This window comes from Corythoichthys intestinalis, chromosome 21 (assembly GCF_030265065.1).
Source record: "Corythoichthys intestinalis isolate RoL2023-P3 chromosome 21, ASM3026506v1, whole genome shotgun sequence".
Taxonomy (NCBI): Eukaryota; Metazoa; Chordata; class Actinopteri; order Syngnathiformes; family Syngnathidae; genus Corythoichthys; species Corythoichthys intestinalis.
Genome location: NC_080415.1, coordinates 7125520 through 7330051, shown reverse-complemented (window position 1 = coordinate 7330051; position 204532 = coordinate 7125520). Strand labels below are relative to the sequence as shown.

The 204532-nt window shown below is 39.8% G+C and overlaps 6 protein-coding genes across 13 annotated transcripts in view; 2 read left to right on the top strand and 4 right to left on the bottom strand.

The window, feature by feature from the left end:
* Positions 1-5297: 5297 nt before the first annotated feature.
* chadlb (chondroadherin-like b) lies at positions 5298-39964 on the bottom strand. 3 transcript variants are annotated; one of them, XM_057826486.1, is made up of 11 exons: positions 39919-39964; positions 30469-30633; positions 28962-29156; positions 25042-25197; positions 18072-18217; positions 17694-17975; positions 17398-17617; positions 13444-13717; positions 11953-12365; positions 7142-7308; positions 5298-7068 (listed from the first exon to the last, which is right to left on the bottom strand). In XM_057826486.1, exons 1-11 carry the CDS (start codon positions 39931-39933, stop codon positions 6798-6800), a joined length of 2304 nt encoding a protein of 767 aa, XP_057682469.1. In that variant the 5' UTR covers positions 39934-39964; the 3' UTR covers positions 5298-6797. The 3 variants fall into 3 exon arrangements, with proteins under 3 accessions (XP_057682469.1, XP_057682470.1, XP_057682471.1); XM_057826487.1 differs by lacking the exon at positions 39919-39964 and adding an exon at positions 38420-38971; XM_057826488.1 differs by lacking the exons at positions 30469-30633; positions 39919-39964 and having other exon boundaries at positions 25042-25838; positions 28962-29032.
* A 3486-nt stretch (positions 39965-43450) lies between these two features.
* Positions 43451-78126, bottom strand: rangap1b (Ran GTPase activating protein 1b). Of its 2 annotated transcripts, none has more exons than XM_057826914.1 (16): positions 77925-78126; positions 76435-76550; positions 76227-76354; positions 69865-69924; positions 69595-69774; positions 65535-65669; positions 62146-62304; positions 61971-62084; positions 59126-59225; positions 58953-59037; positions 58747-58867; positions 58591-58674; positions 55837-55939; positions 55680-55765; positions 51631-51752; positions 43451-45143 (listed from the first exon to the last, which is right to left on the bottom strand). In XM_057826914.1, the coding sequence occupies exons 2-16, from the start codon at positions 76544-76546 to the stop codon at positions 45062-45064; spliced, it is 1671 nt and encodes a 556-aa protein (XP_057682897.1). In that variant the 5' UTR covers positions 76547-76550; positions 77925-78126; the 3' UTR covers positions 43451-45061. The 2 variants fall into 2 exon arrangements, with proteins under 2 accessions (XP_057682897.1, XP_057682896.1); XM_057826913.1 differs by lacking the exon at positions 77925-78126 and adding an exon at positions 76884-77156.
* A 1676-nt stretch (positions 78127-79802) lies between these two features.
* zc3h7bb (zinc finger CCCH-type containing 7Bb) lies at positions 79803-120862 on the top strand. Of its 2 annotated transcripts, none has more exons than XM_057826275.1 (21): positions 79803-80069; positions 81203-81264; positions 81363-81399; positions 85455-85652; positions 85771-85929; positions 86257-86394; positions 87128-87170; positions 87254-87492; positions 90843-91134; positions 95144-95202; positions 95317-95416; positions 95505-95666; positions 96891-97096; positions 97205-97305; positions 97373-97554; positions 101172-101251; positions 101893-102140; positions 102215-102320; positions 109473-109581; positions 109694-109827; positions 115069-120862. In XM_057826275.1, the coding sequence occupies exons 2-21, from the start codon at positions 81206-81208 to the stop codon at positions 115102-115104; spliced, it is 2688 nt and encodes an 895-aa protein (XP_057682258.1). In that variant the 5' UTR covers positions 79803-80069; positions 81203-81205; the 3' UTR covers positions 115105-120862. The 2 variants fall into 2 exon arrangements, with proteins under 2 accessions (XP_057682258.1, XP_057682257.1); XM_057826274.1 differs by having other exon boundaries at positions 87251-87492.
* Positions 120863-123089: 2227 nt separating this feature from the next.
* Positions 123090-165624, top strand: tefa (TEF transcription factor, PAR bZIP family member a). 3 transcript variants are annotated; one of them, XM_057825662.1, is made up of 5 exons: positions 123090-123331; positions 153381-153716; positions 153779-153999; positions 160543-160754; positions 164387-165624. In XM_057825662.1, the coding sequence occupies exons 1-5, from the start codon at positions 123253-123255 to the stop codon at positions 164406-164408; spliced, it is 870 nt and encodes a 289-aa protein (XP_057681645.1). In that variant the 5' UTR covers positions 123090-123252; the 3' UTR covers positions 164409-165624. The 3 variants fall into 3 exon arrangements, with proteins under 3 accessions (XP_057681645.1, XP_057681646.1, XP_057681644.1); XM_057825661.1 differs by lacking the exon at positions 123090-123331 and adding an exon at positions 146067-146398 and having other exon boundaries at positions 164387-165622; XM_057825663.1 differs by lacking the exons at positions 123090-123331; positions 160543-160754; positions 164387-165624 and adding exons at positions 146052-146398; positions 155255-155274 and having other exon boundaries at positions 153779-154081.
* Positions 164504-178768, bottom strand: phf5a (PHD finger protein 5A). The gene is made up of 4 exons (XM_057825664.1): positions 178474-178768; positions 178144-178167; positions 177627-177793; positions 164504-165680 (listed from the first exon to the last, which is right to left on the bottom strand). Exons 1-4 carry the CDS (start codon positions 178523-178525, stop codon positions 165591-165593), a joined length of 333 nt encoding a protein of 110 aa, XP_057681647.1. The 5' UTR covers positions 178526-178768; the 3' UTR covers positions 164504-165590.
* A 15886-nt stretch (positions 178769-194654) lies between these two features.
* The window catches only part of LOC130909896 (uncharacterized), an 11394-nt gene continuing 1516 nt past the window's right edge, over positions 194655-204532 (bottom strand). Inside the window, exons 1-2 of one of the 2 annotated variants that reach the window (XM_057826837.1) lie at positions 196025-204532; positions 194655-195938 (exon numbers count right to left, since the gene is read on the bottom strand). The exon at positions 196025-204532 is cut by the window's right edge and continues 1516 nt beyond it. In XM_057826837.1, coding sequence (XP_057682820.1) covers positions 200173-204532 — 4360 coding nt within the window. In that variant the 3' untranslated portion in view covers positions 194655-195938; positions 196025-200172. The other variant, XM_057826836.1, reaches the window with a different exon arrangement.

The following is a 204532-nucleotide window of genomic DNA, read 5'->3' as shown; positions in this document are numbered from 1 at the left end:
ACATGCACGTTCAAGGAGCTCATATGAGGAGGACATCCCACTTTTACAAAGGCTTGGAGTTAATGTGAGAGCCGCATATGAATGCCCTTTATTTTGAATTAGTGCTTTTATGTTTATTTCTTTACATTTCACTTCAAAGTAATGGCAATTTTGTTGTTGATGTTAATCAAGCGTTAATTGTTTATATAATTAATTAAAGGTAATTGGCTCTATGTAAAGCTTGTCACAATTTTATCGCATCAGGCGGGTCAGCTCTCAAGCTCAATGAGGACCAAGTCACATCTCCAGGTCCTCCTCTGAGAACCTGGGCAAAAAAATTATGTGCACCCCTGCACATGACACTTAAATCATGTGGCGTCTTTAAAAACACCGTAAAATAGAATGTCCGGGTTATAAAATCCCGTCTCTCGCCCTCTTCGCACAGAGAGCGCCAAGTCAATAAAAAAAAAAAAAAAAAAAAACGCGGTGAGACGCAGACGAACGAAAAAACTAGAGGTGTGCAAAATTTCCGATTCTTAAGATTATTCGCGATTCGGCCGTGGAAGATTCGAAAACGATTCACAAACATCCAAATTCCGATTATTGAAATATGCGAAGTAAAGCGGAAGTACACAACACTCAGCGCGCCGCGCGGTCTTCGGGACGGAACGGAGCGAGAGTAGCTAAACATCATGCTTCCCAATACCCTGCCCCTCGGGTAATGCCAATGCTCAACTCACGGCTCTAGCTCAACTCATGCAACGAGATAAAAAAAACACAACAACATACCTGACTGCTGCCGAAAAGCTGCTACAAGTACATCCATATAATGTTACGGTGGATATCATTTATATAGGACTAGATGCATTATAGATTTGGTAGTGTTAGCAGCACATCTACAAAAAGCTAGATGTGTACGTTATAAACGGCCGCCATCTTAAAGCAGTACACTTCCCTGCAAGGCTGTTGTAGCGAACCTTCCAAGCAAACCTAATTAACTTTTTATTTAAAATACTCCTAAATCGGTAAAATATTGACTTGAATCTATCTTTAAAATAGTTTTAAAACTTTCACATGTCGAAAGTAGACAAAAGGGAAATTATGGAATAACGGGAGCAATTTTAACAAATTTAACGGTTGATTCACAACATTAAATTAATTCAATGTAGTTTAAAGCTGCTGATACAGAATGGGGACTGGAGTTTTTTATTTAATGGTATTTTTGTATATTTGTTTACTGCTATATGTTAACTTGATACTGAAATAGTAGTGTGGTTTAGCCTGAGAGTATTTTTGAACAATTTTGGAACTAATGTACAAAACATTAAAAAAATAAAATAAAAAGAGGGGAAAAAAAAGGAGGGGGGTGCATCAATAATTGTTTTATAATCGAATCGGAGCCTCTGAATCGTAATCGAATCGTTAGGTGCCCAGAGATTCCCAGCTCTAGAAAAAACCAAGGCAAGGATGCAACCACAAACTGCCAAATGGCAGGAAGTCAATATCTCTGTAAACCGACTTTAAAGACACAGCTGACAAGTTGGAATTGGATCCAGGTACGACATCGGGAACTCTTCCAACAGCACAATGTGACAAAATCATGCTAGTCGTTGGACTAGCTTCACTTGTATAGAGAACAGCTTTTTTCCCAGTCCAGCCCAACCGCGTTATCACCCCCAGCGTGCATTGCACACGTAAAACATGGCGCCCTCCGCAGGTTAAAACATGTACTAAATATTATAGATTTTTAAATCAATGGCAATATTTTATGTTTCTAATAACATATTTTAGTACAAGAGAACAATTGTTGCTTATTAGAGCCCACAAGTCTGAGTCCGTGGTTTCCTTAAAAAAAAAAAAAAAAACTGGTCTATTGCCAGCTGTGGTTGTGCAAATTCAGAAATTTGAACTCCTGCCATCATCCATTCATCGTTCGTTCCATCAATCAATGTCATTGAGAATTTGACAGAGCCTTCAGTTGACAGTTTTAAATGGGGGAGGGGCTTTGCGATGGGTCCATACGCCAAAATTGTCTCTCTGGCTGCTATTGATGGCCATAGACGTCCAATCCATTTGATGTTGGAGGGATGAACAGGAATTAACTTTAATTTAATTTAATTTTTTAATCTTAATTTTTTTACCACTATGAGCATAGTTGGCTTCTAAGAATGCAACAATACTCGGTTTTATATTGAACCGTTCGATACGCCCGCTTCGATTCAATACGCAAAAATATACGATGCAAATTAAAAGCTCCCAAAATGTATTTTCCGAATTTTTTCTTGCGTGCGCTCACTAATATGCCCGGGGTGCATAGAAAACTGAGGGCTTTGCCTTGAAAAGCTCTGAGACATCTCTTCCCCGCGAGCAGCCACCCCCACCCCCAAATCTGCATGGGGGGGCGGAGTGAAGCACACTGCATTTGTTTGTGGCAGAGGTAACAGACACGACAATCATGACTCGCGAGGAAAGACAGAAATTTGAGGAGGTGGCTTCAGCGTCGTACAGATCAACTGTGTGGCAGAATTTTGGGTTTGCTATCCCCTCTCGTGCATATTTCACAAAGACTGTCTTCCTGGAAATTTACAACGAAATTTGCAACGAAGTCCAACAAAACATTGTTACAGACTTGGCTGCTACGAACAACCTCGATTTGACAACAGACAGCTGGATACTCCGGGACACTGAGAGCTACATCACGGTTAGATTATGAGTGGCAAATTAAGAGCGCTGTACTATAAAGTGCATATGACACAAAAAAGCATGTTTATTTCATAATATACGCGGTATTTTATGCTCCTGAATGATAAGGACCGCTTGGATGTGTGTGGAAGCGATCGCTATATTTATTTAGTTTTTTGAATCCCGCGCCATGAAAATAAGTGACTTCCGGCTTCGGTCTTGCACTGAGGAGGAGGGCGCTGTGACGTGTACGGTAGAAGACGTCCTCTTCACCATACAGCGTACCGTTGCGTATGAGGACGAAGGATTCAGCTGATTTTGCGGATTAATACGTTTATTTTTCGCATCATGCCAGCCAAACGGCTGCAGAAAAATCATTCTGTATGAGGGAGAGGTGTATGCGCCTTTTTGTAGTTTCAAAAGGTTCCCATTCACCGTGGATATTTACTGTGGGACCATTGGACTTACGAGGAAGTGAGTAAACATCTTGTTTTGTATTATGTCAAATACGAATACAGCGATTACAAAGTAAACACTACAAACTTTCTTTAAATAAAGGACTACTTACGTTTGATCATTGATAGGCATGTAAAAAGCTGTCCTCATGCACATTAGCAGCACGTTAGCTGCACAACAACTGCAGCCACCCTCCTCCGGGGAACGAACTGTAAATTGCTCTCCGCCGGGCGGTTTGCCGATCCGCAAGGACAATCGACAACCTAGTCGTCATGTCAATAAATCCAGGCTAGTTATGTGTGATTTTCCGCTTCGAAGACTTTGAAACATCACTCGGTTCGGGTTAGCATGTCGGCTAGCTGTCATGCCTTTTGGTTTGTTTACATTCTCCGAAGCCTGGGAAGGGAAATGACATATGTCCGATTTAGGTGTCATAAAATATCGTTCGGGAGGTGCGACAGTAAAGGTGAAGTCGACAGTTTTGACCATTATGGAGTAATTTTGCCATGTCGTCAAGATGATAGACACGGAACGTGCACCCAGAAAAGACGTAAGGTATCGTGTCACCTCCTTTTTTAAATGCGTCTATTTTACCACAATAGACACGGAACGTGCATTCAAAAAAAGACGCAAATGAAACATTTAACCTTCAAACTATAGTACTCTGCGTTCGCAGTATATCACGACCTCGTGATACGAGCCTCTTCCCTGCCACACAAGAGCCTCAATTACTGTATTTAGCTCCAAAGTTTAATTTCTAAATCTAATTACTTCCTTTCTAGGTGCGTCTATCAAAATAGACACGGAACGTGCACCCAGAAAAGACGCGAAATATCGTATCGCTCCCTTTCTAGGTGTGTCTATTTTTTATTACGGAGTTTAAGTACGTACAGGACACCGTCGCCCTTAAAAATTAATCAGTCGCACAAATTGCTACACTCATACAATTAGGGTGATCCTACCTTGAGGTGCCTTCAGTCATTTTGGCTTTGCTTCAACCCTTCGCCTCCAGAAGCGGAGGTGAGGCCAGTCCCCTCGAAAACCGAGGTACGTGCACGCTTTGAATGGAGGTCCCCTCCGCTCCAGGAAACACCAGGTATGTCGCAATCCGGCCCTATGGACCAAATAAGTGTCAAGTTCAAAAATAGACCCTTAGGTGGGCATTTGTAAAATTACCCAAAAATAAGGAGAGAAGACACTCCGTTTTCTTGGCCAAGGAGAGCAAAGAGGGACTAGACAGAGGACTGCTAGATTACACTGTATAGTCACCAAAATTGATCTAAGGAAGAAAAACCCTCCTTGCGCTTTTTATTAGGGGTTTGTCCTAACACAGAAGGGTGCCGCCCTGAAGGGAGGGGGAAAGCAAGCTGGAGACACCCATGTGATTTTGGTTGGCTATGTGTGAGCATGTAGGTGGAACTAACTAAATACACGTGTGTAAGCAAAGGCACAGGTAAAGTGGTCAGAATGACCAGACACTTCAGTTATGCAACGCTGCGGCCATGGAAGATGTCCTCGAATGGAAAATTGTCCTCGAAAGTCTAGACGAAAGTCTAGACGTCAGGTGCTGAAGATGTCCTGGAAGGTCTAGTTATGCAATGATGCGGCCATGAAGCAAGGCAGTTGTCATCCCGACCCTCTTTACTCTTTGTAACACTTAAACATTATACTACAACCTAGGATAGCAAGCAATAATCATTTACTGGTTATATCAATAAGAAAAAATATGGCAATATGTATTATGTATGTATGTATGAGCACAAGAAAATATAATAATAATAATACATTTTATTTATTCAATCAAACAACCCTCGATAATTAACTCAACAGGAAATGACATATGTCCGATTTAGGTGTCATAAAATATCGTTCGGGAGGTGCGACAGTAAAGGTGAAGTCGACAGTTTTGACCATTATGGAGTAATTTTGCCATGTCGTCCTGAATAAATGCATTTTTATTATTTCATATTCCATTTAGCACAAGACTGTTATTTGTCATGACCATGCCATTTATTTAGCAATTGGGGAAAATACTTGGATAAAAAGAATATCCTGTAAAAATATTGAAGTAAAGAGACAGAAACAATGACATTTTGCAGCTCTCTTCGTCGTGTTTTCCTCGTTGTGAATAGTTCCCCTCGACGGGCTGACTGGTCCTTCTCAAGCCATTTATATAGCTATTGGGGAAAAATACTTTGATAAAAAAAATATCCTGTAAAAATATTGGAGTAGAGACTGAAACAATGATATTTTGCGGCTCTCTTCGTCGCGTTTTCCTCGTTCTGTATAATTCCCCCTCAATGGGCTGAATAGTAAAACCGATGAGCCCAGTCTACCGCTGACGTCATCCACCTGTTGGGGACGCTAAAGCCCTATAATGGTAGGCGTGGCTAACCGGCAGATTAAAAGACTAATTTCTCGTCATCTGCGCTTTGCTAAATTGTTGTATATAGTCGAATCGTCTCAAAATATGATTCTAATTCACATAATAATGCCATTTAAGACTTTTTTTCTCCTGTCGTATGCTCTTTAAACTCGTCCTGTTTATGAAAGTCGATTGTCATAAGCTGGTGTTGTGCAGTAATGAGCAGACGTGACTTCTGTGACGTTTGTTAATTTTTTTAATGCTCCGACAACACTCGCGCACGCACATTAGATATCATCAAATAGCAAACTAGATGTGCTACGTTAGATCTACCAAGTCCAATGCGATTGGCTACGTGGGCAAAGAGTGATCATGGGACACGTAGTATATATATCGGCTCTGGCCATTCACAGCTGTGTCTTGACACTCAGTGATACATGCTACATGGAATTTTTGGATCTAAAAGAGGTAAGTACGCGATAATATCATTAAAATCATGGCGTCTTTAATTCTGCTTTCGTGTGCTCTCACCTCCAGTTAGGGTTTTCCTGTTATTTTTTTTTAAATGCCCTCCTGTTCAAAATTTTTCTTCCCCTAGAAAAGCTTCTCTGGCAAGTTCCAAATTAAACGTCTGTCAATCATTGTTAACTTTAATAAGCAACTCCAGGGAGAGGGAGACGACGCGATCGGCTCGGACAGCTCATCCGTATTTTTTTAATTTAAAAAAAATCTGTGATGGACCGCTGTAATATTGAAGTTTTAAACATGTTACTTTCCCACTGAATTATTTTTAAACAAGAATAAAGTGGAAAAATGCTTGTTTTTATTAAATGCTTCATTGAGTGAGTTCACTCAAATCCGCTCAAGCTACTCACAAGTTGCCATAGCAACTGTTTAACAAGTTAAACGATGATTGACGCATGTGGCGCTTTGATGTTTCAGCTCCCAGGCGTCTCTGGCTAGATCAAACCTCAACTAACTTTAATAATCAACTCCAGTGCACTGCCTGACCAAGAAAAAGAGCAGGAGGGAGAGTGAGACTGCGTGATCGGATCGGGACAGCTCATCTGTCTTTATTTTCTAATTGGAAAAAAAAATCCGCGATTAACTGAGGGCACGAAATTTGAAGTGTATATACTTAGTCCTCGCTGATACTGATGTCATTTCATTGCCATATCGGTGCAACACTAGTAAATTGTAATTGCTGTATAGTGGTTGCCACCAGCCAGCCAATTGTCGCTTGTGTATTGATTACCACTAAGGCTGCAAAGACTTATTTACAAATCTCATTTGAGTTCATAAGTATTTGGCAGCTTCACGCCATGCTCAGTCTCTTGCTTTTCTTCGCCACTTTCGTCTTTGGTTTCTTGGGAAGTTTACTTTTGAGCATCTTGCCCTGCTTAGCTCTACTGAGGTGCATCGGCTTGGGTTTCGTGGCCTTGGGCGTTTTAGCGCTCGGAGCAGAAGGAAGAGCTTCGCCTCCTGGGCAGGCCTTGAAAACGTGGACGTCTTTGACCCTGCGACCCTTCAGCTCAGGGGGGTTGGCGCAGGTGGCTCGTACCTTTAGGTTGACTTTCTCAATCCAGCTAGACAGATGAAAAACATTAAATATGAAATTAAGGCCTACCACAAAATGGATAAACACGTGTTGAGACATACAGGCGTAGTGGCAGCAGAGGGCAGTCGCACATCAGTGGGTTATCTGCTAGGTTGATGACCTCCAAAGAGGTGAGCGGATGGAGGTCTGGCACTTCTTCCAGATTGTTGCCCTCCAGGAAAAGGCTCCTCAAACCTGAACCCAAGCCTGCCAAGGAGCTATGTGACATCTGGGATGTTAAAAAACAACAACAAGAAACCCAGGAATTGAGTGCCATATTACTGAGGTAGTAAAGTTATGATATCAGTAAATATTTGTATTAGGGATGTCCCGATCTGATCACGGCATTTTTGAGAGGATCAGAATCGGCTGAAAAAGAAAACGGGATTTTAATTTTTAAAATAGTATTTGTTTTTCAGCTTCGTGCTCATACAGCGTCTCACTCTCCCTCCTGCTGCTTTTTCTGGTCACCAGTGCAGTTGGTGTTTGGTACTTAAAGTTAACGATGATTGACAGGTTTGTAGCTTTGATGTGGCGAGTGAAGGCTCGGTAGCTCTACGAGCAAAGGCGCAAGTGTGTTAATTATCGTTTAGTCAATCTTTGTCGAGAAGCTGTTCTCGGTCGGCAGCGTTAGCGAATTTCAGTGGACTCGTGAACTAGAAAATGTAATTTCTGGAGAAATTGCGATGGTAGCTTTGCTTTCGCAGGTAAACCCGTTGGGGTCACGTCCTGCTGATTTCAGGTCACTTCCTGTTAATTTGGGGACATTTCAGGGTCATCATTGTCAATAGAATCGACATAAATGGCTGTGAATGGCTTGGCATTCCACTCACTTGGGCGCTAGTCGAATGTCAAAGGACTGTAATGGTAAGTTTTTGGTCAAAAATCACAACCACCAATGTTTTTCTGCCATTGAAAATGAAGAAATTTTGGCCATTAGAAAAAAATGTGAAGGTTTTTGGTGAATTTTAGGGGAACTGTAGGTTTTTGGCACATTCTGTATACATCTTTTACTCCCCTTTTGGCAATTTTTGATTTATGTGAATTGGATAAAAATTTGTACGACTACATTAACTCCCAAAAACGTATAAATATGTTCTATTTTTGTTTGTGTCCCAAAGATGTATTTATACGTCTTTTACGTTTTTTTTCCCCCACAAGAGACATCTGATTCAACTTGGCTCCAAAGCGAAAACGTTGAAAATCCATTTTAAAGCAATAAAACTGGCCACTGGAGGGCAGTAGCGCATTTGGTAAGACCCGCAACCCAATTCAACGGAACGAACGGCTGGCTGCACGGACGTCCAGGATGCCAGGCGGCGGATGACCGAACAGAATAACCGGGGGGATGCCAGGCGCTAGACGACCGAGCAGAACGACCAGTGCAGCGGACGATGCCGTTGAGTAATTGGTCATATTTTTTGGGTGTCATTCGAAAGATCGCACGAGAATTCCGGTCATTCCGGTATTCGAACAGTGTCGATGAGCCAAACACTTTGGGTTGTGCGGCGCGCTAAAGAAAGGCCATTGTGGGAAAAAACTTAGATGGCTGTTTTTTCATTACATGAAAAGTTAGCGTCAATTATATTAAAGTATGGCTGATGCAATGAAAAATGTGGGTGCGACTACATTTTATGCTGGTGCACCTTAAAAAAAAGTAACTTCTTGCACTGGTGTACCTAATTGTGTAGCCTTGTCAATATACAGGCAGTCCCCGGGTTACAACGTACTCGACTTTTCGCGATTTTGACTTTACATCGCTGGAGTCCCGCCCGCCAATTTGTCTCCAGTAGTTTATTTTTTTTCTTAGTTGCACAAACAGTACCTTATTGTACCTCACAGTATTTTTTACTTTACACTTTTAATATGACGTGTTCTTTCCTCGAAGTTGTTCAGCTTCACAGACATCAAACAATTGTGCATTTTGAAACTTAATTCACTTTTGACAATTTGTAAAGCTGTAACACATACAGTATGTACACTTATGTTCAATACGATATGCATTTTAACATTAAAACATGACACAAAGCAACTGTTCAAATGTCCATGTAGTCTGATCGATATGTAAATTTACTAGATTCAATTAGCCTAATTTACCTAACAAAAATCCGCTAGCTTAAATGCTCCCAATTCTAACGTATCTACTATTCTCATAGCAAATCGCTCACACGTAACTCCACAAACTGTAGCTGTAGACTTAATGACAAATGCATACACAAACATACACTACGGTTCAAAAGTTTGGCTGAAACAACTTACAGCCATATGTGGGCCAAACCAAAGCTTAACTGTCTCTTATTCATGTCAGAGACGAGTCTGCTCCTCAGTCATAAAGCGACAGTCCAGCGAGACCCAACGCTGCCACAAGAGGACAGCGTATCCTCCATCATTCAACAAAATATTATACTTTTGGACTTTCGATATTTATTTTGGTGTACTTAAAGTGCGTACGACAGGAAAAAAAGTCTTAAATAGGATTATTATGTGAATTACAATCATATTCTGAGACGATTCGACGATATACAACAATTTAGCAAAGCACAGATGACGAGAAATTAGTCTTTTAATCTGCCGGTTAATCACGCCTACTATTATTAGTATTATTATTTAGCGTCCCCAACAGGTGGATGATGTCAGCGGAGTCACTATTTCATCTGATTTAGTATGCAGCCCATTGAAGGGGAATTATTCAGAACGAGGAAAACACGACGAAGAGAGCTGCAAAATGTCATTGTTTCAGTCTCTCTACTCCAATATTTTTACAGGATATTCTTTTTATCCAAGTATTTTTTTCCCCAATAGATAATAGATAATAAATGGCATGGTCATGACAAATAACAGTCTTGTGCTAAATGGAATATGAAATAATAAAACTACATTTATTCAAGACGACATGGCAAAATTACTCCATAATGGTCAAAACTGTCGACTTACGATATTTTTTATGCCACCTAAATCGGGCTTATGTCATTTCCCTTCCCCGGCTTCGGAGAATGTAAACAAACCAAGAGGCGTGACAGCTAGCCGACATGCTAATCCAAACCGAGTGATGTTTCAAAGTCTTCAAAGCGGAAAATCATACATAACTAGCCCGGATCATTTCACATGACGACTGGGTTGTCGATTGTCTTTGCCGATCGGCAAACCGCCCGGCGGAGAGCAATATACAGCTCGTTCCCCTGCTACTACGGACAGGAGAGCTCACCGGGGAAGCAGCTGGACAATGTCCACTGAACAAACTGGCCAACTTCGGAGGAGCGTGTAGCTGCCAAATGGTCGACACGAATATGGCAAAATAATGCTTTACTACACGGCGAAGTCGTAAACAGCGAGAGACTCCATGGAGGAGGGCGGCTGCAGTTGTTGTGCAGCTATCATGTCCAGCTAATGTGTATGAGGAGAGCTTTTTACATTCCCATCCATGATCAAACATAAGTAGTCCTTTATTTAAAGAAAGTTTGTAGTGTTTACTTTGTAATGGCTGTATTCGCAGCTATTTTTAACTCACAGTTGCAATTTCTGATCGGTAGGAAAATTTGACAGAACACCGGCCACATGAAGAAGGGAATAAGCAGGGTATAGTGCTCTCCCGGCGGGGGGATGTGCGATAAGCCGCCGCTCGTTGGCCGAGAGGACAAGGAGCATGTCAGCCACAAAATGCAAGCCACCTACATATTAAAATGATCCTAGTATTTGACATAATACAAAACACGATGTTTACTCACTTCCTCGTAAGTCCCATTGTCCCACAGTAGTCGGGCTTGTTTTGGCCAAAATCCACCGATGAATGGGAACCTTTTGAAACCCCAAAAAGGCGCACACGCCTCTCCCTCCTACAGCAAGATTTTCTGCAACCGTTTGGCTGGCGTGATGCGAAAAATAAACGTATTAATCCGCAAAATCAGATGAATCCGCAGTCCTTCTCATACAACAGTACAGCTGTATAGGGAAGAGGACTCCTTCCTCTGTACACGTCACAGCGCCCTCTTTCTCAGCTAGAGACTGTTGACGGAAGTCGCTCATTTTCATGGCGCCGGATTCAAAAAACTAAATAAATATAGCGATCACTTCCACACACATCCAAGCGGTCCATTTCATTCAGGAGCATAAAATACCGCGTGTATTATGAAATAAACATGCTTTTTCGTGTCACAGGCACTTTAAAGGGTTAATTCGGACCCACGCGGAAATTGTTGACGTCGCCAGCGTAGGAATGGAACTCGTTCGTAACCCGGGGACTGCCTATATATCTCAATTTTAATTTTTTCAAATATCATTCAGGCCATATATATATATATATATATTTTAAACATGATATACACACTCTTAAGGCTGTGCAATTGGGCCATTAGTTGAAAGTGGTGTGTAAACAATATAGCGGTGCCTGCCATTGACTTTACAAACTCAAAACCATGTTGTACAAACGTTTTTAAATCAGTAAACTAATATTTTGTTGTTTGACAACAGTTTTCTATAACTGTTTCACATTTGTGTGGCATGAAGTCAACCAACTTGTGCCACATTTCAGCTGTTATTCCACTTCAGTATTCCTTTTAGACATTCCACAATTCATTTACATTTCTTGGTTTTGCTTTAGAAACGGCATTTTTGATGACACCCCTCAAATTCTCGATTGGATTAAGGTCTGGGGATTGGGCCAGCCACTCCATGACATTCACTTTGCTGGTCTGGAACCAAGTCTCATTTTTACTCGTGTGTTTGGGGTTCATTGTCTTGTTGAAACACCCATTTCAAGGGCATGTCCTCTTCAAGTATTTTCACATATACAAACCAATTGCACAGCCTTCTGAGTGTGAGAATCTACTGCACCTACAGGTAAACTGTTAGTTGGTTGGTATCTTAGCTAACTCACCTTCTCCAACCCCATGTTATCCAAATAAAGCTCCCTTAGTGATATTCCCAAAGGCTGGAAAGCATTTGGTCCCACCCAGCGAATGGTGTTCCCCGACAGCCTGAGGTCCTTCATGTTTTTCAACTTTCTCAGGGCTTCAGTAGGCACCTCTTTGAGCTTGTTGCCAGCCAGGTGGAGCGTATCGAGGTCAGTGGCCTGCTCCAAAGCCTTAGGTGACACGTGGTCTATGACATTCCCAGTGAGGTAGAGAGCTCTGAGGCCCTCGGCACCGTTTAGAGAGTTGGCTTCCAGCTTGGCAATGGAGTTGTTTTCCAAATGAAGCGCGAGAAGGCCCGGAAGTAGTTTAAAAGATCCTTTTGGGAAGATGGTGAAGTTGTTCTTCTCCAGGTGCAGGTAAGTCAGCTGTGGGAGTCCTGTGGATGACAGTACACCCAATTAAGAGTGAGTGGAACTCAGGGGTTTCAAATAGGGTTGTTCCGATCATGTTTTTTTGCTCCCGATCCCGATATTTCCCGATCCAATTCCAATCATTCCCGATAATTTTTCCCCATCATATATATTTTGGCAATGCATTAAGAAAAAAATGAATAAAACTCGGATAATATATACATTCAACATACAGTACCTAAGTACTGTATTTGTTTATTATGACAATAAATCCTCAAGATGGCATTTACATTATTAACATTCTTTCTGTGAGAGGGATCCACGGATAGACTTGTAATTCTTAAAGGATAAATGTGACTTTGTATATTGTGACTAAATATTGTCATCTAGTGTATTTGTTGAGCTTTCAGTAAATGATACTGTAGCCATTTAACTATTCTGCCCAAATGCATGATGGGAAGTGCAACCATGACTGTGCGTATTGGCACCAATTGATATATCTTCTCTGCGTTGGGAAATAACATAAGGTGTAAAGAAAATGATCTACTACTATCTTTCTTCCCCACATTGCTTTCCCACGATATTGCTGATTGTTGAGAGAGGGATTTTAAGGCTTTAGCCATTTAAATAAAGGCTCCAAAGACTGCCAAAATTCACTCTACTCATTTTACGCTGCCTTTGAGCTCTATACATAGGTAAATCAGCGCTATTACAGACTGAATGCGACAATGCGTGAGTGGGTTGTGCAGCGCATGCGTTAATTGCGTTTAATATTTTAACGTGATTTGAAAAAAAAATACCGCAGTTTTAAGCCAAAACTCTGGATGAGTGTAAGACATTTTGTCTATAACGTTAAATACTTAGAAATATTAAATAAAATAAATAATTAGAAAACGATTTAATTTAAAATATAAATATATTAAAAAAAGGCATGTCCGATATTTTTTTGCCGATTCCGATACTTTGAAAATGACGTGATCGGACCCGATCGGTCGGGACATTTTTAGTTTCAAATGTTTCTTCACTTGCGCTAATGGTTATTGCTTTGGCTACTTCAATATAACTGTTAAGCGAAGTGTCAACTAATGTTTGTGGCCACAATACCTTTAAATGCTTCAGGGCTGAGAGAGGAGATGAGATTCTCCGAGAGGTACAAGTAGATGAGGCCCTTCATGCCACTGAATGCGCCGTCCTCCAACTCTACGATCTTGCAGCGTTGCAGGTGCAAGGAAACCACCTGGGAAACTCCAGGGAAGCTGTTGCTTGGGATGTAGTGAAAGTTATTCCCACGCAGGTCCAGGAGGCGCGTGTCGGGAGAGAAACCTCGAGGAACTTTGGTGTGGCCGTGGTTCTCGCAGGAGGAATGGTGTATCTCGGCCTGAAGTTGTTCAGGAGATGGACGCCACAACACTTTCATTATCTTATTTCATTACAGTTTGGCTAGGAGACATCACAGCATACATTCTACAGTACTGCCTTTTTAGTGTTTGGTAGACATTACATCGATACTAGGGACGGGGTCTCAAAGTCAATTTTTCTGGGGTCCGTGGAGATAAGTGTATTGGACTAAACTATGGTTACTTGTACTACGAGTCTGTGTTCTTGAGTATTTGCACTACAATTGCGTGTACTGGGATGACAAGTAAGTTTACCTATGTGTATTCGTACTATTTTGTGTACTGCTACTACAAATACGTGTACTTAGACAATTACTGTGCACCTGCATGTACAGTACTTACTAGAGATAGACCGATTATCGGGGTCGATATTTGGAAATATGACGTATATCAGCCTTTTTTTTTTTTTATATCCGACCGGCCGAATTTAAGGTAACACCAACTCAACCTTTATAAAATATTTTCATGCCATTTGTGATATGTCGCCTGACAACTAGTTGAATGACACCTCTTTTGCATCTTGAGGGGGTATGTATCGCTTTAACCTGTACTAACTGTAAAAAACTACAAATGTGCTGACTGCTTTATGGCATACGTCAATACCAGGGGTCGCATTAACCGAATATTTTCCGTCGTTGACAGATTTTTTAAAACGGTGACGGAAAAAACTGAAGTCCATCTGTCAATTTGACAGGCTGCAATTCACACCCCAGACCACAGGGTGGCGAGTGAGCATATTAATTAGCTATTGTCTCTCTTGATGCATGACGTCGTTGGCCTTACTCTGAAAAATGTCAAGGCAAATGAGTGTCCGAAGTTTCTTCAAAAAGCCCCAAAACGACGATGGTGTTGATAAAAGAGGTGAAAAAACAGGGACTGCACAAGCGGGCACGCAATTCAAGTCCATGCACACCAGGAGGAAGGTATAGGACTCCGTTCAGGCCACAGCAGGTGAACTGTTAATTTCATTGTTCCAAATGTAGCCTACCTACTGGGGCCACAGTCAGCTGTTTTTGTCACTGTGGAGAAAAAGTTACATATTCATCTGCTTGATGTGTGATGGAACGGTGTGGATTCTCTGTTAAGCTTGTTTGGACAGAATATTAATTTAAAATGAAATGAAAACTAAATACTGTTGAATATGTTGAAGCGGTATGCAATGTTAAGAGTCTTGTTAGCTCGAATTGCTGTGTCCAGCCGCTGTAGCTCTGCTGCTCTCTGTGAACTCTCTATTCGAACAGAACACCGGAACGCGCGCGGCTCTTAAGTGTCTCTGTCACGTGACTGTGTCGTAGCCGCTAACGCGCTTGGCCAAATGGACACACCAGTACGGAAGGTGAATTATGCCAAACAAATGGTCACCACAATGTCATTATCATCATTTTAAAAATTTAAGTGAGAGGTAAAAATAGATTATGACCGGATTTTTATGACCCTGTCAGTCAAAATGACAGACAACGAAAAAGTCTAGCGCAACCTCTGGTCAATACTAACGCTTTCGCGCGAATTTTGCAAAGACGGCAGAGCAACAAAAGTTTTGTCGCCCGCTGGCGTGACCCCCCCCCAACCGAACTCGTCAGGTGGGGTGGGAGGCTTAGCCACACAGTTGCTAACTGTCATATTCTATTGTTTAGCCACAACTGGATTCATTACATTGCCACTTTTCATCCTTCATACAGCCACTAGAAACAAATGTTGTTTAATCCATCTGCAGGCGACCATCACTGGGTTATTTCAGGTCAGATGCAGCCGCGCCTCTCTCTCCTGCACTAGTATTCACCACGTCCTCTGATTGGTTAAACGGACTTACACTTGTATTGCGCCTTTCTACATTTTTAAGGCCCTCAAGACGCTTCGCACTATATCCTCATCTACCTACTGGTGACGCAGCAGGTTTAGTATCTTTCTAAAGGATACTTAGTGAAGAAGAAAAGATATCGTCATCGCACACACCATATAATTGTTTGCATTAGTCTAACACATATATAGTCTAACACAGGGGTTTTCAACCCAGTCCTCAAGGCACACTGTGGGTCCTGGTTTTTGTTCCAGCCGATCCAGCAGAGACAGTTGAACCAATGAGGCTTCTGCTAAAACAAGCCACACCTGACTGCAATCAACTGATTGCACTTGTAAAACACCAGATTGGGGAAAAAGTGTTGTCATCTTGTTTGGTAAGAATGAAATCCTGCACCCACAGTGTGCCTTAGTGGAATAGGTTGGGAACCCCTGGTCTAACACATACACATGGTACAGGTTTTCGTAGGCACCGTCTAACTGTTTGCATTAGTCTAACACACGTAATATAATTAATCAGGAAATAGTATCATTTTCATATTTACGGTAGGACTACACTACTAATATAAAATAAATAGCACACCATAGTTTAATGAGAAGAAATAGAAGAGATACACAATGCCGTCTTATCACAAGATGGACGCACCAACTCTGGCAATCAGCTCTCCCAGCAAACTCCAAGGACAAAGCGCTTTTTCCTAAAACAAGTACAACCAGCCCGGACAGCAAAGTTGATAGCGGGCGTCCCAATCCGCGCACGAACCTAAGCCGCCCAAAACCGGCCACAGCGGGGATGGCCCAAAAGCAACGCCCAGAAACGCCTTCGACAAGGCCCGCCTCAGCAAAGACTTTAAGAAGACTGGACACTGAGATAACACAGATTTTTTCTGCTCGGAAACATATAGCCTTGTTTTGGATCCAGAATTGTCCCTCCGTCGTCTGGTTTTGCCTTGTTTTTACCATTGTCGACGAATAAATTGTCAACCTGTTTTTGGTGAGTGTTCTTCAAGCTTTTGAAACATGGAGTCAGTACAAAGGGTTAAAATAAGAGGACGCGCGAGGTTCGGCCTTCCCGGCGGGCGCACGCGGAGCAGCGTCAATGTGAGAATTTCAACAAGGTCAAGGTCATCAGGGTGGAGAATCGACCTCACAACCTCTGGGTTGGGGAACGACTACCATATTGTCTATTTGTGGGATTCAATAAACATGCTTTAGGCATTTTACATACTCAGAGTTTTAGGTGCCAGGGGTGTTGCCCCTATTCCCTAGTGGCCGAAAAGTGTCATTGCATGTAATTAACTGTCCTATAAACGTTTTTAAAATTAATTAGTTTTCCAGCAGAATGTTGTTTATAAAAATGAATGAAATGAACAAAAGAAAAGATACTTTTCTAATGGGTCAAAATTATTTTTCAAACAGATCATTTGACTAGCACCTTAGACGGTCATTTGCTAGCTTAGCCAAAGCCACCCGAGGACCAAAGAGGCAAGATGGATAGACGTAATTTTTTTTTTCAAACCCAAGCTTTTCAAAAGCGACAACTTCTGAGCGAGAATCAAAGATTGAAAATTTGCACCATGAAATGCCAGAAAGCACCGAACTAAACAATTAAATGAAGCCAGAAAAGAACCACAGTAATATATTTTGGACTTAGACTTTTTTTCCCTTGACGCAGAACTTCAAATGCACAATTACTGCATACTCACTTGACTGTAAATCAATATAATGGCTTGATCAGATTGCTTATCTCATTGTCTGCCTGGCGGCAAATGAATGAACATTCATTGACTTCCACCCTTCCACTTCAAATTGATTGGACTACTACTCGTAATACACTCATTTAAATTAGTTCTTCTGTACTCACCTCACAGACACAGTTTGAAGGACACTTGACTTTGCGCTCTGGCTCTTCAGTCGGTGGCGGCCCTCTTCTACTCGCCTCTTCAAACTCTGCTTTCAGCATGGCCTCCTGGCTCTGACAGCGTAGCTCAGGAGGTTGGATAGCCTCAAGGAGCTCCCCGGACAGGTGTAAAGGCCCCGCGCATGTGCCGACCAGCTTCACCTTACTACGAATCGCCCATTCCCTGCAGCACAGTGAAATGACAAGTCAAGAGTAGAGTCCACAGAGAGTTGTTTGTGCTCACGGAAGTCCGCCTTGACCTGAGCGGACGCATGTAGCAGTTACAGTAGACGGGGTTTCCGGTCAGGTGGAGACGTGCCAACTTCGGGGTGCCTTCCGAGAAGGGTTGGATGACACGTAGCTGGTTGTGGCTCAGGTCCAAGTGAGTTAGACTAGGGGATTTGGATACAGCAGTGTTGGCCAAGTCCTGCAGGGACATATGGTCCAGGAAGAGGTGGCTTAGTTTGGCCATGGACACAGATTCCTCGCCCAGGTAAGTCATAGGGTTGTAGCTCAAATCCAGGCGGGTCACTTCTGGCAGTCTATGCAAAGATGTTGAATACGTTCACAGTTCAGAGATTTTTTAGGTGTCGGTGCAACGCTAGTTGACAGGAGTGGCATGCTGAATGTCAACTTACCTTGTCATAGTTTCGGTGGGAAAAAACTGCAACTCGTTGTGGTCCAGACTGAGCCGGTTGAGCGTGAACAAGCCAGCGAAGGCTTCAATGTCCAAGTAGTTTAGAGAGTTGTGGCTGAGGCGAAGCCACTTGATGTTCTGCAAGCCCTGTCACACAGATAACAGATCACACAGATAAAAATACAGTGTCTGCTTTAACTAAAATCATTCAAACATTTTTAGGTTTTCAAATGAGGATAGCATGCAAACAATGACAGAAGGAGGAAAAGTAAGTAAGTGAACCCTATGCCTAAGGAGACTTAAAGAGCAATTGAAACCAATTTTTACCAAACATTTTAAGTCAGGAATGTGCCCAATCACTGATGATTGGTTTAAAGCTGCCCTGCCCATGCTAAAACACACACCTGGTAAGAAATGTCTTAATGAGAAGCATTGTCTGATGTGCATTATGGCTCAGTCTAACGAGCTGTCTGAAGACCAGTAATCAAGGATTGCTGATTTGTATAAAGCTGGGAAAGGATACAAAACCATCTCTAAAAGTCTGGATGTTCATCAATCGACAGTCAGAGAAGTTGTCTACAAATGAAGAGTTTGGCACTGTTGTGTCTCTGCCAAGGAGTGGTCGTCCACCAGAGATGATGCCAAGAGTTTAGAGCAGAATACTAAGAGAGGTAAAAACGAACCCTAGAGTGACTGCTAAAGATTTGCAGAAATCACTAGCACAGTCCATTATCTCTGTGCACACATCAACTGTATGAAAAACAATGGCCAAGAATGGTTTTCGTGGGAGGAAGCCACTGCTGTCTAAAGAAAACATTGTTGCTCGTTTAATGTTCATAAAACGGCACTTGGACACTCCACAGAAGTTTTGGCAAAATATTTTGAGGACTTGCGAAACCAAAATTGAATTGTTTTGGAGTAACATACAGCATCATGTGTGGAGGAAAAATGGAACAGCTCATTAACACCTCATCCCCACCGTGAAGCATGGTGGAGGGAGCATCATGATTTGGGGCTGTTTTGCTACCTCAAGGCCCGGACAACTTGCAGTCATTAATGGAAGAATGAATTCAAAGGTTTACCAGGAAAACCTGAGGGTGTCTCTCAGACAGTTGAAACTAAAAAGAGGATGGATGCTACAACATGACAATGATCCAAAACACAGAAGTAAATCAACTTCAGAATGGTTTCAGAAGAACAAAATACACGTTTTGGAGTGGCCAAGTCAAAGTCTAGACTTGAACCCCATTGAGAAGCTGTGGCATGACCTAAAGACTGCGATTCATGCCAGACATCCCAGGAATCTGACTGAACTACAGCAGTTTTGTAGAGAAGAATGGGCCCAGATTAGTCCTGATCGATGTGCCAGACTGATCTGCAGCTACAGGAAGCGTCTGGTTAAGGTTATTGCTGCCAAAGGGGGGGCCACAAAATATAAAATGTGATGGTTCACTTATTTATGTTCCCCCTTCTGTCATTTGCATACTATCCTCATTCAAATATGAACACCTATAAATGTTTGGGTGGTTTTAGTTAAAGCAGTTTTTTTCATCTGTGTGATTTTTGACATTGTTTTTAAAATAATAATACGTTATTTTGTCTTATACAGATTTCTATTTGAATAACTGTAACAGTGAACAGTTTTAATTTTGAAGCAGGCAGTATCAGCTTTGCTTATGGTGTGGGGTTATTTTGCACTGAGCAACTTGGTATGCCACCTTATACGTATAATGCTTGTTTGTTTGAACATGTTTATTTCGAATACTTAATACATAGGTACCAATAATCTGTGACAATAATGAACAGAAAAGAAAAACAAAATATGAATTCAAGTGGCTTATCAATGTGATTGTCTTTAAGTTACGTCTTAATTGATTGGCTTCCTGCTGTCCGCTACAAACATTTTTTGACAAGGTAACAGACTAGTCTTTCCTCTCATCTCCCGCTGTATTAAAAGTGAAGCCAAATGCTAAATACGCTTCGTCAAATTTCCTCCTCTTAGCTCTTCATATCTCCAGTGCTCTTTGCTGTGTGTTCTTGTTGGGTTCAAAAATACTGCGCACACTCTGAACATGAGAGCTACACTGCCACACACTAAGAGGATGTGCAATTACACTTTATTCTGGCCAGGGGCGCTGCCAGGGATTTTGGGCTCTCACTTTGGGCCCCACCACCAGTGCCGGGGGACACACACACATTTAGAGTACCAGTGTTGTTAATCTTACTGAAAAAAAGTAATTAATTATAGTTACAAATTACTTCTCCCAAAAAGTAATTGCGTTAGTAACTCAATTACCTGAATGTAAGAGTAATTAGTTACTTGGCAATGTAATTGGTGATAATTACTTTTTTTTTTCCTCAAAAAAAAAAAAAACATTGGCCACACTATGTGAAGTTTTTTTGTGAAGGTTTTTGGTACAATTGGCCCGAGCCCAATTCTTTACCCTAATTTACCCTTCACCCTGAATCAACTGTTAAAAGTTGTTAAAATTGCTCCCATTATTGCATTAGTTCCCTTCTCTCTACTTTCGACAAATGAAAGTTTTAAAACTTTCATTTTGACTTTTTGTTGATTTTTTTTGTTGATTTTGACTTCAAGTCAAGATTTTGCCAATTTAGAAGTATTTTAGATAAAAAGTTACTTAGGTTCGTTAGGAAGGTTCTCTACAAAAGAGCCGTAATAAAAGGTCTACTGCTTTAAGATGGCGGCTGTTTACTAATGCATCTAGTGCCGTGTCTGTCATTTTGCATCTAGTTATATCTATCAACTACGTAATTTCCTGCATTCTGGTGAATCTTTACACACTAAATTGTGCATTTTCAGCATTTATTTAAGATGAAAATATATTCATGTAAACATACAGCGTATAGAGCAATAATGAATAGACTGGTATCATCTATAAGAAATGTACTGAAGGCCATCTTTTATTATACTATATTTATTATATTAGAAATATTCTCAAAGCAAATACCATAATGAATGACTTAGAATACGTTTTGTTTAAACTTAACTGTTCTACAGTATACATTAACCACAATTAAAATAACATCATCTTTAGAATAATATAACAAACAAAGCGAGCAGCAGATTTTTTGACCTTGTATACATACTGTAGCAAGTATATAGATTAGGGTTGTTCCGATCATGTTTTTTTGCTCCCGATCCGATCCCGATCGTTTTAGTTTGAGTATCTGCCGATCCCGATATTTCCCGATCCGATTGCTTTTTTTTTTGCTCCCGATTCAATTCCAATCATTCCCGATAATTTTTCCCGATCATATACATTTTGGCAATGCATTAAGAAAAAAATGAATAAAACTCGGACGAATATATACATTCAACATACATTACATAAGTACTGTATTTGTTTGTTATGACAATAAATCCTCATTTACATTATTAACATTCTTTCTGTGAGAGGGATCCACGGATAGAAAGACTTGTGACTTTGTATATTGTGACTAAATATTGCCATCTAGTGTATTTGTTGAGCTTTTCAGTAAATGATACTGTAGCCATGTCCAACTGCATGATGGGAAGTGGAACCATGACTGTGCGTAGTGCTACCAATTGATATATCTTCTCTGCGTTGGGAAATAACATAAGGTGTTAAGAAAAAGATCAATTGCTACCTTGCTTTCCCACATTACTTCCCATGATATTTCTAATCGTTGGGAGAGGGATTGTAAGGCTTTAGCCAATTAAAAAAGGCTCCAAAGGCTGCCAAATACACTCTACTCATTTTACGCTGCCTTTTATCTCTCTATATAGGTAAAACGGCGCCATTACAGATTGAGCGCGACAATGCATGAGTGGGTCGTGCAGCGCATGCATTAATTGCGTTGAATAATTTAATGTGATACATTTTTTCAAAAATTAATTCCCGCTGTTATCGGGATAAATTTGATAACCCTACCTTAGCCCAAACTAAAGACTCTGGATGAGTGTAACATATTATGTCTGTAACGTTAAATACAATTAGAAAACGATTTAATTAAAAAAAAGGCATGGCCGATATTTTTTTGCCGATTCCGATACTTTGAAAATGACGTGATGGGACCCGATTGAGCGACATCTCTAGTATTGATCTAATGTAGCCATACATTTAACAGCTGTCACTGCATGATCCACGGTCCCTTGCTCAGCCTTACTCACCAAGAGCCCAGCGCCGAGCGTTCTTGCAAGCAAAGTCACTGCTCAAATCATGAAAGTCTAGCTTCCTAGCCAACTGACTTTCAATGGACAGCATGGCAAGACTAGAAAGCCTGTCCTGACACATAGTGGACCTCAAATAGTTCTTTATAGAGTTTTAGTTTACTGAAAGCTCTCTCGCAACCTGCAACCGTTACAGGGAGTGTGCAAAATATACGTAAATTGATGCAAACTTCTCCAAAAATGCTTTGCAGTTGCATCTTACAAATTGCATTCAGGAGACAAAGAAAGGACAAGTTAGGGGGGAAAGTAGCAGTATACACAGTGTTCAGGTGTCTTACTTCATTTTAAAACTCTGGTGTAAGATGCAGCAAGAGGAGTTGTGCCTGTTACAACAGGCAAGGGCAGAGACAACTGTTTTAGTATGACGAGCTTGCAAAGGGTTTGCCTCCTGTACTGATTAAATGTAAGCTAAAAGTGGAGCAAATACTAGCTAGCAAACAATTACAGTATTTCATTACGGAGTAGGCTTAGCCCCATTTGGAAACTTGCGATCTCTACTATAGGCTACAGTTCCGAAGTGAGGTCCCTTGTTGACAAACTGGATTCAAGCCGATTTAAAAAAAAGAAAATTTCCACACCAACTTTTAACATTTGTAAGATACCAAAAAATGCCGTCATTATTTGGAATTTAAGTTTTTGAATAGGTGAATGTTGCTCATTGAGGCCGGGAAAATCCCGTATTTCTTACTGAGTGAGCTGGGACCTCGCTACGGAGCTTTGTAATTAGGGGTGCACGATATCCATTTTTTGAAAACGATACCGATATCGATAACTTCCTGCTCCTCAAAGCCGTTACCGATATCAATAACCGATAATAAATACATAATTTTAAAAATGTATAACCTGAGTTTTTGAACACCTGAAAAAAACTAGTGGTGGATTCAACATAGATTTTCCTTTGATCTCATCAGATTTTTCATAATGACATGAACAAAACAGTGCAATTCACTTCTGCACTGCCTGACAGCCAGCTAAGAATGAATGCACTTCCATAAACCACAAGGCTTGGTCTTTCCTTGCTTTTATGGGAAGACACTCGTCTTAATATTATGAAAGTACAACAGAAAAATACACATATTCAATACTCAATATACAACAAACTGCACAATAAACTTATATACACAACTATTATATGTATAGCATATCACACTAGCTTGAGCTACTAAAGCATTGGCTGGCTTCTATAAGACAACTTATGAAGTTCTGTACATATGACCCTTCACCACAGAAGTAAACATATATTACACATCAATATGTTATAGTAAACATAAAATACTTACATATATTTCCGAGGTGGAAACGTAACCGAAAGCATTCACGACTGTCAATGCTACCGCTAGACACCGCAATGTGTAAGTGATTGAACCAAACTACTGTAACAAAAAATAGATGCAGTGAATTATTCTGACCAGCAGGTAGGAGCATTGGCCCGCAAATGGTCAACTGATTTCCCATACTAGAAACTGTAAAGCCAGAACAGTACATATTATCGGTCCTATTATAAATGTTATTAGATTTATCGGGATGACTTCATAATTCCTATTACCGGACCGATAATTATCGGAACAATAATTATCGTGCACCAGTATTTGTAATAGACATCGCGAGGTTCCAGATGGGGCTGGAGTGGGCTAAGATAACAGGTTAATTTTCAGCACTACAATGACAAAAGACACCAACCTTCCTTTGTGAAGTACTTTGTCACATCCTGTTGGCCTATTCTAACCTCCTGTTTTGCTTTCTTTTCTTTCCTCTTTTGATAACCCGATTTCTCTTTTTTAAAACATTTCTGCAGTACAGCTCACTCCCAGTCATTCACTGGTGTAAATGCGCACCGCTGCTCCCAGTCTGATCGAAGGAAGGGCGGACCAAACCATTTAATGAAAATATGGGGGTTGGGGGGGGCTGCTGGCAATACATATGCCTTCTGGGTGTCAAAACAAGAAAAAGAAACCCTTCATTTTATTCCTATTAAAATTATAATGATTAATATTTAAATTTCGAAACGATTACCTAATGTTCAAATTTTCTTTGTGGGCCCCATCAGGGCATGGGCCCTTAGAATCCGTATCACTTTTCACCCTATACGGCGCCCCTGATTCTGGCAAAAAAGTATGTTCCCCGAGGTCACATGCGCCGCCCCTGGTGTTCTGTCAGATTTTGCAACCCATCATAAATTGCAACTTTGTGGTTCTGCCCATGTGAGTAATGCTACAAATGGCCGCGGATGCATTAGGTCCAAAGTAAACACCACAAACTTATAAAAATAAGAATATAAAAATATAAAATATTTTTATTATAAAAGAATATAAAAAAAGAAATATCTAATTACGTTTGGTCATGGACGCATACAAAGGAAAGTTCTCCATACACACATCCTACCATGTGACTGCGCTCAGCTACACTGCACGCGGATCTCTCACCGTTAACGTCTTCCCTGTGCCGTTAAGCATTGATTTACACCGTATTCATGTTGCACATTTATGTTTATGATGTCAATTGTTTATCTAGCACTCTAGATAATATTGAGAGTGCAACATAATGTAAAAGAGTGCTTATTCACCACCACAAAATGCAAAATGTTTGGGAGAAAATACGATAAGGGTGCAAAATCTGACAGAACATCAACATTGCTCCCTACTGCTTGAGAAGTACTTTTTTGAGCCTATGCATAGCCGTCGATCGTCAAGATATAGCTTTTTTTTTATTATTTGTTTTGACAGTTTTACATTGAGGCCAACATTTATGTACGTACTTGGAAAGCCATGTTGGGGATGTAGACCAGCTGGTTGTGTGTCAGTGAGAGCAGGTTGAGGAAGCCTAGCTGTGCGAATGCTCCAGGTTGAATCTCCTCAACGCGGTTTCGGTCAATCATGAGCTGTTTCAGTGAGGACAGACCGTCGAAAGATTCCTGTAGTCTCACAGTGCAAAAGAAAATGTGATGACTTATGAATCCATGCATGTTTTTTTTTAAATATCACTTGTTTACCCTTCTCAGAGTCACAAGGCATTTTACAATTTCAACAGATGATAAAACAGTTAAAAAATACATACAAAAGATTGAAATTTTAGATTTGTCGCATTGTAGAAAAATCATTGATGATTCAAAGATGAGCATAATGGGACATGTACGTAAATTGATATCTCAATATCGATAAAAACATGGGCTTAGGTTTGGATAGGGACGGTAGGAACACATGCCTTTTCCCCACACATGCACAGCCCCGACAGAAATACATGCCCTCAACATGCCGTCTCCTCCACCCTCATTGAAGAGGAGCGATATTGGAAGGTTTTTTTTTTGGGCAGCAGCAGCCACTGTAGTAATGTAATAAGACGTCAATGTTGTGGGAGTGGGGAACACACCAGTAATTTTGCTACTGAAAGTCCGACCTGAATCAGAGTTAGCATAACATTAAACCGTGTGAATTTTGCTAACTAGAATTTGCTAACCTGCAAAACCCGAGTAGGAAGCTGCTTAGAAAGAAGTGTCCTCCTGGGAGCTTTCATTTTTTGTTGGGTTTGATTGTGCAATGTTCATTTTTGGCATTCCTGGATAGTTAAGAGATTATTAAAGGTGAAGGGAAAAGGTACCGTTATGGCACACATAATATAATTGTTTGCATAAGTCTAACACATTCATCTAACTATTGTTTAAGCAGACTCCACTACATGCCCTTTGACACAGTAAAGTGAATCACCTTATCCGAGCTAATGAGGGGGAGATGAGAAAAATGGTACAGTTTCTCATAGGCACCGTCTAACTGGTTGCATTACTCATACTCAAGCATAACTCATCTTGAGCAAGGCCATAGACTCCACCATCAGTTGACAAGACCGCTCCCACAGACATCGCGCCACGCCTTCCCGTAGGGGGCCGACCCAGGCAGAACGTTGAGTTGGCTTTCACTGCGATAAACTCAAACGCTGCGTTCTAACGCCGGATTTAGGTGGAAATAGGACGAAGGTTTTACTGCATACAAGCAGGCAGGAGTGTCTCGAGTGATTTGGTCAAGGATTCAAGCTAATTATTATATTTAATAGCACCAGGCATGCACTCTGAAACATGAAAAAAACTAAATGGACAAAATAAGTGTAAATTTGGCTTGAAATATTTACGTAAAATGAATGATAACTGCCCGTTTTTTTGCCTTGAAACAAGAATGTAGACCAGACATCTCCAAAGTCCGGCCCGGGGGCCAAATGCAGCCCGTGGTCAAATTTCATCCGGCCCCCAGCCTCTGTCATAAAATCAATAACGTCTGGCCTGCACACAGACTTACCGTAATTTCCCGAATATAACGCGCACTTTTTTCCCCCAAAACCAACTTGTAAAATCATGGAGCACATTATAAACGGGTACATGGATGGAGACAGAAATATATATATATATAAAAACCAATTTTTAAAAATTGACACGGCCACGTTGTGTTGAAGAAACGTATGCGGCGATCCATTGCCGACCATTACGGTACGTGACGTCACCATTTTGTTTCGGTAATACTTCACTCTGATCGGCCGAATGATTTCATCTGTGTTAAATTCTGCTTTTTTCACTCTTCATAAAGTACAGAATTTAGTTTCTTGAACTCATTTGAGTCAACGTTTATTGCAGCTCCGCAACTCGGACCATAACAAATGTAACAACACAGACTTCCTGTGTGTGTCCATCAACTATATCTGTCCCTCAGGAAACTCAAACCCAAATAACAATAGTTCCTATTGTTACTGTCATGTCGACAGCGATGCGCTTTTTCCGGTTTCCGACTTAGGTTCTCACTTTCATTTTAGCGTATCAATCCATGGAAGAAACATTTATTCATCATGATGAAACGAGCAAGTTATACAGCAGCCTTTAAAAGAAAAGTCACATCTGTTTTGTTTTCTCCTAGAATCTGGTAAGTTGGAGAAGTTGTCAAATCATATTATTACCGTAAATATTGTCAGTTTATGGTAATGTTTGGAACTACCAATATGCTATGCTTGTGCTGTGTTTCACCAGTCAGTAAAATAACATTTCTGTATCTGTACACGAGCTGTTTTCTTGTATTCTTTTATTTATTGGTGCTAAAATTAGGGTGCACGTTATAAACGGGTCCAATAATTTCCCCTAGATTTTACAAGTAAATTTGGGGTGGGCATTATACACGGGTGCGCCTTATATTCGGGAAATTACGGTAATAAATTGGTCAGCAGTACTGCTACCAGCATATGAAGTAGCTTACACACTAAATGCTGCTCCTCATTTACCCACTAAAAGGCAACAGCACTCTAAGCAACATTACTCCGTGTGACTTTACTCCCAATTTTGTATAATGGCGACAATCAACAACAACAACAAAAAGTTGACTGCAACAGCCGACGCTTCAAGGATTGGTGGAAATTGGACTATTTCTTAACTAAAATATGCAACAACTGTCTGCCTCATTTGCAAAGAGGCAGTGGCTGTTTTTAAAGAGTTCAATGTGAGGAGATATTACCCCAAAAAACACACTGACATGTCTGACAAGATTACAGGGAAGATTTGGCAGCGGGAAATTGAAGCAACTTGAAGCTAGTTTAATTTCACAGCAGCAGTATTTTGCAAGAGCCCGAGAGTCGAGAGAGAATGCCAATAAGGCTAGTTGCGAGATTGTTGAAATTATTAATTAAAAAGAAATAATAAAGAAAACGTGACACACAGAATGGCTTGCTAAAATTTGCTTAAATATATTGTTCTACGTAAAGGACGTCAGCAAAGGTCGGCCCCCCACAATTTTACCACACCAAATCTGGCCCTTTGCAAAAAGTTTGGACACCCCTGATGTAGACTGTTTCACGTCCATATTTGTAGAAATTCAGTGATTTAAGCATTCATTTACAAGAATTTTCAACTTAAGAAAGGCCTTTGTTTCATGATGGCCGCCATGTTGGATTACACAATACTGAAAATTTGGCTTGAAATATTTACGTAAAATGAACGATAACTGCCCGTTTTTTGCTTTTAACCAAGAATTTAGACTGCTTTACATTCACATCTATAGAAATTCATACATTTAAGTATTTATTTACAAGTTTCAGATGTGAAAATTGAGTGATTTATTAGCTGTTGAAAACTTGCACTAAATTAAAAAAAAAAAAGTTATATGAAATGTTAAATATCCATATTGATCATCTCTGCATTTGGTGATTTTTGTGCATCGAGCGTAAAATTTCAGAATTTTATATCCATTTTAAGTTTTGTTATACTTATACTATACATTATACTATACTATATATTATATATATTATACTATATTATACTATAACTATACTGTTATAAAAAATAATTAATCGAGATTTTATAAGGGAACGACTTTGAATTTTTCGATGTCGCTGCTCATGGACACTCATATATGCCTAAGGGAGGTGCCTGTTTTGGTTTTAGGTCACTAGTGGCTTTGGTTTTGAAAGTATTTGAATTTAAAGTTTTTGAAAATAAGCCCCATACGGCTCGGCCCCGAGCCCCGTCAACTGATAGTGAAGTCTATGGCAAGGCGAAACTAGACCACAAAATTTATATGTTGCTTAGCATCAGTACATTATTTCTTAGTAGTCCCAGTTACTGATGTCATTTTAATGCCGTGTCGGTACCGATACTAATATCGGTATCGTTGCAATGCTTGTCATATGTGAGCTTTGCTTTTGCGAAACCACCTGGTAGAGGATGTCAATGTTGTTGTTTGCCAGATTGAGGAAGACCAAGCGGCCCAGGCCTCGGAACGCGCCTTCCTTCACCCGACGGATGTTGCAGCGCTGCAGAGACAGGTGAGTCAGGTACGGGGTGTGTCTGAACGCTCCAGTGGGGAGTTCTTGGATGTCGTTCCCTCGGAGGTCCAGTTTCACTGTAATCTATAGCAAGTGGAGCAAAATTAGTTGTCAATCTTCGTGGCTGCTCTGAGATGAATTGAACAGATTAAATGGAATGCTCTCCCACAGCTATTATACGCGCATTTCCAAGCTATTATGAAGAATACAGTTTTAGCCCGTAATCATGTGCTTACATTTTTAATACCGGCAATTGCTCACATTCTGCTGATAAACAGAAACACACACATGTTGATTCATTACACAACGTCTCAGTACTTTTCCACCCAGCCACAGTACTTTGAGTGCAAATGTGTGTTCAAAACAAAGATATCTTGCCCGCTCAAGAGTGTGACTGTTAATTCAATCAAGAGTGTGACTGTTCAATCAATGACTAGAATACTGCCACGTTGGACAACAGTGTTGTAACTGTATTCCGCCCAGCAACAAGCCCTCAATAAACGTTAGCAGCGTGGTTGAGTTCGCAGAGAGACTTCGATGAGACATTGTTCGCGGAACTCTGTCTCCTGGCTCTCCCAACCTGCAGGTTGAAAAACGTCAACTCTCTGACTCTGTCTCACTTTATGCCCTGCCTTTTGTCAGCTTGCCTTGGGTAAATAACTAAGTTAAAGAACGAGTTTTAGACCCAACAGCATGTACACACGAAGAAGAACGTATTTGCGCACACGAAGAAGAGCCCACGCGCACACACGAAAAAGTCGTGCAGCCGAGTGAGGGAGAGAGAACATTTGTTGCTTGGGAAGCATCCACAGATGCAACACCTGTATATAGCACATTTTGTACTGTTTATTGTGCACTTTCAATTGTGGTCTAATACTTGGCCGAGTTTATGTGATTGTTTTCGATGATGTGCAGACGCTAACCGATACATGCTAATCATTTGTGTGGATTCTTATTGCCTTATCAGCAGCTAGTTTAAACACAAATTTGAATTGCCACTATTGAAAATAAAGCTGAATTAATAGATTTTAGCTTGATTCTGCAAGTGTAAATAAATTCTGCAGAGCACACGGACGTCTGGCATCGTCATTTCGGAGCTTAGCTCGCTGTTTAGCTAGGATTTAGCTCCAATGTATTGGCGAGGGCGGTACAATGACGTATAATACATATTTTTGAATAATTATTCTGAGATTTGGGAGGGTATTAAGGGGTATTTAAAGGGTTAATTCCGATTTACGTGGAAATTCGGGTTACGTTGCCAGCGTAGAAACGGAACTCATTCGTAACCCAGGGACTACCTGTACTCCCCAATACGGGTAACCTCATTTTAGTGCCGTATCAGCAAGTGTCTGTATTGGAGCAATACTCCCAATTCCAATTATAGTGATGTGAATACCTCGTCCACCGTGGGAGGAACCTCAGTCAGGTTCTTATTGACACAGGTGACGGTGAGCTGGATCTGGTCGCACACACACTGTTGCGGACATTTTGCGGCATGTGTCGCAACAATGAGGAGAGCGAGGACGAGTAGTGGGACAAACGTGTTGTCAGGGAAGGGCATCTGAAAGGACAAATAAGAGGCTTTTCATCAAGTACACTACTTGGAGAGTGATTGGCAACTTGACACAGACGTTTTTTTGTTGTGTTTTTAAATAACGTGAACACAATGAGTTGTGTTCATACATAGCAGGAGATGTTATACATTGGGGCAAATAAGTATTTAGTCAACCACTAATTGTGCAAGTTCTCCCACTTGAAAATATTAGAGAGGCCTGTAATTGTCAACATGCGTAAACCTCAACCATGAGAGACAGAAAGTGGAAAAAAAAGAAAATCACATTGTTTGATTTTTAAAGAATTTATTTGCAAATCATGGTGGAAAATAAGTATTTGGTCAATACCAAAAGTTCATCTCAATACTTTGTTACGTACCCTTTGTTGGTAATAACGGAGGCCAAACGTTTTCTGTAACTCTTCACAAGCTTTTCACACACTGTTTCTGGTATTTTGGCCCATTCCTCCATGCAGATCTCCTATAGAGCAGTGATGTTTTGGGGCTGTCGTTGGGCAACACGGACTTTCAACTCCCTCCATAGATTTTCTATGAGGTTGAGATCTGGAGACTGGCTAGGCCACTCCGGGACCTTGAAATGCTTCTTACGAAGCCACTCCTTTGTTGCCCTGGCTGTGTGTTTGGGATCATTGTCATGCTGAAAGACCCAGCCACGTCTCATCTTCAATGCCCTTGCTGATGGAAGGAGATTTTCACTCAAAATCTCTCGATACATGGCCCCATTCATTCTTTCCTTTACACAGATCAGTCGTCCTGGTCCCTTTGCAGAAAAAAGCCCAAAGCATGATGTTTCCACCCCCATGCTTCACAGTGGGTTTGGTGTTCTTCGGATGCAACTCAGTATTCTTTCTCCTCCAAACACGAGAACCTGTGTTTCTACCAAAAAGTTCTATTTTGGTTTCATCTGACCACAACACATTCTCCCAGTCCTCTTCTGGATCATCCAAATGCTCTCAAGCGAACCGCAGACGGGCCTGGACGTGTACTTTCTTCAGCAGGGGGAGACGTCTGGCAGTGCAGGATTTGAATACTTGGCAGCGCATTGTGTTACTGTTAGGTTTTGTGTTGATTCCCTCCTAGTGTGTCCTTGTAATTGCCATTGATTTCACCTGGTGTACCGCTCCTTTTGTATCCTCAGATCTGCGTCCACCTGTGTCACCCATCTGTTCCTCATTGTCTCGTTACCCTTTGTCTGCGTGTGTATATAAGCTCCCAGTTTCTTTTCAGTCCTTGTTGCGTCATTGTCAATGTCTGTCTATGCGAACGTCAATTTCAAGTCCTGTCTAAGCCCTCGTGTACCAGTCCCTCTGATTAAGTAAGTTTTGGTTTGAACATTGCCTTTTTGATCACCAGTCCTTTTGTTTGTACTTTGTGATTTTGTTAGTTATTATTAAAACGTTTTTTTGAGTTCACTGCCACCTGCCTCGCTGCCTTTTTTGTTTCCCTGCATTTGGGTCCACACATCCTGCCTTCCAGCGTTTCCCTGACAGTTACTGATAGTAGCCTCTGTTACTGTGGTCCCAGCTCTCTGTAGGTCATTCACTAGGTCCCCCCGTGTGGTTCTAGGATTTTTGCTCACCGTTCTTGTTATCATTTTGACGCCACGGGTAAGATCTTGCATGGAGCCCCAGATCGAGGGAGATTATCAGTGGTCTTGTATGTCTTCCATTTTCTAATAATTGCTCCCACAGTTGATTTCTTTACACCAAGCGTTTTACCTATTGCAGATTCAGTCTTCCCAGCCTGGTGCAGGTCTACAATTTTGTCTCTGGTGTCCTTCGACGGCTCTTTGGTCTTGGCCATAGTAGAGATTGGAGTGTGACTGACTGAGGTTGTGGACAGGTGTCTTTTATACCATTAATGAGTTCAAACAGGTGCAATTACAGGTAACGAGTGGCGCCTCGTTAGACCTCGTTAGAAGAAGTTAGACCTCTTTGACAGCCACAAATCTTGCTTGTCTGTAGGTGACCAAATACTTATTTTCCACTCTAATTTGGAAATAAATTATTTCAAAATCAAACAATGTGATTTTCTGTTTTTTTCCCCACATTCTGTCTCTCATGGTTGAGGTTTACCCATGGCCTCTCTAAACTTTTCAAGTAGGAGAACAATTGGTGGTTGACTAAATACTTATTTGCCCCACTGTATTTGACTGCACTGTAGTAGAAACAAATGCCATTCGACTTTGGCCCTTAGTGCCACTTTGGCAAGATGGACCAGGCCCAGTGTTCACTGGAATGCCTTAAAACCACATTCCCATGTTGGATCAACCGCCTTGATCCGCATCAATGGACTGGGAAAGCTCCACATTTTGAAATTTGGAGTCTGAGATGGGGGTGTTGAAGTGGGATTTGACAGGTGGGTGAACCATCACATTTAACATTTTGTGCCCCCCCTTTGGCAGCAATAACTTCAGACGCTTCCTGTAGCTGCAGTTCAGTTTGGCACGTCGACCAGGAATAATCTTGCCCTTCTTTTTACAAAACTGCTGTAGTTCAGTCAGATTCCTGGGATGTCTGGCATGAGTAGCTGTCTTTAGGTAATGCCACAGCATCTCAATGGGGTTCAAGTCCTATCCTTTCCCAGCTTTATACAAATCATCTTTGATCGCAGGTCTTTAGACAGCTCTTTTGACGTCGCCATGGTGCACATCAGACAATGCTTCTCATCAAGACAATTTGTACCAGGTGTGTGTTTTAAAGTGGGCAGGGCAGCATTATATAATGAGTTCAGTTATATAGGTAATATAGATTGTCTTGCCATATGTTGTATAGATAGAATAGACCCTACCATTATTAAATGAATTATTTTCTTTATGTTCAGACTTGCATTTACCCCTATTCACTTGCTAGATTTGCTGGTACATTTTCTTCAAACGCACGTTTGATTGGCTGATGACTTGACACCACCCCCCCAATCGCACACTCTCACAGTGCAGAATTACGTTACATGTTGTCATGCCGCCTCCTTCGCCCGCTTCGAAGAGGAGGGATATAAGAAGTTTTTTTTGGCCAGCAGCAGTCACTGTAAGTAATGTCAAAAGATGTCAATGTTGTGGAGTAGGGGAACACACCACTAATTTTGCTACTGAAAGTCCGACCTGCATCAAAGTTAGCATAACAACTGTGTGAATTTGTTAACCTGCAAAAATCGAATAGGAAGCTGCTAAGAGAGGTGTCTTCCTGTACGTTTTCTACTGTTCACGTTAATTCAACTGTGAGAAATGACATAAGGACACTGAGATTCTCATTTTGTTTCAAAGCAGCTGAATAGGACAGGTTTAAAAAATATAATAAAAAAAAAAACAACAACTGAGAAATGTAGTAAACCGAGGTTAACCGAACAGTATATCACCTGAACAAATACACATGCCAGTAAGTATACCGTAATTTCCGCACTATAGGGTGCACCTGACTATAAGCAGCCACCCACCAAATGTGACACGAAAACGGCATTTGTTCATTGATAAGCCGCGCTGGACTATAAGCCGCAGCTGTGCTCACTTATTATGGGATAATTACACCAGAAGATATTAAACGGTAGCACTTTATTTGACAGCGGCATCATACGACTGTCATAAGACCAAATCAACCACCACAAAGCTTCGAACCATTTGGCTGCAAAGCTTCATTGCTTCAAGAAGCTTAATTTGGCAATCACGATCCTTTGGGGGAGACAGTCAACCTCTTGCCACCTGCTCTCAACACTGTTGTCCAACATGCCTCCTAACATGCATTGCAGTGCAACAGATGTAAGTAACAATCAAAATTCATGTTCTGTGCTAATTATTTCTTCATTTACTGTTCCAAGTTGAAGGAGATAGTACTTCTTCACGTAGGCACCGTCTAACTGTTTGCATTATTCTAACAGACTTAATATAATCAATCAGGGAATAGTTTCTTTTTTCTTATTTACCAATCGACTATTTGTATTACTCTAACACACCCAATATAAAATAAATTGAACTTATATCATAGTTTAAGGTAAACAAGCAGAATATAGGATATAAAAGATACATGACGCCTTCTTATCAAGGAAGCCCAACGTGTATGTCACGCAACTGACTGATTGAGGCTGACAAGCTCACGTCTGCACCACCAACTCTTGCAATCAGTTCTCCCGGACAGTCCAGAACAAATGGCGGGACGCCCTATCCCAACACAAGGAACACCGAAGAGCACCAGATATCCGACTGATAAGGCTGCAAGAGCCCCTTTGACGCTGAGGTGGCAAAATCCACAACCCTCCCTGCTCTGACAACAGTAACTCCCGAATTTTCCTGTCCAATCCACAGACAGACAATAATCCTAAACAATGCCCAAACACACCCTTCTTCTGCCCACAGCCCGCCCTACTAGAGCCTTCAAAAAGACTAAATGTTTAACAATCGTTGTCATTTTTTCTCGGGAACCTTTTGTTGACTTGTGATATGGTGACCCTGAATACTCGCCTGGGTCAGTCTGTGCTGTATGATTGCCGTCGACTGAGAATAAATTGTCAACTTGTGTTTCAAAGCTTTTTTCCAGCTTTCAAAATAGAGTCAGTACAAGGGGTTAAGACAGAAGTGGGCAAACTATTCCACAAAAGGCCGCAGTAGGTGCGGGTTTTTGTTGCAACCCATCAAGAGGACACCTCTGCACCAGTCTGGTGACTTAAAAGTGCAATCAGTTGATTGCAGTCAGGTGCTTCTTGTTTCCCCTGACCTCTCATTGGTTAAACTCCCTGTGCTAGATCGGTTGTAACAAAGACCAGGACCCACTGCAGCCCTTGAGGACCGGTTTGACAACCCCTGGGTTAAGACTAAGGTGAAAGCGCAGAGTTTGGCCTTTTGGCCGGGTTGTTGGTCTCTTGCCGGCCTGGGTCGTTGGAGCTGCGCCGGCGCGGGTTTGGCGGGTCGGCTGGCGTGATTCCGGCAATTTGGCTAAAAGGTGTTTAATTCATTGCTAGTTATGGTATTTTGTAACACTTTATTTGACAGTGATGCCATCAGACTGTCGTTAGACCATCATAATTATGACATGACACTGTCATGAGCATTAATGAATGCTTATAACAGATGTCATTTAGTGTTATCCTGCAAATTATCTCACTTTTGAATGGATGTAAAAGATCCAAGCTGGACAAAAATGGAGTTAGTAACATCATTTTGCCAGATGTCTGTCATAAGCATTGAAATGCCCATGATAGTGTCATGTCATAATTAGGATGGTCTTGTGACAGTCTCAAGACGCCGCTGTCAAATAAAGTGTTACCAAATACCATAACAAGCAATTAATGAAACAACTGGTACAGTAACCGAATAAATAATTAGCACTGAACATGAATTTTTAAATCTATAGTACTGCAATGCATGCTAGGAGGCATGTGTTGCCTATTAACCCAAATAAATCAACAAATAAGCTGCACTGGACTATAAGTCGCATTTTCAAAATTAAGGAAAAAAGGTTAATAGTCAGAAAATTACGGTAATTCAATACAAATTTATTTTTGCATAGATCATTTAGCCTATCAATTAACTACAGTGCCTTGCAAAAGTATTCGGCCCCCTTGAATCTTGCAACCTTTCGGCACATTTCAGGCTTCAAACATAAAGATGTGAAATTGAATTTTTTTGTCAAGAATCAACAACAAGTGGGACACAATCGTGAAGTGGAACAACATTTATTGGATAATTTAAACTTTTTTAACAAATAAAAAACTGAAAAGGGGCGTGCAATATTATTCGGCCCCTTTACTTTCAGTGCAGCGAACTCACTCCAGAAGTTCAGTGAGGATCTCTGAATGATCCGATGTTGTCCTAAATGACCGATGATGATAAATAGAGTCCCATGTGTGTAATCAAGTCTCCGTATAAATGCACCTGCTCTGTTATAGTCTCAGGGTTCTGTTTAAAGTGCAGAGAGCATTATGAAAACCAAGGAACACACCAGGCAGGTCCGAGATACTGTTGTGGAGAAGTTTAAAGCCGGATTTGGATACAAAAAGATTTCCCAAGCTTTAAACATCTCAAGGAGCACTGTGCAAGCCATCATATTGAAATGGAAGGAGCATCAGACCACTGCAAATCTACCAAGACCCGGCCGTCCTTCCAAACTTTCTTCTCAAACAAGGAGAAAACTGATCAGAGATGCAGCCAAGAGACCCATGATCACTCTGGATGAACTGCAGAGATCTACAGCTGAGGTGGGAGAGTCTGTCCATAGGACAACAATCAGTCGTACACTGCACAAATCTGGCCTTTTCTCAAAGATATCCATAAAAAGTCTCGTTTAAAGTTTCCCACAAGCCACCTGGGAGACACACCAAACATGTGGAAGAAGGTGCTCTGGTCAGATGAAACCAAAATTGAAATTTTTGGCCACAATGCAAAACGATATGTTTGGCGTAAAAGCAACACAGCTCATCACCCTGAACACACCATCCCCACTGTCAAACATGGTGGTGGCAGCATCATGGTTTGGGCCTGCTTTTCTTCAGCATGGACAGGGAAGATGGTTAAAATTGACGGGAAGATGGATGCAGCCAAATACAGGAACATTCTGGAAGAAAACCTGTTGGTATCTGCACAAGACCTGAGACTGGGACGGAGATTTATCTTCCAACAGGACAATGATCCAAAAAATAAAGCCAAATCTACAATGGAATGGTTCAAAAATAAACGTATCCAGGTGTTAGAATGGCCAAGTCAAAGTCCAGACCTGAATCCAATCGAGAATCTGTGGAAAGAGCTGAAGACTGCTGTTCACAAACACTCTCCATCCAACCTCACTGAGCTCGAGCTGTTTTGCAAGAAAGAATGGGCAAGAATGTCAGTCTCTCGATGTGCAAAAGTGATAGAAACATACCCCAAGCGACTTGCAGCTGTAATTGGAGCAAAAGGTGGCGCTACAAAGTATTAACGCGAGGGGGCCGAATAATATTGCACGCCCCACTTTTCAGTTTTTTATTTGTTAAAAAAGTTTAAATTATCCAATAAATTTTGTTCCACTTCACGATTGTGTCCCACTTGTTGTTGATTCTTGACAAAAAATTAAAATTTTATATCTTTATGTTTGAAGCCTGAAATGTGGCAAAAGGTTGCAAGGTTCAAGGGGGCCGAATACTTTTGCAAGGCACTGTAGGATCGTATTCGTGAGAAGTGTAGCCCAGTTCAATAATCAGTTTGGTTTTATTAATGTCCCGTCACTAAAAGTGTACATGCAGGTCATGCTGTTATATCATCACTGCCAATGTTGAGACCAAACCTACGCCCTTGCATCAGTCATGTTTTAATCGCAGACTTTTAACCGTCCTATAATTTCCATATTTTGGTCTCAAGGTCAATGAAAATTTGAAAACCGGAGGAACTTCCTCCGGCAGGACTGTGTGTGCGCATCCCCCGGGGAAATTAACAGCGTAGACCGCAGAAGAGCACGCATGCCTCGCCTGTAGTGGACAAAGACGTCCAGTGTCTCTGCTTTGCAGCCGATGCGGTGCCAAAAAATGTTTTCCACTGAAGGTGTGTGTGTATAAGAAATATGAGCCTAAAATTTTTAGAGTTCTCCTCCAAACCCAAAAGAAAAATCTAATAACGTCGTGTTGTCAAACTACCATAGTAATAATAATATTTTTAGTCATAAACTATTATTTACAGTAAATATTTCTGAAAAAAAATCACTTTGAATCCTCTACTTCATGTATACAGTATATTCACAAGGTTGTTATTTTAACACACAATTTTAAGCAATATTAGCAGCTACACTGTAATATCCAAATAGATTCCATGTCAACTCACCTTGATTCTGTCCAGTTGCTGTTGGCTTCTGTCTGCTGCCTCTCACGGGCTGCTGCTCTTTCCCCTTTTGCTACACCCCCTCCATCCAAAACAAACTTTGTTCATCCCCTCATTCACCAACATGCCCACTCTTAACACACTCATGCCCAACAGGCACTGCTGTATTTAGCACATGAAATATCATAAAATGGCGACTGTACCGAGGTGGGTAGAGTAGCAAAATATTTGACTCAAGTAAGTGTAGCGTTACTTAAAAAAGTGCTAAGAGCATTTATTAGATGAACAAAATGCATCATTGTAGATGAGTGGTTCTTAACCTGGCTAAATGTACCAAACCTCATGAGTTTCACAAGTGCATTAACTTAACCCTTTGGAATTAGAAAAATCTTTTTTCAAAATCTAAATCGATATATCTAAGCTAGCAACCTAAAACCCAAGTGAATTTCCATTCAAATTTCTTCTCATTTGGACAGCATGTTTTTAAGCAGGTCAAAATATACAGTGGGGCAAATAAGTATTTAGTCAACCACTAATCGTGCAAGTTCTCCCACTTGAAAATATTATAGAGGCCTGTAATTGTCAACATGGGTAAACCTCAACCATGAGAGACAGAATGGGGAAAAAACCCAGAGAATCACATTGTTTGATTTTTAAAGAATATATTTGCAAATCATGGTGAAAAAAAGTATTTGGTCAATACCAAAAGTTCATCTCAATACTTTGTAATGTACCCTTTGTTGGCAATAACGGAGGCCAAATGTTTTCTGTAACTCTTCACAAGCTTTTCACACACTGTTGCTGGCATGTTGGCCCATTCCTCCATGCAGATCTCCTCTAGAGCAGTGATGTTTTGGGGCTGTCGTTGGGCAACACGGACTTTCAACTCCCTCCACAGATTTTCTATAGGGTTGTGATCTGGAGACTGGCTAGGCCGGCCACTCCAGGACCTTATAATGCTTCTTACGAAGCCACTCCTTTGTTGCCCTGGCTGCGTGTTTGGGATTATTGTCATGCTCAAAGACCCAGCCACGTCTCATCTTCAATGCCCTTATTGATGGAAGGAGATTTTCACTCACAATCTCTCGATACATGGCCCCATTCATTCTTTCCTTTACACAGATCAGTCGTCCTGGTCCCTTTGCAGAAAAACAGCCCAAAAGCATGATGTTTCCACACCCATGCTTCACAGTGGGTATGGTGCAATTCAGTATTTTTTCCTCCAAACACGAGAACCTGTTTTTCTACCAAAAAGTTCTATTTTGGTTTCATCTGACCATAACATTCTCCCAGTCCTCTTCTGGATCATCCAAATGCTCTCTAGCGAACCGCAGACGGGCCTGGACGTGTACTTTCTTCAGCAGGGGAACACGTCTAGCAGTGCAGGATTTGAGTCCCTGGCGGCGCATTGTGTTACTGATAGTAGCCTTTGTTACTTTGGTCCCAGCTCTGTGTAGGTCATTCACTAGGTCCCCCCGTGTGGTTCTGGGATTTTTGCTCACCGTTCTTGTGATCATTTTGATGCCACAGGGTGAGGAGGGAGTTGAAAGTCCGTGTTGCCCAACGACAGCCCCAAAACATCACTGCTCTAGATGAGATCTGCATGGAGGAATGGGCCAAAATACCAGCAACAGTGTGTGAAAAGCTTGTGAAGAGTTACAAAAAACGTTTGGCCGCCGTTATTGCCAACATAGGGTACGTACCAAAGTATTGAGATGAACTTTTGGTGTTGACCAAATACTTATTTTCAACCATGATTTCCAAATAAATTCTTTAAAAATCAAACAATGTGATTTTCTGGGTGTTTTTTCCACATTCTGTCTCTCATGGTTGAGGTTTACCCATGTTGACAATTACAGGCCTCTCGAATATTTTCAAAGTGCGTGAACTTGCACAATTAGTGGTTGACTAAATACTTATTTGCCCCACTGTATGTTTTTATCTTTATGCCTGCAGCATCATCAGACCACCAAACCAAGACTGGCCCGATGCGCATATCCAGTGTTGTTTTCGTCAACGATGACTATAACGAAAACATTTGGTCAACGATCAATTTTTTCATGACAACAAACTAGCTAAAAACGTGTTTTGGGAGAATAAAACGACGAAACAAATGCCATCATCGTCTGACAGGATGAGAACGAAACAAAAATGCGCCATAGTGTGTGTGCCATGTGTGACATTTTATGTGTAGTTAGCCATGGTGCACTCTCCCATCAATTAGTTCATCACTTGTAGACATCCAATCCATTTGAAGTCGTTCATTCACTGCCATCCCTCCCACTTTAAATGGATTGGACGTCTATGGCCGTCAGTGGCAGCCAGAGTTCACAAATAAGAATTGTAGGTGAAATATTGGAGTAATAAACACATAAAAAATAGTGTTGAAAAAAAAAAAAAAAAAAAAGGTAATGTATGTATGTATGTGTGTATATATATATATATATATATATATATATATATATATATATATATTAGGGCTGTCAAAATTATCGCGTTAACGCGCGGTAATTAATTTTTTAAATTAATCACATTAAAATATTTGACGCAATTAACGCACATGTCCCGCTCAGACAGTATTCTGCCTTTTGGTAAGTTTTACAGCAAGGCTTTTTGTGCTAACAGTGAACTCTTGTGGTCGCTTTGCGACATGGTTTATTGTTGTCTTGCCAGTTCAATATGGTTGCACGACGTCTCGGGCTGACGCCTACGTTGTAATGTTGTGCTTATATGATCCTTGGACAAGATTTGTCCGTAAGTATGGTTGTTGTAAATAATGTACATATTATGTTAGTAAGCGAAATGTTATATTTTTTGGATGAGACGCTTTTTGTTTATGTTTAGTGAACCTGTATAGCGTGCTGAGCTAACGTTGTTGCTAATGCAATGCTTGTGTACTTTTTTTGGGAGTTTTACGACGGTCTAAAGAGAACAATGGTTTGAGGCCATTTTATTAATAAATCAGATGAAAAAGGAAGAAGTCTGATTATTATGGTGTCGTTCACTAGCTGTCTAACGTTGGAAAAAGTAAACGCTTCGAAGTGAGGACAGCATAGACAGATTTAAATGACAGTAGAGTGAAATGCCCACTACAGTCCTTATGTACCGTATGTTGAATGTATATATCCATCTTGTCTTATCTTTCCATTCCAACAATTTATTTTATAGAATATATATATAATTTACAGAAAAATATGGCATATTTTATAGATGGTTTGAATTGCGATTAATTGCGATTAATTACGATTAATTAATTTTTAAGCTGTAATTAACGCGATTAAAAATTTTAATCGTTTGACAGCCCTAATATATATATGTAATGCATATATAATAACTACTAAAAATGAAAAATTGGAAAATTGAGAAAATCCTAAAGTAAAACTTTCAAGGATAAATGTCAATATAGAAAATTTTAGAAAATAATTTGACACTTTCCCCCCAAAATCTGATTTGTAAATATAGTAATACATAAACACTAGTTGCAACGATTAATCGATTTAACTAGAGTATTCGATTAGAAAAAAAGAATTGAATTAAATTTTGCTGGATCGAGTATTCATTTAATTAAAGTGGTGTTATAATGGTTTGTTTTTGAAAGTGTTTGCATTTAGTTTTATTGATTTGAGTGGATACACTGCCCTCTAGTCTGCCTCATTTTACTTGGCGAAATCCAGCTGCTCCCTGCTTAGACCAACATAAGCTAGGTTTTTGTTTGGAGCTAATGTTTTTTTTTTTAATGCATTCGTAATTTAGCTTCAAGGTATATTTAGCCACTTTTTGTAGGAATATGTCTCCGAACCATTTGTTAAGAGCATTGTAAAAAAAAAATAAAAAAAAAAGTTAGCGTTTTATAGCATTTAAGCTAGCGGACTTTTGCTATGTAAATTAGCCAATTGTTCTTTTGTTGTACATAGATCCCATTTTTTTTTTTTTAATTTATATACCGTTTGAGGCTCAGCTAAGGTATTTTAATTTTTTTTGTTTATCCAATTACTCGATTATTCGAACTAAGTAGTTCATCGATTAATCGACTACTAAAATAATCGATTGCTGCAGCTTTAGTAAACTTATGTAATACATTAAAAATTGTAATAAAAATTTAATTTTCAATTAAATAAAATGAAAAAATATGATAGTCATAAAATTAACTAAAAAATATATGATTATTAAAATTATATATTAAATTTGCTTTAACTTAACAATAAATCAAAATATTTTAATATATTTGTAAATATACATTTCGTTTTAGTATTTTAAATCATTTTTAATCTTAATTCTTTTTTTCCCCCTTTTTTTTAATGCATTTTTCAATTTTCTATATTCATGTACTTCCATTACTCATTTTCATGTACTTACAGTGGTGGCCAAAAGTATTGGCACCTCTGCAATTCTGTCAGATAATGCTCAATTTCTCCCAGAAAATGATTGCAATTACAAATGTTTGATAGTAATATCTTCCATCTTTGCTTTCAATGAAAAAACACGAGAATGAAAAAAAAAACCAATCATTATCATTTTACACAAAAGTGGGCCGGACAAAAGTATCCGCAACCTCAGCTTAATACTTGGTACCACAACCTTGAGAAGAAATAACTGCAAACAACAGCTTCCGGTATCCATCAATGAGTTTCTTCTTCATTTTAACTGGCTGCGAGTGTGATTTAGTTATTGCCACCACCTGTTATGTGCCACAGGTAAGAAACAGGTGCTGCGAATTACACAAATTACAGAATCACTTGATTTTTCTATGGGTGCCAATACTTTTGTCTGAACCATTTTTGGAGTTTTGTGTAAAATGATAATAATTTTTTTCCCCATTCGCTTTTGTGTTTTTTCATTGCAAGAAAAATAAATGAAGATATTACTACCAAAGCATTTGTAATTGCAATCATTTTCTGGGAGAAATTGAGCATTATCTGACAGAATTGCAGGGGTGCCAATACTTTTGGCCAGCAGTGTATGCATTCCCCAATGTTTTTTTTGTTTTTTTTTATGTATATTTGCTGAATTCAGGCATCAGACTTACAACATAAGGTCATCATAACTGCCCCAAGTGGAATGTAATTATTTTTTATTAAGACTGATGATAAATGACAACACCTGCCGGGCTTCTTTTCAAGTTTCAAGCTTCACAAATCAAATAAGGCAGAAGCAACACTGAATTTGTGTCGTTTAAGGCTAGATTTACTCTCCATGGAGAAACTAAAAAAATCCTCACCATGTCGGTATGAAAAACAAAAAAATATAGCAACTTCCAAACTTCTTCCAAATGTGGAAAACAAGAAAACCTATCGGCTATCTGCCAATCATGTGTTTGTGATAGACCAATAAATATGGTCTAAATATGCTACATTACAGCTTTGCGAGTGGCATCATGTGGTTGTTAACTTCCATTTATAACAATGGTGGCCAAGTTAAGTGAGCACCCTCAAAAAAAAAAAAAAAAAAAAAAAACTACCTCTGTAAAGTTGGCCCCTCATCAGACACAAATTTATGTAAAAAAACAAAACAAAAATCATGTCAATCATTTGTGCTGCTATTGTGCTATTCTTTTATAGGTCAATCAGAGGTCAACCAGCCCCCTATTTTGATTAAAAATGGCTACAAATGGTGTCAATTGTTTGTGCAGCTGACGTTTTATAGATAAAGAGATATTAACTTCGAGTGATGTCACTCGCAACTTTTCCGTATCCAATTCCCGCGACTGACGGAGCGCACCAACTCTCTAAATAACAGAGGGGTGTCCCAACAACTAGCGCAAACATCGCATAAACAAATGGCACCACTTTGGGTCTATTTTGCAGTAAATGTGGGGCTTGAGATATTAATTTTCAGTGATGACGTGACTCACCGCTGTCCTTTTACTGCAAAATGAACTCGACGGGTTGTCATTTGTTAAGACTATGTTTGCGCTAGTTGTTGGGACAACCCTCTGTTATTGAGAGTTGGTATGCTCCGTCGGCCGCATCGGCGGGGCTGCATGATGTCATCACTTGAAATTAATATCTTATTTTCTATAGAACGATAGCACAAACAAAAATGTTTACAGCACAAACGAAGCATAAACGATTGACTCTTTGACATTTTTAATCTAAATGAGGGGCTGGTTGACCTCAGATTGACCAATAAAAGAATTGTAAGTAATAGTATCTTAAAAGTGATAGCAGCATAAACAAAACTTTTTACAGTACAAAAGTAGCACAAACGATTGACTTTTTTTTTTTTTCAATAAAGGTTCGTGTCTGATTGGTGGGGCCAACTTCACGGAGGTAAAAAATCTGACACCGACAATCATACAGAATTGGTTCACTTTTCGACTTACATTGTTCAATGTGCTTAATTAGTTCTTATTTGTATGGTGTTCAAATAAGCTGTCAACAAAATTCCCGAGCTGACTGTGGGAATACCTGAAAAAAATGAGGAGAATCCCTTGCAAAAGTGCACGCTTTCAAAACAAAAAGCTGCCAGTTGCTTGTAAACGTCCACATCCTCTCGATAAACATCTCCCTTTTCTGGTATTTGTGGATGTTCTAGAAAAATATAAAACCCTAGCATGAATGAATACACACGCCTTCACAAAATGTACAAATGGATAAAAATAAGTGGTGATTGAAGCCTTGACTTTCCCAGTGAGTTTGCGGGTGGTTAATCCAGGAGTTTCTTCTCCAGTGCTGAACTTAACTTGTCTATGCTGCTACTTCTGCCTGACTTGAGGGCTTTGGGGTTCCTGAAAAATCAATAAAAATATGTAAAACTAATCACCAGGTGTCATGTTGTGGGGGGGTCATATATTTTTTTAACAGGGTGCCATTTGTGTGTAAGAGTGGACACTAACAGAGAGGACATTTTGTGCTAAAGTTAGCTCTCAGCCTAGCTTGGATAGCATAAAAGCTAACATGACTTCGGATACTTGATGAGAGATCTATCGTTTTACAAATAAACCTTCAGAAATGATTCAATAAAATTGATTTATTTGATATATAGCTTTGACAGAGAGGAAACGTTATGATCAACCACACTGAATGAAGTACATAAAACTGCAAAATCTCATTTTTAAAGGAGAGAACAGGAAGGAGAGAACAGGGGTCGCGTTAACCGAATATTTTCCGTCGTTGACCGTTTTTTTAAAACGGTGACGGAAAAAACTGAAGTCCGTCCGTCATTTTGACAGGTTGCAATTCACACCCCAGACCACAGGGTGGCATATTAATTAGCTATTGTCTCTCTTAATGCATGACGTCGTTGGCTATTCTGTCAGAATATTGTAGCGTCACCGTGGTCTGGCGGCAGCACCGTGATTGACACATCAACGCGAGGTTCTTATTGGTGCACCCGGTGTGCCAGCGCGTCATCCAATTGGTGGACTAGATTGTCGCCTGTGTATAGACAAGTTTCCGAGGTACTTCCGGTTTACTTCCTTATGTCTTCCTTCCCCTTCCGTTTCCGCCTGTTTACCATTGAAGTCAATGGCGGTGGAATCGAAGTCGGAAGGTCTTCATACAAGATCCCGGGAATGTTATTTTGATGTAGGCGGGTGGAGAACCAAGCCAAGGCCTCCATGCTTCGTACCATGTCGATTTCCAAACCATGGGTGCTCGTACTCGTCATACAGGTGGGGGGGAAGGAGATGTACAAAACTGACAGCTCCTGCAGTCATGCCCCCGCTGTTATGGAAGGTAATGTGCTCTAAAAATACGAAACCTAAAATCTGGCGCATGAAATGACTTGTTGCCTTTGCTATTGATATTACGATGATGATTGTAATTACGAAGTTTTATCATTTTTACAACATCGTGTTTGAATGCACCGCATAAATCCAAGTGTTACAAGTTTTTATTCGTTTGTTTACAGCTGGGAAATGCTGTTATAAAAGAGAAGACAACTTGACTTGTACGTTGATGGACATATATCGAACAAATATCGTTTGCGTTCCACAATGATGATGACAGCTCGACTCCCGGGAGAGGCTGAGAGAGGCAGGAATTGTGACAGACGGTGGTTCGCCGAGATCGCCGTGATCCAACTACGAACTTGTGAACGGTAGCATCTTTAAATATATGCTATTGGAGCGGGAATTACCGAGGACGGGAAAAAAGCACATCTAAATGCCGCCGAGGGCCTCCGTGATGTCGCTATTTGTTCACGAGGCTCCGGAGCTCTGCGGTCTGATATCACATTCTCGTATGCTATTTTTGCAATACTTTTATAAATGTGATTTATTGACCTGTTTTGGAGTGCACCAATCGTTTTAAATAAAACAAGAAATTGAATCATGGCTAAATGTTTTATTGCGATCAATGCCTGCAATAAAAAAAAGAATGACATACTATTTGTGTTTACATCATATGTACATACCGTAACCTTGTAGCATTTCCTTGTAACAAAACAATCCATGTCAGCCCTTCTGCAGTCGGCAAATGTAATATAACTTGTAATTTCACCACATTTTGGTCACCAATGGCCGTAGTATCAATCCATTCCTCATGTTAACACAGGCTGACCGTTGTTAATAATTTTGTCCACGAATGATCCACGAAGTGACACGAACTGCCATCCAATCTCATCTACGTGTCATCTAGGTCGTGCTGAATCAATTTTTGAAGATTCCATGGGTTGCTCTGGCTTGATTTCGTAGTTTTATCGTCGTCAATACACTGCTAATACACTGCTACTCGACCGGACCGGAAGTGCGAAGCAGACATTTTCAAAGATGGCGGCGCCCGTATTTCGCTCAGGAAACTTGTCTATAGACCCCAATCACATGACGTCACAACTCCGCCCCCTGACTGGAGCAGTCATATTGTCCGTCAGCTCGTCGTGTTTACACATTACCGCTACGTACATGCCTCCTATTACGGCGTGTTTTTTTGCTCGTTAACATTAATAATCAAAATGGCGAAGAAGTGTGTGGCGGGTGGTTGCAGTAACAGAGAAGATCGACGGAGAGACTTGAAGTTCTACCGTATTCTGAGAGACCCGAAGAGGAGAGCGAGATGGACTGCTGTAATTCGACAAGAAATCTGGGCACCAAACGATCCACAGACTATGTAGTAGTCATTTTATATCTGGTAAGATGCATTTAATATATATTTAGAAGATTTTGGGCTGACAACCACAATTAAGATCATTGTGTGACGTTGGTGATTGGGGTCTATATAGTTGCCTCTTTTTCTTTGGGAGTGGCGTTGTTTTGTTGGTGTTGGCGGTAAGCAGAGTAAGAAAGGGGGAGAAAAATACAACTTCCGTGTCTAATTTTTCGCCGCCAAGCAAGCGTTACAATATTAATTAAAAATGAATGAAAACTAAATACTATTGAATATGTTATCATTATCATTTTAAAAATTTAAGTGACTGGTAAAAATAGATTATGACTGGATTTTTATGACCCTGTCAGTCAAAATGACAGACCACGAAAATGTCTAGCGCAACCTCTGGGAGAGAAAGAAAAAATTAAAAAAATTAAAAAAATTCAATTCTTACCAGAGTTGAATTTTCTCACCACTGGTGTGATATTATCGCAGAAGAGTGATGTCATTAATAAATGGGGAAGTTTCTTAAAGGGACACTAACACAACTTAACCTGTGTTTCAACAGGTATAAGCAAATCTCATGTATTGCTTTTTAACTCATTTGCTCCAAAAAACGTATAAATACGTTCTATTTTTAAATGTTTCAGTGTCCCAAAGACGTATTTATACGTCTTTTACGTTTTTTTTTTTTTTTTCCAAAAAAGACATCTCTGGGTCGTGATTCAATTTAGCTCCAAAGCACAAAGCTGAAAATCCATTTTAAAGCAATAAAACTGGCCACTGGAGGGCAGTAGCGCATTTGGTAAGACCCACAACCCGATTCAGCGGCAACGAACGGCCAAGCAGACGACCGAATGGATGCCAGGCGGAGGACGACCGAGTAGAACAACCGGTAGGACGCACGGGATGCCAGACACTGGACGACTGAGCAGAACGACCAGGACCACTAGCGCAGAGGACGATGCCTTTGAGTCCGTGCTGCTTGCGAGCAGAGCCCGCAGAGACTCAAATAAATTCATCTTTATGAGACAGACGGCGATGAGGGAAAAGTTTAACCGGCTGTCGCAGCCAGAACAGCGTCATCTTTCAGTTAGTTATGTGAAAATAAATTGTTACTTTGCCATCAAAAGCTCTATTTGTCTTGTTGTTTAGCTTATTTTGTAAAAGGAAAACATTATTCAGATGTTTGGGATGTCATGAAAGCAAAAAATAGCTGTGTATATAAGTCAAAGTTATGTTTGAAATGTATGCTTTCACAAAAAGCTCAATTTCTCTGTTTTTTTCATCAGAAATTGGAAAATTGCTCAAAGTAACCTATTTTCTAATAATGATTTCTAAAGAATGGAAAAAGGTACGAACTAACTTTTTTTTTTGCTGAAAGAAGAGAGTAATCTTTCTTTTGGTGGGTTCCATGTTTATATTGCAATAGAACAGAATTTTCTGTGGGCCTTGCAAAATCAATCAAAATCCAGTAAAACGGCTGGGAGTGAAGGGCCTTGCTCCGGTGAAAATGGCTGGGGGTGAATGAGTTAATAGGGCTGTCCCGATCCGATCACGTGATCGGAAATCGGGCCGATCGCGCCAGTTTTCAGTGGATCGAAATCGGGTGAAAGGGTTCGGGTCTTTAAAAAATATATAGTTTTTCTGCTTCATTCTCGTTAAGCGCCACACCCAAATTGTCCAGTGCAGCTTGTATTTGGTATTAAAGTTAACAATGATTGACAGGTTTGTAGCTTTGATCTTGCCAGAGAAGCTTTAATAGCTCTACGCTCAAAGGCACAAATGTGCCAGTCATCGTTAAACATGCAGGTCAGTCATAAGTGTGCTGTGACAACTGATTGTGTAAGTGAAAGGCCGTTCTCAGCAGTGTGAGTGGATTTGAGTAGACTCACCCAATAGAGCAAAACTAAGAAGCATAATCACTAGAGTTGTCATATATTATCGGGTAGCCGACAATATTGTCCAATAAAAGCCATTTAAAATGATATCGGATAATATTGCATCGGTTTTGGGTCAATATGCATGTTGCCTTCAAAGTGAATCTAGAAATCTTCTGCCTTTGGACAAAGGGCTGGTCACAGCTTAGCACAGCAATTATTGCTACAGTGGGGCAAATAAGTATTTAGTCAGCCACCAATTGTGCAAGTTCTCCTACTCGAAAAGATTAGAGGCCTGCAATTGTCAACATGGGTAAACCTCAACCATGAGAGACAAAATGTGGAAAAAAAACAAGATAATCACATTGTTTGATTTTTTTTAAAGAATTTATTTCCAAATTAGCGTGGAAAATAAGTATTTGGTCACCTACAAACAAGCAAGATTTCTGGCTGTCAAAGAGGTCTAACTTCTTCTAACGAGGTCTAACAAGGCTCCGCTCGTTACTTGTATTAATGGCACCTGTTTTAACTTATTATCGGTATAAAGACACCTGTCCACAAACCTCCGTCAGTCACACTCCAAACTCCACTATGGCCAAGACCCAAGACCAAAAAGCTGTCGAAGGACACCAGAGACAAAATTGTAGACCTGTACCAGGCTGGGAAGACTGAATCTGCAATAGGTAAACACCTGGTGTAAAGAAATCAACTGTGGGAGCAATTATTAGAAAATGGAAGACATACAAGACCACTGATAATCTCCCTCGATCTGGGGCTCCATGTAAGATTTCACCCCGTCGCGTCAAAAAGATAAGAAAAATCCCAGAACCCCACGGGGGGGCCTAGTGAATGACCTACAGAGAGCTGGGACCACAGTAACAAAGGCTACTATCAGTAACACAATGCGTCGCCAGGGACTTAAATCCTGCACTGCCAGACGTGTCCCCCTGCCGAAGCCAGTACACGTCCAGGCCCGTTTGCGGTTCGCTAGAGAGCATTTGGATGATCCAGAAGAGGACTGGAAGAATGTATTATGGTCAGATGGAACCAAAATAGAACTTTTTGGTAGAAACACAAGCTTTCGTGTTTGGAGGAGAAAGAATACTGAATCGCATCCGAAGAACACCATACCCTCTGTGAAGCATGGGGGTGGAAACATCATACTTTGGGGCTGTTTTTCTGCAAGGGGACCAGGACGACTGATCTGTGTAAAGGAAAGAATGAATGGGGCCATGTATCGAGAGATTTTGAGTGAAAATCTTCTTCCATCAGCAAGGGCATTGAAGATGAGACGTGGCTGGGTCTTTCAGCATGACAATGATCCCAAACACACAGCCAGGGGAACAAAGGAGTTGCTTCGTAAGAAGCATTTCAAGGTCCTGGAGTGGCCTCGCCAGTGTCCAGATCTCAACCCCATAGAAAACCTGTGGAGGGAGTTGAAAACTCCATGTTTCCCAAAGACAGCCCCAAAACAAAACTGCCCTAGAGGAGATCTGCATGGAGGTATGGGCCAAAATACCAGCAACTGTGTGTGAAAAGCTTGTGAAGAGTTACAGAAAACGTTTGGCCTCCGTTATTGCCAACAAAGGGTACATAACTAAGTATTGAGATGAACTTTTGGTATTGACCAAATACTTGTTTTCCACCATGATTTGCAAATAAATTCTTAAAAAATCAAACAATGTGTTTTTGTTTTTTTCCCCCACATTCTGTCTCTCATGGTTGAGGTTTACCCATGTTGACAATTACAGGCCTCTCTAATATTTTCAAGTGGGAGAACTTGCACAATTAGGGGTTGACTAAATACTTATTTGCCCCACTGTATATGTTAAATCCATGACTGCAGATGTCGGTATCAGATTTTTGGAGTAGAACAATATTGGGATATTGGTACTCGGTTAAAAATATTATTATTATATTATAGGTCAACTCTAATAAACACCCATATTCTTACACCAGTGTTGTTTTCTTCAATGATGACTATAAAGAAAATAATAGAACAATTTCTTCATGACGATGACAAAACGATAACGAGCTAAAAACGTGTCTTGGAAGACTAAAAAATAACGACAGGAATGCCATTTTTCATCTGACAAGATGAGCATGAGACCTTTTACCTGAAGTCAAATAAATTTAAATAGAATTCCGGAACTTGTACGCTTGAAGTTATAATGGATGGCAATTGATATAACACAAAAAAATAAGTTGAATGAGTATTTGTCCAACTTTAGGGAAAAAACAGCTTTATTTATACTGGGGAGACAAATGGCACCCTACTAAAAAATGACCCAAATGTGACTTTTCTTACTTGGACAGGATGGTGTGAAGAAGTAAGGCGTGATCCTGGGCGAAGTAGTTCTGCTGGACCGCGTGCTCCAAACACAATACCAGGCCTGGGCTGGGTGGCAACTTTTTGCTCCTGGCTTCTCCCTGAAACAAACGAGTTGAAGATGGCTAAGTAAATACTAAAAGAACACTTATCTGACTTTTGAAAGAGCTTGCATAGAAATAAGGTATATTTTAAGGATGAGAGTTATGGTGGCTTCCCCTTCCAATCAGTACGTGTCGTGAGCGATGCATTTAAAAAAATATATATTTGAAACAGCTGCGTCACAAATCAAAACAAAAAAATAAACCCACTGCCAACTAAGGCTGCAACAACTACCGTAGTTTTCGGACTATAAGACGCCACCCACCAAATTTGACACGAAAATAGCATTTGTTCATAGATAAGCCGCACTGGACTATAAGCCGCGGCTTTCCTCATTGTATTATGGGATATTTACACCAAAAGATATTAATCGGTAACAATTTATTTGACGGCGGCATAATAGGACTGTCGTAAGACCAAATGAACCACCATGAAGCTATGCAGCCTATTGGTTCAAAGCTTCATTTGGCCATCACTGCTTCCTTGGGGGAGACAATCAACCTTTGCTGCCACCTGCTGTCAACAATTGTCATCCAACAAGCCTCCTAGCATTCATTGCAGCACTACAGATGTAAATAACAATCGTAATTCATGTACTGTGTTAATTATATCTTCAGTTCCTGTTCCAGTTGATTCATTAATTGCTAGTATATTGTAACACTTTTTTGACAGTGGCGCCATATGACTGTCATTAGACAATCATAATTATGACACTGTCATGCGCATTGATGAATGCTTATAACTAGGGTTGTTCCGATCATGTTTTTTTGCTCCCGATCCGATCCCGATCGTTTTAGTTTGAGTATCTGCCGATCCCGACATTTCCCGATCCGATTGCTTTTTTTTGTGCTCCCGATTCAATTCCAATCATTCCCGATAATTTTTCCCGATCATATACATTTTGGCAATGCATTAAGAAAAAAATGAATAAAACTCGGACGAATATATACATTCAACACACAGTACATAAGTACTTTATTTGTTTATTATGACAATAAATCCTCAAGATGGCATTTACATTATTAACATTCTTTCTGTGAGAGGGATCCACGGTTAGAAACACTTGTAATTCTTAAAGGATAAATGTGACTTTGTATATTGTGAGTAAATATTGTCATCTAGTGTATTTGTTGAGCTTTCAGTAAATGATACTGTAGCCATCTGTTCTGCCCAAATGCATGATGGGAAGTGCACCCATGACTGTGCGTAGTGGTACCAATTGATATATCTTTGCGTTGGGAAATAACATAGGGTGTTAAGAAAAAGATAAATTACTACCTTTCTTCCCCACATTGCTTCCCACGATGTTTCTAAGCGTAGGGAGAGGGATTTTAAGCTTTAGCCAATTAAAACAAGGCTCGGAAGGCTGCCAAAATTCACTCTACTCATTTTACGCTGCTTTTTAGCTCTGTATATAGGGAAAACGGCGCCATTACAGATTAAACGCGACAATGCGTGAGTGGGCCGTGCAGCGCATGCATTAATTGCGTTAAATATTTTAACGTGATAAATTAAAAAAAAAATTAATTACCGCCGTTAACGGGATAAATTTGATAACCCTACCTTAAGCCTAAACTAAAGACTCTGGATGAGTGTAACGTATGTCTGCAACGTGAAATACAATTAGAAAACGATTTATTTAAAAAAAAAATATATATATATATTAAAAAAAGGCATGTCCGATATTTTTTTTGCGATTCCGATACTTTGAAAATGACGTGATCGGACCCGATTGATCGGGATGCCGATCGATGGAGACATCTCTAGTTACAATTGCATATTAGTTTGAAAATCGACCGGATCCAACGTATTTTTACATGAGTGACTTCTGGTCTGCCCGATCCTAGCTACCGGTAGTAGTATTGACACAGGAGGATCTCGTCTCGCGTCAAATAATAAACTCTGCTGTTCTTTTCGCGTGTGTCGTGTTGAGCTGCTTCTGGGACGCGTCTAACACGCGGCCGCACTGCGACTGGTGTGCATTGGCTGATTGACTTTAACGCCCGCGTTTCACTGCGTTCTCGCGGCGGCCACGTTGTCGCGCCGTTGACGTTTCTGGGTTATACTGTCCTACCGTGTTGGTCCTCATTATAGTAGAGAAGATGAAGTAAATATAATCAACACAAAGAAACTGTAACCCGATCGACTCACAGCCTCGAAAAGTAAGGGTTACATTGCGTCAGAAACTCGTTCGGTACGCCTGCGTTCCGAACCGAGCACCACGTACCGAAACGGTTCAATACAAATACAGTGGGGAGAACAAGTATTTGATACACTGGCAATGGGAAAACCCATTGGCAGTGTATCAAATACTTGTTCTCCCCACTGTACATGTACCGTTACACCCTTAGTGGCTGCTGAGGAGGTAATACCTCCAATATGATTTTGCATTTATACAAAATTAATGGTTAGTAAACACTGTCATGAACGTTTCCCACCAGCTACGAGAGTTAACTCCAGCGTGTTTAGTGTGTCTAGCGGTGGTAAAACGTTTTTTTTTTGTTGCTCTAGCAACTGTCTGTGTTGAGAAAAGAGTGTGTGTATAATGTAAACATGATACAAGTCATACACACATGCTTTTTATGGAAAATAATTCAATAATTTTTGTTCTGATGGTAATACTGCAGAGCTGTGGCCGTGGATTTTGGCTCACCTAAAGGACTGCATTTATTTGAATTTTATTTAGATTACTTTTTTTTTTTTTTTTAAACTTAACATTATACTTACGTTCTAATTTGCTAATATGTTTTGAAAAATAAAACTCCTGTTCAATAGAAAAACCCCCTTTTTTTTTAACCCAGATATCTGAAAGTAAGACATTTTTGAGCTGTAATTGCAATACCATAATAACGTGAAACTGTGATATTTTGGCTCAAGTTTATCATACCGTCAGAATCTCAGACCGGCGCATGCCTACTGTCAAGAGATTGTCTTTTGTGTTGCTAGATCCAGTTTGCCTCAGTCTGAGGTGAATCAGTGAAGCCAATTGTATTGTTTGTATTCTTTGCTGATGCGACGTCACTACTTAGCACGGAGCGCTAAGCAACTTAGCAGTACTGATGCTAATCAGTGTCTTAAGTGTCCGTTTGTATTGTGTTTGGAGAAACATATTAGCACTTGAGTTATTGTTAGATAGTAAAGATATGCAATTTTGTTTTTATAAAGAAACCACACACATACAGTAGACCCATTCATACAAGTTCTCCATTCAACACAAACTAACATTCAAACTGTAAATTGTCAGGCCAGAGAGTGTGCTTTGAAATTGGATGTGTATTGTATTTATGAACAATTGTTTGATAAAGACAACTGATTCATCACAGTCTGCATCCTACGTTTTCAATTTTGTTGTTTAAACAAAATGAAATAAATGAGTCATTGACAAAATTTATATCAGTGCTTTGCCCACAAGAAAAAATGTCAATCAGCAGCACTTTTTTTTTTTTTTAAATAATTTAAATGAACAGGACTTTTGTATGATTTGTTTACTAAGAAATTCTTTTCAAGTTTTATACTCAGAACCTTCACTAAAAACTAAAAAAATAAAACAAAAAGCTATGAGTAATAAAAACAGTATACAAATTGTAAGTGTTAAACAATGGATATTTCTACTCATTGAAATTACGAATGCAATTTAAACTTGAAGCAACTTCTGATCAGTGAGAACACAAACCTCAGGAAGGCCATGCATGCATGGAGGACAGCTACAAGAGGAACACTAGCAGCCCATTGATGGGTATTACCTCCAGCCCCAAAATTAGCAACCAGACTAGCTACCGGTACATAGGGTTAGCATAAACACCCAATGCCAAACTCGTTAAGTTTAAATAATTTTTTTTGCCTCGAACATTAACCCTGAAAAAGCCTCATGTTGTATCAGAATATTTTTTCCATATCCCGTCGCTAGCGCTATGTGGTATTGATACCTTGAGGAGTCCTATGAGGACCAGCAGCGTGGAGAAGATAGTGTACGCCTGAAGAGTTGAACCAGTGAGCTTTCTTAACAGCATGTCTATGAGATGAGAGATTTTCATCATGTTTTAGAAGACAATCCATACTAAATCGAAGTTCCACCTTACTCACCAAAGGTTTCCAGCACAATAGCCTTGGCTTCTGGTTCCTTGCCATACAAAGAAGCCACTTTTAGGAGGACATCCACAGCCCTCTGTAGATCCAAAATGTTCACCTAGTGACAGGAAGAAATATTGTCAATAGTGGTGTAAATATATATCAAATAGGTGATATATCGCAATACTTTGTAGCCCAAAACGTTATTGATATGCTCCCGCCAAGAATCAATATATCGTTTTAAAAATGCGTTAGTTTGGGGAGAAAAAAAAGGAACCAGCAGGTTGCAACTAAAATCTTCCAATAGACCATTGTCTACATTAGCTCACTGGCCATTGACGCCGGTAGACGTCCAATTCATTTTGACAGGATTGGACGTCAAGCGCTGTCAATGGCACTCGTCGTTTGTGGGCAATTACAGGTAACTTCCTCTTCATTTTAATGCAATTACAGGTTACTTCCAGTCAGTGTTGTTTTCGTCAACGATGACTAGAATGAAAATATTTCATCAACGAACAATTTTTTCATGATGATGACGAGACGATAACGAGCTAAAAACGTGCCTTGGGGGACTAAAACATGACGACAACTCACCCACTAGAACTCTTTACAGTCTCTCATTGCTTGTTTTGAGACACACGGTACGATTTGCGTTCTTGTTTGGCAAAAGAGATCATCACACACTAACTAACTTATAGCGTTAGCAAAGCGTTCACGTTCACGTTAGCATTAGGCTATTGCTAACAGCGACCGTCCTCTTTAACTCTCGGACAACTTGTTTTACATATGGTTCGTGGCGTCAAGGTTGTTTAATTAATTGAAAATAATGTGCTGTTTTCCTGCTGTGTGTGTATTATCCTTGAGAATTTGGTCATTTGTAGATGCTACAATATATGCTATTCTGTCAATGTTCAGGTTGGAAATTTTTTTAATTTTTGAAATGAAACTTTTGAATTTCATGGCTGAAAATATTGAGGAAACGTCGAATAAAATTAGTCTGGGTTTTCGTCAACAAAAACTAGACGAATACAGATTCTAAAATGACTAAAATATGACCAAGATTAACGTACAGAGAAAAACCTCAACATACGATCGCTTCGACACATTATCTTTTCGACATACGACGTAAAATTTGACCCGCCATTTGTTTCTACATCCGACGACATGCTCGAAATATGACGATTTACGGCAGCGTCGTAATTTAATTGCTTTCCCGCAAGACAGTAGCTGGCGGGTTTTCTTTTGGAAAAAAAAATCAACATGGGTCCCAAAATTGTTGGTACAAGTGAGGGGAAAAGGAAAAAGGAGATGCTTACAATTGAAATTAAAGAGATGATTGAAAAGTATGAGCAGGCTATTAGTGAGTTGGCTTTCTTTTGGAAAAAAAAAATCAACACGGGTCCCAAAATGGTTGGTACAAGTGAGGGGAAAATGAAAAAGGAGATGCTTACAATTGAAATTATAGAGATGATTGAAAAATATGAGCAGGGTATTAGTGAGTTGGCTCAACAATACGGCCGGAATGTGTCAACAATCTTGCCGGTCATCAAGCAGACGGAAGCTATAAAGATGGTAAAAGCATCCAAGGGGACTACTATTCTGTCGAAACGTCGTGGCGTTATTTTGGAGGCGATGGAATGCCTTTTACTAATTTGGATTAAGAATAAAGAGATCGCAGTCACTGAAGCAATAATATGTCAGAAAGCTTGAGCTATTTATCATGACTTAAAGACTGCACCTGAGGGGAGCGCGGACGGGGAGAGCCATTCTTTAATTTTTTAAAAATAATTTTTGTTTTACAATGCATCTGATTTGATGCATTGGTTAAATTAGAACACGGCTCGCCGCATCCTCCCTCGGCTCGACGTATTCCCCCCTCCTGCAACACGCGCTGTCTCCTCCGTCTCCGCTCGACACTCTAAGTTAGGGTGACAATAAAAATGCTTTTTTTAATTACTGATTGTTGTTACATTATTATTATTACTCAGATTTTTATTCATGATTTATTTGGTTTTCTCTGTGTAATTGCTATTTGTAATAGTACCGGCAGTATTCATGAAGGATTAGTGTAAATTTTGGGCTGTGGAACGAATTAACCGAATTACAATGTATTCCTATGGGAAAATCCTTCTCGACACGCGATCATTTCGACTTACACTCAAGGTCCTGGAATGAATTAACTTTGTATGTAGAGGTACCACTTTCCTTAATGTCCAAAAGACCTAAAGACTAAGCTGAAAATTAAAGGGGCTGCCAAATCCAACACTCCTTCCTGTTGATTTTGAGACACTTCATATTCATTCGTGGACATTCTTGAGTCACTTCCTTTTCAGTAACCTAAACTCAACAGGAAGTGACCTGTAAATGCCCCCAAATCAACAGAAAGTGAACTGTAAACGCCCAAAAGGAAAAGGAAGTGGCTGAAAATCAACAGGAAATGGCGTAATATGCCCCAAAATCAACTCATTGGCTGCTGCTGACGGCCACTGACGTCCAATCCGTTTGAAGTGGGTAGGAAGGCACCCACCCACTTCAAACGGATTGGACGTCTCCTTGTGAAAAACTTATTCCAATTCACCGCAGAAGAATGAAAATAGATTGTTTTCCTGTTTATTAGTTGTTTTTTTTTTAAATATCTAAGCATGATTTCTCGATAATTGTTGTATCACCAAATCGTGAGATCATCATTATAGCAAACCTTGCAATCGCGTATCATATTGTGAGTTTTCCAGAGGTTCCCACCCCCAACTGATGCCATCACAGCCCTACCTCTGGTAATAGATGTTTCCTCATCTCTCCCAGCTGAAGAAGCTTCTCCGTAGACGGGCAGTCCAGAAAAGAGAAGACTTCTTCCTAATGGAAGAATCCAATGCATTCCTTTCAAACTGAGCATGAGAATAACAATTGTTGATTTGTCGTCTCTACCGGACAATGGGCTTTCGAAGGACTCTCTTCGTTTGCCGTTGTTCCATTTTCCTTTAAGTCGTCCTCGTCGTCACTGTTGTCGTGTTGTTCGTCATCTTCCTCGGCTTCTCCCTCATCGTCACTAAAAAGAAAGACCAGTTTAATGCGGAATAGCTCAGAACTTTTTGTTGATGTTTACAAAAAAACACAGCCTATGTCAGTTTTACCTGAGTGAAGCCAGGATATCTCCTTTATCCTGGCACTCCATCGCTTCCCTTAGAGCCTCACAGCCCTCCTCACCCAGCCAGTTTCCTGTCATGGTCACACACATACACGCACATTAATCAACGAATTTAAAAAATCCTGTCTGCTTTGTTTGTTCAGTTGTTCATATGTGTACCGTTCAGATCCACTTTCTCCAAGAGAGGCTTGTCCTTGAGCGCCTGAGCCACCACGAGAGCCGCTGCGTCCGTGATCTCACCGAATGACAGATTCAGCTCCTGTAAGGATACATGACGCAATCATGTCAATCACTGAACGTGATTCTTTGATTTGATAGGATTTGCGATACAAGGCTCACGATGACGACTATCTCACACTATGTCGATGCATGGGTCAGGAAATCCTTTTACAATATTCTCTATAACAACTACTAAACAAAAAACCAACCTCTTGTCTGTGACTAGCGTAACGCACGAATGCTATTTTTAGACCGCAAGGCTGCGTGACGTCACCATCGTAAACCGGAAGGGGGTCAACATAGAAGCGCATTCGCATACAACCCATGCTAGTGCCGCTTGTTTTCTGCTGGTAATCTTTCAAAAAAGAACATGCCGAGTAAACACTGCTGCTATGGAACTTGTAGAAATGTCTCTAGACATTACGACGTATGAAGGATGTTTTCTTCATACGTTTCCCGAAGCCCAAAACTTAAGAGGAAAAAATGTGAACAATGGATCAACTTGTGCGGACGTCCAAAAGACTAGTTTAACACCAGCAAGGTGAAGCCATTCACCTTTATATGCAGTAAACATTTTGTTGGGGGGCATGGTCCTACAGATGACAATGCTGATCCATTGCCTGCCACAGCCTGCCCCGAAAAGATAAGCCATTTTGATATTTTAGTTATTTTATAGCATGGCCGTGCTGCTTCTGTCTGACAATGAATGACCAGAAAAAAATTAAAATGGAATGTGACTTCCACTATTGTTACCTTTTCTTGAGGTTTGTTATTAATGAAAAAAATTTAGTGTTAAGTTGGCTGTCAATGAGTAGCATTTGGGATCCCGACACAAAAATAGGAATATAAATTTCCTGCTAAGAACTGTCAAAGATGCAAGACAACCAGAGGATATAATATAAAAGAAAGACTGGGCATATGGTGGTAAAGGATAGCTTGTTGAAAGAGGAGAATGTCATTGTCAGTGGCGTAAGGCAATACACACAATGTGTCCATAAAAAAGCTACCTCTGGATCAGGTCGGCTGTTTTTCAGCTCTCGACACTCAAGCCATCTCTTTAACTGAACATTTGTATGTTGTTCCACATCTTTACATGTGAATTTGGCACCAGGGACATCATTTCCGGACAGAATTGGTAGGTTTAGCTCAGTAAACATCTCGTTCATACACTATTTACATGCATCTAGCATAAGGGACAAACGCGAGTTTGATCCCAACAGCAACAGTTGCTAACGTCATTAATATTAACGAGCAAAGGTGACGTGTTACGCGTGGTACGCTATTGAAAAGAGTTTTTCCACCAGTAGACGTCCAATCCATTTGAAGTGGTCACTCCCTGTTGATTTCGGGGGTACTTCTGGGTCACCCCCTGTTGATTTTGGGTCCACTTCCAGGCCACTCCCTGTTGATTAGGGGGAAACTTCGGGGCCACTCACTGTTGATTTTGGGGGCATTTCCGGGTCACACACTGTTGATTTTGGGGCCACTTCCGGGCCACTCACTGTTAATTTTGGGGCCACTTCCGAACCACTCCCTGTTGATTTTGGGGGCACTTCCGGGCCACTCCCTGTTGATTTTGGGGTAGAGCTTAGATCTTGAGCCCGAACCCGGCCTGAAATTAGGTCGGGCGCAAAATGTCAATTATTTACGTTCGGGTCAGGTCGGGCCGGACTTTCTCTCGCTAACTTTTTAAAAATAAATATATATACATATATTTATACTAAAACGATGTATGGATGCTAAGCTAAGGAATACTTGTTATAAAATAAATAATTTGGATAAAACAGAAGGTGCTGTGCATGCCTGTGCACGTGAAGGCCGTAGCCCAGCCCTCTTTTTAATCTCCCGCTCCTGCCCTGGCGCCCTCCGCGAGTCCGCATCCTGGTATTTCCTTTTCAATATGAAGCAGCAAGAAGTGAAAAACAAACTAAAGACGGGGAATTGAAACGGCAAACATGCACCGAGGTAGGAGTGGGGTGTGGAAAGGCTTCAAATTGATTATTGAAGATGCAATACAGAAAACCTGTGTCGGTTCGGGCTCGTGCCTCCAAAAAAAAAAAAAAAAAAAATTCAGTTTTTTTCGGAGTCGGGCCTGCAAATCAAGTTAATTGATCGGGGCGGACTTTAATACTCGCGGGCCGGGTCGGGCTGGATTTTTTAGGCCCGATCAAACCTCTATTTTGGGGCCACTTCCGGGCCGCTCCCTGTTGATTTTGGGGGCACTTAGAGGCCATTCCCTGTTGATTTTGGGGCATTTATGGGTTGGGTTACTGAACCCGAAGTGACCCAGTAATGTCCCTAAATGAATAGAAAGTGACTCAAAATGAACAGGAAATGACCTGTAGATTAAAAGAGTAATGTATTTAACATATTTTTACATAATATAATGAGATAAATTGTAATTTAATGTAACATTTCAAGGAAAAAGTCACAGTGTTACGTAACTTCGTAATATTGTGAGATTGAAATCGTAATTTTACTGGGGGGAAAAAAAAAGTCGTAATGTAACCGTATTTTCCACATTATAATACGCACTTTAAAGCTTTCTATTTTCTGAAAAGCTGAAAGTGCGCTGAATCATGCGCTCTGTGAATTAATATTGGTTAATCATGGCTTGACATTCCCTTTAACACAGCTCCATCTAGTGGCTGCATAACACAACCCCACCCACTACTACTACTACTACTGCGCCGAACGAATGTTCATTCGCCCCTCCCAGTCTAAATGGATTGGCCATCTCACTCTGTCAATGTCAGCCAATGAGATGGCCTGAGTTTGGGCTGACCTTAAGGATCGGCAAGCCTTCTCTGAGGACAGCCGCCAGGGCGATGGCGCCTTCACATCGTACCAAGCAGTCCCCAAAGTTGATCACTTGGACGTTCCTCAGGTGCCCCAAAGCCTGTAAACCAGAAACGGTCAAGTTTTTGCGTTTATGGCTGTTGGGAGTTACGAACCCTCACCTGAGCCATTGCCAGCGTTCCCCTCTTTGTGAAGGTGTTGTCGTTGAGGTTGAGCACGCGGAGATCTTTGTTATGCCGCATGGCCGCTGCTAAAGCAGTCACGCCCGAGTGGTTGATGCCATTTTGGGGCATGTGGACCTCCTCTAGGCTGCCCATTAACTGAAATTAAGTCAGTTTGCAAGAAATTAATACAAGATAAATAAACGTGCGTGAAGTTGGGTCCCTCATCAGACGCAAATTTATACAAGATAAAAATGGAAAAAATGATGTCAATCCTTTGTGCTGTAAAAAGTTAAAGTAAAAAGTGGGCTAGGTGCACTCTCAATGACCTAAAAAACATTATTTGTAATAACGCTAAAACTGTACCAGCACAAATTAAAATTTTACAGCCCAAACCAGTAGCACAAACGAACGTCACTAATGTGATTCCATTGTGCCGTAGATGGGGGGCTTCATCATCGCTACAAATTAAAAGTTGAGTATTTGTAAAACCGTTGCAGTGCCAATGAACATTTTTACAGCACAAACGACGCACCACATTAAGCCGGTTTAGATTAGAGGGATGTCACGATTGCATATTTTTATACCTGAGCCCTAGTCACCTGAGTTCGAGAATTTGCCGATACAATCGAGAACCAATCCGATATATATTTTTTGAACAACTGTTCCAAATATATTACAGTACTGAACTGTTTACCATTTCCTCTCCCGCTTTTTCCGAGAGTGTTGTAGAGTATAAAATGTATATGGCGGAAAACACAGACAAGACTGAAAAAGCAGTTTCTGCTCTTGCACTCGTCTTTAAAAGAAACTGCTGTATTTTAAGCCAAAACAACTGTTGTGTTTGACAGAACAATACGTCTATATGGTGCCATAGCAGATCCATGGCGCATTAAGCCCCAGAAATATTTAGAATTTGTCCGTTTTACCCTGGAGAGCTCCGTTTACAGACATCTCGCAACCGCTTTTGTTTCAACCCAGACATACAACAAAGGTAATTATATTTATTATTCAAAATGTCTGTCATTTTTAGCTTAGAATAATTAATTGCTGTCTAATATTTCGTAAAAAAAAAAAAAAAAAAAAAATCTTTGAAAAATTATTCACTTGCATATCATAAACTATTAAACTAATTACGTCACAATGAAAAAAATGGTGTCTTTAAAAAAGTCACGGATATCTACCTCATAACTATCGCTTAATAGTATTTTTTTTTTGTTATTGTCGCATTTTGTCCAATATGTTAGATGATAATCAATCCAAACAAAGAAGAATTGAAAAAAAAATGTTTAAAAGTGTAAATATATGAAAAAGAAAATCTTGACCACTCCTTGATGTCTGCGATTTCTACATCGCGACTCTTATTACCATGTTTCACCCCTAAAATCCCCCAAAAATCCAGCTGTGGCCATTCACAGCTGTTTCTTGACACTCAGTGATACATGCTACATGGATTTTTTGGATCAAAACAAGTACGCGATAATATCTCTTTAAAGTCGTGGCGTCTGTAATTCTGCTCTCATGTGCTCTCACCTCCAGATAGGGGTTCGCTGTTTAATTTAATTTTATTTATTTTTTGTTTTTTTTAATGCCCTCCTGTTCAAAAATTTTCTTCCTCCAGAAAATTGAGATTTTAAGCTTTCCAATGATGTATCACACGTGCATATCGGACTATTTTTAAATTTGGCCAAACTGGGGGTTTCAGAGCGGAACTTCAAGTCACCTGAGTGTTTTCCACCATATATTTTGTTTATTTTGGCAATGCCATTGTATTTCTGGATTATTTTGCTACTTTTTAAAAAAAGGAAAAAAAAAAAAAAAAAAAAAAAATCACCAAATTCTGATCCTTTGGAAATGGCCCGATCGGCTCGATTTCTGATCACGTGATCGGATCGGGGACATCCCTAGTTTAAATCAAAATGGGGGATGGTTGATCTCAGAATTGCACATTTCTCAAAAATAATAGCAGCACAAACAAAACAGCATAAACCAGCACAAGTGTTTGTCATAATTTTTGTATAAATTTGCGTTTGGTGGGAGGCCAACTTGCCGAAGGTGATAAACACATACAAGAGCTCAGCCAAATTTGAGCCTTAATTATTGTATTTATATGCATATTATATATTTCAAATACTTTATTTCATATACTTTTTGAAATTCATATAATGTAAATCCCTTGATGCCTTAATTTACATTTAACAAATATACATGAAGCATTGGAAGAATTAGACGTCCTTAAAAATATTACTTAAAAAAATATGGAAAATTCAATTGAAAAATACAGCTACAAATTACAAAATCCCAGATTTAAAAAAGATAGAAAAAAAAATAATAATTAAAAATCATCAAAGTAAAAATGGAAAGGAATTAAAATTTCTCCACTTTACATTTTCAAGAAATTATTTTCCTTAATAGTCTACATTTTCTTCTATTTTCTTGATGTACCGTAATTTCCCGACTATAAGGCGCACCCGTGTATAATGCGCACCCCAAATTTACTTGTAAAATCTAGGGGAAATTATTTATATTGCGCACCCTAATTTTAGAAGAAAACAGAGCTTGTGTACAGATACAGAGATGTCATTTTACTGACTGGTGAAACACAGCACAAGCATAGCACATTGGTAGTTCAAAACATTACCGTAAACTGATAATATTTACGGTAATAATATGATTTGACAACTTCTCCAACTTACCAGAATCTAGGAGAAAACAAAACAGATGTGACTTTTCTTTTAAAGGCTGCTGTATAACTTGCTCGTTTCCTCATGATGAATAAATGTTTCTTCCATGGATTGATACGGTAAAATGAAAGTGAGAACGTAAGTCGGAAATCCGTGAGAGCTCATAGCTGTCAACTCGACAGTAAGAAAAGGAACTATTGTTATTTGGGTTTGAGTTTCCCGAGGGACCGATATAGTTGACGGACATTAGAAGTGTGTGTCCTTACATTTGTTATGGTCCGAATTGCGGAGCTGCAATAAACGTCGACTCAAATGAGTTTAAGAAACTAAATTCTGTGCTTTATGAAGAGTGAAAAAAAGCAGAATTTAACACAGACGAAATCATTCGGCCGATTAGAGTGAAGTATTACCGAAACAAAACGGTGACGTCACGTACCGTAATGGTCGGCAACGGGTCGCCGCATATGGTAACGTTTCTTCAACACAACGTGGCCGTGTCAATGAAAAAAAATCGGTTTATATATATATGTAATACATATATATTTCTGTCTCCATCCATGTACCCGTTTATAATGCGCACCATGAGTTTACAAGTTGATTTTGGGGAAAAAAAGTGAGCGTTATATTCGGGAAATTACGGTATTTTTTAGATTACAATAATTATTATTTCAATTTCAGATTCTCCAATTTTGCTGATATTGTTACCTGAAAAGCTCTGGCCAGGGCACTTGCTCCTTCATTTTCCAAGCGGTTCCTCCCAGCAACAAATACTCTTAGCGCGAGTGGCGTTCCTGATTCCGATGACTGTCTATGACATTCCATCAGTGCTTCTGCCAAGATCTACAAAGAAAAAAATGTTTCTTAACCTGTCCCAATAAGCCCCTTAGACAAGAAAAAGCAAAGTGAGGTGTGAAACCCAGTCTTATATGAATCACATTGAAGTGTGGATATGCTGACATCCTATTCTTTGCTCCCTTATCGCTAATCCTGGGACCGACAATCTACCTGTGTGTGTGTCTAACAGCGTACCATTTTTAGAACACAGGGCTGCATGACGTCACCATCGTAAACCGGAAGGGGGGGTCAACATAGAAGCGTGCTCGCATACAACCCATGCTAGTACTGCTTGTTTTCTGCCGGTAATCTTTCAAAAAATAATTAAGCACTGCTGCTAATATGGAACTTGTAGAAACGACTAAACATTACGACCGTCCACATATGAAGGATGTTTTCTTCATACATTTCCAGAAGCCAAAAACTCAGAGGGAAAAGATGTGAACAATGGATTAACTTGTGCGGACATCCAAAACCTCAGTTTAACGCCAGAAAGGTGAAGCCATTCACCTTCATATGCAGTAAACATTTTGTTGGGGGCCATGGTCCTACAGATGACAATCCTGATCCTTCTCCTGCTCCGAAGAGGTAAACAATTTTCATATTTTTACTTATTTTTTAGCGTGGCGTTTTGCCGTGCTGCTTCTGTATGACAATGAATGACCTGGGGAAAAAAACCATTTTATTTATATATCACAACAGTCATTAGGCATATTTAAAAAAAAAACAGATATTTGAATAAATTAGACATGTTTAGCCTTGATCTTTTTGGAGGAAGCCTGTTCATGCCGACAGGTAGGCTCTAGATTTACCAGCTTTAGCTTTTCAGTTGTAAAGAAACAAGCTTAGAAAGGGGGAAGTGTAAATAGATAAATAGAATTAAGATTTGTTATTAAAGAAACATTTCAAAGTGTTCGTTGGCTGTTACTGAGTAGCATTTTCGATCGCTAAATAAAAATAGCAATATAAATTACACCCAAGAACCATCAGAGACGTAAGACAACCAGAGGATAAAATATATAAGAAAGACAGGGCATATGGTGGTAAAGGATAGCATGTTGAAACAGGAGAATTTCATTGTCAGTGGTGTGCGGCAATGCACACACGATGTCGATAAAAAAGCTCTGGATCAGGTCGGCTGTTTTTCAGCCCTCGACACTCAAGCCATCTCTTTAACTGAACATTTGTATGTTCTTCCACAGCTTTACCAGTGAATTTGGCACCAGGGGTATGATTTTCAGACAGAATTGGTAGGTTTAGCACAGTAAACATCTCGTTCGTTAACTATTTACATGCATCTAGCATGAGGGACAAACGCGACTTCGACCCCCCTAGCAACAGTTGCTAACGGCATGTATATTAATGAGCAAAGGTGACGTGTTACATGTGGTACGCTATTGTACCCAGTCATGCGTAAACCCACTCAGATGTGTAATAGTCCTGAAGAAAAGTGGAAGTGCTGCGTGGTGTCGCTTCTGGGCCATGACACCGCCTCAGCCAATCGGGTGGGGTAGTGAGGTCAGCAGTGGCCAATAACACCATTAAAAATAATATCGGAAAATATCTGCAACGCTTCTCAGCCGATATGTATGTTGGCTTGAAAGTTAATGTACAAGTCTGCAGTCTTTGTACAAGGGCTGGTCACGGCTTGGCACAGCAGCTACGTTTAAAATGACCTCTAGATGTCTCCAAATTAAGATGCTTGGGATTTTTTAAGTGGGCAAAGGTCATTTGCATTCATGGTGCAAATACAATGAACAACAAATGAAACATAATGAATTTAAAACTCATCACATATACTGTTACTAGTGTGTGTTTTTTTTTTTAAACCGATGATCCTGCCCCAATACGCAGTGAATGAACAATTACGGTACGTCCACATCAGCATGTTTGTAGAAAAAAAAGCTTCCACAGCCAACAGCATTAATTCATTTTTAAGTACATTCATACCAATGCGTGAAAAATAATTTTCCATAATCCCCCCATGCTTCACATGTGTTCAATATGAAGCACTGCAGGAGTTTGTAAATAAACTGAAGCAAAAAAGCACCTGTATATTTAAAAATGTAAACATTGGGTCTCATGTTTGACTTAGGGACAAAGTTAGTCACAGTCAGTGACGATTCCACGGCTAAATCTTCGGACATCAGTGTCCACATAATGGTGCCACAAATGCAGAATTCGCATATCCTCACTCTGGAGGGGGGTTTTAAGCCTCCTTTAAATGTGCGCATGTGTGGATGATAGGCCAAACCGTGGAAAAAAAATATTTTTGCCAAAAAACTTGCTACGTGTAGACATGGCCTAAGAAAATTAACAAAAACTGCCCAGTCCTTTCGGCTTCTATAAAACATGAACACAAAGACAGCCACAAAGACAAACTTGCCTTCATAGATTAAAGATTTGCAGCCAAAATAAATCCCTTATTAGTATTTCGAATAGAATGTTTGTGTCATGTTTGTCCTCGTAGAAATCCTATTAAAACAAAAAATATATTTCCCTCCCTCAGCTTTTTCCATTTAAAAAAAAAAAAAAAAACCTCCAGAGCAGCGCTAAAGAGCCGCACGCGGCCCTAGAGCCGCGGGTTGCAGACGGCCATCGTAGTCCTTCTTTTCCCCTTTTATTTGACCCTTATAAGTACTACATTACCACAACAATAACAATCTTTCTGTCAACGGACCCATTTCAAGGACTAAGGGGGAATTCTAATAGCCGTGTAAAGAGTTTTACTAGATTCGGTAAGTAGGTGAAGTTTTTTTCGTTGTTCGTGAACTAAATTTCCACACAAACGCACATCGAGGCACCATTAACTTGGCAAGGAGAGGTATGGGAGTCATTTTCCAAGTGTCCCAGGGCTCGTGAAATATGAAAAAAGCGCATTTATCTAAGTTTCATCAGCCGTAATTGCGTATATCCGTCAACCGAAACAGTCCGATAGCACCGATAAAGTACACCTGCCCCTCGTTGTCGAAGTTAGCGCGCCGGTGTTGTGCTGAAAATAGCCACTCCGCGTGAAATGTCCCCCCTGACGGGAGCGCCCACATGTCACTCGTACAAACAGCTTTTTCTTACCAATCGATGGACACGGAAACGACTTTCTTGTACCGTGAATATGTATCATTTTACTCTGCTTGAACTAATAAATCTTGTACTGTGACCGGCGCTCTGAAAATAGAGCAAAGCTTTATTTTGGGCCCGCCTCGCCGCGCAAATTCAGTCAAACTTTGCTTTCCGTCCAAGACGGCTGTCCACCGCTCACTTTCGCCAAAAAGTCCGATCCAAACTACTGTAATGCCCCGGATATGGGGAAGAAGGAGAGAAGTCTGTATTGGCTTACCCACTTTATTGTGGTAACAATAACAAAAGAAAAACAATAACAAAGTAACAGCGGGCTGCCACGACATGCGACCGCTATCTCTCGCTATCTCGCTCGTTCTCCCATTCTTCCTACTCGTTCCCCTTGCGTCACAGCTCCCCAGTCTGATCATCTCTTAGGGGGGCCCCCGCATAGTTACGAACATTACAATACACAATGAATAGGTTTCCGCTGAACTCCTCACACTCGGCTGCCGCTAGTTTGAAACGGCCTTAAAACATTTTTTTAAAATAAATAAAATACATCTCATTTGCCAGGTGTGGCGGCTTTTATTTTGGTGTGGCGGTGCGCCACAATCTGTTGAATATAGGGGAATTCCTGTAGTCGAATCGTCTCGAAATATGATTCTAAGTCACATAATATTGCTATTTAAAACTTTTTTATGCTGTCAAAGGCACTTTAAGTGCACGACCGCATATATCGGTATCGGTTTGATATCAGTATCGGATTTTTGTAGTTGGGCGACATCGAGATATCTGTTTTAAAAGCATTCATCAGACAACTCAAATTTTGAATCATCAGTTTGCGGTGAATTCTCATGTTTTTTGAACTCACTTTTCCTCCCCCGATTCCCATTCCACAGTTATTGAGCCTCAGCTCCCTCAACGTGTGGGAGCAGGTGCTTCTCAGCAGCTGATCGATGCCCTTCACGCCATCTGGTCCAAAAGCGTTGTCACTTAAGTCCAGCACGGTCAGACGGGCACCCGCGATCATCAATCCACCGCTCAAGGATTTCTAAGAAAAAAATGAAAGCGTCCGTGACGTATTATGGATAAAGTCAGAAGTACTACAAAAATCCGTGAATGAATAGGTAAAACTTCTCACCAGAGCTATTGGGATTTCAGAGCGTAATCTTCCAGTAAAAAGGTCACTCCAGTAACATCTCTAAAAAAAAAAAAATATATATTGAAAGAGGATCAACTAAAGGTCTTTTCTTTCCCCTGAACTAGAAGGATGCATCTCAATAGAGTAACTTGGACCTTAAGTCTGTTAAAAAAAAATCTATCTATTTAGAATGAAATATTTATTTTATCTACTTTTTAAAAAATAGATCGTCGTACTTCAAGATACGAAATTAATTTGTTCTGGAATGGCTTTTGTAGAGGGCTGCAACTAATGATTATTTTTTTACAATGGATTAATCGGATGATTAATCTAGGGCTGTCCCAAACGACTAATTTTCTCCCGATTAGTCAGCCGACTATTTTTACAATTAGTCGACTAATCTAATAATTTAAAAAACAAAAAAAAATTTTTTTTTTTCTTTTTCTAATTTAGCAATGACATTTTTGTTGACGCTTATCAATTCACAAAAAACATATTGGAACACTTAAATTATTTATTAAAGTACAAATAAACACGTAAATAACAATAATAAATCACAAATAAACAATGAGTTCAAATGCTGATAGAATTAACTAGTGTAGCATCCCGATTGAAAAGATGGTCTCTTAAACTGATGGTTTACAACTTTTATTCCATCCTTGATGTAATCACACTGTAAAAGCTACGGTGCACACAAATAAAACAACACAATTAGAACGAAATTAACGAAAACTTTTCCCCTTTTTCCTTTGAAACCTTGTTTATATATCACTGAATTGCCTTTACCTTAATTTATTACCTTATCATTGACAATCTCTCCCTTAAGTGCAATCACTGTATATACTGTATATATTTATGACCTTTTAACCTTATATAAATTTCTATAACATAAAATAAACCATAACATGAAATAAACCTTTCAGTTAGCATTAAGAACAATACTAATAGCACTTATAGGCCCTTTGTCAATGAAACATTATTATTTAGTAAGGCGACAGCACCCTCTGGTGTACAAAAAATGAAAAAATAAAAAAAATTTACAAATTGGGTTACGGCGCTTGAGGTGTTTATTCACGGCCGACGTGCAGCCAAGCTTGGCATTAAAGAGACAGGACGGAAGAGTGTACGCTCCTTTGTTTCTTTGAAATAAGTCAATGTTTTGGACACTCTGGTGTGCTTTTTTGGCTTTGTGCCGCTTTCCCCGCTTGCATACAGAGCATCCGACATTCTGAACTTTCCGCGCATATATTTTTTTAACCCTTCATTAACCGTCGACGGGATGTTGTGCTCGTCGACGGATTTACGTCATCGATGACGTCGACTATGTCGACTAGTCGGGACAGCTCTAGATTAATCAGATAAATGTCACTTTTAAGCCTGTCGCGATGTGCAATAAGTCAGTTAATCACACAGTAAATAATATACAGTAAATGAGGGTGGTCATTTCCCCCAAAATTTTACTCAAGTACAGTGGAGAGAACAAGTATTTGATACACTGCCAATGGCTTTTCCCATTGGCGGAGTATCAAATACTTACCCATACACTGCCAATGGGTTTTCCCATTGGCAGAGTATCAAATACTTGTTGTCCCCACTGTAAGAGTAGCGCTACTTCAAAATAATATTACTCAAGTAAAAGTAGCCGTCCATAAAATGTATTCAAGTACATGTACCAAAAAAAAAAAAAAAAAAAAATGGTGAAAAGAATACTCAAGTGTAGTATGGTATAGTAACATTGCGAGTAACTGATTATATTTTTGGGGGGAATTTTTTTTAAACAATGTTTTTTTTTTTTCTGAGCACAAAGTTATTTATATAAACTGTTGTTATAGTGATCGTGTACAATAACCCATTACATCACAATATTAAGCCAAACAAATACAAAAAAAAGTGAATTCCGATTAGAAAAAAAAAAAAATACATAAATGAAGCATTATTCATCAAAAGAGCATGAGTGCCCTCTGGTGGAGAAAATAGTTCCTAGTTTGAATAGTGAAGAGTTCCTTCATAATTACTAGTTTGAAATTAAAAGTATCATATCTCTATTTTTCCATGGTCAATTGGTGCCAAATAATAACTAATAATTGGTACAATGGAGACATGTGATTATTGTTGCGACGTCTCATTGGTGAAATTGATAGAGCTACTTGCTCCTATGACAGCTGCTACAGCTACTTGGCATCGCTGGCCAAAGAAAATCTAATATGTAGAAAAAAGAGGAAAAATGTAACGACTCTTATGTCGCCCAAAGTAGCGGAGTAGCATTTTTTTCTTCACAATCTACTCAAGTAAAAAGTATATCTTTGTAAAACTACTCTTAGAAGTACATTTTTCTCAAAAAGTTATTCAAGTAAATGTAACAAAGTACATGTAACGCGTTACAACCCACCTCTGTGCATGAGTTAGGGCTGCAGCTATCGATTATTTTAGTAGTCGTATAATTGATGAACTTGTCAGTTCGAATAATCGAGTAATCGAATAAGGAACATGAAAAATTAAAATAACTGAGCTCAGTCTCAAACAGTATAAAAATAAATAAATAAATGAGGATCTATGTACAACAAAAGAACAATTGTCTAACTTACGTAGCAAAAGTCCGCTAGCTTAAATGCTATAAAATGCTAACTTTTTTTTTTTTTTTTTACAATGCTCTTAACGAATGGTTCAGACACCCCCCCCCAAAAAAACAGCTAAATATATCTATTAACTAAATTACGAATGCATTAAAAAAAAACAGCGCACACAAAACCTTAGCTTATGTAGGTCTTAACAAGGAGCAGCTGAATTCACCCATGTGAAATGAGGCAGACTAGAGGGCAGTGTATCCACCCAAATTAATAAAACTAAATGCAAACATTTTCAAAATAAACAATTACAACGCCACTTTAATTAAACGAATACTTAAAACAGCAAAATTTAATTCGATTTTTTTTTTTTTAATCGATTACTCGAGTTAATCGATTAATCGTTGCAGCTCTAGCGTGAGTGCATGTACTGTATTTGCGTTTGCGTATGCTGCGTGCATTCGGCACATGTGCGTGTTGATTGCATATGAGACACCAGTTCCTTTCGCATATATTTATTGGTCATCAACACGCCGTGGAAGTTCAGATATACAAAATAAGGAAATACTGTATATCTATATTAAACATTGTAAAACCACAGCATCACTACATTGAGGCTAATGAAAAAAAAAACAATGTACTAACCATTTTATCCACGCTATAAAACATTGGCATTATTATCCAAAACGCAAACTTTTATTAAATGTAAGAAGTAAAAAATGTATTACCCACACCACTTGCATGACGAAAAGTGCAATTATTTCTCTGAGTGTAAAGCTGGCGGTTAGCAGCTTAGCGAAACATTTCAAAATAAAGCCATGTCATGTTCAACATGTAAAATGTCGATTTCTGGAGTTAATCTCACATACTTCAAATTCTACACAAAGGCCATGTCTACACGTAGCAAAAAAGGTTGGGGACCACTGGACTATAGTACAGTATAATAATAACAGTTCATATGGATGAAGTTGTGCTGAGAAAAAAAAGACAACATAATTAAAAAAAAAATAAAAATCAGAAAGCAGTTACTCATTACTTGAGTATTCTTTTCAAACTACTACTTTTTACTTGTACTTGAGTAAATTTTTAGATGACTACTTTGACTTTTGTCATATTACGACTCTTTCTTGAGTAAAGTTTTTGGCTGCTCTCCCCACCTGATCGATACAAACGGCTTTTGAATCAACATGATAACTGTGTAACGTAATATCTTGATATAGCTCAGAATCAATTTTTTTAAAGATCCCCATACTTGTTAACCCGAGGCCGTTGGCAATATTACAAATAGTGAAATATGCCGTTAATATTGGTGACGATTCTTACAACGTTGTATATAGCATGCAATATGAAACAAAAATAAAACTCAATTTTTAAAATAATATGAATTTATTTGTAATATTGTAACATATAACCTGGTGCAATCACAGAACAGTCAATATCTTCAACTACATCATGATTACTAAAATTTAACAGTGACTTTTGTTATAATCGTATGTAGCACTTTTGGCAATTTCTATCATGTCTTGATGGTTGCCCTTCAGCTTGCAATTCCGTTTGACTTGAAGGTAGTTCGTTAGTGTGTCCAATTATAAATTAAAAAGGTCAATTGATAAAATTAACTTACCAATGCAATCTTTGAATCAGGGAACATTTCTTTTGCTAATTCTGAGAAGTGATCAGCAATAGTTGGCAACAAATTGGCAGTATAAAATCTCCGCTTTCGTCACTTTTCCTTTTGCAGACTTCATCTTTTTGACCAGTGTTGTTAATCTTACTTTTAAAAAGTAACTGATTACAGTTACGAATTACTTCTCCCAAAGGGCAATTGAGTTAGTTACCTGAATGTAAGAGTAATTAGTTACTTGGCAAAGTAATTGGTGTTACCTTTCATGTTTTTTTTCACCCCCCCCCCCCCAAAAAAAAACCATAGTAACCTTAGCTATGTTTGGAAGTCATTTAATGTTGTGAATTAACGGTTAAAGTTGTTAAAATTGCTCCTTTTTTTTTTGCATTAGTTCCCTTCTGTCTACTTTCGACATGTGAATTTTTTAAAAAAAAGTTTCATTATTTAAAGATAGATTAAAGTCAAGATTTTGCCGATTTAGGAGTATTTTAGATAAAAAGTTACTTAGGTTTGCTAGGAAGGTTCACTACAACAGAGCCTTTCTGAGAAGTCTACTGCTTTAAGATGGCGACTGTTTACTAATGCCGCCAAGTCTGTCATTTATGTATGTATATGTCAGGGGTCACGTTAACCGAATATTTTCCGTCGTTGACCGTTTATTTAAAACGGTGACGGAAAAAACTGAAACCCGTCTGTCATTTTGACCGGTTGCAATTCACACCCCAGACCACAGGGTGGCGAGTGAGCATATTAAATAGATATCGTCTCTTTTGATGCATCTCGCTATCCGGGTGCTGAGTGCTGACAGCGCATTGAAGAGTTAAGGACAGGAGGCTTTGGAGCGCGTCTGGGTCACAGACCGGTGCAGCTGAACCACTTGTTCAGAAGGAGCGCATGCTGCGGGATTTCCTTCCGCTGAAGCGGGTGCTTGCGGGTTCAGGAAACCCCTCGTTCAGAGAGTCTTGTCGACTTTTTATCAGGTCACTTGGAGAAATGTTCCCTGATTTCAAAACTTTGGCTGAAGTGGCGCTTGTAATCCCAGTCTCCAGTGTGGCCGCATAGCGCGGATTCAGCCTCCAGAACAACATCAAAACGGCCATGAGAAGTCGTCTGTCCGAGGCAAAAGTCCAAAACCTCATGACAATAGCCTCTGTAGCAATCCCACTTGAGACATTTCATTATGCACAAGCGGGCACGCAATGGCGTACCGCACGCATGTGAAAAAATGTGAAGACCGAATCAACTTGCGCGGACTTTAACACCAGCTCGGTGAATCCATTCACATTTCATATGCAGTAAACATTTTGTTGGGTTGTCATGGTCTTTCAGAGGACAAAGAGGTAAGTCATTTTTCTTATTTTTTTAGCGTAACGTTGTGCCGTACTGCTTCTGTCTGACAATGAATGACCTGAAAAGAATTACAGTGGTATCTGACTGCCACTGTTACCGTTTCTGTATATATATATATATATATATATATATATATATATATATAAAACAACTTTAGTAAGGGTGAAGTGCAAATAAATTATAGAATTAAGATTTGTTATCAATGAAAAAATTATAAGTGTTCGTTGGCTGTCACTGAGTGGCATTTGCGATCGCTACACAAAGCTAACTAAATTACCCCAAAGAAAGGTAAGAGACGTAGGACAACCAGAGGATGTATAAGAGAAACTAAATTCTATTGAATATGTCATTATTATCATTTTAAAAATTTAAGTGACTGGTAAAAATAGATTATGACCGGATTTTTATGACCCTGTCAGTCAAAATGACAGACAACGAAAAAGTCGAGCGCAACCTCTGGTATATGTAGTTCTATATGCATGTGATATCTAGGCGTAGATTGTAGGCTTTCGGCTACAGTCAGGAAATATTGGAGCCATCTAGCCTAACATCGCGTTTGCTACAGTGTCACAACACTCTTCTCTCTTCATGTCTCTGACTTTTCTCGCGTCATTCAACCAACGTAGTAACGCACATTGTCTCGTTGCCGAAACGGTGACAAAATCCGAACGGAGAAAAAAAAAAAAAACTGTAATGCACGAAAAACGTACAGATTTTGAACGTACGGCGTACCTATTTAAAAATCAGTGCTCACTTGTAGAAATTACACCGAAACCGTACAACTTGGCAGGTATGCATGCATCCCTCATCTTGACATTGTATACCTGAAGCCGATCTTTACTTTCCAGTGCCTTGGCGATGGCTCTGGCTGCATCCACTCCCAATGTGTTTCCCTCCAAGCGCAAAGCTCTCAAATGCTGGTACCGTTCGATCTCTTGGACCAGCTCTTCCACTGTAGGTACACAAGAAAAAGTCAAGAAATAGTACAAGAAGAGTTTGATTGACATTAATATTTTCTGCCAGCAACCAGACCTGACTCCACATTGTCTAGCTTCAATCCCAAGCCTTTATAGCTTAGCTCTCCATCCCCTAAGTGGGTTTCGGAAAGAGCATCGACCAGCTGGGCGATGTCTTCTGAAGCCATGATGCTGAGGGAGACATCCAAAAACAAGAGTGGTTAGTTTACCTTTATAAATTTAGAACACCTCTGAGCATATAACTCTTCCAAAGTCAGTTTACGTGAATAGGCAACGTTACTCAATCGTAACATGACGTCAAATTATATGGAATTAAAACATTTAATCGACAACAATAGCGGTTGACGATTAGCGCAGTCCAAGCTAGCAGGTGGACTACTCAACGGCCAAACTAGATCACAAAGTGCTTTATATGTTCAGACTTTACTGAAAAACAGTTCGGTGTTATGCTAAACCACGCTGTTGTAAGGAAAACAGGTATATGGAACAGCAGAAGCATCTTACCGATGAAAGCTAATTTCACGGATATAATTACGAAAACACGCCGTGCGGCCTGAAACAAGCGTGCCGGTGGTTGCCCAAATTGTGACGTCACTCTTCCGGGTTTCCTTTCTTTTTTTTTTCAAGCATTTTTTTCGTTTTTAAACTAACCCAACATAATTTATTTGATCCATTTTAACACTTTGTATTTAAAAACAAAAGTAGGCGTACTGTATTGAGTTTACAAGGGAGGACGCGCTCTGTCCCTTATAATCGTGAAATTCGAAAATAGTGTACAATGAACGGAAGGTGCTTTTTACATGTTGGGACACTTATTCCCCGCCTCTCCTGCTTTATGACCAATGAACTGACAGAACACTCACATACGACGATGACAATACGAAAGCCCCATCATTTTATTGGTCGAGGTAGTACTGTCGCTTGTCATCACGATAACAGAAAACAAAAATAAAAAGCTTGAAACTTTTATTCATTCCTTTTTTAATACATTTTTTTTTGTTTACAAGTTTACCTCAGACAGTTTATGTTTGCACTTTTCTAACAGCACAAAATATTCTGCTTTGTATATTAGAGTTTTAAATTAAGTAAGTCAGTTATATATTTTTATGCTAGTTTTGTTAGTTTTGTATATAAAAATACATTGTTGATAATTATGGTTTTACCATGTGCTTATACCACTCAAATATCCACCTAATTAATTCAGGTGTTAGTCAAATGATTAAAAAAAAAAAAAAAATCACTTCGCACATACAGTAAAGACCTAAAGAGGTGTCCCTTAATCAACGACATTAAAATGAATAAAACAGAAATACTCTTCTTCACATTATTTAACTCACTGCTTGCCATTGATGGCGATAGACATCCAATTCATTTAAACTGGGAAGACTGGCCTGGAATGCACAAATTTCAGTGCCATTGACAGCAATGAAATATAAAATAAATAATAAACGAATAAATAATGTCGATTTTGACCCAGTCAAAGCTAATGGTGTCTCAGCTGTGAGGCAACACACAGAATTGTAGTCAAATTGAACATAAATGTACCTGTTATTACTTTGTGGTGACACTGTCTTGGTTCCACATCTGACTTCATGAACACAAAATTTCCATATTCATGTATTAGGACACATTCGACTGGATGCTTCGGATATTTTCTGATTTCGTTTCCATCCAATGCCATTAAATTAAAAAAAAACACAAAACTATTGTGGTTCTGGCGACTCAGCCATTTCTTCATGTTGTCCTCCCATGTTGAGATGATGGCAGATGGATGCGGCATTTCTCAATTGCCTTTATTGTTACAACTTTTATATATTTCGGAAAGTCAATTACATGCAATGACACTTTGCTGCCACCGGGGGGGGGGGCTGCCCCCCCCCCCTAAAATCCGCTTATGAGTAAAACAGAAGTACCTCGGAAACTGGTCTATTTTGCAATATTAAAACTAGACGATTTTTCACCAGATGTCTTGAATAGCTGAATAGTCTGTTTGGGAAGACTTTGGTTGACTCACCTTGTTTTTGTACTCGTGTATTGCCTTCAGTATTTTATTAGATTGTTTTCCCCCCTTGTTTTTTCTCATTCATCCTTGTATTCTTCATTTTTTTCTTTTTTTTATATTCTTTAAACAATTGATCATATTCTTCATTATAAAAATGTTATCTTAGTTTCTGTCTTTTTTAATTGTTGCATTGTAGATTTAAGATGGTTCAATTTATTTCAATTGTACTTATTTATTATTTATTTTAAAACTGAAAGTGCAAAAATTTGCAAAACCGCGATATATGGTTATATTCATATGATACCGTTTAATCCAGGCTAACGTGGTTTATCCGTAAATGATAACGATTGCTGTATATAAAAGGGATACAGGAAGCCATGTCTCTGCCCACTTGCTGCTGTTAGAAAGCAAAATAAAAGTTTACGTGTTAAAAAAAAAAAAAAATCGCACATGCTGCGAAAGGACGATCGCGCATGCGCACATCGCGAAGGTGATATTCAAACAATACAGTGGGGAGAACAAGTATTTGATACACTGCTTGTTCTCCCCACTGTATATTGTGCAGGCCTAATGTATATGGCGGAAAACACAGACAAGACTGAAAAAGCATTTTCTGCTCTTGCACTCCTCTTTAAAAGAAAATGCTGTATTTTAAGCCAAAACAACTGTTGTGTTTGATAGAACAAAATGTCTATATGCTGCCATAGCAGATTCATGGCGCATTAAGTCCCCGTACTATTTTTAATTTGTCCGTTTTACCCTGAAAACCCCCGTTTAGACGTCGCGCAACCGCTTTTGTTTCAACCCAGCCATAACACGAAGGTAATTAATTATATTATTCAAAATGTGTCATTTTTAGCTTATAATCATTAATTTATGTCTCATATTTCATTAAAAAAAGACTTAAAAAATTATTCACTCACATATTTAAACTTTTAAACAAATTATGTCACAATGAAAAAAATGGCGTCTGTAAAAAAGTCACGGATATGTACCTCATAACTTTTGCTTAATTGTATTTTTTTTGTTACCGTCGCATTTTCTCCGTTATGTTAGATGATAAATAAGCGATCCAAACAAAGAAAATTAAAAAAAAAAAAAAAAAAAAAAAAAAAGTTTAAAAGGGTAAATGTATATTACATTTTTGCATCGGGAGAAAATACTTTTTACTGATAAAGTTTAAATCAACTACTTTTGTACTTTTACTTGAGTAATTTTTTTCTTAGATACTTGTACTCAGGTAATTTTTGTGCACCTATATCTGTACTTTTACATCAGTAAAAAAGTATAAAAATATATACTTCGTGCATTATAAAATGATTAACTGGCTGTATAAAAATTATTTAGAAGTACTGTATGGCGATTGCCCAATTTCCCCAGCCTATAAAACGACGCGACTTTGCTGCCCCCTTGTGGCCGCGATTCGATTCAAACTTGTTGCCATACTGCACTAGCGAAAACAGCTAGCAGAGGGGCAGCTAACAATTTAGCTAGCAGGCAGTTCAGCAGCAGCTGCAGCTACAAAAAAGCAACTCGTGTCTGTCTACAAATCCATGACGAGAACACCAAATTTACAAATATGCTGCCCGAATAGCGACTGCTAGTTTCCTCATTTCCACCCGTCTTTATCGCCTGTAGCGCATCGTGAATTTCTCAGTGACCCGAAACGCTTGAAACTTATCAGTGGGGTGAGTTGTGCGAAAGAAAACGAGGTTTGACTTTTCACACTAGCTAACTTATCGATTGTCGAAGACTAACCTGCTGTGAATTCTACAAAATTACACTCTGCGCGAGTATAAAATAGGCAAAGGACGACACGATGCGATACAATTCGAAAGCCGAGTTAAATTTCCCTCGTTAGCTTGTAGCACAACTCGCGAGGGCAGGTCAACAATAACCCCCGTTACCTCTAAATAGCGTTAGTATAACACAACAAGTTGACAATTAATGCCTATTTAAAGTTGGTTTAATCCGTGTAACGTTAATAAATAAAGGGATAGTCGAAGTACATTGCCGCGAGTTAGCATATCCACACTGATCACCTCCGGGGTTCACAACACATTGTCGCAGTTTATAATCGAATATGTCGCCTGTGTGCATTCGTTGTCCTTTTTTGATTTCGTGTAGTAAGCCTTGTTACAGTTTTGACGTCATTTTGCATTTCGAAGTTGATATAGTGTCATTAATTTGGCACTGTTTACGGTAGGCCCTGACTGCACGGGGTAGCTGCAAAATTGGCGTTTTTTGATAACCGTGTGATGTAAACTAGCATGTATGTTGATTTGTGTGAATATTCTTACTAGCGTTGCACCGATATTTCAAATTTTTTAATTTATGAATTACTGTTTGGATACCACTTATTTTAGGGCTTTTTGCTCTTTTTTTATACTAAATTACTATATAGGCTGCTCACTTTACTGTAAAGTAATTGCTATCCTGGTTTGCTCAGACATTACTTAACTAATTGCCTGCCATTGACGGCGCTAAACGTCCAATCCATTTGAAGCGGGAAATTTTGCAGCGAATGAACATTCATAATCTCCCGCTTTAAAAGAATTGGATGTCTACTAGTGATAAACTAATTGGTGGGAAAGTGAATTTTGGCCTGAGGAAGAACACATTTCATTTTATAGCTCATTGTTGGCCAGCTTGGGTAGGCCAGTTGGAAACTAAATCTTGAAAAATACATGTTGCGCATTATCAGCTCGTCATTTCGTTATTTTTCGTGCCGAATCGATACTAGTATTGGTGCAACACTAATTCTCGCCATTGTCATCAATGTGTGAAAATACGTATCCGTTCTTTTTGCCTCAATCTCTAGGAAATGGACCCAGAAAGACTGACACGAAGAGAGGAAATCCAGAAAGCAATGAGTTTTATCCAGTAAGTAAATTGAGTTCGCTTAATGATTAACAGCAGCCCACAGAACTGAGGTTTGTTGTTCAAATCTAGCTGAGTGTTCACTTGTGGTATGGTTTCAGGTCATCATTGCCTTTCCCAGAGCCAGAGAATTATGAGGTTGGTCATTATCTTAATTTTGTTTTAAAATTAATTAATTGCAGGTGTCGACAAATATAAATGGCCCTGTGGTCTGGATGTACTTTTAAAACCGTCAAGCCTACCAGAATGCTCCAACCACTGGCCCAGTGTGGCCAGTAAAAATAATGCGTCGATTGGGGATGGCATGGCTCAGTGGTAGAGTAGTTGTCCCCAGAGGCGTCGCGTCCCTTTAGGCAAATAAGGCAATTGCCGAGGGCCCCCAGCCAGCAGACAGCCAACAGATTTAGCACATGCAGCTTTACTGCATAGTCGCAGTGACAAGAGTTGGGAGTGTTTCAATACCATGGAATCATTTGGCAGATTATCTAATGATTCTGTTATCAATCCCAGTCAGCACCAACCATGTCACGTAGATTATACATGTTTAAGAAAGTCCAATTAGTTGTTAATACCACAAGATTGTTTAAAGAGTGACTCACCATGTACTCTCTGGGAAGTCCTTGACGAGTTGTTTTACGCTGATTTTCACAGGCCATCTCATTATTCATGTGACTACTTAAAGAAATGGCGATTTTTCCCAAAAAGTCTATTAAAGGGTCTATCGTATTCCTCGTCGAATACTCTATAAGAAAAATATAACATATATGCATCTAAAATAATCCTAAACATTTTTATTAGCAACTTTAATACTCCTTTTAGCAAGGTTCCTTGGGTATGCAGACGTTCCCATAGCAACCAGTCCTGTTATTTTCCTACGTCACAAGCGCTGCGTATTCTGGGAGCGTGAATGGGCACAAGGTGCGCATTTCGAGCAGAGGACGGCCACCTGTTAAAATGTGTGCTTCCATGAACGAATGTAACGAATGGAATGTAATGCACTTTTTTTATTTAATACTTTTCTTATTTTGTTATTTAGCTTTTAGATTGGATTTTAATTTTAACAGCATCTTCTGCAACTTTTGTCGACACTTTAAAAAAAAGCTGGGCTCCACTTTTGCACTGAATATAGAGATAATGTTTTAGTTATTAGTTATGTTATTGATCTTTTTGTTTGTTGCTGTTACCGGATTACATTTGTACATTTTAAAACTTTATATATACATTTTCATCTGGGAATTTTTCAGAAGGTGTCAGTCTACCCCAGGGCAGCTGTGGTTACAATAGGAGCTTACGTCCACTGAGTGTGGAGTGAATGAATAATGCAATGGGGGGCACTTTGAGTGTCCTAAAAAGCGCTCTATGAGAGCGAGGCGTTATTAGACTTTTATTAAAAATGCTATTGCTCCAAGTCCAACAGTCCCCCTTACTTGCACACGCTCGAAGGGCCCCATGTTGCTTGTTGCCTGGGGCCCCCGGGGACCCTTGCTATGCCTCTGGTTGTCCCCAACCCAGAGGTTGTGGGTTCAAATCTCTGCCCTGATGAACTAGCCAAAGTATCCTTCAACAAGATACTGAACCCCACATTGCTCCTGGTGCTGCGTCACCAGTAGGTGGATGGTGATGTTGTGTAAAGCGCTTTGAAGGTGGTATAAGTATAGCAAGTATAACACTATTTACCATAACACCATTTACCATTTAAATAATAAAAAAAACTTTATACTACAAGACATGTTTCTGAAACCCCCAGCACCCGGCCAATCACTTTTATGAAAGGGAAAGTCACCCGAGGAGTTGAGGGAAAGTGAAATCCAATATGAAAAGAAAAGGGAGGAAATGTTTCAGCCCCAGTGGCGAGACCGCTGGAATTGGCTCAAGTGCAATGAGACAAAAAAGATTTACTGTGAGTTGTGCAGATCAATGTCCGCATATACAGACTAGTACAGTGTGATGTAAAATTATTTGAACCTTTTGGATTTTCTCACATTTCTGAATAAAGTCACCATCAAATGTGATCGTATGTTTGTCAAAATCATACAGATGAAAAAAAAACAGTGCTTTAACTAAAACCATCCAAACATTTATAGATTTTCATATTTTAATGAGGATATTATGCAAACAATGACAAAGTGGAAACATACGTGAATATCACATATAATATTTTGTCCCGTCCCTCCTCCTTGGCAGCAATAACTTCAATCAGACACTTCCTGTGGCTGCAGATCAGTGCGGCACATCGATCAGGATTAATCTTGGCCCATTCTTCTCTACAAATCTACAAATCTGCTGTAGTTCAGTGAGAATACTTGGATGACTGGCATGAATCGCTGTCTTTAGGTCATGCCACAACAGCTCAATGGGGTTCAAGTATGGACTTTGACTTGGCCACTCCAGAACGTGTATTTTGTTCTTCTGAAACCCATTCTTAAGTGTATTTACTTCTGTGTTTGGGATCATTCTCTTGTTGCAGCATCCATCCTCTTTTTAGCTTCAACTGTCTAACAGACGGCCTTAGGTTTTCAAGCAAAACATCCTGATAAACTTTTTAATTCATTCTTACATTAATGATTGTAAATTGTCCAGGCCCTGAGGCAGCAAAACAGCCCCAAATCATGATGCTCCCGCCAACATGCTTTGTTGATGTTGGTAAGCTGTTCCATTTTTCCTCCACACATGACGTTGTGTGTTACTCCCAAACAATTCAACCTTCGTTTCATCAGTCCACAAAATATTTTGTCAAAACTTCTGTGGAGTGTCCAAGTGCCTTTTTTCGAACATTAAACAAGCAGCAATCTTTTTTTTTTTTTTTTTTTTTTTAAATAAAGACAGCAGTGGCTCCGTTCGTGGAGTCCTCCCATGAATACCATTCTTAGCCATAGTTTCACATATAGTTGATGTGTGCACAGAGATATTGGACTGTGCCAGGGATTTCTGTAAGTCTTTAGCAGACACTTTTGGGTTCTTTTTTTTTACCTCTGAGTATTCTGCTCTTGGCGTCTTTGGTGGACAGCCACTCCTTGGGAGAGAGGCAACAGTGCCAAACTCTCCATTTGTAGACAACCTCTGACTGTTGATTGATGAACATCCAGACTTTTAGAGATGGTTTTGTATCCTTTCCCAACTTTATACAAATCAACAATCCTTGATCGCATGTCTTCAGACGGCTCTTTTGACCGAACCATGATGCACCTCAGACAATGCTTCTCATCAGGCGTGTGTTTTATAGTGAGCAGGGCAGCTTTAAACTACTCATCAGTGATTGGGCACACACCTGACTTAAATTGTTTGGTAAAAAGTGGTTTCAATTGCTCTTTTAGTCAACTTAGGCAGAGGGTTCACTTACTTAGCCCCCCCCCCCCCCCCCCCCCGGCATTGTTTGCATGCTATCTTCGTTATTCATTCATTCATTCATTTTACATGCCGAAAACCTACAATATAAATGTTAGGGTGGTTTTAGTTCAAGCAGACACTGTATTTTCATCTGTGTGATTTTGACAAAGATCAAATCCCGTTTGATGGTGATTTTATGCAGAAATGTGAAAAATTCCCAAAGATTTAGACCACTGTAAGTTCGAGAAAAGTTAGAGTATGAAACCTATGGTACGCACATAACATGATGATTCATATCTGCATGACAACGGAGAAAATGTCATAACGACGGTTTAGTTTGAAAATTTTTAGCCATGATTGCCTAAATCATCTCTTCAAAACTCCCAACGCAGACCTTTAACTGTTTTAGGGGCCAAATTTTAAAAACCTAAATGCTGAGAGGGCTGTTTTGAGATGATGGCAGTCATGGCCCAAAAGTAGACGCCCTGAATGCACCACATGGGCATAAGGGTGCAAAAATTTGCCAATTGAAGAGGAGATGGAGGAAGTACTGGCTATACTGTGAATATGGAATTGGAATAGGATTATTTGCACAAGATTCATGTTTTTGCACTGTTTTGCTATAAAGTGTTATTCTAGAAAATTGTTCTTTATCGTGATTATGAGGATCAATAAGTGACGCGTTGACCTGGGCCAGTGGTTTTGATAGTGGGGCCAGTCAACATCAACTTATTTCCCTTATTGTCTTGTCTACCCCTGCATTGGCTGCCATGACAGCGATAGACATCCAATTCAATTCAACTGGCTGTGTATGCTTATCTTTCAATGCCATATGGCATGGCTTTCCATTTTCATTTGTTTTTTAGGCTTTTTTGACCCAGTTGGTATATAACCTCCTGGGTGAGGGCAACTCCTGCTACCGAGACGGCGACTCCCGTCAAGCAGCGCAGCAGTATGGAGAAGGGATCAGTGTCGCCCGTTATGCTCAAGCCGAGGCCCTCATCATCCCCCACGAGTTGCTGGAGAGCCTCTACGTCAACCGGGCAGCTGCCTACTACCAAATTGTGAGGGACCATCTTCTACTGCTCTTCCAAATTATCTCAATTAAGAGTTTTGTCACATTCATTTGTAGACGGATGCCCTACACTTGGTAATCTCGTTGCTGTTTTTTTTTCTGGTCAGAGGGAATTTGAGCGTGGCGTTCAGGACTGCGATAGTGCGCTATTTGTATCCGAAGGCAGTCGCAGGGCTCTGTACCGCAAAGCGCTCTGCCTGAGAGAAATGGGACGACTCAGAGAAGCCTATGAGTGTGGCACCAAATGTTTGCTCACGGAACCACACGTACGTCAACAACACTATTTCCAATTGTATAAAGTGTGACGCATTGTAATATTGGCATTGATGCTAGTACTAGTACCGATGCGCCAAGAAAATGATAAAATCGGTATCGGGAATACAAAGAAATAATGTGCTAATACTGTATAATAGTAATATTATTTTGAAGTAATGCTATTCTTGAGTTAAATTTTTGGTCTAAGCAATCACATTCCTTGTGATGTCATGGCATATACAGTATCTACTTGGCATTTAAAAAAAAATGGGATCACTAGTGTAACTATAGCTCAAGTAAGTTGATTCTTTTATGTTCTTTTTTTGTTTCTGTTCAAGGACAAGCAAGTTTGCGAGCTTGCTCAAGAGCTGGCCAATAAGCTGGGACTGAAGGGCCGTAAAGCCTACATCAGTCAAACTGAGTCCACGGTCACTGAAGGAGAGAGTCTTGGCGAGACATCACCACCCTCTGGAGAGGTGTGTCAATATTAGTGCTGCAACGATTAATCGAGTAACTCGAGTAATTCGATTAGGGGAAAAAAGATTCGAATGAAATTTTACAGCTTCGAGTATTCGTTTAAAGTGGCGTTGTAATGGTTTGTTTTGAAAGTGTTTGCATTTAGTTTAATTAATATGGGTGGATACACTCCCCTCTAGTGGCGACAGTGAATATGACATAACTCATTTCACATGGCTGAATCCAGCTGCTCCCTGTTAAGCCCAACATAATTTTTTGTTTGAGTTAGTTTTTTTTTTTTTAATGCATTCCTAATTTAGTTTATAGGTACATTTAGCCATTTTTTGTGGGAATGTTTTAAATCATTTTTTAAGACCATTGGGGGAAAAAAAGTTAGCATTTTATTGCATTTAAGCTAGCAAACATTTGCTATGTAAGTTAGCCAATAATACTTTTGTTGTGCTTAGATCCTCATTTTTTTATACAGTTTGAGGCAGGTATTTTAATTTATGTTCCTTATCCGACTATTCGATTATTCAAACTAACTAGTTCATCGATTAATCGACTATTAAAATAATCAATAGCTGCAGCCCTAGTCAATAGCATAGCTTATTGATACTAAAATCAATAGTTCCTGTCTTATGTAATTGGTAGAAAAGGGCATTTTCTATTAATAGGTTTGGTATTGATTTGTTAATTACTTCACTTCCTAATTGTGCTTCTAAAGTGTTTATTTACTCATAATTTTTGTAGTTGTCCTCCAATGGAATGGAGTCTCTGGGTGACATGGGACCAGGTATGATAAATGTCTGTCAACATGCCCCCTAAGCTCTGCTCCTTCACACTCATTTTTTCTATCGGCTCATGTTTCCTCAGCAGACCTGTCCAATGCACAGTGCATCCCCGCACCTCTGGCCACGTCCATCCCGGTCAGCGACGAGCCCTCAGTCCTGACGCCTTGCACGGACCTGTCAGAGAGCCCTAGCAGCCCCAACAGCCAGTCTTTACCGCAGATGCCGTACTCTGTCCCTGTGTCTGAACACATCGACGAATGTACCAGTATCGTGAAGGATGAGCTAGACAGTATCCTCGAATGCATCCCCAAGAAAGTCAGTGAGGTGAGAGTCCCATTCTAACTACTACAACCACTAGCAAAAAGTGGACGAGCACTCTCATTTTGTCATCTAGAACAAACTCTGATAAATAGCTTGAAAAATAATAAATTAGTTCAAACGTGCAACTCTTTAGCATTCAGAAACACTAAAAGAAATGAATAAAAAATTGTGCTGGTCAGTAAATGTTAATTTTATAGAGCAAGTGCAGGGAAATGTATATGGAATCACTCCAATCTGAGGAATAAAATATGTACCGTATTTTTGGGACTATAAGTCGCACCTGAATATAAGTCACACCAGCCATAAAATGCCCAACGAAGAGGAAAAAACATATATAAGTCGCACCAGAGTACAAGTCGCATTTTTGGGGGAAATTTACTTGATAAAATCCAACACATAGAACAGATATGTCATCTTGAAAGGCAATTAAAAATAATTTAAAATAAAAATACAATAGAGAACAAAATGCTGAATAAGTGGGCAGTTTGATAATGTTACATGGTGCACGAACAAACAAATGCGAACGTGGCCGGTATGTTAACGTAACATCTCTATTAAAGTTCTTCAGATAACTATAGCATAAAAGACATGCTAACAAGTATACCAAACCAACAGTGCCACTCCAAAACACCAAAATAACATGTGAAATGATATAATAATGTGTTAATAGTTTCACACATAAGTCGCTCCTGAGTACAAGTCGCACCCCCAGCCAAACTATGGAAAAAAAAACTGCGACTTATAGTCCGAGAAATACGGTAATCATGATAAACAAAGACAAAAACAATAAAAACACCTCTAGTATTTACAGTAGTAGCACCATCTCTGGCTTTTATGACAGCTTGCGGTTTCTGAGACATGGACTTGATGAGTATTCTTCATCAATTTGGTGCCAACTCTCTTTGATTGCAGTTGCCAGATCATCCTTGCTGTGGACCATTTTTTTCCAATTTCCACCACAAGTTATCAGTAGGGTTGAGATCTTTGCAGACCATGACACTGACTGAATGAGTCTCCAAGGAATGCTTTAACAGTTGCAGCTCTGTGGCATGATGCATTTTCATCTTGGAAAATGACACATATTTTCAATTGAAGGGATAAGAAAGCTGTTTACAATTTCCATGTCAACTCTTGCATTTATTGAAGATTTAACCACTGCTATCTCCCCAGTGCCTTGGCTGACATGCAGCCCCATATCATCAAGGACTAATGGAATTTTGATGTTTTCTTCAGGCAATCATCTTTGTAAATCTCACTGGAACAGCACCAAACAAAAGTTCGAGCATCATCACCTTGTCCAATACGGACTCTTGACAATATTTTTTATTTATTTCTTTTAGTGTTTCTGAATGCTTAAAAGTTGCACTTTAGAATTAATTCATTATTTTTTCAAGCTTTTTATCAGAGTTTGTCCTACATGAGAAAATGTCTGACTGAATGCTCATTCGAGACTGGCGATTCCATACTTTTTGCTAGGGGTTGTACATCTTATCTCAGAGGTAGGGGTTGCTGCTAAAATTATTCTCTAGAGTTGTGTGTGTGTTAACTCATTGACCGCCATTGATGGCGCTGCATGTCCAATTGAGACCCCGGTGTCGTAAAGTCGAAGTCACATAAGTCTGGTATGTTGTAACCAGAGGTCGCGCTAGACATTTTCGTTGTCTGTCATTTTGACTGACAGGGTCATAAAAATCCGGTCATAATCTATTTTTACCCGTCACTTAAATTTTTAAAATGATAACGATGACATATTCAATAGTATTTAGTTTTCATTCATTTTTAATTAATATTGTAACGCTTGCTTGGCGGCGAAAAATTAGACACTGAAGTCGTATTTTTCTCCCTCTTTTTACTCTGCTTACCGCCAACAACACCAACAAAACAACAACTCCGCCCCCAAAGAAAAAGCGGCAACTATATAGACCCCAATCACCTACGTCACACAATGATCTTAATTGTGGTTGTCAGCCCAAAATCTTCAAAATATTTATTAAATGCATCTTACCAGATATAAAATGACTACTACATAGTCTGTGGTGATCGTTTGGTGCCCAGATTTCTTGTCGAATTACAGCAGTCCATCTCGCTCTCCTCTTCGGGTCTCTCAGAATACTGTAGAACTTCAAGTCTCTCCGTCTATCTTCTCTGTTACTGCAACCAACCGCCACACACGCCTTCACCATTTTGATTATTAATGTTAACGAGCAGAAAAACACGCCGTAATAGGACGCTTGTACGTAGCGGTAATGTGTAAACAGGACGAGCTGACACACAATATGGCGGCTCCAGTCAGGGGGGGCGGAGTTATGACGTCATGTGCTTGGGGTCTATACACAGGCGGCAATCTAGTCCACCAATTGGATGACGCGCTGGTACGCCGGGTGCACCAATAAGAACCTCGCATTGACGTGTCAATCACGGTGCCGCCGCCAGACCCCGGTGACGCTACAATATTCTGACAGAATAGCCAACGACGTCATGCATTAAGAGAGACAATAGCTAATTAATATGCTCACTCGCCACCCTCTGGTCTGGGGTGTGAATTGCAACCTGTCAAAATGACGGACGGACTTCAGTTTTTTCCGTCACCGTTTTAAAAAACCGGTCAATGACGGAAAATATTCGGTTAACGCGACCCCTGGTCATAACCCAGAGACTACCAGTTTATCCATATTGTGAGATAATCATTCTTATTAGCTTTTTACCGTGATGTAACCCGGAGGTTCCCACCCCTACTCAAAATCAAACTTATTACCGTATTGGCCCAACTATAAGACGGCCCCGATTATAAGACGACCCCCTCTTTTTCAAGACTCAAGTTTGAAAAAAATATTTTTTGAACAAATTAATTTTTATACAGAAAATAATTACAGCACATCTGAAACAAATGATTATAACTATATATTTGAGAGAAAAAGCATGTTATTTTGCCTCATTCAGATCTTAATATCTGAACATTTAAATATGTAAACTAAAGCGCAATCACATTCGTAAATGAATGGCTTCTGGTTTTTGAAATGTAAATAAACCAATCTTTTGTGATAAAACAAAATTGCAGTAACTGCATTAACCATCAAAGTGAAGCCTAGTCTGAATAAGGAAAAACACTGCAATAACTGGTCAAACTTGAGAGTAGCTGAGATTTGTCATGACAGAACATCGCTTCAATGATATCTGGTGCCATGTCGTGTCCTGAATGGGTGTAATGTCTAGACCGCGACTATAAGTCGACCCCCACTTTTTCAGTCTTATTTTAATGCAAAAAACAGTCTTATATTCGGGCCAATATGGTATATCTATCTATAGTTATGTAGCAAAGATTGCCAGCGTTTTCTGCCTTTGTCCCGGTTTAGAGTCCAGTAGGCGCCATACCCACCAACCTTCCAAATACAGCGGTGGGTCTGCGCCCCCCTTACTCCCCCAGCCTACCCGCCCCGTCAGCCCAGCTCGCCCCCACCTTCTTCGGCTCCTCCGTCAGCGACATTCCCCCTCTGGAGCCTTACTCGCCGCTGGCCCAGCGAGACCAAGGCTCCACCCAAGCGCAGGACGCTCTGGGAGGCTTCTCAAGTGGAGCCATGGACGGAGAAGCAAAGTCTGGGAAAGTTTCCGGTGGGCTCGACTCTTTGTCAGAGTACACTCTCCCTGGTGAGCAAGTGTTTCGGCTATACATACATACTGCAAAATGAGTTCCAAATGACTTAAATTTTGTTTGTTTGTTAGGTTCATTCCATACGAACTCAACCCAAGTTGAAAATGTTAGCAAGTGACCAACTTGGATTTGGCTAAAATTTATTCTAGAGGTCCATGGATGTCCATGAATATAAAAGCATACCACACTCCTATTTTAACTTCGCAAAATGCGAACTTCAAGTTATACAAGATGACGCAAAAAAAAATGGGTGTCCTAGCAATGAACGTATATTGCAATGTTCATTTTTTTCCCTGTATCATTCAGGACAAATTTATATGTATTGTTTTTACTTTTTAAGGGCTAGAGAGTAACAAAATAATCCAGAAATACATTCCCAGAAGATACAAAAATATACATTTTATACTTTGCAACACTCCCGGAAAAAGCGGAAGTACTGTAGAAATCAAAGTACTGTAATATGTTTGGAACTTTTATTCAAATTTAAAAAAAAAAAAAAAAACCTCGGTATCGGATCGGGACTCTGTATCGGCAGATTCTCAATCAGGTGACTCTGACTTGGGTGCAAAAATATGTGATCGGGACATCCTTGAAATTTTAGTTGTAGTAGTAGTACGAAGAAAACATGCTGACTATTGGTACAGCAGTACCTCTACTTAAGAACGTCTCTACCTACAGAATTTTCGGGTTAAGACACAATGGGAAAATATTGCCTCTTGTTAAAGAAATTTCAGGATGAAAAAGGCTAAAAATACAGTGTGGCTGGTACTCGCAGCTGCCAGAGTTGACTGAACATAACATACTTATAACTGCTCTGCCATTGGCTATTGCCTGATATTCCTGGCATCCAATTGGCTAAGAGGGACCTCTACTTGATGTGTACTGTATGTGTGTATCCCAGCGTCCTCTTCACTCGCCGCTCGTGTTCCGACAGCTTTACATGAGAGTAGAGCTGAAACGAATACTCGAACAGCTCGAGTAACTCGAGTTTAAAAACTGATCCGAGTAATTTTATTCACCTCGAGGAATCGTTTAATTTCGCCAGCTCTAAGCATCACGTTTTGCCCGGACTACTTTTAATGCGGGACAACACGCTGATGCGTAGAGGAAGAAGCAATTAAAAAAACCTTTCTGCAGCCGACAGCCGCTACAAACTACGCCGTCGTTGCTAAAAACTAGCCCGCATGATGCAGTGGTAGCAGGTAGCATCTGATGAGTCTCATAGATATCACATGTATGGTGAACTAGATGCGAAATGACAGTCAGCGGTGTTAGTAAACAGCCGCCATCTTAAAGCAGTATACTTCTCAGCGCTAATAAATAAGATTCACGTTACTGTCACTCGCTAACGTACGTAACGTTAGCCCTGCGGAAAGCTAGGTTTCTATTAAGACTACTGTCAATGCGTGGCTAACGTGTCTTACATACAGGCTTTATTTAATCTGTGAAACATAGCGCTGTAGAGTGATGAGGGTGTAAAATGAAAATATGATAAAGCTAACTGTCAATTTTAGCTCAGTAGTCATTGCTGGATAAAACGCCAAGTAGCACTGGCCCCTAATGTGCTCCAATACACCAGGTATCATACTGTAACGTTGACAAAGAGTCACCCGCTTCGTTAGGTTGCAATTATTTCTTTTTTGGGAACTTGTGGAACGACGACAACAACAGGAAGGCACGTCTCTCGCTCTCCCGCACCTCCCTCACCCCCGCACGTCACGCGGTGCATTCAGGAACGCATGCAAATATCCCCGCCATATTATAACCTGATATGTTACAATATTTATTTTGAACACTGCAAAAACTCAAAATCCTATCAGGACTTACAGTTTAGACTAACTTAAAACTTAACTAGAACTTAAAAATGGCTTGACACAAATGGAAATTCAATTGAAACACGTGGGGAAAAACACCTAACTTTTAAGTGATGTTTGTTATCAAGCGTAATGGCATTTTTAGGTGAGGAATTTATATATTTTTTTATAAGATCTAAAAGTTTTTGGAGTGAAAGCAGTGAATTGGTCTGGCAATTGTTGGCTGTTTTCAACAATGTACATTGAAAATAAAGACATTGATTGACTGAAAATGGTTCAATATGAAATGAAATGTCTTTTTTCTCATGTATATTTATAATTGCTCTTTACCTAAAAAATGTTTTATCCGATTACTCGATTAATCGATAGGATTTTCAGTCGATTACTCGATTACTAAAATATTCGATAGCTACAGCCCTACATGAGTGTATTTTTACATTATGCACAACTCATATTTTATGTTTATTGTGCAATAATCGTAACGTGTATTTGTTACATGGTTTTTTTTGGTTACATTTTTATGCAATACAAAAGATTTATGTCTGTATTTTGGGGGACTTGGAACTGATTAGGGTATTTACATGGAAAACGCGTCCCTACAGAATTTTCAAGTTAAACTACTTCCAGAACCAGTTAATTTCGTAAGTAGAGGTACCACTGTATCTCTGTTAACATATTAACCCTTTATTGCCAAATGTATCACATTTCATACACATAAAATTTCATGATTTTGAGAGTGATTCAGAATTTTGACATTTCTTTTTGAAAAAAAAAAAATGATGGATGCAAGTCAACACATGCATCTGCAGGTTTCATGAGAAAAAAAAAACTAGATTTAGCTAGGGTTATAGATATTAGAGCACTTATTACACATTCATTTTGACATTTCTTTTTACAAATTTGAAAAAGTTTCATTAGGACCTTATTTTTCAAATTTTGGGATTCTCTGATAATTGCTTCATGTTGCAGGTCTTTAAGGGTTGTTATTCAGATAACGATAAAAAAAAAAAAAAAACTCGATCTCACTCCAAATCCATTCAAGTCTTCATCTTCAGTATCACTTTTGAACACCTCCACCAACTCGAAGTATGGGGGCACACCTTGAGTTGAAGTATCAACATATAAGTTGCAGTACTATCTAGAATTTTACATTTTCATTCACAAAAATCTCTAAATTTGAGCCATTGGAGTTGGTCACCTATCGACGTAAATAAAATGCAGATAATTTGTTTTGTTTTTGTTTTTTAAGAAACATTTGTACAAAAATGTTTTGTGTAAAAGTATGTGGTCTTAAAATTGTATGGTGTATCACAAAAGTGAGTACACCCCTCGCATTTCTGCAGATATTCAAGTATATCTTTTCATGGGACAACACTGACAAAATGACACTTTGACACAATGAAAAGTAGTCTGTGGGTAGCTTGTATAATAGTTAATTATTTTCCCCTCAAAATAACTCAATATAGCCATTAATATCTGAAACCCCTGGCAACAAAAGTGAGTACACGCCTTTGAAAAAAACATATATCCCTAAGTGTCTAAATTGAGTACTGCTTGACATTTTCCCTCCAAAATGTCACGTGACTCGTTACAGGAGTGCTGTCAGCATTGCTGCAGAGATTGAAGAGGTGGGGGGGTCAGCCTGTTAGTGTTCAGACCATACGCCACACTCTACATCAAATTTGTGTGCATGGCTGTCACCCTAGGAGGAGGCCTCTTCTGAAGACTGTACACAAGAAAGCCCGCAAACAGTTTGTTGAAGACATGTCAACAAAGCACATGGATTCCTGAAACCATGTCCTATGGTCTGATGAGACGGGCGGGCTTTCTTGTGTACCGTCTTCAGAAGAGGCTTTCTCCTCTTTAATCTCTGCAGCAATGCTGACGGAACTCCTGTAACGGGTCACATGACATTTTGGTGGGAAAATGACAAGCAGTACTCAATTTGGACATTTAGGGATGTATGTTTTTTCAAAAGGGTGTACTCAATTTTGTTGCCAGTTGTTTAGATATTAATGGCTATATTTTGAGTTATTTTGAGGAGAAAATAAATTAACTCTATTATGTAAGCTGCACACAGACTACTTTTCATTGTGTCAAAGTGTCATTTGGTCAGTGTTGTCCCATTAAAACATATCTGCAATACTACACAAAAAGTTCAACATCCATATGAGTGTTTGTGCTTTGAAAGGTGGACGGGTGTGTCACAGCTTCATCCCCGGGATGCGAAATCACAACTCTGCTCAAGCAGTGAGTAATATAATTTTTCTTTGGGCCTTCCTCGGTAAACCAATGTACATAAATTGGTCTATTTAATTTGATAGCAATTTCATCAAATAGCCTTATGTGCTGCTGCTTCTCCAGAATGGCCCAGCAGGAACAAACCTGTCCATGCTGTCTAGGAATCCTCTGGCTGGAACACATGAATTTCGTCAAGCCTGCCATGCGTGTTACAGTCGAATAGGTTAGTAGCCTATTTTTAACGGTGTATAAATTTTGGGGAATTGTGTATATTCACATACATTTGACGACCTTGGTTCTCTTGCTCGCAGGTCCACGAGTGATGGACTATAAATACCAGCCAGAAGCAGCACATCGATGCAAGAGGGATGTCCTGCTGTGTCGCCTCAAAAACACAGATGACCCCACCTGGAAAAGGATTCGGCCACGTCCTGCACGGAACAACTTCTTAGGGGCCTTCGTACTTTGTAAAGGTGAATGTTTAAATTTTTAAGTTTGACTAGGAGTGTGGCAATATATCGAAAAGGTGATATATCGCAATTCTTTCTAGACCAAAAGGTTATCGACATGCTCACACAAGGAATCGATGTATCGTTTTAAAAAGGTTGTCAGTGTTTTAAAAAACAAAATATCTAAGCAACAGATTGCTCTCAAAATCTTCCATTAGAATAGTGTCTACGTTAGCTCACTGGCTGCCATTGACGGCACTGGACATCCAATTCCTTTCAATTTCAATTACTAAATTAAAACTTGACTAGAACTTAAAAATAGCTTGACACAAATGGAAATGCAATTGACACACGCGGGGAAAAACACAACTTTAAATGATGTGTGTTATCAAGCGTAATGACCCTTTAGGTAAGAAATACAATAATTTTTGTTTTTTTATAAGATCTCAAAGTTTTTTTGAGTGAAAGCTGTGATTTTTTTTTTCTAGTCACATCTGAGATGCAATTGTTGGCTGTTTTCAACAATGTACATCAAAAATAAATACATTGGTAGTCTGAAAATGGTTCAATATTAGGTGAAATGTTCTGTTTTCTCATGTATATTTATAATTGCTATTTTGCTCAAATAAAATGTTTTAACTGATTACTCGATCGATAGAATTTTCAGTTGAATACTCGATTACTAAAATATAGCTGCAGCCCTTGTAAATTTATCAGTTTTTGTGGGAATACGTGTTTGAATGATTTAGAATCTTTGGGGGGGGAAAAATGTTAGCATTTTAGAGCATTTAAGCTAGCATACTTTTTCCATGCAAGTTAGCCAACTGTTTTTTTTGGTTGTACTTAGAACAGACTGAGGCTAAACTCAGGTATTTTAATTTAGTTTGAAATGTATTTATCATTGTGAAAAGTGCAATTCTGCTAGTTTGAAGAAACACTCAGGAATGTTGTATTTAATGCACATTTAAGGCTATTTTGAAAGTGCAATCTGACCAAGCAATTGTTTTACTCCTAAAATTTATTCTGTAACGCATTAAATGTTCCTAATCCGATTATTTGAACTAGTTGATAGATTAATGAATTAAATAATGGATAGCTGCTGCCCTGTCATTCGCCCCACCTAGTCAAAATGGATTAGATGTCTAAAATTTGAATGAAATTAATGTCTATCATTGTCAATAGCTGGCAATCAGTTAAAGACAGATGTGCATTCATGTAACATCATCCTCCTTTTTTTGTTTCCTGCAGAGGTGCAGGAACGCCAGGAGTGCCAATACGGTGAAAACTGCACCTTTGCATACTGCCAGGAGGAAATCGACGTATGGACACAAGAGAGGAAGGGCGCACTGAGCCGAGAGCTATTGTTCGACCCACTGGGGAGCACGGAGAGGCGTGCATTGAGTGTTACCAAACTGCTTCAGCTCCACATGGGCATGTTCATGTTCCTCTGTGAGGTGAGAACGTCTTCTGCACATTTTCAGGGGGGGAAAAAATAAACTTTACAAGAACAATTATTTGTGTGATTTTTTTTTTTTTTTTTTTTTTTTTTTTTGTCATTTCAGGAATGTTTTGATAGTAAGCCCCGCATGATAAGTAAACGCAGCAAAGAAAACTTGGCAGTGTGTTCCAACATCACAGCTCGACACCCATTTGATGACAATAAGTGAGTAAAGGGCTCTTACAAATGTGGGTTTTAATTTTTTGGAAGATATTAAATAATCTGCTTGCAGGTGCCTGGTGCATGTGGTGCGCTCAGCTAACGTGCGCTACAGTAAAGTACGCCCTCTCCACCCCCTGTGCCAGTTTGATGTTTGTCGCCACGAGGTTCGGTATGGCTGCCAGCGCGAGGACAGCTGTTCTTTTGCGCACTCGGTCATTGAACTCAAATGTTGGGTACTTCAACAAGACACGGGTAGGTGGACAAACTAAAACTGAGGGTCAAAATATTAATCAAAGATCCAATTCTGTTTTAATTAGTATCGCACACATAGCCTTTTTTGACTCCCGATACCTGGCACCATGGTATAGGCCAAACTTTCATTCGCTGCCACTGTACGGCTTCAAATGGATTAAACATATTCTAGTGATAAACTCATTGAAATTCACAGCAAAATGACGATTAGATGCCACACGATTGGACGTCTCTCCTCATCCTTTCTTTATGGTGGCGTGTATAGCTGGCGGCCATCTTGGGTGGGGTGACCGCTGGTTGGAAACTAGATCTCGAAGAGTACATATTGTGTAGCAGCATCATCACCTTATTTTGTTAGTACTCACTATATCGTCTTGGTGCCGAATCTATACTGATACTGGTATCGGTGCAACACCAGTTTTAATCCAGTACAAATGGCAATATTTCACATTTAGATATTTATATAGCGGTATAAAAAAGTAACTGAACCTTTTGGAATTTCTCACATTTCTGCATAAAATCACCATCGAATGTGATCTGATCGGTTTCAAAATCACAGATGTAAAAACAGTGTGTGCTTTAACCCAAACATTTATAGGTTTTCATATTTAATGAGGATAGCATGCAAACCATGACGGAACGGAGAAAAATAAGTGAACCCTCTGCCTAAGTAGACTTGAAGAACCAATTTTTACCAAACAATTTAAGTCACGTGTGTGCCCAATCACTGATGAGTGGTTTAAAGCTGATCTGCTCACTATAAACACACACCTGGTAAGAATTGTCTTGATGAGAAGCATTGTCCGATGTGCATCATAGCTCAGTCAAAAGAGCTGTCTGAAGACCTGCGAACAAGGATTGTTGATTTGTATAAAGCTGGGAAAGGCTACAAACCATCTCTAAAAGTCTGGATGGTCATCAATCGGCAGTCAGAGAAGTTGCCTACAAATGGAGAGAGTGTGGCACTGTTGCTTCTCTCCCAATGAGTGGCCGTTCACCAAAGATGACGCTAAGAGGTCAGCGCAGAATACTCAGAGGTAAAAAAAAGAACCCTAGAGTGTCTGCTGAAGACTTACAGAAATCACTGGCACAGTCCAATATCTCAACTACCACTGCTGTCTTAAAAAAAAAAAAAAAAAGGGTTGCATGTTTAATGTTTGCAAAAAGGCACTTGGACACTCAACTGAAGTTTTGGCAAAATATTTTGTGGACTGATGAAACCAAAGTTGAATTGTTTGGGAGCAACGCACAATGTCACGTGTGGAGGAAAAATGGAACAGCTCACCAACATCAACACCTTATCCCCACTGTCACTGTGAAGCATGGTGAAGGGAGCATCATGATTTGGGGCTGTTTTGCTGCCTTAAGGCCTGGACAACTTGCAATTTTTAATGGAAGAATGAATTCAAAAGTTTATCAAGACTGTTAAAGCTAAAAAGTGGATGGATGCCGCAACAAGACAATGATCCAAAACATAGAAGTAAATCAACTTCAGAACGGTTTCAGAGGAACAAAATACACGTTCTGGAGTGGCCAAATCAAAATCCAGACTTGAACCCCATTGAGATGCTGTGGCATGACCTAAAGACCTAGCAATTCATGACAGACATCCCAGTAATCTGACTGAACTACAGGAGTTTTGTAGAGAAGAATGCGTCTGGTTGAAGTTATTGCTGCCAAAAGGGTGGCCACAAAATATTATATGCGATGGTTCACTTATTTTCCCTCTTCTGTCATTGTTTGCATAGTATCCTTATTAAAATATGAAAACCTATATATGTTTGGGTGGTTTTATTTAAAGCAGTTTTTTCATCTGTGTGATTTTGAAAAAAGTCAGATCACATTTGATGGTGATTTCATGCAGAAATGTGAGAAATTCCAAGAGGTTCAGATACTTTTTCAGACCACTGTACACCATCTTAGTGCATTACCTATACTAGGAGTCGGGAACCTTTTTGACTGAGAGCCAAAACCAAACATATTTTAAAATGTGATTCGACGAGAGCCATACAGTGTATGTGTATGTATGTATGTATAAAAACACACACTGTATAGTCTTTTGCCAGCTTGTCAGTCCGTTTTGTAAGCTCTGTTTCTTTCGTGAACGAATTGGAATGCATTACACTGGAGGCAGAGTGTGGTCACGCTCTACTTTTACAAGCAGTCGCCGAGTTGCGATTTAAATAAATCTTGACAAAACTACAAAGTCTAACATCGTTACTTGGATTGTTACAAACATTGCGCAGTTGTGCAATCGCCACAAGAAAAATAACAAATAGAAACATATTGTGGCGCCGGCCGCGTTTAATTCCTGAAAATGGAAACCACAATCGTGGACGATCAGGGGGACGTGTGCGTAACAGTGGCCGAGACAGTCTGAGCCTCTCTGGGTGTTCGTTTCGTGAGTCTCAGTTTGACGGTCCAAAAAGTCACAAAAGCGAAAGCGCGCCTGTGTGACTTGGAGTACCACGCGGTTCCCTTTCATGGTTTAATCTTCCCTGAAGTATTTTTTATATACGCCAGTTCACTCGGCATCAAGTCGGGAAGATCCGACCGCGCCCCTTGCTGAATGGCGACAACGCACAAGGTGGTCTCGCCCATCTCCGCGCGACCCGACTTGAAGCATATTATTGCGACGCAAATTTGAAGTGTCCAAGATTAATGTGCGAATGCGCCATCAGCTCATCATTGCTGGTTTATGTCAAGCGACCCAGCGAGTTCCACATTTAAGATGACTGGTTGGCAGAGAGCCATATGCGCTAATCAAACATATGGCTCGCGAGACATTTGCCACGTTTACATGGAGCCAAATATTCCAATTACAATCGGAATATTTGTTCAAACCGAATAAATGTGTTCCATATAAACACCTCATTCGGAATGAACAGGCCCAAACCGAATGGAATTTCATTCCGATTCACGGGGGTGGAATATTAACCGATTAGAAGTTATATCATGTAAACAGGGAAGCGGAATGGTGTCTGGTTGCGTTCTTTCTGCGCATGCTCCGTACTGACGTGGTGACGTCACTCGGTGACGTAAGTAACGTCACTTGCAACATGGCTTCCAAGCACACGCACAGCGCACCCACACAACTTTTTAAATGAACGGCGTATCATTCTGAAGTTTTGTTTCCACTCGAAAAGTTAAAACAGCTGATCTGACGATCGATCTCCATGTTTTGCAACGTGACGCTTTGTTTTGATTAATCTGCGCATGTCAGACGGCAGTTGTCAAACGTCCTTTCGGAATAAAGGCAGTCACATGTAAACGCTGGATCGGAATAGATGAAGTGACATGTAAACAGCTGATGTGAAATTTCCATTCGGAATGATTTGAATCGGTATGAATAAAAGTCAGCATGTAAACGTGGCTATGTTTCCCGATCCCTGACCTATACTGATATTGTCGGCGCGACACTAGTTTTAATCTAGTACAAATGGCAATAATATACATTTAAATGTACATAGATCCATTTTGCTTTTATCCAAAACATGATTATTACTTAAGACTTTTGTACCAGCCTTTATGTTCACTCGGCAAAGGTGTGAAACCGTTTAGTTGCACAAAATTGAATTGTAGTGAACTGACAGTCCAATCTGCATCTTGTTTGTCAGGCATTACCCATGAAGAGATGGTGCAGGAGTCTAAAAGACATTGGCAGAGACTAGAGCAGAATGCACAGAAGCAGCAAAAGGTAGGCTGGAAACATTCATGAGAATTCAGCCTTTTTTCCTGTATTTTCCAGTCTTAAAGTTGCACTTTTTTCATAGTTTGGCTTAGCCTACAACTTTTATCTAAGTATGACATCCATAATGTTCTTAAATATTTTACGCTTTTCAACATTGGCCATAATCAGCTGCAAGCTGGCACTCCTGGCTAGTAAGAAGGATTTAAAGTTTGATTTTAATTCCGCATTTTCATTGATTTTGAATTCCTCAAATCCAGTGTTAGGCCATAACAGCCCATCTTTAGCTAGCCCAGTACTTCTCAAAGAGTGGGGCGTGCCCCCCGAGGGGGCACAGAGCGATGTCGGGGTTGCCAAATGTGACGTCAGAGAACATACTTTTTTGCAGTACTAGAATAATTTTAATTGTAAATTAACTAAATGGGTGGTAGTGGCTTTCTCATTTTCAGAGTGTGTGTGCTGTATTTTTTAACAAAATGATCACACAGCATAGAGCACTGTAGGTATGAACAACTAAGACGCGGAAATATGACTAAGCGTGTGTAGGGTTTGGCTTTGACTAATCCGGTGCAATTTATGCGCCCAATTCGACCTAATATGGAAAATCCTTTTTTTTCATTTTTCAACAATTTTTCATTGTTCTATTCCAGCCCATCCACCATATTCCCCACCCGAGCAGCAGCATGCCTATTGGTGGAATGGGAGTCAGCGCGGGTGGCGTAGGAGATTGCATCGGCGGAGGCGGGGTGCCTTCTGTGGGAGCGCTAGGAGGCGGCGCTGGACGCGGCCGCCCCCTCAACCTGAAAATGAAGTTTGTGTGTGGACAATGCTGGAGAGAGGGGCAAGTAAATGAGCCCGACAAGAACCTCAAGTACTGCACTGCCAAAGCGCGGCACAGGTGAGACCGCACTTGAAGCAGGCGCCATTTGTTCGCTTGAAGCTTTAAAAAAAGACATGTATTCTGTTTGTCAGCTGGACAAAGGAGCGGAGAGTCTTGCTGGTGAAATCATTTGAGAAAAAGAAGTGGGTTGTCGTCCGGCCTCTCCCGTTCTCCCGCACCTATCCACAGCAATATGATGTAAGTGCTAACCTCACCATTGCATAGGCCTTTTTGTTGTCAATTTACACATACACTATCGACTTCACTATCAGTTGACGGGACACTGAGCTCGGAGCAGATCTGTAACGGGCCTATTTCCAAAAACTTAAAATTCAAATATTTTCAAAGCCAAAGCCACTAGACCTAAAACCAAAACAGGCACCTCCCTGAGGCATATATGGCTAGGTTCATACCGTAGGTCTTAATGCACAAATCCGATTTTTTGTCATGTTTTTTGGCAGTGCCCGTTCAGACTACCTTTGTCCATTGAGACTATTCAAGTATTACGCATGCGCACTAATTCGCAGTCCAACACGCGCATACGGGCAGTTTGCCCCGACACTCGGCCGTGTAAGCAATCTTAAGCTAGGCGCTAATGCACAGCTGCACCACCACCATAGCGTTCAGTCTCTCTCTTTGATGACGTAATTGCATGAATTCCGATTTGGGAGACTTGACAGTTCAGACTGCGCGCGAGATTCTTGAAAAATGTGGCCCAGATCGGATTTAAATCACATACGAAAGTGACCCAGGTAGGACTTGAAATTGTCCACTTCTATGTGACTTGTCCCCTTCAGACCGTCAAGTTAATGCCTCATTCGAGTCGGAAAAACACGAAAAAATCAGGTTCGTGCATTAAGACCTCCATGAGCAACGAGATAAAAAAAAAAAAATTCAGTCGTTCTCTAATGAAAGCCCGATTATTTTTTTCGTATACAAAAAAGTATATATAAAAAGAATAACAAAACTTACAAAGGCTATAAAATTTTCGAATTTTACGCTAGATGCACAAAAATCACCAAATACAGAGATAATCACCTATATTTTCAGGATTAATAGCAATATGTGACATGTTTTTGCCCAAAATAACAACTTAATTTTTTAAAAATTTAGTTTTCAACAGCTAATAAATCACACAATTTTCACATCAGAAACTTAATACTTGAGGAAAGCATGCAGAATCTTGATTTTACTCAACAAAAGCAAATTTGCATTTTCCTATATACAATCACAACTTATTAGGGCCCGAGCACTAAGCGTGCGAAGGCCCTATTGTTTTGCAAAGGATTTTTTTTTTTTTTTTTTTTCAGGGCAAATGAAAACGGCCAATTTGGAGGCCTGAACATGCACGAAAAGTCACCAAAATTTGCACATACGTGCGGAAAATTGTAAATTTCGATAATTTTGCAACGTTGCAAAAAAATCTAACAAAATGGCTCAGTGGCGCCCCCTTGAAATTTTAAAATTGGCCTATAACATTAGGGTCTGTCAGCGTAGAGCAATGAAATTCGGGGAATCTATACCTTGTCCAAAACCGCTCCAAAAAAGCATTGGCACCCATATTCCAAACCCAACAGGAAATCGGTTATTTTGGATCAAATATGAAATTTTTATCGATTTACAGGGTGCACATTTGAGACCTTTTCACCGAGGGAGTTAGTTGGATCATCTTCAAAATTGGTGAGACTGTTCAGGAGACATGAAATCTTAAGTTTTGAAAATGGTGCGTTTTCATTCACGGGTCTGACCTGGGCGTGGTGACAAAGTCGGCCATTTTTTTGGCAAAATGACAAATTCAGTAAATGACTAATAGTTCCTTGACACAACGTTCAATCTTTTTCATATCTGGCATGTATGTGCGGTATCCCACCCTTAACACGAGTGCATTGAAATATTACCCATTAGGCCTAGCGCCCCCTAGTGAGAACAGGAAATGCCTTTTTTTACGAGACCGGTTCCTCCTTCAAGGGAAAAAAATCTGTTGACCTTAAACCTGCATCAGGGGAGCCTTAAGACCTGTGTTCAGGTTTCATTGAAGCGGCTGGGTCCAAACAGGAAAGTGAAAATGACCGTCAACAATTTGTCTCGCTAAAAACTTTGAACAGTCATAACTCAGCAGATATACAACATTTCTGCGCCAACCTTCCCGTGCTTGTTGAGAGTCATACCCTGAAGAGTCTTGTAAGGGTCATTTGCATCAACTCTACAGTGCCAACTAGTGGCGACAGAAAGGAGTCTTAAAACAGGCCTTTCCTATTGGGTTTTTTCAACGTAGAGCAATAAAATTTGGGGAGTCCATACCTTATGCAAAACTGTTCCAAAAAGTCTCTTGCACCCATTTTCCAAATCAAACAGAAAATCGGGTATTTTGGATCGAATGTGAAATTTTTATCCATTTGTAGTATAGTTTATATTTGGAGGCCTGAACATGCACGAAAACTCACCAAATGTTGCACATACATGCGGCTTTGCATGGATTTTGATAATCTTGCAACGTTACAAAAAAATGTAACAAAAGTGCTCAGTGGCGCCCCCTTGAATTTTTCAAAAAGGCGTTTCCTATTAGGTTTTTTTAACGTAGGGCAATGAAATTTGGGGAGTCGATACCTTGTGCAAAACTGCTCCAAAAAGTCTCTTGAACCCATATTCCAAACCCAACAGGAAATCGGGTATTTTGGATCGAATGTGAAATTTTTATCAATTAACAGGGTGCACATTTGAGACCTTGTCACAGAGGGAGTTAGTTGGATCATCTTCAAAATTGGTGAGACTATTCAGGAGACATAGGAGATCTAAAATTTTCAAAATGGTGCGTTTTCATTCATGGGTCTGATCTGGGCGTGGTGCCAAAGTCGGCCATTTTTTTGGCAAAATGAAAAATTCAGTGAAAGACTAATAACTCCTTGACACAACGTTCAATCTTTTTCATATATGGCATGTATGTGCGGGATCCCACCCTTAACACGAGTGCATTGAAACATTACCCATTAGGCCTAGCGCCCCCTAGTGGGAACAGGAAATGCCTTTTTTTACTAAACAGGCTCCTCCTCCAAGGAAAATATATTCACCTGAAACCTGCATCAGGGGAGCCATAAGACATGTGTTCAGGTGCCTGATGAAAAATACTGAGGTTTGGTTGAAGCAGAAGAGTCCAACAGGAGAAGTGAAAATGACTGAAGCCATTTCGTCTCACCACAAGTTTTGAACAGTCATAACTTCTACAACATATCTGCGCCAAACATCTCGTACTTGTTGAGTCATACTCTGAAGGGTCCTGTAGGGGTAATTTGCATCAACCCTACAGCGCCAACTAGTGGCAATAGAAAGTCACTCGTTTTTCCAATACATGTCCAGTTCTTTTCAGGTTGGTCATTGTAGTTTCAAGACATTTTGAAATACTTATTTTACGGCCCATGTCCACATGTCTGTCTGTTGCCGTGACGACCCTTTGTTCGCCATTAAAAGGAAATTTTTTTTTTCAGAGACTCGGGCAGTTTATAGAGCCTCAGAATTTGGCACACATGGTCGAATTGGCCCAGTTAGAAGATTCATTTTGGTTTTGAATAAGGACTTGGCTACACAGCTCAGTAGTGGCTCCTTTTTTGTAGTACTCTCTCCAATAGGGGTTTTTATCTCTTAGGTGTGTGAATGTAAAGAGGCGACTTTTGAGCATGTTAGGTTCTAATGAGAGGATTAGAGAGGAGGATCTGCTACCACCCTGACCTGCACACTGTCCGAGTTGCGTGACGTCCGAGTTGCGCTAGATTGCGAGGGCCCGTTCAGTCCTGCTTGCAGGCCTAGTTTAGGTTGAAATCCACTATTGTGTAGATACAAAATCCAACATGGCTGCTGTCACAAAACAAAGAGGATTTTAAGTTGAAAATTATTGTAAATAAATGCTTAAATTGCAGAATTTTTATAGATTTGAATGTAAAACAGTCCAGATTCTTGGTTAATGGCAAAAAAACGGCAATTATTGTTAGTTTAACGTAAATATTTCAAGCCAAAGTTGCGGTATTGTGTAATCCAACATGGCGGCCGTCACAAAACAGAGCTTTTTAAGTTGTTTCTTGTAAATAAATTTCTTGTAAATAAATGCGTAAATCGTGAAATTTCTATGGATATTGAATTTTTTTTTCCCCACAATGTTTTCCAAGTGCATGCATGGTGCTATTATAAATTACTATGAATCCTCGACGAAATCGCTCTTGAGACACTCCTGCCTGCTTGTATGCGGTAAAACCTTTGTCCTATTTCCACCTAAATCCGGCGTTACAACGCAGCGTGTATTTGAGTTCATCACAGTAAAAGCCAACTCAACGTTCTGCCTGGGTCAGCCCCTTACGGGAAGGCGTGGCGCAATGTTTATGGGAGCTGTCTTGTCAACTGATGGTGGAGTCTATACATACACACAACGTTCATTCGCCCCCCTCCCAGTCAAAATGAATTGGACGTCTAGCGCAGTCAGTGGCACTCAGACATGAGCGTTCAAACCAGTTTAAATATGATTTTGTTCTGTTGTCAATGAGTTCACTCAAGATTTTGCAAAATAATAGTGTTGCTGTTGTTTCTTAAATAGCTGTATTGTTTTATCGATAATTGTGCATTGCTATGTTTTGAGGTAATTGTTAGTGTGGGTCTTGTATTGCATATTGTGAACAGAGATTCCACACCTAGTGTGAAGTGCAAAGCTTCCACGATTAATCGACTAATGAACTGTTTTTTAATACAAAAAAATAAAATAAAGGGGGTGGGGTGCGTCAGTAAATATTTTAATCTCTGTAGTCCTGACTGAAATCAGGCTGAATATCTTTGTGATTAATCAAAATGGAATCATTGGAAACCTCTGATTTGGCTTTGGAAAATAATTATAGTGACATCATATTCAAAGTCGTGCATAGTTTTTGTCTCCATAGCTAAAATGATACGCTCTGAGTAATATAGCTGCAAATAACATATACAGTGCCTTGCAAAAGTATTCGGCCCCCTTGAACCTTTCGCCACATTTCAGGCTTCAAACATAAAGATATAAAATTTTAATTTTTTGTCAAGAATCAACAACAAGTGGGACACAATCGTGAAGTGGAACAAAATTTATTGGATAATTTAAACTTTTGAACAAATAAAAAACTGAAAAGTGGGGCGTGCAATATTATTCGGCCCCCTTGCGTTAATACTTTGTAGCGCCACCTTTTGCTCCAATTACAGCTGCAAGTCGCTTGGGGTATGTTTCTATCAGTTTTGCACATCGAGAGACTCACATTCTTGCCCATTCTTCCTTGCAAAACAGCTCGAGCTCAGTGAGGTTGGATGGAGAGTGTTTGTGAACAGCAGTCTTCAGCTCTTTCCACAGATTCTCGATTGGATTCAGGTCTGGACTTTGACTTGGCCATTCTAACACCTGGATACGTTTATTTTTGAACCATTCCATTGTAGATTTGGCTTTATGTTTTGGATCATTGTCCTGTTGGAAGATAAATCTCCGTCCCAGTCTCAGGTCTTGTGCAGATACCAACAGGTTTTCTTCCAGAATGTTCCTGTATTTGGCTGCATCCATCTTCCTGTCAGTTTTAACCATCTTCCCTGTCCCTGCTGAAGAAAAGCAGGCCCAAACCATGATGCTGCCACCACCATGTTTGACAGTGGGGATGGTGTGTTCAGGGTGATGAGCTGTGTCCTTTTACACCAAACATATCGTTTTGCATTGTGGCCAAAAAGTTCAATTTTGGTTTCATCTGACCAGAGCACCTTCTTCCACATGTTTGGTGTGTCTCCCAGGTTGCTTGTGGCAAACTTTAAACGAGACTTTTTATGGATATCTTTGAGAAATGGCTTTCTTCTTGCCACTCTTCCATAAAGGCCAGATTTGTGCAGTGTACGACTGATAGTTGTCCTATGGACAGACTCGCCCACCTCAGCTGTAGATCTCTGCAGTTCATCCAGAGTGATCATGGGCCTCTTGGCTGCATCTCTGATCAGTTTTCTCCTTGTTTGAGAAGTTTGGAAGGATGGCTGGGTCTTGGTAGATTTGCAGTGGTCTGATGCGCCTTCCATTTCAATATGATGGCTTGCACAGTGCTCCTTGAGATGTTTAATGCTTGGGAAATCTTTTTGTATCCAAATCCGGCTTTAAACTTCTCCACAACAGTATCTCGGACCTGCCTGGTGTGTTCCTTGGTTTTCATAATGCTCTCTGCACTTTAAACAGAACCCTGAGACTATCACAGAGCAGGTGCATTTATACGGAGACTTGATTACACACAGGTGGATTCTATTTATCATCATCGGTCATTTAGGATAACATTGGATCATTCAGAGATCCTCACTGAACTTCTGGAGTGAGTTTGCTGCACTGAAAGTAAAGGGGCCGAATAATATTGCACGCCCCACTTTTCAGTTTATTTGTTAAAAAAGTTTAAATTATCCAATAAATGTTGTTCCACTTCACGATTGTGTCCCACTTGTTGTTGATTCTTGACAAAAAAATAAAATTTCATATCTTTATGTTTGAAGCCTGAAATGTGGCGAAAGGTTGCAAGATTCAAGGGGGCCGAATACTTTTGCAAGGCACTGTATACATAATAATGTGTTACATTTACTGTTAGTTTTACCTGAATAACTTTTTAAGAAAAATGTACTTTAGATTTTCCTTGCCATACTTTTTACTTGAGTAGATTTAGAAACGCTACTCTTACTTTGGGCTACACTAGTGTCATTACAAATTTCCTCTTAAGTCCACATACAGTATTAGATTTGACTACTTTTTAGCTGCAGATGCCAACAGTGGCTCTGCCAGTTTCGTCGCAGACGTCGCAACAATCACATGACTCCATAATACCAATCAGATGTAACAATACAGTCACATGACCACACAAATTGGTCAGAAAAGTTCTATGATCACGACGGCCTGTTAAATTACGTAGCACCTTTAAAGCGCCAGAAAAATTTAGCGCTGCCGTCAACATGACTCGAAAGCTCGGAATTCAATGATTTTTGTGTATTTTTTGTCCTAATATGGTCATGTCACAGGTTAAAAGTACAGTATAATAACCGTTCATATGGATGATGTTGAGCTGAGAATATATACCATTGTTTTAAAAAGAAATCATTACTTGAGTATTCTTTTCACTACTTTTTTACATGTACTTGAGTCAGTTTTTTGGATGATGACTTCCTTTACTTGAGTAATATTATTTTGAGGCAACACTGCTCTTGAGCAAAATTTTTTTGGCTCTACCAACCTTTGCATAACACTAAAATACGTAATTGCTGATTAGTCGACTGAGAGCAATTTTTTGTGTCCACCCCACTGATGTCATTATGTAAAGAAGTTTTTCCTGTTTTCTCCAGATGTGCGTGCACGTGATGAAGCAGAAAAAGTGCCACTACATTGGCAACTGCTCGTTTGCCCACAGCCTGGAGGAGAGGGACGTCTGGACGTACATGAAAAACAACAGTTGTATGCTGCACTTTTACATTTGTTTTTATCTGATAATTGTGCCTCATAATTAAATCCTAGCTCATTACACTGATTGTCGCCTCTCGCTGAACCTCTCCGTCTCTTCCTTTAGTGAGAGACATGCAACAAATGTACGAACTGTGGCTGCAGCTGACCAATCAGAATAGACGCACAGAGAGCACGGCAGCGACCCCGCCCCCCGAGGACAAACAGGTCACCATCACAGCAGATTACAGTGAGAACATGGTAATGACCCACCCTTCAAACAGCAACGACTCATTATTTGCAATTGTGAGCCTAATTAGCATGTTTAGATGTTGTTCACACACCAAAAGGCAAGAAGGTCATCTTGTCCCCCCAGCACTCCTGGACCTCATGTGTATTTAATTTTCACTGTCAGATCACATTTAGACAAATATTGGAGGCATCCATCATCTACCGCTTAATCCGCATGATATTGGTGGCATACACAAGCAAATTTTGTTGAAATGCAGGGGTCCCCAAACTTTTTCCTGTGAGGCCACATAACTTTTACCTTCTCTGATGAGGAGCCGGGTTAGTTTGTAACAGAAAAAGTGTGACGATTGCAGGAGTGCCTAAATGTAAAAAATTATTGTTTTTTCAGAAAGCCACAATCAAATAACCCTTTCTGGATTCTTCATGGAACAAAAGTAAATAAATATAAAATATAAATAATATAAAATAATATAATATAATAAAATAAAATAACATTATTAATTAAATAGATAATAACTAAATAACCCTCTCTGGGTTCTTAACAGAAAAAAGCCAGGAAATAAATAACACTATTGGGGGGGGGTTGTTCAGGGGCCGGACCAAATGTGAAGGCGGGCTGTATCCGGCCCGTGGGCCGTAGCTTGGGGACCCCTGTTGAAATTGATTGGGTTGCCTATCGTAAAAGACCAGCCATAACAGGGTTTCGGCGGGTCTTAAACTGTCCTAAATTTAAAATCCAGATAATCAAGTCCTTCTCTTACATTTAATGGAAAATTGCTGTAGGTACCCGGTTTCCCCTCGGATTTTTTTTGAGCTGAGGTGGTGCTGGGCTGCGTCTGAGTCGGACAATATGCCGCAGCGAAATTGTTTCATATCATAACAAATCAGATTTTTATCAACAACACTTATTTTTTCCAAGAAGAACCATAACAAAGACCTATTTGCCAAGTTTGCATCCTGCTTGCACTTGATTTTCCTGGATTTTTAAAAAAAAACAATTTGAGGGGTCTTTCATAAGGGAAATCAGCAATCTGTGGTCACATTTACAGCCAATGTGAGGCATGCTTACAGTCTACCTGCAGCCGGTTCCTCAGGTCTGTCTTCACCTACACAAGAATTAAAAAAAAAAAAAAAAAAAATCTAGGAAATGAAGACATACAAGCATCTCTGACATTGTACAGTCCTGTACATTGTACAATTGGCCAAATAGATATCTTCACCTGTGATCTGGCCTCCTTCAGTGTTTGAAAATGTTTTGTCAACATTAAAATACAACGCTTGCCATAACCATTGTTATTTCTACTCCTTGAAACATAAGAGCTAAGTACATTCGGAACCTGGACGCATGAGCATCACTTTCCAAAATATTTAATTTTCATACTAATTAAAATATTTCAGAACGTGACAGTCTACATCACCACAATAATACTGTTTTTTTGTTACATGACCCTTCTCTTCAGGAACTTTTCTCATTCCAAAATACTTCGCCAGCGAACAAATGGTATGCTAAGACGCGACGATTTCAGTTAGACACCATAAAGAACTTAAACGTTACGTCGCTGTCCATATTAATTTTGTTTTCATTGTCTTAAATCACAATTACAGTGCCTTCCATAATTATTGAATTTATAACAATTATGTGTTTTTTAGCTTCTAATAATTTTTTTTCGAAATAATATGGGACTTTAATGGGGAAAAAAGAAAAATCCAACCTTCAATACAAGTGCATTTATTCAGTGGGGGAAAAATCCCACATAAAGAAATAATTATTTGACATCAAATAATGTGTGTCACAATTATTAGCACCCCTGGTGTTAATACTTTGTACAACCCCCTTTTGCCAACAAAACCGCACCTAATCTTCTATGTTTCACAAGATGGGAAAAGACAGAAAGAGGGCTCTTCAGCCATTCCTCTTTGCAGAATCTCTCTAAATCATCCAGAGACCTGGGTCCTCTCCTCTGTACTGTCCTCTTCAGCTCACCCCACAGGTTTTAAATGGGGTTGAGGTCTGGGGACTGAGATGGCCATGGGAGGAGCCTGATTTTGTGTCTGGTGAACCATTTCTGTGTAGATTTGGCCATATGTTTAGGGTCATTGTCTTGCTGAAAGACCCAGTGACGACCCATCTTCAGCTTTCGGGCAGAGGGCAACAGATTTTGATTTAAAATGTCCTGGTATTTCAAAGCATTCATGATGCCATGCACCCTAACAAGGTTCCCAGGGCCTTTGGAAGTGAAACAGCCCCACAGCATCACTGACCCACCCCCATACTTCACAGTGGGTATGAGTTGCTTTTCAGCATGCGCATCTTTCGTGGCACGCCAGAGTGTTTGTTGCCAAAAAGCTCAATCTTTGTCCCATCTGACCAAAGCACACGGTCCCAGGCTTCAACTGGGACAGTACTTTACAAATTACTTCTCCCAAAAAGTAATTGAGTTCGCAACTCAGTTACATGAATGTAAGTGTAATTAGTTACTTGTTGTTTTTTTCAATTTTTTCAAAAAAAAGAAAAAACTAACCTTTGCTATGTTTGGAAGTCATTTAATGTTGTGAATCAACTGTTAGTCTTTGAAATTGCTCCCGTTTTTACATTAGTTCCCTTCTGTCTACTTTCAACATGTGAAAGTTTTATAACTGTTTCATCTTTTAAAGAAAGATTCAAGTCAAGATTTTGCAGATTTAGGAGTATTTTACATAAAAAGTTACTTAGGTTTGCTAGGAAGTTTCACTACAACTGAGCCTTTCTGAGAAGTCTACTGCTTTAAAATGGCGGCTGTTTACTTACGCCGCAGAGTCTGTCATTTCTCATGTAGTTCTATATGCATGTGATATCAAGGCGTACAGTGTGTGCTGTCAGCTACAGTCAGGAAATATTGGAGCCACCTAGCCTAGCATCGCGTTGGCTACAGCGTCACAACAAACACTTTTTTTCTCCGTGTCTGACTTTTCTCGCGTCATTCAACCAACGTAGTAACGCACATTGTCTCGTTGCCGAAACGGTGACAAAATCCTAACTGAGGGGAAAAAAAAGTAATGCATGAAAAACGTACAGATTTTGAACGTACGCCGTAAACATTTCAAAATCAGTGCTCACTTCTACGGTTTCGGCGTAAATTGTGCAACTTGACAGGTATGCAATCGCATGTCCTGCGATGGGACTATTGCGCATGCACACATTGCGATAGCGATGTTCAAACGATATATTGTCAGGCATGAAAATCTCTCACCTTTCGGCGAAATTCGCCGTTTTGAAGTCAAAAAGGGCGACCTACGTGAATTGCGTAGATCCGAGGAGAAATTCTTTTTGGGAGGAGGGGGGGGGGTCGGGAGGTTTTATTTAATTATTATTATTATCATCATGTGATTAACTTAGTACATAAACTGAGCACTTAAGAACACAGTCAGCAAATCCTTCTAGATGCTTCGCTGACGAGAACCAATCATCGGCCCAAGCTGCGTTCCATTATTCCAAACGCGCGCACTCCTTACGCGTGTACATGGAGTGCTCGGAGAGCCTTCGGTTGCATTGCAAATCAGCGAAAACAAAAAGCAGGCCTTATCCACATCGGGGCAGACCAGACCGCAGCATACACACTTGCCTGTATTTGCCAGCAGATTGAATTTGGTGAGTAATGGTTTCAATCGTTTTCACGTTTTGCGATATAAAAAAGTTACTGCCATTCGTTGCAGCTTGCGTAGAACACTGCCAGAGCTAGCCAAATCTCCCATGAAAAAAAATAGCTCCCGTTAAATTGGCGTCAAGCTTGTGTATTTAGCGGTAATATAAACGAAGAAACACACTGTTGAGTCAAATTAAGCGGCATTCTCTCAGATGGAGGGGGCGCCTCACATCGCTCCCGTCGTCCGCCGGAGACGCGTTATTTTCGGCTTGGATTTCAGCTGACGGCCGGTGTTAGCACAACAGCGGCCCGACGAGTGGTGGGAATGAGTCCTGCTTCTTAAAGCTTTTCAGAAATACAGGGATCCCTCGTTTTTCGCGGTTAATGGGGACCAGAACCCGCCGCAATAAGTGAAAACCGCGAAGTAGCGCCCCAACTTATTTGATTGAATATTAAAGACACAAATGTCCTAGCCAAAATGTGGCCCAAACGCAAAACATTACTTAAATGGAAAAATTTGTTTCAATCAAGAAAAATAGTTTTCAAATGCTTTTTTTGTCTCAAATTTATTATTGCAATCAAAAAAATTTTTTTTTATTGAAGCTACTTTTGGGGATTAAAAGTATATACTGGATTTTGATTGAAGCAACTTTGTTTTTGATAGAAGTAACTTTGTTTTTTGATTGAATAATAAAAACACAAATCTAACTCCATCGTTATTGAGTGAGAAAGAAATTAAGAAAGCTTTAAAACTAAAAGCCACCGGGGAGTCGGTTTGTTTTTTTAAATATTTATATTTCATTACATAGACATGCCTCGTAGGGAAGGGAGATTGAGGGATAAAAAAAGGAGTTAGATGAGGCTGCTAAAGGCAGTGGATACCTCATCAGGTGGGTGAATAGCAGACCTGGTAAGAACAAGTTTGCAAGGATAGTCGGGTATTAAATCCAATTATAAACACAATTACAATGTTATTTTTCTATAAGATTTTTATGTCATTGCTTTATTAATCATTAGGTGCTGGAGTTGTTAAGTATGGATAATAATGAAATAATAGTTTTAAGAAAACTGCTGTTGGTGGCTCAGTGACCATCTGATGTGGTTTGTTCTCTGATGAACAAGTTGAGGAAGGAAGTTTTGATGCAGAGGTTGAAGGAAGAAAAGAGGCAGACTGACTGAGTCACAGCCAGAAAGTGTGGATGACAGTTTTGATTTCTATTCACTGTTGCCCCCTCCCAATTAAAGTATGTCACAGTCGCAGCCAATTATTATCTAAAGCTGGTTAAAATTTAAGTTGTTTTAAGGTGTATTAAATACTTGTTCATGTGCCCCTTTTGATCTACGAGCACCCACCCCTCCACCGGTCTCTGCATGGCCCTGCTGAAACACAGTGTGGGTCGACAAAGCTCAATATTTTGTTGGGGTGTACAATACAGTGTACTGGAACATATTTCCTCCACACCCTTCTCACCTTTTTAACCCCTGACCCATTTTCATGCCTGATTGTGCAGGCTTCATACAAATTATCTGGATATATCACCGTTTTGATATTTTGTCCACCCCTAATTGTCACACGCCTACTGGAATCGTTGCAACACTAGTAATATCATGGCATATATTGTTCCAGGGAGGGCGGCGTTTGTCCGACGGGGACGACCTCTGAGAGTCTGTCAACTGCCGACAGTCCGGAGATGGAGCCAACTAGAACAACCCGTCATCTCGCCAGTTTGATCTCTTGCCTTGTGGGAGCCGATGTAAACACGATACACAAACACACTCGCACATTTACATTGATACATAAGCCACAAATCTCAATCAATCAACACTTTGTTTTACGATCATTAAATACGCAGAACTGAAAATGTGTCCACCAGACACAGTTTTGTTTTGTTTTTTTATTCCTGACAGCATCAAAGCAATTTTTGAATGAGAGCGCTGGCCGCAATTCTTACATTTTGCTTGGCAATAAAGGAAACTTCCCTTGAATGGGACTAACAGGCTAAAAGTTGACCTTTTCAATGTAATAGTGCCAAAAAAAATTACACCTTTGTGCTGTTAGAAAGCTTATTGTAACAGACGGAAGCATTTTTAAAAAGAAGGGTCTGGTGGACACTCTTAATTGAGCAGCAGTGCAACTCTTCCGGCTCCCCGATGTTTTTTCATCGGGAGTCGTACTTCCTCGTTATATTGTCTGCCATATTGGTAGAGCACTTTGAATGTAACGCCTGAACGGGCTCTTAAAACGAGGGAATGGATCAATCGTGAAGAAAGCTGTACTGTTGTACGCCTATTTACATTTCTAAAATCATGAGCAAAATACTCTTCCCTGTTTTCTTTTGGAGAGGTGGCTACATCCCAAACACGCAAACATGCACGAGCTGTTTACTCCTACTGAAAACATCTTTACAGATAAATGAAGGGCACATGGCTAAAAATGGCATGTGTAGAAGAGAATGAGCTCAATCGGACTGAATCAGCTTGTCAATTAATTCTGCCTTAGCGGAAGCCTTGAGTTATATTAAAAATTAGCATTTTTAGGCTAAAAGGCTAAGTGTATTTGGATAAATGGATCAAATAAGGAAGTGATTTAATTGTGTTGGAATATGAAGCTTAATTTGAAAGTAAAGGCAAGTTGACATTGATTCAGTCCGACCAGGCCATCTTAGTCGGGGATTCACACACCTTTTTTTTTTCGTTTTTTTATTTATTTTTTTTTTTAATGTGCCTGTTAGCAAAACACACAAAAACACAAACAGGATTATCGGCCATCTCATTGAAGCCTTTAATGCAAACACACACAATGGAAATATGTCTATATTACACACAACCTATTTACATATAATGCTATACTACTAATAATGGATAACTTAGCAATCAAGCTTAATAACCTCCGTGAAGTTGACCCCCCATCAGATGCAAATTTATAGAAAAATTATGTCATTCGTTTGTGCTGAAGAAAATTTCGTTTGTGCTATTGTTTTTGATATTAACAATTGTTTTATAGGTCAATCTGTGGTCAACCAGCCCCCCCATTTTGATTAAAAATGGCTAAAAATGGTATCAATCGTTTGTGTTGTAAAAATTTAGTTTTTGCTGCTATCATTTTATAGATATTAAGATCTTTCGAGTGAAAATGTGACTCGCAGCCACGTATTTACTGCAGAAGGAACCCTAAGGGGTGCCATTGGTTGTTGTTGGGACACCCTTTGTTATTGAGAGAGTTGGTACGCTCAGTCAGCCGCGACAGTGAGGCTGCAGTTGACATTAGTACTATTAAGATGTTAATATTGAGTGCTACGCTAGTGCTAGTTGTTTGGACACCCCTCTGTTATTGAGAGAGCTGGTGCCATTGGTTACCTGCCATGGAGGGGCTGCGACTGGCGTCATCACTAACAAGATATTACTTTCGAGTGCTGCATTAGCGCTAGTTGTTTGGACACCCCTGTGTTATTGAGAGTTGGTACGCTCTATCAGTCGCGACGGAAAGGCTGCGACTGACGTCAGCACTCGAAAATATCTTAATAGTGATGACATCAATTGCAGCGTACCAACACTCTGAATAACAGAGGGGTGTCTCAGCAATTAGCGCAAATGTAGCACGAATGGCACCTGTTTGGGTCCAGTTTGCGGTAAATGGGGGGGGCGGGGGCTGCGAGTCACGTCATCATTCGAAGTTTGCGCTAGTTGTTGGGACACCCCTGTTATTGTGTTGGTACGCTCCGTCAGCTGCGACAGAGGGGCTGCGATTGACATCATTACTATTAAGATATTCATTTCGAGTGCTATGTTGGCGCTAATTGTTGGGACACCCCTCTGCTATTGAGAGTTGGTACGCTCTGTCAGTCGTGACGGAAAGGCTTTGACTGACGTCATCACTCGAAAATATCTTAATAGTGATGACATCAATTGCAGCGTACCAACTGAATTACAGGGGTGTCCCAGCAATTAGCGCAAATGTAGCCCAAACAAATTAACCTCTTTAGGTCAATTTTGCAGTAAATTGGGGGGGCTGCGAGTCACGTCATCACTCGAAGTTTGCGCTAGTTGTTGGGACACCCCTGTTATTGGGAGAGTTGGCACGCTCAGTCAGCTGCGACAGTGGGACTGTGAATGACATCAGTACTATTTAGATGTTAATTTTTAGTGCTACGTTAGCGCTAGTTGTTTGGACACCCCTATTATTGAGAGTTTGCACGCTGCGTCAGTCGCGACTGAAAGGTTGCGACTGACGTCATCACTCGAAAATATCTTAATAGTGAGAACATCAATTGCAGTGTACCAACTCTGAATAACGGGTGTCCCAGCAATTAGGGTAAATGTAGCACAAAGAAATGGCACCTCTTTGGTTCCATTTTGCAGTAAATGGAGGGACTGCCAGTCACGTCATCACTCGAAGTTTGCGCTAGTTGTTGGGACACCCGTTATTGAGAGTTGGTACGCTCCGTCAGCTGCGACAGAGGGGCTGTGATTGACATCATTACTATGAATTTTGGTGCTACGTTAGCGCTAGTTGTTGGGACACCCCCGTTATTGAGAGTTGGTACGTCGCGACTGACGTCATCACTCGAAAATATCTTAATAGTGATTATGTCAATCGCAATGTACCTACTCTGAATAAGAGGGGTGTTCCAATAATTGGCACAAACGTAGCACAAATGAATGGCACCTTTTTTGGGTCCATTTTGGGGTAAATGGGGGGTCTGGAAGTGACGTCCTCACTTGAAGTTTGCACTAGTTGTTGGGACACCCCACTGTTACTGAGAGAGTTGGTACGCTCTGTCAGTTGCAACAGAGGGGCTGCGTTTGACATCCATCTCTATCAAGATGTTAATTTTGAGTGCTGCGTTTGCACTAGTTGTTGGGACACTGCCTGTTATTCAGAGATTTGGTACACTATGTCGCGACGGAAAGACTGCAACTGACGTCATCACTAACAAGATATTAATTTTAAGTGCTACATTCGCGCAAGTTGTTGGGACACCCAGTTATTCAGAGGTGGTACGCTCCATAGCTGCGACTGAAAGCCTGCGACTGACATTATCACTCGAAAATATCTTAATAGTGATGACGTCAATCGCAGCGTGCCAACTCTCTGAATAACAGGGGTGTCCCAACAATTAGCACAAACAAATGGCACCTCTTTGGTCCACTTTGCGGTAAATGAGGGGGGGCTGCGAGTCACATCATCACTCGAAGTTTGCGCTAGTTGTTGGTACACCTCTGTTTTTGAGAGAGTTGGTACGCTCCGTCAGCTGCGACAGAGGGGCTGTGATTGACGTCATAGCTATTAAGACATTAATTTCGAGTGCTACGTTTGCGCTAGTTGTTGGGACAACCCTCTGTTATTGAGAGTTGGTACGCTCCGTCAGCCATGACGGAAAGGCTGCGACTGACGTCATCACTCGAAAATAATATATCTAATAGGGAGGACGTCAATCGCAGCCCCTCTGTTGCGGCTGATGAAGCGTACCAACTCTCTGAACAACAGAGGGGTGTCCCAACAATTAGCGCAAACGAATGGCACCCCTTTGGGTCCATTTTGCAGTAAATGCGGGGGGGGGGGGCTGCAAGTCACGTCATCGCTTGAAATTAATATTTCGAGCCAGGCTATTGTGAACAAGCTCATATGATGCCTCTTAAAAAAAAAACATTTTTTTTTTTAAATCAAGAGACAAGTAAAATGGCATGTTTGAATACATCCATCAAGAGTGCTACCAAGTTTCAGAGACAAGAGACGGCAGTCGTTTTGGGAAAACACACATTTTCAAGAAGAGCCCCGAGATTGAGTTGTTTTGTCCTAATAAGAGGAAATCACTGACGATTGTCTTTCATGTACCAGAATGGCAGATCCTTCCATGTGCAGATATATAGGTTGTTCAAATGTGTATGAGAAGACTTACTTCGTATTTTAATATAAACTGTTGCCTGTTGTTAAACTCCTGTCAGCACTTGAAAAATCTTTTTTTAAAAATCTCAATATCTATAAAACGATAACAGCACAAACAAAATTTTTACAGCACAAATGAATGGCACCTTTTCGGCTCCATTTTGCAATAAATGGGGGTCTGCGTGACGTCATCACTCCAAATTAATAAATCGATATCTCAAGACAGCAGCACAAACGATTTTTTACATTTTTAATCAAAATGGGGGCCTGGTTGACCTCAGGTTGACCTATAAAAGAATTGTTAATGTCTCAAAAACGATAACAGCACAATCAAATGACATAATTTTTCAAGAAATTTGCATCTGATGAAGGGCCAACTTCACGGAGCTAGCTTAATAAATATGTAACCAGAAAACTGTATTGATCTCATAGAACTTTGTTATTGAGGTATTGCTATATGACATGTATCGCTAAACTAGATGACGATAGTGATTTAAGAAAACTATATTCTTTTTATGTTATTTTTTTTCCTTGTATGTGGGTTGATCCAGACAAATGAGCGAGTTGGTTTAAACGAAAGGACACTGTAATGAGTGGAATCGCCCGCAATTACTTACTACCCTTAGTATTATATGATAATGATTGCTATTGACTATTTCTCTTCTATATGCCATTGATTATATGTACTTTTATTGCAATGTATACCTATATATGTATCCACGTATGAATATGATAACCATGTCTGTTTGGGAGGCGGTAAGCAGACAACAAAATGGACGTCCTAACGCTCGAATCTTTGTAAACGGAAGGATAATTGTTAAAGATGTAGTGAGTTTTCCGCTCACTGCCTGCGCTGTGCCTTTTAAACGAATTGGCCAGACGAGAAGTGATCATGGGATTATACAAAAATGCTTATATACTCCTGCATAGCGCCATATTTGATATAGTACACCTATAAGAATGATAATACCCTTATTGTATAATCCTGCTTACTATATACAGTACAGTATACGATACCTGATAACCTATTATAATACTTAAGCACCCTGGTATGGTCATTTAGATAATTGATGGTGGATGTATGTTTATTTTTGTGGCTTGGTTAACCGCACCTTTGTACATTTTTGGTTAATCATATTCAATTTATGCACTGATTATCAACTATACAGATATTTCATCTGGTTATTTTGGAAGCCTAATTAGTGTGAAAACGGAAGGTAGTACAACAGCTTTCCAAGCCACGCAGCGGAAACTTCACCCCATCACGCCTTCATTTGATTCCTAGTACAAATCCACCGACTGACCCCAAGTTGAATCATGTCAATCGGTTATTTGAATTTCTTTATAGCAAATTGAAAGAATGAAACCAGGGTTGTATGTAAAGGAAGGTTTTTTTGTACTGTATTTTTATTACATTGGTTTCCTTGTTTTTATGTTCTTCTGATTTTTTTTCTTTCCTCCCTGGTTGGAAGTTCAATTCTCAAGTGGACCAAATCTCTTGAAAGCATTTAATAAACTCTTTTAGAAAAATAAATGTCCATTTTTTATTGCGTGTCTTCTAATTTAAATGATAGTACAGTGGTGCAAATAAGTATTTAGTCAACCACCAATTGTGCAAGTTCTCCTACTTGAAAATATTCGAGAGGCCTGTAATTGTCAACATGGGTAAACCTCAACCATGACAGACAGAATGTGGGGCGGGGGAACCCAGATAATCACATTGTTTGATTTTTAAAGAATTTATTTCCAAATTAGAGTGGAAAATAAGTATTTGGTCACCTACAAACAAGCAAGATTTCTGGCTTTCAAAGAGGTCCAACTTCTTCTAACGAGGCTCCACTCGTTACCTGTATTAATGGCACCTGTTTTAACCCATTATCGGTATAAAAGACACCTGTCCACGCCCTCAGTCACACTCCAAACTCCACTATGGCCAAGACCAAAGAGCTATCGAAGGACACCAGAGACAAAATTTGTAGACCTGCACCAGGCTGGGAAGACTGATTCTGCAATAGGTAAAACACTAGGTGTAAAAAAATCAACTGTGGGAGCAATTATTAGAAAACTGAAGACATACAAGACCACTGATAATCTCCCTCGATCTGGGGCTCCATGCAAGATCTCACCCCGTGGCGTCAAAATGATAACAAGAACGGTGAGCAAAAATCCCAGAACCACACGGAGGGGACCTAGTGAATGCCCTACAGAGAGCTGGGACCACAGTAACACAGGCACAGTAACACAATGCGCCGCCAGGGACTCAAATCCTGCACTGCCAGACGTGTCCCCCTGCTGAAAAAAGTACACGTCCAGGTCGTCTGCGGTTCACTGGGGAACATTTGGATGATCCAGAAGAGGACTGGGAGAATCTGTTATGGTCAGATGAAACCAAAATAGAACTTTTTGGTAGAAACTCAGGTTCTCATGTTTGGAGGACAAAGAATACTGAATTGCATCCGAAGATCACCATACCCACTGTGAAGCATGGGGGTGAAAACATCATGCTTTGGGGCTATTTTTCTGCAAAGGGACCAGGACGACTGATCTGTGCAAAGGAAAGAATGAATGGGGCCATGTATCGAGAGACATTGAGTAAAAATCTCCTTTCACCAGCAAGGGCATTGAAAATGGGACGTGGCTGGGTCTTTCAGCATGACAATGATCCCAAACACACAGCCAGGGCAACAAAGGAGTGGCTTCGTAAGAAGCATTTCAAGGTCTAACTTGCGAAGCAAAAGTCTGCTAGCTTAAATGCTAACTTAACTTTAACAAAGCTCGTAACAATTCAAACATGTATTCCCACAAACAACTGCTAAATATACTTATAAACTAAATAATGAATGCATAAACAAACATTTGCTCAAACAAAAACATAGCTTATGTTAGTCTCAACAGGAAACAAGCTGGATTCAGCCATATCAGACGAGGTATGGCATATTCACTGTTCCCACTAGAGGGCAGTGTATTCACCTAGATCAATAAAACTAGCAACGCTTTCAAAACAAACCCTGACAAAGTCACTCTAATTAAACCAGGCTCGAGGACAAGTGCACGTGACAGTATTATTGACGTCACGACGAAGGGCGGGAAAATATGGCATACTGTCATTTGATTGGCTAAAATAGTACAGTACTGACTTTGCATTTGAAATGATTTTTTAAATCATTTTAAAAGATTATTTCCACTGGGATCCACATAAAGGTCTTTTATTATTATTATTTTTTTATTTTAATAAACACTATTAACAGAATAACCCGCATTTGTTACAGAAAGAACTTCTCTAAAATGTGATTCTTTTTTTAAGGTTATTTAATCATTGAAAATCACTTTCCTTTCTAATCTCGGTTCAATTTAAAATATGCTTTATGCTATTCAGGCGAAAAGGAAGCTGAGCAACTTTCGAGTAAAACTGGTTAGTGTTGACAACAATCCAACGATTGCACAATGAAGGGTGTCAAATTAGCCTTGGGGAATTTATTAGTTCATGTAAGTTGACACTTCAGTGACATTTATCACCGTTTTATTCATGCCAATGCTGCCTGGAACATTTAAACGGTGACTTTCTCGTCTTTTGTACCTTTACTTTTTTAGTACAGTACACAGTTTACGCAACCAGCAAGTTTTGCAACCGGCACAGTTTCGTGATTGGCCGTTTTTTTATTTGATTGACACGTCTGTGAACGAATCACCTGCGTTTGTAGCTGCCACTCAAGATTGCTCTAGCAACTGATTGGCCCTAATGCGTCTCGGGTGTATGTTGTTAGATAACACGTTCTAGTTGACAAGGGTTACTTTTTCGATAACTGAGCCGAACTGTCAGTCTTGAGCTTGTTACGGATTCTGACGTATAAACTACATTTTTGTTTCTATTCTGTGATAATTTAAGTTTTAAGTCGTGCAAAAGATTACGGGGAGAAGAAAAACATGACTACATCAGATATTCCAGAGATATTCAGGACTTTTTTGGAAACTCCATTTACTTTCCCGGGCTTTGATGCAAATGGTAAGTGAAAATATACACACAAACAACACCCATTTAGCACTGTAATGTTAACCTATTCTTTTAAACAAAAACGAGCAAAAAAGGCTGCAGCGTTCAGATCATTTTGTGCCTGTTGCATAACTCTAGTCACAGCTTCGAGTTGAGTTCAAGTACTCACTTGTTTACACCTGACCTTGTGTGATGTGCGTTAGGGTTGGGCGATATGGCCTCAAAAATCTCTGTAGGTCAAAGCAATCTTCGATGGTGATATTTATGAGGGAACAAGTTTTTTGCCGCTTCGAACAACATTATTTGAATGTCCGACAATATTAACCCTTTCCGGCAGAGTGGTTATTACAGAGGAGGGCAATTCAAAAGTTGCGATATGTAAGATTTGCGCTCCAATTATGAATTAAATAGCCGTAATATTTCAAAAGACATTAAAGAAAAATGTTTTTTAAGAAATCAATTGAAGGAATCTTTCATATCCGGAATCACGGCAGCCGGACCCGGGCCGGCGCGGCTCCAAAGACACTCCGAGCTCTCAACAACTCGGCCAAAAGGCCAAACTCCGTGCGCTCACCTTAGTCTTAACCCCTTGTGCTTACTCCATTATGAAAGCTGGAAAAACGCTTCGAAACACAAGATGACAATTTATTCCGAGTCGACGGCAATCATACAACACAGAGCGACCCAGGCGAGGATCCAAGGTCACCATATCACAAGTCAACAAAAGGTTCCAGAGATAAAAATGGCAACGATTAGTTAAACATTGTCTTTTTGAAGGCTCTCGCGGGGCGGCTGTGGGCAGAAGGGTGAGTTCGGGCGTTGTTTAGGATTATTGTCTGTTTGTGGATTGGCAGGAGGACTTGGGAGTTTCTGTTGTCAGGGCAACTAGGGTTGTGGATTTTGCCACCTCAGCTTCAAAGTGGCTCTTGGAGTCTGTTCAGTTGTGTTATCAGTTGGATATCGGACGTTCTCTGGTGTTCCTTGTGTTGGGACAGGGCTTCCCGCCATTTGTTCTGGACTGTCCGGGAGAACTAATTGCGAGAGTTGGTGGTGCAGACGTGGGCTTGTCAGCGTCAATCTTGCTCACTCAGTTGCATGACACACACGTTGGGCTTCCGTGATAAGAAGGCGTCATGTATCTCTTATGCCCTATATTCTGCTCGTTTTCCTTAAACTATGGTGTTAGTGCTATTTATTTTATATTGGGTGTGTTAGAGTAATACAAACAGTCAAACAGTAAATACTAAAAAAGATACTATTCCCTGATTGATTATATTAAGTGTAGAGTAATACAAGTAATACCCCGAAACGCAGTGTCAGCAATAAAATAACTTACAAGATATATGCTCGGATAGTAGCTTAGCCCATGCCCTTACATACAGGCATCCCAGCTGTGTGTGTGTGCGATCGTGTGTATGTGAGCGCAGGCCTTTCTGTCTTACCTAGTGGAGATGTAGACGCCTTATCTGTTTTGAATGAATGTTCCAGCCAGGAGCATTTGTAATAATACGTTGAAATAGAGCGTTTTTTGTCTCCCATCATTTTTTAGGGTTAACGTCTTTAGTTGCGCAAACCGCAACTCCGTTCAACATTTTGGCGGCGCTTTTTGGAGTTTCACGGTCCACATCTTCAATCCTTGGTTCTCGCTCAGTAGTTGTTGACGGTTTGAAAAAAATGCGTATATACATCTTGCCTCTTCTGTCCTCAGTTTTTTTGGGGGCATTTTACCTATCAGGCTCATCTATGATCACGCTGGCCTGTTTAATCACATGGCGTCTTTAAAGTTCTGTTAAAAAAAAAAAAAAGAAAAAAAAAAGCACTGGACATAGAGCGCTGCCGTCTACATGACTCGAAAGCGTGGATTTTAACCTCTCTTGCCTTTTATTTGGCAAAACCGGAGATGTGATCCTTTTAGTTTCATTATAGGAAACATTTTTTCTCCACTACAGGGCACTCATGGTCTTTGGACCGATAATGCATGCAGTATTTCTTTGGCTTAATATGATTATGTAATATAGTAAAGTACGATATAGTAATAACAGTTCATATAGATAACTTTGTCCTGAAAAAAAAAAAAAAAAAAATCAAACATCTTAAGGTACTCATACTTGAGTTTTAGCTACTCTACCTACCTCTGCTGATAAGTAGGAAAAACTGACTACAGACATGAAAGTTACATGGCTTTTCCTTGGAAGATGATTTACTTCTGACTTTTCCTATATTACTTTCCTGTATGGTAAATTGACATTTGGAATATAAACAAATTTACATGTGTACATCTGGGTCGGTAATTGAAATTAAAATGGATGGAGGAATGAAATTGTCTTTGTGGATGCTAATAATGCATTACCAAATGAAGCATTATTTACCAGTGTGCTAATATGTTGTTGAGAGAAGCACGGTAGTTCTCCCGTCGTGGCGAAAGAAACACGTTTTGCAGGGCTAGTAAGCCCACGTAACCCTGGTGAAATTTGAAATCCATACATTTGAAGACTATAGTGTCATGTACTATTTTTATTCTTGTTATGTAATATACAGTGGGGCAAATGAGTATTTAGTCAACCACCAATTGTGCAAATTCTCCTACTTGAAAAGATTAGAGAGGCCTGTAATTGTCAACGTGGGTAAACCTCAACCATGAGAGACAGAATTTGGGGAAAAAAAGCAGAAAATCACATTGTTTGATTTTTAAAGAATTTATTTCCAAATTAGAGTGGAAAATAAGTATTTGGTCACCTACAAACAAGCAAGATTTCCGGCTTTCAAAGAGGTCTAACTTCGTCTAATGAGGTCTAACTAGGCTCCACTCGTTACCTGTATTAATGGCACCTGTTTTAACTCATTATCGGTATAAAATACACTTGTCCACAATGTCAGTCAGTCAGTCACACTCCAAACTCCACTATGCCCAAGACCAAAGAGCTGTTGAAGGACACCAGAGACAAAATTGTAGACCTGCACCAGGCTGGGAAGACTGAATCTGCAATAGGTAAAACGCTTGGTGTAAAGAAATCAACTGTGGGAGCAACTATTAAAAAATGGAAGACATACAAGACCACTGATAATCTCCCTCGATCTGGGGATCCATGCAAGATCTCACCCCCGTGCCGTCAAATTGATAACAAGAACGGTGAGCAAAAATCCCAGAACCACATGGGGGCACCTAGTGATTGACCTACAGAAAGCTGGGACCACAGTAACAAAGGCTACTATCAGTAACACAATGCGCCGCCAGGGACTCAAATCCTGCAATGCTAGACGTGTCCCCCTGCAGAAGCCATGCTGAGCATTTGGATGATCCAGAAGAGGACTGGGAGAATGTGTTATGGTCAATTGAAACCAATGTAGAACCTTTTGGTAGAAACACAGGTTCTCGTGTTTGGAGGAGAAAGAATACTTAATGGCATCCAAAGAACACCATACCCACTTTGAAGCATGGGGGTGGAAACATCATGCTTTGGGGCTGTTTTTGTGTAAAGGGACCAGGACGACTGATCTTTGTAAAGGAAAGAATGAATGGGGCCATGTATCGAGAGCTTTTGAGTGAAAATCTCCTTCCATCAGCAAGGGCATTGAAGATGATACGTGGCTGGGTCTTTCAGCATGACAATGATCCCAAACACGCAGCCAGAGCAACAAGGGAGTGGGGTCGTAAGAAGCATTTTAAGGTCCTGGAGTGGCCTAGCCAGTCTCCAGATCTGAACCCCATAGAAAATCTGTGGAGGGAGTTGAAAGTCCGTGTTGCCCAACGACAGCCCCAAATCATCACTGCTCTAGAGGAGATCTGCGTGGAAGAATGGGCCAAATTACCAGCAACAGTGTGTGAAAAGCTTGTGAAGAGTTACAGAAAACGTTTGCCCTCCGTTATTGCCAACAAAGGGTACATAACAAAGTATTGAGATGAACTTTTGGTATTGACCAAATACTTATTTTCCACCATGATTTGCAAATAAATTCTTTAAAAATCAAACAATGTAATTTTCTGTTTTTTTCCCCACATTCTGTCTCATGGTTGAGGTTTCCCCATGTTGACAATTACAGGCCTCTCTAATATTTTCAAGTGGAAGAACTTGCACAATTAGTGGTTGACTAAATACTTATTTGCCCCACTGTACATAACTATAGACTAAAACTGCTAATGTTAATTAGAGGTGGGAATCTTGGGGCACCGAACGATTCGATTATGATTCAGAGGCTCAGATTCAATTATAAATTGATTATTGATCCAGCCCCCGCCCAGGTCCCCAGCTATTAGCTGCTTTTAATGTTTTGTACATTAGTTACAAAAAATGTACAAAAATCCTTTCAGGCTTAAATAAACTACTATTCCAATGTCAAGTTAACAATTCAAAGCAGTAAATAAGCAGCTAATCCCAGCTAACTACGAGCAGTAGGCAGGGTACACCTTGATTTGGTTGCCAGACAATTAGAGGGCACGAGATAAACATTCATGCACACGTGCACTCATACCTATTGACTAATCTGAGCAAAACAACCCTATCTGCCTTTGCCGAGGTGTGCAGGCCGTAGCTAAGGTGTGTAAACACCTCAGTAATGGTGGCGCCCACTAGAGGGTGACGTACACAAATTTCTTCTTGGATTAGTCAATCAATCTGTCCAAATGTTCTACGATACAACTAATGAAGGGAAAAAGACGCTATTTCTAAACAGAAAAATGAAAAAAAATTATTTGTTTTATGGACAATCTGTCAAAAAGTCGGCTTCCTCACAGACGAGGAGAAGGCTTCAGTGCAACATTTCCGTAAAGTAATAGAGCAGCACGATAATATTGCAGCATTCTTGTCCACAGACACTCTTGTAACTCAAACTAGGTCGTTCATTCGCACCTCACAGTCATAATGGATTGGACATCTAGCACCGTCAATGGCACTGAACCATGAGCATTCAGTCAGTCCTCCCTGTTTAAATGAATTGGACATCAGTGGCATGTAATGAGTTGAATATTGCTTTTTTATCCATATATTAATATTTAAAATATAAAAAAAAAAAAAAAAGAAATGTAAAAATAATGCTATCAAAATTATATGCTAGACCAAAAATTTTCCGCTCGAATCATGTTTTTCTCTGCTAATTGCCTGCCATTGACAATGATAGATGTCCAATTTCTTTAAACTGGGAGGACTAGCTGTAAATGCTTATGTTTCAGTGCCATTTACGCTGCTAGACGTCTAGCGCTGTCAATGGCAGCCAATGAGTTAACAAAGACACTATTCTAGGGGAAAATGTTTGTCTAGTGGATAATTTTGCTACATTGACTCACCGATTCATAGGGGGCCTATCTCCGTCAATGCTGACCGAGTGGAAACACAGACAAAGAGCTTTTTCCGTTGAAACATCTTGTGAATAAATGCTTAAATCCCTGAATTCTTTATAGATATGGACGTAAAACAGTCTCGATTCTTGGTTAAAAGCCAAATAACCGTGCAGTTAGCACGGTTACGTAAAGTTTTACATAAATATGTCGAAGTACGATGCTAGTCTTGTCAGTCAATGTGGCAGCCGCCATATGTAAACAGAGCTTTTCCGGTGAAAATTCTTGTGAATAAATGCTTAAATCCCTGAATTCTTTATAGATATGGACATAAAACAGTCTCGGGTCTTGGTTAAAAGCCAAATAACCGTGCAGTTAGCACGGTTACGTACAGTTTTACGTAAATATGTCGAAGTATGATGCCAGTCTTGTCAGTCAATGTGGCGGCCGCCATATGTAAACAGAGCTTTTCCCGTGAAAATTCTTGTGAATAAATGCTTATTTCCCTGAATTCCCTGAGTTCCCTGAATTCTTTATAGATATGGTCTCGGGTCTTGGTTAAAAGCAAAAAAACGTGCGGGTAGCATTTATTTTACGGAAATATCGAGAACTATGAGGCTAGTCAGTAAGGAAATAAGCGGCCGCCATTTGTAAACAAAGAGCTTTTTCCATTGACTATTCTTGTGAATAAATGCTTAAATCCCTGAATTCTTTATAAATATGGATGTAAAACAGTCTCGATTCTTTGTTAAAAGAGAAAAAAAACGGGCAGTTAGCATTTATTTTACGTAAATATTGCGGTGTATAACGCCAATGCTGTAGTGGCTAATTTCTCCCATTAATTTTTTTCACAGCGTTTCAAAATGCATGCATGGTATGAAAAATAAAATAATTACCTTGAATCCTCGAACAAATCACTCCTGAGACAATCCTTCCTGTTTGTATTCGGTACAGCTTTTATACTTTTTCAACCTAAATGTGGCATTGGATCCCTGCATGTGCTGACTAACTGCGAACGACTGCAAATAACTGAAGCGGACTGCCCCTACTTGAGGGCGTTGCGCAGTGGTTGACGGATGTGACCCGTCAATACAATTACGAAGTCTATGTTTGGTAGCATTATGTTCCATTATAATCTGTTATGACTGTGAGGTGCAAATGAACAAACTACTTTTATGTTAGTAGAGGAGCTTCTTGGAAATGAACTATTGAACTTGACAAAAGTGAAAAAGTGCATGACATGTTTGGGATGACTTTTTGAATCCCCTGGTGTTGTTATTGTGTTGCTGCAAAAAGAGAGTCACAGTGACACAGCAAAATTCGAGGAACACCCCCTCGGTTCCTATTTCCAGCATTTGTTTAGTCTGAGCAGCAATATAAATGATCGAATGTCCTGTGAGCTATAGGTTAGCACGTCTGTTGTGCATCTCTCCGGTTCAAAGGTTCAAATTTCAACTTAGGCCTTCTTTTGTGCAAACTCCGCCTTTCGACCACATTCTAAAAGCATGCATTTTTGGTCAATTTAAGACTTAAAATTGTCCTTGTTTATGAATTGTTTGTTGTTAGATATGATAGTATCATCACATGAAGACTAACAATGTGGAACAGCAAAAAAATGTTAAAAGGTGTGGCTTGATGCACATTGTTGTGAATTAGTGACATTTTAGATGAATGCAGCCTCAGAGCTTATTTTATTATTTTTACCATAGATGCTTGTTGTTATTACTAACTGTATATGTATATGGCGGAAACACTCAGGTCACTTGAAGTTCCACTCTTAGACCCCCAATTTGGCCAAATTTCAAAATTGTCCTATATGCATGTGTGATACATCATTGGAAAGCTTAAAATATCAATTTTCTGGAGGAAGAAATTTTTTGAACAGGAGGGCATTTAAAAAAAAAAAAACAACATTTTTTTAAACAGCAAAACCTCAACTGGAAGTGAGAGCATGAGAGGGCATAATTAAAGACGCCATGATTTTAACGAGATATTATCGCGTACTTACCGGTACCTTGTTTCGATCCCAAAACTCCGCGTAGCATGTCTCACCGAGTGTCAAGACACAGCTGTGACTGGCCACAGGCGGATTTTTTTCGGGATTTTATGGATGAAATATGGTAATATAACAAGGGTCGCGATGCAGAAATCGCAGAAATCAAGGAGTGGTCGAGATTTTCTTTTTCATATATTTACCCTTTTAAATTTTTTTTTTTTCTTTGTTTGGATTGATTATTTATCATCTAACATTATAGAGAAAATGCAACAGTAACAAAAAAAATACAATTAAGCGATAGTTATGAGGTAGATGTGACGTAATTTGTTTAAAAGTTTAAAATATGAGAGTGAATAATTTTTTAAAGTCGCTTTTTTTAACTAAATTTTAGACATAAATTAATGATTCTAAGCTAAAAATGACAGACGTTTCCAATAAGAAATACGATTACTTCTTTTTATGGGTGGGTTGAAACAAAAGCGGTTGCGCAACGTCTGTAAACGGGGGTTTCCAGGGTAAAACGGACAAATTAAAAATAGTTCGGGAGACTTAATGCGCCATGAATCTGCTATGGCAGCATATAGACATATTGTTCTATCACACACAACAGTTGTTTTGGCTTAAAATACAGCAGTTTATTTTAAAGAGGGGTGCAAGAGCAGAAACTACTTTTTCAGCCTTGTTTTATATACTGTATATTTATATTATATTTATATATATATTTTTTTCCTGTTTTAAATATTCATTTTAAACTTTATAGAGCAAATGACTGTTTTTGGTCATTAAAAATATTAGCGTTTATTATTTTATATATATATATGTGTGTAAATTATTAATAATTAGTGTATTTTTAATATGATTTTTTAATTAATGGAAATGTGTAAATTAATACAATATTAATAAATGCTAAATTAATTAAATTTAAATTAAAACGGAAATATGTTCAGGGATTAACACTTAACACTCTTAAGCAGTTTTTTTCTCGTCGTATTTTACTCATTGCATTCTATTGACGGTGATAAACATCCAATTCATTTAAACTGGGAGGACTGGCAATGAATGCTTATCATTCAGTGCCATTGAACTTCATTCTCCCTTCCTAGTGAAAATGGCGTTGTCTATGGTAACCAATGTGTTGAATGAGTATCCTTTGAAGTAGGGGTCGGCAACCTTTAAACTCAAAGAGCAATTTCGACCATGTTTCCAAAGAGAAGACCACTCTGGGAGCCGCACGTACGTATTTACACTTGAAAAGATTGCGTCAGCTTAAATGTATGCATTTACAGTATATATATATTAGGTGGGAGGTGGGAATCTTGAAGCACGTCACGATTCGATTACGATTCAGAGGCTACGATTCGATTATAATCGATTATTGATGCACAACCCTCCCCCCAGCTATTAGCTGCTTTTAATGTTTAGTACATTAATTACAAAAATAGCACAAAAATCCTCTCAATCTTAAATAAACTACTATTTCAGTATCAGGTTAACAGTTCAAAACAGTAAATAAAATACTCAAGTCCCCATTCTGTATCAGCAGCTTTAAACTACATTCAATTAATTTAATGTTGTGAATCGACTGTTAGTTATTAAAATTGCTCCCGTTAAGCCATAATTTCCCTTCTGTCTACTTTTGACATGTGAAAGTTTTAAAACTGTTTCCTCTTTTAAAGACAGATTCAAGACAAGATTTTGCCAATTTAGTAGGAGTAGTTTAGATAAAAAGTTAATTAGGTTCGCTACAACAGAGTCTTCCTGAGAAGTCTACTGCTTTAAGATGGCGGCTGTTTACTAACGCCGGGCAGGTCTGCCATTTCGCATCTACTTCTTTATACATGTGCTTACGCCGCCGAGTTTGTCATTTCGCATCTAGTTCTATATACAGGTGATATCTATCATAGCATTATGTGGGCGTAGTTTGTAGCAACTGGCCGTTGTTTGTAGCGGCTGTAAGCGTTTGTTTTATCTAGCAGCATGAGTTGTGGGATGTGGCTGTTTACTCTCGGTCTGTTGCTCATTGCGCCCCGAAGACCACGCCGGCTGTGTTTTATTTCCGCTTTACTTACCATGTTTAAATAATCGAAATATGGATATTTGTGAATCGTTCTCGAATCTTCAGCGGCTGAATCGCGAATAATTTAAGAATCGGAAATTTCACACACCTTCGCACACCTTTAAAGTGCCTGTGACACGAAAAAGCATGTTTATTTCATAATACACGCGGTATTTTATGCCCCTGAACGATATGGGCCGCTTGGATGTGTGTGGAAGCGATCGCTATTTTTATTAAGTTTTTTGAATCCCGCGCCATGAAAATGAGTGACTTCCGGCTTCGGTCTTGCATTGAGGAGGAGGGCGCTGTGACGTGTACGGTAGAAGACGTCCTCTTCACGCTACAGTGTACTGTTGTGTATGAGGACGAAGGATTCAGCTGATTTTGCGGATTAATACGTTTATTTTTCGCATCACGCCAGCCAAACGGCTGCAGAAAAATCATTCTGTGTGAGGGAGAGGCGTATGCGCCTTTTTGGAGTTTCAAAAGGTTCCCATTCACCGTGGATATTTACTGTGGGACCATTGGACTTACGAGGAAGTGAGTAAACGTCTTGTTTTGTATTATGTCAAATGCGAATACAGCGATTACAAAGTAAACACTACAAACTTCCTTTAAATGAAGGACTACTTACGTTTGATCATTGATAGGCATGTAAAAAGCTCTCCTAATGCTCATTAGCAGCAGCACGTTAGCTGCACAACAAATCCAGCCACCCTCCTCCGGGGAACGAACTGTAAATTGCTCTCCGCCGGGCGGTTTGCCGATCCACTAAGACAATCGACAACCGGGTTATCATGTCAAATAATCCAGGATAGTTATGTGTAATTTTCCACTTCAAAATCTTTGAAACATCACTCGGTTCGGGTTAGCATGTCGGCTAGCTGTCACGGCTCCTGGTTTGTTTACATTCTCCGAAGCCGGGGAAGGGAAATGACATATGTCCGATTTAGGTGTCATAAAATATCGTTCGGGAGGTGCGACAGTAAAGGTGAAGTCGACATTTTTGACCATTATGGAGTAATTTTGCCATGTCGTCCTGAATAAATGCATTTTTTCTATTTCATATTCCATTCAGCACAAGACTGTTATTTGTCATGAACATGCCATTTATTTAGCAATTGGGGAAAATACTTGGATAAAAAGAATAACCTGTAAAAATATTGAAGTAAAGAGACAGAAACAATGACATTTTGCCGCTCTCTTCGTCGCGTTTTCCTCGTTGTGAATAGTTCCCCCTCGACGGGCTGACTGGTCCTTCTCAAGCCATTTATATAGCTATTGGGGAAAAATACTTGGATAAAAAGAATATGCTGTAAAAATATTGGAGTAGAGAGACTGAAACAATGACATTTTGCGGCTCTCTTCGTCGCGTTTTCCTCGTTCTGAATAATTCCCCCTCAATGGGCTGAATAGTAAAACCGATGAGCCCAGTCTACCGCTGACGTCATCCACCAGTTGGGGACGCTAAAGCCCTATAATGGTAGGCGTGGCTAACCGGCAGATTAAAAAACTAATTTCTCGTCATCTGTGCTTTTCTAAATTGTTGTATATAGTCGAATCGTCTCAAAATATGATTCTAATTCACAGAATAATGCCATTTAAGACTTTTTTTCTCTTGTCATATGCTCTTTAATGTATTATACAGTTGTGGTCAAAAGTTTACATACACTTGTGAAGAACATAATGTCATGGCTCTCTTGAGTTTCCAGTTATTTCTACAACTCTGATTTTTCTCTGATAGAGTGATTGGTACAGATACTTCTTTGTCACAAAAAACATTCATGAAGTTTGGTTCTTTTATGACTTTATTATGGGTGAACAGAAAAAAGTGATCAAATCTGCTGGGCCAAAAATATACATACAGCAGCGCTAATATTTGGTAACATGTCCCTTGGCCGTTTTCACTTCAATTAGGCGCTTTTGGTAGCCATCCACAAGCTTCTGGCAAGCTTCTAGTTGAATCTTTGACCACTCCTCTTGACAGAATTGGTGCAGTTCAGTTAAATTTGATGGCTTTTTGACATGGACTTGTTTCTTCAGCATTGTCCACAAGTTCTCAATGGGACTTTGGAAAGGCCATTCGAAAACCTTAATTCTAGCCTGATTTAGCCATTCCATTACCACTTTTGATGTGTGTTTGGGGTCATTGTCCTGTTGGAACACCCAACTGCGTCCAAGACCCAATCTTCGGGCTGATGACGTTAGGTTATCTTGAAGAATTTGAAGGTAATCCTCCTTCTTCATTATCCCATTTACTTTCTGTAAAGCACCAGTTCCATTGGAAGCAAAACAGCCCCTTAGCATAATACTACCACCACCGTGCTTGACGGTAGGCATGGTGTACTTGGGGTTAAAGGCCTCACCTTTTCTCCTCCAAACATATTGCTGGGCATTGCGGCCAAACAGCTCGATTTTTACCACAGAACTTTCCTTAAGAAGGTCTTATCTTTGTCCATGTGATCAGCAGCAAACTTCAGTCGAGCCTTAAGGTGCTGCTTTTGGAGCAAGGGCTTACTTCTTGCACGGCAGCCTCTCAGTCCATGGAGATGCGAAACACGCTTGACTGTGGACACTGTCACCTGTGTTCCAGCAGCTTGTAATTCTTGGCAGATCTGCTTTTTGGTGATTCTCGGTTGAATCTTCACCCTCCTGACCAATTTTCTCTCAGCAGCAGGTGATAGCTTGCGTTTTCTTCCTGATCGTGGCAGTGACAAAACAGTGCCATGCACTTTATACTTACAAACAATTGTTTGCACTGTTGCTCTTGGGACCTGCAGCTGCTTTGAAATGGCTCCAAGTGACTTTCCTGACTTGTTCAAGTCAATGATTGTTCAAGTCAATAATCACTCACAAGAAATTGCTAATTCGTGTTGCTGTATGTATATTTTTGACCCAGCAGATTTGATCACTTTTTCTGTTCACCCATAATAAAGTCATAAAAGAACCAAACTTCATGAATGTTTTTTGTGACAAAGAAGTATCTGTTCCAATCACTCTATCGGAGAAAAATCAAGAGTTGTAGAAATAACTGGAAACTCAAGAGAGCCATGACATTATGTTCTTCACAAGTGTATGTAAACTTTTGACCACAACTGTGTTTTTATATATATATATATATATATATATATATATATATATATATATATTAGGGCTGTCAAAATTATCGCGTTAACGCGCGGTAATTAATTTTTTAAAATTAATCACGTTAAAATATTTGACGAAATTAACGCACATGTCCCGCTCAGACAGTATTCTGCCTTTTGGTAAGTTTTACAGCAAGGCTTTTTGTGCTGTCTAACAGCGAACTCTTGTGGTCGCTTTGCGACATGGTTTATTGTTTACTTGCCAGTTCAATATGGCTGCACGACGTCTCGGGCTGACGCCTGCGTTGTAATGTTGTGCTTATATGATCCTTGGACAAGATTTGTCCATAAGTATGGTTGTTGTAAAGAATGTACATATTATGTTAGTAAGCGAAATGTTATATTTTTTGTATGAGACCCTTTTTGTTTATGTTTAGTGAACCTGTATGGCGTGCTAAGCTAACGTTGTTGCTAATGCAATGCTTGTGTACTTTTTTTTTGTAGTTTTACGACGGTCTAAAGAGGACAATGGTTTGAGGCTATTTTATTAATAAATCAGATGAAAAAGGAAGAAGTCTGATTATTAAGGCGTCGTTCACTAGCTGTCTAGCTTTGGAAAAAGTACACGCGTCGGAGTGAGGACAGCATAGACAGATTTAAATGACAGTGGAGTGAAATGCCCACTACAGTCCTTATGTACCGTATGTTGAATGTATATATCCATCTTGTGTCTTATCTTTCCATTCCAACAATTTATTTTACAGAATATATATATAATTTACAGAAAAATATGGCATATTTTATAGATGGTTTGAATTGCGATTAATTGCGATTAATTAATTTTTAAGTTGTAATTAACTTGATTAAAACTTTTTCACAGAACACTCTCGCAGGTCATGAATTCACCAACTATGTAAAGTCACGGTTAACACTCGGATGGCGTATCTACAATCTTTTAGCCTGTGAATGGCATGACCTTTGTGAGCGTAAGAAAACAGTGAGCCTGACTTGATCTACCTTCTAAAAGGAAGATAATAATATCAAATATTCATGTATTTAATATAAAACCGAGCCACATCAGAGCAGACCCGGCTGCAGAAAGAAATTACAGGGGGGGCATTACATTTTTTGGGGGGGGGGCACACTTCTTCAATGTAAATTTAGTGGCGTTTTTACCCGTTATATTTTCTGATGATAGTGTCAGTCAGTGAAACTGCAGGAGGTGGCAGCGCTATCACTTCATGTTGACTTTCGGCCGCGTCTTTGTCATGGCTTGAGTTCGTCTTTAGTTTCTTGAAAAAAACAGGGATGTCCATTCCAATTTGAATTAGCAACGGAGGAGCCGCTCAATTGCCATTTCTGTAACCGGAGCAATCCCTATCCAATCGCAGTACACAATGGCCGGCTACTCAGCCCGCCCCCCTTATCTGTCATTGGCTAGAAATTGCCTACATTCGCTGCTCTGATTGTGACGACAGATCAAGATAGGATGACTAGAGCAGTGTTTTTCAACCTTTTCTGAGTCACGGGACGTTTTTACGTTGGAAAAAATCTCGCGGCACACCACACCAAAATGTTCCAAAATTACTTTCTGTATAGTATATTTAATTATAAAATAATTTCTCAGTATTTATACTTACTCAGTGTGAAACGTTTAGCAATTAGGCTTGAAAAACTATCAGACAGGGGACTTGAGCAATGCATTTAAGCACATCAGGGCTGGTCGTCTCGCTGACAATGGCTTTGCAGACAGGTAGTATTAACGTCTCTGCCACAGTTTGGGACTTTTGGGATTTCGCAACAAAGTAACTGGCTTTCAGGGCGTTCTTATTTACCTTTATAGTTTTCCTCAAAAAAGTTGCCCATTTCTCTGTGTTTTCACGAAGGCGTACAAAATAATCCATTGACTTGTTCTGAAGCGACGGGGGTTCATTTGGAGATGAGTTTAAGCTTGTATGGCGCCATGGCGCTAGATAGCCGCTCGTGTCGCGTTCAAGAACTGCTCGGATTTCTAGGTATCTCCCACCTAGCTGTCCTCGATAATGTGTTGGAATAAAACAAAGAGGGAGGATTAACGGTCGTCACATATGGATAAAATGGAAAGGACACTTTTGTATATATCGACACTTGACGAGTCAAATAATGAACAGTAGAAGTGCTGGGGTCCACATTGTTACGGAGAGCAAGGTGGCTGACGGCTAGAAATCCGAGCAGTTCTTAAACACAACACGACTCATCTGCACACAACCGAGAACTTTTTCCACATTCCTTCCTTCCTACTGCAACTTTGCCTGACGATGTTAAAAAAAAGCGATATTGGATAATTTCTCGCTGCGGCAGCACAATCGGTTGAAAAACACTGGAATATAGACCCTACTCACGTGACGTCACAGCCACGCCCCCGCGCCATGATGTCCGCATACTCGCCATAGAAATGCATTAGCGCTTCGTAAATTCTTCCTATTATTGCACGTTTTACTGCTCGTCAACATTAATACTCAAAATGGTGAAGTCGTGTGTGGCGGTCGGTTGCAAAAACAGAGAAGATAGACGGAGAGACTTGAATTTTTACCGTATTCCGAGAGACACGAAGAGGAGGCCGCGATTGACTGCTGCAATTCGACGAGACAACGGGGCTCCAAACGACTACCACAGATTATGTAGTAGTCATTTTATATCTGGTAAGATGCATTTAATATATATTTAGAGGGTTTCGGGCCGACAACCACAATTAAGATCATTGCTAGGCTAATCGCCGACAACATACACGTATGTATGTAGTTAGTGCTATCGCTAAACCATATAAACATTAAAAGCCCTAGCTCCATTGACAAATGACATGAAATACATTAGACTTGACAGTGGATGTTAGCAAGAACAAAACATTTTCAATTGAAAATTTCGTAACTCACCTTCCGAGCACAAGATTCCTGCCGAATTTTCGTGTACGAGGACGTGTTTCACCTAACCAGCAACGTAGCATTTATAAGCCTCCAAGCTCTTAAAGTTTTTCAAACTTTCGTGAGAATAGGCTGATTTTGTGTGGGTATCAGATGTCAGGCGAAGCCAGCGGGTCGAAAAACATCGATTTAGGCATCAAATACGGATCTGGCGAATGGATAAACTGAAGCTTTTCCACGTAACGCCTTTTATGCAACGGATCCAATGAGTTTACAGCGTCAGATAACACCGGGGCTTCCATGAATTGCTCTATAACTTGCTCGACTAATAGAAAACAATGAGAATAGGTCTGAAAAAGAGGTACAATATGGCGGCCGGAAACAGCGACACGCCCATTTTGTGACGTAGGTGAGTAGGGTCTATAGGGTTCATTCTCCCCGTGTGTGTGTTTTTGTGGAAGATAAAAAAAAAAAAAATTACACAGTACAGTTTAATCGAGCTAGGGCGGCCACAGCCATCCCTCAGGGCGGGCACGGCCCCCTAATGCCCGCCCATGCCGCCGGGTCTGCATCAGAGAGGTCAAAGAGCCGCATGTGGCTACGGAGCCACAGGTTACTGACCCCTACTTTTAAGGTTTAGGGGGGGAAAAGTCATGACTCGTGCATGAAAGGGTTAATTATCTTTCTCAACTTGACAGCAACAGACGTCCCATACAATTTGACTGATCGAAAGAACGCTGGCAACACTCTCAGTGAATGTTTTTTTTTTTTTTTTTAATTTTGGCGTCGCGTCAAGTCGTTAAACTCTTCTTTGTTAAACGTGTTCTAGTATGCTGTTGTAATGTTGCACCAGCCGACCTTGGATGCTCCTTGGGAGACTCGTCACTTTGTGCTAAAGCGCCTCCTTCCATGCATCTAGCATAACACCATTGCTATGTTGACATGGAATTGCTGCACATGTTTTCGCCCCGTGATCTCATGTCCCAGAACACGGTACTGTACAAAGCATAAAAAAATACAGGCGGATTTTTTCGGGATTTTATGGGTGAAACATGGTAATATAACAAGGGTCGCGATGCAGAAATCGCAGAAATCAAGGAGTGGTCGAGATTTTCTTTTTCATGTATTTACCCTTTTAAATGTTTTTTTTTTTTCTTTGTTTGGATCGATTATTCATCATCTAACATTATCGAGAAAATGCAACGCCAACTGTGTTTTATTTCTGCTTTACTTACCATGTTTAAATAATCGAAATATGGATGTTTGTGAATCGTTCTCGGATCTTCAGCGGCTGAATCGCGAATAATTTAAGAATCGGAAATTTCACACACCTTTAATGTATATATATATATTAGAGCTGCAGCTATCGAATATTTTAGTAATCGAGTAATTGACTGAAAATTCTATTGATTAATCGAGTAATCGGATAAAACAAATATATTTTTAGGTGAAGAGCAATTATAGATATACATGAGAAAAGCAGACATTTTATCATTTTCAGTCAATCAATGTCTTTATTTTTGATGTAAATTGTTGAAAACAGCCAACAATTGCATCTCAGATGTAACTAGAATAAAAAAAAAAAGAAATTCACTGCTTTCACTCAAAAAACCTAGATCTTATTTTAAAAAAGTGTGTGTGTGTATATATATATATATATATATATATATATATATATATATATATATATATATATACATACACCTAAAAATGCCATTACGCTTGATAACACACATCACTTAAAAGTTAGGATTTTTTCCCACGTTTTTCATTTGAATTTCTATTTGTGTCAAGCCATTTTTAAGTTCTAGTTAAGTTTTACGTTAGTCTAAACTGTAAGTCCTGATAGGATTTTGAGTTTTTGCAGTGTTCAAAATAAATGTATGATACAGGCTGTGTTGGAGCACATTAGGGACTAGTGCTACTTAGTGTTTTATCCAGCAATGACTACTGAGCTAAAATTGATAGTTAGCATGATTGAATTTTTATTTGACACCCTCATCACTCCACAACGCTATGTTATGTTAAAGCCTGTATGTAAGACACGTTAGCCACGCATCGAAAGTGGTCTTAATTAATTGAAACCTAGCCCTCCGCAGGGCTAACGTAAGGTGAGCTAGTAGTGACAGTAGCGTTAATCTTATATATTAGCGCTTAGCGCTCTTTATTCGCGCTTAGCGCTCTACTGCTTTAAGATGGCGGCTGTTTGCTAACGCTGCCCAGACGCGGCCTAGTCTGTCATTTAGCATCTAGTTCAGTGCTTCTCAATTATTTTCTGTTACGCCCCCCCCAGGAAGACGTAAATGTTTCGCGCCCCCCCCCCCCAACTCTCTGCCGCCACTGTAAATAGTATCATTCGTCTATATTACTATTATAAGTACGCCTCAGCCTAACATTGTGTCCTTTTTTTTTCTATTAAAGAAAAAAAAGTAACATAGATCAACTTATAATAAAGTATAACTTTTTTAACAGTGTGTTGCTTGTAACAGAAAAGACTTAACGCGCATCAATTTGCCTGAAGTTAAAAAAAAAAAAAAAAAAAAAAAAAAAAAGTCACATCCAAACTGTAAAAATACACTCAAGGTACATTTTTGACCATTTGATACTGAAAAATAAAATGTAATAAAATCAGTAAATAATAACTAATTCAAATTGATTAGAAACATTTACTCTTCAGGACAACATGCCAAAAAATTTGACCGAAAAAAAAAAACAAAACTGAATAGGGGGGGGGGGGGGAGTCTTTGGACAGAAGGAAAGTTTTTATTTTCGCTGATTCACCACAGTGCTCACTGGTTTACTGATATAACACTGACAAAGCGGGACGATTGTGACAATTGGCAATATTCGGCACATTTTCGCTGAAAAACAATCAAGTGTCTTATGAATGAGATTGAGGTCTAATGTCTTTAAGTGGCGTCTTAACTGATTTTGCTTCTCCGCTATAATCATTTTTAGACTCAGTAAACAGTGGTCTTTCCTCATTTCCCACTATATTAAAAGTCAAAGGCAAACGGCCCGAAAAAAGCGCATTCTCGGCGGCCGAGGGAGAACCGTAGGTGAGGGCGGTGGTCGTGACGATCCCAAGCCGAAAACGGCACTTCTCGGCCGGACACGTGAGAACCGAAGAAGACAGTGGGTCGCTGTGTGAGTCCAGCTCTGCATGAGTCTCTTCCGTGTGCTCTTGCTTACTTCAAAAATACTGCATGCACTTTGAAAATGAGAGCGCCACTGCCACCCACGGAGTGGATGTGAAAGTACACTTTATTCTAGTACGGCAAAAAAAAAAAAAAAAAAAAAAGCATGTTCCCCGAGGTCACTCGCGCCCCCCCTGGCATCGCTCTGCGCCCCCCTGGGGGGGCGCGCCCCACCATTTGAGAAGTACTGATCTAGTTCAACATACATGTGATCTCTATGAGACTCATCAGAAGCTACCTGCAACTAATATAGCATGTGCGGGCTAGTATTTAGCAACGTCGGCGTCGTTTGTAGCGGTTGTCGGCTGCAGTAAGTTTTTTTTTTCTTTGCTTCTTCCTCTACGCACGTGACATCAGCGCGTTGTCCCGCATTAAAAGTAGTCCGAGCAAAACGTGATGCTTAGAGCTGTCAAAATAAACGATTACTCGAGGTGAATAAAATTACTCGGATCAGTTTTTAAACTCGAGTTACTCGAGTTGCTCGAGTATTCGTTTCAGCTCTAATATATATATATATATACATATATATATATATATATATATAGAGCTGTCCCGACGTCATTGATGACTTAAATCCGTCGACGGGTTGTTTTGCTCGTTAATGAAGGGTTAAAAAAATATATGCGTGGAAAGTTCAGAATGTCGGACGCTCTGTATGCAAGCGGGGAAAGCGGCACAAAGCCAAAAAAGCGCACCAGAGTGTCCAAAACATTGACTTATTTCAAAGAAACAAAGGAGGGTACACTCTTTTGTCCTGTCTCTTCAATGCCAAGCTTGGCTGCTTGTCGGCCGTGAATAAACACCTAAAGCGTCGTCAACCAGTTTGTAAGTCCAACTAACTAACTAACTAACTAACTAACTAACTAACTAACTAACTAACTAACTAACGACATGTTTTTTTTTAAGTTGCTAAGCCTGTCAGGATATGCAATGAATCCAATTATCGCACGGCAAATAAAAATGAGGCCGGTAATTTTCACGGCTGCCTTTTATCGCTGCGCAAGTGCGTGCGTGCTGATTGCATATGAGACTCCAGTTCCTTTCTCTTATCAACACGCTGTAGAATTAAAGTTCAGACATACAAAATAAGAAAACACATCCATATTAAACACTGTAACGTTAGCACTGCTACACTGAGGTGAATGGGGGAAAAAGGCAACTTACTTTAGCCTGCTATAAAATATTGGCAGTCGTCCCGTGAAAGCAAACTTGCGGTTAAAAGGTGACACTTCAAACATGAAAAATCCCTGGTTAACAGCATTTTCAAACGAAAAAAATGACCCAAAAACTCTATTACTGACACTACATGCAATTACAAACATTTTGCGGAGTGTAAAGCTAAAGTTAGCGGTTTAGCGAACGTACTTCCGGTGAACATTTCAAAATAAAAGCATGTCATGTTCTTCATATAGATAGCGATTTTTGGAGTTAATCCCACATACTTCAAAATTCAGATTCTACACTAAGAATACTTTTAAAATGACACCCTTTATGAAAAATCTGATTGGCAATGAATAATTATTATAATACTATTATATATAGTACTATACTATAATATTAATGCGAGGTGTTTTTTTAAGAATTGTTTTGAATCATGTTGAAAAGGAAGTCAGTGTTCTGAATCTGTTTACATTCCATTCTTTTGCACTAGTTAATTCTATCAGCATTTGAACTCGTTAATTTTTTAATTTATTATTGTTATTTACGTGTTTATTTGTACTTAAATAAATAATTTACATGTTCCAATATGTTTTTGTGAATTGACAAGCTTCAACAAAAATTTCATTGCTACATTAGTAAAAAAAAATTTTTTAATTTAAATTATAAGATTAGTCGACTAATCGTAAAAATAGTCGGCTGACTAATCGGGAGAAAATTAGTCGTTTGGGACAGCCCTATATATAACATATATCAGGGGTCGCGTTAACCGAATATTTTCCGTCGTTGACCGGTTTTTTAAAACGGTGACGGAAAAGTCAATCTGTCATTTTGACAGGTTGCAATTCACACCCCAGACCACAGGGTGGCGAGTGAGCATATTAATTAGCTATTGTCTCTCTTGATGCATGACGTCGTTGGCCTTACTCGGAAAAATATCAAGGCAACTGAGTGTCCGAAGTTTCTTCAAAAAGCCCCAAAACGACGATGGTGTTGATAAAAGAGGTGAAAAAAGAGTGTGGCCGCAGAGCGCGGATTCAGCCTTCAGAACAACATCAAAACGGCCATGAGAAGTCGTCTGTCCGTGGCAAAAGTCCAAAACCTCATGACAATAGTCTCTGTGGCAATCCCACTTGAGACATTTGATTATGCACAAGCGGGCAAGTCCATGCGAGCAGGAGGAAGGTGTGAAGGCAGTAACACACCAGCAACGTGAACGTCGCGTCAACGATTCCGCCGCGATAATGCACCAGTGACGCTCGGCGTCAATTTCCATAGGCTAAAGCAAAAAGCAGTCCGAATGACAAAGATTTTAACATGTATTTTACAAATTCAATGCCTCATTTTTTTCTTATGAACATTTTTCTAAGCTTTATTGATGTTTTTTTTCTCAAGTTAAAGCACCACGCAGAAATTAATACATTTAATTGTGTAACAGGATTTGTGGATTATTCGTATTAATTACCGGTGTTTTAGCTCATTTCAATTTATTTTATTTATATAGTAGGTTACGATTGCATATTATTTTGAAAATCGACCGGATTCACCGTATTTTACACGAGTGACTTCCGGCCTGCCCGATCCTACCTTGTAGTATTGACGCAGGGGGCCGCGTCTCGCGTCAAATAACAAACTCTGCTGTTCTTTTCACGCGCGACGCGTTGAGCGGTTCTGGGACGCGTCCAACACGCGGCCGCACTGCGACTGGTGTGCATTGGCTGATTGACTTTAACGGCCGCGTTTCACTGCGTTATCGCGGCGGGATCGTTGACGCGACGTTGACGTTTCTAGTATGTTACCGGCTTGAGACTGCGTTCAGGCCACAGCATGTGAACTGTTAATTTCATTGTTTCATATGAGCCTACCTACTGGGGCCACAGTCAGCTGTTTTTGTCACTGCGGAGAAAAAGTTACATATTCATCTGCTTGATGTGTGATGGCACGGTGTGGATTCTCTGTTAAGCTTGTTCGGACAGAATATTAATTAAAAATGAATGAAATACTATTGAATATGTCACTATTATCGTTTTAAAAATTTAAGTGATGTGTAAAAATAGATTATGACCGGATTTTTATGACCCTGTCAGTCAAAATGACAGACAACGAAAAAGTCTAGCGCAATATATATATGTTCTGCAATCCGTAGGAGTTTTGCCTCCTTTTGGTCAGCAGAATAAGTGCTCACTTTTTCACAGAACACTCTCGCAGGTCATGAATTCACCAATATGTAAAGTCACGGTAACCACTCGGATGGCGTACCTACAAGTTTTTTTGCCTGTGAATGGCATGACCTTTGTGAGTGTAAGAAAACAGTGAGCCTGACTTGATCTACCATCTAAAAGTAAGATAATAATATCAAATATTCATGTATTTCATATAAAACCGAGCCACATCAGAGAGGTCAAAGAGCCGCATGTGGCTACGGAGCCACAGGTTACTGACCTGTACTTTTAAGGTTTAGGGGGGGGAAAGTCATAACTCGTGCATGAAAGGGTTAATTATCTTTCTCAACTTGACAGCAACAAACGTTCCATACAATTTGACTGATCGAAAGAACGCTGCCAACACTCCCAGGGAATGTTTATTTTTTTTTATTTTTTTAATTTTGGCGTCGCGTCAAGTCGTTAAACTCTTCTTTGTTCAACGTGTTCTAGCATGTTGTTGTAATGTTGCACCAGCCGACCTTGGATGCTCCTTGGGAGACTCGTCACTTTGTGCTAAAGCGCCTCCTTCCCTGCATCTAGCATAACACCATTGCTATGTTGACATGGAACTGCTGCACGTGTTTTCGCCACGTGATCTCATGTCCCAGAACACGGTACTGTACAAAGATTAAAAAATAAATGTTTAAAAAATACATTCATGCATTTTTATGTTTTCACACTACGCAGTATGAATTTGGCACTGTATAAATGCAAACAAAAACAAAAAAAAAAAAAAAGGGGGGGGGGAATTAGTTGATGTCCTCTTGACACGTTCTGCAATATATAACGCGGTCAACCAATGACAATGTCGTTTTTTTTAATACAATTTCTCCTATTGGCTCCTCGCGTGAATCCGCGCAATATTAACCAATCAGCACACAAGCGGGTGCGGTCTAAAGTCCACACCAGAATCTTAGGTTGTAATCTTAGGTTGTACCGAACCCACATCGTCGGCATATTGTGGATTGTTTGAATCGTCACGGATAATATAGACGTGATAGTGTTCGTTTAGCTACTGAGAAGAAGTTAGTAAACCGAGAGACGCTTTTGTTTTCGGCGCCTGCAAAGTACAAGAAGAACTAGGGCAAAATGTCGGTCGAACCTATCGTCGTGACGCTGGAAACGACCACCGGGGCCCCCATCTCATTACCAGTTGTTTTGAAGAAAATTATGGAAATGCCTCCTCCGAATATACTGGCCGGTGATGACGGTAAAATACGATTTTTTTTTTTTTCTATTTCTGCATTTTCTAAACCGAATTTTGAAATATAAGCATTTAAAAAGACAAAACATAAAAAAGCTAAATATTACAGGGGAGAGTCATAAAATATGTCAGTTTTATTGAAAATGGATATATTTATAGCCTATTTAGTACTACAGACTGTAGAAAACATGTAAACACCTAAAATTACTAGTAATGTTTATTTTTTTAAATATATTTTAAAAAAAATGTGTTTTAACTTGCTGAGTTTCAGCAAATATGATGTTTTCATGCAACAAAACTGATTCAATTAAGAATTAATATATAAAAATAGAATTCATGACCTAATGTTGCCCTCATGAGTGTCATGACGTTTTTCTCCCCCCATCTTCCTTCATTTTCAATAGATGACAAAAGTCATAAAACTGCAAATGTCCTAAATAGGGCTGCAACTAACGATTTTTTTTCAATAATCGATTAAACACATGATTAATTAAATGATTAATCGGATCGATGTCACTTTTTTCAATTACCTTCACAATTTAACTTGAGATTGTTTTGGGCATGTTGTAAAACATAAACGAAGACAAAATGTCTATTTCCATCAAAAACAATATTGTATTACAGCTTCCTTACTTAACTGTAGTCTACAACTAAGTCTACAACAGTACATAAAACTTGTTAAAGTTTTTAATAAAGGTTCTGAGTATTAAACATAAAATAATTTCTCACATAACAAGACAAAAAAAAATGCTGCTGATCGACATTTTTTATCTTGTGGGCAAAGCGCTGATATAAAGTGTGTCAATGAGTAAGCTTCCGAATAAGGAAGAGGCAGACTGTAATGAATCAGTTTACTTTATCAAGCAATTGTTCATAAGTACAATACAAATTAAAAGCACTCTATCTTGTATGACAATTAACAGTTTAAATGTGAGCTTGTGTTGAAAGGAGACTCTAAGCTGTTATATGAATGGGTTTATGTGTTTTTTTTTTTTAATATATAAAAAGATATGAGTCAACTTTTCGATCTAACAATAACAAGTGTTAATATGCCACTCCAAAACACAATACAAACAGACACTTAACACACTGATTAGCATAATTGTTAACTATTTTTGTACTCTGTGCTAAGTATTAACGTCTCATTAACAGAATACAAACTATACAATTCATCATCAATTTATTTACTCACCTCTGACTGGATCTAACAACACACAATACAATCTAACTCTTGACACTTCGCAATTAATTATTCAGCAATTCAGCCTGAGTGTAGCAGTGAACTCTCTCTCTTTCTAATCACTCGCGCACATCCTCACATTACACTCAAACAAAGACCCAAACGGGACTGCTCGGAGCTGCTGGCAAAAATCGAATGTCAAATTAGTTGGCAACTAATTTATTAACCTATTTTAATCAATTAGTTTTTGCAGCCTTAGTCCTAATGATAAGGTTATCCTCATAATTTCTATTTTAATTTAACTCGTTTTAGATAACTTATTTGACTCATGGACTGCCTATGATGGTGCTAGACGTCCATTCGTCCAATCCATTTGTCAGTGGAATTCAGGCATTTAAAGCCAGCCCTCCCCGTGTAACTAAATTGGAAGTCTACTTTTGTCATTGGCAGGCAATGCGTTAAGACAATCATTTATTAACAAGAATGTTGAAATAATAGTGATGCGGTATTTCGTCACAGAAGTGTTGCACTGAGATATTGTCAATCTGTTAGGAAGACGAAAGTTTTTTAGAGGTTGTACACGACAGTGCAAAAGAACACGTTTTTTTTTTTCCATTTGGGAATGGCTGTTTTTTCTCTTCAATAATTGTAGCGTAAAATGTCTTTGATTGATTTCCTGATTAATCATTGTATCGCCACGTGTGGTAGAACATGTGGTGTGATATCACCACAATCAGACCGGTGTTTTGCTAAAACAAAATGTGAAACATCCTACCAGAGGTGAATTTGACACCCAAAGTACTACTGTCCTCTTTCAGTTTGTTTTGTTCAAATCCATACAGAAAGAATGTACAAGAAAATTCCTGAAGAAAATACTTAAACGTAGTCGTTTCAAAGTAGGATTCTCGTCTTGCGGGTTAGGAAGGAATTCCAGAACACCGGTACACATACGTAGAGTTATCGTGCACACATACAGTTGTTTTATTTCAAACAACCTGAAGTCGGGTCAGCAATTTTACTCAAGTAAGAATAGCGTTACTTCAAAATAATATTACTCAAGTACAAGAACAAAGTATTCTGTGAAAAGACTGACTGAGTAGGCCTGCAGCTATCAATTATTTAAGTAATCGATTAATCTTTCAATTAGTTTGAATTAGTGCTGAAACGATTATTCGATTAACTTGAGTATTCGATTAGAAAAAAAACATTTAAATTAAATTTTGCCGCTTCGAGTATTCGTTTAATTAAAGTGGCGTTGTAATGGTTTGTTTTGAAAGTGTTTGCATTTAGTTTTATTGATTTGGGTGGATACACTGCCCTCTAGTCTGCCTCATTTCACATGGCTGAATCCAGCTGATCTCTGTTAAGACCCAACATAAGCTAAGCTTTTTGTTTGAGCTAATGTTTTTTTAAAAGCATTTGTAATTTAGTTTAAAGGTATATTTAGCATTTTTATATGCGAATATGTGTTTGAACTATTTGTTAAGAGCATTGTTAAAAAAAATATATAAAAAAAAACCTTGGCATTTTATAGCATTTAAGCTAGCGGACATTTGCTTTGTAAGTTAGCCAATTGTTCTTTTGTTGTACATATAGCCTCATTTATTCATTTTTTTAATACCTTTTGAGGCTCAGGTCAGGTATTTTTTTATTGTCCTTATCCGATTACTCGATTATTCGAACTAACTAGTTCATCGATTAATCGACTACTAAAATAATCGATAGCTGCAACCCTAGTTTGAATAATCGAGTAATCAGATTAGTAACATTTAATGCGTTGCAAAATAAATTTTTGGAGATGTAAAACAAACGCTTGCTAAGATTGCAGTTTCAAAAAAGCATTTAATGTAAATACAAAATGGAATTCCCGAGGATTTTTCAAACACTTTCATTTCAGAAGTGCAATGTATGCATTTAAAATAAATTGAAATACCCGAGATTAGCCTCAAATAGTATTAAAAAAAAAAAGTGAAGATCGAACAAAAAAAAATTATATTCTATTCTAAAATGCTATAAAATGCTAACTTTTTTTTTTTTTTTTAAACATACAATGCTCTTTACAAATCGATTAAACACGTATGATAAGATCATTATTAAATGGTTATTAACTATTTGCTTTTACCAATGAAGGCTCACAAAAAAGTATTGATTGCTATAATAGTATGTTCCATAATTGATTGCAGTAAGAGACATTTTAGTGATTGATAACTATAGACATGTTTAGCTCTTGATAAAACTGCCTTGTGATTCTTGTGTGTTTCCACTCCTGTTTTGCCAGTATGCAAAGTTTTGTTACTGTTCTAGAAGCCTTATATTTCCATCACTGAGTGATAAACATTACTATGGCAATTAGCAAATGTTTGCATTTTATAGTGTTATGTTTACAAGTTATTAGGAGGCCTTTTGGTTATTGATAGGCTTGCTGTCCTATAATTGCCAGGTTAAGAAAGTTGTTTCATGGACCAAGACGACAAAAGTCTCCTCTCCTGTTGCACCAAATGTTTTATCTGCTGACAAAGCACAATACCTGTTGGGTTTATGTTTGTTTTAGATCAGTGCTTATTGTTCAGGGGAATACATCGTCAGTGATATTGATTGATTTATTCTGATTGACTCAAATTATATTTATTTGGAAAAATTAATATGGGTACTTTATTTAAAGTCAAAACTGTTCTTGTCTTTGTTTTGTTCACTATAATAATGTTCATGTCATCATGAAAATTCTGGTTAGGTCAAAGGCAAATCTATGCTGAATCCACCACTAGTATTTTTGACCGACAGGTGTTCAAAACTCAGGTGGATATAGATTGAAAAATTATATATATATTACCGGTTATCGTATCGTATCGGCCTTAAAGAGCAGGAAGTTTTCGATATCGGTTTCAAAAAATGGATATCGTGCACCCCTACTGGAACTTTTGTTTGGCACTGTTCCATTGAGACTTTAAATGGCCCAAAATTACCTAATTGCCTGGCATTAACTGCCACTGACAGCCATAGACGTTCAATCTGTTTGAAGTGGAAGGGATGGCAGCGAATGAACTCGTTCCTTCACTGCCACCCTCCCAGTTCAAATGGATTGGACATCTACTAGTGATAAAATAATTCCAATTCACACTAGAAGCTTGTTTTTCTGTTAATTAGCTGTTTGTAGAATATCCTACAATGATTTCCTGACCAATGTATCGATAATCGTTGTATCGCCATATCATCGCTATCGTGAGCTTTGTATCGCAAATCGTATCATATCGTGAGGTACCAAGAGGTTCCCACTCCTACTACATGCACACACATAGCCAAACAAAGACAAGGGGTGTCGCCAGCTTACTTACCCTTTTTCCTTTTTAGGGCAAGACACCCGTCTGTTACAAGGGCCATCCCAAATAAAAAGCGAGGTGAAGGAGGGGATAGTTTGAACGATTACGGAAACTGAATCGTTTCCCTTCTTTCTCCTTGCAAGCTTTTCATTCAAATTGAGCGCTTTCTCTCCTTATTTTGGGTAATATTATAAATGTCAACATATTCCTAATTGCTCAGTATACTTCTAAACTAGATTACGAATGCATATTAGCTAAAAAAAAAAACAACAACCTTATGTTGGTCTTAACAGGGAGCAGCTGGATCCAGCCATGTTAGATGAGTTATGTCATATTCACTTTTGCCATTAGAGGACAGTGTATCCAGCCACATCAATTAAAATAAATGCAAACACTTTCAAAACAAACCATTACAACGCCACTCTAAATGAATCCTCGAAGCAGCAAAATTTGGTTCGAAGCTTTTTTCCTAATCGAATGACTCGAGTTAATCGCTTAATCGTTGCAGCACTACTTGGAAGTACGTTTTTCTTCAAATGTTACTCTAACAAATGTAATGGGCCAACAACCCTTAAAACGTAGTAGGGCTGCAGCTATCGATTATTTTAGTAGTCGAGTAATCGATTAACTACTTGGTCGAATAATCGAGTAATCGGATAAGTAACATGAAAAATTAAAATACCTGAGCTGAGCCTCAAACGGTATAAAAAAATTAAATAAGGATCTATTTGCTAACTTAAATAGCAAAAGGCCGCTAGCTTAAATGCTATAAAACGTCAATTTTTTTAATTAATTTTTTTCCCCAATGCTCTTAACAAATGGTTCAGACACATATTCAAACAAAAAACGGCTGAATATACCCATAAACTAAATTACGAATACATTAGGGCTGCAGCTATCGAATATTTTAGTAATCGAGTAATCGACTGAAAATTCTATCGATTAATCGAGTAATCGGATAAAACAAATATATTTTTAGGTGAAGAGCAATTATACATATACATGAGAAAACAAGACATTTCATGTAATCTTGAACCATTTTCAGTCAATCAATGTCTTTATTTTCGATGTATATTGTTGAAAACAGCCAACAATTGCATCTCAGATGTAACTAGAATAAAAAAAAAAGACTAATTCACTGCTTTCACTCAAAAAACTTTTAGATCTTATCAATATATATATATATATATCTTACCTAAAAATGCCATTACGCTTGATAACACACATCACTTAAAAGTTAGGATTTTTTCCCACGTGTTTCAATTGAATTTCTCTTTGTGTCAAGCCATTTTTAAGTTCTAGTTAAGTTTTAAGTTAGTCTAAACTGTAAGTCCTGATAGGGTTTTGAGTTTTTGCAGTGTTCAAAATAAATGTATGATACAGGCTGTATTGGAGCACATTAGGGACCAGTGCTACTTGGTGTTTTATCCAGCAATGACTACTGAGCTAAAATTGATAGTTAGCATGATTAAGTTTTTATTTTACACCCTCATCACTCCACAATGCTATGTTATGTTAAAGCCTGTATGTAAGACACGTTAGCCACGCATCGACAGTGGTCTTAATTAATTGAAACCTAGCCCTCCGCAGGGCTAACGTTCTGTGAGCTAGTAGCGACAGTAACGTTAATCTTATTTATTAGCGCTTAGCGCTCTTTATTAGCGCTTAGCGCTGTACTGCTTTAAGATGGCGGCTGTTTACAAACGCTGCCCAGACGCGGCCGAGTCTGTCATTTGGCATCTAGTTCAACATACATGTGATCTCTATGAGACGCACCAGACGCTGCCTGTTACCAATGTAGCATTGTGCGGGCTAGTATTTAGCAACGTCGGCGTCGTTTGTGGCGGCTGTCGGCTGCGGTAAGTTTTTTTTTTTTTCTTCCTCTTCCTCTCCGCATGTGACAGCGCGCTGTCCCGCATTAAAAGTAGTCCTAGCAAAACGTGATGCTTAGAGCTGTCAAAATAAACGATTACTCGAGGTGAATAAAATTACTCGGATCAGTTTTTAAACTCGAGTTACTCGAGTTGCTCGAGTACTCGTTTCAGCTCTAGAATACATTAAAAAAAACATTAGCGCAAACAAAAACTTAGCTTATGTTGGTCTTAATATGGACCAGCTGGATTCAGCCATGTGAAATGAGGCAGAGTAGAAGGCAGTGTATCCACTCAAGTCAATAAAACTGATTGCAAACACTTTCAAAATAAACCGTGACATCGGCACAATAATTTAACAAATACTCGAAGCAGCAAAATTTAATTCGAATCTTTTTTTCTAATCGAATACTCGAGTTAATCGATTAATCGTTGCAACACTAAAACGTAGTTCATTTTAAAGTAACGTTTTCCAGGTTTTTTGAACCGTATAGTTCTAGCAATTGCAGCTGCCAGTATTTTACCAGAAATGTTATGTTTTTTACAGTGTACTTTAATGTTTCCAGCTTTAAAGAAGATTAACTAAGTCATCTCATGTTGTTTATTATCCTGTGGTTTAGACACTGACAAGGAGAAGCTGGGCTTGGACAGCGATGTTGACGGAGGAGGCAGCGGGACGGGGCCGTCGGCCGCCCTTACTCCCGCCATCTGGGAGAAGACGATTCCCTACGACGGTGAGAACTTCCACTTGGAGTACATGGACCTAGAAGAGTTCCTCATGGAGAACGGCATCGCCGCCTCACCCGAAGAACACGTCGTGGAGGCCAAGACGGAGAAGGAGGACAACCTAGCGGCCGACGCCTCCCTTCTGCCCATTAATGAGCTGGACAAGTGCGGCGAAGAGGTGGTGATCATCGCGAACAGCGAGACCGACATCACGTGCGACGTTAGAGCAGGTGCGTGGAAAGGTTGAATACCCTTGTAAAACTTGAATCTATAGCTCCAACTTCCTCCTCAGAAGAGACAACAGATGCAGGCGAAGAGACGCCAGACACGGTCGATCCAGAGGATATTCAGGTTGAAATCAATTATGAGCCAGATCCCACCGACCTGGTCCTGTCCAGCGTACCGGGGGGCGAACTGTTTGATCCTCGCAAACACAAGTTCAGTGATGAAGATCTGAAGCCTCAGCCCATGATTAAGAAGGCCAAAAAAGTCTACGTTCCTGAAGAACAGAAGGTACATTCAAGTTGTGGCAATGTGTTGATTAGGGTTGGGAACCTCTGGGTACCTCAAAATATAACACCATTTGCCATACAAGGTAGGGCTGGGCGATATGGCCTTAAACATGTATCACGATAAATTGAGCAGATTTATCTCGATAACGATAAATGCCGATAAATTCGCCCAAGCGGACTGTTATATAATTTGAAAATCTGAATCAATGCATGAAATACAGATTAACTATTTCTTGTTGATTTATTTACCAGCATTCAATTAGATATACTGTATTTAACAATTGTACATGCAGTCTAAACATTAAGTTTATAAAAATGTATTGTAAGCAATAAGAATTCAAGTATGAACATTTATAACAGCGTGTATGACTTGAACAATGTAGATTGTCAAAATCAATATGCCTGTGCAAACATGTAATTGTAACACAAATGACTTGCAGCTTGAACAGTACACTTCAAAAAGACAACTTATTGTTAATGGCTGCTGTGACATAATTATTAAATACAAGTGTTTACTTTATGGTTTAAGGGTTTTTTCCCCCCCAGTGCATTTTTTAATAAATGCACGCACAATAAAAATAGCCGGGGCCATTTCTCGGTCATTATAAGTTTCGCCGTTGGATTGTACTTTATGCTGAATGCTTTACCATCACAAAAGCTATCAGAGGAATCACACACAGACAGATACAAAATAACGCCACATAGTAATTGCTAGATGCAGTCCGTGCCCAATCCACTCATTAAGTTCAGCCGTTTCGACAAGGTTAAAGCTGCTATCCGACTCCATAACGTTCATTTGTAGCATTAGCCGCTAGCTAGCGTTAGCCTGGCTACCAGTAGAAAGCACTGAAAAGCACCATCTCCGGAAATCGTGAGAACAAAGGAGGGCAGCGGGTGAAAGCCCGTCTGGATGCCACCAAGAGTCTACTAAATGTCGATTGAAAGTTTGGTGGACCTCCCTTAAGCCACACTCCATCACGTTTTGCTTGTAGCGTTAGCTGCTAGCGTTAGCTTACCGGGCTTTTGTTTGATTGGCTTCCTGATGATCACGTGACTCACTACGTAAGCACATTCACTGCTTTCTTAAAGGGGAATGAACATAGACGAACAACACAGAATCAAAGCGGGATGAAAAGACTATATTTTCTTGTTTTATTAATTTACCGAATTTACCGACATGGTCAAAATTACGTCGGTCATCGTTAAGAATTTCGGTGACGGTAAATTTTCGGTTTACCGCCCTGCTCTAATACAAGGCTAAAAATAACGATGGTGATAGGGCAATACAATGATTACCGATACATACAGTATATCGATTCTTGGCGGGAGCATATTAATAACCTTTTGGACTACGAAGTATCGCAATAGATCACCTTTTCAATGTACAGTGGGGCAAATAAGTATTTAGTCAACCGCTAATTGTGCAAGTTCTCCCACTTAAAAATATTACAGAGGCCTGTGATTGTCAACATGAGTAAACCTCAACCATGAGAGACAGTATGTGGGGAAAAAAAACCAGAAAATCACATTGTTTGATTTTTAAAGAATTTATTTGCAAATCATGGTGGAAAATAAGTATTTGGTCAATACTAAAAGTTCATCTCAATACTTTGTTATGTACGCTTTGTTGGCAATAACGGAGGCCAAACGTTTTCTGTAACTCTTCACAAGCTTTTCACACACTGTTGCTGGTATTTTGGCCCATTCCTCCATGCAGATCTCCTCTAGAGCAGGGATGTTTTGAGGCTGTCGTTGGGCAACACAGACTTTCAACTCCCTCCACAGATTTTCTATGGGGTTTAGATCTGGAGACTGGCTAGTAGAGCTGAAACGAATACTCGAGCAACTCGAGTAACTCGAGTTTAAAAACTGATCCGAGTAATTTTATTCACCTCGAGTATTCGTTTATTTTGACAGCTCTAAGCATTACGTTTTGCTCGGACTACTTTTAATGCGGGACAACGCGCCGATGTCACGTGCGTAGAGGAAGAAGCAAAAAAAAAAAAAACTTACTGCAGCAGACAGCCGCTACAAACGACTCCGACGTTGCAAAATACTAGCCTGCACATGCTACGTTAGTTGCAGTTAGCTCTGGTGAGTCTCATAGAGATCACATGTATGTTGAACTAGATGGACAATGACAGACTAGGCCGCGTCTGGGCAGCGTTAGCAAACAGCCGCCATCTCTCTGGTGAGTCTCATAGAGATCACATGTATGTTGAACTAGATGGACAATGACAGACTAGGCCGCGTCTGGGCAGCGTTAGCAAACAGCCGCCATCTTAAAGCAGTAGAGCGCTAAGCGCTAACAAAGAGCGCTAAGCGCTAATATATAAGATTAACGTTACTGTCACTACTAGCTCAAGTAACGTTAGCCCTGCGGAGGGCTGGGTTTCTATTAATTAAGACCACTTTCGATGCGTGGCTAACGTGTCTTACATCCAGGCTTTAACATAACATAGCGTTGTGGAGTGATGAGGGTGTCAAATAAAAACTCAATAATGCTAACTATCAATTTTAGCTCAGTAGTCATTGCTGGATAAAACACCAAGTAGCACTAGTCCCTAATGTGCTCCAATACAGCCTGTATCATACATTTATTTTGAACACTGCAAAAATTCAAAATCCTATCAGGACTTACAGTTTAGACTAACTTAAAACTTTACTAGAACTTAAAAATGGCTTGACACAAATAAAAATTCAATTGAAAAACGTGGGGAAAAATCGTAACTTTTAAGCGAAGTGTGTTATCAAGCGTAAAGGCATTTTTAGGTGTGTGTGTGTATATATTTATATAGTGAATTAGTCTTTTTTTAAAAATCCTAGTTACATCTGAGATGCAATTGTTGGCCGTTTTCAACAATACACATCAAAAATAAAGACATTGATTGACTGAAAATGATAAAATGTCTTGTTTTCTCATGTATATCTATAATTGCTCTTCACCTAAAAATATATTTGTTTTATCCGATTACTCGATTAATCGATAGAATTTTCAGTCGATTACTCGATTACTAAAATATTCGATAGCTGCAGCCCTACTGGCTAGGCCACTTCAGGACCTTGAAATGCTTCTTACGAAACTACTCCTTTGTTGCCCTGGCTGTGTGTTTGGGATCATTGTCATGCTGAAAGACCCAGTCACGTCTCATCTTCAATGCCCTTGCTGATGGAAGGAAATTTTCACGCAAAATCTCTCGATACATGGCCCTATTCATTCTTTCCTTTACACAGATCAGTCGTCCTGGTCCCTTTGCAGAAAAACAGCCCCAAAGCATGATGTTTCCACCCCCATGCTTCACAGTGGGTATGGTGTTCTCCGGATGCAATTCAGTATTTTTTCTCCTCCAAACACGAGAACCTGTGTTTCTACCAAAAACTTCTATTTTGGTTTCATCTGACCATAATACAATCTCCCAGTCCTCTTCTGGATCATCCAAATGCTCTCTAGCAAACCGCAGATGGGCCTGGATGTGTACTTTCTTCAGCTGGGGGGCACATTTGGCAGTGCAGGATTTGAGTCCCTGGCGGTGCATTGTGTTACTAATAGTAGCCCTTGTTACTGTGGTCCCAGCTCTCTGTAGGTCATTCACTTGGCCCCCCCGTGTGGTTCTGGGATTTTTGCCCACCGTTGTTGTTATCAACTTGACGCCACGGGGTGAGATCTTGCATGGAGCCCCAGATCGAGGTAGATTATCAGTGGTCTTGTATGTCTTCCATTTTCTAATAAATGCTCCGACAGTTGATTTCTTTACACCAAGCGTTTTACCTACAGGTGTCTTTCATACCGATAATGAGTTAAAACAGGTGCCATTAATACAGGTAACGAGTGGAGCCTCGTTAGACCTCGTTAGAAGAAGTTAGACCTCTTTGACAGCCAGAAATCTTGCTTGTTTGTAGATGACCAAATACTTATTTTCCACTCTAATTTGGAAATAAATTCTTTAAAAATCAAACAATGTGATTTTCTGTTTTTTCCCCCCACATTCTGTCTCTCATGGTTGAGGTTTACCCATGTTGACAATTACAGGCCTCTCTAACTTTTTATGTTGGAGAACTTGCACAATTGGTGGTTGACTAAATACTTATTTGCCCCACTGTATCGTCACCCTCCTAATGTTGATATATTGCGATACTTTTTATCCCAATAGGTCATCAAAAGTGTTGCACTGATACTCTCTTGAAAGTCATTGCTATCATGGTCAGCTTGGTCAGGCACTGATTAACTAACTGGCTGCCATTAATGGTGCAATTCATTTAAATTGGGAGGGATGGCAGCGAATGATTGAACGTTCATTCGCTGCCACCCTCCCGCTTCAAATGGATTTGACGTCAATTAGTGATAAACTAACCGGTGGTAGGCTGCATATTGCATCTTTTAATAAGTGACTTCTTTGTGATTTTAAAACTCCACAATCCCAACTCATTCCCTTCATCCACTAACGATATGCATTCCTGTGTGAAATATATGACTTCCCCTGTCTACAGACTGACAAAATTTGTGTCAACAAAGGGTGACCCACTGACTGGAAAGGAATGCCGAGTCACTGTGTGACAGCAAAACGGCTAAACTGCATTCACCGATGTCACATGTTGGAATCTGTATCGAGTGCAACACTATTGAACACTACAATATTTGGTTTCCCGTTTAACGACATTTTATGTCCCATTAAATTTTAAATAATCGACATTGAAGAGGAAAAAAGTCTAGGCAAGGAGTCAACTTTGTCTTTTCACAGGTTTTTAAAATTCTCCTAAATCAAAGGTTTTACAAATTGTCAAAAGTGAAGGAAGTAAAAAGCTTCAAAAATCACAATTGCCTTGTTTGATGTCTGTAAAGCTGAACAACTTCACGTTTAGTGAGGACAGAACATGTCATATTAATAAAGTAGAAAAATAAGATACTGTGAGGTACAATAAGATACTGTTTATGCGACTAAAACAAACACACACAAAAAAACAACTGGAGACAAAATGGCGGACGAGACTCCGGCGTTGTAAAGTCCAAATCATCTAAGTAGAGTGCGTCGTAACACGGGGACTACCTGTACATAGTTAATTATGTTGTGTGAGCAACTTATCCTCATATGTTGCTCACACAACATAATTAAAAATAACTGTGTACATTAGAAAAAAAAACAACAACATATATATATACAGTATACATACACATAATGGAGCAGTAGTTTTTCACCCACTTATAAAATAGTTAGAGGTCTGAAATTTCAATTATTGATGCATTTCCACTCAGAGACATAATCTGGGAAAAAAATCCAGAAATCACATTGTATGATTTTTAAAAATAATTTATCTGTAATTTATCAGAGTTCATAAGTATTTGTACCCCTGAGAAAATCTGCTAATATTTAGTGCAGAAGCCATTGTTTGCAATTACAGAGGTCAGACACTTTCTGTAGTTCTTCACCAGGTGTTCACTTATGGAAACAGGGATTTTGGCCCATTCCTCCACACAAATCTTCTCTAAATCTCTCAGGTTTCGGGGCTACCGTTCAGAAACACAAAGTTTCGCACACAAAATTGTGCCTCAAAATCTGACGATACATTTCACCTTTCATCCTCTGCTTTATACAGTTGTCGTCCCATCCCCCTTGCCGAAAAGCAGCCGCAAAGCATGAGGTTTCCACCCCCATACTTCACAGTGGGGATGGTGTTCTTGGGATTAACCTCATCATTCTTTACTCCACACACAATGAGTAAAGTTCGGACAAAAAAAAAAATCTACTTTGGTCTCATCTGACCACATATCTTTCTCTCATGACCCCTCTGCATCATTCAGATGGTCCCTGGCAAACTTCAGATGGGCCTTCACATGTACTGGCTTGAACAGGGGGACCTTCTGTGCAATGCGTGATTTTAAACCATTGCACCGTAGTGGTCTGCTGACAGTATCCTTTGAAACTGTGTATCCAGCTCTCTTAAGGTCATTGACCAGCTCCTGCCATGTAGTTCTACGATGAACCCTCACTTTTCTCATCATGAGTGATGCCCCACGAGGAGAGATTTTACATGGAGCCCCAGTCCGAGGTAGATGATCAGTCATGTTTAGCCTTTTCCATTTTCTGACAATTGTTACAACTGTTGATTTATTCTCACCAAGCTGCTTTCCAATTGTCCCATAGCCTTTTCCAGCCTTGTTGAGCTCAACTATTTTTTCTGTGGTGTCTTTCGACTGACTGTGGGGTGCACAGTTGACAATAATGAGCTCAAAAGGGCGGTGGGTGGGTGGTTACTCATAGGTTAAAAGTGGACTTTTTTGATGCCGCAAGCTACTTACACTAGCGTTGCAATCGACGTAATCGGCAACCCTGCTGTAATCCGTTGAATCCTTTTTACGTTTTTGGAATCCTTCAAATTTTAAATCACATTAACTAATTATTGAGGCCATTTTTTTTATCAATCAGTTATAAAATATTGAGTGGTTCTTGCTCCGGCTGACATGCACCCTCCACAAAAATATTCTTGTAAATCATGGTGTTGTGTGGGTGAATGATCTAAAGCTGTGCTTCCTCTTTTCCACTTTCAGGATGAGAAGTACTGGCAGAGGCGAAATAAGAACAACATGGCCGCCAAACGCTCACGTGACGCCCGCAGGCTAAAGGAGAACCAGATCACCGTGCGGGCGGCGTTCCTGGAGCGCGAGAACTCCGCGCTGAGGATGGAAGTGGCCGACTTGCGCAAGGAGTGCAGCCGCTACAAGAACATCGCGGGAAGCTACGAGGCCAAGTTCGGGAAATTGTAAGGGACTGAAAATTGTCATTGACTTCCGTGTAGCCGGCAGTCAGCGTCAAGAGACTTGATTCAGAATCTTTTGTTGGCCGTACTGATGAATAGCCGAAACAGCCTAACACACGTGCTAAGTGGAGAGTCAGTACGTCATAGTGTTGCGCCGATACTAGTACCGGTACTGACAGGGCACTAAAATGACCTCATCGGTATCCGGCTTTGCAATATGTACTCTTTGAGATTGTTTCCAAATGCTTGTCACCTTCCCGAGATGACGATTGGCGTCCAATCCTCCTCTTCTGTGAATTTCATTGAGTTTATCACTAGTAAACGTTCAGCATTCGCTGCCAGCCATCCCACTTCAAAGGAATTAGACGTCTAGTATTCTAAATGTCAGCCAATCAGGTAAAAAATAAGTTGCACCTTCCCACAAACTAGTTTAACCCTAGTAGACGTTTAATGATTCGCTGCTAGTCCTCCCACTTCAAATTAATTGGACCTCTAGTGACGTCAATTACATTACATTCAAGTGAATATGCAGTCATTTAGTGTTAAAAGAAAATGTTTTTTTTTCCTGAGGTGGGTAGTAAGGCGTTACATTTACTTGTGTAACTGTTTGAGAAAAATATACTTATAAGAGTAGTTTTACCATGTCATACTTTTTACTTGAGTAGATTTGCAAAGAAGAAACACGATTCTCTCTTCCACTTTTATTTTGGGCTACACTATAGTTGTTACAGTTTATTCTACATATCAGGTTTTACGGGGGTTTTTTTCCGCAAATGCCCTCGGTGGCTTGACAAGTTCAACCAATGAGATGTCGCCACAATAATCACATGACTTCGTGATGCCAATCATATGTAACAATACAGTCACATCAAGACACAAGTTTGCAGTCAGAAGTCCTATGATCACGCCGGCTTCTTCAGTTATTTGGCATGTTTAAAGCGCTGTAAAAATCAACTACAGGTTGTCTCCCGGTTACAAATTAGTTCTGTTCCTGGCGACGTGACCCGAATTTCCGCGTCAGTCGGAATTAACCTATTAAGTACCCCTAAATCTCCAAATACCGTAATTTCCGGACTTTAAGCTGCTACTTTTTTCCCTCATTTTGAATACTATGGCTAATATGTTGATTTATTGGGGTTAATAGGTAACACTTTATTTGACAGTGGCATCATAAGACCGTCATAATTATGACATAACTGTCATGGGCATTAATGCATGCTTATGACAGATGTCATTAAGTCATCTGGCAAATTTTCTCACAAACTCCATCTAAGTCCATCTAACCTCGGATCTATTACATCCATTCAAAGTGAGATCATTTGCCGGAAGACCCTAAATGACATCTGTCATAAGCATTTGTAAAGGCTGATGATTAGAGGTCGACCGATATGGGATTATAGGATGCCGATACTGATATATAAAAAAAAAAAAAATTCAGCCGATTGCCGATATCCACAGCCAATTTTGTCAGCTGATATTTGCGGCCTATATACTTTTTTTTCATACTTTAATGTTTTCAGATTTAACAGCATTAGAAAGTGATACAAAAAGGACACGCTTTTTCCCTTTTTCCGCCCTTGTACCCTTATATAGGTAGTCGCCAGGTCACAACGTAGTCGACTTTGATTTGGACTTTACGATGCCGGAGTCTGTTCCGCCACTTTGTCTCCAGTCCTTTTTATTTTTTTAAGTTGCATAAATAGTACCTTATTTTTTACTTTACTTTATTAATAAGACATTTTCTGTCCTCACTAAACATGAAGTTGTTCAGCTTTCCATAATTCAAACTTTTTACAAGCTATTTACTTCCTCCACTTTTGATAATGGGATCTGTTGTAACTCATTATCGGTATAAAAGACACCTGTCCACAAACTCAGTCAGTCACACTCCACTCTACTATGGCCAAGACCAAAGAGCTGTCGAAGGACACCAGAGACAAAATTGTAGACCTACACAAGGCTGGGAAGACTATCTGCAATAGGTAAAACGCTTGGTGTAAAGAAATCAACTGTGGGAGCAATTATTAAAAAATGGAAGACATACAAGACCACTGATAATCTCCCTCGATCTGGGGCCCCATGCAAGATCTCACCCCGTGGCGTCAAAATTACAACAAGAACGGTGAGCAAAAATCCCACAACCACACGGGGGGACCTTCAGAGAGCTGGTAACACAGTAACAAAGGCAATAACAAAGTCAGTAACACAATGCGCCGCCAGGGACTCAAATCCTGCACTGCCAGGCGTGTCCCCCTGCTGAAGAAAGTACACGTCCACGCCCGTCTGCGGTTTGCTCGAGAGCATTTGGATGTTCCAGAAGAGGACTGGGAGAATGTGTTATGGTCAGATGAAACCAAAATAGAACTTTTTGGTAGAAACACAGGTTCTCGTGTTTGAAGGAGAAAGAATACTAAATTGCATCCGAAGAACACCATACCCACTGTGAAGCATGGGGGTGGAAACATCATGCTTTGGGGCTGTTTTTCTGCAAAGGGACCAGGGCAACTGATCTGTGTAAAGGAACAAATTAATGGGGCCATGTATCCAGAGATTTTGAGTGAAAATCTCCTTCCATCAGCAAGGGCGTTGAAGATGAGATGTGGCTGGGTCTTTCAGCATGACAATGAGCCCAAACACACAGCTGGGGCAACAAAGGAGTGGCTTCGTGAGAAGCATTTCAAGGTCCTGGAGTGGCCTAGCCAGTCTCCAGTTCTCAACCCCATAGAAAATCTGTGGAGGGAGTTGAAAGTCCGTGTTGCCCAACGACAGCCCCAAAACGTCACTTCTCTAGAAGAGATCTAGCAATGGGTCAAAATACCAGCAACAGTGTGTGAAAAGCTTGTGAAGAGTTACAGAAAACATTTGGTCTCCGTTATTGCCAACAAAGGGTACATAACAAAGTATTGAGATGAACTTTTGGTATTGAACAAATACTTATTTTCCACCATGATTTGCAAATCAATGGTGCTTTGAAAATCAAACAATGTGATTTTGTTTTTTCCACATTCTGTCTCTCATGGTTGAGGTTTACCCATGTTGACAATAGCAGGCCTCTCTAATATTTTCAAGTGGGAGAACTTGCACAATTAGTGGTTGACTAAATACTTATTCGCCCCACTGTAAATACATAAAAGAAAACAATGATTTGTACATGTATACAAATGTATCTACATGTATTTAAATAAATTTTTAGAGTGGGGAAAAAAAACCTGCGATGGACTGAGGGTAAAAAGGGATCACTGTAGATGATGTGCTGAGAAAAAAAAAAAGTTAAAAAGCAAAAAAAAAGACATTTGCAAGTGGTTACTCATTACTTGAGCACTCTTTTCACTAAATACTTTTTTTTAACTTGTACAAGAGTACATTTTTTAGAAACTACTTATACTTGACTAATATTCTTTTGAAATAACACTATTCCGACTTGAGTCGTAATTTTGGCTTCTCTACCCACCCACCACACAGCCCCCCCCCCCCCCCCCCCCAAAAAAAAAAAAAAGTTATCGGTGCAACACTAGTATGCATACCCTCGGGAGTGTGTCATTTCCTGCTGCGGTCGCCTTGTAAACTCTTCCAAGTCACCACACAGGATGCAACAATGTCTCACTCATCCTTTTTTTTTTTTCTTCTCTTTCAAGTGCGGTGCCAGAAGACAAATAGGCAAGGCTTGATTTATTTTTCTCAAATAAGAATAAATAAATCAAACGGTGAAAAAGATGAAGAGGAGCAGAGCAATGCAGTTATAGCTCAAGTGCTTTTCATGTTCTTTGTTTTTATCATCTTGGTTATAAGAGTTCCTATTTTATGGATGATATAATAATAGGCTTGTATTATTTGTACGTCTTTTTGAAGAAGATGAGTTACCTTATGTAGCGATTGTTATAGTAAGATGTCGCATTATTTCCGGGTTGCTTCAAGGTTTAAGAAAAATGTCGCCTATATTTGTTTTTCATATTTAAACAGGTGTTAAATACTGAAATCTCTTCAGGGAATGACATTGTCTTGCTCATGTGTACTTATGTCTCTGAATGATATGTGTGGCATTTACAATTCAAAGAATGTCATGTAAATAGTTGTGTATCATAGTACTTGTTCAGCCTTATTTCACTCCCAGTTCTCTCTTGCTTTGGCTATCAAATTCATAGTAAAATAAGATGCTTGGCATGCTTGCTTTTTAAGCAAATGTTCAAACATGTGAATATTTCATTGTGAACCCGACTTTCATAAGGTATTTTGCATTTTTGACGCATACTCCATTTTAAATGTCCTATTTTTTTGGTTTTTAGTCCATACTACTGTGCTTCCTTTAACTATTCCATGAAGTACAAAACATCATTTAGTGAAAGGAAAACTTGAGTCTTGATATTTTATAGATGAAAAAGGTCAATGCCTCACACTTTTGTCTTTATTTCCATGGAGTTCTCACACTTTATATCAGTGTACTGTCAGGTTGATTTGGATTATTGGGCTTCCTGACCCGGTATACGTTCTCATGCTTTCTGCGACAGTGCAGATTGCATATCTTGCTGCCTTTCTGAAATAAGTCAACTGTTAAGGTTTCTTTTAACTTTTATGGCCTCATCTTTGTAAAAACTGCTTTGACTTTTTCAGTGTGTTGCCTCATGTACATACATGGTGTATAAATAAAATCTTGTTGAAAAAATCCATGAGTACTTGTTTACGATACACAAAATAAACCACAGATGAAGATATTAAAATACAGTAGACAGCATCAAGACTGGAATATAAAAGATCTTTTATTGAAATCATTACACAAATCAGGGCAATAAACAAAATAGTTGCCACGAACAAGACTGAAAATGAAGACCGGTCGCAGGGTCTTCACCTCTTCTTGAAGCCGTACTTCTTCCTCTCGTAGAACAAATCTGTCTTGGAGCTTCCCAAATTTACAATTTTAGGACAGCCATCTCGCTGTAAAAGAAACAAAAGTGTCAATCTGACTGCAGCGGGCGTCACTAGGTTTTAAGAAGGGGGGGCTTAGTCGCAAGGGGATGCACGGGGTGTAAGTGAATGTAGCGTACAAGCACAAAACTTCACAAACAGCTAACAAAGGCTGATAATTTATTCATCATTTTTATTGTTGTTGTTTCAGCCTTTTTTTAAATAAAGCAGAACAACAGGAAAAAAATGGCTACAATTGCAAGTTACTTGGTAGATGGAAGCATCAAAGAATGCCGTCTGTTTTTAAGGGTGGCAAATCGGTCTATCGCTCTGACTCCAACAGGTCAATAAAGGTAGTGGAGTGATTATCCACTGATGATAATCATATGTGAATGTACAGTGGGGCAAATAAGTATTTAGTCAACCACCAATTGTGCAAGTTCTCCTACTTGAAAAGATTAGAGGCCTGTAATTGTCAACATGGGTAAACCTCAACCATGAGAGACAGAATGTGGGGAAAAAAACAGAAAATCACTTTGTTTCATTTTTAAAGAATTTATTTCTAAATTAGAGTGGAAAATAAGTATTTGGTCACCTACAAACAAGATTTCTGGCTGTCAAAGAGATCTAACTTCTTCTAACGAGGCTCCACTCGTTACCTGTATTAATGGCACCTGTTTTAACTCATTATCGGTATAAAAGACACCTGTCCACAACCTCAGTCAGTAACACTGCAAACTCCACTATGGCCAAGACCAAAGAGCTGTCAAAGAACAGAGACAAAATTGTAGGCCTGCACTAGGCTGGGAAGACTGAATCTGCAATAGGTAAACCACTTGGTGTAAAGAAATCAACGGTGGGAGCAATTATTAGAAAATGGAAGACATACAAGACCATTGATAATTTCCCTCGATCTGGGGCTCCATGGAAGATCTCACCCCGTGGCGTCAAATTGATAACAAGAACGGTGAGCAAAAATCCCAGAACCACACGGGGGGACCTAGTGAATGACCTACAGAGAGCTGGGACCACAGTAACAAAGGTTACTATTAGCAACACAATGCGCCGCCAGGGACTCAAATCCTGCAATACCAGACGTGTCCCCCTGCTGAAGCCAGTACACGTCCAGGCCTGTCTGCGGTTCGCTAGAGAGCATTTGGATGATCCAGAAGAGGACTGGGAGAATGTGTTATGGTCAGATGAAACCAAAATAGAACTTTTCGGTAGAAACACAGGTTCTCGTGTTTGGAGGAGAAAGAATACTGAATTGCATCCGAAGAACACCATACCCACTGTGAAGCATGGGGGTGGAAACATCAGGCTTTGGGGCTGTTTTTCTGCAAAGGGACCAGGATGACTTATTGTGTAAAGGAAAGAATGAATGGGGTCATGTATTGAGAGATTTTGAGTGAAAATCTCCTTCCATCAGCAAGGGCATTGAAGATGAGACGTGGCTGGGTCTTTCTGCATGACAATGATCCCAAACACACAGCCAGGGCAACAAAGAAGTGGCTTCGTGAGAAGCATTTCAAGGTCCTGGAGTGGCCTAACCAGTCTCCAGATCTCAACCCCATGGAAAATCTGTGGAGGGAGTTGAAAGTCCGTGTTGCCCAACAACAGCCCCAAAACATCACTGCTCCAGAGGAGATCTGCATGGAGGAATGGGCCAAAATACCAGCAACAGTGTGTGAAAAGCTTGTGAAGAGTTGCAGAAAACCTTTGGCCTCCGTTATTGCCAACAAAGGGTACATAAAGTATTGAGATAAACTTTTGGTGTTGACCAAATACTTATTTTCCACCATGATTTGCAAATTCTTTAAAAATCAAACTGTGATTTTCTTTTTTTTTTCTTTCCCACATTCTGTCTCTCATGGTTGAGGTTTACCCATGTTGACAATTACAGGCCTCTCTAATAATTTCAAGTGGGAGAACTTTTAAGAACAATTAGTGGTTGACTAAATACCTATTTGCCCCACTGTAGAAGAATAAGCGGTGAAACTGAGTGAGACTTTTTTGTATTTTTCATTTTAAGTGGGCCAAACCCATTAATTATATTAAAAGTAAACAGATAAAAACTGCTACTGTAATTTCATACTTTTAATAAGCCATGTAATTTGCTACGAGCCAAGATTTTGAACATGCTGGATACTGGTGTGTGGCCACAGCTACACATCTGATGTTGCTCACAGTGGTCCTCAGGGAGCTTGTGTCTGCTCAGACATGAAAAAATAGACTGAACATTTGTCGCTAGTGTAGGAACGGAAGTCGTTTGTAACCCAGTGACTACTTGTACCACATACTGTATATTGTTCTTGAAAAATGTAAACATTTACGCAATTACTCATTACTTGAGTATTCTTTACACCTGACCAAATACTTTTTTACTTGGACTTGGACTCAATTTTGGATGACTACTTTTACTTGATTACCGTATTTTTCGCACTATAAGGCGCACCTGACTTTAAGCTGCCACCCACTAACTTTGGCACGAAAACAGCATTTGTTCATAAATAAGCCGCACTGGACTATAAGCCGTAGCTGTCCTCACTGTATTATGGTATATTTACACCAAAATATATTAACCGATAACACTTTATTTGACAGCAGCATGAAAAGACTGTTATAAGACCAAATGAACCACCATGAAGCTTTCTGTCGTCCAACATGCCTCCTAGCATGCATTGCAGCGCTACAGATGTCAATAACAATCAAAATTCATGTTCTGTGCCAATTATTTCTTCAGTTATTCTTCCAGTTGTTTCATTCATTGCTAGTTATGGTATTTGGTAACACTTTATTTAAAAGTGGCGCCATAAGACTGTCACAACACATCATTATTATGAGATGACACTGCCATGACAGGCGTCATTTTGTGTCATCCTGAAAAATATCTCAATTTGAATGGATGTAAAAGATCTGAGCTGGACATACTGGTCCTTCTCAAAAAATTAGCATATTGTGATAAAGTTAATAATTTTCTGTAATGTATTCACCTCGAGTAATCGTTTATTTTGACAGCTCTAAGCATCACGTTTTGCTCGGACTACTTTTAATGCGGGACAACGCGTCACGTGCGGAGAGGAAGAAGGGAAAAAAAAAAAATTACTGCAGCCGAGAGCCACTACAAACAACGCCGACGTTGCTAAATACTAGCCCGCACGATGCTAGTTGGTAACAGGTAGCGTCTGATGCGTAGAGATCACATCTATGTTGAACTAGATGCAAAATGACAGACTCGGCCACGTCTGAGCAGCGTTAGTAAACAGCCGCCATCTTAAAGCAGTAGAGCGCTAAGCGCTAATAAAGAGCGCTAAGCGCTAATAAATAAGATTAACGTTACTGTCGCTACTAGCTCACGTAACGTTAGCCCTGCGGAGGGCTAGGTTTCAATTAATTATGACCACTGTCGATGCGTGGCTAACGTGTCTTACATACAGGCGTTAACGTAACATAGCATTGTGGAGTGATGAGAGTGTAAAAAAAAAAAAACTTAATCATGCTAACTATCAATTTTAGCTCAGTCGTCATTGCTGGATAAAACACCAAGTAGCACTGGTCCCTAATGTGCTCCAATACAGCCTGTATCATACATTTATTTTGAACACTGCAAAAACTCAAAATCCTATCAGGACTTACAGTGTAGACTAACTTAAAACTTAACTAGAACTTAAAAATGGCTTGACACAAAGAGAAATTAAATTGAAACACGTGGGAAAAAAATCCTAACTTTTAAGTGATGTGTGTTATCAAGCGTAACGGCATTTTTAGGTAAGATATATATATATTAGGGCTGTCAAACGATCAAAATTTTTAATCGAGTTAATTACAGCTTAAAAATTAATTAATCGCAATTCAAACCATCTATAAAATATGCCATATTTTTCTGTAAATTATTGTTGGAATGGAAAGATAAGACAAGATGGATATATACATTCAACATACGGTACATGAGGACTATTTGTTTATTATAACAATAAATCAACAAGATGGCATTAACATTATTAACATTCTGTTAAAGCGATCCATGGATAGAAAGACTTGTAATTCTTAAAAGATGAATATTAGTACAAGTTATAGAAATGTTATATTAAAACGCCTCTTAATTTTTTCATTTTAATAAAATTTGTAACATTTTCAATCAAAAAATAAACTAGTAGCCCTATTCTGTCCTCAATGTGTGTGAGTACACAAATTGACAGATAGCGAACATAAGTTCCAAAAAGAAATCAGACGGTGTGGCAAAGTTGCATGGGCTTTACTGAAGTCATCTCTTTTTGACAGAAGCACATTTCTTGTATTTTTGTACAACTGAAAATAACAAGGCAATGTGTCAATAACTTGCATAAATCACAAAATAACATAAAATGTACACACACGTGTCCATTTGAGCAGTAGCACTAGTCAATTAGCTCACAATCATCTAACAATGTAACTGCATTTCACCATATATGTGAACAAATTCAAATACACATCATCAATAACTATCTAATGCTCATGAATATAAACAAAGGAGGAATATAACTCACAAGCGATGCATGTATTAGACACAAACAGTGTGATGGGGCTATGAGAACTGCCACTGAATACTGGATGCGGACGTTAGCTGGTCTGAATAGCACTGTCTATTAGTGTGAGTTCGCGTCGACATATAATCACGTCAGAAAAGCGCGCCGAAACCCAAATAATCAGCTGCACTGAATCGCCAGCTGAGGGCGACATTACGCTACATAACATATCCAAGTCACACCCAAGCGCCAGTAGAGGGCGGAAAAACTCCATAAAACACAATTAACAAGTTGGCCTTTCACTGTACTGACATTTAAATCTGTCTGAGCGGGCCTAGTGCGTTAATTGTGTCAAATATTTCAACGTGCTAAATTAAAAAAAATAATTAACGCCCGCTAACGCGATAATTTTGACAGCCCTAATATATATATATATATATATATATATATATTAGGGCTGTCCCAAACGACTAATTTTCTCCCGACTAGTCAGCCGACTATTTTTACGATTAGTCGACTAATCTAATAATTTTTAAAAAAATTATTATTTTTTTTTTTTTGTTTACTAATTTAGCAATGAAATTTTTGTTGACGCTTATCAATTCACATAAAACATATTGGAACACTTAAATTATTTATTAAACTACAAATAAACACGTAAATAACAATAATAAATCACAAATAAACAATGAGTTCAAATGCTGATAGAATTAACTAGTGTAGCATCCCGATTGAAAAGAAGGTCTCTTAAACTGATGGTTTACAACTTTTATTCCATCCTTGATGTAATCACACTGTAAGAGCTACGGTGCACACAAATAAAACAACACAATTAGAAATTAACGAAAACTTTTCACCTTTTTCCTTTTAAACCTTATTTATATATCAATGAATTGCTTTTACCTTAATTTATTACCTTATGATTGACAATCTCTCCCTTGAGTGCAATCACTGTATATACTGTATATATTTATGACCTTTTAACCTTATATAATTTTCTATACCATAAAATAAACCATAACATGAAATAAACCTTTCAGTTAGCATTAAGGACAATACTAATAGCACTTATAGGCCCATTGTCAATGAAACATTATTATTCAGTAAGGCGACAGCACCCTCTGGTGTACAAAAAATGAAAAAAAAATTTACAAACTGGGTGACGGCGTTTGAGGTGTTTATTCACGGCCGACGTGCAGCCAAGCTTGGCATTGAAGAGACAGGACAGAAGAGTGTACCCTCCGTTGTTTCTGTGAAATAAGTCAATGTTCTGGACACTCTGGTGCGCTTTTTTTGGCTTTGTGCCGCTTTCCCCGCTTGCATACAGAGCATTCGACATTCTGAACTTTCCACGCATATATTTTTTTTAACCCTTCATTAACCGTCGACGGGATGTTGTGCTCGTCGACGGATTTACGTCATCGATGACGTCGACTCTGTCGACTAGTCGGGACAGCTCTAATATATATATATATATATATATATATATATTTTTTTTAATATATTAATAAGATCTAAAAGTTTTTTGAGTGAAAGCATTGAATTAGTCTTTTTTTTTTAAATTCTAGTTACATCTGAGATGCAATTGTTGGCTGTTTTCAACAATAAATCGAAAATAAAAACATTGATTGACTGAAAATGGTTCAAGATTAGATGAAATGTCTTGTTTTCTCATGTATATTTATAATTGCTCTTCACCTAAAAATATATTTGATTTATCCGATTACTTGATTAATCGATAGAATTTTCAGTCGATTACTCGATTACTAAAATATTCGATAGCTGCAGCCCTACACACAACTGAAGTAGTTCAAGCCTTTTATTGTTTTAATATTGATGATTTTGTCAAAAAAGTCAAGAAAAAACAAAAATCCCTTTCTCAAAAAAATTGTATGTCATGAAAAAGTACTCTAAGGAAGCTACTAACCCAGGGGTCGGGAACCTTTTTGGCTGAGAGAGCCATGAACACCACATATTTTAAAATGCAATCCCGTGAGAGCCATACAATATGTTTACAACTAAGAATACAAGTAATATGTGAATTTTATGTAATTTCAACACTTTTAAAGGACTGTCTCGGAATTCTTTTTGATACCATTGTTATGCTATTGCTAATCTTCTGGTGCTGCATGATTTGCTGATGGCTTTGTAGTCTGGTTGATACTTGGTGGGGTTAAGCTTCATGCAGGCGTTGAGAAACATAGGATACGTCTCTTTTCACGTTCGCGAAGAAGCACCACGAATCCCGTTTTTCCCCACCATGCACGAAGCACCATCAGTGCACACCGAAACAAGTTTATCCATCGCTAGTTTTTTTTTTCTTTAGTAAACTCAGTGAAGGACTTGAATAAATCCTACCCTCTTGTTGTCCCTTTCAACTCAAAACTTTGCAATCACGCTGAACTGCTTACGTCTGTTGACTCATCCAAAGCGAGAGAAAATGTCCTGCTGAAAAGTACGATACTCCTATACCCCTTTCCCACTGGCCAAAAAACCCATGTCAACCCACTAACAATCGGCTTTTGGTGGCAGTGGGAAAGGTGCAGCGACCCGCCTCGACCCGTGTCAATCAAGCTCTGGTCGTCATGCAGTTTGAAAGCAAAACCCTGGGTCAACAGTCAACACCCTAATCAATGTGGTGACGTAGGCTTTTACGTGATGCGTTATAACAACGTGCCAGTCGCCTCCCATTTAACACGCCCCACAACCGTAGTTATGTCGATGCTCATAACAAAGCTAGTAAAAAAAGAAGAATTCACGTCGTCTACGTTGCCTCAGCATAAGCAGAGTGTTGATCCTTTGCTGCATTTCGATCATTCGAGGGCAGTAAAAAGCATGAAAACAGAGAACACAAACGGAAAGGAGGTTTCCTTGTTTCTCTGCATTGTTTACTTCCTTGAACTGAAAGAATTCAGTTGCACTTGTCGACGCACGTCTTAGCGTGGTGACGTCACGTAACCTTACGCATGACTGAGGAGGGGCGGGGGGTTAGGCGGGTGAAAAAAAAGAAACGGCTTTTTTTTTTGTCAATGGGAAAGGTGCCAAATGCCAATTGCTAGTGGGTTGCATCGGCTTGGAAAAAACGCGCGTTGACCCACTAGTTTCAGTGGGAAAGGGGCACTAGCTTTTTTTTCTTTTTGCCATCTTCTCAAAAGGGTTTCTAAAATCAGCTGACAATGCGGGAAACGAAGCTGAAAACGAGGGACGTTTACTTCCTGATCTCACGCACATGCGCACATCGGCCACAAAATAGTAGTTGAACAGTGTCTCTGCCTCATCTGCATTGCCTATGTGATTGATAGATGGATAAATAGATGGACACAACGACATGTATGTTTGTCACTTTTTCACTAAAATTACTCCGAACCGGCTTTCTAGTCACTGGTGATTGTCGCCGTTTCGCGCAATACGCAAAGGTGTATGACGAAACTTTTTTTTTTTTTTTCATAATTAAAGATTTGTCTGCGAGCGAGCCATAGGTTCCCTACCCCTGTACTAACCTAATCATCTGAATCAACGAATTAACTTAAAACTCCTGCGAAAGATTCCCAAGGCTTTAAAAAACTCTCAGCCTGGTTCATTACTCAAAACCGCAGTCATGGGCAAGACTGCCGACCTGACTGGTGTCCAGAAGGCCATCATTGACACGCTCAAGAAAGATGCTAAGACACAGAAAGCAATTTCTGAGTGAATAGGCTGTTCCCAGAGTGCTATATCAAGGCACCTCAGTGGGAAGGAAAAAGTGTGGCAGGAAACGCTGCACAACCAGAAGAGGTGACCGCACCCTGAGAAAGATTGTGGAGAAGGGCCGATTCCAGACCTTGGGGGACCTGCAGAAACAGTGGACTGAGTCTGGAGTAGAAAAATCCAGAGCCACCGTGCACAGGCGTGTGCTGGAAATGGGCTGCAGGTAAGCCTGTCGCAGTATGCAATAATTCCATTTATCGCGCGATCAATAAAAATGAAGGCGGTAATTTTTCCGCTGCGATTTATCGCCTCGTGTGCGCGCGTGCGGCAGACGTGCTGTTAAAAGTTCGGATTCCTCGTTACCAACTGCGCAAAATGCATATTCGTTCCAGGTCCGGCAAAAACTAGCGCTGGAGCCAATCGTTCCTGTTATATCCCATTGTTCAACGTAGTGCTCCGGAGTGACTGTGGGCCATCTATGGCGCGCCGGTGTTTTTGACCTGTGGGCGCTCCCGTCAGGAGTGACATTTCACGCGGGGCGGCTATTTTTCGGCACAATGCCGGATATTTACAACGAAGTCCGCCAAAACATTGTTACCGACTTGGCTGCTACGAACAACCTCACTTTGACAATGAACAGCTGAATGAAATGAAGAGCGCTGTGCTTCAAACTCGTCCTGTTTATGAAAGTCGATTGTCATATACTGGTGTTGTGTAGTAATGAGCAGATGTGACTTCAGCGGCGCTTGCTAACTTTTTTAATGCGCCTACACACTAGATATCATGAAATGGCAAACTAGATGTGCATTAGATATCATGAAATGGCAAACTAGATGTGCTACGTCCCATGCCATTGGCTACGTGAGCCCAGAGTTTTTATGGGACACGTAGTCCATATACTACATCGATAAATTCTAAACTGTCATGACTGAATGGAAGTTAAGAAGGCCAAATCAATCCATACCAGTTACTATAGATAATGTTGCAAATATTGTTAATTCAGTACATGACACAGATGGATTCGGACCACAAATAGGATGTCTTGCTCATGTAGTAAACCTAGCTGCTAAGAGAGCTGTAGCAATCAACAGTGTGCCCTGCCTCACTTTACAAACAGTAAAGATTGTTCTCAGTACTTTGATACAAATTTTTTTCAGATCAGTAAGAAGTAAGCACATAAATATTATGCACTAAAATGCATGTTTATATGATGGCAATTTAATTTTTGCTCGTTAGCAAAAAAATAAAATATATATATATATATATATATATAATTATTTTTTTTACAGAGCATTAAATGTATTGAATCGGATCGAAAATCGTATCCCCCGTATCAAAAATCGTACCGAACCATGACTTAACTGTATCGTTGCATCCCTATGGAACATCACTGCAGAAGCTATGAAGGGAAAAGTTTTCATTTGCCTAAATGCTTAAGTTATTAAGTGCAACTTAAAAAAAATTTTTTTAAACACATTTTATTTATTCTGTGTTTCTGCGCAGTATCAATATTGTTGTTTTTTATTTAAGAGGCATGGTCTATTGTTTTTAGTTGTGATTTCTTAAAAAGTATTTTTGAATTTAAGAGTAAATATCGCGTTTAAATGGGTATACTTGATCTATTAATATATACTGTATTCTCACTGTGTTATTGTAAATTGGTTTAAAAAAATTGGGGGGGGGGGGGGGGCAATAATATCGCATATCACAATAATTTATGAGAATAATTATCGCACACTAAAATTTGTTATCGCGACAGGCCTAGCTACAGGTGCCACATTCCCCAGGTCAAGCCACTTTTGAACCTGAAACAGCGGCAGAAGCGGAAATCAAAGTGCCAGAGTTTGGAGGAAGACTGGGGAGAAGAAAATGCCAAAACGCCTGAAGTCCAGTGTCAAGCACCCACAGTCAGTGATGGTCTGGGGTGCCATGTCAGCTGCTGGTGTTGGTCTACTGTGTTTTATCAAGGGCAGGGTCAATTCAGCTGGCTATCAGGAGATTTTGGAGCACTTCAGGCTTCCATCTGCTGAAAAGCTTTATGGAGATAAAGATTTCATTTTTCAACTCGACCTGGCATCTGCTCACAATGCCAAAACCACTGGTAAATGGTTTACTGACCATGGCATTACTGTGCTCAATTGGCCTGCCAACTCTCCTGACCTGAACCCCATAGAGAATCTGTGGAATATTGTGAAGAGGAAGTTGAGAGAGACCAGACCCAACACTGTGGATGAGCTCAAGGCCGCTATCGAAGCATCCTGGGCCTACATAACACCTCAGCAGTGCCACAGGCTGATTGCCTCCATGCCGCGCCGCATTGAAGCCGTCATTTCTGCAAAAGGATTCCCAACCAAGTATTGAGTGCATAGCTGATATAATTAATTGAAGGTTGACTTTTTTTTTGTAAAACCCACTTTTTTGTATTGGTCAGTTGAAATATGCTAACTTTTTGAGATAGGGATTTTTGGTTTTTGACTTTTTTTGCCAAAATCATCAATATTAAAACAATAAAAGGCTTGAACTATACTTCAGATGTGTGTAATGAATCTAAAATATATGAAAGTCTAATGTTTATCAGTACATTACAAAAAATGAACTTCATCACAATATGTTAATTTTTTTAGAAGGACTAGTAGTTGAGGCTTTGTACATCATCTGTCCCGTTTTGAAATTTATTAAATCACACAGCTTCAATAAATTGGATTTAATAAATAACTCGTGTGTATGTGCTGTGTATTGTGCATTATGAATAATCCGTATTGCTTTTTTCTGGAGGACCAAAAGAGCGTGTAATCGGCATTTGTAGGTGTTGCCCCAAATTTCGGCGCAGTAAGTCAAATAGGGTAAAAACAGTGCACTGTAAATTATTTAAAGGGCCCTGTGATCTAGTACGTTTTGTGCTCTGTAAAGAATTGAGACACTCCTAGCTAATTTCTTTTTCAATTGGCTTATATGTTCATTCCATGTTAATAAACCATCAAGTATTATACCTAATACCTTGTGTTCTCTAACGTGTTCAATGGCCACCTGGTTTACTTGAATGTCTCGATCAGGGGTCGGGAACCTAACATTTAAAAATATGTGGTGTTCATGGCTCGCTCAGCCAAAAAGGTTCCCGGCCCCTGGTCTAGATGCTCAGTCCTTTTTATGCCAAATAGCATATATTTAGTTAGCATTAGCATTGCAGTGCTACAGATATCAATAACAATCAAAATTCATGTTCTGTGCCAATTATTTCTTCAGTTATTCTTCCAGTTGTTTCATTAATTGCTAGTTATGGTATTTGGTAACACTTTATTTGAAAGTGGCACCATAAGACTGTCACAAGACCATCAAAATTATGACATAACACTGCCATGAAAGGTGTCAATTTGTGTCATCCTGAAAATGATCTCAATTTGAATGGATGTAAAAGATCTGAGCTGGACATATATGGAGTTTTTTTTTTACATAATTTGCCGGATGATACTTAATAAAATATGTCTTAAGCAATCATTAATGCCCATGATAGTGTCAGGCCAGATTTATGACGGTCTTATGGCAGTGTTATGACGCTGCTGTCAAATGAAGTCTTGCCCATCAACCCAAATAAATCCACAAATAAGCAACACTGGACTACAAGCTGCAGGATTTAAAATGAGGAAAAAAGGTAGCGTCTTATTCTCCAAAAATTACGGTAATATTATTTTTGAGGTAATGCTACTCTGACTTGAGTAACATTTTTGGCCACCCTACCCACTTATGTCTGTTGCTTTGTGATGGCATGAAATGTTGGACAACTCACATCTTTCTCCTGGATGGTACACTCTTTACAATAGTAGGCGTCGGATACTCCGGGTCCTCCGCAGATGACGCAGCGTCCCTGGTAGGAGCCGTAGTTGCACTCGTCACAAATACGGACCAGCGTGCACGGCCTCACATAGGAATCACAGATGACACACTTGCCATCGCCTGGAGAGGATAGAGTAGATGATTGTTCTTTTTCTAGAGTAATTTTTACATGTATAATTGGCAAATTTGTATATATATATATATATATATATATATATATATATACACTTACATTTAATTAATAAATATATATGGTTTCAACAAATAAATGAAATAATAAATATATTCATTCATATACTTTTTCTGGCCTGCAAATGATTTAATCTCATGTTGTAATAACTACCACAATGTCAATGTGGCCCGAATTACACGATTCATAAACACAGTAATCATATAATTAATGTGGCAAGCTGAAAACTATAACAACTTAACTTGTTTACACACAGAGGGAGTATAACAAAAATACTCACATTTTTCGCAAAGTCTCCCAATGGCTGCAAAGTTCAAACAAAGAAGTCAAACAACATATCAATCGCATTTCACTTCATTTAGACAATTTGATTCTACGCATAATTATATACAGAACGTGCACATAATATAATTATATAGTGATATCGTATACATATATGAACTTCAACATGGCTATGCTAACTCCGAAGCTAAATTTCAATGGAGTCGATGCTTCACTGCTACCATATACCATATACCATAGCATTAACTCACTCATATTTGGCAAAAACAGCACATTAAGAAAAAATGGTAAGGTGCACCAGTAAGATTCAGGAAAGGATAAAACATACCCACGCCGGCTTGTTTTCTACAGAAAATTAGATCTGGATGATGCTTTGCCATTGTTGGCTAACGTGCTTGCGCCGGATTGCTAGTGCGCATGCGTGAACATACGTCACTTCCTCTCGAGCCGTGACGGTGCTGTGAATACGATTTTAAACTACACATTATTCTAAACCACTAGTTGGTCATGTGAGGCACACCAAATCTGTTGAAAGCATGTACCATACAGTCCATGATAATAGAACTTTAAAACTTTATTTAAACGCAATAAACTTTCAAACGTTATCAGTCGGCTAACTCCCCGATTCTTGCTGCGCATGCGCGAAACTCGCGTTACTTCCTGTCCAGAGCCGTTCCTGTCAAACCACGATGGTTTTAAGTTATTTACGCTATTAATTTTTTAGACATATAAAAACATCATTCTTCAACCCACATACCTTACCGGTTGGAGAATAATTCATTTCTATGTCTGGCTATATCACATGAATGGCTCTACCGATGTGGCTCAGAAGGAGGAAGTGACGCAGTTATTACTAAATAAAACCAAATGCGAACTGATTTTTTTTTTTTTTTTTTTTAAACAGAAATGAACAATCAACACACATGTCTTCACAGGCTATGAGGCAACATTGCTAGGGACGATCGTAGACTTCATAATACTTGACATGACACGGGGCGCAGGGCCTATTTCAAAAACTTCAAATTCAAATATTTTCAAAACCAAAGCTACTATCGACCTAAAACAAAAACAGGCACTTACTTTAGCCATATATGAGTCTCCATGAGCAGTGGCATCAAAAAAATTCAAAGTTGTTCTCTTATAAAATCCTGATTAATTATTTCTTATGTAAGTATATCAAACTTAAAATGGCTATAAAATTCTCAGATTTCACACTAGATGCACAAACATCACCCCTAATCTCCTGTATTTTCAGATTCAATAGCAGTATTTAACATATCATAATAGTTTTAGCCAAAAATAGCAACTTTTTTGTTTTGTTTTGTTTTTTTACTGTTTTCAAAGCTAATAAATAATTCAATTTAACATCATAAACGTAATACTTTAGGGAAACCTGCAGAATCAATTATAAATAATTATATAAATAGACTATTAATAAATTCTATAAACAATCACAACTTATCATGAATAGAATAGCCCTTTATTATCATTATACAGTTGTCAATGAAATTGTGGAGCATTTTCCTTTACAGTGCAGGTTAAGATAAGTTACAATCTCAAAAGTTGACGTGGAAGTATGAAATCTAAATAAACATAAATACAAAATGCGTATGAGTCCTGCAAATAATCGATGTGGTGTGCCTCGTCTTTCGACAATCACGTAGCCTCTTTCTATACCTTGCGTTTTCTGGTCAGCTTCCTCGACTTGTACAAATCCCTGTTCCTCGCCTTCTCCTTTCTGCCCTCCTCGACTCTGCTCCTTTTCCTGCCGGTCGGCCACTCCAAGGCCTTGTTTTTCCTCACTTCTGAAGTCACATTCTTGGAGTTTGCACCAAAATAATTGAAGAGGGACCGCTAGGAACTCCAGCAGGTGCTCTTGTGCTTCCTGCACATCAGAGAGTCCCACAGCGACATTCCGAAGGACGCCATGTTGGCCATGGGGAGAGATGGCCGCTTGAGGACAGCCCGGTCCGTCTCCGTGTCCCTGTGTTCCTCCTTGCCCGTGGTCATAACGAGGTGCCTCAGTGCGGCGACCGTGTTGGCGTTGACGACTTCCATGATGAGCCCGACGCTCTGCAACTCGATCGAAGAGCGCGCCAGCAACTTCTGGGTCAACTTGTAGCCGGCCTTGACAGACTTGTAGTTCTCCCACCTGGCCAGCACCTTCAGGCTTCAGAATCGGGCCGTCCTCATCCCCTCAGGCTCCTAAAAAACATTTTTGTTTTAGGAAAATACGTGTTTTGATTCATCTCTTTTAAAAAGTGAATAATGCTGGCCACTTACTTCAGCCCCAGGACAACTGGGCAGCACCATACAGCCGTTGTTGTGAAAGCTGCTGTAGATGTTCTTCCAAAGGTGCACGGGGTCAAAGTAGACGAAGATCTGCTTGTTGCTGTTCGCGTAGGGCTTGGTGTAGGACCAGGAGCCCTCTAGGAGCTTAAGGCTGGCGTAGTAGCCAGCATTGTTGGCGTGGCCGTCAAAGCTGACTGAGTGGAAACACAGACAAAGAGCTTTTTCCGTTGAAAATTATGGTGAGTAAATGCTTAAATCCCTGAATTCTTTATAGATATGGATGTAAAACCGTCACGATTCTTGGTTAAAAGCAAAAAAACCTGTGCAGTTAGTGCTTATTTTACGTAAATATGTCGAAGTACAATGCTATTCTGTTAGTGAATGTAGCTAGCAGCCGCCTGATGTTAACAGAGCTTTTCCGGTGAAAATTCTTGTGAATAAATGCTTAAGTCACTGGATTCTTTATAGATGTGGACGTAAAACAGTCTCGATTCTTGGTTAAAAGACAAAAACCAGACAGTTAGCAGTTATTTTACGAAAATATTGCGAGTTATAATGCCAATACCGGAGCGGCTAATTTCTCCCATTGATTTTTTTTTCACAACGTTTCAAAATGTATGCATGGTACGAAAAATATAATAATTATCTTAAATCCTCGAACAAATCACTCCTGAGACAATCCTTCTTGTTAGTATGCGGTCTAGCTTTCGTATTTATTAAATGTAAATCCGGCTTGTGCGCAAAAGCATGTGTGAGAGTTTCACTGCCACCGACTTCTAATAAATGAAACGGCGTCACACAGCCCCCTACGGGCAGGCGGGGCGCAGTGAATGAAGCAGCTGACAGGACAATTATAATGAAGTCTATGGGACGATATAAAAGCATAACCTGCATAATAAGTGTAGACAAAATGAACTTAGTCCAACTAACAATAGACCCTACTCACCGACGTCACAGAATGACGTGTCGCTGTATCCGGCCGCCATATTGTCCGTCTCTGTTTAGCCCTATTCTCAATGGTTTCAATTAGTCAATCAGTTTATAGAGCAATTCATGGCAGCCCCAGTGCTTTCAGACGCTGTAAACTCATTGGATGCGTTGCATAAAAGGCGTTATGTGGAAAAGCTTCAGTCTATCCATTCGCCAGATCCATATTTGATGCCTAAATCGATATTTTTCGACTCGCTGTCTTCGCCCTCTCTGCCTGACATCTGCTACCCTGATATCTACAACTATCTTTTCCACAGAAACTCGGCTTATTCTCACGAAACTTTGAAAAACATTAAGAGCAGCACTCTAAGCAACATTACCCTGTGTGATTTCTAAAATGGCGACTATCAAAAAATAAAAAAGTTGACTGCGATGGCCGACGCTTCAAGGATAGGTGGATATTGGACTATTTCTTCAATAAAACACACAACAACGGTGTCTGCCTCATTTGCAAAGAGACAGTCGCTGTTTTCAAAGCGTTCGATGTGCGCGATAATAACAAGACACGCTGACATGTACGACAACATTACAGGAAAGGTACGCAGTGAGAAATTATAGCAACTTGAAGCTAGCACAGCAGCAGTATTTTGCAAGAGCCCGAGTGTCGAAAGAGAACGCCACAAAGACGAGACTGTTGAAATTATGAATTAAAAAAAATAATAAAGCAAATGTGACACACAGAAGCGCTTGCTAACATTTGTTTAAATATATTGTTCTATGTAAATCAGCCTAGGTAGCCCCCCCCGCATTTTTACCACACCAAATCTGGCCCCCTTTGCAAAAGGTTTGGACACACCTGTTTAACTGATGATCCGTAGACGAGGCCAGCTTCTTTCACTTGGTACCAGATGAATATTTTTCAAAATTTAATGATGGTGGAAGAAATAAGCATCTTGAATTTGAAACTGTATGTTGTCGGCGATTAGCCTCGCAATGATCTTAATTGTGGTTGTCAGCCCAAAACCCTCTAAATATATATTAAATGCATCTTACCAGATATAAAATGACTACTACATAATCTGTGGTAATCGTTTGGAGCCCGGTTTTCTCGTCGAATTGCAGCAGTCCATCTCGCTCTCCTCTCCAGGTCTCTCGGAATATGGTAGAACTTCAAGTCTCTCCGTCTATCTTCTCTGTTATTGCAACCAACCGCCACACACGCCTTCACCATTTTGATTATTAATGTTAACGAGCAGAAAAACACGCCATAACAGGAGGAATTTACGTAGCGGTAATGCGTCAAAACGACGAGTAGACTGACAATATGGCGCGGAGGCGTGGTTGTGACGTCATGTGAGTAGGGTCTATAGACGAGTTTCCTGAGCGAAATATGGGCGCCGCCATCTTGTAAATGTCTGCGCCGAACTTCTGGTTTAGAAAGAACAACATGAGTTGCGGTTGAAGTAAGCAGTGTGTTGACAAAGTTAAAACTGCAAGATCAAGAAAATCAAAATCAATCTGAGAATTCTGAGTGAATCTCGGATCCTACAAAGCACTTCACTTATTTTTCCCCCCTTCTGTCATTTTTTGCACACTATCCTCATTGAAATATGAATACCTATAAAATGTTTGGGTGGTTTTAGTTAAAGCACTGTTTTTTCATCTGTGTGATCTTGACAAAGACCAGATAACATTTGATTTTATGCAGAAATGTGAGAAATTACAAAAGGTTCAGATAATTTTTCATACTACTGTACACTGTAAAAAATTTCAGCGTAAAATAACGGTAAAGAGCTGGCAGCAGGGTTGCCATTTACATACTGTTCTTCTACAGTCTTGGTATTGTAAAAATGTTTCACAGTAAAAGTCCATAATCTAGAAAAACTGTTGATTCCTGTATTTATAGAAAACACAGTAAAAGTCCGTCAGCAGGATTGCCATTACCAGACTGTTATTTTAGTCTTGGTAATGTAAAAATATTTAGTCTGTAATCCAGGAAAAACTGTATATTCCTGTATCACCAGAATTCACTGTAAAGAGCAGGCAACTGAGGAGCTGCAGTATGTTGCATTTTTAACGATATACTGTGTTTTAACAGTATTATTTGGGAAAATGACTTTACAGTCCATGAATGCATATATATCCGTCTCGTACAGAAAGAAATGCGGATTTCAGGTTCGAAACAGAACAGGTTTTATTTCATCGTGTTGGCAGGCAGTGAAAACTGACAGGAACTAGAGAGATGGTGCAGTCGGGTCGTGTAGGTCAGGCTGGAGATCTGACGTAATCGGGTCAAGCAGGACAGGCTGAGTCAGAAGTGGTGATCGGTGAAGGACAAACGACGAGCAGGAGTGTGCTGAATCGTTGACGAACTGATACTTTGGGAGGCCGTGCCTTTCTTTTTTCTTTTATTTGAGCAATGTGGAAACTTTTCTCCATTAGGTGAAAACCTTCAATAAACAATACAAAAAGAAAATGTCAACAGTTGCATTTGACTAAGCAATTCAACATTAACATTGAATCTCTAGCACTTAAGCTACAACTATTTTAGAACAGTCAATTAACTCTTTAAATTGCACACAGTCAATAACTAATTTCAAATTAGTTTAAATCTCATTTTTAAACAAACTTTTATACCATAAAAGGACAAATTCATTAAAGTACATTGTTTTAATTAACACAACAACAAAAAAAAGCTAGAATACATTAAATGTCAATGTCAATATTAAACCAGTGTCTCAATTCACAAATCCCAAATTACCTCTAAAATATATACTACAATTGTCCAAACATTTCCACCGGTGAGTCAAGCCATGTGGTAATGGCCGCTGCTGGCACATTTCATCTTTTAATTCTGCTGCTTACCGGCTGCCTCTCTGGTTATCTTTTGCCAACGTCTCCAGCTGCACAGGACTGCAATTTTCAATAGCCAAACCAGGGTGCCATCTTCCTTTCCTGCTTTTGTAGCTCTGGGTTGCTTATGGGTTGATTGGCCAATCTCTTCCAGCTGTGCATCGTTTCCATAGTGCTTGCATGCCAGTGATTTTCCAGTTCACGCCCTGGTTGTCTGCTCAATGCTTTTTTTGTTGATGTTTATCAGGGTTTGACTTTACAATGGTTGAAAAATAATTGTCCATGTTGTTTTTCAATATGAAGAAGTAAGAGTTTGTAAAAAAAAAAAATTGAAGCAAAAAAGCACCTAATTTACTCCAAATGTAAACATTGGTCACATGTGTGACGTGGGGACAAAGTTTGTCACAGCCAGTGAAGTTTCCACAGTAATTCACCGCCATACCACTAGATTGGTGTGGCTTTGTCTTTGTATTTTTTGGGGGGACTCTTGTCAAATTCCTTTAATTTTCCACCGGTCATTGACAGCAATGGCAATGGAGATGGAACGTGTGCATTTGCAGCTGCAGCTAATTAATATTAAACAACAAATGTTGTCAATACAAATGTTGAAGCGTTGGCGACACAGAAAGGCCCAAGTACACCGCATGCGTGATCGTTGCGTTTCCGGTCCGACTCCGGTAAAAAATAGCGCCGGAGCCAATCCGTTATATCCTATCGTTCAACGTATACCGGCCGCGTCAGTGCTCCGGCTTGACTGCGAACCACCTCCGGCGTGCCGCATGCCCGCCGGATGGTATAGGCTATTTTCTATTTTTGCCGGACACGCATCCGGCAAAATGGGCGGAGCTGGGCCTGGACGTAACAGCCCAGCTGCCTAATCACGGTTTAAACACGAGCGAAGATGGATGATGAGCGCTTCATCATGGAGGTGGAAACCCACAAAATCATTAATGATGCAGCAGATCCTTTCTATAAGGACAATATAAAAAAAGAAGCTGCAAGGTGTCCTATTATGTGTGTTTTTCTGTTCTGATCTCATCATGATGCAGTCATGTCTGTCTCTTAATTCCAGATTAACTAAAATATCAATATGCAAAGAAAATATGTGCTCTCTCTCTGCTTCTCTGATGAGTATAGACTCCGTGTGTTTTTCGTTGTTTTAAATGGCACATTATCGCGCGCGATCACGCGAGAGCTCACGGGGGGGGGGGGGGGGGGGGGCGACGAGGTTGGCGGACCGCAGCCGTGCAGCAGCCGGTATGATTTGCCTGTTTTTGACGGACTGCGTGGCACGCAGGCAACACTGAACCGGAACGGAACCGCGACGATCACGCATGCAGTGTACTTGGGCCTGAAGTCGTTTGCGAATGTTTGAAAATGGTGTTGTTGTTGTGCTGAACCGGAAACAATGTTCTGAGCAGACCAATCACAGTCCTTCGACGTTCACGTCACGCGCGTTGATGTGATGTGTAGTCAGGACTTTTTAGAGGTGCACATCAGGCTATGGCGTAGGGTCGTAATCAGGTCTGCGTTAATGACGTAGGTCTGCCGTCACCGCTACGCAGAAGCATAAATCAGCCTACAGGGTGATGGAATGCTACAATTTTTGGAGAAGGGCCAGTTTTGATCAGAGTAGGGATACAACAAGAAACATAACATATGAGTAGAATAGAATGGAGGTGACATCAAATAATATAATAATATAGCGTATAGACCCTACCCACGTGACGTCACAACTCCGCCCTCCTGACTGGTGCCGCCCAATTGTCCGTCAACACATTGTGTTTACCTGTTACGGCTACGTACATTCCTCCTATTTACGGCGTGTTTTTCTGCTCGTTAACATTAATAATCAAAATGGTGAAGGCGTGTGTGGCGGTCGGTTGCAATAACAGAGAAGATAGACGGAGAGACTTGAAGTTCTACCATATTCCGAGAGACCCGGAGAGGAGAGCGAGATGGACTGCTGCAATTCGACGAGAAAACTGGGCTCCAAACGATTACCACAGATTATGTAGTAGTCATTTTATATCTGGTAAGATGCATTTAATATATATTTAGAGGGTTTTGGGCTGACAACCACAATTAAGATCATTGCTAGGCTAATCGCCGACAACATACACGTATGTATGTAGTGAGAGTGCTATCGCTAAACCATATAAACATTAAAAGCCCTAGCTCCATTGACAAATGACATGAAATACATTAGACTTGACAGTGGATGTTAGCAAGAACAAAAGATTTTGAATTGAAAATTTCGTAACTCACCTTTCCAAGCACAAGATAGATTCCTGCTGAATTTTCGTGGACGAGGACCTGTTTCACCCAACCAGCAACGAAGTATTTATAAGCCTCCAAGCTCTTAAAGTTTTTCAAACTTTCGTGAGAATAGGCTGATTTTGTGTGGACAAGATAGTTGTAAATATCAGGGTAGCTAGCAGATGTCAGGCAAATACGGCAAAGACAGCGGGTCGAAAAACATCGATTTAGGCATCAAATATGGATCTGGCGAATGGATAAACTGAAGCTTTTCCACATAACGCCTTTTATGCAACGCATCAAGTGAGTTTACGGCATCCGAAAGCACCGGGTCTTCCATGAAATGCATTATAAATTGCTCAATCAATTGAGACCATTGATAATACAGACACAAAATGACGGACAAGGGGGCGGAACAATACAGCGATCACGTGATTTTGTGACGTTGGTGGGTAGGGTCTATAGGCCAACCAAACATCCAGTCTGCTGTTTGCGTCGATGGGATTGTGTTGTAGTCAGTGTTGTTAATAACGACGTTACAATATAACGGCGTTACTAACGGCGTTATTTTTTTCAGTAGTGGGTAATCTAATTAATTACTTTTCTCATCTTGGCAACGCCGTTACCGTTACTGAGGACGGAAAGGCATGCGTTACTATGCGTTACTATATTGGTCGAAAAGTCTGAGGGAGACGGACTCACCGAGACGACAGAGCAGAGCAGGAGTGGGAGAGGGGAGGAGGCAATAAAGTTGTGACGCCGAGCAAACGCGATGTTAGGTAGCTCCAATAATACATGTTGTAGCCCAGGGGTGCTCAAAGTTTTTTGCTCCAAGATCTACTGTTAAATGAGACAACCTCCCGCGATCTACCTTAAGAGAGGAGGGTGAACTAAAAAAAAGAAAAAAATTTAAATGTACAGTTACAGTAATTATGCTTTGTGAGCAACATATGAGGTTATGTTGCTCACAAAACACAAATAACTGTGTACATTTAAAAAAATATAAATAAAAAATAGACGGTAAATTATGTTTGCTCACATAACATAATTAACTATGTACATTTAAAAAAATATATATATATATATTTTTTGATGCTGCGAGCTACCCACACTAGCATTGCGATCGACTGGTCGATTGCAATCGACGTAATGCCCACCCCTGTTGTAGCCGATAGCCTCCAAACTACGCCCGCATGTTATGGTAGATATGGTAGACATGGTAGATATCACATGTACTGCATATAGATATAACTAGATGCAAAATGACAGACATGGCACTAAATGCGTTAGTAGACAGCCGCCATCTTAAAGCAGTAGACTTTTTTGGACGGCTCTGTTGTAGAGAACCTTCCTAGCGAACCTAAGTAACTTTTTATCTAAAATACTTCTAAATCGGCAAAATCTTGACTTGAATCTATCTTTAAATGATGAAACAGTTTTAAAACGTTCATATGACGAAAGTAGAGAGAAGGGAACTAATGCAATAATGGGAGCAATTTTAACAACTTTTAACAGTTGATTCAGGGTGAAGGGTAAAATCGGGTAAAGAATTGGGTTCGGGCCAATTGTACCAAAAACCTTCACAAAAAACTTCACATATTGTCATATTGCCAATGTTTTTTTTTTGTTTTTTTGTTTTTTTGTTTTTTTTGAGGAAAAAAAAAAGTAATTATCACCAATTACTTTGCCAAGTTACTAATTACTCTTACATTCAGGTAATTGAGTTACTAACGCAATTACTTTTTGGGAGAAGTAATTTGTAACTATAATTAATTACTTTTTTTCAGTAAGATTAACAACACTGGTTGTAGTCTGAGGTTCAACACCCATACATCATACGGTACAGCTAACGCTAATGCATTTAGCTAACATTTGCAACATCAAAATTTAAAACTACTAACAATCAAAACATAAACATAATACATTTATTTAATAAATATTAATATAAATAGAGAAATGATTAAAAAGAAATGTTATCGTATTGTAACTCCACTATTGGATACATATGAGACACTTTTATTTATTTCCCCAAAAATTCTCTCAGCTGCATCTTTTGCAAAACAATACAAAACTGCCCTCTACTGGCACTCCAGAGGAATTAACATCAATATTGTATATTGCTATCCAGCATCCTCAGAACTTTAGTTTAATATAAAACATTTTAGGTAATATGAGTAAGACTTAATTAACTTACCGTTTATAAATTGGTACACATAAATCCCAATATGAGTTGAACAACAAGCAATGGGGAGCAGCAAACTTCATCTAAATTCATCCTCTGAAGTCTCCAACATCCAAATTATGGGTAATTAGGTCCTCCAGGATTTGATGGCAAATTATTTGCGGTGTCTAGTTATTTTAATTTAAATTGGCAAAAACATAGTCTATATTGCCACAATGCTCCAAATTTCCAGTCAAAACTCAGTTTCCAAAAAATACGGTAGTGTCATGTAATTGAAACATTAACATACCGTTTACAGCATTTGTCTTGTTGCTTTAATGTTGGTAACCCACAATGCATTGCTAACTACCTACAATGCATTGCTAACTACAGTAATAAACTGTTTAACATAAAAACCGTATTTTAGTGTTCAAAATTGGCCGTAAATTTACAGCATTTTTTTTTACAGTGTACAGTCCCTGACAAAAGTCTTGTCTTTATCCATTTTGTAGATACAATTGCTAAACCTGACGTTTAATTATTCAATTGGTTTAAGAAATGGCTCATATGAAAGCTAAGACCCTCCCAAATGATGTTGAATGTACAAAAATATATTGGTTTCACTGAAAAAAGATTTATCATTTAATGAAGACATAAAGGTAAAATTTTGGCAAGACAAAAGTTTTGTCGCCTACAGAAAGTAGTGTGAAAATTGAACAAAAAATGTACTTCAAATACAAAAATATGTTACATAACATAAGCGAATTAAGTAGTGGTGCTGTGAGATCCAAATTTAATATTTTGCATGACTTCCATGGGCTTGAAGGACTGCATCCATGCGGTTCTGCAAGGATTCATACAATTCATTGATGAAGTCATCAGGAACATCAAAGAAAGCCGTCTTGCTTGCCTCCCAGAGTTCATCAACATTCTTGGGTTTCAACTTCCATGCTTCCTCTATCATCCTGTTCATGTCTGGTGACTGTGCTGGCCAGTCCTGGAGGATCTTGATCTTCTTGGCTTTGAGGAACTTTGAGGTAGAGATTGAAGTATGCAATGGAGCACCATCCTGCTACAGAATTTGTCCCTTTTTATGGTTAGGAATGTAAGAGGTAGCTAAGATTTGTTGATATTTCAGACTATTTATATTGCCTTCCACCCTGCAGATCTCTCGCAGACCCCCATACTGGATGTAACCCCAGACCATGATTTTGCCACCACCAAACTTCACTGTTTTGTGGCAAAAGGTGGATTTTTCAGATGAATCTTCCATTGAATTACACCACAGTCGCAAATATTTTAGGAGACCAACTGGAGCCCGCATGGATCCGAGATTCACTCAGAAAACAGATTGATTGATTTGGATTTTCTTGATTTTGCAGTTTTAACTTTGTCAACACACTGCTTACTTCAACCGCAATTCATGTTGCTCTTTCTAAACCAAAAGTTCGGAGCAGACATTTTCAAGATGGCGGCGCCCATATTTCGCTCAGGAAACTCGTCCATTGTTAGTTGGACTAAGTTAATTTTGGCTACACTTATAGATTACCGTAAAAGACCAGATCACATTTGATGGTGATGTTATGCAGAAATGTCAGAAATTCCAAAAGGCTCAGATACTTTTTCATACCACTGTATAATAAATATTATACAATGATCGCTTCTTTTTCGCGGTTAGTGGGGACCGCCCCTCGTGAAAATCACAAATCCACTAAGTAGAGGCGGAGCTTATTTACATTATTATTTATTTATTTTTCTGGGTGTGTTCAATGTATTTATTCAGATATAACAGAATTGGAAAGAGATACATATTAGACATGATTAAAAAACAAAAACAAAAAAAACAAACCTTACACTATATGTATATGAGTATTTTATTAAATGGTTTTTAAGCACTGCAAATGTAATAATTATGATATAAATGATATATATATATATATATATATATATATACATATATATATAAAAGAAAACAATGATTTGTACATATATACATGCAGATATCTTAACATTTTAAAACAGAATACTGTATATAAGTAGTTTTTTTAATTGAAAATTGGCGCGAAGTTTGAAGCGCGATATAGTGAGGGATCACTGTAATTACAATTACCGGGTGGTTAGCACGTCCGCCTCACAGTTCTGGGATCAAGGGTTCAATCCCGAGCTCCGTCCTTTCTGTGTGGAGTTTGCATATTCTCCCCGTGCTTGCGTGGGTTCACTCTGGGTACTCTGGTCCCCACCGCCATACCCATAGGTGGAGTTTGACTTTTGGGGCAGGGGGGGCACAACATGTTGATGACCCTAAAATGCAGTGTCAGCAATAAAATTAACTTTCAAGAATATTTATAATAATAAGTTGAAAATGAGCGTTTTTTGTTTCCCATCATTCTTGAGGGGAATTCTAAATCAGGCTGCTTAGGACAGTTATACTTTTCGCCAAGATCGTCATCCATTGAATATGGTACGCCCGCCGGTGTCGTGCCAATGTAGTTACCCCAGTCAAAAATTGTATCACCTGGGCGAAGCAATATGGAGGTAGATTTGTGTCTTCATTATTCGATCCCAAAAAAAGTTGCTTCTATCAAAAAAAGAAAAGAAAAAAGTACAACCAAAATATATATTTTCAATAAAAAAGTCACTTCAATTCATGTTTGAATGCAAAAATAAATTTGAATCTCAAAAAAATGCATTTGAAAGCTAATTTTCTTTTTTTTTTCTTTTTTTTTTTGATTAAAGTAAATTTTTTTGGGTCGAAGTAACTTTTTTGATTGAAGTAATGTTGTTTTGCGTTTGGGCCACAGTTTGGCTAGGACATGTGTGTCTTTATTGTTCAATCAAAAAATAAGTTGCTTCAAACAAAAAATATATGTTTCCCCCCCAAAAAAATCACTTCAATAAAAAAAAAAAAAAGAAAAATTTCAATCATAGAAAAAAAGTTTTTGAATGTGAAAAAATATTTGAGACGCAAATATTTGCATTGGAACACTTAATTTTCATTAAAAATGTTTTCTTTGATTTTAGCAATTCTTTTTGTGTGACATTTGTGTCTAACTCATTCAATTCACAAAAAAAGTTGCCTCCGTCAAAAAAAAATATTTCCCCCCCCCAAAAAAATCATTTGAAAAATAAAATTGACCTCTCCTAATTTTTTTTTTTTTTTTTTTAATAATAGGCAAAGCAAATGACCGTCTAAGGTGCTCGTCACATGATCTGTTCGAAAAATCATAAAAATATGGCGGAAAACACTCAGGTGACTTGAAGTTCCGCTCTGAAACCCCCAATTTGGCCAACTTTCAAAATTGTTCGATATGCATGTGTGATACATCATTGGAAACTTATAAAATCTCAATTTTCTGGGGGAAGAAAAATTGGAACAGGAGGGCATTTAAAAAAACAAACAAACAGCAAACCCTATCTGGAGGTGAGAGCAAGGTGAGAGCAGAATTACAGACGCCATGACTTTAACGAGATATTTTCGCGTACTTACCTTGTTTCGATCCAAAAACTCCATGTTGCATGTATCACTGAGTGCCAAGAGACAGCTGTGAATGGCCACAGCTGGATTTTTGGGGGGATTTTATGGGTGAAACATGGTAATATAACAAGAGTCGCGATGCAGAAATTGCAGACATCAAGGAGTGGTCGAGATTTTTTTATTCATATATTTACCATTTTAAACGTCTTTTTTCACTTTTCTTTGTGTGGATCGATTATTTATCATCTAACATATCGGAGAAAATGCGACAGTAACAAAAAAAATACAATTAAGTGATAGTTATGGGGTAGATATGCGTGACTTTGTTACAGACGCCATTTTTTTCAATTTAATCAATCATTTAAACATGATTTGTTTAAAAGTTTGAAATATATGAATGAATAATTTTTCAAAGTCTTTTTTTTTTTTTAAAACGAAATGAGACATTAATGATTCTAAGCTAAAAACGACAGACATTTTGAATAATAAACATAATTAATTACCTTCGTTTTATGGCTGGGTTGAAACAAAAGTGGTTGCGCTACGTCTGTAAAAGGGGGTTTTCAGGGTAAAACGGACAAATTAAAAATAGTTCGGGGGCTTAATGCACCATGAATCTGCTATGGCAGCATATAGACATATTGTTCTATCAAACAAAACAGTTGTTTTGGCTTAAAATATAGCAGTTTCTTTTAAAGAGGAGTTCAAGAGCAGAAACTGCTTTTCCAGTCTTGTCTGTGTTTTCCGCCATATCTTTTTTTGTTCATTTCATTCATTTTTGTTGTTTATGTCTTTTCAACTTTTATATATATAGGAAAGTCAATTACATGCAATGACACTATTCGGCCACCGGAGGGGCCTGGACCCCCTGCACCCCCCTTAAACTACGCTTATGCCCATACCCCAAAAACATGCATGGCACATGCACTCTAAATTGTCTCAAGGTATGAGTGTGTGCGCGAAATGTTGTTCGTCTCCTTGTGCCCTGTGATTGGCTGGCAATTGATTCAGGGTGTACTACTGCCAATAGTTAGTGAAGGGAAAAGATACCGTCATCGCACACACCATATAATTGTTTGCATTAGTCTAACACATTCCCTAACTATTGTTTAAGCAGACTCCACTACATGCCCTTTGACACAGTAAAGTGAATCACCTTATCCGGGCTAATGAGGGGGAGATGAGAAAGAATGGTACAGGTTCTCGTAGGCCCCGTCTAACTGTTTGCATTACTCTAACACACGTAATATAATTTATCAGAAAATAGTATCATTTTCATATCTACGGTAGGACTGCACTACTAATATAAAATAAATAGCACACCATAGTTTAATGAGAAGAAATAGAAGAGATACACAATGCCATCTTATCACAGAAGCCCAACGCGTGCGTCACGAACAAGATTGACGCACCAACTCTTGCGATCAGCTCTCCCAGCAAACTCCAAGGACAAAGCGCTTTGTCCTAAAACAAGTACAAGCCAGCCCGGACAACAAAGTTGATAGCGGGCGTCCCATCCACGCACGAACCTAAGCCGCCCAAATAAAATAAAATAAAATAAGAAGAGAACGCGCGGCATCGGCAGAGCGGCACTTTGTTCGGCTGTCGCTGTTCCAGTGCGCCTTGGCCGGGGGGGGGGGAATTTCAACATTAGCTGTAATTGGCTCCAGGAGGAAGCCTCTGAAGACGGTACTCATACAGTTTGCTGAAGACATGTCAACAATGCACATGGATTACTGGAACCATGTCCTACGGTCTGATGAGACGGGCGGGCTTTCTTGTGTACCGTCTTCAGAAGAGGCTTCCTCCTGGGGTGACAGCCATGCACACCAATGTGATGTAGAGTGCAGCGTATGGTCTGAGCACTAACAGGCTGACCCCCCCACCTCTTCAATCTCTGCAGCAATGCTGACAGCACTCCTGTAATGAGTCACATGACATTTTGGAGGGAAAATGACAAGCAGCACTCAATTGACATTTAGGGATGTACATATTTACTAAGGGGTGTACTCAGTTTTGTTGCCATGGGTTTAGATATTAAGGGTTATATTTTTAGTTATTTTGAGGGGAAAATAAATTATATAAGCTGCACACAGACTGCTTTTTATTGTCATTTTGTCAGTGTTGTCCCATGAAAAGATATATCTGCAGGAATGTGAGGGATGTACTCACTTTTGTGATACACTACATCAGACACATGGAACAGGCTGCAAGGGTGACTATGCTACACTCTGCTAAACATTACAGTATCGACCAGGTGCCCAACTATTGCGACTGCTTACATTATACATTTACCTCCCAGTTCAAAACCCCAGTTATGCTGCAGCAAAAAAAAAACAAAAACAAAACAAAAAAAAATATATATATATATATATATAAGAGCAATTGAGCAGTATACTTCCAGGTGTCAGGTTACGAATATTCCTACCTATTTTCAGCAATTGTTTTACCTTATCTGACTCCAATTAATATGAATCCAATTATCTATACCATACCTTTACCTCTCGTACAGAAGAGACCAGGAATCAATCAGACCAGATTAGCAGAAGTAGATTTAATCTCCAAAGTGAAAGAATTACAGACGTATGGGTCCTCAGCTGATCAAGTGCGGAGGGACAACACCCAAAACGGAGTACATTGATTATATAGACATACTGATGAATATGCATGAATACATGATCATTACTTTTTCTCATTGGTTGGTTCATGTTCTTCCTTATTTCATCCAGGGCGTTGTGCCTATATTCTTTAACTCACATGATGGTTTCTCGTACTGGGTACAGCACATTGCAACATAGTTTGCTTACTTCTTCGAAACACTTCTCCAAAACAAGCAACAAACTGGTTCCAACTGGTTAAACTGAACCTTCGAACTGAACCTTTGACAAAAATAAGCCCATATACGGAATTCATGTCAGCCTGTACGTGCAAGCAAGCTATTCACTCATGGCTTCGTACATTAAAACTTAAGCTTATGTTACAGACCCCCTTGGTATTGGCCTATTATTCATTTATCAAAATGCCTAATCACCAAGGGTGATTGGTGTTGGCCTTCTATCCAATCTTTATTCTTTATTCATTAATTAAAATGCCTAATTTCCAAGGGTGAGGTGCCAGAGAGGGGCGAAAACCTGCACTCCAAGAGCATTTTGATTATTATTTGGGAGTATATATTTGTTGTTCTCAAAGCCAGGAAAAATTCCCCTCTTACCTTCCGCTTGGAACGATAGCCTCCTGGCCTGGTCATCTCCAAACAATTTACACAATAATCAGACAACTACTCATTGATATATGATAACACAGCACAGCACATAATAAAAAATATGCGCTCTTTTCTTTTCTTCTGGATCCTCGGCATCCGGCCCAGTCCCAAACAGGTAGGATTGTGCCGGCAGGATTATGATGTTGTCGGCATTTTGCCGTGAGTCACCAGTCTTGTCCATTGTCCATTAATGTCCATGATTCCTTCGTTGGAGCTTAGACATGGGCCTGCCTCGTGGTGTTTTCCCGTCAACATGTCCCAAACACAGTGGCGCCCAGATGAAACCAACCAGGGTGCGCCTTGATAATGCATTGTCCTTCATTACTCTCAGGTGCAATGGCAGTCAATTCAAAAGCAGCAAATAAGCAGCATTAACCCTTCATTCCCTCTCTTGACCTCACTTGTGAGGTCACCACCTAAAACACATAGCAGAGATTACATAGCGGCGGTAAGCAACCTATCATCTTGGCCCCCAGCTTTATCCTGGAGTGGGACCAAGGCGTATTGGCCTCCTGGTGATACTGGTCCCAGGGTTGTCTTGATCAGGTGTGTGGCCAGGGACTGGAGACATGGAATACAACAACATCCACAAAGAACCATGATAGTAGTAAAAATAGCAATAGAGATTAGAGCTGACGTGATCAAACCTTTCCAGTTGCCAAATGCCTTTGTCCAGTCCCAGATGCTTGAGTCCACTCCGGAGTGCTCTTTCATTTTATTATTCATTGTGCTTAATCCCTCTAATGCCTTTGTCAACCTGCCGTTCAGGGCAGCGTTATTGGGTATGAAAGTACAACAAGAATCTCCCAACTTTTCCGCAGACTCCTCCTTCTTTGGCTAGGACTATATCTAATGCAATTCTGTTTTGGAAGGCCATTAATAAAGTAGCCGATAATTGCTCATGTACAGCAGATAATGACTCATGCATTTAATTGCCTAAACGTTGGACATTGTAATGTATATAATTTAGACAATCTACATTTTTATTGCTAGAAAAACCTGCAGCAATTGAGTTTACTATTTTATACTCATCCGGTACTCCTCGTGGAGCGCCAATGGCATCAATGTAGGTGGAATCCTTCTCCAGCATCCATAGTGGAGATTCACTTCTACGGGATCTGTGTAGAGGTTCCACAATGACTCGCCCCAGTTCTGTGCGGGCGACTGGACATCTATAGGGACAACTGTTACTGGCATAATTAAGGTTACCAATGAACAGACTCCCGATGCATTATTGGGCAATCGGTCATACAATTGGTTTTGGCCACACCAGATCCAGAGATCCGCTCGGGACACTGGGCTGGTGCTAGTCATAGACAAATTATGCTGACACCACTCATAATTTATGGAACCAATACTTTTACCTGTACCGTTCAATGTAAAGCATGTAAAATTCTGTCGAGCAATTTGACTGTCAAATAGGAGCTTATGTTTTGCAGGTCCTACTATAGGAAAAGCTTTGTCGTATGGAGTGCAACTACCGGTTAACTTCGTTTGGGTCAACACTAGTAACGTGCAATCCACAGATATTGATGCCGTGACTATTTTTAAAAGAGGTCTTGCACCTAAACATACCATACAATCCGAGTGTACACTTTTAGCAGCGTCCTCTACCATGAGGAGCCAATTATTATTAATGCTGGTGACGCCTGTGGTTACCCTAAACCAATCATCAATTTCCTGAATGACCTGTGTTATCACACCAGGGTTTGTAAATGGACTGAGCAGAATTTCTTGTGAGTTGTTTAACCCTAGGCATATGGCTAGCTGAAAGTAAGGATACGACCATGCATAAATATTAAGTTGAAAACCCCAACATTTACCTTGCGTGTTTCCCCATTCTACATTTTTAGAAGTGCTTATCCACAGCACCACCCCCTCCGAGGTTTGTTTGCCTGTAATCATTTGCTGGTGCCGACGAGCCATTTTATTGGTTCCCCACGACTTGTACCAATCCTTCGGATCCCATACCAAATTTTTCCACGACCTATCTAATTGATTATTTGTAAAGATACCAAATAGAGTCCTTGTAGTCTTTTCCTTTAAATCGTCCGCTCTCCAAGCTTGTATAAGGTGTTGTGATTTGTACTGTCATGTTTGGTGGGATACAAACAGTGTTGTTAATAACGGTGTTACAATATAACGGCGTTATTTTTTTCAGTAGTGGGTAATCTAATTAATTACTTTTCTCATTTGGCAACGCCGTTACCGTTACTGAGGACGGAAAGGCATGCGTTACTATGCGTTACTATATTGGTCGAAAAGTCTGAGGGAGACGGACTCACCGAGAAGACAGAGCAGAGCAGGAGTGGGGAGGTGGCAAGAAAGTTGTGACGAGGAGCAAACGCGATGCTAGATAGCTCCAATAATACATGTTGTAGCCGATAGCCTACAAACTACGCCCGCACGTTATGGTAGATATGGTAGACATGGTAGATATCACATGTACTGTATATAGATATAACTAGATGCAAAATGACAGACATGGCACTAAATGCGTTAGTAGACAGCCGCCATCTTAAAGCAGTAGACTTTTTAGGACGGCTCTGTTGTAGAGAACCTTCCTAGCGAACCTAAGTAACTTTTTATCTAAAATACTTCTAAATCGGCAAAATCTTGACTTGAATCTATCTTTAAATGATGAAACAGTTTTAAAACTTTCATATGTCGAAAGTAGAGAGAAGGGAACTAATGCAATAATGGGAGCAATTTTAACAACTTTTAACAGTTGATTCAGGGTATTGGGTAAATTAGGGTAAAGAATTGGGCTCGGGCCAATTGTACCAAAAACCTTCACAAAAAACTTCACATAGTGTGGCCAATGTTTTTTTTGTTTTTTTTTGAGGGGGAAAAAAAAAAGTAATTATCACCAATTACTTTGCCAAGTAACGAATTACTCTTACATTCAGGTAATTGAGTCACTAACGCAATTACTTTTTGGGAGAAGTAATTTGTAACTATAATTAATTACTTTTTTTCAGTAAGATTAACAACACTGGATACAAACCTGAATTCCGAATTGATAGGCTCGAGTGGCATTACAATTAACTGGACAGAGATATTCCCTGCCTTTTCACATTCTTTCTTTTATGTATTCTTTCTTCTACTTGAGTGCGATATACTACTGGCACAGGTGAATCATATGTTGCACATTGGCTACCATTACAGTACCAAACAGGAAATTGTATAGGTGGGGGTGAAAGCAAACGACTGTTGACACTATCATCATATATCTGCTGACTTCGAAGGCCAAATTCCGCTTTTGCTAATAACTGTAAGGCGTCTGGTATATTGTAGATGGGGTAGTTACCCAAACATCTGGAATAGAATGACCACATTTCTCTGTATGTTAGTCTATCTGACCCTGAACACTTAGTAACGAGGAATTGACCATCTTCGTGACACAAATATACGCATGTTCCTGTTTTACCTTCCGGTATCAACGTTTGGGATGCGTAAGAAAACAACGCATCCTAGTACATTTGTAGTTTAGAATGCAAAGACATGCATTTTGCTCATGCCAATTAAAAATCTCAATATATCTTAGCCAATTAGGGTCAACACATTTCAAGTGCAAGATGGAATTTTCTGTCTTAGTCAGGCTATCAGTTGAATTGTGTTCGGCTTCATACAAAACCTTACTGTGGCATTTATATTGAATGATGACTCGTGCATGTCCATGTCCCTGAGCCTCTCCGGTGGACGTGGACGCAAGCATGTGCTTATCAACAAAAGACAGAGACCATATCAAAAGCATCAAAACGCATATCAGCAGGCAACCTAGCATAGAGAAAAGAAACAAAGAACCCCAAGAGACATCCTTCCCTCTCTTGGGCGGGTGGGACACCCGCCCAAGAGACTGACTCGGTCCCATATCTCACGAAGGCTGTGGAGCTGGGCGAAGTTGCGAGTAATGATACCACTTTTTCTGATGATCGTCTAATTGGACAGCGTGAGAGGTTCGAGCGACGACCTTAAAAGGGCCTTTCCACCGAGGCTCGGACCATTTTCTTGACAGGACTTTCACATATACCTAAGTAGAGAGCAAGACTTGAGATGGCAGATCTTCAGGAGCCGCTGACCTGGCTTTTTCAACGACCTGTGCAGAAACACTGGAGACAAGTGCATTCAGATATGACCAATAGGATGCATGTGACAAATCAGGCACAGGTAAGTCTTGTGGCGGTACAAGTGAAGATGCCAGTCCCGGCATCAACCTACCTGTTAGAAGCTCGAAAGGTGCAAATCCAGTTTGTTTACTCACCGTCTGCCGGACCGAAAGTAACGCAAGTGGCAAGGCCTGTAGCCAATTCATTTTTGTGGTGGCCATAATTTTGGCCAATTTTTCTTTGAGAGTACGATTCATACGTTCAACCTTTCCCTGGCTCTGTGGTCGATATACGCAACCGAAACGGTGTTTTAAACCCAAAAGAGACTCAACTTTGGCCAAGGCTTTGTTACTGAAATGAGTCCCATTGGCTGATCTAATTAGAGCGGGGAATCCATGTGTCGGTAAGTAATGATTTACCAATGACTTGATTACGGCACCTGAGTCCTCATGTGCACAGGGGTAGGCCTCCGGCCACCCCGAGAAGGCGTCAACAATGACCAGTAGGTAACGTTTGCCATTAATTCTGGTGATCATGTCCGTAAAGTCCATAATAATCTCCGCCCCTGGCCATGGAGCGGGTTGGAATAGGCCAGGTTTGGGCTTCAATGTTGGTTTAGCATTAAATGTCTGACAAGTTTCGCAATTTGTAACAAAATTCCACACGACATCAGAGAATTTGGGATGTCACCACATCATAAGTTTGGCTAGCATGGAGTGCGGGGCAATATGCGACGGCGTGTGGGCCTCGAGCAAGGTGTCCTGTAACAACTTGCCATCAGGGAGAACTGGTCGGCCATTTGGACCGACCCAAAGGTTGTCAGGCAATTTAAAAGCACCTGCCGTGAGCCAAACCGATTTTTGCTCAGGGATGGCTGAATTCTGAAGGTCAATTAACGCTGGCAAATCTAGCGGTTCAAGCAGAACCGCATCAGGGGGGTTGCCATCAATTTCTATTGGGCCGCGGGACATCATCATTCCCTGTTCAACATGGTATCCAGCCGCCGCCTTAGCAGCCGCGTCTACAGCGTTATTGCCTTGGGCCACAAGTGTATCTGATTTAGAGTGGCCTGGTACCTTTACAATGGCGACTTCTGCTGGGGCCTTAATGGCCTCACTTAGGCGAACCATCAGATCTTTGTGAGCAATCTCGGTTCCTTTAGCAGTAACGAAACCATTTTTCATCCAGCCCAGCAAGTCAATGTGAGCGGCGGATGTTGCATACGCCGAGTCAGAGTAGATGGTGGCTGCCTCGCACTGGACAGATTCCAAGGCCAAAATAAGTGCCAGTATCTCGGCTGCCTGAGCTGATGGGTGAGTTGACATCTGCTGGGTTTTAATAGTGGTGAAGTGGCAGTCTTGCCATTCCACCACTGCAGCGGCAGCGTGTAGGTTACCCTGCTTGTCTCTCCAGCAACACCCATCTGTGAACAAAATCCGACCATGATCCAAGGGCTCCGCATATAGATCCGGTCTGATCTTGACCAGTGGCTTGATCATAAGTGCACATTCATGTGGGCCGACCAGAACCTGGTCAGTCATGTTCACTCCAGTGTGTACATAGTTGACGTTAGGGGCGGTCAAAATTTTCAAAAGCCTGGTCTGTCTCAGTGGTGTTAGAGTGAAAGCTGCTGACTCAACAAATGCCAATACCGCATGGTCAGTGAGTACATACAGTGGGTGTCCCATGACCGCATGCGCTATCTTTTGAAGAATTTTGGCCAATCCGGCAGCGTACCGAGAACAATCCGGCTGTCTTTGTTCAATGTTATCCAGAGATACACTGCAGTACATCAAGACTGCACGACCATTCTTGACCTTCTGATAGAGAATGCCATTTGCAGTAGCCCTAGATATTGAAACATCTAAATGGAAGGGAACTGTATAGTTAGGGGTGGCCAATGCTGCTGCATAGGCCAATTCCTGAACCAAGGAGACAAAAGCATTGCTTGCCTCCGCGGTCCAGTCAAGCTGAGACTTCAAGTTTCGAGTTCCTTGTTCTTTCACTAGGCCTCGCAAAATTCCCGTTTTGTCAACAAAGTTGGGAATATAATTGCGGCTATAGCCACACAGTCCTAGGAAAGACAACATTTCCTTGACCGTGTTGGGGCGAGGGTGGCGTAGGATGGAGTTTCTGTGTTCAGGTGACATGGCTAAGCCTGATGGAGAAACTATTCTTCCCAAAAAAGTCACCTTCTGCCTACAACACTGCAACTTCTTCTTAGAGACCTTGAAACCAAGCTGACCTAACCAACGCAGAACAGTTCCAGTTGCCGCCAAACAAGCGTGATCAGTCTTAGCACCAATCAGCAAATCGGCCGCATATTGCAACAATACAGTGCCTTCCGGCATAACACATGGTGTCAGTAGTTCCTTCAACACCTGGTTAAAAATACCTGGTGAGTTTTTGAATCCCTCTGGTAGCCGCTTGTACTGTAACTTCACTCCTCCATATGAAAATGCGAAAACATGGCGGACATCAGGCGAGAGTGGAAGACAGAAATATGCATTGGCTAAATTTATCACTGTAAAAAATTGATACGTGGGGTCCAAACTGGCTAGGATACGATGCGAGTCTGGTACCGGCAATACAGGTGTCACCGTGACATCATTCACTGGCCTGAGATCATGTACCATTCTCCATGTGACTCCATCAGCCTTCCTAACCGGGTGCAAAGGTGTATTCCACGTGGAGCTAGACAACTCCAAGACACCGGCGTCCCACAAACCCCTTAAAGTGTCTTCCATACCTTGATCAGCTTCCTGCGGCCACCTGTATTGCGGTCTCCTTACAATCTGAGTCTCATCTATGGACAATTTAATTGGGGTCACGGAGTGGCAATAGCCAACATCAAATGGTCCCTGTGACCAGAGTGTGTCAGGCATTGTTTCGAGCATGGCTGAGGCTTGTTCATGGTCCAAGAGTTCCCTGCCATGGAGGCGGGATAACAAAACCATTTCCACTCTCCCTTCATCCTTCATAACCTGCTGTATTTTATAAGCATTTTCTGTTTCAGCCCACCACAAGTCTGGAATGTTTGTTTTAACCCACTGTGTTTCCTCCAAAAGACGCCTAACCATCGGCCCCAACTGTCTGGCTTCGTGCCCGGGGGCCACAGCCAGCGAAATGTGGGGATAGCCATCCTGTGCCATCTTAAACCATGGCAACTGTTCTGGGGTCAAATCTGTGGCTGCTGCAACACCTTCCTTTCCAATCAGTATACATGATGACGACAACTGCCACTCCTTGCCATCAATTTCCTCAAATAAATCCCTATACACATCATCATCCTTCCTGTCGTAAAACAACGTACAATGCAAGGGATCGACTGGAGGATGGTAGGGTGCCAGTGAGCAAATCCAAGGCTTCCACAGGAGATAGGTCGAGTACACTCCTCCTCCAAAGGGAGTCTCTGGATTTAAGAGAGTCCAGTAAATTGTTGCTGTCTCAGATGTGGCAGGTAATGGTGCCATCAACCACTGTCCGTCTTGTCCCAAGGATTGTTGACAATGTAGTATTTTTCCATCTGGGAATCGTATTTGTTGCCCCTGTGGTCCGCACAGGATTTGAGCTTGTAAGGTAGCCAGTAAGTCACGTCCCATGAGGTTGATGGGAGTTCCCAATGAGTGTATGTAGGCATGCCAGAACCTTTGTCCGGTTTTCTTGATAGTCGTGTCCAGTGGTTTGGTAAAAGGCAGAGTCTGGGGTTGTCCCGAGAAGCCGACCAGAGTAGTGGTCTTCTTTGAGAGTGCGGCTGGAGGTAAGTTGGTATTAATAGATGAGTAGGTTGCCCCCGTGTCCACCATCATGTGTATTGTTTGTCCAGCCACTGTAACTTGAAAGATGGGCTCTGCCAGGCCATTGCTTTCCAGGCTTCCAGATGGTGCTGTTCTTTGAGCCTGCCATGGATGGCCACCAGATGGCGCTGTTCCTTGAGCCTGAGGCGGTGCCATGTGCTGCACTGGCCTTTGGGCTCCTCCCATAGGGCGGGCTTGTTGTCGATATTGTGGGCATTCCCGTGCCCAATGATCGTATGCGCCACAAATGAAACATGAGCTGGGAGAGTATTGGGGCCTTCCCCCCGGGGGTGGAGCTCCTCTTCCACGCCCCCCGCATCTGCCCCGGAAAGGCGCACGGCCCCTCCCCATCACAGCCGGTCCCTGCAACATCTGTGTCTCTCTTTTCTGCTGCGTTTTGTTCTGTTTTGCTTCCCCATACATCTTAGCCAATTGTAGTTTAAGCAATTGTTTAGACAAAGCTTCAGTCTCACTATCCACTTTACTCTGTGTCTCCGCATGCATGCGACAATGATGTAACAAGTGACGTTTAAATCTGCCTTCAGCACAAACCAAAATATCTGGATCACTTTTCAACTGCTTTTTAACTTCCGCGGGTAAGCCATCCACTATTGCAGTTCTGAACAAAACTTCTGACTCAGGGGACGAGGCGGGATGCTTTCCCGTGATCTCAATCCAATTTTCAACACATGCTGCATAATGTTGTGGGGGAGACATCTTAACATCATATGGGAACATAGTCGGTGCCAAATAAGTAGGCTGTGGAAAATACAACTTAATCTGTTCAAACAACTGACCAGCAACGCGAGGGAGAGGCGTCTCCCTCCCCAAATCAGTAGTTCCCGCTGCTTCCTCAATAGCCTGGAGTTGGACCAATGAACAGCCGCCAGCCAGCATCTGTCTAATATCTCCCAATGTACATGTCTGTCCACTCATCAACGCCAAAAATTTAGACAACCACATTTTTCCTCCTTGATGTAACGGAGGCATTTTATCCATCATTGCAGTCACATCTCTCAACGCTAGCAATTCATACCGCTGACCCAATGGGGCCGTTTTACCACTCCTTAAATCATAGCCACCATGAAGCTCAGCACTCTGTCTCTCTCTACTTCTCTGTAACTCATTATTGTTCACAATAGCCAGCAATCTTCTATCCTGTCCTCTCTGCTCTTTACATTCCTCATCACATTCCTTTTCGCTTACCAAGTCCTTTTGCACACTCTCTTGTTGTTCTCTTCTAACCTTA

What these genes read in the sequence shown, in the direction of transcription:
- chadlb (XM_057826486.1), bottom strand. An exon ending in CTTCAAACTGTGTCTGTGAG is followed by an intron (nt 13,718 to 17,397) that starts GTGAGTACAGAA and finishes GAACAACTTCAG; the next exon opens with GCCGAGATACACCATTCCTC. An exon ending in CCTCTGCTGCCACTACGCCT is followed by an intron (nt 7,069 to 7,141) that starts GTATGTCTCAAC and finishes TCATCTGTCTAG; the next exon opens with CTGGATTGAGAAAGTCAACC.
- rangap1b (XM_057826914.1), bottom strand. Translation starts at nt 76,546, where the DNA reads ATGGCTTCAGAAGACATCGCCCAGCTGGTCGATGCTCTTTCCGAAACC. An exon ending in AAGGCTTGCCGATCCTTAAG is followed by an intron (nt 59,226 to 61,970) that starts GTCAGCCCAAAC and finishes GTATCCTTACAG; the next exon opens with GAGCTGAATCTGTCATTCGG. An exon ending in CTTCGAAAGCCCATTGTCCG is followed by an intron (nt 58,675 to 58,746) that starts GTAGAGACGACA and finishes TTCTTCCATTAG; the next exon opens with GAAGAAGTCTTCTCTTTTCT.
- zc3h7bb (XM_057826274.1), top strand. Translation starts at nt 81,206, where the DNA reads ATGGACCCAGAAAGACTGACACGAAGAGAGGAAATCCAGAAAGCAATG. An exon ending in CATCACCACCCTCTGGAGAG is followed by an intron (nt 86,395 to 87,127) that starts GTGTGTCAATAT and finishes TAATTTTTGTAG; the next exon opens with TTGTCCTCCAATGGAATGGA. An exon ending in TCTGGGTGACATGGGACCAG is followed by an intron (nt 87,171 to 87,250) that starts GTATGATAAATG and finishes ATGTTTCCTCAG; the next exon opens with CAGACCTGTCCAATGCACAG.
- tefa (XM_057825661.1), top strand. Translation starts at nt 146,278, where the DNA reads ATGTCGGTCGAACCTATCGTCGTGACGCTGGAAACGACCACCGGGGCC. An exon ending in CACGTGCGACGTTAGAGCAG is followed by an intron (nt 153,717 to 153,778) that starts GTGCGTGGAAAG and finishes CTTCCTCCTCAG; the next exon opens with AAGAGACAACAGATGCAGGC. An exon ending in ACGTTCCTGAAGAACAGAAG is followed by an intron (nt 154,000 to 160,542) that starts GTACATTCAAGT and finishes TTCCACTTTCAG; the next exon opens with GATGAGAAGTACTGGCAGAG.
- phf5a (XM_057825664.1), bottom strand. Translation starts at nt 178,525, where the DNA reads ATGGCAAAGCATCATCCAGATCTAATTTTCTGTAGAAAACAAGCCGGC. An exon ending in TGGGAGACTTTGCGAAAAAT is followed by an intron (nt 177,794 to 178,143) that starts GTGAGTATTTTT and finishes TATCCTCTCCAG; the next exon opens with GCGATGGCAAGTGTGTCATC. An exon ending in GTACCATCCAGGAGAAAGAT is followed by an intron (nt 165,681 to 177,626) that starts GTGAGTTGTCCA and finishes TTTCTTTTACAG; the next exon opens with CGAGATGGCTGTCCTAAAAT.